General features: G+C 26.8%; 24 protein-coding genes and 2 long non-coding RNA genes across 36 annotated transcripts; 11 read left to right on the top strand and 15 right to left on the bottom strand.

The window, feature by feature from the left end:
• Positions 1 to 5509: 5509 nt before the first annotated feature.
• Positions 5510 to 8616, bottom strand: LOC132932191 (UPF0389 protein CG9231). Its single transcript, XM_060998440.1, has 3 exons — positions 8334 to 8616; positions 7102 to 7192; positions 5510 to 6050 (listed from the first exon to the last, which is right to left on the bottom strand). Exons 1-3 carry the CDS (start codon positions 8467 to 8469, stop codon positions 5837 to 5839), a joined length of 441 nt encoding a protein of 146 aa, XP_060854423.1. The 5' UTR covers positions 8470 to 8616; the 3' UTR covers positions 5510 to 5836.
• A 97-nt stretch (positions 8617 to 8713) lies between these two features.
• On the top strand, positions 8714 to 13992 carry LOC132932189 (methionine aminopeptidase 1). Its single transcript, XM_060998439.1, has 9 exons — positions 8714 to 9016; positions 10061 to 10112; positions 10560 to 10616; positions 11732 to 11907; positions 12161 to 12383; positions 12452 to 12583; positions 12652 to 12795; positions 12888 to 12953; positions 13711 to 13992. Exons 1-9 carry the CDS (start codon positions 8900 to 8902, stop codon positions 13878 to 13880), a joined length of 1137 nt encoding a protein of 378 aa, XP_060854422.1. The 5' UTR covers positions 8714 to 8899; the 3' UTR covers positions 13881 to 13992.
• A 13371-nt stretch (positions 13993 to 27363) lies between these two features.
• LOC132930198 (zinc transporter ZIP3-like) lies at positions 27364 to 46429 on the bottom strand. Its single transcript, XM_060995932.1, has 2 exons — positions 44652 to 46429; positions 27364 to 31421 (listed from the first exon to the last, which is right to left on the bottom strand). The coding sequence occupies exons 1-2, from the start codon at positions 45922 to 45924 to the stop codon at positions 31321 to 31323; spliced, it is 1374 nt and encodes a 457-aa protein (XP_060851915.1). The 5' UTR covers positions 45925 to 46429; the 3' UTR covers positions 27364 to 31320.
• Positions 46430 to 49478: 3049 nt separating this feature from the next.
• On the top strand, positions 49479 to 50025 carry LOC132918205 (uncharacterized). Its single transcript, XR_009660416.1, has 2 exons — positions 49479 to 49752; positions 49848 to 50025. It is a non-coding gene; the product is annotated as an uncharacterized LOC132918205 (long non-coding RNA).
• Positions 50026 to 64093: 14068 nt separating this feature from the next.
• LOC132916965 (zinc transporter ZIP1-like) lies at positions 64094 to 72667 on the top strand. Its single transcript, XM_060977443.1, is given in 4 exon segments — positions 64094 to 64958; positions 64960 to 65229; positions 65231 to 65308; positions 72209 to 72667. Coding segments are annotated over 4 exon segments (1104 nt in total). The 5' UTR covers positions 64094 to 64577; the 3' UTR covers positions 72584 to 72667.
• Positions 72668 to 81848: 9181 nt separating this feature from the next.
• On the top strand, positions 81849 to 90288 carry LOC132930796 (menin). Of its 3 annotated transcripts, none has more exons than XM_060996864.1 (7): positions 81849 to 82658; positions 82733 to 82885; positions 83802 to 84047; positions 84108 to 84315; positions 84394 to 84679; positions 84832 to 85342; positions 90055 to 90288. In XM_060996864.1, the coding sequence occupies exons 1-6, from the start codon at positions 82214 to 82216 to the stop codon at positions 85312 to 85314; spliced, it is 1821 nt and encodes a 606-aa protein (XP_060852847.1). In that variant the 5' UTR covers positions 81849 to 82213; the 3' UTR covers positions 85315 to 85342; positions 90055 to 90288. The 3 variants fall into 3 exon arrangements, with proteins under 3 accessions (XP_060852847.1, XP_060852854.1, XP_060852837.1); XM_060996871.1 differs by lacking the exon at positions 90055 to 90288 and adding an exon at positions 85418 to 88657; XM_060996854.1 differs by lacking the exon at positions 90055 to 90288 and having other exon boundaries at positions 84832 to 88657.
• A 90-nt stretch (positions 90289 to 90378) lies between these two features.
• LOC132930813 (metaxin-2) lies at positions 90379 to 94571 on the bottom strand. Its single transcript, XM_060996885.1, has 6 exons — positions 94431 to 94571; positions 91533 to 91605; positions 91230 to 91477; positions 91075 to 91167; positions 90778 to 91019; positions 90379 to 90719 (listed from the first exon to the last, which is right to left on the bottom strand). Exons 2-6 carry the CDS (start codon positions 91594 to 91596, stop codon positions 90560 to 90562), a joined length of 807 nt encoding a protein of 268 aa, XP_060852868.1. The 5' UTR covers positions 91597 to 91605; positions 94431 to 94571; the 3' UTR covers positions 90379 to 90559.
• Positions 92371 to 93953, top strand: LOC132930820 (hexokinase type 2-like). Its single transcript, XM_060996896.1, has 2 exons — positions 92371 to 93165; positions 93232 to 93953. The coding sequence occupies exons 1-2, from the start codon at positions 92440 to 92442 to the stop codon at positions 93895 to 93897; spliced, it is 1392 nt and encodes a 463-aa protein (XP_060852879.1). The 5' UTR covers positions 92371 to 92439; the 3' UTR covers positions 93898 to 93953.
• Positions 94572 to 95680: 1109 nt separating the features above from the next.
• On the bottom strand, positions 95681 to 96471 carry LOC132931608 (uncharacterized). Its single transcript, XR_009662763.1, has 3 exons — positions 96284 to 96471; positions 96081 to 96209; positions 95681 to 96006 (listed from the first exon to the last, which is right to left on the bottom strand). It is a non-coding gene; the product is annotated as an uncharacterized LOC132931608 (long non-coding RNA).
• Positions 96472 to 104317: 7846 nt separating this feature from the next.
• On the top strand, positions 104318 to 105958 carry LOC132931851 (eukaryotic translation initiation factor 3 subunit K). Its single transcript, XM_060997895.1, has 4 exons — positions 104318 to 104532; positions 104617 to 104833; positions 105420 to 105639; positions 105714 to 105958. Exons 1-4 carry the CDS (start codon positions 104480 to 104482, stop codon positions 105869 to 105871), a joined length of 648 nt encoding a protein of 215 aa, XP_060853878.1. The 5' UTR covers positions 104318 to 104479; the 3' UTR covers positions 105872 to 105958.
• LOC132931849 (phosphopentomutase) lies at positions 105942 to 109006 on the bottom strand. The gene is made up of 10 exons (XM_060997894.1): positions 108601 to 109006; positions 108266 to 108525; positions 108009 to 108201; positions 107664 to 107930; positions 107371 to 107552; positions 107116 to 107299; positions 106789 to 107012; positions 106621 to 106726; positions 106325 to 106554; positions 105942 to 106264 (listed from the first exon to the last, which is right to left on the bottom strand). Exons 1-10 carry the CDS (start codon positions 108664 to 108666, stop codon positions 106162 to 106164), a joined length of 1815 nt encoding a protein of 604 aa, XP_060853877.1. The 5' UTR covers positions 108667 to 109006; the 3' UTR covers positions 105942 to 106161.
• Positions 109007 to 110930: 1924 nt separating this feature from the next.
• On the bottom strand, positions 110931 to 114505 carry LOC132932165 (nucleosome assembly protein 1-like 1). The gene is made up of 9 exons (XM_060998404.1): positions 114284 to 114505; positions 113390 to 113504; positions 112818 to 112961; positions 112630 to 112760; positions 112389 to 112557; positions 112193 to 112330; positions 111982 to 112129; positions 111388 to 111507; positions 110931 to 111322 (listed from the first exon to the last, which is right to left on the bottom strand). Exons 2-9 carry the CDS (start codon positions 113501 to 113503, stop codon positions 111141 to 111143), a joined length of 1146 nt encoding a protein of 381 aa, XP_060854387.1. The 5' UTR covers position 113504; positions 114284 to 114505; the 3' UTR covers positions 110931 to 111140.
• Positions 114506 to 116393: 1888 nt separating this feature from the next.
• Positions 116394 to 134472, bottom strand: LOC132932144 (stromal interaction molecule homolog). 2 transcript variants are annotated; one of them, XM_060998380.1, is made up of 13 exons: positions 133944 to 134472; positions 131721 to 131866; positions 123961 to 124080; positions 123738 to 123850; positions 121065 to 121180; positions 120792 to 120961; positions 120502 to 120663; positions 120275 to 120442; positions 120087 to 120187; positions 119848 to 120011; positions 119711 to 119776; positions 117883 to 118130; positions 116394 to 117261 (listed from the first exon to the last, which is right to left on the bottom strand). In XM_060998380.1, exons 1-13 carry the CDS (start codon positions 134080 to 134082, stop codon positions 116998 to 117000), a joined length of 1977 nt encoding a protein of 658 aa, XP_060854363.1. In that variant the 5' UTR covers positions 134083 to 134472; the 3' UTR covers positions 116394 to 116997. The 2 variants fall into 2 exon arrangements, with proteins under 2 accessions (XP_060854363.1, XP_060854365.1); XM_060998382.1 differs by lacking the exon at positions 116394 to 117261 and adding an exon at positions 118816 to 118828 and having other exon boundaries at positions 117947 to 118130; positions 133944 to 134471.
• Positions 134473 to 146292: 11820 nt separating this feature from the next.
• Positions 146293 to 147277, top strand: LOC132916916 (large ribosomal subunit protein mL64). Its single transcript, XM_060977369.1, has one exon. It carries the CDS (start codon positions 146475 to 146477, stop codon positions 147213 to 147215), a length of 741 nt encoding a protein of 246 aa, XP_060833352.1. The 5' UTR covers positions 146293 to 146474; the 3' UTR covers positions 147216 to 147277.
• Positions 147278 to 149054: 1777 nt separating this feature from the next.
• Positions 149055 to 150439, bottom strand: LOC132916917 (NHP2-like protein 1). Its single transcript, XM_060977370.1, has 4 exons — positions 150269 to 150439; positions 149530 to 149666; positions 149333 to 149470; positions 149055 to 149258 (listed from the first exon to the last, which is right to left on the bottom strand). Exons 2-4 carry the CDS (start codon positions 149663 to 149665, stop codon positions 149134 to 149136), a joined length of 399 nt encoding a protein of 132 aa, XP_060833353.1. The 5' UTR covers position 149666; positions 150269 to 150439; the 3' UTR covers positions 149055 to 149133.
• Positions 150440 to 154709: 4270 nt separating this feature from the next.
• LOC132921389 (nucleoprotein TPR) lies at positions 154710 to 172098 on the bottom strand. Of its 2 annotated transcripts, none has more exons than XM_060984394.1 (37): positions 171614 to 172098; positions 171345 to 171537; positions 171122 to 171281; positions 170863 to 171037; positions 170580 to 170804; positions 168837 to 168982; positions 168437 to 168649; positions 168284 to 168364; positions 168089 to 168223; positions 167699 to 167761; positions 167495 to 167584; positions 167124 to 167408; positions 166775 to 167047; positions 166526 to 166709; positions 166013 to 166178; positions 165160 to 165430; positions 164846 to 165091; positions 164617 to 164783; positions 164430 to 164556; positions 164140 to 164316; positions 163532 to 163705; positions 163279 to 163446; positions 162992 to 163207; positions 161564 to 161762; positions 161288 to 161457; positions 161035 to 161133; positions 160801 to 160940; positions 160268 to 160433; positions 159946 to 160193; positions 159672 to 159879; positions 158589 to 158729; positions 158038 to 158182; positions 157282 to 157406; positions 157103 to 157196; positions 155392 to 155469; positions 155146 to 155214; positions 154710 to 155082 (listed from the first exon to the last, which is right to left on the bottom strand). In XM_060984394.1, exons 1-37 carry the CDS (start codon positions 171762 to 171764, stop codon positions 154892 to 154894), a joined length of 6159 nt encoding a protein of 2052 aa, XP_060840377.1. In that variant the 5' UTR covers positions 171765 to 172098; the 3' UTR covers positions 154710 to 154891. The 2 variants fall into 2 exon arrangements, with proteins under 2 accessions (XP_060840377.1, XP_060840386.1); XM_060984403.1 differs by having other exon boundaries at positions 159672 to 159873.
• Positions 172099 to 175849: 3751 nt separating this feature from the next.
• LOC132916949 (myotubularin-related protein 2) lies at positions 175850 to 182921 on the bottom strand. The gene is made up of 11 exons (XM_060977421.1): positions 182693 to 182921; positions 182375 to 182464; positions 182094 to 182297; positions 181568 to 181828; positions 181184 to 181500; positions 180992 to 181122; positions 180751 to 180926; positions 180553 to 180660; positions 177069 to 177253; positions 176137 to 176332; positions 175850 to 176079 (listed from the first exon to the last, which is right to left on the bottom strand). The coding sequence occupies exons 1-11, from the start codon at positions 182780 to 182782 to the stop codon at positions 175936 to 175938; spliced, it is 1902 nt and encodes a 633-aa protein (XP_060833404.1). The 5' UTR covers positions 182783 to 182921; the 3' UTR covers positions 175850 to 175935.
• Positions 182922 to 192344: 9423 nt separating this feature from the next.
• On the top strand, positions 192345 to 211032 carry LOC132917597 (probable serine/threonine-protein kinase DDB_G0282963). 6 transcript variants are annotated; one of them, XM_060978407.1, is made up of 38 exons: positions 192345 to 192546; positions 194884 to 195029; positions 195140 to 195343; positions 195426 to 195566; positions 195634 to 195832; positions 195892 to 195996; positions 196759 to 196895; positions 196963 to 197198; positions 197288 to 197444; positions 197501 to 197587; positions 197661 to 197849; positions 199045 to 199219; positions 199282 to 199423; positions 200496 to 200622; positions 200685 to 200803; positions 200881 to 200968; positions 201032 to 201157; positions 201419 to 201560; positions 201950 to 202775; positions 202839 to 202963; positions 203029 to 203268; positions 203337 to 203478; positions 203931 to 204006; positions 204116 to 204251; positions 204329 to 204447; positions 204532 to 204720; positions 206185 to 206354; positions 206516 to 206624; positions 206703 to 206963; positions 207053 to 207316; positions 207441 to 207620; positions 207690 to 207848; positions 207907 to 208015; positions 208075 to 208220; positions 209069 to 209219; positions 209292 to 209392; positions 209562 to 209793; positions 209873 to 211032. In XM_060978407.1, exons 2-38 carry the CDS (start codon positions 194940 to 194942, stop codon positions 210022 to 210024), a joined length of 6351 nt encoding a protein of 2116 aa, XP_060834390.1. In that variant the 5' UTR covers positions 192345 to 192546; positions 194884 to 194939; the 3' UTR covers positions 210025 to 211032. The 6 variants fall into 6 exon arrangements, with proteins under 6 accessions (XP_060834390.1, XP_060834388.1, XP_060834392.1 ...); XM_060978405.1 differs by having other exon boundaries at positions 206685 to 206963; positions 208078 to 208220; XM_060978409.1 differs by having other exon boundaries at positions 192346 to 192546; positions 202076 to 202775; positions 206685 to 206963.
• A 1624-nt stretch (positions 211033 to 212656) lies between these two features.
• On the bottom strand, positions 212657 to 218318 carry LOC132916901 (U3 small nucleolar RNA-associated protein 4 homolog). Its single transcript, XM_060977334.1, has 15 exons — positions 217913 to 218318; positions 217682 to 217850; positions 217542 to 217610; positions 217389 to 217473; positions 217140 to 217326; positions 216942 to 217060; positions 216327 to 216479; positions 216192 to 216262; positions 215883 to 216110; positions 215594 to 215789; positions 215426 to 215526; positions 215258 to 215353; positions 215013 to 215195; positions 214852 to 214938; positions 212657 to 212842 (listed from the first exon to the last, which is right to left on the bottom strand). Exons 1-15 carry the CDS (start codon positions 218014 to 218016, stop codon positions 212723 to 212725), a joined length of 1968 nt encoding a protein of 655 aa, XP_060833317.1. The 5' UTR covers positions 218017 to 218318; the 3' UTR covers positions 212657 to 212722.
• A 2311-nt stretch (positions 218319 to 220629) lies between these two features.
• On the bottom strand, positions 220630 to 222038 carry LOC132919509 (transcription initiation factor IIB). The gene is made up of 2 exons (XM_060981175.1): positions 221816 to 222038; positions 220630 to 221732 (listed from the first exon to the last, which is right to left on the bottom strand). Exons 1-2 carry the CDS (start codon positions 221829 to 221831, stop codon positions 220813 to 220815), a joined length of 936 nt encoding a protein of 311 aa, XP_060837158.1. The 5' UTR covers positions 221832 to 222038; the 3' UTR covers positions 220630 to 220812.
• Positions 222039 to 222210: 172 nt separating this feature from the next.
• Positions 222211 to 225696, top strand: LOC132919502 (elongator complex protein 4). The gene is made up of 8 exons (XM_060981166.1): positions 222211 to 222371; positions 222536 to 222705; positions 222854 to 222889; positions 223021 to 223136; positions 223347 to 223566; positions 224395 to 224633; positions 224768 to 224956; positions 225529 to 225696. The coding sequence occupies exons 2-8, from the start codon at positions 222576 to 222578 to the stop codon at positions 225628 to 225630; spliced, it is 1032 nt and encodes a 343-aa protein (XP_060837149.1). The 5' UTR covers positions 222211 to 222371; positions 222536 to 222575; the 3' UTR covers positions 225631 to 225696.
• Positions 225697 to 227255: 1559 nt separating this feature from the next.
• LOC132919517 (thymidylate synthase) lies at positions 227256 to 230065 on the top strand. Its single transcript, XM_060981188.1, has 5 exons — positions 227256 to 227513; positions 227577 to 227736; positions 227828 to 228007; positions 228207 to 228553; positions 229638 to 230065. The coding sequence occupies exons 1-5, from the start codon at positions 227511 to 227513 to the stop codon at positions 229845 to 229847; spliced, it is 900 nt and encodes a 299-aa protein (XP_060837171.1). The 5' UTR covers positions 227256 to 227510; the 3' UTR covers positions 229848 to 230065.
• On the bottom strand, positions 229882 to 233267 carry LOC132919526 (protein ILRUN). 2 transcript variants are annotated; one of them, XM_060981200.1, is made up of 5 exons: positions 232937 to 233258; positions 231924 to 232043; positions 231598 to 231827; positions 231028 to 231188; positions 229882 to 230684 (listed from the first exon to the last, which is right to left on the bottom strand). In XM_060981200.1, exons 1-5 carry the CDS (start codon positions 233092 to 233094, stop codon positions 230643 to 230645), a joined length of 711 nt encoding a protein of 236 aa, XP_060837183.1. In that variant the 5' UTR covers positions 233095 to 233258; the 3' UTR covers positions 229882 to 230642. The 2 variants fall into 2 exon arrangements, with proteins under 2 accessions (XP_060837183.1, XP_060837193.1); XM_060981210.1 differs by lacking the exon at positions 231924 to 232043 and having other exon boundaries at positions 232937 to 233267.
• A 1398-nt stretch (positions 233268 to 234665) lies between these two features.
• On the top strand, positions 234666 to 250081 carry LOC132919487 (myotubularin-related protein 13). Its single transcript, XM_060981145.1, has 33 exons — positions 234666 to 235004; positions 235242 to 235327; positions 235456 to 235611; positions 236049 to 236183; positions 236252 to 236471; positions 236556 to 236797; positions 236878 to 237189; positions 237256 to 237459; positions 237755 to 237936; positions 237994 to 238102; positions 238167 to 238373; positions 238807 to 238920; positions 238993 to 239142; positions 239204 to 239306; positions 239373 to 239562; positions 239622 to 239874; positions 239957 to 240286; positions 240350 to 240525; positions 240597 to 240784; positions 241023 to 241245; positions 241358 to 241554; positions 241645 to 241834; positions 242011 to 242236; positions 242317 to 242462; positions 243934 to 244472; positions 244546 to 244685; positions 244771 to 244952; positions 245065 to 245215; positions 245275 to 245496; positions 246530 to 246686; positions 246774 to 246971; positions 248966 to 249048; positions 249117 to 250081. The coding sequence occupies exons 1-33, from the start codon at positions 234950 to 234952 to the stop codon at positions 249207 to 249209; spliced, it is 6159 nt and encodes a 2052-aa protein (XP_060837128.1). The 5' UTR covers positions 234666 to 234949; the 3' UTR covers positions 249210 to 250081.
• Positions 250082 to 250595: 514 nt separating this feature from the next.
• LOC132919495 (leucine--tRNA ligase, cytoplasmic) lies at positions 250596 to 258609 on the bottom strand. The gene is made up of 19 exons (XM_060981157.1): positions 258400 to 258609; positions 258111 to 258329; positions 257822 to 258034; positions 257590 to 257754; positions 257265 to 257521; positions 256968 to 257193; positions 256670 to 256888; positions 256423 to 256563; positions 256237 to 256361; positions 255987 to 256174; positions 255778 to 255916; positions 255277 to 255550; positions 255078 to 255216; positions 254699 to 254807; positions 254365 to 254614; positions 254024 to 254278; positions 252055 to 252270; positions 251755 to 251989; positions 250596 to 251054 (listed from the first exon to the last, which is right to left on the bottom strand). The coding sequence occupies exons 1-19, from the start codon at positions 258400 to 258402 to the stop codon at positions 250846 to 250848; spliced, it is 3582 nt and encodes a 1193-aa protein (XP_060837140.1). The 5' UTR covers positions 258403 to 258609; the 3' UTR covers positions 250596 to 250845.
• A 5360-nt stretch (positions 258610 to 263969) lies between these two features.
• On the bottom strand, positions 263970 to 279047 carry LOC132931619 (uncharacterized). Its single transcript, XM_060997502.1, has 4 exons — positions 278793 to 279047; positions 264858 to 264986; positions 264604 to 264768; positions 263970 to 264294 (listed from the first exon to the last, which is right to left on the bottom strand). Exons 1-4 carry the CDS (start codon positions 278869 to 278871, stop codon positions 264218 to 264220), a joined length of 450 nt encoding a protein of 149 aa, XP_060853485.1. The 5' UTR covers positions 278872 to 279047; the 3' UTR covers positions 263970 to 264217.
• Between the last annotated feature and the right edge of the window lie 3041 nt (positions 279048 to 282088).

The raw sequence follows: 282088 nt of genomic DNA, 5'->3' as shown, positions 1-282088 counted from the left end.
AAATGTGACAACGGGCTACACTAAAACAAAGCCATCGATCGAATAAACGCGTTTTGTCAAAATGGCTATTACGGACACCTGGTGTGTATAAGTAAGTATATAAAACACGACATAGGTTTTTGAGCAAATAGTCAATAACAACAGAGATATATACATTATAAACAATGTACAGAATTCAGCAACATAATATATATCCCCTTCCCATAATATATATACATAACGAAATAAATTATATGGACGACTACTTACACATATTACATGTATCTTAAATTGTGTACTGTATACCTATATGATCGCAAATATTATTTTAAGTACATAATAAATATTAGGTACTTACCTGATAGACAAGATAGATATACTAGCTTGTATACCAGTCTGCTTGGTTATTTGTTTTTAAATGTTCTGGAACTGTGTTGGTTCTTCAATTGCCATGTAAATGTAACAATATGAAAAATATTTTAAGTTCGATAACATTTAAAAATTATAAATACATCTGCAGATCGATCACATTTTTCTATTATTTTCATGCATGTTGAGAATGTTTATACATTATACATCGAGACACTCATGTAAATGATTATGGTAAAAGATTCAATTACCTATTCAACGTCCTATTTTTTTGTCCCGTGTAAATTGTTTTTGTTTAAAATGCATTCACTTTTTAAATTATTCATAATATCCCTCGTTAGTATTGATAAACTGGTGAATCATTACTATAACACATTTGATTGTATAGTCAATATATATATATCTGAAAACGTGAGAACACATTATATTATTATAGGTATATTACTCTACAATATATACTCGTAGGTATAAACTACAATATATACTCGTAGGTATAAACTACAAATTATCTATAATATTTACTACAAAACAGTAAAAGTATTATAGAAAATGGCTTTGAGTTTTTGGAGGTGCACATTTTAAACTTGGAAGTGCACAAGTCTCGTGCTTATTAGTAACCATACCACCACCATTTCCCCTAATTCCTACGCAAATGGCTTCATTAGTACCTTTACCATACACGTCTATTCAATAAGCTCAATATAGGTATAACTGAATATAAGTATTAAGTAATATAATACTCCGTCTCAATGTCTCATAATAATCTCAAACGGTGGGAATATATTTGGCTAACGCACGCCAAGTAAAAACGTTAGGGATTTTTTGGCTACGGCCTATCGTCAGAAACAAAAGCTGATAACAAAAGTTAACGGAAATCGATTTAATCGAAAGATGTGTGTTATTATAATGATCGAACCAGACGAAAACCGGTCGCCACATGAGGATACTCTTATTTGGGATGAAGTATAAAAGGTATAGGTACAGACTTTAATGTTGGTTATTGCTAAGAGCTAATAATTATCTCAATATCTGTATATTTGTTTGATAGGTGTCAAATTAATTATATTTAAAAAATGTTTATACAAGCATCATAGGCGGACATCGGGGGACTTAGCGGGGCTTAGCTCCCAAGTATTTCAATAGACCCCCTAAAAATCAGCGGTAATATGTTATACTTGTGTTAGAAAGGAATGCGGGGTCACTTTACATTGGATTATCATAGCCCCCCCTAAAAATTCAACCAAGTGTCCCCCTATGACAAGCATACGACAACTATCCAGTTTATATTCTTAATTATAATAAATACAACAACGCAAGTTATAAACTTCGGCATTTTATCACTACAATTATATGTACCATGTACGACAATAAAAACTCAAACCACGCTTTAAGGTTAAACCTTAAAAATTAAAAGCACTAAACATTGTAAGTAACGAAGACAATTATTTAATATTTTTATATTTAGAGATATTATTTGTGTGCAGTACCTTGAAATTTATTTAAATATAAAGGAAAATCATAGGACATAAGTATGATTATAGTCATGTGGGTACAGCGTACACACAAAAAGAAGAGTAAACAATTTCATTCGGATATTACACAGCGCTTTTTCATCAGTGTGGTTATTTTTCTCCTTCGATTTTATCAGATTTTTATTACACACACAGTATATTTATTCGTTTGGGCTTCTTTATTTTTATCTCTTTCCTACTCCCCGATACGGATTTATCGTTTTTATTTTACACAACGTTGATACGCTACGTTTACAGGACCACATAAACCGCAAGCTTTAAAAAGCAGATAGATCATAGAAATAGAAAATAAAATTATCTTATGCCCCCTCAATCGCTTTATCCGTCTAATCTTACTAGCGCACGTAAATAAACTATATCGCACGATTTACAACGGTATTTTATAACAAACACTCAATACAAATAACAAGACATTTTTTAAACACCGCTACACACAATTATATTATATCTTATTTTACTAGGTACTATTAAAAAAAAAATTATTTGAATGTTGTTTTTAATAATATACGTAGGTGGTAGGTACCTACAATAGGTACATATAATATCTCTAAAATACAAACTGATAATAGTAACATAAATTGTTTGTGCTGAATGTTTATTTTAATTTAGTTTAACTGCATAACCGCTGCATTATTTAAAAATGGTATCATGTTTAAAACAAGATACATCAAAACACGATTTATTATAGTTTAAGCTATAACTTAAATAAACATATAAATACAAAAAGATAAACAATTAAATATACAATATAAATTTATTTTACTTCCGTCGCCTAATCCTTCACAACTGTCCAACCACCCTGGTACCCCTACAAGCCTTATCAATTTGAATTAATTATAACTACCCACTGAATTACCGAACATTCAAACATTAATTATCTATACCTATTTAGTATTTATAAGTAACCTAACCTAAGTAGGTAGGGCTGAAAATTGGATGCAATATAATTTTTATTTTACATTTTTTGATAAATTTAACTTTTTAGATATCTATATAGATGTATTTTAAGGCATTTTTAAAGTTACAGAGCGTTTTCACAAAATGTTAATTTTCTTTTACAAAAAATATTAAAAGAAGTGATAAGCCGATAACAATATTCCTATCTTAGACAAATGTCTTCACTTCTTTATTAACAGTAAGTATTAAGTCGCTGTATCCTATGTATGTGTTAAATTTGAATGAAATAATACATCATTGCATATTATGAAAAATGGTTCTGAACTAAGACAGACTGTCAGCCCATAATACTAAATATATATTTTCGATTCATATTATATAGGTACCTATTAATAATATTACTCAGTGATTTGAATTCGTATTATGTGATATTATACACACTGTAGAATAGAAATATTTTATACTGCAATGGTGTTAAATTTTTATAGTAAAATAATTATAATTATATCATTATAATTTATAACTAACATTTATGTACAAAACTGTAACTGTCAAAGTTACTAAAGTGAAAAAGCAAAAGTATTTTGCTTTATGTTTATTATAATTTTTATTAATTACTTCATAATTTATTAGTCATTGGTTATTACTAGGACTGGGATTTTAATGATTTTAAATATCTCAAAAAATGCCCTTAAAAATGCAAAAATGACTCGAAAAACTAAAAAAATGCATTATAAAAATACTTAAAATGTATTAAAAATATATATTACAATTTACAAGTGTATTTTGATTTTTTTTAAATAAATATTAGTAGTATTAATAGTATTATAGTAAACATTTAAAAAAAAAGTTGTACAGAAAGCTCGACATATTGTACTTCGTTTAATCAAAAAAATTATTTATTGATCGGACTTCGATTTTACCGATTTAAGATTATTAAACAGAAAACGTAGGAAGTGGTTCTAAATAAACACTGTTAGTTTTACTGTATATGTCGTTTATAGACTTATTGTTATATAGGTTTTGATATTTCAACTGTTATCCGATAATAAAATACGAATTACTAATACCGTAAAACAACTAGGATCTACCTACTTTATAATCTGTTATATTTTTATAAAAATTATGTTGGTGTGTAAGTCTTAAAATTACATTTTGTTTCAAAAACTCAAAACATGCTCCAAAAACTCTAAAATGCTCTTAAAATGAAGAAAATGACCTAAAACTAAAAAATCCAAAATAAACTTTCTTATTTTCATATAAAGGTAGAATAATTAAATGTATGACAATTCGAGCAATCGCACAGTAACTTTGGAAAACAATGCAGTGCATCAAAATCTCAACCTTAATTATTACTTATAATTATAATTTTTATTAAAAATATTCAATTTTCAAACTGGAAATGGTTGAGTACCTAATCAAGTCTAAGTTTTGTATGTAATTTAAAATTTGCATGTTTTTAATAAAGAATTTCGATTTTTATACCGTATAAACTGTGTATAATCATTTTACAATACCGTTTACAATTTTTTATTTTTTTTTTATTTTAAGTAATAACCCTAGGCAACAAAGACCATTAAGATTGATTTATAAAAAAGTATTTACAATAAAAAAGAGATTATATAAAACTTGTACAGTGATTTATTTTACAACTTATTTATTAACTTTGAAGTGATGATGAAATTGACTATTACATTTGTTACGTCTTGGGATTTGCTCATTGATGTGGAGATGTGCTCTGAAAGATTGGCTTTTACTCAGAATTCTTCATATACAAGGTATTCCGTAAGTATATGTTTGATACTTTGGTTTACTCAGGATGAAAGATAAATAGGTGGGTCTTCTTTGTTCATAATTATACAACAATTTATTATACCATAATTTAATACTAACAGCAGGTATTCTACATTTATACATTTTATACACGTATAATACAGTAAATAAAAAGCCGTATTTTTACATCACTAATATAATTAATTAAGTAATTCATTTTACTATTAGTAATACAGTACATTGAATTAATGTTTGCCAAAAACATTGAATTTTAAAATGTCATTGTGTGCATATAATAATATACGTTAAAAGTTCCAAGTCAAACTGGTGAAATTCATTGGAGTTTAATTTAAAATGCTTGTACATTTTTTTTTTTTTGTGTTCCTATAATATAAGCAATAGGTGACAACTTAAAGTATCAACAGTTATTTGTTTTTAAATTATAAAAAAATAAAGAAAACAATTTAGTCAAAAACTGGTTATTTAAATATGTATGTTTTATTATTATTTTTTTTTTAACAAAAAAAAAACACATTGTTGCAAAATGAATACATCATTATTGTTCCATTCCAAATTTAAAATCAACAATAAGGCTAGGTTTTAAGATGGTGATAATGTATTTATTTATTTGTTATGCAATTAAAAATAAGTTAAATTATAATAGAAACTTATTTATTTCCTGCATTTTTATTTTAGCAATATTGTTTTGAATATAAACACTCAGAAACAGATGCTATTAGTTAGTACTAATTTATTGTCGTTTATTATAGTCATAGTGAATTTATGTTGTACATGCCCGAAAAGTTATTCGAGAGCACATATTATATTTGCCACAGTTTTAAATTGATAAAATGTTACTATATTTTAAATATTAATAAAATTACTATTAATAGATAAGCTTACAAGCAAATTATCAAGTTGGTAATAACTAATAATAATAAAACAACCACTGAACCACATGTTATTATTAAAAATATTTATCTCCAATTTAAATAGGTACCTATTGAAACATTTAACTTTGGACACTAATTATTATTATTCAATAATTAACAACTCAAATAAAAGTAATTATTGCATTGGTAAAAGTAGGTAAATTATTGATTATCGTTATTTTTGATCAAAAAATATATTTATGATTTTATTAACTTGAAGAACACATAAAAAAACAACTAAAACTGTACATTTTTTTTATAAAATGAACTTGTACCTATAGCTATTAATAGAAATAAAACATTATATAACAATTAAATAATATGGATACATAATATTAATATTTCTAAAACTACTTATTTTCCAAACACGCCAATAGTCTTTGAGTCTTCTTTTCCTTCAGAGTACTTTTGGTGCCAATCCAAGTTTCTTTGCATTATTGTCTCACCGCGGTCACGAGCTCTCTTGCCAGTAATAATCATTGCAATACAACCCAATATTATAAAGAACATTGTATAATTAGCCACTTTGATTCGTATAATAGAACGCACTTTGTTCCATACTTCAGGTCTATATAAAATAAGATCATATTTAATTAGTTAAATATTATTGTTTAGAGTAGACAATTTACCTTATGGTTAAGTTTAAAGTAATATTTTTACCCTAAAATGTTTTAGATTTTGAGCGGAAAAATGAATGCATAAGTTTTACAATATATGTTTATTTTTGTTTGTAAAGAAACTTTTATAGCAGAAAAAATACCTTATCTTTAAAATAGATTTTGCTTTCTAGTAAGCTATTAGAAGTAAAAAATTATATTATACTTTGTGCTTGGTGGAAGGGGAGCAAATCATCTAAGGAGTTAAAACATTTTTTTAAACATGATATAATTTTCAAAGAATTTTTATTTTTTTGTGCTATGAAGTTTTTAATTTTTACTTATTTTTTTTTTATTATTAATAAAATATACAATTTTTGTTTTTACATCAAAAACAATAGAAATTTAATATAATATTCTTCATAAATTGTATTTACAGAAATTAAAAACTATCAAAATAATACAATAATTGTTTTCATAAACACGTGAAGTTAACATTACATTACATGAAAGTGCAATTAAGTACTTACATAACAATATAACATAAGTACCTAAGAACCCATTATAAGTACCACTGATTAAATATACATTTATGTACATTGTACATTGTACATGGTACTGTAATTTATTATCAATATTTATTTATTTATAAAGACAGTGTCTTATTTATAGACATTGAGGAAGTTGCCTAATAAATTTATGGATGGAAATAATAAATTATAAGTGAATTTTAAATTTAAATTTAAGTCACCTAGCTATGAAAAAAATAATATCCTGCAAAACTTATTAAATATGAAAAGAAAGGAACTACACTACAATTTAATATTACTATGTAAAGATATATTATAAGATTTGGAATGAGGAAATCAATATTAATACCACTTTATAAAAAAGAGACAAAATAGAGTGGACTAGACCCAAGTGAAATAACTACAAGTTACATTATTATATAAGTATTCTTTGTTTGTACCTACATTAATATGAGTGAAAATTAAGACAGATATTAAACAATGAAATGCATACGTGACATGATCTGGAACATCTTTCAGTGACGGATATCGTTTAGCCCAGACACATAAGATTTTTCTTGTATTTGTTAGTGGATACTTGATATCTAAAAAAATATTCAAAATTAAATTTATTCTATTCATTATTTAAAATTTAAAATATTTTATTATTTGTATTCTAACATATAGCTTTTAAATTGGTAATACATTACTCACAGTTGATTCTCAATGTTAAAATTAAAAAACATATCATCAAACTGTCTAATACATTTTTTTTTTGTTTACTTAAAATTCTGAATAATTTTAATTTGAAACTATTGAACTTTGAGTTATTGAGAGTTGACTTTATTTTGTACTATTGATTACCAACTGGTATCTTTATGTTACCTATTTCAAAACAGATTTATAGTTTTCTAATGATTATTCTATCTACATGATTACATTATTTCAAATTTAATAGTACAGATTAAATAAAATTTTGAATCCTGAATATAATTAACATTAATGACTATTATTAAATCATACTAGTAATAGCAATTATGATAGGTGCACATATATTTATGTAACATTTAAATAGTGGGTATAATTGTTTTTTTCTTACCAATAAATAAATTAATGACTTAATTAATTAATCAACTTATAACAATTTTAAATTATTTAGTTTATAATTATATACTTCTGTAGAGCTTATAAAAAAGGAAAGATAAAATAAATATGTTTTTGTAGAAAAATATCAATACTATTGATTAAATTCACCTATTTGCATTATTACAAAATAATATGTAATATTATTATGTAAAACATTAACTTATAACCCTACATCAGTTAACTCAATAACACTATTATATTAAATTATTACCATCATTATTACTAAACTAATTTTTTTAAATAAATTGTGTATAACTGTGATCTATGGAAAACTATAATTAATTTTTTAGATAAAAATATATTGTATAGAAATATTTAAGTTATTAAGTATTTCATATTTTAATATTAAAAACAACATCTACAATTAAACTCTAGAGAGATAGGTTTTTTTCTAGTAGATTACACGTTTTTAGTTATTTTACTTATTTTACTTAATGCCCTTTATTTTAGGACGTTTAGGAAAGGGGTGACCCTATGTTTATTTTTTACACCAACTTACAATAATAAATTCAATAAAGGGTTGGGAAACAAACCAAGACGATGAGCAATTATAGTTTATTATATGGATTAACTAAATAATAAATTTTAAAGTAAATTTACTTGAATTGAATGAAGGTGTTGCACTTGGATTTGTAGGCGGGGGATTCGTTGGAGTGGTACTTGGGGTAGTATACTTTTTAGTCAAGTTGAACAATCCAAATTTAACATTTTTTCCAAACCTCGGAATAAAATTCATGGTGTAAGTGAATATAGTACAGACGGTCACGAAAGTCAATAAACGACTGGAATACTGGTATACTTTCTAGCAGTCACGAACGCCTTGATGCCCTTAATAGGTAGTTAATTATTGTTGTTGACTGTTGTTAATAAATCATATAATCATAATAATAATAGAATTGAAAATTATCAGAGTGGATTGATAACGGACGGTACAGCTGATTATTTGGCCACTGATAACAATATCAGATTTCACGTTGCCGCAATCAAAATGAAATCGTGTTTCGGCGGCTGGCGATCGGTGAATGTGCTAACCTACTCATGTGGTAATTAAAATAGTTTTTCTTTTTCTCTTCGAAACATAATATTATAAGTTATATAAGTATTAAAAACTGTCATTACGCTTGAGCGCAAAATTTGTGTCGACAACGTAATTGAATTTACCAGTTATGTCCGCGTCATTGGCAAACAGAACGTGCGAAACGGCAGGATGCGGTTCACAAGCTAATCTTCAATGTCCCACCTGCATTAAACTTGACATCCCGGGTTCCTATTTTTGCTCTCAGGTAATCTTGTTAATGATAATTTTTCTATATTTTGGGACATTTTCCCATCGTGTGTTGTTATTCTTAATGCTGTGTATGTCATAAGCAAATTACCGAATGGTTATAATCAAAGTTTTAATGTGTACAAGTATAACTACATAAGTGACCCATACATGGTCTGTTTTATTTTCTGTTTTACTTGAACAGTTCGACCATTCAGATAAATCTTGTCGTGATCAAAACTTGATTTTTTGATCAAGTGCGACGACTTGCACGACGGTCTCTGTTACGACAAGTTTGCATGAGTTGTGCATGCATATTATTCAATTCTGTTTTATTTGTATAAACTTTATTTTAGCTAAACACAAACCGTTTATGAGGTGCTTCACAGATATAATACTAGTAATTAATTTCATACAACAAATGAAAAGGCAATATTTTTTACGCATCCTGACTTTTTATCCAATTCAAGTACCTTTTTATACTATTATATCTTTGATGATTTTTTTCAATAAATACCTACAATAAGTAAATAAAATGTTAATTTACAGAAAATCAATGTAATAGTATATTGTAGCTATTATGGTAAACATACCTTATATTAATGGCACTATGATAAATGTAACCTTCTTTACCTATCTAGTACAAATTATTTGAACACAATATGTTGGTATGTTTAAATTATGCAAAATATAAAAGAGATTTTTAATAAATATCTATTCAATATTGACAAAGTTAATAATAACCAAATAAAGTGTACTAATACCTGAAATATTTTTTAAGTTTGTTTTTTTAACAGTCTAACCAAGTATATAAATAAATAGGTACCTTCATAGCTACAAGTAATACATTTTTAAATAATATATTTCTAGAATTCTAAATAAATTTATAGAATAATTTACAATTTTGTATTTTAAATTTTAAAATTAACCTTATAATTACAATTTTTAAACTGAAAAAATAAGCTCTTAACTTGTTAGATAATAGTAAACAAATGTATTATTGTTTAAGTATCAATATTTTATGTCTTAATTAAAATGTTTACATATTTTGTTTATTTTTTAGGAGTGTTTTAAGGGAAACTGGTCTACACATAAAGCTCTTCATAAAGCTGGCCGTAAGTAATTTCTTATACTTATAAAAAAAATGTTTGTGTTTACTTATTTAATGGTTAAGATTTAATTATTTGCATTATTAAATGTTTAAAAACAAAAGTTAATTATATCTAATTAAACATTAAAATATATTCAATATAAAATTTTGCTGTAATCTTACAACATATTATTTTAATTATAATATTTAAAATAATTTATTTTATTATCCAAGAACACTACACAAATTTCCTCCACATCTAAAAATCTAAGGCAATGTTTAATGATGGTATTACACCGGTTTGATATTAGTCAATCAGCAAAAAGTTGATAAATGTCAAATAAAAGTATCTGTTGATCGTCTAACAATGAATCAGTAAACCAGATTAACCTTGAGGAAGAAATTTAATTTTATAATTAAAAAATATGTATTTGTGTTACCTAATTAATATTATTTTTCAACTTTATTACAGAAAATTCAAATGGTATTATTGAGCCATTTAATCCATGGCCGGATTATGTATTTACAGGTAAAATTAATATTACACCTTTACACTTATCATATTATATTTAATTATGTTGTGTTTTAGATTCTGAACAAAGCAATGGGTGTAATGATTTTACAATGATGTTTTTTTTTAATTTTATTTTTTATTCAAGTGCACCAAAAATAAGTTGAAATAAAAATGCTTTAAGGTGGGTTTTGTATAGAAAATTGAATCAAGTTTGTACTTTATAGAGGTTTTTTTTATAATTTGAAAAAATTAAGAAAAAACGGCAATTTGTACATTACCAGATTTTAACTAAATTAATTTTTTATTTTGTTATAATTTAAAAATAAATAACCACAGAAACCTGAAATATTCACAAGTTTTTATACTATCAATTTCTATGTATGGTATAATATTCAAAGTAATTTTATTTTTTTTAAGCTATTTATTTAATTTAATTTTAATAAAAAATGTATGAATAGGTAAAAATTCTTGATAATGTAATACAAGATTCCTAAGAAGTGGGTTCAATTTCCAATTAAAAAATATCAAAAATTATAGTCATAATAATATTGTATATGTATTTCAATTTAAAAATTTGACAACATTTGTAAAAGTCTCGAAAAATAAGTTATTTAACCCTAAATAAGAAATGAAAATATGAATATCTAGTGAATATTTCAAGTATTATTGTTATTATTATTATTATTATTATTATTCGTTCTTGAGTCAAAACAAAATCAGTTTTTTCAAAAATTGGATTAGCGTAAACTTCCTGTTTTTACTAAAAAAATTTTTTTTTTATTTTAAGATAAGTACTGGTAATTTTTACTTTTGACCTCTCCAAAGTACAAACTATATTCAATTATCTATTCAAAACCACTCTCAAAGTTGAAATTTAAGCATTTTATCAACTACTTACATATACAAAAAAAAATAAAAATTGTAAAATCAATACATTCATCGTTCTGCTCAAAATTTAAAATCATAATAAATACACCATACTGAAAATAGAAAATTAAGCATTAATTTAACACTCATTAACTTGTCTATTATGATCTATATATTATTTATTACTTATTATTATAGGAAATTGTAAATTTGAATACATATTCATCACTCAAACATTAAAAAAATTATTTGCATTTTTTTAGGTCCACTAAGACCTCATAGAACATCTTCTGCACGTACTGTTCCTGGACACATACAAAGACCAGATTATGCTGATCATCCTGATGGAACACCTTTAAGTGAACAATCAGTAAAATTATCATCACATATTAAAGTATTAAATGATGAGGAACAAGAACAAATGATAATTGCTTGCAAGGTATTTAAATACTTGAAATTCCAAATATATAAAATAAAAAAAACTTAATATGTTATTAAATTAAAACTATAAATTCAAATAATGTGTCAAAGACAAGGCCGTACATTGAGAGTTCAACCTCCTCCTCCTCCCCGATTTTTTTTTTTTTTGTTATATTATGTTAAGTTTTTAGTGTAAAATCCCTCCTGAAATCAATTTCAAGTTACGGCCTTGGTCAAAAGTATCCTATTGTTAATTTTATTTTACTTTTAAGCTTGGCCGAGAAGTATTAGATGAAGTGGCATTAATGATTGATGTTGGAATAACAACAGATGAGATTGATAGAGTTGTGCATGAAGCATGCATTGAAAAAGAATGCTATCCATCACCATTAAATTATTACAAATACCCAAAATCATGTTGTACATCTATAAATGAAGTTATATGTCACGGAATACCTGACATGAGAGCTTTAATTAATGGAGATATTTGCAATGGTTTGAGAAATAATTAAAAAAATTAAAAATCAAATTTCTCTAATAATATTATTTATTAAATTTTACAGTTGATGTAACTGTATGTCATCGAGGATATCATGGCGACTTGAATGAAACATTTTTTATAGGAAATGTTTCTAAAACTGCAGAAAAATTAGTGAATGTTACTTGGGAATGCTTAGAAAAGGCTATAAATGCAGGTAAAATAAATATATTATTTAATAACTAATTATTTTAAATCTATTAAAAAAAATAACTTATTGTACAGTTCAACCGGGTGAAAAGTATAGAGAACTTGGTAATATAATACATAAACATGCTCAATCCAATGGATTTTCTGTCGTAAGAAGCTATTGTGGTCATGGTATTCATCAATTGTTTCACACATCTCCTGGAGTCCCACATTATGCTAGTAAGTTTTACAAATTTTGATAAAAAGTGAATTTTTGGTTAATTCTAAATTATATAATTGATTTAATAAATTAAACAATTTTAATATAATAGAAAACAAAGCTGTTGGTGTAATGAAACCTGGACATACATTCACAATTGAGCCTATGATATCACAAGGTAAGTTAATTTTAATTAATTTTAATAAAAAAACATGTTTAACAAATTAACTTATTCTTTTAAAATATATAATTATGTGACATTATTTCATGTTAACTACCAAACTTTTGAATTTAGTCACTTAAATTCAATAATAGTGTAAATTAAAATGTATTTTGTTCCAATTTTAATATACATAACTTTTACATTGTATTATTTAATATATTTTTGTATACGTTATTACTAGCTGAATAAAACCTAGTTTTGCCTATGTATATTCTTAAAAAAAATGTACCAGCAATTTAATAAAACTAATTTTATTTACGTGTTATACAATTATTTGCATATTATTTTAATTACTTTGTATGCACTAAGTTCTCAATTTACATATCATTTTTATTATATTTTAAAAAACATTTGTTTCTAGAACAATACTTTGTTCAAAACCTTGTTATTTCCGTAAATAATTTATATATAACACAATTTGTTGTTTTATATTTTTTAATTTTTATGTTATGCTACATTTTTGTTAATTATGCATTGTAATACAATCTGTAACCAATGGCAACTATTTAAATAAACAAAAATATATTCTATTTTCCTAAGCCAAAACTAAATTCATGTGTGAATTGCTTTATAGCAAGCTATAAGGGGTTTAACTTAGAGTAATATCTTGAAACTATGATTATTGCCATTTTTAACTTATATTGTATTTTATATTTTTTCCTTCTTATCAATTTACTTTTTTTAAACATAATTGTTTAATTTAAACTTACAGGTAGTTGGCGGGACAAGTGTTGGCCAGACAATTGGACAGCTGTGACCGTGGATGGATTGTTATCAGCACAATTTGAACAAACATTATTAGTTACTGATACTGGAGTTGACATTTTGACCAAACGTTTGGGCAATAATGGATTACCATATTTCATGGACAAAAAATCCTAATAAGTGAATTATATTATATATTACAAAATAAATGAATTTAAACTTATGTAAAAATATTAATTTTATTAAATTGTATGTGAAAAAATAAAATAATATATTGATGCTGAGTAAACATTTGTATTTTTTTTGTGTTCACAAATTTTTGGCAAAACTTACTGTAGATGAACTATTACTTTTATCCTATTAATTAAAAATATTAATCCTAATTTGTACACCAAACAAAGTGTTATATTATATAACTACACAATTAAATTTAAATAAATTATTCACATTACACAATTTATATTTTTAGTCTTATTAAATCTATCTTTCTTTATTACCATTGATCAGCTAATAATCCAAATTTTCATTATAAGTGTTATAACTACTGCATCACTAATAATTGTACACTATAATCTACACAAGGACCTTGTACTTATTTGTTTACTAAACCATGTTTTCATTCTTGTTTATAGTTTATTAAAATTGAAAAAAGTAATTGAAATTTAGATATTAGAGCAAACTGTTAGGATCAGAGACATATTTAGGGGGGGGCTTGGGCCCCGGGCGATTTTGAATTTTGGAGAGCATTTTGATATAATACAACGGTACCTAAGTTTTTCTTACCTGGAGCGCAAAATTCCTAAATACGTCTGGTTAGGATTAAAAAAAACATTAGTTTCCTAATTCCAATTAAGTAAGGTAAATAAGTTGTCATTAGCCCGCAATGACAAGGGCCGAAGGGGGTTCTAATCTAATTAGGCAGTGCTTATCACACTCAATTACCAAGTTGCATTTAACCATTTTAACCTTATTTAAGATATAGGCATAAACGGTATACCTTACCGTCCTTACCTATCGTTAGTACTCAATTAGCACGGAATCAATAATCTGAAAATTAAATTTAATAAAACAAAAATCGTAAGTGGCAGCACATCATAATATATATATAGCGTCTAAAGTGAGCTACAGTCGTTATTAGCTGTAAGTACTTCAAACATAATTTTTTACGCAGACGTTCTATTTGGTCCAACTAATCATCATTAGCACGGACTAAAGTCTTAAACAGAATTGGGAACCACGAACTAGCCACTATAGGAACAAATACGTCAAGTTAATCTAAGTTTCATTTCACAAGTAGAATGCAGCTGTACCTACCTATGCTAAGGGTGGTGTCGGCGATCGGCGTGTAACTGTATATATAAGTATCTATAGGTTTTACAGTTTACAATCGGCGTAAATAGGGAAGAGGGAGAGTCACCTCAATTTAAGTCATTATTATGTAAACACCTAGATACTAAATAAACATTTTTTTTATTGCAATTACGAAATTGAACCGAAAACAATATTGTTTTAGTGGTGTAGTGCAACTAGTACCTACTCAGTACCTACATATAGTACATATTGTAGTTCTGATAGATAAGTGATATTATATAAACATAAACACAGTCCACAGACGACAATAATATTGCCGTGTTCATGTGATATAACATATAATATAACCATGTGTACCTATCTAATATTTTACCACAGAATAACAATGCCAGAAAATAATTTAATAAATTATTTTTTTTTCAAATTTATGCAATACTAGAATAGGTACCTACTTATCACCAATTGTTTTATGATCCCTTTGTTTATAAAATATTTACTACACGTCTACTTTTAGATTCTGAACGGAGTGATGAATGTATTGATTTTATAATGATGTGTGTTTATTTTTTTATTTTTGTGTCTGTCATCACATTTTGGAGTAGTAATAGTGCTTTGATTTTTGACTTCAGTCCCTCTTTGAAAAGGAAAATTAATCTAGTTGGTACTTTGGATGGGTCAAAAGTAAACAATTTGGTTCCAATAGTTTTCAAAAGCGTCAGGAAAAACCTTAAAAAAGTAACGAAAACGGGAATTCTTATACATAACCAGTTTTCGACAAAATTGATTTTGTTGTAACTCAAAAACAAATCATTGTAATAATTGAAATTTTCACAAAAATTTTTTATTAGTATTATCTATTTATTAAATTTTCAAAATATTTTGATTCTTCTTAAGTTATTTATTGACAATTGAAATTTTCGATTTTTTTAAGTTTTTTTTTGAAATGCCGTTAAAAAAAAAATTTGCATGCCAAAAAATCTTTAAAAATTAATACAAGGTTTATTATAAGTTAAGTTATGTTAGTATTTATCGTAGTAAAAACAATCGTTAGTCACAATTTTTGTTTATAAACATTTAAAGATCAAATGTTTACGAAATATGTCAAAAATTGCGAAAATTTGCAAGGAATTTTGAAGTTGAAAATTTATAAAATTGTTGTGATTCATACCTAGGTTAAAAAAAAACCCAATACAAGGTTCACCATAAGTTGACCTTCAAAAAAAAAAAAAAATTCTAGCGTCAATATAGAAAAAATTTTATGAGAGTATGAAATTTAATTTTTACGAAATCGCGATAATAACGATGTATTACAATTTAAACATAAGTAATAATATAATATATCCCACACTGAAAAACCTTCTCCGTTCAGAATCGCTTTTCGTATACAATGATAGGTACCTGTCAATTGTCATTACATTCAAATTTAACAATTCCATTATAGTATTATCTACCTACTGTCTATCTCTACTATAATACAGCAGAGCGATACCCACTTGCCCACCTTTTTTTTTATGACTAAAATTATCGTGTTTACAACTATGGTATAGTTTATTAATATTCATATTATTTTGAACTAATAATAATAATATAAATGTATTTATAACGTTATACTAATTTGTGTTGTAAACACAATACACGAGATTTCATTTTTTGTTCGAATACCTACCTATTAGTTATTACTATTTATACTAGCAAGAATATATGATCATAACTTTTAACTTTTATCTAATATACAAATATACAATATAAAACAAGTCATAGCTGAGCTGACTTTACACAAAGGAGGTAGTTAAAAATAAAGGAGATTATAATGAAGGAGCTAAACAAATTTAAATTATATACATAAATTTATAAAAATCAAACTAAAATCGTGTTCACAACAAAAATGGGATCCACTGGCATTTTTTATCTAAAATCCGTGCTTATCATTACTATTTGGCATGTATGAATAGTGATACAAATTACAAATAATTTATATCGTCATGAAAGATTTACCTTATATTATATAAATACGTATACTGTACACAATGGTATAGATATAACTTATGAAGAATATCTGTACAAATATACCTAGGTATCACGCTCCCTCCTCTCTAGCTACGGCACTGCAATATAATAAACTTATAAGATTGTAACGTTTTACTTCGTTTGCTTAATAGATTTAGATATGTGTACCTGTTATGTATTAGGTATAATAGTAGTATAGGTATGTATAAAATAAATATTAAATGTAAATTGAGTAAATATTAATTTATATTTGAATATCGAGAATCACGATTAGCGGGTGTGACTGTGTGAGGAGTTGTGCTCCACGTTTTTTTTAATCAATATTATCCAAGTGAATATATATAACTCGAGCTTCCCCCCAAAAATATAGCATATTCGTGCCTATATGCAGTTATTACCTGCACAATATTTATACTTGATGATACATTTTCCACAGTCTAATCTTTTACTGATCTAATATAACTATACCAGCTGACCTATGGTAGGCTCCAGTACAGTTACTTTTATAATTAATATACATAGGCCCAAAACCGTTGCTCGAATTAGGAAAAATTAGGTAGAGGAGTCAATTCAACGGTTCTACAACCGCGTTCCTATAGTATACAATTATTTAACATAGACTTATGGGACGGAGGCTTTGCCAGACATCGCTGTAATTTTTTTTTTAAACCTACTGCATTTCTTCTTTGTGTATTATGTAGCCACGTAGGTATATGTATAATATAAGTTAAAAATATAATTCCTACTAATAAACACGGATTTATATCTATCTAAATATTCAAATATTTGCCTATTAGATACCTACTTATATACAATATACATATTATTTTAGTTGTCGGCTAAAACCTGTTTTAAAACTCAGCTTGACACAAAACACGTTCCGGAAACTTAAGTTCACACCACGCAGGTAATGATGTATCTTTATAGGACGGAAGTCTCACAAAACGGATATTTTATAATGCACTTATCAAGGCCAAAAAAAGTTTAAACGAGATTCATACATTGTTTACCGACGAGGCGACGATTTCCGTTACAATCAGAATCATGAATCATCGTCGACATGAACATTATAATATACAAACGTCTAACACTAAAAAAAACTCCCAGAATTAACCGCAACTCTTTTCAAGTAATTATTTATTGTACACAGTATCGCGTTTCCGGGTAAATTATTAAATAATTTTATTGTCTTGTACATACTTGTACACTATAGCCTAGTTTGGAATTTATAGTACCTATATTATACAATTTTCAATCCCTGGAAACAGTGGAAATAGTTTCACAATCAGTACTATAACTATACTATAGCTATGTACTACCTACCATATACATAACAATCATAATATATACTATACATTTAATACTTATATATTTTCAATTACCTAGGTATACCTACTATAGTTAGGAATTATAAGGAAATATGATACTAATAAAAAATTGCATTATTTACGCAATCTATAGTGAATGAATTGTTAACGGAATATTATTGATAAATTTAACAATAGCAAAAATGTTCAATAGAAAATTAGTGCTAATTTTAAACAGAGTTGACACTTTTCAGTTTTTTAAATCTGATTTTACAATCGTATAATAAGTTTAGTATGTAAATTATTATGGTGAGTACTAAAGTACCAAACTTAATAATTTACTTTTTTATTGTCACTCCCATTATAACAAAATATTATAAAGATCTTTTGTCAATATTGGTGTTTTTGGAAATGTCAGGTACTCTTATGGCCTAATATAAGTACTTGCACCCAACACCCTATTGATTGTCATGTCTAAATTATTCAATGACTTAACATTTAATAAAATAAAACAAGAAAAACACTGAAAGTAGTAAAGTACTATCAAGTACTATTTTTTAGTTAACTTTTAAATTTAAAACAACAAAAAAGTTACTCATTCAACAAGTTTTTGCCAAGTTGAAATCGCATAATCAATTATAATGTAGTAATAATGAATAGGTACCTAATTTTTTTTTAACTTATTAGATTTAGCGATAAATGCTTTAAAAATTATTTATTATTGAAATTTATACTTTAAATATATATAAGAAATCATAATGATATTATAATTGAAGCAATATTAGATCTGAGTGGATCAGATTGGTTTTACAACGATGTAAAAAGTTTCTTTTTTACTTGTCTACGCGTTATTTAGTGGAAAAAAAAAATGTTTCAATCTGTATTATCGAGGGATAGTTACTTGCGGAAAATTTAATCTAGTTCGTACCTTTGATGTGTCGACAACTTTCAATACTTTTCAAACTAATTGGGCAGAAATATTTTTTGCGAAAGCAGTTTTTAAAAAAATCGAAATTATTATTTATTTGTTTTGATTCAAAAATGAATTACAGTTTAGTCGTATAAAACTTGAAATTTTTAACACATTGATATTATAATATTATTTCCCATTCAAAAAATCCTTCAAATATGTTTCCTATTAAAATGAAATAAAAATAGTTTTAAATAGTTAAATTTTTAAATGTATAATAACGATTTATTCACTATCAATTTTTCATTAACTTGAAACATTTCATTATTTAAGTAATAAATCTTTTTCCGTACACAATAATATTTTCAAAATATTTACACACATTTTAAGCTATATTTATAAGCATTTGAAATTGTTTAGTTTTTTTCTATTCGTAAACATATAATTTTCCCTACTCTATTCAATACTCAATTGCAAATCTTAATAAACTAATAATTAATAGGTACATAAAACTACAATTGAAATACATTTTAACGTGACAAAGTACAAGTGTGTAGTACATTAAAAAAATGTTCAACTCCTCTCCTCTAAAATATGATTTCCGTTACGGCCTTGTAAGCACCTATGATACTAGTTTGCAGCCTCCTTAAATATTAATATTTATATTTATTAATATTTGTAACAAATATCTATAAACAATACTTATTAGTTATTTGTATATCATAATGTATAATCTAATAATAATGACATTATAATTATAATCCACTTTGAATTTCATTTGTTAAAATACAATAAATTTAATTTGAAACTCGTATAGTTTGCTTCATAGATAAAACGAATAATGTTACGTCGTACACGGTAAAAAAAACGTAGGCATTGTGTGAGTTTGTTCTGTGTGACATTCTCTTATAGGCGAACGCAACATTATTTAATTTGTTCGCTGTCTATCCTTACGCGTAACATAATATAATATCATGGCAAATTGGTTTTCGTGCATCAAAATTGGCAAGTCACATGTAGGTATACGGTGGTCCTAAACTAAACTACTAAAAAATAAATATTATGCATATAGTTTATAAGTAAAAACTATATCTAAAAAAAGAGTTACGTTATTACATAATAAATACATAATATATTTTAATTTTATTAATAAGTAATACTTATTGTGTATGTGTCGTGACTCGTGAATTTGTTTAAGAGTAGTTATATTATATTTTATTATCGATCATTCGAAGAAAAATCATAACTCTGATATACATATTATACAAATAAATTATTATTTTGAAATAAACCTGCGCAGTTATAGTTTACATATTATTTGAACTGGATTGAATACAATAATAAACATGATATCTTGTAGAATTCAAGTATCTACGAAATTAACACAATGTTTATGAAATATAAATCACAAGAGCGAAATTCACATTATTATTATAAGATTATAACATTATAAACTTATTTGTTTGTGTCCCTAATTCCCTATATTGATTGTTTATTTATTGACCGCAGTCCACAGTTAATACTGCAACATCAAGAATTATTGAACAATGTACCTATAGCACCAAACTACCAACAATATGAACATAATATTGGTTCTGTCAAATGTCTGCAGATTGAATAGAATTACGTTGTAGACTAAAGTCATTATTTACTCATTATACAAGTCAATGTATTATAATATGATAAATGTCTTATATACATCAGTGGTAAAGCATTAATGTGTTTTTATTAGTTAGTTATACGTTATTCACGGCGTCAAAGGCCATTGAACGCAACATTTTTGATTAAAATTAGGCTTTATTATTAGTATTAGTATTTACAAATAAATATTAATTTACTCAGGTATAACACCTGATTTATTATATTTGACTGGTGAGATATGTTCTTGATAAAAATTTGAATAGTTTAAGAGCCTTTGAAGATGTTGCTTGTTAGTCTTTTCTCGGTTCTAGAGCATGTGAAAGGTGATTGTGTATTTACATTTAGGTTCCACTCCTCATTCTGCTCAAATATGTGTATATTTATGTATATAATATTATGTATAACAAAATAGAATCATTAAAAATATAAGTAATTAAAACTACTATTGTTTCTATTACAATTGTTTTATTGCATGTTTAGACTTTTGACTTCGCTATCACGGCTGGTATTACAAAGTGTCGTAATATTACTTTCTCTCTCTCCTCTCTCACTTCCTCTCTCTCGGAACCCAAATTGGTTAGCAACGCTCAGCAACTGTTACGGGTCTGCAACAATTCACGGTAGGAATAATATTCGCATATACTATACAGATAAATAGATTTACTTATACCTTAGCCTCACTGCCTCAGTATCTCACAGTAGCTCACATTTTAGATTAACTCTCGTCTGTATAAAATATGATCAGATGGACTCTGTATGTTTCGTATTTGAACCATTGATCGACATAATAAAATTCATGATATTATATTATTATATTGTCTTCTATACAATACGTGTCGACGTTTCTCTACATGCGGGGTTGGTCGATCACCTACATCAGTTATCGCATAATATTCAACACATAACAATAAAGACTTTATTCAAATAAATATCGTGTATCTATCTACTTAATTATTGAGCGTAGGCAGATTCGTTCAAGTTCGGGTCCAGTAGAATCGGACGTGATGTCGATATAAAACGACGTTTACGCGATACATGCAACGAAGTACGAACAATAATAATAAAAAATAATATATTAGACACCGAATCTTATTCCACTACAGTTTACGGCTATCGAACATTTAACAAATATAAAATAATAAAATATGGATATTGACATGTTTTACTTGAGGCATTACGTATATGTATATCATATTCGTGTCAAATACACAACGAGGAAACCTTTTATGGATTTATAATGACGAATACTATAAAAAAAAACTAATTCGTAGTACATATAAAAGGACAAGTACAATCTTATATTTACGTAGTTACAGTGATATATGTATCTATATTGTATTTATATTTTGTATGAACACTCAGTAGTCGGCACTTACTATATAGTAGTAATCCACAATTGATTCTAGAACAAAAATTTAATTCTTTGGCTGGAACACTGAGATATGATTTTTGAATAGAGTACATAGGTTTAAATTAACTCCATGTAGCTATTTTTAATTAACAATTTATTAAAATAGACGTAATTTTAATAATGATATCGTATTATCGTAATAAGAATAACACTGTTGTTGTTTTAAATTTGTAATTATATTATGCTGTTTCAGTAGTACAGCGTAGATATACAGTATAGGTACCTAGGTCACAGTAATTCTTTTTTTGTATTTATTTATACAATTAACTACTATTATAATTTATAATGGTTTAAATTGCTGTTAAGCAAGACACGTTTAAACCAATTAACAAAAAATACAACTTATTTTATTTGTTAACTGTAGAACCTATAAAAATGAATAATTAACGACAGTGGCGTATTTAGAATTTGTTTAAGGGAGAAGATATATGACTAAAACTTCGTTATCAAACGTTTCAGGATTTTATTAACTACTGATAAAGTGATAAATAGAAAAACACAACTATAACCATATAAAAATAGGTATTAAAATAAGGAGTCAATTCCTCCACGTGAATACGCCACTGATTCACGAATATTTAATAATGTATAAATTAGGTGAAGATTTTAAAAGAACGACAATTTCGTTTTATAAACAGTTGCGGTCCATAACGATTTCAATTTTTCAACCTAATTTTTTAAACTAATCCAACCGGCCTTGTCCATTATTTATAATATTTTTTTTTAATACTTTGTTACTTAGTCCGAAAACCTGTTTTAATAATTATCTCTCCAAAATTGCAAATGGGGTACTGCAGTCTGCAGGTTAAGAATTCAGTAAGTATCAACTCTACCAATCACCGAACACTACAATGTAACAAATATATATATAGTAAAAATTCCAATGAACAAACCAAAATCTCTCGATTTATAATCAATTAATATTAGTTCTACAATAAAATTTATGATAACTGTAGAAATATTATTTTGGTCCTTAAATAACTCATATCTATAGAATATTGAATTTAAATTTAAATTATTATGATTTTATAATTAAATTGTACGCACATTTTTTAATCGGTGAAAAAGAAACTATTTTGCATTTATTTTTAGCTTACATTATTGATAAGTGATTACTGATTACCCATTCTATGTTATACAATTTGAATGGTTCCTAAAAAAATAATTCTACAAATAATTATTTTCTATTATCTATTGACATAAATTGAATATATTGAATATACAATATATTATAATCAGTACAATCTTTAATATATATATTATATATATATTTAATGCATAGTCTGAATTTTGAATTAGTTAAACATTTTAATTTCCTTCAGTACGTAAAGAGATCGCAATAATTCGTGTCTATCATTCCCATTGTTTTGTTTTCATAGTATACTTATGAATCACGATAAATGATTATAACAATCGTCGTCAAATATAAATTAAAATTGTATCGTGACTTTAGTTTAGAATTTCGTCATTATACGTGTAAAAGTTGTCGATTATAGAATTGCCATCATAGTTGTACAAGCATTGAAATATTATAAAAATTATACACATACGTATTGATACTCAGTGGCATATTACAGATTATAGATTATGTTATTTGAAAATAAGTCGGATATATAGGTGAATATGCGGAATGTCATTTTCCACATCTCCTTTAAAAAAATTATTAAATTGATACACTTCAATGACTATACAATATACCTATAAAAACAAATTTTTGCTTTTTGAAAAATTTCGAGAATGCAAAATTAATTTGGTTTTTTAGAGATCAATACTACGAGGTAAAAACACAAAAATATACCATAATTCATTTGTGCTACGAAAAAAGCCTCCTCGGTAAAATAATCTTTTTTTACCTTATTATTCCAACCCGCAGGCTGTACTCACTATATAATATATGAGTATTGTACCTATAATAGTGAAATTCTATCGTATTAGTAGCCATTAAATACAAATTGGAGCTCAAACGCACAATTAGTAAACATATTATATAACCACTATTCAGCATATTATCATGACGAAGTCAGTATAGGTACATTTATCGGCTTCTACAAAAACACTTAAAAAAATAAAGATGAATGTATCGTTTAAAACTGCTAAGGAAACTGCATAACTAATTATTATTTGTTATTCATGATGGGCTTGATCGTTAATCAACTTCATGTAATGTTGATCAGTCGCCAAAAATTAATAGATATACGTAGGTACTAGTACTTCAACCTTCAACAGGAGCTGGCCAAGACATAGAGATAACTATTTTTACTTTAATTAATTAAATTTAAAACATTCATATTAGCCTATGACTTTCGAACTCGGATGAAACTCTAAACGAAAACAACGTAAACAATATTTTAAACAGTTAAAGAGGAGAATATTGCATCATTTTCCTATCATTTTTCCTATAATAGTACTTTTTGAATTATTGCATACAGTACCTATTTACTAGGTAACATCGTAATATATTATGCATGTTATATAAAATATTTAAGCGTTCCCTGTTGAAATAATCATTAATCTATATCAAACAAAATAATAATTCATGTTTGAACATTAACATTAACATTATACTTGTTCTGCCTTCCATTATATAGTATAGAAGCGAAATTAATTCGATAAAATGCTTTTTCGTTTAAAAACAATTAGAAATTAAAATCTTATTTATTTTGCATAATACATTATTATATATTTGCCTACCTAACATATACCTATACCATCTAGAAGTCCATAGAACACGTATAACACCGATTTTAATATTTAACGAGTGGTTATCGCGATTTGTTTGCCCTGGTCCTGGTCGAGTTTGAATCACGTGATCCTTATACGTACCGAGTGAAACACGACTGCAGAGGCTTTGTCACAAAACGATCACGGACTGCCATTATATTATGATAAAAGACATTATTTTTATTTAATAAATATATTATGATTAAACCTTATAGAACTTTAATTAGTATTTTTATCAAATACAGACAAACATTCTATAGGAAAATTAATTTTCTGGAAAATAACAAGTAAAAATATTTTTTTTTAATTATAGTTTTTTTTTTTTTTTTTAATTGTATTAAATTATTTTAATTTATCATTTTTGATTTTTCGTGAATATTTTTATTATAATTGTATACAATTTTCTTAGAAATTATTTAAATAATTTTATATTAAACATTTAATTAATTAATTTTTAAATATTTTTAATATTTAATTTTATATACAATTTGAGTCTTATTTACTGATGTATTTTACTGAAATTACTTGTAAAATACTGTAAGTTAACATTTAACACAATTTCAATATATGTAATCAAATTTGGCAACATTTCTTTGCAATCGTGTTGTTTCGGAGATCCATTGTTATCCCGTAATCGTCCGAAATCGTGTTCTTAAAAGGTCGCCCCAATAAAAAAAAACTTCCGTAATCGTGAATCACTGGTTATACCAACTACATTGAAAATATTATATTGAATATAGATTTATAGGATCTTTGTAGATATATATTATAGATTAATAATAAATTGATTTTTGTGAAAGTTTATGTTTTATGTTGTGATTGGTTTCGTGTGATAAGCCGAACGCGAACGGACCGATGCATACTATTTGCGTTCCAATATTGGAAAAAAGTATACACCTTTTTTGATAACCTATAGTTGTGTACTAAAAATAAGTATTTGAAGTAATAAAAATCATTACTTTAATCCAATCCTTAGATATGGGTATCATCAAAAATCTTAAAATGAGGTATATAATGAAACTAGTTAATTTTATTCTTTAAAAGATTGAGGAAACAATATTTGATTCATTGTTGTATAGAACTGCTAATAAAATAAGTGGAAAAATAAACATACTGTTAACCACACAATTCATATAGGAGAGCTGGTAACGAGAAGTTAGTTGCACAACTGAAATGAACTGTTTCGCTCACTGTGGATTTACTTATTTTTTTGGTTCACAGCCCAAATTGACCTTAGAATTAAATGAGTAATTTTTACCTGTTCTAAACCGCGTTTAAAAATATTTATCAATAATAATGAAGACGTTTGTGTACTTGTAATAAAAAAATGTTATTAAATAAAGGAAGTGGGAATTGAATGAAAAATAAGAAGACCGACGTGGTGGATGCTGATCCACCAGTTACAGCTACAGAGACTAAAAAATGCGTTGATTTGTTGCAGAAGTTTTTTATGCAAAAAATGTAACGAAAATAATCTATCTGATAGGCTTGAGCAGGGCCGGCTTTAGGGGTGAGCGACCTGGGCCTACGCCCAGGGCGCTTGTTGAAAGCGGGGTGCCTCAATGATATAATGTTAAAACAACGACTACTATTTATATGGGGGAGGGGCACATATTTATTACTCAATACTGCCGGCAATGCTTGAGCTAGTGCCCATTTTGTCAACCAGATCCAACAATTTAGACAACGAGATATTGCAACGTATTATATACACCTTGAACATCCAAGTAGTATTTTATTTATAGTAGGTACCTATGTAGTACAATTCATTATTAGTATATATTTTTTATTATATATTAATTTAAATTTTATAGTTTACGTGTACACAATAAAAAATTGTTGATATTAAAATATTTTGTGTGTGTGTGAGTGTTTTTTTTTAAACTAATTACGGTTTATATAGCCAACCGCTCAACGTAGGAAAATGAATTTGGTTTCAACGTGTCCGCATTAAGCAGAATCTACTATGTATAGAAATAAAATGTTGGACGACTAGTTTATGAGTTTTTATGTTTAGATGAACGGAGTGGAGAGTGCCAATAACGTTTTGTAACGTTTTAAAATTATATGTTAAATACATTTTTTACAAAAACATTACATTTTTCTCATTAGATGAGTTCTAAATTAAATAGATCACGGTGTATGTACTGTCGATTCAAGCAATAAATTACCATATTTATCTATTAAACATTTTGTTCATATTTCCTTATCTTAATGGTTTTCCTATTCGATAAATAAAAGATTGTTGAATAAATCGATAGATAAACCATCAAATGTATGAAGAAGTTTAGAAAATGATAATAATTGAGTTATCTGAGGTAGGTGGTAGAACAGAAAATATTAAACTTAAAATTAAAATAAGTGATTTTTATAATTACACATAAATATGAAATACAAAAATAATTACCCACTTTTTAATACATATACATACTTATAATAGATAATATCTATAACTTTTTATAAGTCATAATAAATACAATATACAGGCACGTACAAAAAATACCGATTTAAATATGTAAGATGACCTATAACTTTTTTTACATGTATACAATGTTGAATGTACATATAATATATATATATGTGTGTGTGTGTACCTACATAATTTTGTAATTCCTTTTTTTTTTATAGTAAATTTTTATAATACCTCAATAATAAACAACTCCTTAAAGTAAATAATTTTTATTTCGCTATTACTGTCCGCAGAGTATATCTTATATTATAAAACACAGATTCTTTAAATAACAGTTTATAATTACTAACATAAAATATACTTATTGGCCGTATAACAATTAATATTACACTATATTAGGACTGACTTGTACCATGACTGATATGTGTATGTTGTAGATATGGTAAATTAACAAAATCGATTTGGACAGTTGACTTAACACTTTAACCAGGGGGTGGACACTTTTGGGCGGCCAGTCGATAATAAAAAATCAGTCAGCCATGGTACCAGAGGTTAACAGTAGGAGTATGCATATTGCATATATATGCGTAAACGCACCTAACCTATAGCGTACTGCGTATCGTAGTCTGGTTATTCGGGTTATTCGTGCCTTTTCATCATTTTAGAGCATCGGTTTATCAGCCTTCAAAAAACCAATTTCTTAAATCCTATATTATGTGTTCGGGCCCGACGGGCCCTTGGCAAATCACGCCTTTTGATCGCTCGTCGGTGAAGGCACTCCAATTTTATAGTTGCTACTTAACTGCCGACTTTAATACGATTTATATTTACTAAACAACTACTAAGTATTAATGTGTCTATATATATTACCTAATATGAGTAACATAAATAATACAAGAATTTCGAAATTATCGATTTCATTTTTAACAAAGCATCAACATTTTAACGATGAATGATGATGATACTTTTAATATGATGTTTAAAAAAACCCCTATTCATGTCGATTTGACGTTAATATAGGTTCATCCTTGATATTTTTATCATGAAAATAAATATTTAATCTTATATGTAGTATAAGGGTCGTGTTTGTTTTCTGTACGGGGTTTATGCAGTACTTACTTTTTCGTTGTATGTATACCGGTTATTTTGTTCGAATTTAATTGAATGTAAATAATTGGGAAAATAATTTTACAACAAACATTATATTATATTTGTTATGATTTATAAAACTCTGCAGTTATTCCTGAAATCATACACAGATTAATTTACGGTGGTACACACAAATTTATTATCCAATATATATAGGTTCCTAATAGTTAATATATCTACGTAATGCATTAATTAACACCTTTTTTCCTTACAAAATGCAATTATTTTGTATTATATTGTTTGTCGTTAGAACATTTATAGATACGTTCATGATCTACATAACATCCTACAGAGACACGCGTACCTATAATTGTTACATCGGAAAGTAATGGTATTGATCATTAATATTATTGTTATTTTTTAGTAAATGAAATGGAAAATCCTATATTTATGAATTATAATTATGCTGTTTATTTGACATATTCGAGTCCGACCTAGGTAAATGCATTTATTATAAGATAGATGTCCCACAAATCAAGGTGGTCACTAAACTAATTTTCGAAAATGTGTAATTCCGAATTCGCAGGTAAAACTAATACTGTTACTGGTTAGAGTTTTTTCCTTGTATAATATAGTTACGGAACATAGTTTTCTTAATTCTCTATTTCTAAAAAAGAAATAGCTCCTCATGAAAAAAATCTGTTGAAAATGGACGATCTAATAAAATAAAATTAGTATAGATGATGAACAGTTGACACTAAGCGAATCAGCTGAAAATAATTATGTTGCGGATCCTCATTATAGGATACCAGCGCTACCATTGCAAGCCGGTTGCAACAAAACAATTTTGCGTGTTGCCCTGCTGAAAATTTGTGTAATAGTAAACATAAAGGTTCGCGGAAATGCGACTTGTGAAAGCAAATAGCAATTAATAAATTATTTATAATAATAATACATTTTATCAATTTAAAAAAATAATTACATATCATTTTTCAAATTATACTATTTGGTGGGATTCACAGGTGAATATTTGGTTTATAATAATAAATAATAATTACCTGTACTTTTAGTCAATAACATGATTATCCGGCTTATAATAATATAATTACTCATGTATTTGATCAATATAACGTTAATAACGTAATTTTCCATATATTATAACATAATTTATCATAACATATACATAGGATATACATATTTAAATATGTCATATTATTATGTCATGCGTTGTTACCTATGTTATTTGTACCTACCACAAACGCGTGGTGAAAGTGTATAGTATGGATATTCAAAGACTTATCGTCAAAAATATAAGTGAATAGAAATAACGCAGACAATATAAAAATTGATCGAATAAAAGGGAGAGATCAGAAATCGTAACACTGTTACGGTAATATTTTTGTGCGAATGTAATTTAAAGTGAACCGAAATTATTATATGCTTATTTTCCTTAGTACTATATTAGTGAATAGTGATTATATTACTTACAGTCTAGTAAACTCTATACTTTTATAAAGACAATTGAATCCGTGTTTTCTGGTCAAAACTCAAAATCAACAAACATATAATTAAGTACTTTAATAAATTATGATGTGATGTAAAAATATTTTTTAAAAAATCAAGTTTACTCTGTTATTGTATAGTAGGTGTCAATTATGCTTTAAACCTCTAACCTTGTCATTGTAATGGATGTGTTAAATTTAAATCCAATGAAATAAAGCATTGTACACAAATACGAAAACTGATTTGAGAAAATACTAATATTAATATTTAGTGAAAATTTCAATAAGTCTCTACGCATATGTAACCACAATGCTTAAAAATTATTTTTTTTCTCTGAAGGTGACGTTAGGTTTCAGACACAAAAAAACCACATCGAAGTCTAAAACAAAATAATATTGCACATTCTAATAATAATTCCAAATGCATTATGTAGCACAAAATAAAGAATCGATTAATTATTCACCTCATTTTTTTTTCAGAAAATAGAGTAGGTACGTATGGTAAAGTCGATTTATGAAAAAAATAATTTATTATTTTCTTTTATATAATAATATATACAATATATCACACACATACATATACATACAAAATAATCATTATTTAACGTTATATTAAAAACTCAAATTTTCAGTCAATTGTTCTGGTTTTGAAAAAAAAGATTTATATTTTTAAATGCTATAGCATTACTAAAAAATAAATAATAATAATAAAAAATTATATATTAATAATTTTTCAATTGTTTGCTTTTTTAAAATCAATTATTTATTAGTAGGTACCTAAGCATTTATTTTAAATCAATGAGTAAAATAGTGAACCAACAAATTATGAAGACATTTCCCGCCACTCCATGCTTATTATTAAATTCTTATAATATGCTCATAAATCATAATTTATGAATAATATAATTTATATTGGTTTATTTAATGTTCGATTTATTTGTAAATAAAAAATTTCTATCTAAGAATATGATATGATGGTTGTGATTAATAAAAAAAATCATTTGTATGAAAATAATATAGAATAGACTTTTTGCGAAAATGTTATGATATATAAATTTACAATAAAAGTCGAATGTCCTTCAAAATGCATAATAAAATTTAAATAAATAAAAAATTTGAAGCTCTATATAAAGTGTTTTACGTTAATAAAATCACCTATATATACGTATATATATGCGTATTGTATAAATATAAATAAACAATACAAAATAGTTGATAGCTTAACTTAATAACAAAATACAATCTACATCAAACTTAGATCACGATAGGCTTAATAAAATACTTGGTAACTCAAAGCATTGAGAAATTCTAATGATCGTGCACGTGTTCGTGTTCGTGTTCGTGTGATGAATGATCGTGATCCGAATGTTGATGGTTGTCAACCGGGGCTCCGTGACTGTGTTGATGAGCTGAAAAATATTAAAATATATTATTAATCAAATAAACTACAAGCTGATATAAAACTGTAATAATGAAAAGTTAAGCAATAGCTATATAACTTATAACATTTAAGTGCAGGTATATCGTCATATAGATTATAGACTATAGAACTAAATCATGAAAACGTAGGTTAGGTTAAGTGAGGTTAGGTCGGGTATTGTTTTTCGATCAACTATAAATACAAGAACTATACAATAATCTTTATTCTTTGATGCAATACAAAGTAATACAATTTGTATACCTACCTAATATAATAATAGTAAGTTAATAGCTAATATAATTTATTTTCAACAGTGTACCTAAATAAATTAAATATAATAATTATAAGCGTTGAATGAAATATATTAATTAACCTATATTAATAATGTTTATCTATTGAATATTAAATTTTTAAATCATTTATTATAATTATAATAATTAAATAATATATATTAATAACTAATGGATTAATACTAAGTAAAAATAATGCACATATTCACACAATAGTACATTGCATACAAATCTGCTAATATTTTAGGTAAATATAGAAAAAAAATAAGCATATATTTTGAAATGATATATACTGTAATTACTTGAAATATGTTATGTATATACATTAAATAAAATAAGGTTTAGTACTTAATTCTTAACTATACTTTAATAGTCATAATTCATAGGCTATTATACAATTTCATAAACAGTAGATATTTGCATGCACTAGTCGTAACTCGGAATTTCGTCTATATGTAAGCCTCTTTTTTTAATATTGTATAATATGGAAGAATACCATTAACATCAAGTATCAAAAATATCAAGAACAAGTAATAAATAAAAAAAAATAAAAATACATTTAATTTAATTTAACTTATTTATAAAGTTAATGCTAACATTTTTTATTTTTATTATACAAGCATTTAAAAATCTATTAATTCAGTAAAAGTTGTATTTTATTTGTCCTTTTTACTGCATTTCTTATGAATTTTTAAACCACAGTGGTAACGTAAAACACCACAAGTGTACATTAAACAGATTATATTATAAATAGAATATATTCCTTGATTTAGCTATAATTTAAAATTGTAAATAATTTTGTTATTTATACTTTGAGGTTATTCTAAGTTAAACATAAAACACCACAAACAATTAAACATTTGTAACTTTTTAAGTAACCCTATAGGTTTGGATATTGTTTAGCTAATAAATTTAGTCAAACTCAAACACCAATTAACTATATATTACATAAGTAGTTATAAGTTATAAACGTATAACTAATAACTTTTAGTTTACTCGATAATATTGACTTTGTATGAGTAATTTTATTTTATTAACAAGAACAAATTACATACATAAGATACATAATTTAAAAATTTAAATACCTACACCGTACTGTGGTAATATTTCAATTTAAATGTACCGACATACCGGACATCAACAGTTTCAATAATTATTAATTATGGTTTCAACTATGTAACGGAGTAACGCACTAAGTACTAGCACATACATTTAAATGGCAAAATATATTTTAAAACAAAATCAATAAACTTATAATATTACACTTCAAAGATTCAATTATAGGTACTGGCCTACTAATAACTGGTAAGAATATTTTTAATTTACTATTTTAAGGCACATTTGTGTTTAATTTCAAAATAGATTAAAATAATATTTATTTATTTTTATTGCTAATATCCAGTGATAAATATTTTTGTTTTAAATTAAACGTTTTTGAAATCTTATAAAATAGAAAAGGCTCTTAAATCTAAAACAATACCCGAAACCAGTTTCTTTTCTTATTTTTACATTACTTTAAAAGAAAGAATTTATTTTGAAGAAGAGCTTTCCTAAAATATTATACGTTAAGACGCAGTGAATTAGTGTTAGTTACCGTTTCAATTTTTAATATTTTATTTATTATATAAATTATTTTATCTATACATTTGCCAGTAACATATTTAGGTAATATATAATATGCGTATTTTACTATTTTTTTATAACGTAATTCTTTATTACATAATTTGTTCATCATATTATGAAACTAATAACTAATAATTATCAACAGCTGTATGTTATCAATGAGCGCTGTATAGTATACAATTCTAATATTTTTATAAATACTCATGTTTTAATAGAAATACGGTGATTTACTTCGAAAAAGATTTTGCGTTTGCCTATAATGTTGTCAATTAAAGCGATTATGTATGTAATAAGTATACATTTGAAGTATATAATAATTGTTTATAATAATATTAAAATTATAAATAATAAAAGTCTATTTCCTCATCAGTCAAGTTCCTTGCGATTAATTATATTTGAATTAAACTAAAATTTTCTATGTGAGATAAGTACGTTGTCAAATCCTCAAATTACCTGTTAATGTCTGACACCAGAAATTACGAAATAAAAAAAATGAAAATATTTAAACATTAATTAAAATTAATCGTTTTCTTTGCATAATATAATATATTTATACCAGTTATGTAACGCATTGGCTCCTATATTTAGAATATAATTTAGTGTTTGTAGTACAATGGTACGTTACGTGTATTCAACTGCACGAGCTATTGCGACATAAAGCTGACAATTGGGTACTTATTTTTTCTCCTATTCAGCCCTTTTGAAAAATATAAGTTTGAATCATAGCATTAATTAAAGAATATATATTACACAGCCATCTAACTTGACTATAAGGTACGTCATTGTTGGATAATTTGATGTGGTACATACACTCGTACGGTTACAGACTGCTGGCCGCTTTAACTGCCTTAAGATGATATACAGCTGCAGCATGGCACAATAATACAATTTGTTATTTTAAAAACTTAATAACCCCATAATAATATAGAGTGTTCTCATCGCCCCATTTGCTTTAGGATTGATTATAGAGCTACACGTTAACAGCTACTATTAATGGTCAATGAACAAAAAGTAAAAAGGCATTACAAACATGAAGCGATCGATGTTGTTTACCTATATCGAATTAATGTGCTAAATACATTTTGTTTAGCGAATTGTAGGTTACCAGAATGAACTCTATATAGTAAAATTATGAAGTAATCTAAATATTTTAACTAAATTTAATTCTAATAATACAATTACTTATAAGTTATAAACAATAAACAGTTGTTATCTATATTCCTAAAAGGTATAATCTATATTTTAGTATAGAATTATTTTTTATTTTATTTTTAAGTTAACCTCAGCTGCTTTAGTAATAATACAATAATTACTCATTACTAATGAGTCATTAGTCAGTATTAGGATACATTGAAAGTATTGTTGAATTTATCACAAAAATCATAATACTAAAAAAAAAATGTAACAATTACATATAAGCTCATTTACGTATTATTAATTATAACATCATTTTTTTCCTTTAAAATAAATCATTTCGAATGCATATACGGCTATAAGCTATAACACGCTGCTTCATAATAAATTTAACGATTTTTATTTTGTTTGTTCACTACAAAACAAGTGTTGAACATAACATATTATGCACACACTACACAGTATATTGTACAGTATATATTAGTCATATCAATTTCTAGATGGATTATCTTAGTCAGCTATGAGATAGTATTCAATTTACCCTTTCAAATTTCAATATAATATTCACTGACTCATTAATGACTCCATCTTCAAAAACTTCAATCTATTATTATTAACTTTCTAAACCTATAAAATATGTACACATTGTACATAGAATATATACGTTATAAATTTATATATCTAAGTATATACATTGTATATGTTAGACTATTCCAAATAATATATTCAATAAATAACATGCATGCGCTATTATACACTTTTTAATAGTATGTTTTACAGTTGTCAAAAGAGAAGATAGGTTGTGGGTTCTATTAATCTTAGATACATATTTTTTAAACATCTATAGACTGTGCTCAAAACGTTCAAAAGTTGTTTTATATAATATAAATAATTTAATAATAATTAAGTAATATTATAGGAAATTAGTAATATTTTTACCATAAATAAAATAAAATTAGGTTTATTTTTAAATATTTTCAATATGAACGACCAAATGAACTGGCGAAAACTATAGTTGCTAGCCCTCTCTAGGTATATGTACCTATTATTTATATTTCAGTGGAAAAAATGTCCCTCTAATTTAAAATCTAGACTGGAAAATTCACAGAAATGCCTAAATATTTGGCAAAAAAAAAATAATAATAAAAGTGTTAATTTTTACTAGCAAGACCTGATACTGGCCCCCTTCCCTGAATTATAATGAATAAACGTAATTCTCCAAGACGTCTAAGCGAAAATTATGTAAATACTTGCTAAACTAATAAGTAATAAGTAATAATATAACAATAACATTGATTAAATATACTTAATGTATACATAATCATTGATAATGATAATAACAACAAATAGGAAGTATCAACACTGTAATATTTATATTCACTTATCATATATTCTTATTGTGCCTTTGCAACTAAGGTAGGTAGGTATAGATTGAAACAAATAAATTAAAAGTGATTTTAAGATTTACAATAACTGTAATTAAAGCTGATGAGTGATGAGTGATGAGTGATGAACTACCAATAATATGACTGTTATATTAATAACAATTCTTTGAAAACAATCAACCGAAATGCCAAGGACACTGCCCACTTGTGTAGTTAGTAAGTTAGGTTAGATACGCTATGTAATAAAAATCTTTAGTTGTTTATCATTGCAGGCTGCTGCAGACAAAACTATATAATTTACATTTACTTTACTCACAGCCATTGATTATATAATAGTTTATACATTTATATACATAATACATATATACATTTATATACAAATAAATTAGCAATTCATTAGTGATTAATATCTAAAAAAAAAGTCAATAATTTATAGATAATTTGAAATTATAAATACAAAGAGTTATGGCACATCTAGTCTAAAATTAGAGTGTGGGTTAGATGAATTTAAATAAAAAATTAAAAACTAGACTGTTGTATTCGAAAATAATTTTGAATAGAAATCGATAAACGGATAAATAGTTTAAATAATATTTTCAACAACTGTATTAACTGTTGTTAATGTAAAAACATTATCAATAATAATTAATCACCAATTGTATATACCTGAAAACTTTCAAGAAATAACAAAAATTATTTAAATGAAATACAATTTGTATATGTATACAATTTTAAGCTGAAGCTAAACCAAATTACTTCATCACTAAATTTTCGATTTCTGTTACTATGCTAAAAATTGATTTACCTGAAAAATAAAATAACTAAAACTAAAATAATAATTAATTATCTAGAACCTTATAACAGATAAAATACTTTTATTATGCTATTATAATATAATTTGGATTCAACAATAAGTATTTCAATACATAAAATATTTTGATATTAATATTTTTAAAAGATACAGTATAAAATCAAACAATATAACATTGGCAAGCAACATTCATATATTTATATTATATATATTAATAGATTTAAATTAGTTTAATCTTTCTATAGTCCAGACAATAGAAATAGCCGTATGTTGGTGTCAGATTAATTGCATTGTTATTTTATACCTACTTGAATAATATACTGTGTTTAGTTAATAAGGACTTAGGACATAAGGTACTCAATTACAATATACACGTATTTTGTTGAAATTAATTTAGAATTTATGAATTCTACTTGATAATGGAACTAATATGTATTTATTTTATTATCATATCATGAAATATTATATTATTATAATATTAATGTATATCATCACTCATCAGTCTACGCGCGTTGAATTTTAAATGCCTATAAAATGGTCAATAACCTTATGTCCTTAGATTTTAAATACGAATAGTTAAAAAAATTATAAATTACTTTAAAAGAAGTATCGAGTATGGTTTCATATTTATATATATTTTTGGTTATTATTTTTAAATATATCTAACTAATTATTTATTCAAATTTTTTAAACTACATTTGTATACACAAAAAAAAAATATCTGCTAGTTTTTGACATAAATATGTTAATAAATAATATTATAACGTATTATTTTGTCGAAATCCTCTATACAGCATTTAATTAAAATATAAAGTACACATTCTTTAACCTACAAATAATGTCTTTTAACATTGAAAAACTTTATTTTTTTAAATATTTTAAAAAGTAAATAGTATTTAAAAGTAATGAATTGCCGCATTACAATAAACTATAGCTTGTTAGTGTTTAATAATAATGGGTTCATATTTTAAAAAACCAATATTAACCATAGCTAATTATTGTTTTACGTAAAAATTTAGAAAATTAAATCAATTAAGTATTTAGTGAATAATTTTACTAAGATTTAAAATTTTAAGTCAAATTACTAGTCTGTAAACTGTAATTAACAAAAATTGCTAATTGTTGAAATAAGTCTTAAATATTCAAAAAAATTATTGGAAAGAGCCGAGTAATAGTCGATAAAATAAATATGACAATACGTGACACTTCTGGTCATGTGCAAATAACAGGGAAAAGTAAAACATAAAACAATTACACTAATTTTTTCTAAACAACATATTTAGTATGACATCCAAAGAACTCTTCTATAGAATATTATAATTACATGTGTGTAATGTGTAAATAATAAATACATATTCTTATATTATCCAAAATGAGAATATATATATAGAAATATATCTAAAACAAATTTAACGAACTGTCCAGGAATAATTTAATATTTTATCAACATAAATGTACTTATCGTTTATAATTTTATGATAAATTGTTTAAATTATATTAATTAATAATAATATAAAACATGACTATAGAGCTGCATAGAGCCATAGAAGGCTCTGCTCTCTGCTCGCTTCATTTACCAACCACCCGTCGGCAAACACAGACCTCCTGAGTGCTTCGCTGCCACAACCCAACAGTTACACACCCCTTACATTTTGGCATTTAATAACTATAATTTAAAATATATATATATATATATACTAAAACACATATAGATTTGAAATTGAATTCAATTTTTTTCAGGCGTAATCCGTTTGTGCGAATCAACACAAAATGTGGTCTGTTTGGGCTAATAAAGTATGAATATAAGTTTATAAGTAAATGTATGAAAGATAATTATATACCTAATTAAATTCATAATATTAGAATTAGATTTGATTTAATTTAGTTATTGGCGTTCATTACTATCGAAATGATAAGGTTAAGCCTATATTTAAATTGTAAAGTGTTTAAGTGTATATTGTATGCAAAACCAACTGCGTTATGAAATTGTAAAATTTAAACAGTATACAATTTTTAATGGTTTTCATGGAACACTAGCTATCGGATATTGTCATTGTCTTTCGCATAGTTCCTGCGTGTCCGTTGCGAATTGTTGTCAATATTACCCCAATATCCTTAACCTCAATGATTGAGGTTGTGTTTATTGCGTATTAAAATTAGTTCGATTCAGATATTATAATATGACGTATAAAACATACGCAATACGCGTGTGATATTAAACCGCATGTATTCACAAAAGAAACACTTGAGAACAATTTCAGTGGATATTGTTGTTTAATAAAAAAAATACACCTGTCATTTTTGCACGAATCTCGGATTCTGTACATGAGATGTTTGAAATTTTTTAGTGTTTACAATATTTTTGTTATGACTTAAAGAGCGAATGTGTTTTCGAGTACTCCGTAAAAACGAAAAATGCATAGAAAGTCGATGGGAATATGAAAAGGAAACGTTCAAAATTATATCCGTCACAAACATCTAATACCTATACTTCCTTATTATAGCGGTCAATAACATAAGAAGCATGTGTTCAAAGAACGAATTCATGTTTTATTATTATGTTGATGGACACTGATTGTTTGTGAATTCACCATTATGTCATATTTCTTTGTTACGAATCGTCTACTCGCCACAGAGGAGTATGCAAGCAAAACGTGACCGCCGTGACCGTGACTCTTAACGTGTTATGAACGTGATGAGTAATAATAATATATTCGATAGAAATGGATTTACCACCATTCTATGATTTTTATTGGTATCGTCAATTCGATTTCTGTTTTCCCGTCACCAAACTAATCCATCAATATTTTTCTAACACAAAAATAACCACAACAATAATACATTCAATTTTTAATCATGAATACGTAACTATATTATCTTGTTGTTTTTTAATGCAATAGATGGGCGTACAATATTTTTTAATATTTTATATTACCAAAATGTAAAACTGTTTTTACAAAAGTAGAATAATAATTTATTTTATTTGTTTTCATTATAAATTCATGAATCATTATAGCTAAAGAATAAACGGTTCAGAATAATAAACACTTGTGGATCAGAATCTATTTCAAATGATAGTTCATAAGACGCTTTCATCGTCACTTCAACTTATATTATATTAATATTAAATTAGTATTTTCTTAATTTGATAGATAACACTACTTTTTGCAAAAAGCATAATATTACATATAATTTATAAAATTATAACATAAAAGCCAATACTGACATGCTATAGAATGTTATGAATACGATCGTGATATAAATACGTAAAAATAAAATCTAAAAAAACGTAGCTTTAACATAAGTATAAATAATTATTCGATGTCCTTGTTTACACAAACCATAATAAACGTAAAGATGAAGTTTTAATACTGTTGACTAAGTATATAGGTATTTTAAATTACCTACAAATAAACAAGAAAAATTGTGAATGTATATTTTGATATTTTAAAATTATTAAAAGAACAACTTTAAGACTTTATCTTATACTTAAATTTTTAAGCCTTTTGACCGAGAAACAAAACTCTTACCAACATAAATAAAAAACAATATAAAAAGTAGAAATTTTAAACGTTAATAAGAAGCTCAAAAAAGCTAACATTTAAAAAAATATATAAATGTATAGAAAATACTAATTTTAAAATTGGTGAAAATTTTAAGTCTCTTATATTCCTTCTGAATTAAAAAAAAAAATCGATTTTGTCAAAAACTAATGTTGCTTAAATTATACTCCCGTTTCCCTGTTATTTTTGTCAGTTTTTCTCGATTATTGAGACTTAAGACCAGAGTGCCGTTGCTGTATAGTCTCTTCACTTAAGTCACATGCCTGTCAATTCAAATAATCTATATTTTATACTTATTTTTCTAAGAATGTACAGATTGTTAAATTTCTCAAATAAATATTTAAAAATTAAAACTTTTTTCTATTTAGGATCTCCATGTTTAATCCATAGATACATCATTTTTTTATAACTAGTATACCTAAATGATTAATTAATTTATTAAGATTTAAGACATGTAAACAACTGGAAAAAAACCCGTCCATTGAAAGACCTCCAGTAAATGGTTTACATTAGTTACATTGCATTATATGAGATCTCTTAAAATAGAAGCATTTCTTTTAAAACACCAAGATGGATACCAAGAAGGTTTTTGTATGCTGAGTCCACGAACAATGCGGATTAGTGTGTTTTAGAATTGATTTCTAAATATTTTATATTATTGTAACTTAGCTACATAATTTACAGCGGGTAAAGATGTAACCGTATAAAGTGTTTTATTTAGAACATAAGCTGAAACTGTAAGGATTGTATACCTACAAGCTACATGTTGGATACGCGATTGAATAATTTGAATTGTTCGTGTTCGGGATGCGGTTGATGTGGTAACAAATAACAAAATATAGGTACTAATGATACAGTCCGAGATTGTACATTTTGAAGGTTCGCCTCTTTGCGTAAAAATGCATATTAACATTATTATTATTTAAACTGATATATTATAGACTCATCTTTAATTTACTATCTCAATTCCTATTTTAAAATATAAAAGTATGCGTTATTGGTCTACATTGATTTTTCCATTAAATGTAATGCTTTATTAATGTCTGCAATTACAGTTCAAATTATATTATAACTAAGTACCTACTTAGAGACAATTTATAAATACACTTTGTTAATAGTATACCTATTGATTATCATACATTTTTATACAATAATTACATTCTAATTTAAATGATAAATGTATATAGATTTTTACTAATACATAATATAAGAAGAAGCCACGGCTTATAAGTCTTAAGTTGTATTTACGTTTAATACTTAAAATTATTTTGGAGTTATTGAGAAAATTCTCTGCGGGAATGCTTGTAGTGACCCGAATTACTACAGCAAAATATAAATATTTTACGAATATTAATTTGAATTTGACATTTACTACTCAAGACTGTTGTGGGTTATCAGTGTTTCATGCATATTATTAGCCAAATGAACATTCTAAAATTTCTTTAGGCATAAGTAGGTATCTACTAAGTATATGTGGTGAAATTATTATTTTTTTTTTAACTATCATACTTAACGTCTGAGGCCTATAGGACGTTTTAAATATCTTGTTTTTGAAATGAACCGGTTTGTTTTTAATAAATAAAAAAATAAGGCGTGAAAGTCTTGAAATTCTTGTGTTCTTATTTATTTAAATTTTAAGTTCAACCCATTAAAGGGTCACCAATTTCTAATTTAAATATTGTATTAGTATTACTAATAATGATAAGCAACTTTGCGAAATCCTTTTTATTACAATACATTAAGTTGTTTTTTTAACTACTGCAGTTATTGCTAATTATTTCTAAATCATTTTTCTGCCAACTAATAATATTTAGATCTTTTTGAGTTTTAACTCAATCTATATTATTGTAAATAATTAAAATTACTAAACAAATTGTTTTCCTATTTGTAAACAGTTATTTGATATTCTGTGTTATATAGTGTTAAATCCTTTTATTGTATTAATAATAATTATTAACAATATTATACAATTATTAGTCTTAAATTATAATCTCTCTTAAAAATTTAATTAAACGTATACGCATTGTAAGTAGATTAGTATCATCTAATTATATTTGTTTTATTTTGGTTAGCCTAATTTTAATTTTAATTCATAATGAAACAATAAAAAAGGTGATTAGTTTGTATTTTGTAACTCAAATCAAGGTAGGATGATGATTAATAGTAGTGTAAATAACTTGCAGGTCACACTTCATAGACTAGTAGATGTCAAGCTGTAGTGCTTCACGATTTGCCAATTTGTTGTTTTAAAATTTATAAGTTTCTAGTTTTTAGAGTTTCGTAAATTTTTTTTTTTTTAGCCATTAAAGAACAAATAAATTTAATAATCGCTATCATAGACCGTTAAAAATCATACTGTTATAATGTTTACTTGTAATTACTTTACAGTTTAACGTATAAACACTATATGGATACCTATTACCTCGCTACTTGTAAATTACATAAACTATCCAAAATTGTTTCGGTCGAATATATCAGAGATAAAAAGTATACATCATCTATATTATAATATAAGTATTCTAAGTAGTAACTAAACAGTTGTTTGAAATTCCCGAACAGAAAAAGATAAACAACGTGTTATAATATATTATTATACGGTATAATATGATGAAAATGATTATAGAAAAAAATAGTGACATATATATAAATATATTAAATTATTTTTAAAAATATAAAAAGGAACAGACGACATTAGAATATATAAATGCGTGTTAGTGAAATGTAAGTGATAAATATGTGATACGTATTAATTCGGTTATACAACAACACCCTTACCATAAAAAGGTTTCAAAATACAGTAAACGTATATATTTGTTCAGTGTCTATTCCATATATATATATACATACGAGTATAATAAATCTACATTGTATATTTGTATTAGGTATATAGTTATTGAATTGGCGGCGATAAGTGTTATTGTAATTTCAAGACATGCAAATAGCTTATATAGTACAACACACCTGACTACACTCCTCGCCACCCATTAAGGGATTAGAAAAACGTAAACAGCGCTGCAATAGTTTACAATACGCGTCACGATGATTGCTGATATTAAATTATATTATGTATATATAAATATATTATTATAATGTGGTTCGTATAAATACGCGTATGTGTACCTATATAAGAGAGAAGGATAAACGAATGCAACTCGATTAATAATATATATAGTATGTTATGAATTTAGGACTAGGATTTATAATATGTGCAATAAAAAAAGTAAAATATGCTAAAATATGCAATGAAAATATACAACAAACTTGCCAATATATTCCAAACTATCATTAAGCGAATAACTTTAGAACATATCGAATAAAATTACTTTTCAGTTTTCATATATATATAAGCTAAATCAGTTTTGTTAGACTTACTTTTAAATAATTCCATGCTAAGTAGAATTTAAAAATGGTACGACCAATGTGACAAAAAAAAATAATTTTATTAAATTGACATATATTGTATAACGCGTTCATCTATACCCTTCTCACTACTTTCGTTCAAACATATACGATATACCATTGAATTCATGCATTTTCTACCTATATATTTTTAGCCGGCGTCAGACGTTTGCTCATCATTATTACAAATAACCTTTTTCATAAGCCATTTGCAAATCACTATTGTTAGAAATAACCTTTGTAATGTAGGTATACCTACATAGCCATTTACACATCGTTAAATAGTACAGTATTGTTAAAACGTGCGATGTGTAAATAACCAATCAAATATTTTGACTGGGAAATAGACTGTCAAACTCCTGTTTTAGCAATAACAATAATAATACGCAAAATAAAAAATTAGATCATTATTGTACTGACATATTGTGAGGTGATTTGTGAACATACATAACCTGCACATTTGTCAAAGGACGTTGCGAATAAAAATACATACAAACCCATCTGAATCCTAATCCCTTTAGCTATATTATCGGGGATTATTAAAAAAATGAATTATATTTAGCCTACTGTAAAACAAAGCTCCCCTAACAAAAAATTTGAATTAGTTACTAATGAATTCAATTTTGAAACTTTTACAACTTTTTGACATTTTAGATTTATTAGATTTCTTTTTTAATACTTTTACCGATAATTTTAAAATAAAATCCGTCAGCTAAAACTTTTTACACACATCTTATAAACTATTTTTTCATTTTCGTTTTATAACTATTTTACACGATCTGTATATTCTGTATGCACGTGGAATTAAGATAAATAACGATTATATTTGATTTGAAATATTTTACACTTGAGAGATTTCTATATTTTTTGAATTATGAGTTTCTATATATACTTGCTGTACATTTTATAGTACATTTACGAGAGTTTTTAGTGTATTAAATTGCACACAGGCCAATGTCTATTAAATTATAAAACTACGAAAATATCGACGTATAAGGTGCTATAAATACTCACTCATCAATTGCAATACGAGCAAAATACTGAATCCGAACATAATGGACAACAAGTGCAAGAATCCCGACTGTTTGTGCCTGGCGAGCACCTCGAAGAACACGACGTACAGCAGAGTGCCGGCGGCCAGCCCCTGCAGGATGACGGCCACCCGTCCGGGAGATCCGTCCACGGTGCCACCAGTGCCGCACTGCACTAGCACCATGCCGATGATGATGCCCACGGGCGTGACAAGTGCGAACGTGGCCACGTACATGACGAGCACGGGCCGCCGGGTCTTGGACCAGGCCAGTTCCAGGCCGATGCAAAAGGCGATGACCAGCTTGTGCGTGGCCACGGCGATGAACAGGTACCACATGTTGTCGACGCGCTCCTCCAGCCCTATGGCCAGGCCCTCAAACACCTCGTGGAACGACAGCGCAAGCACCGCGAACAGGCCCCGGAACGAGTGGCCGCCGTCGGGCCCGCCGCCGCCGTCGCTGTCCAGCTTCATCTGTTTCTCTGTGTCGTCGTCGCCGCCACCGCCGACCCGTTGCCGGTGCACTGTCCGTGCCGACGACGGTGCCGTAGTGCCGCACCCCCAGCCCGCCGGCCGATACCGCTTGTCGTGCGGCTTGCCCGGCCCCTCGTTATTCAACAGCTCTTTGTTGCTGGCCACCGACATGCCACCGGTCACCGACGGAACGGAACTGGGCGAACCTCCGCTGCCGGCGAGCGAGGCCCTCGGTATGGACATGGTCCGCCGCCTCAAGCTCATCGACCGGTGGAGCACCTCCTCGGCGGAGCTGCGGTCCACGTGACTGGCCGCGCATCGATCAAGCACCGAGTGCACGATCTCGTCCACGATGAACACCATGAAGAACCCAGCGCAGAATATCAGGTCGCCCAGGTGCTCGGTACCCTGTCCGTCGGGCAGCTGTCCGGTCTTCTGCAACCGGCCGACGCCCTCCCGGACCTCGGGCTGCAGGTGCAGCAACGTGGTGAAAAGCAGCACGCCGCCGCCGAAGCACAGCAGCAGCGACACGGCCGGCGAACCGGTGGCCGAGTCGCCGCCGTGCGAGTGTCCGCCGTGGTGCGACGACGCGGCCGCGGTCCCGGCACCGGCCGCCGGGTCCATCCGCCACCACTTGGTCAGCTTCAGGGGCACGACGCCCAGCACGAACGAGCCCAAACCCAGGACGAGCATGGCGAACGTCTTGGCCACGATTATCTGGTCGACGAGCGCCGACGTGCTAGTCGCCGTCGCGTCGTCCGACACTATCATCGTCTCGGCCATGTCACTCGGCACTGCGTTATGTTATTATTATTACAAGCTCTGCAGCAGCAGGTGCTATGTATTATATTGTGTTATTGATATTACCGCGGCGGTATTATGTGAAATCGTATATTTCATACGCCGTCTTTGTTATTATCCCGTTCGCATATGTGCCGTGTACTATATATAATATGTTATTATGTTTATATTATTATAATACGTGCGAGCGAACCGCGAGTGCGACGCGCAAAAATATAAAATATAATAATAGTCGTTGCACGCGTGTGCGCGGGCGCGCGCGCTTACTCCGGCAGTGAAACGCAGACGACTTCTCTCGCAGCGGTCAAACGCCGTCACTGCAGCAACGACGACGATCCCGTGCACCACCCGAAACGATGACCGTCGGCGAACGCATAGCACAGCACCAGTCTCGCAACACTGAGCGGACACCTCGAACGCGGACGCCGGTTACTGCGTGTGTGCCGTGTGCGACTACGACCGAACGTGGAGAATCGTCGTGGTGGCGTCTACTGCGGCGGCGAGCAGCCACCACCACCACCACCACCACCACCACCGCCGCCGCCACTAGTCACTACCACTACCACTGCCGCCGCCGACGCTACATCGTGTAACCACTACTACTACTACTACTACTACTACTACTACAGCAGCAGCACGCACGAAAATAATATTTTAATAATAAATAATATGTATTATTATTATTATTATTATGTTATACCGCACCATACTAAGTAGGTAGTTTCCGCGTCTTTCTCTCACCTTCGCTCACGTGTGCACGCATGATAAACTACATACGCGCGTACACCGTCTCGTCGTCGTCGTTGTTATTGTTATTGTTGTTGCCGTTGTCGTTGTCGTTGTCGATGATGTGAGTGGAGAATCATCCGACCGGATGGCTCGAGTAAAACGTGTGCGCGCGTGTCGACGATGACGCACGATCCGACGGATTATGATATCTGCAGATGATTGCAATTGTTCTGGATTTTACGTTATAAAGTGAATATTATGATGCGTTGCACCATAACGCAAGTCCGGATTACGAAATGGGTCCAGATTTTTAAACGAGTTCACGAGGCCCCCCAAAAAGAACAAAAACGATTTTAATTTTACAAAATTATTTCATCATTTGATCGTTATTGTTTGTTATTCGCGATAAATCATTTTCATATGTCAATACCATAAGCGCTCGTTTCAGGTGGAATGTCGCCGCTTAACCCCACTAATTTTAACAAAGTCTTGACCTCCGTTTGCCATAGTTTATTGTATCGTTCTGTAAAAACTTTCTATACAATATATATAATAAAAAGTGCCTATTAGGACTTGGGTCATTGGAAAAAAAAATTGACATATTATGCCTTTTGGTTTTCATATTTCCTAACAAATAATAAAAATATAGTGTAGCAACCCTCTTATTGTTTCACCACTCAGATAATCACTTAAATCTGCCCTTTCACCACCATCACCACTGCAGCGTCAAACGCACGATGAAATGCCGACGTCGCAAACCGCATCTCTATATTTACACCTATTATTTGACAGTTTCTGTTTAAAAAATCTAGTCGGTTCTATAGATACAGTTATGTAATAAAATATTGAATATAATACAAATTATCAGCAGACTTTTAAACGCTTGAGTCTACATTAGGTATACGTATCTGTTAATTATTACACATCGTCCCGACGTCTAATCTTACGATTAGATGCGCACAATACGTGTGTAGCGTGTTTTCGGACCATATAGTGGCAAAGATTTAATGTATGCACGCGCATGAATATAAATAAGTACGTTCGACGAGAGCAACATGAAAAAAAAATGCAATTTATTATACCTACTCGTGTTCATTTTTAAATGTTTTTTTAAAGTGTGATGTTAGTTAACTGAGTTAATGCGATTAATCTGAAAGTTTGGAAAATTCATTTTTTTTTTAATAATAAAATCCCTTTCCTTCGGGTATTAAATAAGCATGCACTTATTACCAAAATGTAATTGTTTCATCATAGTCACAGTGTATTTTCACGTTACATGCCTCTATTAATAATATAAATTGATAAATAAATCAAAACAGTATAGTTTGTTAACATATCTTATGAGTTATGACTCATAACTTATGAGGCTACTGCAATTTTTTGAATAGTCCATTTTTCCACTTTTTTAGTATTACTTTCACTGTAGAAAACAGCGACGGGTTTTTCAAACGCTTTCAGATCCAGTGCTTTAAAGGTTTAAAACAGAAGTTATAAAAAAAAAAATTGAAAAGATCATGATATATAATTGCATTTGCCATTTATACTGAAAATAGTTCACACCTATTTAGAAATAATTAGATATTACCTGAAAATTCTTCGAAGATAAAAAAAAAAATTGAGATAAAAGGAAAGAAAAAGATTTTTACTTATAGTACCCATTTAAAATTTTAAATATTTTTATGTATTATATAAAATATATTCAATTTTTTAAAAACATTTTTTCAAACCTCTATGCGGGTGCTAATGGGTACCACTGGTCTCACCTGCGGGCGCCTCTGATTTCACTCTGATGATTCAAGTGAGGGCACTTTCCATAATATGCCACTATAGCGGCCATCTAGTAACTAAGCACTAGGTATAGGTAGGTACCATATTATGAGTACTACGACGATTTATTGATAACGGATAAACCTGCTTGCCGTCAACAGGTCCTTTCTCATCGGTATACTCGGTAGACATACGTTGACACGCATGTATATATTATCAACCGTCAACAGTTGCTTTCGTGTTCTAATTTCGATTATTAAAAAGTATCACCTTGATATATAAATGTGCGTTAGGACATTGACCTATAGATTTGTAATATTTGTGCAAAAATATCTGTCTCAAGTTGTAACATACATTATTACAAATAAAACGATTGAAGTGTATTAATAAATATTATTTATAAAATTTAATAAATAAAAATTCAAACATCCAAGAATTATTTCGAAATATTCAACACTTATAAAAATGGCAGTAAGCACTTATATTTTTAAATGAGTAAATAATGTAAGCTGTAAAATATTAAAAAGTTAATAATTCATTTTTTTTCTAAAATAATTATAAGATCATAATTATTAACACGAAATCAATAATTTATATTTTGCCTTGAATTATCATTAATTTGTTTGATTTAAAATGAATAATTTATCACCATATATTTTTATATTTGATATAATACATAATACATGTGAAATACACATTATTTATTTATAAAAGTATAAAGTTAAATTTATTAATACGTATATGAATATAATATATAAATAATACAATACTCGGTCATAATACTTTAAATTCTAAACGTATTCAAATATTTAATAAGTATATTCGATATATTATATATATATATATTTACATTTTATGTAATAGGTAACTAGATACGTGTTAGTAAAATAATAAATTTATTTTTGTATAGTTCAAAATAATAATATTTATGGCTGTTTTGCAGATTTTATCTAATTTACTAGAGTAAAAAGTTACTCAGTAAATGTAGGAAGAATAATAATTTTAATATAATAAATATTTGTGAACGTCTTGTGAATACTATTAATGAATAATATTATAAGCTTGTTTAGTTGTTTAAAATTTTAAATCATAATAATTTATTTTAAAACAAAAAAATATAAGTATCAATATTTTCCAACTAACAGTACGTAACTCTGTAACAGTAGTAACTAATTAAAGTTATTAAAAACAATGCTTTAAAATACCAGTCGTTTAAATCTTTTCAGCAATAATTATTTTAATAACATCCATGACCACAATAACTTGCATTCACTGTTTAAATCGTTGCACGTTAACTGCAAGAAGTTTTTCTCGGTAGGTATCAGTTTTAACTTATGTATGTAATACTTATATACATATATGATATATATCATGTTAACCTATATATTATGTTATATTGTTATTTCTAGAATCTAGAATCCAGCACCAGTAATAGTTATTCTATTTCTGTAATGGTGTGTGCCCCCACTGAGCTTTCATTGGACTTTGAAGAATTCACATAAAAAATATTAATAATTTTAAATGATTATATAATATTATACTACTCATACTTATATAAATAAAATAAATTAAATATTTATAAATAAATTATGATAAATTGTATTTTTAGTATTTCTAGTTAAACTGATATTTATTTATATATTGATTATTATTTATAGCATTTATTATTTTTGCAATAACTTTCCATTGTTGTTAATTTCAACGGCGTGGTGCTTGATTACATTTTTAATTTTAAATAATATAATACACATTGTAAGATCGAAAAAAGTTATTATTCTATAAAATGTACTTATTTCAATTTTGTATTGTCTGTAATGGCATATTCAGAGTTATTTTTTCATAATGAAAAGAAGTTAAGTTTTTAAAATTAATTGTTGAAATTGTAATTGTATATTTTTATATTGTTATTAGTAATTTATTTTTCTATTAAAATGAAGTAAGTACATTGATTGTTGAATTGAAATTGCCAAAAACAAATTACATAGGTTATTATTTAGTTATCATTAAAATATTATATTAATAAATCAATGCTGATTTTCAACGTAACGTAGAACGGTGTAAATATGTTCATGGTAAAATAGTTTGAAACTTATCTAAATATTTAAAAAAATTTAAAGTGTGCCTATAATATTAATAATATGATATTACACATTTATACCTATATTTATGAAAAATTTCAAATCATTACGATTATTACTTTTGAATCTATAACAAAATAACTATATAAAATTGTTATTAAATATCCAACTTTGTCAAAATGTGTATAACAAAAAAATTGTTTTTATGAACATTATAAACTTTTTAAATGTTTTGGTTTTTGTAATAAGTTTTAGTTTTAGTAAACTAAAATGGACTTAATACTAAAGAAGAATAAGGGATTCAAAACATTTCTAAAAATGTGTAATATTATAAACGGTGAATATAAAACGGAAGAAAAATATGTTAATATTACTTTAAATCCGGGACAAATCAATTCATTTAAAACAACAACATCGTGTGATATGGAAAGTAGTTTCAGCCAATATAAATCTTTGATTTAATCGCCGGTCATTCACATTTGAAAATTTAAAAAAACATAATTTAATAATAGCATATGTAATAATATTAATTAATATTTAAAAATAAATGTTTTTGCATATTTTGGTAAATAAAATACATGTTTAACAATTTTTTACTGCATAGAAATCCTAGCCCCAGTAATAACAATTTATGAGAAATCTTGTATTCAATTTTCAAGCATAATAAACTGTTAAATTTTAAACTAATTACAAAATAATTGACAAATTTTGGTACAATTATTTTAGAACTCGCTCTTTAGACAACTAAAAAAAAATTTGTCCATGATGTATTTTTAATATTTTTAGATTTCTGTAAGAACGGCTATTATTTTGAACATATATTCAATTTTTTTTGGTTAAACTTAAAAATGTTAAAAAAAAACATTATAAAAACATAGAAAAATTCAAAAATCTTAAATGTTTTTAATAACTCAAATTATATATCTAAATATTTATAAATTTATAAATTGTCTATAGACAATGTTAATATAAATATTTAATGAAAAAATCATATCTCTTCAGTCATTCAAAAAAATAAAAGACATTCAAAATAACAATATCATCTAGAGCTTTTTGACTATTAACCAGAAATCATAGTAAATCATCACCAGAAATCACTCTCTAAGTTAATACTTTACGTATTTTTACTGCTTCAAAAGGTGATAACAGAAACAAAAAAAAATCATTGTAAAATTAATAAATTATCATTGATCCGCTCAGAATCTAAAAGAAGTATGGACTTTGTATAAAATAAATGATAATTTTTCAGCATCCGTTGGTACCTAATACTTATTATCTGATTTATTTTAGATTTGATAGTCGATATTTTACTACAACTTATTATTTAAAACAATATTATCATCCATAATTATTCATCATATGATGCAATAAAAATTAATAAATACTAATACTGTGTATTAATCTATATTATAATAATATATGCTATAGGTAATATAATGTACTAGTGTAGATGTATGGTATATGTGTTACGTTTATGAGGCTAATATTTTGTTGTTTATCTACATCATTCATAATTTTATGTATCATTAAATTCATAAAATATACAAATAAGTGATGATTAAAAAAAAGATTAATTTTTAATAAATATTTGAAATCTCCATAACTATTACCTTCTTAAATTACAACAAAATAACCAATATTTATTTTATTATAAACAGGTAATTAATAAGCTATAAATTGTATAAGCTTATAAGTTATAAATCCAACTATTTTATATTCTGGCGTATAGTGGAGGAATGCATTGATTTTATAATAATTTGTAGTTTTTACTTCAATCTTTAAGTTGATATCTGGTAGAAAATAGTAAATACCATACTTGATTGAGTTCTTTTAATAATTAAAAAAAAATACATAGCCACATAGTACCATTTTTTCATGTTTGAAGTTCAAATTTTGTCAAAATTGGATCATTATTGAAAATAATGATTTTTTCGTAATATTCTTAAACCACTTGTCAAAAGTCTAACAGCTTTCATGACTTATCACGATAATCCCCAATAAAATCTCAAATTTTTATGATTATGTGATCCACAAATACTAATTTACATAGGTGCATAATGCTATTTGTCAACTGAAAATTAAAATAAACTCAATGAAAAAAAAGAAATTAAAAATCAATCTGCAAGTGTTATTATTTTATTAATGAGTAAATTCTCTGTTCATAGTGTAACCAACAATTTGTATTTTATGTTTTGTTTTTAATTACTACAACTTACAAGTACCTATCCCATATACGATATACTTATTGTGGCTTTAGATGTTTGTAGATTGTATTTCTTATGAGAAAAATAAAATGGCTAGATTATTATTTTATAAAAATATATGGTTAATTAGCATATTTTGTATAATTTTTTATCAACATTAATTAATACCGAAACACGAATACAATAGTAATTTGTAATTCTACTGAAATGAATAACTGTGTGTACCTACAGCAGGAATTTTAACTAAAAAAATGTTAGTGTTACATTGTATACGGTTTATTGAACTTTACCTAGGCTATACTATTTATGAGTATATATATAGCCATATTTACAGTTTATACAACAAAAATGGATCAACAATAATGGTTTAAAACAAAAAAAAAATGTTTATAGGAACTAATATCATATATAAATATATAAATATATAACGTATGTGTGTACCTACAAATTACAATACAGTGGCGTATTTACAGGGCCAGGAGGTATTTGTTATGGAAGATAAATCTCCAAAATATTTTTCTTATTTAATGACTTATTTTCACCACTAGAAAATACTTGTTCGTAAGTAAAAGGGTATTTTTATAATAAAGAAATTTATGGTAGTTCGCTTTCAAATGTTAGTATGGACGACGAATGGTAAATATTATTATATTAAATAGCCGTTCTCGTATGTTATTATTGTTACCTATATCTCTTAGTTTAAGTAAAATCTACAAAAAAAAAATGATAATATAAACTGAGAACTCACTTCTGCTGTATAGTTGTCTATAGGTAGCGATTGTGCTCTGTCATTGACTATATCAATATAATGATGTGCTAAATGTGTGTTCAATGGTAAATCATTGTTTATGAAAAAACAATTCTAAATGAAGGAGATGAATGTATCAGCATAAATTTCTAAGGATAATTTATATTATATTATATTTATGTTATTAGTAATATTTACAATATTGTACATCGATTTACGAAAGCATATGCTTAGAAAAAAATAAAGCTTAGAGTAATTAATACATTGAGAATTTTTTTTAAGTTGCGCCTCATTATGCAAACCAAAATATTAATGCGTTTCTGAGGTTCAACATTTCCTAAGTGCCACGGTCATTTATAACACTTTAGTAGATAAAGACTAAAATAAGAATCCCGCTGAGTTCATTTCCGATAGACATTATAATATACGATTCGAATTATTTGTTTTTTACCTTGCTGTTGTTTGTATTTTGTTTCAATCACAGGTTGTACTTATTTATTTGTACTTATTTAAAAAAAAAAAGGTTGAACAAAAATTATAAATACCTATATAAAAACGTATAAAAGCATATTTAATGATTTTAATTAATTCAAATTCATAATATTTTATCTCTATATTCTTAGTTAAAATTGTAGTTGTGTTATTTTTCTAAAACCCAATTTCCTGTTATTAATTATATTTATTATTTTGCCACTATCAACAACCGTTTTAGGTGAAAAAAAATCATTGATTATCTAAGTGTATAGTGTACAATAGTATATTATACTATAGTACACTATATACACTTAGATAATCAATGATTTTTTTATATTATATTATATTATATTGATATAAACACGTTTAAGAATTTAATTCAAACTTTAAAATGACCGTTTCCTTGTGTTTATTAGAGGTCATTCAAATAAAACAAGTTTATTAAAAAAATTTAGAATAATCAAACCATTATTATTCATTGAAAAATTAACCAGACATATGAAAATTATAGACGATTAATGTTTATAATATTTTACTGTCAATATAATACAAATCATAATAATAATATATTAGTATATTACCTATAATAAACCAACGATGGTAGTTATAAATTTAGTTAAGAAAAATGAATTAAACATTATAATATACAATATTATTATAACAGCAGTCAGCAACAATATAATATTATTTGCTCGTCGAATGACCAATTTAAAACAGTGTAGTGACGCTGTCGCGGAATACATAATAATAATATAATATGTATATTTCTGGCACAATCTCAACGTGATATTATTTACGTTGGATTATCATACGGCCATTCGGCGAATAGTGTCAGGCGCCAACACACTTTTAAAGATGTTTTAATATTTTTAATACCAACATCCTAGACCTTTATACGATTCACTAAATTTAATTATTAATTTAGTTATTATGCGACTGACCTTACTCCTTTTTAAGTCACATTTCCAGATTTCCTTATGAATTAATGAACCATGCTTACAGTCATTAATACTATCTTAAATCTAAATAGTGTTTTTTTTATTATTATTATTATTATTATTATTTAAATATTTATTGAGCAGTTACATAATGACGTATAGTATTATACAAAGAAATTCGCTTAATATTCCTATGAACATATCCAATACAACTAAAATAATGACTAAAAAAACTTTCCTCCTCGGCGGGGTTTATCCAATAGATGTGTGTATGAGTGTTGTCGTATAATGCGATTTTTATGTCAACGCGTCGTCAAATATTTAATAACAATAGTAATAAAATATCGTTTACGACACCGATATAGCTATTGACTGGTTTCAAAAGACGGTTTTCAACTCACTACTAACTAGACTCTTTTACGAGCCTAATTCAATTTTAATAATATACCGTTCAACTCAAATATTGATTTATTATGAGTACAAAACAAAACAAAATATCATTCATTTTTCACTTAAAAATATTATTTATGAAACATTAATTATTTATTATAAACAGTTAACTTTATTTTACTAATATTAATATATTTATTTCATAATTAATAATAAATAACAATTGGAAAGATGAAGATATTTAAATGTTATACAATATGTATTAGAATTAGATATAGAAAGAGTGAATTGCGAATTCTCTATTTTAAAACTCGTATGCGTATTTTAACATGTGGAAATTTAATTTTGAAATTAAAAGTTTAAATGCGTTATGATGATGTCAACATTAATATTTTAATAGTATACATAGTACTGCAATGTATAATTTTATTAAAATATTAACAGCTAGGGAACACCCATTGGCCATTACTACGATAACTTTTCGTGACTTAAAAAGTCATAAAAATCCATGGTTTGAAAATTTAAAATAGTAGTTAAAATTATTATAAGTAACAAAAATCGTGAATTTAAATCAAAACAATTTGTATTAAGTGTTACTGCAAGATGTTTGTTTTAACCGTATAATTAATCCACTAATAAACATTTCATTACCAACACGAAATATTTTTCAAGTAAATAAAATGTTGAGCAAATATACAATTCCGATAAAATGTAATTCAGTTACAACGTCATAGTATTTTTCCATAAAAAGACGGTTGGTTTAATTTTTAATGCATGATTGAATAATAATGGATAGTCAATACTTTCACGGTCAATTTTATTTAATATAAAAAAGCCTTATTGGTATGTCTGATATTTCATTGTTTAAAATAAATCTTTAAGACAATAGTATAAAAAATATATTTCTATACAATTTCAATATTGAGACTAAAAGAGCAATAAGTAATTGTAAACGACTCGCGTATTATAAATCTAACACAGAATAAACTTATTCTATGGATCTGATACCAATAGAAAAATGATTATCGTCCGCCGACTTCAAGGAGCACGCGTTTAATTGTTTTTCGGTATGTATATTATGTTACGGACAATAGTTGAAATTGGTGAGACCTAAGAAATAACTACTCAAAACACGAACTGAACTGCGTCATATTGCGACTTTTGACCGGGAAACGTATAGCAGTGACCAACATAATTTGGGAAAAATCGTAGCAAATAAATATTTGAATATTCCATAGTATTATAAAATAGTACATGATAGTACATAATATACATAATATAATGTAAATAAATAAATAAAATATAAATATTTCAAAAATATATTTTAATATAATGTATTTTTATTATTATTGATCAATTTATTCAATAATAATTAGATTACAAATTTCATTATGATATATTTGTTTTTATTTTTTTTAATTAATACTATAATATAATACAATTACATGTATTTTATCTTTATGTATGTGTACCTAATAATAATAAAAAAACCATCGTGCCTAGATACTATTAAATATTATTACAATTATACATTATATAAACATCATTCAAATTATGTTGATCACAACTAGGTCTGCCCGAAAAAAGTCGAAATATGACGGCAAGTGGCAAGTACTATGTACAGTTCTCGTTTTGCCCGATTTCGACTTTTACCCGCCGTAACATATTACTTTTATAGGACTTAGGTGCGGCTGTAATGAAATGGCAGTTACCTATGTTTTTGCATAATAATACAATATATAAGATCTACGCAGAAACCGCGGTTATGCCTATATAAACGATATTTTACCTTCGAACACGGCGTAAAAGCATTTTTTCGAGCGGCGCCCTTTTGTCTTCGGAATTCTACAAACTTATCTACCGACTCTATATCCAATTTTAATGTTATACCATCATCGGCTGCGATATAATATCACTAAAATCAAGTCATCGATATATATCGCATTATGCGGTTGGTCAATGAGAGCACCATTTATCATAACTTATTATAATATTATAAATTATTGTTACTACTTGTATTATATTCATTCTATCTTACCTATAACTTATTATTATTGAATTATTATCATGTTTAAAATTCTGTAATGTAATTTAAATTTAAAATTGTTCATTGTTTTAAATTGTTGTATAGGGCTTCACCCATTAATATAATATAAATAAATAAATATCAGATGTATATCTATATCAAGGCCGTAACTGGATGTTAATTTTAGGAGAGGTTTTAAGCTAAAAAATTGTGTTCTAATTTATATTATAATATTGTATAGACTATAGGTTATTTTACTACTACATAATATAACAGGAAAAAATTTGGGGGGAGGTACCTCCTCCAATATGTACGGCCTTGATCTATATAAATAATATAAAACGACAACAATTAATAATAATATTATACATACACAATTTGCAAATGTAATTAATTTATTTATTAATTCAAATTGAATACCTACAAAGAAAATCCTCGGACCACGTGTATAACGTAAGTGTTTTAATGTAGTTTCTCTTGAATTATACAAATCTATACAAAACTATTCCCATATACACTGCGCGCTACTGCCCGACGTATTAATTGGTGTAGTTAGTATTAGAGAATGACAGCCCTATAGGTGGCATTTATTTTATACGGACAGATGCCTGTGTTAGGAATAAATTATTATAATTTAATATATAATTATTAAATATACTTATTATAGGTACTTAAAATCGTTTAAAAATCTCTCCTAAATCCTAAGAGTATACCATATATGAATAACTGTCTATCGGATAGACTCTAACCCTATACAAGACACTTATAAATAATCTAGCTAAGGGATGACGAATGTACTTTTTTGAACCAATATGCCATGCAAATAAAACATTTTGATTGGATATGGGTCAAACTATTTTTTCGTCTTACGAAAAATTTGATATATATTTAAAGTTTTAATATTAAAAGTATAAATGTATAATTATACATACGTATAATAATGTTGTATGTTGTTAAGGGTATACGTTACGTTACGCTAATCATTAGTATTTATATTTATTATTTTTTTGTTTTGTTTTTTAAATGAATGATCTTTTTTGGACAAACTGTAAGGCCAAAGAGACATACATGTCATAGGTTATCAGTTTCTGGTTTAGTACATTTTTAAAAAGGCCCAAATTAAAGTTGATGACAGAGGGCTCGGTCTTAAGGCCCATCACTTGAAAGAAAAGAGTTTTTTTAATGCATAGGTCATTTTGAACACGTATTCAAAATATAAAATAAAAAATATTTGTAATATGACGAAAAATTACTAAATTTAATTAATTTTTATTTGATAACAATAAAATAAAGTTTACGAATTTGTGAAGCATATATTGTAAATTAATTTTTAGATTTTGCAAATCAATATTTTATTTGTGACGAATTTTATATATTTTCTTTTACGATTTATTTTTTACAAAAAAAAATGTATATTTATTATTTGTATTATTTCACCAAACAAATACTTCTATTTTTTCCCTTTAATAATGAATTTATTCAAATTCTTATTTTTGAGTTTTTTTTTTCCAAATCATTATTAAAAACAATCTTAAATTCTCTAGATTTTATGTATTATTTACTTAAGGAAAGTCTTGTTTTGAAACTTCTGTTTCTCAAATGAAAATCCCTTTTTTATGATGATGTACTTAATTCAAAATTTGATATGCTTATGTTAAGTCCTTGAAATGATTTTATAAAAATATAAAATAAATTAAATATTGGATCTAGTATATTTAAATATTTTATTATACTTAACCATTTTTATAAATTATAAATACTGATTATAGATTAATATCAATTTTTGAGATGTACGTGATGAATTATTTTCTATATTTTTTTTTTTATATGATAGTAATAATATGTTAATTTAATTGTTTATTTATAATTTTTACGCGGGCTCTTCAAGAATCCAGATTCCAGATGCCTGAGCTGGCTGAGCTCCAGAACCAAACGTGTTACTGATCCTTTTTCCGTAGTCGTGGAGGTCCTCCATGTTATAGATTTATTTTATTCACAAACAACCGGATAACCGTGATATTTCCCGATGATCAGTCGAGGAAAGTGTTATTGCTACCGACTGTTTTCTCCATGGGCGGATAGGCCTACTGGGAAACCGGGCATTTCCCGATGGGCCCCGCTTCGTATTTCGGTAATGGGGCCCTTTTTAGACTTTTTTTTCATGGGGGGCCTTTTTTAAATTTCCCGGTAGGTCAAACATAGCCTATCCGCCCATGGTTTTCTCCGTCTGATTTTCAATGGACAACAGTTCAGGATTTTTGGAGAATGTTTTCCGATTGCCGTTTTATATGAGCGCCGCGTATTGTGTGACCATTGCAATGAAATTCCGAGGAAATGATCCTCGTTAGCATATATTTGCGGACCAAGTCATTTTTAGTCCGACGAAATGTAACAGATGTTTCTTGGAGATTACGTGCCAAAGGTGTGCCAAGGTTAGTTACAAATTAGTCATTTAATTTTCTATTTACAAGTTCCTCATATCACAACATATCTACAACCGTTGTTTAGAATTTATTTTATTTGTACATAATGTATAATAATAATATTATATTATATTGAAAAATAGACTAAGAACATACTTTAACATAAAATCATAAAAAAAAAACATATAGACTTGTAAAATCAAAATATCACTTTAATAAAATTAGCCACATGATGGGTAAAATACTAAACGTAAACGTAAACGCCACAAGAAAGTAATTAATTTAGCGAAAAATAGTTTAATAAATTAAATTTGTTTAAATTAACTTTTTGTCAATTTCAATGACTTAAGTATAAAATAATAACTACCGCTAACAGTTAAAAAACAAGCTATTTAATTATCGATAAAAGTATGATTATAATTGTCTAAATATTTAAGAAATACAGCTGATTAATTTATATTTTCTGTAATAGGTAACTAATAACTAATAAGTATGTATTATTATAACTTAATATATATATCCTTTTTTTATTTTCTCTGTATTAGTTTAATGAGAAGATACTACACTCAACAATCTGAACAATTCATAACCATTACGGCAATAATATTATAATTTATGTTTATCATTTATAGTTTATATTTTGATTCCGAATAATAACTGGTTAATATTATTACGTAGTTGTCTATGATTAAAGCACATGACCACAGTTCACGTGTTTACCCATCACTGGTCACCTATATCTACAATTTTCAGTGAAATGTATAATCAGTCATACAGATAAAAATGTATTAATCAACATTGGGAGAGAAATTGTTTTATTTTATTTGAGCATTTCTGTTTTGAAATAATGCATCATTGCCATCATTATAGCAAAAGGTGATTCACATAAACAGATGAACTGTATACCTATAGTAATTTTATTGTCGTCTTACGTTTGTCAAAGGTAGGTTGTTTATAAATTAAATAAACTTTTTCTAAAACGCGTTCATTATGATCATACATTTTAAAATAATAAGTAGGTAGGTATGTTTACCACATTAAGTAATGAGTATTAGTATCATATTATATACCTATGTAATATTTAAATTAAAGCAAAAATATAATTAAATCATAAAGATTCGGTGAAAAATATTCACAAAAAAATTATTAGTAACAACTTATATAAGTTATAATTGCAATATTAAATTCCATGCATTGGTGGGACTAGAATAAATGTAAAGTAGGTACCTATTACATTAAAATTAATAATTATACGTAATATGGATTTATATTTCATACTTACCATAATATATTTTAATATTTATAATTGTGCTAGAACAAATATAGTTTTAAAATTTGCATACAAAGGTACACATTTTGTTTTATAATAGGTTACGTATTACGGTCATGTTATATTAACTAAAACTGATAAGAATTAATATAACTGTTTAAAATCATAATACTATCTTTTCATATTATACAATGAATATATTTATACCTATTAATAAAATAAATAATATTTATTCATTTCTCTAATCGTCATAGTGTAATATTACAAATATTGAATGACTTTTGATTATTGGTTAATAAATTAATAACTTGTGTAATAATTGTGTAATGATGACGAGAAAAACATTCAAAAAATGTATCAATTTATAATTAATAATAAGAACATACTAAACGTATTATAGATATATATTTTAAGTAAATAAGTATACATTTTTTATATTAGCAAAAAATATAGTTTAAAATGTTTTAGCAATTATATTGTAATATGTAAATACATTAATTCAATTAAAAAAAAAAAAAGTATTCATATGAATATAATTTTTGTTGACTGAGTTCATTTATTTAATTGATTCCTGCACTTTTCTACTTAGTTAAGTATACTTGATCAAACATCGATTGTATGTATATTTAAATATTTAATCAATCACTTTAATTGAATAAATACCTTTAGTTATTAATTAATATGTGACAATATTACAATAATAATATAAGTATAAGTAGGTACACAATAAGATAATATTATATTAAAATTAAATATTACCTACCTAGCTAATTAATAATTATTATTAATCGTTGAATGATTAAATAAATAACATGTTATTGCAGTTAAAACTAAGTATGTTATGCACGTATAAAGCTATATTTACGGTATAAATATAAGGATACTTTTTATCGTTATCTAATCAAACTAGTCGAAAAAAGTGTTATGTAATAGAAAAACATTAATCTATAGGTAGGTAACTAAATACTAACTAGTATACTAATAACTATACCTACGTAATGCGTATAGACACTCGATTAACCTACTCGATAAGACCATGACGCGTGGTATCAATATTATTTTTACATACCTACCTACCTATTTGTAGATTAGTTAAAAACGAAATCTTAAACTTATGTTTTAATACTTAGTAGACAATTATTAACATTAAAAGGGTTCTCTTTGTTAACAGAATACGCAATGTTGCATGCTTGCATATCATCAAACTGAAATATTAAAAACGTTGTTGTAAACATAATTAAATACACGCTAGATATATATTGTATTAATTGTATAAAAATCTCGCACGTCTGAATAAGTTATGCTGATATTTTCTTTGAAGTCGTGTATTCAGATAGGTGTACGTCGTATTACACGTATTATATGAATACTGCAGAAAAAAATAAAATATAATATATATTATATATCAGTTGGTAAACAATCAAAGTCGATAATTTTATTGTTAATAATCCGAGTATGCATATTATGTTATTATTACTTATTATATTTTATTATAGTTAGGAATCCACGAGGTTTTTCGAGTCACTCGTAATCTATTACCACGCGCAAAACAGTGGAAAAAAATAACTAAAGAATATTATTGAATACAATAACAATATGCCATTGAACGACTAATGTCACAGTAAATGCAGTGTCATAATAATTTTATAATATCTTCGATAAATACGCAATGCGCTTATTTACTAAATAAATATCTTTCTGGGTCCAGTTGACGAGAAATTAAAACGGCACAAACCCGATGTATGTGTACGCAATGCAGCAGCAGAATACAATCACGAGTTTCCCTTGAGGCATTATTTACCTACATTGAGAATAGAAATATGACAAGTTGGCGGGTTAAAAATAAATATATTAATACATTATTTAAATCGAGTTTGTGAAGTGGTACTTACATTAGAAAATATAATATCATGTTACTGGGAATCCTTTTGCTCAGTTTGCTCGTGTAAAACTCCATTCGATGTGCAGGGTTGCCAGGGTGGCAATGAGCACGACGCGTGTCGTTGCCTATAATAACTAAATATTTCATCAAATCATGTAATAATAATAGAAGTAAATATATAAATAATAAGCAGAGTATTCAATGAGTGGCCGTGAGGGTTAAGTATTATACCTCTATATCTTTGAAATTTGTTCGATCATCTGTTATGACTGATTTACACAATCACTACTGGAGAAATAAGTATACATGCGCACGTCTTATGACTTATAAAGTAATATAGTAAAAATCATTATATACTTATTCTTATGACGAATATATATAGACTTCAGGTATATAAAAACGTATAAACAATTAATATAGGTATTAGGTATAGACAAACTGTAAGTAGTCGGTAGTATACTTGGATATATAATTTGTGCATCTTTTTTAGGATATCCTCTCAAAAAAAAAAATTGTGGATACGCTACTGAATTTATAATATAAATATTTTATAACGCAGAATTTGAATAAAAAATATCAAAATATTCTGGTCAGTACTTATCTCTCCACGTGCTACCCGCTGGGTGTCTGAGCTTGCAAGGATTAATTGTTGTAGCTAGTACTTAGTAACTAAAATATACCTGTGATTCAATTGATTATTATGGACTTTTTTATGCTGCGAATAAAATCTATTATTATTATAAATTTATAAATTAAAATTTTATTAAATTAAGAATATTACCTACGTACAATCGTTTTAGAATTATAATAAGTCATGTGTTCCTTTTAATGTTAGTTTGTTAGACGTAAAAGACGACGACGACCGATTTATGACGCAATATTATAATAATGTGTTTGTATAGTGTATGTGGTTAAATGCCGTACCGGAATTAAATAAAAAACGACCGATGTTGTTTCCAAAAAAAAAAAAAATTTCCCAACCGAACGTGTCGGAACGCGTTTCAATTCAATGTCACGTGTGTATGTATACATTATATATAGCGTGTAAGAGTAAGCAATAATAGTAGTAACCGGTGATGATGATGAATAATGATAAAAAAATATAACAACAACAACGATAGAGACAATAATAGACACGACGCGCGCGAGTAGTATTATAGTATTAATATTATATTATTGCTATTGTTAATATATTCGACTGACTGTAAATAATACTGTATAGGTATAATAGGCGTGTTGGTTGCATCGACCGTACGAGCCGTGTGCGCGACGCCACCGGTACAGTACGCATAGGACTGAACGCCGATAAATAACAATATCGTCGAGTGCGACAACGTGCCGGTACGCGGACGCGATTAGATCTGTTGGGCGCGCGCGGTCGTCTTATCTCGCGGCCACTATTATTGTGTCTGCGCGCGTGTGTGTGTGTGTGTGTGTGTGTGTGTGCGAGTGTGTGCCTGCCGAGATATACCCACACTCGGACGATCAGACCCACACACGCACGTAGGTATACGCAGTGTCTGTTCGGCGGCGCGCGTACAACGTCTCTCGTGTGGTTGCACAGCGGGCTAGCTGAAGCCAACGGGTTCGTGGTCGCGGTGGGTGCCGGGCCGTGTCCGAGGAATACACGACGACGACGAAAACGAACGATACAACACAGATAGAACATATTATTCACGTGCAGACGTATAGTGACGGTGTGCACGATGGCGGCGGCGGCGATGGATAAGGACGAAAACGCTTCGTCAGCGGTGCTGGCGAAAATATTGGCCATGGCGTTCCTGGGCGTGTCTTCGTTCGTGGCCGGCAGCACGCCGGTGTGCGTGTTCGAGCGGCTGGGAATTCGGCGGCGGGCGCGCGGCGCCGCCAACACCGCGCTCCGGTTGATACTCAACTTTGGCGGCGGCGTGCTGCTGTGCACCACTTTCTTGCACCTGTTGCCCGAGGTCCGGGAGGGCGTCGAGCAGCTGATCGCCGACGAGACGCTCGACTCGAAATCGCCCGTGTCCGGCCTGCTCGCCGAGCTCATCATGTGCACGGGTTTCTTCTTCATGTACTCGATCGAGGAACTGGTGCACGGGTTCACGGGGCGGCGACTGTCATGCGCACCACAGCGGCCACAGCACCGCGGACCAGGGTCACGCCGATGACGCCGGGGTGCCGCAACAGCGCCGCGGCGACGCGGCGACCACCGCCGGCCAACCGAACGCCGTCGGGTACGACAAGATGGACGCGGCCGGACGGGTGGCCAACTACAACTCGTGCATGTCTTCCGTAGAGCTGGCGGCGGCCGTCAAGAAGTCGGCGCCGAAACCGGTGCCGGCCGCCGCGTCCGCGTCCGAGTCGGTCGTCCGCGGCTTTTTTGGTCGTAGGCGCGCTCAGCATACACGAACTGTTCGAGGGCCTGGCCGTCGGTCTGGAGAAAAATTCCACGCAGGTCAGTCGCTCGACTTACATTTCACGATGTTTTTTTTACAATCGATTTTACATCGATATAACCGATGCACGCACTGCGCATGCTGTATATTATTATTATCTTAATATAGTTATTATATTATTATTACGTTTGATTGGGACTCTGTTGGTTAGGTGTACGTCCACTCATTCTATGGCAGTATCATATAGTACCTGTCTCTGTGAATTCCATCCGATTTATGTGTATTGCACGCCTATATCATCGCATGTATCACAGCCACAAACTATAATAGGTATAATACGCTTTACCGTATATCCGGCATTCCGACGACGTCGTCAGACGCAGTCTTGAGCGTAAGATAGTTTTTAAAAGTGTTGAAGTACTGCAGCTAAAAATACGTATGGTAATACTCCGTAAAAGAAATACATTAGATTTTTAAATTCTTTTTTTTTTTTTGCTTTAAATTTGTTTAATATTGTATATTTGTATACCACATCATCATTTCGCGTTAACTTTTCCCATCTGTTCTCCTCGTTTGAATGTTCAGTAGAGTATGAATCACTGCTACACAATCCGCACAGATGAAAAATATTTTAATCGTGAGAGAAAAATGAGCATTTAGGGTTAAAGGTATTTCCAATTTTGTTATAAAATCGGTGGACAGTTTAAATATCTATTATATTATAATACACATGTATTTTGAATTAAATTGATGATTTACTTAAATTTTAAACTATTTATAGGCTAAAAGAATAAATAAAGTTTCTACCCAATTTGCATTGTTTTAAATAGATTATATTTTTATTTTATGTTTTAATGCACATACATGGATATATCCATTTATAATTTTTTTATTTTACGTGATCATTGATTTACTGATTTAATACTTTGAAAAAGTATTTAAAATACCATTTACTATCAAAGTACTTTATAAGACTGCTAGTACTATAGTAGATATAATGAACTCGTTCGGTGAGGTGACCCGTTATCATTACATAAAATCGTGTGTTAAATTATTTTATTTTCACGGTCATATCAAAATCTGACTATTTTTCTTATACAATTCTATTACTTGAATTATATGACGTACTTATGTCTAAGTATTGATAGTTCTCAGTTGGTCAGTTTTCAATTCAATACGAATCAAATATATTTTCAAAACATATTCCGAGAATAAAAACAATATAATTTTAATGCAGTTGTTAAAGGTATAGATATATAATCGGTAAAAATTAATTTTTTAATAAAATAAATGCTTTCTAAAATATAACTGGTTTAATGCTTCTTTATAAAATATAATTTATAGGTAGGTACCTCACAATTGTCTATCAAATATGTAAAATGTAAATATAGCTAGTTATATATTGTACAAAACACAAAACGCACTTTATCTACACAGACATTAATCTACTGTTGGTTATAAAAAACAACAGTAGGTACGCTATACGGAATAAACATAATTATCAGAATTTAAAAAATATCGTTATAATCTAAATAATTTTTTTTAAGTAGGTAACTCGTAGCACTTACAAAATATATGCCTATTCAAAATTTAATTAAGTTTCGGATAAAATATTTAGATTATAATATTGTAGCTGTATAGGAATAAAATAGGAACAATAATTATTTAAACATCTTACCTAAGCCATAGACGATTTATACGCATTTACGATTTACAGTATGTTAAAAAAAATATTAAAAAAATAGAGGTTAAAGTTTATTTAACGTATTCTATAATACTTCTACAATCAATAAATTTGTTTTAGTAGGATTAAAATGAGGTCGAATCAAGAAATTATAATAATGGAAATACAGTTTCTAAGAACAACTGTCAGCTGGTTTAATAAAAAGTGGCAAAGTTTGTCTAAAAACAAATGTATCATTATTCATTATTAGTTAATATTTATAGTATATATTTGCAACGATATTTATTGTTAAATGCTTTAATAATTTAATACTTATTCAATGTTTAGTTTATAACAAAATGAAACATACAGCGTTTTGACCTTTTTTTACTTCCTAAAAGTGTTTTTGAAAATTAAAACACCGTTTTATACTACATGTTCTTAATTTTAATTTGGAATATCACTATAAATACTCATCACAATATACCTAACCTACCTATTATTAATTAAACTTTAAATCTCCTAATAGTCCCGTTACACTATTTATTACAATTTAAAATATAGTTAATGGAAATTTTCTTTATCCACCGTTCGTCGATAGAATAAAGTTATAAACGCATCGTACCCGGCCGCAACCACGTATGTGGTATGTGTGAAGTAACCACATTTAACGAACTGAGGTTGCATTGATAAAACACTTAGTCTTCAATTTTTAGATCTATGATTGGAAATTCTACAAAACTGCTTATGTCATATCTTTAGATTTATATGACTACCGTTTATTAAGACATGTTGTTTCCAATCTTGTTAATGCTATTCTATGCTAAGTACCTAGAAATAAATTGTGATTATATGTATTTAAAATATCTTTATAAGAACCTTTGTGGGATCTTGTATTACATTTTTCGACGTTTTAGTAGAGTAAAAATTATTCATTGATTTTTTTTTTTTTAAATGAAACTAAAAAATATTAATAATGTAAATTGTCTATAAATAACTTAGAAAGAGTTGGAAATGAAAATTTCAAGTTACTACAGTTATTCGTTATTTAAATTACAACAAAATAACAACAATTATTTGAGGAGAAATAGTTGTTTTACGACTAAACATGCAATTTTGTAAGAATTTGAACTTTAAAGTTTTAAACTTACTTAAAAACGTATTAGCTCAGATACAAAAATAGAATTTCTTATGAATTTTTTACTACAGAATACTCGTAGTTTGAAAATTTTCGAGATTTTACGAATTTCGTTGAAATTATATATTGTGATTAGTCATTTTCGTTTTTAATTTATAAATGAATAACTTATAACAAATCTTATAATAAATTTTCAAACATTTTTACACAACAAAGAATTTTTTAAAACACTAAAAAAAATAGTTGAAAATTTCATATGCCAAAAAATAGCTAAAAATATTTTAAAAATTTGTTATATATTATGTATAGAAAATGATCAATATAAACATTTTTTGGTGAAAAACATCTACTATTATACCTACAGTTTTAAGTAATGCCAAAAAAACAAAATCGATTTTATCAAAAACTAGATTTGAGTAAAAATTCCTGTTTGTCCTTAGTTTTTTTTTTAATTTTTTTAAGTACAATCTTCATCCAATTTTATATCCAAAACCACTCTCGACGTTAAATATCAAAACTGTTTTTTAACTACTTATCGCTGTATAATAGTTACTATATACTAACACAAAAAAATAACACATCATTGTAAAATCAATATATCCATCGCCCCGCTCAGAAGCTTAAATACAAATTTAAGCATTTTATAAAGAATATTTTAACTACTAATTAATAATTTTAATATAATAATATAATATAATATTAGGTGGTAAATATACTATTTATTTTTTTTATGTATGTAGGTATAAAAGCCAAATTTAAACATAACGCTTGAGTTTTTGGAATATAGACAATTATAGGTATTCAAACGTTAACTAGCATTATATATTTTAATATTTATATTATAGTCTTTATACCTACTAGTCTAGTCAATATTCAATAATATAACAATTAAAATGTGTACTGTTTAATTAGTTTATTATAGGTATTTAAACTTAAAAATGTGCGATTATATTATTTAAAACATGTTGAAACTTGAATAAAAAGTGAAATATGTGTATTAAACCCTCTTATAAAATATTATTGTTTCTAGATAAAAATAAATAAATGCTCAGCTTAAATGATTATTTTTATAAGTGCTTTATTATAAAACAATGCTTTTTAATGCAATCGTCTATAAGCTAATAAATAATAACCTAAAAAATATATATGCTGCAAGCATGCTCTTGCTTTGTTTAATGACGTCTGGGCCTGACTCTCGATATTTCAAGAGGCCTCTTAGATAATATATGCCTATGATTCATGAAATAAACTTCACAATGATGTTAATGAATTTATTGCTAATCAACTATCATTCTCAATATTCATTATCGATGTATCTTGAAAATTGTTTTTGTAATTTTTAATTTCAAATCGGACTTTATTTTCAAAACAGTCCAAACTTAATTAGAGTTTATTACAGTCGGAACCTCAATCTCATTTGAGAGTTTTAAAAAATATGATAAAAATTATCTAGTAATGTTTGATGTAAGTTAACTTTTATATTTCATTAAATTATTAAAATTTCACAAATGTTTATATATATATTATATAAATACAATATACAATGATGATAATTTAATAAATACATATTTTATAAAATATTAATTATCAATGCGCAATGACACAAAAATGATGTGATATTGAAATCAGCTAGCATTATAATATATTTATAAGATATACCCAAGTTGTTTTCAGTGTTGAAAGCGGTAAGCATCACATCACCACTTATATTATATGATCAATTTTTTAACCTTAATTGCAAAAAAGTATTATCTATTAAAAATGCTGTCCAAAATGTACCTGAAAAATCCTATTTTATCCATTTATTTTAGCTATAAATAGAATTTATAGATATATATTATTGATTTGCTCCTGTTTTGGGATAACACTTAAATTATATTATCATATGAAGTATAGGCTATAAAATTGTGAATGGTTAAGTAGGTAGTTGACAATTTTAATGAGTGGTTTGAGCTATGCAATTTTGTTATTAGCGGTAGGTATATAAAGAGTACGATAACGAGTAAATACTTAAAAGTACAACTACGATATTCTTATGAAGCAAAAAACAAATGATTATTATCATTTATCACTAAAACATAATGAACAGTGATTGTGCACAAGTACAACATATCTTTTGCATAAATATTAAATACAGCAGCTCAAAATAATACTGACTCGTGTTAATGGTGTTATTGAAGGTTAGTTACGCAAAATTATTATTTTTGTGTTGGCCTTTAATCATATATTTGCATCAAAACTATTAGATAGTATAAAATTATTTTTTTTATGCAGAGAAAACCCCAAAGATTTCATTTTGACTGAGGCTAAGTCATAATAATATCATATGATATAGTATAATTTATATTACCTATTATAGTTTATTAATTTATTTATACTTCATAGTATATAGATAAATACATACCCCTAACTACACACTTGTACGTGTCTATAAAAGACAAAGGTATAAAATATGTTTTTTCTTAGTAATTTTGTTTTTAACAATATACATTTTTTAGAATTATGGGCTTGGAGGGAGGACGCGACCACTAAGCGCCCCCTGGAGCTGCCCTTGGTTCTGTATGAGTGTAACTTTAAGTACCTCACATCTTTTCAAAAATAAATACAAATTAAATATCATAAAATGACCCTTTATTTTAACAATAAATCATGTTTTTGCAGTGGGCTTCTTTTTAACGCATTGTCATGATGTCATAATATGTCATATATTAATGTAATAAAATTTATTTATTGTACATAACATAGTGTAGACTATGGAGTAGTACAGAATGACGTAGTGAAAATTTAAAAAAAAATTAGTTAATTATTTATAAAAAATATTTACTAACTGCTAACAAATAAATATTTCAAATCATTTAATGTCCCTATCTTAAAATTAATATTTACATATACAGACTACATTATACACTATACATCTATTAAAAGTCTTATTTAAAAATGTTAACTTGTAATAGTTATAAAATATTGTTATTTTAATATACTTAGAATATAAATAATATAATTCAAAACATTAGGTTTCAAATAAGTTATTTTACTCAAATTATCATGTCAACCAAAAACTTAAAATATCTTATAAAATTACGAACTTAAAAATATAAATATTCATTCACAATTTAAATTGTGCAGTTATCCGATAATGTCATGGTAAACTACCCATATCTTATCTAAACAAATAATTGTATTTAAATATTAAATGTATTTGGTACATATAACTGATATATTCAAAATATTTTAAAAATTATATTATAAATATAAATAATGTATCATAAATGTTTTATAATTTCAAATATCTACAATCATTCGTTTTTTAATTATAATCAAATACAAAATCTATTTTGTCAAATACTAGTTTTGTGTAAAAATTTAATTTTTCATTAATTTTTTGCTTTGTTTTTCCTGATTATTTTTAAGTGTTAGAAATATTTTACTCTTTATCTTAAACTAAATCCAATTTACTACCAGAAACTACCTTCTAGGGTTACAATTTAAGCATTTTTATTACCCAAAAGGTGATGACAGACACAAAAAAACGCATTATTGTAAAATCAATATAGGTAGATTCATCTTTGACCGTACTACCGTAAACATGTTCAGTTATTTACTTTCTTTTTGACATTTTGTTTTAATTTTTCAATATAAAACTCGTTGTATATTTTTCTACTTTTATCAATGGCGTTATTTAAAAATTTTGTTTTAATAATGAATAGAAATCTTGTTTATTTTTCTATTTTATTTCTTAATTTCTCTTTAAGTAGTTGCAATGCTCAACAGCAGTATCAATAGCCAATAGGTAACGAGAAATCGCAACTATAAATTATATATATATATATATATAATATTAGATTAGATATATAGAAAAATATTAGTTAAATAAAATATTAAAATTAACAAATTTTACTCATTTAGGCTTTAAGGAACAACGTTTATATCCTTTCTATAATATTTTATAGCTTATTTAATATATTTTACAGTTTATAAATAATTTTTTTACAAAGTTGGTGTTACGTAAGATTAAGCAATGAATAATTACAAAAATTTAACTTAAAGAAAACTTAAAAAAAACTGCAACAATATTATTCATTTACTTTTTACTCAAATGTTATGTAGTATATACATTTTAAACAGAAATTAACAATAACTTTAATTTTCGTTTTATAGGTTTGGTCACTTACTGTGGCCGTTGCATGCCATAAGCTGGTCATCGCTTTTTACGTTGGATTACAGATGCTTTCAGACAGGACGAAGCCATTGCTAGCGCATTGTTCAATATTGCTTTTTGCTGTCACATCTCCGATAGGTATTGGCGTAGGCACTTTAGTCAGCAATCTCGAAGAAACAAACAGTGTGGTCCTATTTTCAGTCGTTCTACAAGGATTAGCTACCGGCACGTTGATGTATGTGGTGTTTTTTGAAGTGCTCAAACCGTCACCTGGAAATTTACAAATTAAACAAAGAATATTACGACTAATATTTATTGCTATTGGTTTTGTGTCAATGCTTTCCATCCAATTGCTTATATCCGAATCCGAATAATATTTCTCAACTAATTTACATGGACCTAAACGGATAAATGTATCTATTTGTGTTAGATAAGTATATATGACTATATTATGTCAATTTGTTCATTTATCTACCTACCTATACAATTATCAATTGGACGTAAGATACTAAGATATTATGTATTATTATATATCATAATACTTTACTATTTATGATAATAATATATTAATATATTATATACATCATGAAGGGAAGTAAAATGTGAAAATACCTAGAGGCTTAGAGTTAAAAATAAGTATAATGAAATAATAACTAATAAGTCGTATTATTAAAATTTACAGAATATAAAATTAATCTATAAAACATGATCAATTACAATTTTAAAAGATTACTTAACTAGAAAAGAATTGAATCTTGATTAATTATGTATTTAATATTCAAATGATAAATACAAAAAAATCATATTGCGTTAAAACAATTATTATTTATCAATTGGATATCCACTTTATCAAATTGATTCACGTTTATATTAATAATATGTTATTCGAATTTAATTCTTTGGAAGTTGTTCATACTGGTAGTTTTTAATTTATTGGCCTCTTAGTATCAGTCAACGTATACCTATAAGTAATTAGTCATAAACTCTCTCCTCGGGGAGTATTGTTTTATCTCTAATAAGTGACTATGTATATAGAAGATGTATTGTACATGCAATTCAATTAATAAAGACATATCAAATTTAAAAATTATTAAAATTAGAGGAACGAACAAATTTAGAATAAAAAATTAATATATTATCAAAAATATCTGCAATAACATGACATATTATTTATAATAAATAAATGTATTTTCTTTTGTTTAATTGCCATAAATTAGAAGTAGTTGTATACTAGTCTATACGCTATATCTGCAGTACCTATATAGACTATAGGTAGTCAATGAGTAATGTGTTTTTAAATTAAGCAATATAAAGTTAAGTGTTATATTCATGTAATATTCAATTGTATTATCTATCTAATGACAACCATATATTTTAATTTAGATTATATTCACCTATTTTTATCATTTTTATCAATTGCCTACTTGATATTTATAAAAACATTTGCAAACAAAAAAAATTCTGTACTGTAAGTTTAATTATAGTCACACATTTTAATTATTAAGCAAATCAATAGGTACGGGGTAGGTACCTACGTATATAAAACTTTAATGTATTGTAATAATGATTTTATAGTTTATGTATTATTCTATTACAAATTCACCGAGTAAATACTTAATGATATTGATATTAACTAGGTGGGGAGAGTGAGAACGAACTAGGTCACAGATGTGGCGGGTGGGGAGTGTGTTTTGTTGATAGAAATGGTTTAGTTGGGACTGTATACTATAGTGTATATATAAAACTATAATACTTTAACCTAAAAATACAAAAACAATACAATACTTCACTAAATAATATATAATTATTATTTATAGTTAGTATATTTATAGTTTTAGTAGATTATATAATATTGTATAGTAGTAATAATTTCTAATTAAGTGTGTAAAAATTAATATTTGTGTTTTTATTTTAAATAAAAATTTGTTGATTTTTGATTTTGAAAATTGATTTTAATAGTGTACGCCAGAACTGTAAAATACTAATAAACCTATAGACTATAATAATATAGGTACTATTAGTCTTACAATTTATTGAACCCTTTACTATTCTAATATTATTTTACCATACAAATATTAGTTAATACTTATTAAATGATTTTTTTTTTTGTTATTATTTTATTAATTGTGTCAATATATTATACCTAATATTTTTATAATATTTGATTAAATGATAAAAGAGAAGTGAACAAGCTTGTTTATTCACCGTATTTAATAGTACAATATTAAGGATTTTTTTTTGGAAAGGAGGATATGTCTCTCTTGCCATCCAAGTTGCTTCAAATTATTTTGATAATATTATAAACAGAAAATATGTTGCCATAAGTTAATTTTCTTTCGCTAGAACAAAATATAATACATATAACCATTGAGAAAGAATGTATTTTATATAATTTTAATTTATACTTTATGTTATTACAATTAACAAATACATATTAAAATATTTACTTATTTATTTAATTACTATATTATTTAATTTATCTATATTAAATAGTCATAGTCGTAATCATTAATATCTCATAACTAAATATCTATCTTCCTATTTTTTAGATTTAAAATTCTGCAAAATATGAAATTTATTGTTTTCTGTTATTATGTTTATAGTCATGAGTACCTACGTATACGATGTCCTCTTTCATTGTTATTATTTAATATAATATTTATTATTCATCGTAAAAACATTTGAAGGCCAACTACTTCACTTATGCACGTGTATTTTCTGCATTATAAAAATACCTATCTAGAAAATCTGTTCTAGAAAAACAAAAAAATCATAAAAAGTGGGCAAAGTGGATTTATCCCATAACTCCACCCCTATCCATAAATATGCCATTGCTTTATAGTATAGACAATATAGCAAATATACTTGGTTTATACATACTAACTAATAAGAAAGAACTATACAATATATTATTATCATTATTAAAAATATATAAATTAATATTAATAAACTAATATGACTATACGTCTATACAGTATAAAATATACCAGTTCCTATTTTTGTGTGCAATAGCAAATAACAAATAGACGAAAAAAAGTTTATGTTTACTAGTTAAAACCCTTAAAAGATGTTTGCTAAAAAAATGGCAAAGTGTATAGTAGCAAAATTTAGAAAAAATAGGGACCAACTGGAATATACTTTGTATTATAGTATTATATACTAATTATAGTCAGTTATACATATTTACGTACATGATGGCTGTAAATATATGATTAATTACAAAATGGAAAATTAACTATGAAAATAGTATCAACTAATTTACTGAAGTCATAAAAACTAATATATATTACAATTTACATCTACACAGCACACCACATTGTCATTATAAACAAACTATTAATAGATTTCATACATTAATATGAACGCTTTTTTGTTTTATTTACTAATTATTAATTTCAGATGCTAATAAAAATATTTATGGAATTGAACTAAACTTTTTGATAATTCTTGTAAAAACATAAACATGTACCATAAAAATTGCTATCAGAAACTGTACCCTTAAAGTTCAAATTAAGGTATTTTTACTACTCCAATAGTTGATGACAGAAATAAAAATAAAAATGATGATCACATTATAAAATAAATCCATTCATCGCATATCAGTGAAATTCCCCCCTACCCCACATTGGCCGATCGAACCCGGACCAGCGCCAATATTTTGCAAATAGTTTACAATAATTTGCAAACTTTAACTTAAGCCGTGGGAATTATTTCAACATTGGGGGGGGCTTCACTCACATATTCATCACTCCGTTAGAATCTAAAATGTATTAAGCAGTGATTTTACAAGATACAATAGATGTACAATATATTGTTATTTGTTATACAAGTATTTATAGTACTTGTGAGTTGTAGTATAAAATTGTATAAATAATACAATAGAGACGGCTCATTTTACATTGTTGTTGTATCTAAAGATTTCTTAAAATTCAGTATGAGTAAGGTTCATACCTTGTTGCATTAATAATATTCGAAATAAACATGCGAATATTCAATCAAAATATTACTGACAAATGCTCTAAGATAAACAGATAATTTACTACTATTATTTAATAATTATGAACAAAAATAAAATAGATTCATTTATTTATTAATAGTCATTAACTCTATCTCTTATTGAGGCCGTGATTATAATTTATAAACACTGAACTTCTATATAGATTTTTTCCCTATACCTGTACATCAAGGCCGTAACTGGGGAGAGTATAGTTTATTGACTATAAATTTTCAGTATTTATATTTTAAAAAAATGTTGGACCCCCTCGAAATTTTTTTTCAGTTACAGCCGCTGTACATATAACATAACAAATTTGCGTTCAGTATAACACATTATGTGTTGTTAACTTTACTATTAAAGTGAATTTACCTATTTACGTATAAAAATAAAAATAAATGTTTTTATATTTTAATTTTAAAGCTAGATAATAATATGACTGATATTAAAATTTTCAATTTTGTAATATCATTTATCTTAATTAAAAATTAAAATATCAACGCTACGATACTGATAATAGTCATAATTTTCTAACCTTTAATTTCGGTAATAGGTAAATTCTATATTAGGTACTGCGATTGAGATGCCCAATAATCCATAGGGCGCGACCCGCGGGCCACAAATGGGCTGTGGACCATGTAATATTAACATTACTAATATAAATATTTAAAATAATATTATTATATATTTTAATTATATACCTAATAATATTATATAAATTGTATACAATATACATATTATATACGTATATACGCGTGTAAAGATGTGGTATTAATAATTGGTGGTCCCAGGTCCGTACAACAAATAAGGTTGAAACCACTGCTCTATATTACATTGAAACTAACAACACATAATGTATTCTACTAGACGCAAATTTACCATGTTGTATCTATGTTTGTAAACGTAGACGACATATGTAGACAGCCAGACAGGTAGTAATATAGCGTCCTCTTAAAGCTCAATGAATTACATACCTATATTGTATAAACTATAAAACATGATTTTTTGATACTGTAGATTATATAATTCTACACATACAAATTACCAAAAAATGTGCTTATTCATTTTGTAAAATCAAAAATAATTATTAACCCAAAAATTAATCCTGAAAAAATTCTGAGAAAAAGTCTGTTAAAATCGGTATATCATACCAAACATATGACCCTGAAAAGGTTTGAAACTTATTGCACTAAAAAGTAAGAAATACCTATGCATAATACATACGAATATTTTATTGTTTTTAAATTTTATTTTTACATTATTATTTTTTTTTTATATATTATTATAAACTTTATATTTATTAACGATTAATGATTACAAAAATAAACAAAAGTATAACATATTATAAATTATAATTATTATTATTTGAAAACAAAATAGAAACAAGAATACTAATTTATGCGTATAGGTATATAGATTATAGGCACACCTCATCCCAGAGTATATTTTAAGATTTTTTTTTTACTAAATGGCACTATCACTTTAAGCTAATAAGCTATATAAAGACTATGCCAAATACCTACCTCGGGTACCTTTTTTATGTTGTATAATCATGTGTAATAATCGGTGTTTTAAGTTTTTTGACAAAAATGAAAAGTTTAGATTATTATACAATAAAAAGTTGGTCTTGGTATTTTTCGTCAGCCGATTGATAATATTTATTTTTTTTATAATAATTCGACCGACGATAATCGAATAGGAAAGTAGTTGAAAACAGTAATCAAAACGTATTTGTCGTCTTGTCAATAAATAATAATAATAATAGTATGTGTCTCAGGACTTGGGGCACGAAACACATTCATTAACCACAAGGTGGCACTAATTTTTCACTAGGTGGCACTCATGCTGCACCTACTTTATATGTTAAAATATGCTCTGCCTCATCCCGATCGGAGGTACATAACTCACGAGTAAGTCTAACTTGAAGACAAATAAAAATTGATCTGTAATCAGGGGTTATTAATGTTATTACTTATTAGGTACTTGAATGACGATGACGAATACTAAGACATGAATTGTTATAGAAGAGTAGAAGATATAGGTAGAGTATCATTTGAAAAAAGTTCAAATAAATCGTGTTCCAAAACCTTAAAGCCTTTCTAGTTTCTTCTAAAGGAAGTTAAAAACTAGAATCTGATGAAAAGCCGCTCTGGCTGACTGGCCTTTCACGCAATTGAATTTCACCAGAATATAATATATTAATAATTATAAAATATTTTATTATATTAGAATATACTAACTAAATCAAAATGCCGTCATCAAAATGTTCAATAAAATATTATAGATATCTACGTCATGAATTATATATTTTGTTATTTAGTTAGTTTTCGTAATTAAACATACAAAATTATCATCCGTCACCCGTCGGTATGTACATTAATTGTTGACCCTAAAATGTATAACATTTTTCATTTTGTAATTTATTTAATTCATTAATTGATAAATTGTTTCATCCAAATAAAGATTAATTTAAGATAGGACTGCATCTGTTTATCATACATTGATGTTCGTAAATATCTTACATTTTAATAGTTTAATAATTTAAATTTGACATTATTGAAGAAGACTAAAAGTTTTGTGCGAATAATTTTAAATGACCAAAATGTGGCAATGTAGAAATAAATTCTTTTACTTTTCCTTTGCAATCTTCTCTTAGAAATTTTTGTTTCTATTTTCTCATTTAAATTTTGAATGTAAGTGTGTTATCCAAAAGTTTAAATTACATTAGATTTACATAAACCTGCTGACCGGACATTTAGTATTAGTACAACTCCATTTTAAAAACTTATCTATTTTCGCTTACCAATTAATTTATATTTGTATTAAATTAAATTCACTGTGGTCAATTATTTGCCTCTTTCTGATAAAATAATTAGTATATTATTTATATCCATACCAAATAGTTAAAATATAAAACTTTTCTTAACACACTATGGCCACTATGTGACATGGCTAAGTGATCGAACACTCACTACTTAAACTGAACTATTACTATAAAAATTTTAGAGTAGTTACCTACCTTAATAATTTAAATGATCATTCTAAATGTTTCCCCTGTGCTAAATATTTAAAATATTGCGTTTATAATGTCAGTTTCCCGGATAAAATAAATTTAATAGGTATTTATCATAATTAAATTATTTGAGTTTATTCAATATACATACAACCGTACAGGCATACAGTCAATAGGTAACTGCAAATACACATTGCAAATATATAATACACAAAAAAAAACTAAAATTATAGCCTACAGAATATTATTTTTATGATTTTACATTGAAACCAAAGTTTTAAACAGTTTTCGTAGAATGAGCATTGAATGCCGACGAGCAATAGTGTCAGCGATAGTCGATAAACATGAGATTTGTCATATTGCACAGTATAATTTATCATGAATCTGCACATTCTTTCGTGTAACACACCAAACTGAACAATTTTTATTTTTATTTTTTTTTTTAAGTAAAATAAAAATTATTTGTTCGTTTTAATAAAATATGGTACCTAACCCTAGGTTAGAAAAATCGAAATGTTACATTCCAAAACACGCTACATTCTATATACCACTGCTTATAATTATATAGAGTTTATTCTATATTACTAATTATTTCGAATTCAGCGCTGTACGGCTGTACCGTCTAACTTATTCTCTAGAATCCGAAAATAGAGCAATCGCTATATTGCCACAACTGTTCACTTCTTTTTCACTTTTATTATACAATTAGTACATTCAATTTTGTATTTATATACGATATACCCACATAAAAAATAAACTTTTTTCCAAAGGCAGTCTTTCATCTAAGATAAGCGAGTCGATTTTTCCTTCTATAATTTATCAAAATGTATATAATATAATATACTTTATACTTTATAGAATGTTTGATTATTTTAAATTTTCATGATATGATAAACAGATAAATTATAATTTTCGTGTATGATCGAATATCCTACAAAATACAGATCTAAACAATAAAATCATTGACATCTCCAATAAATTCCTGCTTATTTAATTTGCCAATTTTTTTAATTATCTATATTAGTATATTACCTATACCCAAGAGGTCAAGAATAAAATAATATACTAATGTGTTGATTGTGTTTATTGTTTTAGTCACTAAAATTTAGTATTTAAGCATTGTAAAATATTCAGAGACCAATTGATAGGATTTGCCGACCCTGAAGAATCGATTAACCCGCATATAAAGTATAAGCAATATACATTACTGTTATCATTGGCGATTTTTATAGAGCGTTAGATGATGGTTCATCCTTCACACTCTTTTTTTCAGTTAACTTGACCAGTTCTCAGTGCAGTCTTCTAAACTTCTAAAGAAAGAAAAAAGTAAAAGTGATAGGGAAATATAAAAAAAAAGAATAACAATATAATATACATGGGTTATGAGGAGAACTTTGTATTAAATTTCCATTCTTAGATAGGTACTAAAATGTCTAAAATTAATTTTTTTTAATATTTCAACTTTAAACAAAATAATTCGTAAATGTTCGTGATTTTTATTTCAACGGTTAATTCAAATGTTTAATAACAATAAAAATTTAAAAATAATAAGTTGTCTCAAAAAGGACAAAAATATTTTAAAAATTCTATTTTAGAAAATGTGAAATGATAAATATTTGGAGGAAATGCGGTGGTACACATAAATAAGGCGGAGACAAGAAGACTGCTATGACATACCAGGTCCAGGTCACCTTAACTCACCTAGGTTAGGTGGCAATTCTAGTTTGGGATACCTTATAAATTATAAGTTATAACTATCTCTTTACAAGTAATAATACATTTATCAATAGCTTATACTTTATACTATTAGAGGTAGGTACATGATATACATTTAATATGCAAATATAGGTACCTATCATGAACATAAAATAAGCGAAATAATAACATAGACTAAGATTTATATTATTATAAATGATGATATTATAATTAACATTGTAGAATTTATATGCTACATTAAATTTAATAAATATAAATTGATTGTGTTTTTAAGTACCGAATAATGCAGGATGTACCTATTTAGATGACCACATAAATTATGTACAGGTAGGTAAAAGGTAAAATATGCAGGGTAAATTTTTTTAAGATTATAAAATTGACATAAAAATATAGAATTCCGGTAAATTAAAATTTGAATATTTAAAAAGTTCTTTTAATCATTTTTTTTTTTTTTATATTTTTCCTTCAGTTTTGTATACATTCCATACACCATGCACAGCTGCTATAATCAGTGTACATGCCGTAAACGCCTACACGAATCGCGTTTGTTGGGGCCACGTTATGAATTATTAATTAACGAGCTTAGTACAGCGACTATACTACCTAATACCTATGTATGTATACAGCTGCTACCTATTATTATTATCGACCAAAAAACAAAGAACACGTCTCGTTACCATACGATATTACGGTCTTCATTACTTTTACTCTAGTGTTTACAGTGTACATTGCATTTTTATATCACACAATTCACACCGCTCCGCTCACGACGGAGTACTGACTATTATGAATTTAAATACGTCACCGTTACGTCACAAGTACTATCATGGACTAACGGTGGTATCAACACTATTATGTTATTATTATTATAACAGAAACAACAAATTCGTACTAACGTACCAATCGTACGGTCCATGACGACCTGTGCGCACCGGCGACGCCGGCAGCAGGGCAACCGATTCGCAACACCGATCCGCCCGAAAACGTTGGTCCGGCGGCAGCTCGGCATATTCAGATTCGCATGATCCGAACTCCGAGATTACAACGCGGTAAAGTAAACAAATAAAAAAAAAAAACAACAAAACACGAAACGACGCGACACGACCGTCCGTAACAATACGAAACGCCGCAACACTTTTTAACGGTCATACTGGAGACGCGCTGCAGTCGACCTCGGGTGAATGTTTTTCGTGTTCACGACGCGGTCGCCGGTCTACATCAAGAGCATTGATAGTTGCAGTCCTGCGGGTGCACCTTTTAGGGTAGGTACAGGCGGTTATTATGTCCCTAAAGGTATTCAAAGAGCACGCCGAGTTGTTTCCAATCCGCGACGTACCCGCTGTAGTGGACGTGTTCCGCAGAGAACTGGAAAAAAAAGAACCCGACCTGTTGCTGCTGTCGCTGGTGGCTGGCGCCATCGAGAACACAATGACTTGCGTCCGACCGACCACCGAAGAGCCAGTCGCCGCGACGGCAGAAACAAACTTTGACTTTGATCAGGTACCACTGAGACTGCCCGACGTTGAATTGCACATTGTAGAAGCACTGTACACAAAATTCTACTCAGTCATCAAAAGCAGCGTTGACCCACTACATTTTGGTGAACGGGACGGACACGCCAGCCGAGAACTTGTGAAAAGGGTTTCTGATGTCATATGGAACACGCTGACTAGAAGTTACTATAAGGACAGAGCGCACTTGCAAAGCATGTATAGCTATTTGACCGGTGAGTGAAAATCTTTTAAAACAGACACTATACCCAACATATACCTATGTTATCATGTAAAATTTTTTGTTTAGGTTCAAAATTGGACTGTTTTGGTGTTGCGTTTGCTGTAGTAGCTGCTTGTCAAATACTTGGTTACAATGATGTTCATTTAGCTTTGTCTGAAGACCACGCATGGGTTGTATTTGGTCCAGATGGTAGTGAAAACGCAGAGGTTACATGGCATGGTAATTTTTTTATTAAACCAATACTCAATTTATTTATCTTAAGAAACATTATTTCTTCATATTATTCTCTAGTATAAAACTATAAACATTAAGAGGACGCTATACCCGCATGTGTTGTCTCTGTCTTATACACGCGTAACATAGTTAAAAACTGTTTTGCGCGGGACAACTTTACTCCCTCGATATTTTAATCAAAACAACCAAAATTATAAATCTCATTGGGAAGAACTTTACCTGTGACGTAGTGTTTTAATTTTTTTGATAACATGAGTGCAATTAAAGTTATTGGTTTGAGAACTTTAGGTTTTTTCATTTAATTATTAAAAATTATTGGTTAGCACTATCAAAAAAATTAAAACACTACAACACAGGTTAAGTTCTTCTCAATGCGATTTAAAATTTTATTAATTTTGATATAAATATCGAGGAAGTAAAGTTGTCCCGCACAAAACAGTTTTTAACTATGTTACGCGTGTATAAGACAGAGACAACACATGCTGGTATAGCGTCCTCTTAATGACCAATAATTTGTATTAGTAAAAGTAATTAAAAATGTCTTCTTAGCATGAATGAACATTTAATTTAAAATTATAAGCTTAAAATAAAGTTCTGTAATGCTTTTCATTATCATATTTTTATGGATATCTATAAGTTAAAAATTGTTAATCATCATTTTGGCTTACTTATGATAACGCCATGTTTAGCCGATTTAGTAGCAACTACTCATTTCTTTGTATGTATGATTATATAAATGACCTGCGCTATTGTGTTGACTTTATTTATAGTTACAGTATACTAGTTAGTCAGAAAGTTGTACAAACTATTCTATTTAGACTTTTTTAATTTAACTTTTAGAATCATATTATGCATTTCTTAACGTAGAGTATAAATAATTTGACTAGTTATTTTATTTCAGGAAAGGGAAATGAAGATAAACGTGGACAAAAAATTAAAGATTCAGGACCCGGTCATAGATCGTGGCTATATGTTAATGGTCATCCTGTAGTTTGTAATAGGCATATGGAAGTATCAGCATTAGTTAGTTCTATTAACCCAAGTATTAATCAATCTAATGATGCTTTGGAAGTTGCTACTCTTCAAAAACATCTTTTGTGGCTTCTTTATGATGAAGGACACTTATCAAAATTTCCACTTGCTTTAGGTAATTAAAATTTTTGAATTTATTGTTATATGATTTAACATATAAATTACTGTTTCTCAGGTAACTTGGGTGATCTGGAAGAGTTAAATTCAACACCTGGAAGACCTCATTGTACAGCCTTATTTGAAGAAGCTATATCAGCTGCTCGTATATACTATAGTGATATGTTTGTCTATCCATATACTTACCAAGGTGGATATTTCTACAGACACAATATGATTAAAGACGCTTTTGCAAGTTGGGCCAACGCTAGTCAAGTTATAAGCAAGTAAGATAAATTACAAATATATTATTATTTCCTTAATATTTGATTAATTCAGTTGATTTTTTAATGATAATATTTCAGATATAGTTTTAGTAAAGATGATGAAGAGTTATATAAAGAAATGATGGATATTGCTTATGAATTAATACCATACTCATTGAAAGAAATGACATGTGGCAAAAGTCGATCAATATTGAATAATCCACAATGTTATGCTTATGTGTTATTAATTTATGATGGTCTTTGTCTTTGGGAAGAAGATGGAACCACGCCAGTATTACATATTAAATGGGCAAAACATTTTATAAATTCTATTTCTAAGTTTGATGATAGTGTGAGAACAAGACTTATCATATTAGAACCAAAAGTAAGATATCTTGTTCCTAAGTTATTTAAATTATAATTATTTTGTAACAACAGAATTACATTAAAAAAATGTGTTCTGAAAAAGTTTTTCTGTACTTTTAATTAGGAATATATTTATATATTTCATATTCAATTTTATTTTAATGGTTTTAGGATTCTGAAAATGATAGTGGTTTAATACAAGATTATCATGATAATAACATGAATAATAATAATCGTCTACTACCTAAAGAAATTTTAAATACTATACCTGGTACAGACGAAGAAACTAAATCAGAACTCCATCCTGGCATTGAAGCACTAACTGCAGCTTGTAGTGAACGAATATTGAATCGAGAGTTCTTATTGCAAGGTGGTGGAGAACCTTTTGTAGGTAGTTCTGATTCATTACCTACTCCTACTACTACACCTCAAACACCTATTTTAGAAACAACAATAAAAGATGATGAATCTGAAACTAAAATTGTGTTGAAAAGTAAAAAGATGAGAAGTATGAAAGATCTACTAATTGCAAAAAAATTGAATACACAGGCAATTAGTCTACAAATGAGTGCTCAGTCACAAGGTGGAAAACGTCATGCACCTAGAGATACTGCAGAACCTATATCCAGGCGCAGTAGAAGAAATAACAACTAATTAAATGTATACTATAAATGCATTAAATGTAAGTGCAATTTTTTCTTTCAAAAAATAATTTATTTTACATTGAAAGATAATCATTATGTTACTTTTATTTTAGGAGTTTAAATTCTGTGCAATGACTCATAGTTTAGCTCAGTATTTTATTAGGAATCTCTTATTTAAGATACTTAATCTATAATATATAAATATATATTTGAAAAAACATAGGTATTAATAATATTAAAAATTTTAATAATAAATAATAATAATGTTAATAATTTAACAGAAAAATTAGTTGTTAATGATAAAATGTTGGATTTGACAAAGTGATTAATTAGTGTTACCATAAAAAAATATATTAATATAAACATAATACTATACTTAAAATTAGTAATATCCTAAATTGTTGTGATTTAAAATTTAATTTTATATTTTGCATGACAAAATTTTAAGCTTAAGGTATAAACAGTACTAGTATTAGTATTGTATACAAACTATAGAGTAGTGCAACCAAGGAATAATGATATTTTTTTTTTAATGATTTAATTAAAAAAATGTAGGAAGAGATGCAAAAATCTCTTTTTGAAATTGAAATAAATTAGAATTTAGAATAAATAGAAACAAAGATGTTTACTATAATTTTTTTCTTCTAGTAAATAGATTGCAATATTTTCATAGTTTACATAATTCTAATGTTATTATCATTGATTATAAAATATAATATACCTTATAATTTATAAAGCTCTGATAAAAGAATTAGATAAAAAAATTATTTTTATTCTAATATTGTTTTATTGATTTAATAATAATCATTAAAATAGGTTATGTACATATAATATATATATATATATATATATATATATATATTAATTTTAAATCAATAATACTTAATTCTATCAGATACCCTCATTAAAAATTTCTGGTTGCGCTACTTATTACCACTTCTACATTTTCACATTGTATACTTCTATTAAAATAGCTTTACGAGTTGTGACTAAGTCACCATTTAAAAATTATAATTACATCTAAAATATTATAGTATCTTGAAACTGAATAATTTTCAACTACAGAAATGGGCATGAAGTGTAATAATATTTAATACTTTAAATAAAATCTTATAAATAATATATTTAATTTAACTATACAAGATAAATACTATTTTATTATAATACTTATCCTACAATTTAGTATAGTAAAAAAGAAAAGTCAATAAAAACTTTAATTAATTAAGTTTTTAAAGATTAAAGTAACTTGACTTCTAATTACCATAATAATTACTTAATGATAAATTATTCATTATTATTTATCCACTGTTGTATTTATCTGAGTACAGAAGTTTGAAAACCTTATAGTATTAAATTATAAATATATTAATTTACCATTTTTATGAAACTATTGTTGTTTGTGTTTACTTGCCAATAAGTTCCGATTTGTATAGTATAGTTATTTATAAATATAGTCATAGGCATAACTAAGAAACTTCTTTGACTGCTCTAAACTTATCTAAGCCTTAACGGCCTTAATAAAATGTATTAATAAATAATCAAATTTTAGTATTCTAAAAAAAATCATTGTAAATGCTTCTTTGTTTGATATTTAAATAGTTGCGTCTATGAATATAGGTACTTAATGTGCATAATTACAAAAAGTAATTTTAATCATTCCAAATCCCAAATTAGTATTAATATTACAGGGTTTGAATAAAGTTTTGAATTTACTATACTGAAAATTTGACATAACTGTTATATAGTTATGCTTATGACTTATGAGCAATCTTAATGTGATCCTTAATTAATGGATGGATTATATGTTTGTAAGGGTTTAGTAACCTGTGATAATGACATAACCATTTTATAATTTGTATTTATAAATATTTTTACATTGTCCTTCATATTATTCTTTGCCCAAATGTAATTATATACAATATCTTCTCATTTTGACTTTTTATCTTTAAAACCTTTTTTGTTAAATAATTCTTATTTTTATCTTTATTGTTTATTTCTTATTTCTTACTGTTATAGTTATACTTAAAAAATAATCTTGATCGTAAATATTTTTGTTTATTAATTATTTAATAGTTTTTTAAGTTAATAGGAACTAGTCAAACTAGCATATTTCAGTAATAATTAGCCTGTAATTTCTTAAATCTCAAACTAGTAACCAGGGGATTTTATCATTCAACTATTGTGGGGGGTGAAGAGGGGCGATTTGAAATTAAAAAAATTTGCTAGTACTATTTATCCAAATCTAATATAATATCTAATAATATAGGAATAACAATTTAAAGCTATGATAAATAATCAATAATATTTTATATTATATGTCAAGCATTAACCATACTCACCCCCATATTTTCTTCCAATAAAGAAATTTATTCAAAATATGAATTTTTGGAACTTTTAAGTATACTTATAATTATACCCAATATTATAAATTATTTAAATTTTTATAACATTTAAGGAGTGTCCTGTGGTTGTACAAATTTCTTTTTTTTTTCAAATTTTTTTACTAAAAAATTTCTTTTTACACTGGACATTTCTTAGAAGATAAAAAAAAAACTGACTTTTAAGTATACTTAAAAATTAAACAAATCAGAGCTAAATTGTTTATATTACTATTCACTCAATAAACAGAAAATCTAGAAAATCTAATATAATAGATCTAAACCCTGCAGCATAAACAATTTAATTTAATTATTCTTCAATCAATCACCTGTATTTTACTTCTATTTTATAAGAATTATGGCTGAAGCATGATTATCGTATTCAAAAAAATCGCTCCTCTATGGAATCCTCTTACAATCTGGACATTCTAGTTTTATTTTTTATTTTATTATACCAACAATTCAAACAATTTTCTTGCTTTTTTTTACGCTTGAAGATTATTGAAATTATTTTAAATTCTTTAATGACAATGTTACACTCCTCAATACTTTGTTTATTGTCTATTGTTTGGCATATCATTGTTATGTTTTAACTTGTTTATTTTTTAACGATAATACTTAATTTTAAATACATATATTTTTGTATGATGAAATTTTGAACCTAGTCCTTGCAATTAATATTTAACTTACGTCCCAATTTTTTTGTTTACCAATATTTGTGAAAATGTTATCATTACATTAACTAAAAAAATTGTTAAATATTTTCAAATGTTTTATTTCAGGACAATAGTTATTAAAATCTAGTGATTTTCTATGTTCTATGTGATTCATTTACAATTTTTACCATTAAAATAATAATAATGATGATGATAGTGTTGTATTTAATAAATTATTATCATTGAGCTGTATTAATATATAATTGTAAAATAATTAATATTGGATGCAGATTCAAAAATTAAATAGTATTTGAACTAAGTTTTGATTTTGATTATTTTATATAGTTAATTAGGAACGCATATCTTTATCATTAATATTGTTTAGATTTCATAATTTAATGAAAGTTATCTCTAAAAATGTACTATAAGTATTATCTTAAATAGTTTGTTGATTATATTGTTGGTCCTTGCAATATTTGTAAACTTTATACTAAACTATGTATAGTGATAAATCTATTTGAAAATGTTTTTATTTTTAAAATTGATTTTTTATATGATTTTATAATCATGTAACAACCAAGAGTAGTACTGACATGGGAAAACTCTTATAAATCATTTTTAAATAGTATTAACCTACTTTTGATATTTTTCTAAAATGTCTTTTAAATTAGTTTTAAAACCTTTAAAATACTTGTGCTGATATACTCCTAAAAAGTAAATTATATTTTATCTAATCGCGTCTTGGTTATAAAACTACTGTGTGTCTTGTTACAGAAATTGATGTTACTTAAAAAATAATAATAATAAAATACAATTATAAATATTGCAAGATGTAAACAAAAATATATTCCATGATGTTACGGGAAAACCACATAGACAATGTTTTTTCTATAAATAACTTCTTATGTAATTATTCATTGAAAATTTGAATTCACTTAAAACTTATCTACTTTAAAAGTAAAAATTTAACTTTTTTAAGTTAATTTATTGAACATAAAAAAATAGTAAAATTTATAATTATAAAATGTAAGGTTCTTCATATCATAAAATGCATTTTTTTTTAACCAACATTACTTGAAATAATATGTCTATAGTATGCATCATAAAACATATTTAATAACCCTTCCTTTAAATTTTAAAAAGTATTGATTTATTTATATAAAAATGAAACATTCACAATATTTATTTTATTCTCGATTAACTACTGTCTGTTATTTAACACATATACAGCATATTGTACAGTATTTTTTTATAACATATTTTATTGAATAATTAAAATAAAAATAAGTTTTAGTTGTGATTGTTAACAGCATTCAATATTTTAATTGTCTTCCTAATATAATTAAAAATATATAATTTGTAAGTATTAAATTATTTAAAATATTAAGTTGATAAAAATTGTCTATTACACATTTTTATTTCTATTAAACCAAGGTTTAGGTAACATTATAGAATAACTATATAAAAATATTACAGTACAGGTAACAATAATAACAATGTTTTATATATTATACGTTGAAATATATGTAACTTTTTTATGTTTATTTATACACATCACAATGTTAAATACCCTATTATTTATAATAACTACCTATTAATATTTAATTTAATTTTGATTAATTTTACAATTTTTAATTTTCATTCATGATATATTAAAAATGATGATATTATGTTGCTTTTGAAAATATTTTATTTTCATGTATAACTTTGTTTCAGTATTTGGTTAAGTTTTCAGTATTATATGGAAACGTTAAGCGAGTTATTATGAATATTTGTTATGAAAAATCTTGTCTATATTTATTTAGGATTGGGTATATTTACTTCAATTTATTGTTCTCCATCATTTGATTGTATTTTATTTTTTTGCTTTACTGTTTGTTTTATTATTATTGTTAAATAACATTAATTATATCTGTTCTTGATAAAATAAAATTTATGAAATGCTTTTAAGTTGAACATATTTTTATTTTATTCCAAATATGTACCTATCCTAAGTATAAAAAGGTAAATATATTTTTAAAATTGTAATAACAAATGTAATATGTTTTATAATTTATTTTATTAACACTTCTTAGCATATTTAAATTACATCAAATATTTCTATATAACAGTTCAATTAATATTGTATTTTTCTCATTTTAGTATAGTTAAATAATAATAGTAAAATTATTAGTTTTTAATACTAATACTAATATTCAATCAAATAAAACAATTATTTTTATCATAGAATTCTAGACTGATAAAATTCTGTTTCAATGTGTACACATAACTGAACTAGATTATCATAAGCTCTGACAGTTGCAGCAAAACGATTGTTTAATAGTGGTGTCGTTATAATGGAAAATAAATGACCAAATACTAAAGCATCTAATTCAGTTGGCCTGAAAAATATTTCATCAATAAAATAAATATTTCATACTTAAATAGTTAATAATATACTTTTCTCCAAAAAAATATTTCTTGTCTGCCAAAAAATTTGACAATGACTCGCATATTTTTTCCACTTCCTTAAATACTTCATCCAAAGATTTTTTTTTCCAACCTAATACATCTAAATGTGATAACATTTCACGCCGTTTATAATATGTAGCCCAGTGGTTCAATGGAAAAGGATAAACAGAACTGTATCTTGGCTTAGTGAGTTCTTTATAAGTAAGCTCGTGGTTCCATGCTACATAAATCTAAATATAACTAAAATTATACAAATGTTTCAAAAATAATATGATGCAAACAAACCTCAGCATTTAAAAGAACATTATTTACTAGAGCCATATAAACTCTAAGATCCCACTTTTGTGCTTCATCTAAATGTGTAGATAGAGAATAGCCCTAAATATAAATGTATTAACATTTAATTTAATTTAATATTTTGTAGTAATATTTAATCTCACTTTAGATTGGGCAAAATTGACGATTGGTTCAAAGTCAGCAACTAAAAACTGGCCTGCTTTAATAAAAGGCACTTTACCTCGATGTGGTGACATATATTCGGCATTTTCTCTTGCTTCCACAATGAATTCCAATCCAGCCATTTTTAAAAATGTTTTAACTGATAAACATTTTGAATTGTCAGGTAATAGGATTTGTTCTGTTTCATAGGGCTGGTATAATACTGTATTTTTTGGCCACTCACCTTCACCTGTGAAATAATGTGTTAAATACAAGATAAAAGTATAAAATAAAAAAATATTTACCACAGATTTGTGTTCTTAAACATTCTTTTGTTAATATACTTGATGACGTTTTGAAATCTGCCATTGTCAATTACTAATAAACATATATAAATATAATGAGCTATAAGTGAAAAATAACCAACAATTTGAGGTGCTTTTTTTAAAAATACTTTACAATGATAATCATCAGCAATACACATCAAGTAAGTTTTTGTTTAATAAATTGTAATTAATTAGTAGGTAGAATCAGTGGCAGTTAAAGGGGGGGCGATAGGTGAATCACCCCCCTTGGACTTTGGTTTTTTTAAATTTAGTATATCGCTAACCCAACAATTCCTACATATCTACAAATTTTCAAACTTTATGATTTGATAGAAAAATATTTTTCCGTTTTAACCACAGGTAATATTTTATATGTATATAGTATATACTATATATATATTAATACTATGGGGTGGAGGAAGGTTAGTTTTATTTTTGACCCCCCCCCCCTTAAACATCATGTATAACCGCTATTGGGTAGAATACAATGTTTTTGGTAGATGACATTTACGGTAGGTACTAGGTATTATAATTTATAATACACGACTACCTAATTTAATAACCAATATTATATTAAACTTAATGGTTTTAAAATATTATTAATTTAGTCTTAAATTCATAGACGATTAAGAATAAAAATTATAATATTATTTTAAAGAAAATAAGTACCTGTATAATAAATTAATTACTATTAATTGAAGATTAAACAACATTATGAAAATTATTTTTTACAAAAATAATTGTTGGCTAATATAAATAGTGTAAGTATAAACAAAATACCTTTATAATATAAAATAAACATTTAAAATATAGTTCATGAAGATTGCTACAAATAATATATAGAATATCATTATTTTAATTAGAAAAACTAACATAACTCATAAAAATGTCAGACTTGAGACAAAGTTGTAAAGGACATCTGAATAACTTAAGAACATGGAGGAATCATGTTAGAGTCAGACGTTTATGCAGAAACTTTGTATTGCCAAATAACAAACTACGAGAATTTATGAACCGAATTAGTTCCTGCATTGATGAAGGTCTCGATAAAGAAAAACATTCAAAAGCAACAATCAAATGTTGGCAAACATATGTCCAAGACATGCCTACTGGTAATGAAAGTGGAAAATACTTAGCTCTAGATTTGGGTGGTTCAAATTTTCGAGTACTCGATCTAGAATTAGGGGAAAATAAATACTTCAAAATGAATCAGAAGGTATATGAATGTTCTAAGGAGTTGATGAATGGATCAGGAACAAAATTGTTTGATTATATAGCTAATTGTTTGAATGATTTTGTGGACGCAGAAGGATTAAAGGACAATACCGTATTGCCTTTAGGTTTTACGTTTAGTTTCCCAATGTCACAATCAAGTATTAACAAAGGAGACCTTGTAAGATGGACAAAAGGTTATACATGTGAAGGTGTAGTTGGCCAAGATGTAGTAGAGCTGTTGACAAAGTCAATAAACAATATTCCAGACTTAAAAATAAACATTTGTGCAATTTTAAATGACACTGTGGGCACTTTGATGTCCTGTGCTTGGTTAAATCCGAAAACCAAAATAGGTTTGATTATTGGTACAGGCTGTAATTGTTGTTACTTAGAAAAAGTAAATTTGAAAAACTAAAGTATTTATATTTCTAACAGCTAAGTTTAGTGAAATTTGTATTTTTAGGTAAAAAATATCAAGCTGTTTAATGGCGAACAAACAAAAGATGAAATGATTATCAATCTTGAATGGGGTGCATTTGGAGATAATAATGAACTTGAAGATTTTCATACTAAATATGATAAATCTGTTGATGAAATTTCTGAAAATCGTGGGCAACAAATTTTTGAAAAAATGATATCTGGACGCTACCTTGGAGAATTGTTAAGATTAGTATTATTAGAAATGATTGAAAATGAATTAATATTTGATGGCAAAAAACCATCAATGCTTAATGCTCCTCAATCATTAACTAGTGATGTGATATCCCTAATTGAGAATGACCCACCTGGAACTTATACAGCCACTAGAAAGTTCCTTCAAGGAATTGGTGTGGTCAATCCTACAGATGGTGACTGTATGAATGTTAGATATGCAGCAGAGTGCATTTCGAGAAGATCTGCGTATTTAGTTGCTGCTGGACTAACAGCCATATTGAATAAGATGAATGAAAAAGATGTAATAATTGGAGTGGATGGATCAGTGTACAGATATCATCCGTTTTATCATCAGTTGCTAGTGGACAAGATAAATGAATTAGTTAATAGTGGTATAAAGTTTGGTATTATGCTTTCTGAAGACGGTAGTGGAAGAGGTGCAGCTATCCTAGCATCTGCAGTTTGTCCACAATAATAATAAAGTGTATTACTTGATGTTATTATCTAAATAAAATTATAACTATACATTGATTTGTTATTTCTATTTGATAAAAAATAATAAATAATTAAACTCTAATTAAAAATTGTCTGATATTTGGCAGTAAATTTAGTAATTGGAGTATGTGTTATACCAAGGTCTTATACCTATAAATGTTAATAAGTTACCTTGCAATAAAAGCTCATGGATCAGTGTTAAAATAAAAAATACATATATACATACTTTTAATTAAAAAAAAAATAATTAACAATTTCTAGTAAACAAGCATCCAATATCCTTATCCTATACCATTTATAGATTGTTAAATGTAAACATAGGTAAATATCAGATGTGTAATCTAATTTTAAATAAATTATTTTCATAATATCGGATCTAAATAATAAATACACAGTAGAATCAAGGCCGAAGTATATTAACAAAATTATAGATTTTGGAATTCAGCAGTTATACTAATGATTATGACCTATAATTGTATCTACCTATTTATAATTATTAATGGTAATACTTACCACTCAAGAACAGTATTACAATTTAAACGAATAACGTGAGGGTATAAGCACTAGAAATTTCGTTCGGAAAAATTTAATAAATTAATTTCATGACTACTTCAAGTTGTTGATTTTATTTTCAAATAACTTTTCAATTTGATTGCTGTAATGATATTTGCTGATAATATGTTATCTGATAGTAATATATATTATCACAGATACTGTGGTATGCACAGTTGGTTACGTATCACCTAGATCCCGCGACAAGTAGATCCACGTACGTCAACTGGATCCCATTGGACATTTAGAACCTCAAAGAAAATTTAGGTTCCATATTAATTATTTACTATAATCTCCCACGTCATTTAGGTACCCAGACATCGGCGGTAATTTAAAAAACTTGTCTAAAAAAAAAACTTAAATAACAATTTAAATTTTAAAAATATTATGAAATAGTATGAAGTATAAGTAAGTTACATGGCGTTAGTAAAATCTCTAATTCCATTAATTATGATATTAGATTCGATGTTTTAAATAAGTAGTAACGTTTCATTATATTCTAATATACACGATATTTGAATTATCGATTATGTTAATGTAGAACTTATTTATAAATTTTAAAAGAACTTGCTCAAATACCTATTTATTATAATAGGTAAGTACATTAAAACCTAACCATAAACCTAACAGGGTGACTATACTTATTTACAATCATTGTATGGCCACTTATTCCTTTAATGTTAAATTTATATTGGACTTATTTATAAGTTTATAATATTTCTCGTTTCTTGATATAAATAATTATTTAATTGGTATTTAATAAAAAAAAAATGTATGCAAGGTAACTATAAGATAAGAATAACAGTGTTAGGTAATTTTCCACACCACCTTTATTATTAAACGACGTACAATAACATTGTCCGTATTGTTTAATAACTTTATGAGGTATTACACGAGGCGCGTTTTTTTATTGTGGTGTCCCCAGTAGGCCTAATCCACATCGTAAGCGAGAACGAATTATATGCAGGGGCGTATTTAGGTAGGGTTTTGGGTCCAGTTGTCCAGAACGGTGAATTTCGTACTTTATGAGTACTGGCGCAGTGACGTCAATAATTAATAATTTTCACAACAAATGTGTGCCATTGCCATAGAGGTATAAAATACTATACAGTATTTATATAACATGGTATTCTATGGTATTAACAGTTTCACCATTGCGCGGCGTAGAAGTTTTTAATTTTTTTTAATGGGGAGGGAGGCTGCAAAATATGTGTTGCCCTTATCATAAAATTCCTAAATACGCCACTGATCATATGAATGCATTCAAATAATAAAAAAAAAATATACAACTTAAACTATGTGGATATTAATAATACTATATAATATAAAACGGGTAATGTGTATAATATATGTGTGTTGCCGGCCGGCGTAGTCAATGACGTGTTGGATGAGTGGATGAGAGATGAGCGCTAATGCGTAAAGGGGGGACAACTAAATTAAGATGAGCTTCTTTTTGATGCTGCCAATCTTCCTCCGGGTTGAAACGAAGCCGAGTGCCGACACATTTCCCATCAGCTTTGTGACAAATTCTTCTTCACTAATAAATATTATATAATTATATATAGTATACTGTACCTACTACGATTCTAAAAGTTATAATATAATACGAACAAATCCTTTGGACAGTTGATTATCAGTTGAATTTCTTTTTGCTGCTGCTAGACGTCCTCCGTGTTGAAATACAGCCGACTGCCGAGTGCTGACACATTTTCCATCAGCTTTGTGACAAATTCTTCTTCACTAATAAATATTATATATTTATATATAGTATACTGTACCTACTACGAAACTAAAAATTATAATATAATACAAACAAATCCTTTGGACAGTTGACATTAAGATGAGCTTCTTATTGATGCTGCCAATCTTCCTCCGGGTTGAAACGAAGCCGAGTGCTGACACATTTTCCTTCAGCTCAATGACAAATTCTCCGTCGGTGGGTAGTCCATGATCCAGCCAAATGTTCGGTTCCTATTAAACTTCAACTAATGTGCTGATTAAATGTAATTTAAATTTATAGTAAAATTTTAATGTTTAATGTTGGTGTTCTTTTATTTTTGAATTTAAATTAATATTCATAATTTATCAGTTAAAAATGTAAACAAGAACTAAGAAGATTATAGTATATTGTAGTTTAACTTTCTGTTCGGTGGCCACCTTTTTAATTCCTCACTCTCTTTTATAAGAAAGTTAAACAGCACAATAACTATAAAAAAATATAAATTTAAACATACACAAAGACGAACTAGCTTTGTGATAAGAAAAAAAAATTGAAAAAATTAGTAATTTATCAACGTATTATTAAAATAAAAAGAACACCTAAAACCGTAATACAGTATATTATTTGAAAAAAAAACCATAACAATTAAATATAATTTAAGTAAATATTCATAATATACTGTACTACTGTTCAAAAAATTATATTATTAAACAAACACAGCCTTGCGACATTTATTTTAGTTATTCAGATGTGCTTCTTAATGATACTGCCAATCGTCCTCCGGGTTGACATTATACAAAGATATAGCGTAATTATTTCAGTTTTTTTGTTTTTCCGATATTATGGCAAGATCTGAAATTTTTTGTTTTATTTTACTGTTTACTACCCAAATTAGACCAATTATTATAATATTTATTTTTGGTGTAAAGTTTGACAAGCTACATTTTTTCCGAAAACATTGCATTTATCATAATTATTATTATAATATTGTATAAATAATAAATATAATTTATACCGTATTATATTCTTGTTATATACTTTTGAGTTAATAGGTACAACCCTTTCGTAAAATAATTTGAATAAATAATATCTTAAGATTAATCTACGTATGTCAAAAATTTCATTGTGTACGTATAATATAACATGTACAAAAAACTTTTATGTCCCTACAAATAATGTTTTAAATAATAACAAAATATCATAAATATACATCATTTCAAATTATTTTGAAAAAATACAATTTGTAAGAAATACTCTCATAAGAATTTAATTAAAGTTTTAAGTATCTAAGATTATTCGTTTTTGAACTATAACAAAATATAAAAATTATTTGAGAAAAAATATTTATTTTTAGGGTGGGTGTATAATAAACATTTAATAAGTTATAGGTATAATACTGAACTTCAAATAGTCATAAAAAATAATGTGACTATCCGGTAAACATATTATTTTTGTTTTAGGTTAAAAAAAACTAATGAGAATTAGTATATAAAAAGACAATATTATATAAATATCTGATGAAAGACTAATTTAAAAATTGTATAGATTTAGACAAAATTTTGATTTTAAACGTTTATAAAAATATAATATCGTGACTATACATTGTTTATTGCAGTAATTTAATAACTGATGAGGAACATTGTATTAAATTTTAAATCATATTTGCTATCAATAATTTATATCGGCTTAAAAAAAAAAAAATTAATTATTTAAAATTGTTATAGCGTAATGATTCCAGTTTTTCCGATATTATGACAAGATCTAAAAAATTTTATGTTATTTTACTATTAACCACCCAAAGTACTAAATATATCATATTTGCTACAAGAATTTATAACAGATAGAAAATTTTAAAATCATTATACATTCATTGTGCTACGTCCAGGATCCAAGGTATAATTGATGAATTTATTTTATTCTTGGCTATTTTTTAACTTTAACCTTTTAGAACTCTCATGCCATATTCATAAATTAAAAACAGTTTGCGGACCAGACAAAAATAAAAATTTTATATTCTTAAATTATTTACTATGAAAAAAATATTATCTAGAACTTTAAAATAATAAAATATTAAAAAAAAGATTTCATCGTTTAAGAATTTAAAACGGGTCGTATACAATAACCCGCCGGTTGCCGGATATCGGAAATAAAATATAGTTCTAAGTAATCGGGGTGGCAGCTTATACAAGTCAATAAATATTTATTTAAAGTATAAAAATTAAATTTATTACTACCCTAAAATTATAGGAAAATTAACCTACGTAAGTATCCTTCGACGCTTTTCGGCGAAATCAAGCTGTGTCAAATTAAAGTTCAAAGTGCACAGCCACCTAAGAAATATCTAGTTTATTTCTTCATTTGTCTTCTTTACGCTTCGGAATGAAATCATTGAAATTTTTTATGAAAATGAGAGCACTTGTCATGTACTGAAGGCTGTTGTTTGACGACTGTTCAATAAAATTATTAGAATTGTTAATCGTCTTCTACAAATGACAACGATTGTCGTTTGCCATGGATGTCGGATGATAAATATTATAATTTTTTTTTTTTATAGAACTCTTTGTGATTTTATAGGATTTGTTATTATATTTTAGCTCTTTGACATACGTAAAATTGAAACATATAAACTAGACCAAATCTTTATAGATATTGCAAAGTATTAATATTTTATTCTAATGAAGATGATAACAAATTAGTTAGTTTAATCTATGAAAATAGTGAATTAAATAAAAATAATTATATTTTTAAGTATTTAAAAAAAAGAATTATGATCTATATCGTTATGTTTCTAAGTTATTATTTCTGCATTATTTTGATTCTAATCACGCGCAGTGTTTTAACTTAATCTTACTTATCTATTACATTAGATGCAATTACCTCTGTCTGTAGATATTGTGTGTGAAGACACCTATCATAATAGAAAAAAATCATACATTTCGTTTATTGTGGTTTCTTGTAACAAATAGTACCTAGTCACTAGTCAATGCTTTAGTTAATCAATTTACTTTTTAAACTTAAAATAAAATATATTCATTTTTATGAAAAATCCGCTACCCGGATGAAGTAATCGATGTAGACGCATATTTTATTAATTTATATATAAATTATATAATATTGAACTTCAAACAGTCATAATATAAGTTTCCAGTGACCATTTTATTTTTGTTTTTGCATTAAAAAAACTAATGAGAATTCCTATAAAACATTTTAAAATTGTAGATATAAAAAGAAAATATTTATATGAATACTAATGAAAAAAATAATTTGAACATTTTAAAAATTTTAAAAATTTGTAATAATAAAGAAATAAAGAACATTGTTTATATATATATATAGTTTGAAAATATTTTTAAAATAATAACATAAATAAGAAATACTCTCATAAAAAATTAGTTAAGACTTTAAGTTATCGGTGTATAAGATTATTTGTTTTTAAACTATGTATAGTATTATAGTCTATAACACAATATAAAAATCGTTTTACAAGAAATAGTTATTTTTGGGGATGAAAAATTAATACTCAATAAGTCATAAAATATTGAACTTCAGTCGTAAAAAATAATGTGACTTTTCAATAAACCTTTTATATTTGTTATATTTAAAAGAACTAATGAGAATTACTATATCAAATTTGTATATAAAAAGACAATATTATATATATATAAATATCTGATGAAAAAATAATTTGAAAATTGTATAGATTTAGACAAAATTTTGATTTTAAACGTTTATAAAAATATAATATCGTGACTATACATTTTTTATTGCAGTAATTTAGTGGCTGATGAGGAACACTGTATTAAATTTTAAATCATATTTGCTATCAATAATTTATATCGGCTTAAAAAAAAAAAAAAAATTAATTATTTAAAATTGTTAAAATGTTTTTATAATTATACAATGTATAGGAAATCATAATATAGACTGTTGGTAAAATTTTCAACATTCTATGATTAGAATTTTTGAACTAAAACTTATTAAATTAATTAATTTTGTCGAAATTATACAAGTATATAGCGTAATGATTCCAGTTTTTCCGATATTATGACAAGATCTGAAATTTTTTATTTTATTTTACTATTAACCACCCAAAGTACTAAATATATCATATTTGCTACAAGAATTTATAACAGATAGAAAATTTTAAAATCATTATACATTCATTGTGCTACGTCCAGGATCCAAGGTATAATTGATGAATTTATTTTATTCTTGGCTATTTTTTAACTTTAACCTTTTAGAACTCTCATGCCATATTCACAAATTAAAAACAGTTTGCGGACCAGACAAAAATAAAAATTTTATATTCTTAAATAATTTACTATGAAAAAAAATATTATCTAGAACTTTAAAATAATAAAATATTAAAAAAAAGATTTCATCGTTTAAGAATTTAAAACGGGTCGTATACAATAACCCGCCGGTTACCGGCTATCGGAAATAAAATATAGGTCTAAGTAATCGGGGTGGCAGCTTATACAAGTCAATAAATATTTATTTAAAGTATAAAAACTAAATTTATTACTACCCTAAAATTATAGGAAAATTAACCTACGTAAGTATCCTTCGACGCTTTTCGACGAAATCAAGCTGTGCCATATTAAAGTTCAAACGTGCACATCAGCCACCGAAGAAACAGCTAGCTCTTATTTCTTCATTCGTCTTCATTGCGCTTTAGAATGAAATTATTGAAATTTTTTATGAAAATGAGAGCACTTGTCATGTACTGAAGGCTGTTGTTTGACGACTGTTCAATAAAATATTAGAATGATTAATCGTCTCCTACAAATGACGACGATTGATGTTTGCCATGGATGACAAATATTATAATAATATGATAGATCATATGTTTTTTTTATAGAACTCTTTGTGATATTATAGGATTCATTTTTATATTTCAGCTGTCTTGCATACGAAACTTTTGGTATCTAATTAATGTCATACGTAAAACCATAATAATTGTATATCCTGAATTTTTTTTTAAATTATAATTTTATTATTTCAATAGTTGTTTGGTAAAATTTCTCACCAACAAATAAGACCATCTTCGACCAGCATAATTTTACATTGTACACAATGTATTAATGCATTATACATTGAAAATTGAATTCAAATTGTACAAATTCGTTATAGTGACATACTTAACCTAGTCTACATGTAGTATTGTAGTCACCTACTATAGTAGCTATACAGCAGTTTACGGGTTAGCTGTACTAAATGTCTAAATGATTAATAATTTTAAAAATATTTAAAAGTTGAATCATTCAATTAATATTACATACTAAATAGTTAATAGATTATGATCTACTTATAATAAAGAAGGACTTACAAAATCAATAAAATTAATTTCTAAATACAAGTAGTTATTCACATTCGACTCGTTATATACACATGTTACTATATCATTCCCGTTTCGGTACCGTCCTGTTTAGGAATAATACATACCTACTCATACTATTTATATAGGTTCTAATGTTAATGTATTCAGATAATTTGCGATATTAATATATATATATATATATAATAGATGCATCTATTTATGGTATTATGCTATTGTTATTTTATCCTATTAGTGTATAGTCAAAATATTTTGAAAATTATTATATGTATAAGAAATGCAAACATTAACATTTGTTGAAATTTTCAAATAACTACAGTTATTCGTTTTTAAATTACTACAAAAAAAACAAAAATCGATTGAGCAGAAATAGTTTTCACAGAAATATGAAATGAATATCTAATAATGTCATAAAAATTCAAAATTCAGACAATTATAAAAAAATATTAATGCGTCTTGTCTTTTCAGAAAACTTTTTATTTTTATTAGGGATAAAAAAAAACTTATATTAGTCAAGTACTCGGCCAGTTAAAAATGAAAAATGCTATTTATAAAATTAATATAAATATAAATTATTACATAAAATGGGTCTGGTAATATACTAATATGACGATTATGTATTTTTGGTTTCACGTATTTTATGCATCGCGCGTTCGGGAATAAAATATGCATACGTATATTACGTCACCCGGCGTGTAGCAGATTGTCTGGTGCAATAAAAATATGTATTTATTTTATGTCTAAAAAAGTAAATTAAAGCTCCAAAATTATAGAAAATCAAACTCACGTAAACATCGATTTTTTTTTGTGAAACTTAGTTGTGTCATACGTTCAGTAACCACATCGCCGACCCAGGAACACCTTTCCTCGTCCGTCTTTACCACGTTTTGAATAGAAGATATTGAAATATTTCATAAAAATAATAAGCTGAACAGAACGGCATATGCGTGTAAAATATTATATATATTAAAGTACGGTTTAACGATTTGTACGTCAATTTTTTTCTCCGTTAAAATTATTACAAGCGTCAATCGTCTCCGACGAAAGCGATGATTAATGATTACCATAGATTATAGATTAATATGATAGATCCATATCCATAGATTATATACTGTATTATTATGTTGTAATATTATTATTAGCCAGACATTTAAATTTATTCGGGAGTTTGCCGTTCGAGAGACTCAATTGTGTACTATTTTATATGCAAGGCGGAAGGCGGGGTAGATTGTATAGATGTTGTTCTGGACATTGAGACTAGACTCTTTCAAAGTTTCTGCCATTGGCATCGCATAAATTAGTAATTAGTTGTTGTTATCGATATTTTTCGCCCGTATTATTATTGAATGACACCCGTCTTCTCATTATTAATGTAAAAATATTATAATATTATCAATAATCAATATTAATATCGAAAACCATCATAATTATTTTCCAAATAGACAAAAATATTAAATTATAGGTACTACAATTTTCTTCAAACTTTTTTATTGCTTTACTACCTTTTTTTATGGTGAGTCCGCCATCTCAAAGACCCCTGACGAGCCGCCACTGCAGGTGTTAATAAATTTATGGCATAAACAGCTAAAAACTAATCTACATAATATTTTGAATATTTCTCTGTTATTGTTAAATAATAATACACGAATTGGTGTCTTTAAATAATATTTTTGTAATAACTTAAAACAAAATAGATAATTATACCTATATAATCGTTATTTTTCGTTAAAATATACAGTTTTGTCAATATTCAAATTTGGTATATGTACTTACAGTAGCGCCGAACACGGGTATGAACTGCGGAAAATTCCCCAGAAATATTTATGGGTGGGTGGGTGATAATCAAAAATAGTTTGTTATGCAGTACCTATGTATGTATATAGTTAGAAATAAATATAGTAGGTACCATTCGAACGTAACTAACTAAACATTTTTTTAGTAGGTGGGTCTAACACCAGCATTTTTTTCCCCTAACATGAAATATAGATCGGCGCCACTGGACTTACGACTAATCTCTGAGACTGGGAGTGAGAATATGAATTAAGTTAAAAATTTTAAGCAATAATAATTATATAATAGTAGCTATAGTTATATAGGTACTATTCTGATTAATATAAAATAAACATAAGATGGTGACCAGACATCAGTTATGGCTATTTTAACTGAGAAGTGAAATATTCAGTAACTTCAGTTACTACATTTTAATTTTTTATTAGATGTATAAACGAGACCTAACATTATGAAAGCTTTATTTATGAAATAATTTATGCGTGTATTATTAAAACATTAGGTTATAATAGAAAATATTTTTTAATTGTCTATTAAACAAAAATTATATGGATTATGCTAGATAACAACTGTTATACTAGTGTTACTACGATGTAATAAGTAATAACGTAAAAGCATTTAAATACATTGATAATTAAAAATTAATAATACTAATTACAAAATTGATTAATTTGTAAAATCCTTATGATTATTTTAATCCCCCGTCAATTAGATCCTTATGCGTCATTTTAATCTCGCGTCAATTGGATCCTCTTGCGTCAGTTAGTCACCGGGGTCTAACTGTCGATGGATCTATGTGACCGCTCACCTGCAAAGTTAGCGATTTGGGTAGAGCACGAGGGAGAAGAAAATGCAACAGTGCTGCTTGATTGCACGAGACTTCGAGTAGTACCATATTTTAAAGCATATGTTGTCTACCCCGCTTCATGGTTGTGTAGCTTAATTTGCTTATCGAACTTGCTGGTAACTGGTAAGTGGTAATGAACATAATACTAAAATTATAATCACACAAATAAAAAGTCATACGATCACGATCACGACGCGACTTACCACTTCTTCCAGTCTCCATTGCCCGCGTGCCACTAGTCTGTGTAATCACTTAATCCAGCTTTTGAGTATTAAGTATTCACATTAATACTTTATTTGTTTTCAATTGAACTAACCATGGCCGAAGCAATGAGACAAACGGTAGCGTCACTTTTGCAGGGCATCGAAAGGTATGTTAAGTCATTTTAGCGCATTGTTAAATCCGCAACTTTTCCGTCTAAAAATTGCACATGCATTTAATTGTTCACCTTTAGATACAATCCCCAACATTTGTCTACCCTTGAACACTACGTAGAAGTACAGTCTCAAGAGAACACGTACGATCTAGAAGCGAACCTTGCAGTTCTCAAAATATATCAATTTCATCATGATTATAATTTGGATATCACTGTACAAATCATGTTGAAGGCGATCACCAACTTTCCTCATTCTGATTTCGTGTTGTGCAAATGTCTGTTGAATGAAAAGTTGGTAAGAAATATTCTGGATAGATTCATCCGTAGCTTTATTTTATTATATTGATATAGTTAGTAGAATGCTTTTTTGATTTTAAGGTTAAGCAATTTATTTAAATTTTATTAACTTTTTAATATTAATAAATAATAATTACTAAATAGAATACTCCAATCTATTCAGTTAAAGAAAGCATAGCCGCATAGGGTGGTGGTTGAAAACTAGTGTTGTCGGCATATACAATCCCTGCAATCAGTGATTGTTTTCAAAAAAATGAATAAATAAATTAGTGTGATTAAAATAAGTGTTTGCTTACCACTTAATGCATATTCATTATGAATAAACTACAAATAAGTATGATAGGCTATTCATTTTTCTAACTTTTATAGTACCAATAATTTAGTTATAACTTATAACTTAAAGTAATTTTTTTTTTTAATATCACTTCTTTGTTAAAAATATGTAAATTAATACAAAAAATATTTTTATATGCATTATTATTAGTGTGTACATCATATAATTATATTATTTGATATATTTTTGTTCTTATCTATTGGCTATCTAATTTCTTTAAACATTTTACTGGATTTCTTAAATAATTTAGTGCCAAGAAGCTCCATTAAGTCAAGTATTGTTCTTGGCTGATCTATTGGAAAACTGCAACTTCAAGGAATTTTGGTATAACGTTCATGCCACGCCTGAACTGTATGCTAAAGTCAATGGGTTTTTAGATTCTGTGCGCAAGTTTGTGTGCCATGTGATTGGTATAACATTTCAATCTATTGAAAAACAATTTCTTATGGAATTACTGGGAGGAATTGATGGTATGTTATAATCAGTTATATTCAAATTTAATTAACTATAATAATTAATAACTAATAATCATACTCTTCAACAGATGCTGCTTTAAAACATTGGATACTAAAATACAATTGGAAGGAACTGGATAATAAATACGTGTTTGTAGCTAATCAAGACGAAAATATCAAAACCAAAAATATTACGGAGAAAATTGATTATGAAAATATTTTGGGTGTTATGGCAAGTTGCCGTTAATTTATAAAAGTTGTAAATTCAAATGCATTTTTATACCAATACTTCATACATAAACATTAATAACAATAAATAATTTAATGAATTGGATTATATTATTTTCATTGGAATGATTTAAGTATAGCTACTATTCACTTATATTCAATAACTAGCAAAATATCAGTATTATACTAAAAATCAAGTTTATAACAACCTTGAATCTATTTTAAATTATATAGTAAGAATAAGTTAAATAACATAAATTAATGTACTATGTACACAAAATAATCTGAGCAATATCTATTTATCTTCAACTAGTTATTCCGTAAAATAAGAGAATTTTCTTGAGGTTTTAAAAATTCTTCAATTATTCCTTCAACCATTTCATTCAAAACACTTTTCAATTTGTTAACATTGCTAAAAAAAATTGAATTATATAAGCATTATTAATTAAATTGTAAAAAGATTAAGACTTACAAAGAATTTTCAGGATCACTGCATAATTCGGCATAATATTTTATTTTAGGCTCTGTTCCGCTTGTTCGTAATGTAGCAATTAAACCATTATCAAAATAAAATGTTATCATTTGAGACGATGTTGATACAGACAATACTGGTTTATGATCTATCGTACTGGAATCATATCCAGTTGTCATGTCTCGAACCGATTTGATTGAATATCGTCCTCCAAGAATAGATTTTGGATACTATTAAAATTAAATAAAAAATTAAAACCTTCAACACATTATGAGTGGTAAATAATTAATTGTTACATTGTTTGGCTGATTATTATTTTGTCTAATCGATTCAAATATTTTCTTAATCACCAAGCTATCGTTGCATATAAAATATGAGTTTACAGATAAATGCCAACCATATCTAAGACAAAATAAAATAATTTTATTGACAAAATAAATATTAAATTTGAAATAAACCATTACTGTTTATATATAAATTCTAAAGCTGAAGATAGTGTATTATTTTCTTTTTCTAAATATATAGCTAGTTCTGAAATTTTAACAGCAGCAGATATTCCATCTTTATCCAAAACCTCGCTGCTGCACATGTATCCAATAGATTCTTCGAAAGCGTAAATTACGTTATATCCTTCAGCAGAAAGCTGATCAGCTCTATTACCCATCCACTTGAACCCAGTGAGTGTTTCCTAGGAGTTAATAATAATTGTAACTTACTTAGAGCACAAACTAAGATAATCAAACAAAAGATATTAATATCAGTTTGTGATATAAAGTAACAGAACTACTTACTTCAAATCTGATGCCTTCAATTTTAGCCATAGATTTAAGTATTGCAGATGACACTGTGCTTGATAGTACAACCAATTTAGGATGTGTTATACCGTGTATTTTTTTGTATGAATGTATTACCCACCACCCTAATAAAGCACCAAGTTCGTTTCCAGTAAATATTTTCCAACCCTCGCTACCTATCCTAAAAATACAATTTGCTTTATTATACATTTTAGCTAAGAATATCTTACAATAATTATATATTTGTAATACGGATGTTCAGCCACAGCCAATCTGTCGGCATCAGGATCATTAGCAAGTATAATACGACTACAATTGTTTTCAGCTGTTTCTATTGCCAATTTTAATGCACTTTGTCCTTCTTCTGGGTTCGGAAATGGAACAGTTGGAAATTCTGGGTTTGGATCTTTTTGTTGCTCAACAACTACCACTGGCTATACAGTGTGATACAAATATAATAGCAACCATGTCAAATAATTGATAAAAATATTATATTCATAACAAATTCATTGAATAAAATATTGTTTATCTCCATTTATACTCACATTGAATTTTGCAATTTCAAATACATTTTTTATGTAAGGATAGCCTACACCATGCATAGGTGTATATGTAAAAATTATATTTGTTTTCTTTTTATCCAAATTGGGAAACAACATTTTGTCAATAAAACAGTTGTAATGTTTCTGCAAATCGATTAATGGATTTATTAACAAATTATTATTATAAATGTCTTCAGTATTCCAAACATCTTCAGGCTCTAAATGTTCAGCTATACTTTTTTCAATATTTTTATCAACCGGAGAGATGATCTGGAAATATATTTGAACATTTATTGAAGTTATTAAGGCGATTAATGGAATCACTAATATTCCTTAAAACTTACTAACTTGAGCACCATTTTTCCAGAATACTTTATAACCATTATCTTCTTTTGGATTATGTGACGCAGTCACCATTACCCCACCACAACATTTGTATAACTTTATCCCAAAAGCTACAAATGGAGTTGGACAAACTTCATTTATAAGATATACTTTGACAGAGTGTTTTAAGAAAACTTGTGATGTCAATTCTGCAAATCTAAAATGATTTTAAACAATTAATAAAATTCACATTATAAAAAAATGCAATTTTGTTCCACAACCTTCTACTATTATATCTTCCGTCATATCCAATAATAATACCAGATGTTTTTAATGAATCTCCAAAGACACTAAACATGTAATATAAAAGCCCTTGAGCAGATTGTACGACCACTAGATCATTCATCCGCTTAAAACCAGGACTCATTGCTGCTCTCAGGCCAGCTGTTCCAAATGACAGGCGACCATCAAACATATTTTTTATTTTTTCCACATTTTTTTGTAAGAGTATTTCTGCTAATTCAGCAGCATATTGTTGTGACTGAAAATCACTGCTATGTAAGTACAGAAAGCGATTTGTTCTACACTAAAACTTTTCTAACAATAAAGCTCATACTTGATTCCACGAAAGCCAATTTTTCACCAGTAATTCTAAATATTCTGGCAGGAATGTTGTATCCATTTCGTTAATTACCTATGTTAATTTTTAAGAAGTAATTTAAATAATAATACTTTTAAACTATTTGTTGTAAGTTTTTTTTTAATTCATTGATTGTGTCATTAGTACTTTGTATAGATAAAGAATATGAAATGGTTGTTGGTAATATTATTTATTAATTTATTATCTTTTTTTTACTATTTGCGATTTCTGTGAACTATATAATGAACGTGTTAAATGTATTGTATTATATAGTTATATCTTATATACCAGAAGAATAATTACTATAATTATAAAATAAATGTAATTTTTAAAATACGCACGAACTTAAGTTTAATCATGACTTTTATAATAACCATTAACCAGTCTACAGACAGTACAGACTGCAATAGTTTTTTTTTTTATCAATGTTGATAACACAGAAATTCTGTCTATCGGTAACTAAGCTATTTTTTTTATTTTAATTGTTTCACAACATTGTATTAAATATTAGCCTTGGACATAATGAAATAAATTATTTAGTTATTTCGTTATAACCTTTGAGTTAAAAATGAATTTACAACTACAAAATAATTTACAAACAATATTCTAGATTTTGTTAAAAATTTGAACGTAGTACACTAGTACCTACCCACTACCCACATGTGTTGTCATTGTTTTATACACATACGACATAATATTAGCACATTTTTGTTTAGCAGTTTCAATAGTGTGCTGTTAGTTAGATATTATAGCGAATTGACCAACTATAAAATTTAAAGGTAAAATTATTACCTAGGGTCCGACGTAGCATTTTATTGATATTATTATAAATAAGTTATGTCAGTTATGATATTTTTGAAACTGTATATTTTATTTATTTAGTATAAAAATCTGTGACTATAATATTATCAATGATAGTATGTTACACGCCTCTTTACTCTTATGAAATCAATACCTTCAGATTGTCAGATTCTCAAAGCATATTACTTTTAAAATGAAGATTTTTTTCATAAATTCATGAACGTACAATTTATTTAGTAATACTAAGTGTTTAAAATTTAATCAATAATTATTGTACACTTACTTATGCATTCCATGTGTATTAATTATGAACTATATTGAAAATACACTATTGTCAGTCTATACTCAAAATTTGGCTTTTTATTATGGCATATACCTACAATATGTAGATTAAACAATCAGAGACAATTAACTTTTGGGAAACTCACCAGGATAAGGCATACAAATATACAATAAATAATAATACGCCTCGGTCCTTGAGATATACTGATTGATTCCTCCAGATCGACCTTTGGAATCGTGAGGCACCAAGCATGTTTGACATTAAAGGTATACTTGTCTATGATTTGTATAGATATAAATCTTATTACCTGTAAGGGTTAAGGAGAAATAATCCATTAGTCTTGGATATTATATGCAGTGGATCATGGATGTGTTATGAATTTGGTAGTGACCATGTAACATTTTGAAGACTGAAGAATTTATCTAGTTTAAGTGACTCACACTAATCAATCAATCACTTCATATTTTCTGATAATACGTTATTACTAATTAGAAATGTAGACATTTGAATTTTTTGGAAAAATGTTGTTCTTAATATTAATTATTGAATCAATACCAACTTACAATAGAAGTAGAAACAATTGAATAGCATGAACAGGGTTCAAGATATAAATAGGTAATGACATAAATTTTATCTTAAATCAAGTTTAGAAAATGCCACATAATTTAAAGTAATAATAAATTATTAAATATATTGTATACAAAAAATATTACACCTATAATTTAAGTTCTTAAAATGAATGAAATATTAAATACATATCAATATTTCAAGTAACAAGGTAATCATTTTTCAATTATAAATATCAACATCTATTTGTTAAGAATTAGCTGAGTAAAATTTCATTTTTTCCCCAATTTTTAATACCAAGAACTTAATTTTGGCCATCTAAAAGTAAATTACTTATCAGAAAAGTTTAAGAAGTAAAAAATCACACAATATTTCCTACTTTAAATTATGAAAACAAAAAATATTGTAAAAAAAAAATACATCCATCACTCAATACAGAATCTTGAATTATATTAATTGCCCGACATTTATAACAATTTCTTAAAACTTGAAAATTTTTTAAAAAAGTAAATAAAATTGTTTTAAAAGTTAAATCAGTCCAAAAATATTATGTATATAAACACTAATATAATATATTAGCTATTAAATAACTGAATACCCATCATAATATTCTGTATCTACCAATACAAAGTTCTAGAGTTAAAAAAAATATATATTTATGATAATATAAAAATAATTTTATTTGCATATAAAGTTAGAGAATGTATAAAAAATACATGTAATATTTCATATTAAACATACATAGCAATGAATAAAGGCTTAATCTCAAAAATGTGAACTTATTAAGAGTGAAGATTTTTTTTTATTTATTTGTAAAACGAGTAGTGATTACACATGAGGTTGGTTTTAACACTATTACAACAATTTACTGTTGTTTACATTCAGCTGGGTTGACTTGTTTATTCAACAATTTATCTTGGCGTGGATTGTATTCAGGATCGTTACCAGTTCCTTCATCTTCATCATCATCATCATCATCATCGTCATTTTCAGACTCTTCCTCGTCATCTTCTTCATCATAATCATTTTCTTCCAATAATGCCTCACCTATCATCATATGATTAAAAATTAGAAATTAGATATATTAAGTAAAATATTTAACTAATTCATACCTGTATAATACAGAACAGCTCTAGGAATTATCCTTTCACGGATATAATGGCCAATTTCAAAATCTGTTGTCAACAAATTATCAATTTCTTCATCAACTTCAGTTTCTGGATCATCTGGCACTAAAATAACAAAACAGTATAACTACAAATTTGTGCATTTAGACAATACTATACTAGTTTAATTCAGATAGACTTTGTTTACTAATCAATTAATACAAAATTAATGACAACTAATTATTGTAAAATTACATATTATTTTCTATAAGTCAATTTCTTTATAAAACTCATAAATTACTAAAAATGTTATGTCCATAATAAGTTACATATCATTACATAATTTATTGATTTTTTTATAGGCTCAATTAAAGCCACAATTACACTATTTGTTAAAGTGGTAGTTGTTGAAGCCAGTTAATATCAGCATTCTGGAAGGACAAGTCACTCATTTTAAGCAATTTGTCATAATCTATCTTAAATGCTTTTTTAAAAAAAAATAATACTGGTTAATGAAATTAAATTTAATAATTTAAGACATTTTAAATAGCATTGAATTGTTTTCATTGTATACTTTTATTTTTAAGATTTTTAACTTACCAGTAGGAGGACTGAAGAAATGGAAGAATGATACATTTTGTACAGTCTTGTTAACAAAGCGAACAGCACCCTTTACCTTATGTTTTTGTTTCTTTTTAACTACTTTCACTGTCACATTCTTTCCTTTATTCCATTGAATAGTGCAACCCTATATTTATATTGAAATTATAATCAAAGTTTTTTCAAATAGATTAAAAATATGTTTACATACTTTACACTTGAAAATTTCAGGTCCTTCAAAACCTAATGGGTTGTTTTTTTCGGGTACACATTTCATTTCGTATTCCTTAGTTAATACAGTATTGGTAAACCATTCATTAGGAGAAAAATGGAATTCCAAAGCAAAACCCTAAAAAAAAAAAATCAATAAAAACCATAAAAAATTGAGTAGAGCCAAATAAATATACCATAGGTTCTTCCAACAGATAAACTTTAATATCTGTTAAATGACTAAGAATAGGTTCATCGTGGGATTGAATCATATCACTGATGAGACTTGTATTCTTTAAAATAGTAAGCCAAAAGTCTGGAATGCCTTTTAATTTGTCGTTAGTACCGTCTACTACAGCATCATTACTGCATACAAAAAAATGTACCATTAAAAAAAGTAATTAAAATACATGAATATACACATAATATTATACTTACTCTTTTGATTCTTCAAGTTTTATTTTTCCTTCCATGTCTGTTGAGAGATCTTTGACATCATCTTCATCATCTGAAGGAAAATCACATTCTTCTTCAGTAGGCTCATAGTTTCCTTGAACTATATCACTTCGCTAAAATATATAGTTTATTAAACTAAAATATCAAGGATTTGTTATTATGTATTCTACCTTATTATAATATTGCAAATACTCTTTATGGTATTTACATTCAAGAATATGAAGCTCAGTGTAGAATTTAGTATCAACATCAGTCTGTGCTACAAGTAACTTTTTCAAGGCCTTAACACGTTTCTTGACTACTGGTGGAAGAGACTAAATAATAAATATCAATATTAGCATTTATCACATACATTTTTTATATATATATCAAATAAAAAATAAATAAGCATTTATATTAAAAATTGTCCTGAATTTAATACTTTTATTTAGTAATAATAATAATATATATATATATATATATATATATATATATATATGTAAATATTGTTTTGGAGGGAAAATTGATTTTAATTGTAAAAAGTGATTGTTTTCTATAATTCAAATTAATGTAAGTATACGTTATTATATTAACTGTTAATTATTTTTCTAATAAATAAAAATGTCAAATTAAAAAATAATTTAAATTTTAACTTAGTATGAAAACAAACTAAACTGAAATTAATGATTATCATTACCACAAATACATTAAAATTGATTTTTAATAATTAATTAATAATATGGTAATTAAACAAAGATCTTACTGGCATTATATCATCTCCTTCTCCTTTAAAACCTGATTTGTGTTTAAGTGGAGTGTCTTGTTCCATTTCAGAACCAGAGGATGAAGAATCAGCGTTATCATTTTCTGCTGACATTCTGTTAAAAAAAATGTTTAGTTTAAAATATCACTTGATTAAAAGTATATTAATGACTAATTTAAACAAGGTCACATGCAGTATAATGATGGGTCAACTGAATGAATCATACCAAACTCAAAGTCTACTACGGTCAGTAATTTCCAATAAAAAAAAATAAAACCCATCTACTTAAACGATTTTTAAATTATTATATAAAACATTATAATATACGTTACATAATAAAATATTTATCATTTTTAAACGTTATGCGTGGTACCGATAATACAATTAAAATAATATTTAAGACGTAATAAACGACGTTGACGGACGGTTTAAACGGATGGAAGGGACTACGTCATATCGATAACCTCAATTAAGTTGAAAAAGGTGTAATTTTAACGGAAAATTCGTAATAACACATCGGAATTTAAGAATATTGTGCAGAAAACACGAGTATTTAAGACGGAAACATGAAAACGGAGGGGAAACCCAAGTTTGATCATGCCGGCATGCAACCGTCAGCGGGTAAACGACCGCACTAGTGCCTAACCTCTCAACACCTTATCACTGCGTCACGCCGACCAAAACGGCTTAGATCTTCACCCATATTTAAGCTCATATAAAAAAAACGGAAACTTCCACGGTGAGATTTCAATTCGGAATTTCATGTTTACGTCGGCATGATATTATTTAACGGACCGTAAAAAAGAATTGTTCGGAAGCACATGGTCATCAGCGTGTGGCGCGCGCAATAGTCACAGATTAGTAATAACCAGACAAAAAGTGTGTTCTTCTTACCTGACGGATGTCGATAGGATTGCTAATCGTCAAGTGAATCGTCGTGTATACGCACTGTTAGATTGGTTCACTGGGCACAGAAGGCGGACGTAAAACTCGACGGTCGCACGAATGTGCTCACACCAAACGGTACGCGACGTCTGATGGAGAAAACGAAAATTAGACAAAGTGCGGCGTACAAGAGGCGCGAGATCGAAGTGAACGACAGAAACGTAACCTTAACGACTGTTCGTTCGTTTCCCACGGTATTCGTCGATAACAATGGATGTGTATTGGCCAATGGCGTGGCGACCACCGCTCCGTCACCAAAGATGTTTTGCACTGCGCGACGTTCGGAACGTCCGTGATCCAACTTAAATCAACCGCGCGATTTTTATTTTTAAAAACACAAATAGTAACCAAAGATCTAATAAAATATATTATTTTAATCGCTAATAAAATTATTAAAATTTACATATAAATAATATATGATATGAATTCGTAATAATATTGTATTTCACAATTATTACTATCGATGGTTAAACCATTTAATACAAAAATCAAAAGAATGTACACAACAATATACCTAATATTGCAAATTAGCATTCATCAACATTTAATATAAAAACCAGGATTTTCATCATTCTAAGAAATATTTCTTTGATATATATTTTAACATATGAAAACCTAATGTCAAGACTTAATAATCAATTATTAAAGTTAAACAACATTTAAGATTTGAATTGTATGAATTTTGAAATGAGTGAATCAAATTAAATTCTGGATAATATGCAGTTTCATAATTAATATGTAAATGCTTTAAGTTCCATAATGAACAATAATAAACCATAATTTTTTAGTATTTTGGACTTTTGAAGTCTAGATCTCGAAAGATTTTAATACCTTAAAAAAAATATTAATTCCAATTAGAGTTTCTAAAACATTGTCTCGGATTTTTCTACATATAAATATAATCATTGATTATAAATATTAGTATTTAATATTTATAATCAATGATATAATTTATGGTTATATCGAGTACTGTGGTGTCATTTTAATTTTGTTTTAAATACGCATGGTGTATAGAGCAGGCCACTTAGCGCAAGCTACCGTCGATTATTCAGTCCAATCAATTTATAAAGTGGGCCAAATTACTACAATATTGGATTTTAAATACACAAATATATACCCTACATGGTCTAAATGACAACAATGATATAGTATGTACTAATATAGTAATAACTAATAGCTATATGATTATTTTAAACAATTTAATTAAATTGATTTTGACAGTATCTAATTTAAGATTGTTATTATTGGTTTCTTAATGTAATTTTTTGTATGTAGAGAATATTGAAGTAATTAGTGATATCTAAAAAGAAAATTTAAATTATAAAATAGTAATAATTGTAAAGACAATTATTTTTAGTATAAAATCAAACTATTAAATAACCACCACTTTAATTATGTGCTATAAAAACTTTTATTTCTATCTTATGACAAATTAAGAGACATGGAAAAAAAATACAAACTATGTATAATAGATACAATTTAGAAACAAAACAATTGTCAATGCACCATTTTTTTTTTTTTTTATGATCTTCAAAAATATTAATTATTTATATATATTAAGAGATGACTTAACGAGTAAATAATATATCTTGTATTTCTTTGCACTAAAATATTATGAATTATGATATATATTTATAAATAATTAAACTGTTTAAACATTCTTATTTGATCAATGATCATAAATAAATATAAAACAGATGGAAAGTAGTACAATTTTAAAAATTTGAATTTAGTTATATTATTTTGTTTGATATACTTTACAAAATATTATACAGAATATTGTAATATCTGATATTAGTGTAATTTAAGTTGATGGTTAAATCATTTGAAATATTTAAAGTTTTATAATTTATAGGCTATAATAAGTTATAATTTTATATCAAATAGTTAACTTGCATTTTCCTATACATTGATTTTTATTAGTTAATGATAAATTTGAAAAAAATCTTATCAATAAAATGTTTAGTTATTTTATCTGGTCAAAAACCTTTCATAAATATAATTTTAAAAATTCTAATATTATAAGGATTTTAAAATATCCTAATCATAATCTCAAATGAAAAAAAAATGACTAATTATATATTTTGGTATACATAGTAACAATCATCAAAGTATAATTCTACACAATAAAGAATGGAAATTAACATGAACTTAAGATTAATTACTTAACAATAAAAACAATGTCTTTAAATAACTTGTGTTTACTTAAAATAAAAACACTTATTAAATGTATTATTACATATTTCATTATTGCAGTTAATTGTCTAATATAGTTTTTACATTGTTCAGTCCTATAAATAATGTTCTTGAGTTCAACAATCACATCAAAAGGGTTGATAAAAAATATACATATATAAATATATATTTCCTTGTCTTTATAAATTAAGTACCATTTAACAGCTCTAAGTACTTTTAAGGCACCTTCTATAAAATGTATTAATTAAATTAAACAGTTAATTTACATACATTATAATATGATTAAAACAACAACTGGAATTACTTGTTTTGTGCATTCTAAAACTAGATACATATAAATAAAGTATTAAATATATTACAATAACAAATAACAAATAATATATCACTTATTTTCAACATTCCTAAATCATGTTTATCACAATCATTATTATATACAAGCAACATAATATACAAAGGAATGAGCAGAATCATGATTTTTGTTTAGTTGACTTTATCACCTTATCATTATTTACATTAGGGTTTTCAGAGTTTTGATGGGATTTAGCTGCTTTACTTTTGGCAGATAAAAATATTGGGAATAATTTGTGACGTTTAATGCGTTTTACAGACACTTCACTAGGTGTTGGAGATACTAAGACAATATCTGAACGGCTAGATACTCTTGATATCTTTCGATGTTTTGGATCTAAACTAGAATCCGAATTTGAATGACGGAACATACCAGGAACGACCTATAATATAAATATTAAATGTTTTAAATTGTTATAAATAAATATCATTTTTTTAAATTAATTTAATATTTAAAATTAAATATACAAAGTAAATTAATGAAGATAAATAACATTAGTGCAAATAGAGAGGTGGCTAGGGGGCTTAGCCTTCTCCCTATAATTGCTATAGCCCCCCCCCTAATTTTAAACACTATTGTTCCTATGATAAATACATTATATATATATATTAAATCATACATGTTTAGATTCAAAATGGTAAATGGAACATGGGAATTTTATTGGTTTTACTATGACATACCTGCTGCATAATAAGTTTAGAATTTAAAAAATGACTAAAAGAAGGCAGAGATGCTTAAAATAATTTTTTTTTTATTGCAAGGTTGTTTTTATTGATTGGTTATGAAATATAGTTTATGAATATTATAACAAAAAAATAGGGAATTGTATAAAAATTAAATATTTAGAAAATTTGTATCAGTATTTTATAATACAAAAATTAGTATTATAAAATTGTGAATGATAAAAATAATTATTTATTGTAATAAATATACCCTTAAATAAATCACAAATAGATTAAGGTAACAAAAAATATATAATAATATATTGAAATAATAGTCTTACAACTTGCTCAGATATGTTGATATCAGTATTGGGTGATTTCATCTTTGGATCTGACGTTTGAACAGATTGTTGTGGTTGTTTTAAATCACATATGTCTTCGCCGAGTATGAAACAAGGTTTTGTATCCAAGGAATGGGTTTGTTGCTCTTCGTCCACGCATTCTAATTGGTCGCTCCCTGAAGAATCCTGGCCGTTGTCCCGCCATTGAACGGAATTTTCACAAGCACCAAGGTCTTGATACGACGTCCCTGTAAATAAATAAAAAAAAAATTTAAAAAAATTAAAATGTGTTGAAATTTTTTATTAAAACACACAAGCAAATGAAAGTATTAAAATTCTATGATATATTAGTATATTACATATATGTATATACTATATACACATACATTTATATATATACTGAATAAAATAAAAAATAAAACTACATTTATCAAATAAATTTGAGTTAAGTCACATGTATTTATGAGCATTAGAATAATACAAAAAAATTTAATTTAAATTATGTATAAACATAATTATATTCATAACTATTGTAAATATTACAAATATCGATAAACATTTTATTTTTTGAAAAAGATAACATTTATAAATATTTTTTTAATTTTACAACATCTTATACTAAATAATAAATCTAAATTGTATTAGGTTATACAAATTAATATATACTATAAGATAAAATTGTTTGATATTTTTACAAATAAATTATAATCAAGCTAAGTACGACTTCCAATGAAAATTTTTTTTTTATATAAACTATTTGTTTGAATAAAAGAAATATTAAATTAACTTTAAAAATAATATTTAGTATTGTAAGTGTACACATGATGAAGGTAAATGTTATTGCCAATTTGACTAGAATTTGACTTTTATTTTCAACACCAGTAGTTTTGTTTTGAAATAATATTATTGTTATTATTGTTATATATTGCTTACCACAAAAACTCATCTTCATGCAGCATAAGGATAAAAATTAATTAAATTATTAAAATGCACCAAGTAATAATATCTTAACATATTAATGTATAGGCCAAATAATATCTAATGTTTCAAAATTAAAACAGCTAATTACTTTATAAACTAAAAACATAAATTAAAATTAAAATCTAAAAAAAAACAAATTTACATAAGACGAGGTAAGCAAATAATAAGTGATATTATAAATAAAAATCATTCAAGCAATAAATAAACTTAAAATATCAAATTATATATAAGCATTACAGATTAAAATTTCAAAAATATTTCAACAAAACAAATTCATTTTTTTTTAAATATTTCAATGATAAAAACTAGTATAACATTTCTCAATTTCATTTGTATAATACATTTACAACAAAAATAGTTGATTTAAATTAAGTTTTAATATAATTAATAATAGTTAGAACAACTTGTTCATTGTATTGTTAAATAAATTGAAGAACTTTAATATTTATGATAATAATTTAAATAGTTAAAAATAATGTTCATTAGCTATATTCTATAATTAATGTAAAAATGGATTACAAAAAAATACTTTATTTTTTAATAGTAGATGATATAAAAATAATTTATCTATTATAAACATAATAATTCATCAATATAATACAATTATAATTAAAGACATCAATTGTAGGTATTTTGGTTAAAATCTATTGTATTAAATCAAACTCTAATGTAAAAGAATAAAGAGTGAAAATATCTAGTAAATAACAAGTAAAAATTGTATTTATTTCAAATTAATTGAACAATAATTAAATATTATTTCAAGCAATAGGAAACACTCGAAGAAACAGTATAAGACAAACAAGCAGTGGTAAATTTCAACCAATAGATTCATCGTCCCTTCCCTTACCTGGACCCACACAAACTGAATACTGGCTAGAATCGTCTTCAAGGTCATCTTGGCTACTCATGCGCCCTAAAACAAAAACAAAAAAAAAACAAAAAATATTAAAACCTATCATAACCAATACCAAGAAATGTGCAAACCTCGCAGTGAGAAGTTTCGCCCATTCACTACATTTCTATACAACATGTTCTCTAAATGTGACAGACCATTATTATTTATTATATTGAATCCGCATAATATTTCAATTTGTTTCCATCGATGCACTCTCTCTGCAAGTTCTTGAGTAACTTCATTTAATGATGTTCTAAAAAACCAAACAATATTAATTATTATAATTTATAGGTATATTGGTAATTTAAAATATATTATTAAATATTACCTTGCTTCAACAATACTACGGTCAACATCATCAATTGATTTTCCATGAGTTGACACAAATGCACCCACTAAACTAGATCTTTTTTTACGTAATTTTTCACACTGGAAGAAAAATTTTATATGTTAAATATTACCTAAAACATTATATACATAATCATTATTTAAACCCTATATTAAATAAAATATTACCGCTTCTCTTGCTTGTTGTAATTGTTTCTCAGCGCTTAATTTCTTTTTAATATATGATTTATTTTCAATTTCATGTGTTAGTTGTAACCATTGTTGTAATCCATGAGGAGGTGTCCAACAACGATCATCTAATTCACCTTCTGCTCTCGCTAACTCTCCTCTTAATGACTAGAAATTAAATTATTATTTGTAATCATCACATATATATTTCAAAAAATTTTGATTACTTCAATTTCAGTTTTAAGCTGAGAAATTTCCAAATTAGAATAAGATGATTTCAGTTCTGATGAATTCTCATCTTTAATTTGTTGTTCTTGTAACTGTTTTTCTAAATTTGCTTTTTCAGTAATAACATATTCTTGTACTTGTTTTGCTTTTTCTAATTCTTTCTAAAATTAAGATTTTAAGAATACAATAAAATATAAACAATTTAAAAAGTGACATAATGTAATTTATACATACAACTAATGACTTTTGTTGCTGAAGTATATTTTAGATCAATAAAAAAAATATATACCTGTAAATCTTCATAAGCAGTTTCAGCTTTTTGCAAACCTTCCATATCTCTCATCATACGTTTTAAATGTAATGTTGAACTTTTATTTTGGTTGTAAACATACCAAAAACCAATTAATGCTCCCAACAATAATGTTATTAAAACTAAATCTTTCAAATGTGTTACTGAATCTATTAATAAAATTAAAACATTTAAAAATTAAATCTAGAATATTTTAAAATAAAAGTTTAGCATGAGATTTATTTTCTCAAATTGTATAAATTAGTTACTAACCTTTAGGTGGTCCAAATAAAACTACATCCATAGCTTTCAATGCAATTTTTTGTTTATGAATAGGATCCTTGATTCCAAGTACATTATTCAAAAGTTGCATATTAGTAACAGCTAGTCTGAAATTATAAACATTATAATGTAACAATGATTATTTAATTATTATTAATTTTTATTAACCAAACATCATTAAAAAAACTTTAAAATCAACAGCAAACACATATTCAATAATTAAACATGGAGTTGTCAAAAATTAAACTTTAAAATAATACACTCAAGACAAAAGTATATCCATCAAAATAAACCTATTATAAACACATAAAGATTACTAAAATACCATTCAAAATTAGTAATATAACAAAATAATATTTTTGAGTTATAAGAAAATTATTAATATAATTATTCATCATTTAAATATGTAATTTTGTTCAAATTTGTACTTCAAATGTCTATAAAAAATAATTGTGTAGGTATATCTATTACCGTGTGTTCAATTTTAAAGGTAACAGGAAATATTTCAAATGCATGACCTTTAATTTGATTCGGGATTTTTTTACAGGGTACAGGACATATAAATACATATGTTTTTGATAAATTTAAATTTTTTAAATTTTTTTATCTGCGCATGCGCAGTAAAATAAAAATTTCTTAAATAGGAACCACCATTTTTGACACTAGATTAGGATTGCTCTATTTTTTTTTTGAGCAACTTTGATCTTTACAGTTTTTTGATATCTTTAAAATTGACATTTTTAAGACAGTCGAAAATTTAAATTAGGTAATTTGTAATTATCCCATTTTTCAACGCTCTATCTTAATCACATATTTGTAGGCATAATTTATCGATAAATTCCAATGATATTTTTTTATAAATTTGATGTAATAATATATACACCTTGTAGTTTTAACCAAAATAAATTATTATAATAATACCTATGATTACAAATCACCTAATTTAAAACTTTCGATTGTCTTAAAAATGTAAATTTTGAAAACTGTGAAGATCAAAGTTGTTTAAAAAAAATAGAGCAATCCAAATCCAGTGTCAAAAATTGTAGTTCATATTTTTTTAAATCATCAAGAACCTTGTATTAAATTTTCAATCTTTTAGAGAAGGTAAAAAAACAATAATTTCAATTTTTTATAAATAGTTCAAAAATAATTAAAATATTCTAAAAATTATATTACGTATAATAATGAAAATGATCATATTAATATTTATAAAGAATTTCAAGTTTCTAAAATTATTCATTTTTAAACAATAACAAAATAAAAAATCAATTTTTAATATTTTTGCGTAAAAATTCCAGTTTTACCTTAATTTTTTGTTTTTCCGATTACTAAGAAAAATAATGGAAAATATTTATTTTTAACCCTCAAAGTATCAACTATATCCAATTTTCTACTAAAGTTACCGAATCATTTTTATTGTCCTAAAAGATGACGAAAGCCCCAATAAAAAACCATATTACAAAAAAAAACTTCAGATATTTTCTATTAACTATTTTTATTGATACAATTTTCAAGTTTTTTAATTTTTTTATTTCATATTCCGAAACAGCTAGACAATTCCATGTATTTTATAATGTATAAATCAAATTTCAGACGAGTTTAGATGAGCGGAATTATGGACCAACATTTTTCAGTGTACCTATACCTACACTTCTATACCACACCACTAAAGTATTAACAAAACATTAATAGTTTTTGAAATAACGAATGATTCATATGATAATAATAATAATAATATTTATTGAATCATCAATTACGAATTAGGTACAAATTATACAATATTAAATGAAAATAAATTTCAACCCTGTAAATTAAAAGTTGATTTAACTTTTATTGATGAATAAAATATTAAATATATAATATTATGATGAACTATAGTGAATAATAGGATCATTATTAAAATATCGATATAGGTAGCTAGGTACTTGTAAAATTAGTTAGTTGACTTGTATATTATGTAGATTACAATTATAATTAAGTAAATTAATTGTTATCATTTTTTATAGTAGTGCTTCAAGATATTCATAGTTTACGTGATTCTACATTCTTATGGATATACAATATACATGGATTAAAAATAATTTCTACTCTTCAGTAATGTTTTGATTTTGTGTTAGTTATCAGTACTAAAAGTCTAATAGCGTAATTGTCTCAAACATTTGAAATCGATAAAAGCCATTTGCTTATAATTTAACAATCAAAAGTTAGGTTAACCGCGATTAGGAATAACTAAAAACTTCGATAAAAATTATTGACACCAAATAAAGAATCATCCGTAAAAATAGTAGTTTATTATACAGGTTTTCCGGTATTGCGTTGCTTATAGTATAAACTAACCATTATAATTGTAACCAACAAAATACTAGTATGTATACAAATACAATATACTACATTTCTATGATGACACTAAGAACAAACGTATAGACTACGAAATAATTGATTTTCAAGTACCTACGTAATTATAGACAAATGCTTTCTCTACTTAATAAAATATGTTCAACTACGCTTTAAAATAAGGCCTTGTAATTTTCAATTTCATATTATGTTTATTAATTTCCCCTACTTTCGCAAGCCAAACTCTATAGACAAACGCCTAAAAACTCGTATAGTATATTGAATAGCATAGATAGTTATTTAGTAGGTAATTATGCAATTGTAACTAACCTAGGGAGATGAGCTCCGGTCACTCTATGTTGTATAAAATTAGGAACATATTGGGGCAGTTCCACTGATGTAGAAAGCCAATCACAAGTTTGCTCGACAGTCCAATTGTGTACCTAAAATATAAACAAAAAATGTATGTTCATGAACTTCAATATTATATTTTATACGGGTTTCTATATGGATATTTAAAATTATTATTGTGAACAAAAATTTAATGACTTACTTCAGACTTTACCCAAGCATCCCACAAGTCTTTAACAGATATATACATATCATCATTTTGATGAAATGCCTTTTGACGTTTTTCCGCGCCTTTTTCATACTTCAATTCTTCACGAAGAAACTGAAAAATACAAAACACAAAATTCCAATTAAAATACAATTTCATATTTTGTAAAACTTCAAAATTTCAACTCAAATTTGAAATGATAGACAGTTTAGTTCAAGGTTTTATTCACATTTAATTAATGTATATAATTAAAACATTTTTATTAGGTAGATACAAAATATGTGAACAATGAACATTCAATTATTTTCTTTAGTCATAAAAAAATGAAAAATATGAATTTTATTATTGAAATAATAAGTTTTTTTAAATAGTGCAATTCCTCGTTGAATCGATAAATTGTTGATGATAGTTATAGTTTCTAATAACTGTATGATTTAGATTAACCTAGTAAAACCTAACGTATAGCATATAAAAGACTGTATATTGATCAACTATTATTAAATTACTCAAGTGTCAACCTTGGCCTACCATGACAAGTAGAATGTAGATACAATAGGATCTTCATCTTTATGTGTCATTCAGTTTATTGCAATGCACCAAAATTCAAAAGTAGCAAAGGTCATCATTATAAAAATGAAGGGTACCTTTAGTCTTCATAAAATATATGTTATAAATGGACGAGTATAACAACTTATTCAGTAATCGGAGACACATGATTCGGAATGAAAATTTTATCATTCTCGTTAACGTAAATTTTTCAAAGTAAGTATTATAGGTAGATACAGAAACTTTTGGGTGTTGACTGTTGACGAGAACCTTCACGCTTCTCCTATAAAACTCAATGAGATATTTTCGTAAAAATAAAAGATATCAAATATAAAATGTTATAAATTAATATTACAATTTTTTTGTAAAACAATTAAAAATATAAATAAATAATAACATAATGAAACGTTTCAGTTTATCTAATTGTTGATGTATTAAAACGTTTTCAACGTTTAAATAATTAAACTCGAAATGCAACCGCCAACCACGTTAGACACATCGATTACGGATTAATACAACTTTAGGGAACTGATAATATAAAAATACCGGTAATTGATTTTAAATTATATTCTTAAAATATGTTATTGCATATAATAATACATAACCATTCACAATAATAAACGCGATTTACATAATCTACTCGTATATGTATAAGATTTTGACAAAAATATCCCAAAGATATAATTGCAAAAATCAGCAATACATTTGAAAATCTATGATAAACCATTGTGTTAGAAAAATTTTGATAATTTTTATAATAATTTATAATTTATTATGAAATTCAAATTTTTAATTTTGATCGGAATTCGGTTTACATCGCATAAACGGTCAACATTTTTTTTAAAAACTTAGTTTCATCACATAATGCAAGTAATTATTTCTTTTTTCTAAACTTTTGAATGTGAACTTTAAATCAAGACAAATTTTAAAAATGAAGTGTATAAAGAATTTATTATGGTATATACTCAATACTCGTATTTATTCATCTGCATCAGATTGCGCTAATAAAATTGATACAGAAGACGTATTGAATCAATTCACTCAATTATTTTTAACTATAGTGAAATATTATAGTAAAATAAAGACTACAATACATATAGTACCTATTGGCTATTACTTATTAGTTATAAATTTCAAAAGTTAATAAGCAGTAAAATAAAAATATATATTGCATATTCAATAATATATCATAAGTGTATAAATTATATTCTGTGCAAATCTGCAGTAGAAATATTTCAAAAAATATACATATTTGAAATTTGAACGCTTTGATAAATTCTCTTAAATACAATAAACACGCTATTTTACTGCAATTATAACCTAAACAATATATTATTTTACTAGCGATTTCTGATTAATATTATATAGTAATACATTAGTGTATTAACCTAACTGATAAATGGTAAACTTTTATGATCAATTTTGAATCGATATTGTAAAAAAAACTATCATATCACCATTAATATTTTATTTGATACCTACGTCAATATAATAATTGTGTAAATAGATTAATTTAAATGGATAATAAGCATAGTAACAGATTTATTAACATAATTTACATTCTGATTTATGACTTCAAATGAGACGTAACCTTAAAAATTATTTTTTAAATGCTTCCCGCGAGCTCATTCAATTGTATTTTTTTTATGTATTCGTGTTGGAATGTTTTAAGTGCCAAATTCGTTCAACACACTATTTATAAGAAATACAAAAAAATGCTTCACCTATAATATTCCTAAGAGCAAACTGCCAAAATCTAGGTTGCCTGGGAGTATAATTTTAATTCGAAGCGGAAATATTCAGTATTTTTTTCGCACAACCATATGTATAAATAAACTACTAACAATATTGTGAGGGGGAATATAAATTAATTTGTGACTTATTTTCATTGATCCTATTAATATTGACTCAATTGGGAAAAATTATACTTAGAAACGTTATTAAAACTCCCAAATGTATTATATACAATTAATAATAAAATTACCCCCTACCAAAGTAATTATACAATTATTTACAAAAAATATAAGTTTTTAAGCGAGGCAAATTTCGTCAAATAAAAATATAGATAAAATTAGCAATTAAAAACTAATAGATTTAATGTTAACATATTTTAACTAAGATATTATAAATAATTCAAACTTAAATTTAATTTTCAATTTTATAAATTCATAATTTATTATACAAAAAATTAATTTTAAAATAATAGTTAAACTACATTATGTATTGATGAGTGAATCCAATTTTAATAAGACACTAAACACCAACAGGTAGTAACAATTAAACCAAAGGTTAAATATTTATACATAGGTAGCTTAAAAATTAAAATTATTTAATATTTTTCATATAATAGGTTTGCATGATCAGTATACAGAACAGTGGCGTAGCGTGTGCGTATACTGTGTATTAATAATGTAATATTTTTATAAAAAAATGTTTGATTGTATTAATTTAGTATTTCATAATATTATAATATTTTGTGAATTTTCTTCTAAGTTCATTAAGATTGATTAATCCGCAACACTACTAACTTACTATTTCAATGCATACGCTAAGCTAAAACTCACGATACGCCACTGGTACAGAAACGTTCATGTTTAAAATACTTACAGATATTGAGATATTATACTAATATATACGTGAATATAATTTATTTAGTTTTTTTTAATTAATCAGGGGTTCATACTATACACTGTTCTTATAAGGTAGAAATGGTAGAATAATTCAATATTTAGGTGATGTATTACCAACATTTTATTATCTGCGTATTAAATATAATATGAAACACGACACGGCGTAATATGAACCCGGCATTTAAATAAGCAAATAAATTAATAACTCAAGATTTTAAATATGATTCCGCGTTCCTCTTTTGGTGCCCTTCCTTTTAACCACTTTACTTCCACTTAACATATATTCTTTTCTGCCATAATATTAACCCTTACATATCTGCAGAATAACCCCAAAATACTTAGTAAAATAGTAACATCTCAGGCTACCTCAATAAACCAGGGACTTTTTATATTAATACCGCCGGTTTGTTTATTTCGTATTTTTATTTTTATCTTTACCCTCAACCAAGTGGTTTACAAACTTTTTCGCTAATATTTATCACAAATCAGTCACAATTAATGACAAGATGTAAAAATAGAAATGTTAAAAATGTCAATACATTTTTTACATTTATATTTAAATAAATAATGAGGCATTACAAAATTCTAATATAGTTTAAAAAAAATATAAGACTACGTGAGGTGTATGTGTTGACGATTTTCGATTACTATTTATTGAGTTTATTTACCTATTTATAGTAATTTAGGAATACGAAATTAAAATAATTACAATTATCTGGGTACATATAAGATTAAGGTATTATTATAACATTATAATGTTACTGATCCCCACACAAATAGCGTATTCTGAAAATAAGGCTAGATACTATAGATACTAAGTATAATGTTTAATGTTTTAGACATTACAAATTAAATAAAAATCTATAAAATCTATAATCGTACATACGTATTAATATTTCGATAATATAAATTATTTAATTTTTTAAAAGTGAGGTAATATTTGTAGTGTAGCCAGTATATAAGCGTGTGCATAGTCACTGTGCAATAATTTAAGCATATTAAAATAATGTTATGTATTATGTTATATGAGAATATATACTGGGTAGATTACTCATCTACTTGTATGAAAAATATAAAATTATAGTACATTAAAGTACCGGTTTTAAATAATTTTGAACAACTCTAGTACATAATAAAAAAAAAAAATAAAAAAAAATATTATTTTTATAATATTTATAAATGTTTATTATTGGAATATAATGTATTTGTATGAGGTCGTTGACATAGCATATCCAATATCCACGACTACAGTGATCAATTTAATTAATAACCACAAATTGTTTAGTCAGTAGTATAATAATTAAGTTCATCTCCAGTACTACAATAATTAAAGAAATCATGTTAGATTTTTTTTATGCGTAATAAACCTATAAATCTAAATACACTAAGCTATATATAGGGTTGTTAAGAGGACGCCACACCCGAACGTTTTCTCGGTCTAACAAACGGAGGTACAATATTGCAAATTTTAAATTTACAATAATTCATTTTTCTCAATATTTTTTTTTAATTAGATTGAATTGATTTATTATAAAATTTAAAGGTAAGATAATTTAGAACATCTCGGAGGCGTTCATTAGTGGCGTACTTAGACCTAAATTTTTGAGAAGGGGAGGGGGGGTTAAAAAAAAATTACAAGTACCATACATTTTATGTTTTTCATAATCAATAAATTCATAAATTCTAAATATTTCGGGTGGTTTGATCCCCCCTCCCCCGTTAGTACGCCACTGGCGTTTATTGATTTACGAAACAAATTACGAACATTTTACAACTGTAAATTGTTTGTATATTAGAATATAGATACTCACATGAACCAATAATATTTATTTTACTATCTCACCCTGTTTTCTGTTTTAGGAAGGAAAAAAAGTATCGTATTGCCGCCTCAAATACTAGGAATCCTAACAAAAAATTTAATATATTTGATGATACTACAAAATTTTAGTATCAAATATAACAAACCACCAAATTACCATATACCATCAAAAAATAAAAATCCTTTATCAATATATTTAGAAAACTTCAAGAATATAGTTTTAATCTTAGATTATAAACATATTTCAATATATACCTCAATACCTGACTTGTTTAAGATCTTTGAGATAGAAGGTTTAAACAATTTTATTTAAATTTTAAATTGTTATTATTTAGTAGTTTAAACTTTAAGATATACTACCCTGAATATTTTCAATTTAATAATCGTAAAAAATATGATATAACTAATAAATTAAATACAATGAAAAATACGTCTACATTTATTAGTTTTACTATTATCCTATTGAGAATCCAATATTTTATAAATATAAACGAAGTATTAATTTTAAAACAATTTTACCTATTTGGAAAAATATACTACCATTCTAAAATATTAATTAATTTATGTATGCTAAATTTGTGAAAGTTAAAAATATATTTAAGATATATTTCCTTTAAATAAAAAAATCACATTTTTGTAAAAGTACCTAATTACTTATTTGGTTCTATTCAGAAAATATTCTTTACCCAGAAGATATATATTATATAAAACACATTAGTTTGTTTATAAAATAACTAAACAATAAAATACAAGGTACAAATTAAATACAAGGAAATTATTGCATAATGAAAATATTTCTATTGTAATTTAATAAATATTTAAATGTAATGTGATTTATACAATAATCAAATAATTTTGAAACATTAAATTATTTTTGAACAATGAATGAATGACATTTGTTAACTCCCAGTTTAAAGTTGGGATTCAATTATTTTTAAATAAAATAAGAATTAATTAAAACAAAAACTAAATATATAATTTTTTAAATAATTAAATATTTAAAATTATTGTTTAACTAATCTTTAAGTGAAATGAGTCAACAGTGTCATAATTTTGTTTCGTCCATGAAAGTGAAGGCCATTTTAAACTTGTAGGTATTTAGTTTTTAGTTTTTTTTTTTTTAAATAGTAATACTAATACATAAGAAAATCAAAACATAATAGAATAGTGAATAATGAAGGCAGCAGTTATATATTTTTATCAATATAATTATTAATTATTATAATGTATATTACCTTATCAAAATATTTCTAGTTCATTATTTATGAATAATTCTGTTATGACAAAACTATGTTAATTTATATTTTCATATAAGTTCTAACAGATTGAAAATATATTTTTATAACACAAGAATAACATTTTTCTATATATCGTGAATATATTTTAAAATAATTAAAATATATGAATGAACTATAAAAATTATTTTATACTAAATAGTCTAAATATGAACAAAACATACATGTTACATAATAGAAATGTACAATATATTTTATTTATACTACTTATATTTCAATATGATTACTAACTATAAATCCCACATTAGGGGGGTGGAGAAATTTTTCCACTTTTAAAATTGGTGTCCCTCCTATACACATATTTACAAAAATTAAAAAAAATATATATTATATAATATGTACATAAAAAAATAAATGATTTATTATATGTGGTTCACGGTTTTAATGATGAAATGAAATATATACTATTGAGGAATATATTTGTTATTAGTACTATATACCATAGTCATTATTCAATGATCAATTATAACCATATTATTTTTAATAAAATGTAGTATTCAAATGTTATTTTACTATATACATAATATTAATATTATACAGAAGTCAAATTAATAATCATAATCATTCAAAGAAGTAAGCATTTAATAATTTTTTCTTATAAGTAATTCTTAGCTATTTTTAGAAAGTGTTCCTGTTTTGGATAAGACAATTACGGTCACACTACTTATTTTTACCTAATGATAATCCACAATACAAATTACAGTGGAACCTCAATAACTCGAATCTAAAGAATCGAAGTAAAATTTTCGATAACTAGAATTATATTTTTCCTCAGACTGATTTGAGTTATTGATGTTCCACTGTATATAAATATATATATTTCACTAGGTACTCTCAAATTCTATACTATAACAATATACTAACACACTATTAAGGTAAATTTTTTTAATTTTTATATTAATATAAAATATATCATTTTAGAATCTTCCCCTTTTTTTTTATATACTCTATTATGTTGAAAGTAGTACAAATAGTACAATGATGTTTTGTCTTTCACATTTTAAGGTGTTTTAGTATTAAAACTTAGAATAATAAATAATAATATATCAACATACTCAAAAAAAATTACTGATATAAACATTATGTCAAAAATATATACAAAAAATACAGGCTTTGCTCCAACACAAAATTATAATATATGTTTGTATATCAACTATGTCATTAAAAAATCAATTATTACTAAAAACTCACTAATGTGATGACTGTTGGACATACTTGGCAATTTGCCTTCTGTCTTCAATTTCATAGAATATGACAGAGCAGTCATCACCTCAATTTTAATTAGAAATAATTTCACTTAACATTAGGTATAAAACTAAAGACACTCAATATTTCCATTATACTTTAATATGAAATAATTTATGACGATAATATCTAATAACCAATTACTAATAAATAATTTTAAATAATTTATTTTTGAATTTTTCAAATATTATTATACTTCTTTATTTAAAATAAACTTACATCATCAGACTCTGAAAGATCAATAGCACCATCTGCATCATCATCTAGTTGTCGATGTAAAGATCGAATTGCATCTAAACCCAACCTGTCTTGGGTAGCCATTGTCAAACATGCAATATCATCATTACACGAATCATTAACACCACCTTAAAATAAAAGTTTAAAATATGATTTTTAAGAAATAAAATTAATTCTAAAATTATACATAGATCATAGACAGAGCTTGATAAATTTAGTTGGGAGAGGGGGGGATCAAGTCCCAAATTATTAAATGAAAATAATTATTAATAGCTTCCTATTTAGTTAGAAATAATCTTGTTTATGTATTGTAAAAACAAAATAATGAAAATACATTTAAAAAATAAAAATCAGCCAATGTTCAGCGTATGACAACAAATTATATTTCAATATAAATATGAATAAATAAACTAAAATGTATTAATATATTGCATGGTATTGCAATATTACTAAAAATACAAAATTAAAAAAAAACCATTGTAGAAGAATGTATGATGTAGAACTGTTTTATTTTATAATATTTTAAATTGTAGGTTATTAAAAAATTACTGTTAATATGTCTTTTAAATAGTATATTCGTGGATAAGATATAAAATTGTAGGTACATTGTAGGGTATACATTTAGGGAACTAATCGAAAACTTAAGGGGGCTAAGCCTTCAAAGCCCTTCCTAGCTCCGCCTATAGTATAGATACCAAGAAACAATATTGAGTATAACATTAAAGTAAAATAATAAATACATGAGTAAATACATTAAATTAAAATAAACTATCTTATATAATTACAAACTAAGTAATCCTAAATAAACATTATTCTTAAATAAAATCTTTATAGATAAAAGTAAATATCATAAATAAAAGAAAAACAAAAAAACCTCATAATTCATATAAAACAACTATTTATCTTAACGTAGAAGTATTTTGCATATAAAATATTGAAAATTTTTCAAAAATTAGGTTATAATTGAAAAGTTTAAATAAATGTTAAAATGTGAAGTATTAAATTTTAGAAAATAAATAGTTTAAAGCATATATTCGGACATAAGTACAGCTATACTGAAGTGTTTAGATAAATTAATTATTTTTTATATACTAAAATTCCAGTTAAAATAGTTCATATATCTATTTTAATAATATCTAATAGGTAAGTTAAATAGTTAAGTATCAATGTTTAACAGTTAAAAATTTAAAATTGAATATATGCCTGGAACATTTTACCCATTTATCATTTATGTCTTGATAGGTAATACAATGAGATAAGTATACAATGCAGCAGACCATTATTTATTTAAAATGGTTGTTTTTTAATTAATTGCTAATTCTAGTTTAAAAATGTATTTATCTATTAATTATTTCAATAATAATTTTAAAACTAAGTAATTTTTTATTAATTTTGTCAAATTTAAAAATAAATAAAGTACCCAAGATTATTCAAAAGTAAAAATAAGTAAATGCAAAATATCTATAAATCTAAATATTTAAATTTACTAATTAGGTATTGTATATATTTTAATCTTACATCAGTTTAAATGTATACACAAATTAAGCAGTTTATGTACGAAAATTACGTCAATAAACTATGAAAATTAATGATTACGTATATAGTAAGTTTATTTAATAAAGTTGCTTATCTATAAATTCAAAATAAACTTATAAAATAAAAATATCCTTAACAATAATCATTTATCTGGGAGTTGGAAAATAATGTAATTCTACTAAACTTAATTGTTTGGTATTTATTTGCACAATTAAATATATTAAATTTTAAGTAATTATTGTAACAAATAATAATAATAATAATCATAAATTGAGAATCTAAAAATGAAGATCAAAGTAAAACAAAAGATCTTTACATAGAATATTAAAATAATTTAAATAAAAATAAAAATTTACGTAATATTCATGTTTGATAAATAGGTACCTACAAGATTTCACTTTAACTCTATTGTATAATTTTAAGTAACATTTGAAAAACTTGAAGTACCTGCCCACAATGAAACTTATTACAATATTATAATATTTTTCAACTACTAGTTAAATCGTACATTATGTAGGCATTAGTATTCATATAATTTATACTATGAAATAGTATTTCTTAACAATACAGTAGAAGAACATTGGATAACAATAAAATCATAAACAAAAAATGTGCATAATTCATATTATAATATTTTGCTGATTAAGTAATATCATACGATTCACTTACCAGAATCGGTTGGTTCCGTGACCCGGACTTTGGCCGAATTAAAACTAGATTCACTGAGTACATCACAGAATGCAGGAAGCACCAATGTTAACATTGCACTACTCCATAGTAACAGAAGTAGCGACGATTTTGAGCACATGATTGGAAAACAGGCAAAGTTTTGAATGATTATAATTATTTACTGTGTGAAATTTCCTGGGCAGTTCTCTAGTGTAAATCTCGTTTGATTGTTGTCGCGATTACATCACGGCACCGCGAATTCCGTCGGCCCGAGTCACGGAAAAGCGCGATTATCATTAATGTCGGGGCCCCAACGTACGATAAACTGAAATTAATACGTTTGTTATACAACACGGCAACGGGTGGAAGAGGAAAAAACAATAATCCAGATCCTCGAACAAAAAAAAAAATGTTAAATTTATGACAAACGACAAAATGTAGAAAATCGAAACGAACTGAAATCACAATAATTATGAAAGCGGAATGGACACTGTCACACTGATAAGAATTCACAGCTCTCGCCATAAAAGAGATTCGCGCACAGTCAAATAGTAAGTAGGGTTCCGGTCGTCCTTGCACCATTTTGATTGGTTAAATTCTAAGCAGCTGGTGACTGATATCAATTGCAGCGCTGTTCCTCGACAATGGTCAAGGCGACTTTTAATCCATCATAAATTCATAAATATAGGACCTTTTATAATTTATAATAATAAGCGATCGGCGGGTCGCGTCAACATTTATATTTTATATAATAAGATTATTATGTCTATTGTCTAATGTCTATTGACAGTTATTTCACAAACATGAAATAATACCGAAATTCTTTTTATTTTCGATCTAAGTAATATCCAACTTAATACACAAAAATATTATTTTTATTATCATTGACAATTGACATTTGTATATATTAATATATGATTCACCACTACATCTCAAATAAAAATTATATGTCTGGATGTTTACATTTAATTTCAAACCGTGTAGACTAAATTATGACACCCGATTAGTAGATATCTACCCAACTCGATATGCTCTTAAGACTTATCTCCACGTAATTGTCGATGTAGATTGTTTTAGAGCCATATAAAGGATCTACGTTAACATGAGTTAATATAATATATAGGTCAGGTGAAAGTTAAGGACGACCCACAATAAGTAGCTACCTATCATGCTACTTTTGAGAGGTTCAGTAAAATGTTCTACTGACAGGTCAATGGTCAAGGTCAGTGTATAATGTATATACACATTTATGAATGAGCATAATATGCTGCCTCCGTATTCTGATGAGTCAGCCGGAGTCTATGGCACCTACATAATAACACTCTTCGACGACTGATGCTAACGGTGGGTTGACGTATTGAAGTGTCAGCGTCAGCGAATCTTGGTACCTGATTTTTGGACTTAGATCTCAGAAGTCAGGATTTATCCAAATTACCATATAGAACCTATGCAAAAATATTTAGGTACTCTGAAAGTTTCTATACTGCGTCAATATGTTATATCATATTATATAAGGGCCAAAAGGACAATAGTCAAGCAATCGCGGATAATCGTGTTACTACTTAAGCATATCGTCCTTAATTTAATTGGCTAAGGGTTGCTAGCCAATTCACATAATCGTTAACCAACTTATTAGCGAATTACATTTTGCAGCGTTTTTGCTTTGTCCCTAGTGGCTAGTCTAAAGAGTAATCACTAATCATCAATGAGTAGTTCCCTACATAAGCGTAATATAAGGCGGCAAGAAGGAGGACAATACGCACAATATTTTATATAGTAGGAGCAAATATATAAATTTACTCTTCCTCCTATTTTAAGTTTTAATTCATTGAATATTACTACACACATATGTATATATATTATTTTTAACATTTATTATTATTTGTATTCGAATATTATTTGTTTTTATGCATTTAGTGTAATTATTATTAGAAGAAAAGAAGAATGCATATGCCAGGAGTGTCAGGAGTGCCAGGTTGCATGAACAATCACTATAACTATTTAATTTAATGAATCAGTTGAAAGTTAATGGTCCCTTAAACATGATTTAGTGACCCGTGATTGGTTTTGGGGATCCTTTAAATGACGCAACAAATATCATAGTATACCTCTTTATACATCAACATATTTTATTATATTGAATTCATCTGATGGCGTCAAAAGCACGATAATCCATTTATGGGCATTTTAAATTGCATAGCTGAACATTTTCCTCCTTGAGTTAATTATTAATTTCTAATTTTGAATTTTATTCCTAGTTTTTATTATAGTTTTAATAATTTTTAATTCATTTTTTAAAATTACGCGTACAGAAAGGTAGTCGCGATAACACTGATAACCGATAATAGTACTATAATAACCGAATACCAGACAAAAAGTCCGTTTTAAATAAAGTTAAACAAAAAGTCCGGATTCAGATTTTATATTCGGACAAAAAGTCCAAAAGTCCGAAAATACAAAATATTTTATATAATTAATAATTATTTTAAAAATGTAAGAATTTAAAAATGTTTGTACACATTATACACATAATATAAACACGTCAACTAAACTAAATCATGTGTACATTTTTAAATTTTTAAAATAAATATTAATTATATAAAATATTTTGTATTTTCAGATTTTTTATTCAACTTTTTTAAAACGGACTTTTTATCCATGAACTTTTTGTCCCTCCCCGGACTTTTTTAGTAAATTACAAATGTTGTGTCAATTGTTTACGCTATTCCTAGAATATAAAACAAAATATGAGGTAAACTTTAAGTCAAATAGTCTTAAAAATAATTTATTTAATGTCTAAAAACATATTCTGAGTGAAAAAAATACGTTGAATCACACAGAAATTTACAAAATCGTCGAAAAATTCAATTAAGACTAAAACTTTTGCAGGTCGTTGTCATTCATTAAATTTTAGTTTTAGACCATTTTTAAGAGGTCTAAAATGATTTTAAATTCTCTATTCAAATTTTGTATTGAAAACACCTGTTGCTATTTAAAAAAATGCAAGTTGTATTGCGAATGCGCACACTGAACGGTATAAAAATTTGAAAATCATCAAAAAATGTGTATTTATAGGTATTCCCTATCTCCTCCCGAAAACCTCATATCCAACTGAAGTCGGTGAACTGAAGTCTTTTGTGTTACCTTTAAAAGGAAACACACTTTATATGTATATATTATAATATATACGAGTATTGTTATACGCCTAATGGTACTATTATCGGTTACCAGTGTTATCACTACCTTAAAATTATTAAAACTATAATAAAAACTAGGAAAAAAATTCAAAATTAGAAATTAATAACAATAAAACTCGAGGAGTAAAATGTTCAGCTATGCAATTTAAAATGTCCATAAATGGATTATCATTTATCATGCTATATTGGTATTGATCACATGAATTCAACCAAATAAAATATGTTGACGTATACCCAGTATAAACATAGCACGTATAATCTACTTGTATAATAAGGATAATTTTGGTGTATACGTAGTTATTATTCGTATAATAATGGTTAATATACGTCGAAATAGGTTGATTTTAAGTTGACGATAGGTATAAACTTATTCGCTAAAAAACTACGTATATTCTACGTTGATCGTACGTACGTTGACAATACTAGTTTAAGTTTAGTATACCTAAACTTATCCGTACATTTTACGTTACATGTAAAATATCACAAAACCTACTTCATACTTACGTAGAATATACGTTAATTAAACGTGTACAACTAACGGATACTAAACGTTTAATATTCGTTAAATAGTTATTTTTTGACCTAAATATATACCATAATATTATACTATTCATCAACTTAACATCTACGTGTATTAATTGTATTATACGTTAATTCGTAAATAATAAACGTATATATTTAACGTATAATATACGTAAAAAGGTTTACTGGGTATAGATAATATAGAGGTACCTCTATGATTCTTGTTACGCCATTTAAAAGATCTCCAAAACTTTTCGACATTCTGTGTGTAAGCAGCAGTTTGTGGATTGACAACAAAATTGTAAGTGTAAAATCAGCGATTCAGGGCGAGTGGCTGACACCCAATTAGCCAACTATAGGTACTCGTTTCTCCGATGCGAAAACCAGTCTCCGATAAACATGAAAAAAGTTCCAATTCGCCGACAAATCGTAGTTTCACAAAATACAAAAATAATTTTATTTAACAAATAAACTTCGAGTTTTACCTCTTAACACAAAAAAACTGCAATTGGCTACAAAAGATGAAAATTAAACATAGAAAATTAGAAAAAAAATTATCATTAACAAAAGAAAGGTACGATTTGTATTTTGGAATTGAAATACTTAGACACTAATACACAATAATGTTCCATTTTCATGTAGAAAACAGAAGCTTGTAAAGTTCGGTATTTTTATATATAGTTGATACTTTACTTAAACAATGTTCATTGCTCATTGTTCATGATTTATACAAATAATTTCAAACATTAAAAAATTACATTTTTAATTATAATTCATTTTGGACTAAATGTAATGTGTGTGTCGAATGTCGGCAAATCGGTAATCGGTAAAAAAACGACTCGGTAATAAACGACAAGGGGAAAAACATTAATTTTGGTTAAAACTTAAAAGTTATTAGAATAATAGTCGACTGTCGTTATAAATAAAATTATTTTTAAATATACATTTACTTAAATAACTTTAAACTTTTAAAAATTTTAAAAACTCAACGTCTTGCCCTTTATAATATTGTCATCTTTTAATTTTATAATAGGTATATTTACTCTAGAATCAAAATTGAGCGAGCTCAATGAAAATCCATTGAAAAAGTTGAGAGGGCTACGATTTTTCTCATAAACCAAAGCCGTTAGAAATTTATTAATTGTATGCAATATGTATGTATAATGGATTTCATTTTCATTTTCATGTAGTGAGATAGATCTCTGAAACCGGAGAGCGGATTTTGTTGTTTGTGGTCTTGTTAGATTCAAATTGGCTAGGAGAAGTGCAGTTAAGATTTTCAAAACTTTTTATTTTATAATGAATTCACTACAGAATTTCAAAAAAAATTAAAACACATTTTATTGGGAGTTTTTTATGTTTTTCAGCTTTATAGCTTTGTAGTGAGTTAACGATTGAAGATAAAGTTCTGAAAATCTTCACAGCATTTCTCCTATACTATGTGAATCTAACAAAACCCCAAATAACAAAACCCGTTCTCCAGTTTCGGTAATCTACCACTCTAAATTAAAATCTAGCAAAAAATAACTATTTATTTAACTGTAAAAAATTATTAATTATTATATATTGTATTTCCAAATTAATATAATTTTATACAATATACATTTTGTTTTATTCGACAGACGATAAAACAAATCACTATAGGACAGTGTTCCAACTTATAATTTTAATTTTCGTATAAGATATTAAGTAAAATATTATACAAACAAATTTATAATATAAAAATTATTATGTGTTATATTTCTTGTTTTTTAAGAATATAATATATGAAAATGAAAGGTTGCCCGGTGTGTTGATCCGCCACTGTATACGCGTGTAAGATGGGACAACACATGCGGGTACGACGTCCTCTTAATATTTAAATAAATATTTAAAATAAGCACAATTTAACCTTAACGACATAATATTGACAGACAAAAATAACGCGCTATTGCAGTATAATATTATATAAGAAATTTAATGGATAAAGTGGCATAAAACATAAACAATTAGTTTTATCGATATAATTTTTTTGATTAACAATAATAATTATTAATTTTTAATTTTTAAACATCGTAAAAATTATTGATTTTAATATTTTTTAAATTCAGATGGTCCAACATTTTTGAGGGAGTTATTTTACGAACTGGGGGGTAAACCTTAAATACGCCCATGATCACGCTCAACATTCAGTTTGTTTCTATATTTATGTGAAAATAACTGCAGTGTAGTGTGTATTATATATTGTAATTATTATTGATTATAATAAGGTGCCGCTACACCAGCATTTGTTTTCTCTGTCTATCTCCCACATAATATAGGAACAAAGATACTCCTTATTTTCACGATTACGACTCTCTAGTTCAGTTTAGGGCAAAAGCACCTATTATATATTTAATAAAGAAGAGTATTTCCTGTGCATTGACCGTATACATTTTTTATATTTACATTTTTTTTATAAATACAAGCATGTTTTAATATATAATAATTTTGATAATTTTTAACCATTAATAACTTATTCAAAAATGTAAATATTAAAAATCTATCCGGCCAATGCACAGAAAATACTCTTCTTTATAAAATATATAATAGGTGCTTTTGACCTAAACTGAACTAGAGAGTCGTAATCGTGGAAATACGGAATATCTTTGTTCCTATATAATGTGAGAGAAAACGAATGCTGGTCCGCCGTGCCTTAAATATTATTATAACTAGAAATATTATTAGGTATATAATATAATATTATTTTAAATGTATACGTTAGTAATTTTAATATTATATAGTCCACGGTCTAGATTCGCGCTGCCTGTGGTCCATGAGTTTGGAACCGCTGCTGTAGTTAATCTGTGTATTAAAACTACGCCAACAAACAGAATAAATAGTTGTACCTTGGTTTATATCGTCTTTTATTCACAGTCCTATACCGACTATCTTTAACTTCAAGTAAAAAACATTCCATCCTTTCACGACTGTAAATGCACCCAAAAATCCATTGTTAGAATAAAACTCTATACCAGCATTATTTTCACGTCTTGTAAAAACACTTTCGTCGATTTCTACTATTTTGTCAGGGCCACCAATTTTCACGTCATGAGTTTTCGGGCTTAAAAATACATATTTCCCGCTTATAATTATTCCAATCCACAGTACCACCACACATATTTAACTGTGTTTTACGTCATTTTAAAAAAGCCATTTATATGCCATATGCGGTAGTCTCGATAGCCAAATTGTTTATTAATTTTATTCTAACTTTATTATTATAGACAGTTATTTGATTAGGTAGTCGCGATAACCAATAAGTAACAAATTTTAGTATTCGAAATTGATGTAAGTAAGTAATTTATAATTTATAATAATATTACTTTTATTTAGTCATATTCTCATATTAATATATTATATTTACTTATATTACCTATAGTAGCTAATATTTCTAGTATCTAGTCTCTCGGCTAACCAAGAAGAAATAGTTTTTTTTTATTATAATTAGTAGGCACAATTCATAATATTTTAGAATTGTATTTCAAGAATTTTTTTTATGCAAACAGCTTAAAAGTATTTTTAGCTTTTCTTATTATTACCAAACAAAACATTTTAAAATTATATTAACCTAATTTTTTTCAGACTTGGCTACACACAATATTTAACAAATATAATAATAACATTGTGCCACAAATAATATATAACTATATATGTCTATATATATAATACAAATGTATATGGTAATGGTATAATAATATAAAATAATTGAGTATTCATACCTACGACCTATACCATATGATTATACCTATGAATATGGCTCATATAACATGATACATATATTATAATATGCTATATCAATAACTAAAGAAAACAAGGGGGTTTAGCCTCCCCCGAAAATATCAAAAGCCCCCCCCCAAAAAAAAAAATATATTGAACATTTTTCAGTCAAAATCTTGGAACTTAACAAAAAAAATTTTTTCCCGAAATTTAGTCAATATAATAATTATTACAACATATCTATACCTACTTGTGATCGGCGCGCGTGCCGGGCGACCGTCACGACGGATTGAAAAATTTTATAACTTCAATATTATACATTGAAAAAGATATCAATAATATCAGTATTGAGAACATTATTAATATATTTGCTAATCAAAGTAGGTTTATTATACTAAAATAATAAAATATTTATTGTATTATAAATTAATGATTTTAAAGTACATACCTATGTAGTTAGTAATGCGTATTTAGTAGGTTTTATTTTTATTTGGTAATTATTAGTTGGTTATTTAGGAGTTAACACGTATTGGAGGTAATACAGTAGACGCCGCTTATAAGACTCACTTTGGGACCAGCACAAAGTGAGTCTTATAAGTTATAACCGAATGAATCTTATAGGCGAAATGGGAAAAAAAATTGAATTACATATTTTATGAATTTTATTTTACTATATATTTTGCTTTAATTTAAATTTACTTTAATACATATAATATTACATATTACATATCTATTATTGAATAAATTTAAAAATTCTGATAAAAAAATTAAAATTATAATACATATACATATTATAAAAATTATTACATATTAATAAAAAATTATAAAAGATGTATGATGTATTTGTAATTTTAGTTTGTTTTGAGTATTAATATTTTGAAAATATATTTCTCGTAGGTACTCATATTAACAATAACAATATTTGCAAAAATTGTAAAATACGATAAAATTTGTTGTAAATACACACATTAAACACCATGAATTGAAACCAGAAATAATATTTTTAAAAACCACTGCATTTTTAAATTTTAACCAAAAATATTTATTTTTTACGTAATTTGAGTCAAATAAGCGCGCGACTGAATCTTATATGTATCTGTGAGTCTTTTAAACGGCGTCCCCTGTGTATATTGATATTAGTGAGGGAGTGTGGGAGCAAAGCTCCTACGGCTTATTTTGCAAAGAAAGATTTAAGCCCCCCCCCCTAAAATTCAATCAAATCTCCGCCTATGGTTAATACGTTATTAAACAAAATGTATAATATAATAGGTATATACTGTGTTTCTGTGTTCAATGTTTTGGTTATAGACATTGGCCGGGAGGTGGTACTGTGGTAGTGATTAGCGAGTTAGCTTCACTAGCTAGCCGGTGCGTCGGCCGCTACCGCTGGAAAAGGAAAACCCTAGATGCAGTGCCGGCGCTAGGGAAGGACAAATGGGACAAATATGTCCAGGGCCCCGCTTTTGTTAAAGGGCCCTGTGATTTTTAATTATCATATTAATACCGTGAGACACATTGACATTTTACATAATTACAATTTAAATTAACAAATTATAAGTCTATAAAATATGTATTATTCTATATACTACACATCACACGTGTATAATATTGGAATGGGTTACTCTGGGGTACCTAATGGCTAATACTTTGTCCATGGCCCCGCAATACCTAGCGCCGGCACTGCCTAGGTGGCTAGGTATGTTCTTGTTGAACAAAAAATGACTGCTAATATCAATATTGATGAAGTAATTGACCAGTTTAAATTAATGGTCCAATTAATAGAAGACTTAAGTATTATAATTGTATTATTACTATTATTATCATTATCATTAATTCAGTACAATGTATTTTTTTTAAAAACAATAAATTGACTAAGTCTTCTATGATTTATTTTATGTTATACAATTAATAAAGTCTGATAGTTTCAGTGACTTTGTGTTTGTGCTTTCAAAAGTAGTGAATAAATGTAAGGGTGTATGTTTACATTTGTCAATTGTTAAAAAATAAATAATTAGGTATATATTACCTATTACTGCCACTGTATAGTAACAATAACACAGCCTGTGTATAATACAATCAATAATTTTGACTGTTCAAAATTTATTTAGCCAAACGTTAAAAAATGGGTTGCTTAATTTTGTATGCTGTTTATCTGCAATTAAAGTCTGCGTACGCCTATGTACTAAGTATACTTGTGTAATATACAATACATATATTATCAGCTATTACTGCTATTAGCTATAAAATACCTAATTAGTAATTACGTAACAGCATTAAAATGACTACAACTGTAATTACTAATTAGTATCAAATACATTTTTCAAAATATTTATAATGAATATTTAAATAATACGTTAGTGTTAATGTTAAATAAAAAACAAAAATATTGTCGATAAAATTATTTACAAATACAAACTGTCAGTGGCGCAACTAGAAAAAAATTTCGGATGGGGGGTTACATTATTATAATATACATATACGTATATACATAAGATTATATAACAGACTATTATACTAGGCCTCTGATAAATTTCGGGGGGGGGGAGGGGGGTATAACCCCTTAACTCCCCCTGGTTGCGCCACTGCAAACTGTGTACTGCAATGTAGCGTTTATAAAATAAAAATTGGTTGCTGAGGGTCTTATAAAATTTAATAGGGACGAAATAAAAATAATTTACACATTGCATAACTAATGTAATTGTTATGTAGTTTAAGAGCCCAACAAAAACTGCTAGTTTTATTTAATATTAAATATTATTTAATTGGAGTAGGTACTTACATCATACATGTATGCTAACGGTAGTCGGTACTGGTAGGTACAAGACTAAATAGGCGAAGTCAATTATTATTTATTATACCTATAAATTTCTCGCTCACTTTGAGTTAAATGTTAAATGTATAATGCCTAAGGGCATTAGGGTGCTAGATATTTATGTCGATTAAAGTGACCGATGGGAGGTTTCGTCCTCCGCCCCTGCCCTTAGACAAAAAATTATAATTATTTATAATAAAATAGTTGTTATCAACTTATCAGTTATCGTATACCTACTATAAAATCTTCGTCGGGTATTAATACAGTAGATCCAGTTCCAGTAGAATCTCGGTAATCCTACAGATATTAAACCAGAACACTGCCGGATTAATGGAGGTTAATATCATATAGGTACCTAATGTAGCACGATCTACTCCAAATTCGTTAGCAAAGTTTACTAATTTGTCACCGTTTATTTAAAATTTATAATTTCTCGACTAAAGTTTAAGTAGGCACTAGGCAGTACCTATGTTTTCGTAATACAAGTACAATATCTAACCAATAAACACACACAACGTTAACTCATTAACTGAATTAAAATAAAATATCTTTTATCTATTGATTTATTCGGATTTCATTAGTTAGTACTTAGTTTTATCATTTACGATAATCATTAAATCATTTTATGGTTATTTTAATGAAAAATATAAAACAAAATATGTATATCAGGTAGCGGGATTACTGGATGTAACGGATTATCGAACGGCCTAATTACCGATATTCTACTGTAAATTGTAATACCGCATTGATTACTATTTATTTATTGAGTACTATTTATAATCAATGATAATACATAATTTCTTATTATAACCAAATAAGTACTTGTTTTTATTAAAAACCCAATAAAATCTTAGAAATTAAAGTATCCAATATCTATGATAAATAATATAGTCAATACAAAATTATAAAAAAATGTTGTCGATCATAAGCAGCTCCAAAATTGCTCCTATCGCCTATGTGAGTACCTCTACATAATGAAAACAAATTAAATTATAAATAATTACCTACTAGTAGTATAATTATGGCCGATTGTCGGATTGTATAAAAAACAACCGATAATTTATTGGGTCCATAAGTCTTAGGTTTTATTTATGGATAAATATTAAAAATCATTATATATATATTATTATGTTATATTAATATTATATTAATTATATTTGTGAATATAAATTTATATGCAAATTTACATTTTATTCATTCCACGCCAATCTAAAAAATTCGGACGGAGCCCGTCACTATACAACCTAGAGGAAAAAACACCCAACAGACGTCTGCGGCCTCGACTCCCTCAGGACATTCTACTAACAGATAGCGAAGATTCATCATCAGAAGACCAATAGAAGAATACATTTTACACTTATACTATAACTATAATTTACTCAACTGTATCAATATAAATAATTCATGTACCTAGTGCCCTAGTATAATTCAATTCATTGTAAAAAATAATTACTTGTAATAGGTAGCACTCTTTGTGCTGAAACATTTTATGATTATAATAAATAAAAAAAAAAAAATAACATTTTATTCAAAAATAATAAAAAACAAATAACTATCTCATTATTATGTTGATAAACTTTCATTAATTGTATTTTATTGAACCGATAAAACTTATTAGACCAAAATTGGGCCTATAAATTAATGAATCAATACTGACTAACGGTCGATAACTTATTGATTCAATAGGGTATTAATCGCTTTGTGCAACGTATTTTAATTTTTATCGATTCAATAACTCAGTTTATTGTACCAATACCGGCAATACCTATTTATTGAATCAATATAGTTTTGTGTAACCGGCTCTTAGAATATAAATAAAAAACTAAAATAATTAAGTTATGTATAAATTGTAATTTAAAATGTTCCTATCATGATTAACTAACTATTAACTATAATATGTCCATATTATATCTGTGCCCTGTGGTTCGTGGTAACGACTAACGAAAACGAATAACGACTGGATCTGCGCTGTGATAAGTCAGTCTTTTTACGCTTATCAATATTCCAACAAGGAAAAAACAAATAAAAAAATTAAATTGATATACTATCTCTATATATTATCATTATTAATATGACGTCCAATCAGAGGAAAGGCCTGAGACGACATGTGTGAAAATATAATAGGTATTTAATATTTATTATTTAGTTTCATGTACAATATTAAAATTAAAAATTTAAGACGAGTATTTAAACTAAAGGTGCTTAAGTGTATTTTAAATCGTAGTATCATATCAGAAGTTTGGACTGCGTTTATTCTTTATAATGTCAATTATATCATTTAAAGGATTTAGTTATGCTGGTAAAATAATTAAAGTACCGATTATTCAGTGTTTTCTAGCACGAAATGCATCCATTAAAAATGAAGTACAAGACATTGATATTATAACAACCACGACGGAAAATAAACTGTCGGAAAAGGAAGTGAATGCAATTTGTGACAAATCTCGCTTAAACCATGGCCATCGCAATATGATAAATGGCCAATTACCTTATGATAAACCTGTGCATAGATACCACAACACAGTAAAATACAAAAGAAGAATGTATGGCCGTTATGGTGATGCCAGTAATGTCTATCCAGGCTTGGCATGGCCAACACCAGAAGATTTAGAGGATATAAAAGAGTATGAAAGTGTAGCTTATCCTTTGACCATTCAGGAAATGCAACAAAATGCAATGAAGATTATAGAACGTGAACGTCAAGAAATTCAAATGAATCAACAAAAAATTGATAACAATATGAAAAAATTAAACGGTTGGTTAAATGAAGTCAAAGAAAAGTCAGCAAAAAAATTACTCGAGGCGCAACAAGCTAAAGAAAAGAAAGAAAAACTCATTGAAGAAGTGAAAAAACATTTTGGGTATAAGATAGATCCAAAAGATGATAGATTTAAAGAAATGCTGGTCAAAAGGGAAAAAGAAGAAAAAAAGAAAGTCAGAGAAGAAAAGAAAAAAGTTCGCGAAGAAAAACTTCTAAATTATTTGGATTCAAAAGCAAAATAGATAAAAAAAATTATTTTTTAATATTATAAATGTAAATAAAAATATACAAATTAAATAGGTAAGGAATGTTGTATTTATATTTTTTCCAATAACTTTCAATATTAATAAATGTACTCAACGGTGAATCTAGAATCAACATTGAAAACCAGCATAGTTATATTATGTGTGACAAATTGTTTTAATATATTTTTTGATTTTCAAAACTATTTTATAATCAAGTAGGTTAATATTAATAATCATAACTATCTACATTTAAATAATATACCGAGGACATTTTTTATTTTATAAAATTATATTAGTGTTCAATCCAAAGATATGTTTTATATCATGATCTTTGGAAACTTAACTGAACAGCCACATTTTAGGAGGTTTAAAATTAGTGATTGGCTGAATTTACTTATTGTTTATCAGTTTTTTTTTTATAGATTTTCTGTTGTATAGAAATCTTTGGTTAGTATATTATACTATATTATATTAGATTAGTGGTTTAAACTCAATAAAGATTCAAATTATGTAATTCATTCGAGACAAAAAAACTATTAACTTAATCTTAGATACATAGACGTGTTTATGGGTTTTGTCTGTTCTTCAAAATCTAACTTACATTACACATTTTAGTGTTTAATATAACCTTATTTTTTACTCAGTTTCTGATTTCATATAAATTTTTTTTAATTTTCATCATGTAGACTTGTAATATTTTTAAGTCTATAAAAATTGATAATTCTAGTGCAGTAATCCCATACTCTTGAATATGCCACTGTTGTGCATGACCTGCGAATGAGGCCTAGACACGCCTACACTTATATAATACTTTGGTCAGTCTTGAATCCAAATTAAACATTAATTTATTGTTCTATTCTGAGCTTAAACTGAAGTTAAAAATTGATGGGTAATCAACAGTTTAAGTTAACTGGTAACTATGACAAAACTGTAGCATCAAAATGAATAATGTTACATAGTTTATAGTTAGTTATTTATAGTATTAATACTATAAATACTATAAAATATAAAAGTATATACTATACTACAAAATATATTTATAGTTAGGTTAGGTAAGTTACTGGGTTAAAAGTTTATAATAAAGTAACAAGAATTATTGTAACAAAACTACAAATGTATGAAATATTCAATTCACCAGACCATTGGAATTAAGCTTCAAGTACATAAGAATATCTTTGCACCTGCTACACAATAAGTCTACAAGTGGTTGTAATTACACCACCATAATTTGTTCACTATTTAATCTATACTGTAGAAAAACTACTACAGATCAATATAAATCAGTTTATTAGCACTTCACTATTCAATAACCTGCCTTAGTAAAATCTATCTCAAAGACAGGGTGTTATGTGAAGATAAGAAAGGGTTTTTTAACCAGACAAAAAAGTATAAATACTAGATAGTATCATATTATCTGCCTTCTATTATATTATTTAATACCTACCTAAATCTTTTCAACTACAATAGGATTTCATCCATTACACCACTAAATAACATCATTAGTATTTAATACCAATTGGATTAATATTTTTCCATGAGCAGATGAAAGAATTAATGTAATAAATTAAAAAAAAACATTAATTTTAATATACAAATGTAATTTAAAAAACAAACTTGATTTTTATAAAATATTTAATAGTATGATGTGTTATCATATTATTAATAGTAAATAGGAATTTTAATTTAATAATGTCCCATTCTATACATAATTATTTAATTTCATCCTTGTAAAATTATTTTGCGTAAGGTAAAATTTCAATGATATCTATTATAAGGAAATGTATTGAATTAATAAATCATATTATTGAACAAAATGATTACAAAATAATAACATACTTTAAACATTTGAATGATGAATTATTATTATTATTAATATTCCCAAATCAGTATTATAAATGTTAAAATGTGTACAAAATTAAACCAATAGTCTCTCAATTTCAGTCTGAACTTGTTGTATTTGAGGCCGTAATTGTGAACCTTCATCAGTGGTAATGGAACACGCTATGACTGGCCTTGAAACACCACATGCTCGGCCTAATGCTGTAAACATTTAATATATTTGTAAATTTGATAAACGCTTATTGCTTACACATGATCAATTTTAAAATACTAACCTTGTTTTGATCTAATAAAAACATACGGCACATTTTTGTCCTCACATAGTAATGGCAAGTGCAGTAAAATTTCTAAAGGTTCTGCATCTGCTGCACAAACTATGAATTCAGAAATACCTCTATTTAAAGTTTTAGTGGCTGAAATTCATAACACAATTAGCATATTATCAATTAAAAATACTGATGATAATATTAACCTTCATTTGCTCCTTTACGTAGTTGTTTATAGTTCATTGCTTGTTGAACCAAATTTAAAATTTTTGTGGTCATCTGCTGGTCAGCCAAAGGATATGCTTTAGGGTTAACATCTAATGTGATGCTCTGGTCGTCCATCCTAAAATGTAATACAAATATTATATTATTCAAAGGTTTACTGAATCACTAATATATGATGGTTGAAACAATTAAAATTAACACAAAAACTGTTTATAATAATCTCGACTCCAAACAAAGAATCAAGAACTTAGCTGTACAACTCTATTTTACGTCTGACTTTATGAACAGGTAGTAAAAAAAGTTCTGATTTCATATCATGCTAAAATGTTGATTAACTACTTTGTCGAGAAAGGCAAAAACGTGCGAAACATCTCTAGAAGAACCTCATGTCAACAAAAATCGCGTTTTTAATGGAACTTATTTTTATCGAAATCAAATACAAACAACCACCGGTGTGACACGCCTGTCTCGTTCAGAAGGAATCATACGATCGAAGAGATAGGCGCACAGAACAACTAAAATTAGACGCCTCGTGGACAGACGGCTGACGCTACGACAGACATTCCGACATCAAAACAAGCAGGTAAACTATGAATGTTGTCTAACCGGCGACACGTGCGTTTCGTTCGCACATGTAAATTCGAATTTCACCAGTCGATCGAAGTTAATCTTCATGTCGAACACCTAATGTGAGTGAGCAGCGTTGGTACGTATACTTACTTTAAATAAATCGCGTTCGGTAGCTTATAATGTCTGGAATGGAATCGGAGTAATTGGACGTAAATATTAATCAAACGGCGAATTATGTTTACAATTACGAATATCGCGCTAACGAGTAATGTTAACGTATGATAGGTTATGTTGAATTTCTACATGGGGATGTTGTTTACAGCATGCCGACGATGTCTAAACATTATGGTATAATATGGTATGCCAGTAACGTGAATGATACATTTTCCAGTGATCATGGAGTAAAATAAAGTTCGTCATTTATGCCAAGAAATATCTATCCAGAAGTCCTTGGTCCTTGTAAAGTTGTAAATATTTATTTTTAATTTTTATTATGTTGAATGTTCAAATTCAAAGTTCCACAATAATCAATAGGTACAAACTATGAATTAAATTAAATCTTATTCTACATTTGTATTATGCTGTGTACAAATTGCATTTTTGTTGAATAAAATGTATTATAATTTATAGATAATTTAAATGATAATAATCATGTTATCATGTTTATTATAATAATTATTTTTAATACATAATTAATCATAATTTATAATTATAAATGTATAACCATGACAAAAAATATGTAGAAAATATAATATACATAACATATATTTTGTCATGATTAAAACTACGAAGAACGAGTGTACTGTGTACAGTGTACAATGCAAATAATATGCAATATTAAATTGTGCAGGTTACCAATACCAAATGTCCCAATAAAAATGTTAGTATAGGCCTCTAAAAAGTAAAGTTTTTTTTTTATGTCATATTTACTATAATTTGTACAATCAGTATTTAAAAAAAAAAATTAGATGACGGATAGTTAGAAAAAAAAGACTTGGTTGGCTTGATTGAAGAAACTATTCAATAATAGTATTTCATGGCATAGATGGCCAGGTGGGAGTGGTTAGTCAACTAGTAAGCAAATACTTTATACAACGTATATGGAATAAATGATATAATATAGTATTTGTTATTTGTAGTAAATCACGACACCAGCTAAGCTTTAGACGTCGGCCAGGGCCACCTAGGATTGTTCGGGAAGAGAGGTTTTGGATGAGGGAGTTTCGGTGATTACTGATTTGCTAGTTTAAGGTGGAAGCGTTGGTATAGTTTTAGCAACATTTTTGACTATCGGAATGAGAAGGTCCCTTGTGGTGTGTTATTCGAAACATAAAAAGGAGCATGTAATTATAAATTACATATACATAAGATTTGATAACAACATTAATAAGAATTTTATTAATATTTTTAATTTATGTAATTTGAAATATATGAATTATTTATTATAAAAGCAAAATAGTTATTCTTGTGCACTTAGGTGCTCCTAAAAAAATTCCTCCTCAAAATCCCGTAGTCTCTACAATTTCACCAACTTTTTAAAATGCATTTCATCCTTCTGACGTCGACTCCCGACCCACACGTCGCATAGCACCAATGTGGCCATCATGCTTATCACTTCGTTTTCTTCAAGCGTCCTTTCTGACATTTTTTCCTTTCGCACGACTCCTAAGAGTCGTTATGTGGTGTCAAATAGCCTATAGGCTATAATAGCTACAACATTCCTTAAGAATTGAATCCAAGTGCAAAAAAAATTTTAAATCCGACTGGTACTTGGTAGTTCCAGAGATTAGTGGGTTCAACCAAACTCTTTAAATCTATTGTCTCTATTTTATTATATAGATTAAAAATGTATACATTTCAAATCAGTGGCAGTACTAATGGGGAGGGTTTTGGGGATAACCCCCCCCCCAAAGTTCAGGTCTAAGTACGCCACTGTTTCAAATAATTTATAGCTAGTATAGTATAATAATAATAAACGTTTTCTATAAAGACTTTTTATATTTTATAGCTGACCCGGCAAACGTTTCGCTACCTAATATCTATGGCCGCGAGTTACAATTAATACAATTTAAGGTGGAGAGAACTAATGCCTTTTTAGCTCCTTCTTCTTTTGCATAGGTTTTCCTATCAAAAAGATTTACAAAACCCCAATGGTTATATTTTAATATGTGGAATGGATGTCAATTAATGTGCATCTGTAGATTTGAACCTTGATTTTTTTTATGAGAGCACATCCTATTTACGCAAATGATTATAATTTTGAAAATATTAGTATTAGGTAATAATTGTTTATTATACTATTATAGAAAAAATATATTGTCTTTACCTTAAGAGTTAAAACACGGTAAATCGGTCAAAATATCATCCACGGACAAAATATCCAAATGTGTCCGTTTTTCCGAAAATAAGTACTTACATTCCACTTTGTTTTCCAATAAAATTAATTCAAATACTCAAATAATATAAAATATTGTAGGTGTATATAATGTATAGTTAAAATGTAAAATAATTTTCAAACATTTTTTATTTGTTGATACTTGATGTATATAATATTAACAAAGCTCACCAAGCTCAACTCATAGATCGACGTGTTGTATACATACACGCACCTACGACAAAGGTAAAATGTAATAATATATAATAAATAATAATAATTGTATTTCAACTAGGAAATTTCACGAGACGCTATTCCATACGGACTATAAGCTGTAACTCAGTGGCTGTACCCAGTGCTGTATCCAGGGGGGTGCTTTTGGGCTTAAGCCCACCCCGAAATTATTTTAAATAGTATGTGTATATATATATATATGTTTTTTAATTATTTCCTATTTTCCTATAGAATTAAGTATAAATGTTAAAGTCCCCCGCCCCCCGAAAACAAATCCTGGGTACGACACTGGCTGTACCTATTATACTATTCAGTAATACAGTATACATTATTATTTATTACTATGTACCTATATTTAGCAACTGGTTTTCGAATTAAGATAGTGTAATTATTTTTTTAGCAATTTACTTAATATTTTTTTGATTGTGTGTATATATTTTTTTTTTATATTATTTGAGTATTTAACTAATGTGTGTGCAGTATATTTTGTGATATTACTATTAACGTAATTTATATATTACATAATATATTCATATTTTATTATAAAGTAAAGTGTAATGTAGTATGTACTTATTTTCAGAAAACGGATACATTTGAATATTTTGACCTAGATTCTTAAAATACATATGAAACAAATGCTTCAGTTTACTCAAAGAAGTATTCTAAAGTTAAAATTAAATGTGATTCTATCTACACTTTTTGTAAGTACTAAAGTAGGTACCTAGAATTTCAAGTTTTTTTCTATTTATCTTGTTATTTATTGAAAACATTTAAATCTCCAATTTTTTTTTTACTATAAATAATGGTTACTTTATAATGTATATTTAAGATTATTGTAAATATGTAAACACCACCATAAATTACTGTCAACCTCAGAAAAGCTAAGAAAATCAGCGTTGTCAATTATCATAACTTAAGATATACTTAAATATATTATTAATCATGAACACAACTAGTAGCACAAAATTTGGTAATTTAAAAAAACTGTATATTGAAAAAAATATATTTTGAATGATAATGTTGTTGAATTGATAAATATATACATATATATAATTATTATTGTTAAGAGTAATTTTGTAAGTTTGTAAAAAATTTACCACAGTAAATTTTTGTATTTATATAAAAATAATTCTTTTTTTTAAATAAATGTAAGAAGTTGTATTCTAGTATTAAGTTATAAATTGTATCATTTATTTTATTATTTTCATTTATTGAAATTAATTACTAATTACTTCCTATATACTTGTGTATTTGACTTTATATAATCCATGATTATTATGAACAATTTTGAAATTTTGCCCCCCCCCTCAAACTAAAATTTCTAGCTGTCATTGAACACAACAGATATGCAGCAACTATCAATATGTTGCTTGCAAAATTAAGTAAACTAACTTTTATATAGTATAATTTTATTAACATATTATGCATTTATGCATATTTACTAACCTGAAAAATTAAAATATATAATTATTTAAAATCATATTGATTATTGAATAAAATAGTTATGAAACATATTTCAATCATACAAGTATATCAATATGTATTTTTCAATTTTTGTAGATTATAACATTTAAACACGATGTAATAATTCTATATAAACTTCAAATATTTTCATGTGATGATAAAGGTTGTAGAACAAATACATATATAGTTTGTTCAAGAAAAAACACAGTAGGCGGTGACCGATTTTCCTCCTTACTAAGTCAACCAATAACACGTCAGATGTGTAGTTTGGTCACACCTCTGTGCATTAGTCAATTATTGACTATGTTACTTAACTTAAACAGAATTTAATTAAGAAATAATTAACGAAATAGTAAAGAAACTATTATAGCTTCTTTAGTCTTAACTGTATTCATGATTAAAAATGATAAAAACAATGTTCATTATAATACATAAATATTATATACTTTATGTCTTTACTTAGCTACTTTAGTATACTTAAGTAGACAAGACAGGGATAATAATATAGTACAAGTAAAATACAATATACAATATATTTTAATTAAACATTTAATTATATTTGGGAAACATGTATATTTTGTTAGTACTTAATACAAAAATGATTATAAAAAAAAATTAGTTACAAAATTCGTTAATTTACATATCATTGTAAACAAGCCAATAAACATTTTGTATAACTTTTAATAAATGATTTTAGTTTTTCATGGTGATTCATTCCATGTTATAGGCTTGCGTTCATTTGCTGATGAATCACTAGTTACACCACTCGGTCCAGCAACAGGAGATTCCTCACGAACAGCTTCATTATCTTTGCTAGGAGAAGAGGTGACAGAAATTATTTCCTGATCATGATCATGATCAGGGCTATCATCATTCTGAGTTTCTTCAATATCTAAACAATAAAATAAATAATTAAGTATATTTTCTTACAAAGTATACATTTTGATTTTAGTACCATGAATTGATTTAATTTCAACAGTTTCTTCTTCGTTTTCAGATGACAAAATTTCAACTGTTTCTTGTTCTAAATAATTAATTTATTATTATTTTTCATTAAATGATAGATATTTTTTTAGGAATTAAATATTAAATAATATAATATTGTGGTTCATAATTATTAATAAAACAAATTATAAAGTTATTAAAAAAAAGTTTATTAATTTTGAGTCAAATTAATAATAACATTAAAGCCAAAAATTACCTAAATCAAGTGTGTCTGTTTCAGCAGTTTCAGTTGATTGAGAAACTCCAACTGTATCTAAGGCATCGCTTGAAGGTCCTTCATAAAAAAAATAATATAATATTTAGTATATTATGATTGTTTTTGTTTTAAATAGTTTTAGTATTTTAAATTATAATAAAAATTTGTTGTACCACACATTATGAGTAGAACATAGATTTTTATAAGATTGTATATTTTTTCCTTTTCAAATTTTGGTTTTTGTCAGTAATCTTTAAAAATTATAATAGTTTGAAATTAACATGTTAAATGTATACATTGTATCTATAAATAAATTATATTTATTGATCTCATACAATACTTAATTGCTTAAAATATACCAAACCTACATTAGTTGACTTCAAACATTTTTTTTCAATCATTAAAAATATGTTAAGAGGACATTATACTCGCATGTGTTGTCACTGTCTTACTAATATTCTAACAGTAGCGGCTCATATATATGTGTACAAGTGCACATGCACTTCCTACCCAAACTTAAGAAAAATTGAAAACAAAAATCATAATAATGCAACTAAATACCTGTAGTGTTATTAAGATTACATTTAAAACTATAAAAATATAAATATAGATATTTAGAATAGGAAAATAATATAATATTTGGATTGGGTTATTTCGAAGAAGGCCAAACAACCAAGCCGCTGGAAGGTACCAGTATGCACAAAAGAGTAAAAATTAAAACAAGTCAAAACACTCAACTCATGTTATAATGGAATTGATGTGCACATTCGTTCTTTTACACATAAGTAATTAAATTATTTTAAACAAATTATTTTCAACGTTGGCGTTACAATTTATTTTTATTCTCACTCATTTATTATATTCTGATTATCAAATATCAGGTGATAATGTTCGTAAAATAAAAGGTAAAAAACTAAAATTTGTGAACAATTATTTATAGGGCTCAGATTTCAACACATTTGCAGTGAGTTATAACTGTAAAATATTACAACTTTAAAACGTTCATAACTTGCTTTAAAATGATAATATCAATAATAGGCAATAGCACATGACATTTCCTAGATAATATTCTTACTTTTAAATTTGATAATAGATAAATGTACTCTAATATTAAAGCTAAAATCATACAATGTGTTCTGCTGAACAAAAATTTGCTATAATGTATGTTAGTAAGACAGAGACAACACAGCAAGTACAATGTGCTCTTAACAGATAAACGTCACAGCTTCAATGAAGGAAAACTGGAAGATTGGTTATTATTTAAATAAAAAATACAATTTTAAAAATATATTAATTTATTCAAATAATTCTTAAAAAGTGTTTTTTTCAATAAGTTTAGACCTTATTAATTATTTAAAGTTGTTAAATTAGTAAATCAAATACATTTTTTTAACAATTTTTCTTGTATATTTTTATGGTTTTGAATGCATATTATATGGAATATTTTGATAATTTTTAAAGCAAAAAAATATGTGCTCTAATTATGAGTAACACACAATAAAACCTAACATCTTACCCTCTTACATTTCAAATTAATGGCCCAATTTAAGTATAGATTTAGCTGACATTGTTAACTTATACCACATACTGGTTTGTATACTCTACCCAGATTCAGATCATTTAAAAATTATGTCATTAATGACTCAATGATACTTATACCCTAGCCTAGATCAGTCATTAAAAGTTGAATTAATAAATACAATGTACATACCAGCTTGAGGTTCAATTGGAGTTGAATCACTTTCATTTTGTCTTGATTCTGCATCTGATGTTACATTATCGGTAGCTTTAGTTTCTTCACAGCTCTGTAATATATTATTTAAAAAACAATTATTATTGATTATGAATCAAAATAAAAATCAAAGCTTTTTAAAAATAATAATTTATTACCGCTGAAGAAACAGGTGTGTTTTGAAATTCTTGAAAATGAATAATTTCTGGCGAATCTTCTTCAATAATAGCCATGGCAGTAGCTTCAGCATTTGATGAATGTTCTGGTGTATTTTCTCCTGTTACTAAAAAATATAAAACCATATTTATTTTATAGGCAATAAATCTAATATATATCACATATAGTATATCACATTATTAATTATATCTATACAAAAGAAATAAATAAATACATAATGGAAGTATACGATAAATTATAAAAAATAAGTTTAACTATACTCTGTTTAGCAAGAGAATGCACCACAGACCGATCAAAATCAGTTTTTCTGCACATTCCCTAATGATACCCAGTCATCAGCGAACCAGTTTTGATAGCATGGTGACGTAAGGGGTTGCGCAGAATCGGCGCATTCTCTCGCAGGACAGACTATAGGTAAGAGAGAATACAAACTTAAAACATTATTGTTTATCAGATTGTTGCATTATAATTAGAAGAATGAGCAGGTGTAATATGAACCCTATGAAACGAGAAGGAACTTTGAAATTTAATTTGGGGAGCAAATAATATAGTAACATAATCTATACGTCAACCTATCAGTCTATGTAGGAATTAGGGATGGATATGAAATCTGAATATCTGAATAATCTGGAAAATTCAGATTTTTCAAATCCGGGTATGCCCACCACTAGTAGGAATATTAAGTTAGATGTAAATTGGATATACACTGTAAATACTTAATAAAATTAAAAAAGTACTTTGTTCTGTTTCTTCATTTTGAATATCATTTGTTTCATTCATATTATTTGTGTCTGCAGTGCATTCTTGGCTAGTTAGATCAACCTCGTTGTTTTCATGGGTAGCCTCACTTGTAACTTCCATATCTGTACTTGCCTCAACTTCCTACAAAAATGAATAATAATGTAAATAATAAATATTTAATTCTGGGTTACATTAAGACCCAAAAATCAAATGTTTTACATGTTAAATAATATAGTAATTTGTTCATAAATAAAACATGAAATTAAATTCAAAATTGTATTAAATCTAAAACTATATTATAGCCATCAAATTTGAGGTTTTAAAGTTTTGTTTTAAGAAATGCATATCATATAATTACAATTATAAACGGGTATGCTTGAAAAATATATTTCTGTATATATTTTATATGCAGAAATTTGTTACTTTCATTTGTATCAAAAAAATCAATATAATAAGTCATCATTAATCATTAATTTGAAATTGCCATTTTTAGTCACTGTTACTATAAGATACTAACACATCATCAAACAATTAGAAGTGCAAATACCTTATTATTATCTTGTGGATTACTCTCTGGACCAATATATGAATTGCTAACTTCTGAATCTCTCTGAGATGATGTTGGTGCTTCATATTCCATTTCTCTACGGTTTTCTTCTCTAGGCATAAAAGATTTAGATCTTTTCATCTAAAATAAAAAATAAATTGTATAATATAACATAATTGTATATGTACCAAGTAAATTTCTATAATATTAAATATATTTAACCTATACACAAAAAGGTATGGTGTCACAATTAATTAGGCAATTAATGATACAAACAAATTATGTAAAGTGTAGTGCTAATTGCACTATTTTAAATTTTTAATAAAAACTACATGCGTCTACAAGTAAGAGTCAAATTCAGATGTCAATTAAAAATAAAAAGTCCAAAAAATTATATTATTGTGTGACAATAACAATCCCACCTAGTAAAATCATTATGACAACAACCATCAATCTTGTCAATAATATCATGTATTAGAGTCTATCACAATGGCTCATCAGATGGTTAGAGATAATAATATCAGACACTTAAAGGCAATATTAAAACCATAAAATTACAGTCTTACATAATAAACTCAAAATTTGGTTGTAACAGTACTCAACAATGGTTAAAAATTGACACACAAATTGTCAATTATAATTTTGTTCAAAAAATATTAATTTAATAAAATACATATTACTGGACTAACAAAAGGTGTTCATGACCACGAAGATATGTATTTCAAGTGTTGGATTGTAACAGTAGTATATGTTAAATATGTTAAAATATTCTACCGTACACAAGTAACTTAAAACTTATCTCCATTCATTGTTAATCCTTTTAAAATAATCCTTTAAAAACATAACATTTCCCCCCCCCCCCCAAAATTGTATTTTTATTTTTTTTTGAACTTAAATTAATTATTAATATTCAATTAAATATTAACTGACAATAGATTTTAAAAAGTAGTTTATTTCTAAGAAAGTTATTATGATAGCAAAGATTATTCATTGATAACTTGAAAAATTTAATAATAAAATTGTATTTCTCAAGTTAAATATTTAACTAAAATAAATGGAATTATTCATTTGTATAATACTTACATATGAAGTCACAAGGAGATCAGCTTTTCGTTTTCTTTGAGTGCTGTTAGAATGTGTTGTAGTGTCTAGAGAGGAACAACTAGGTCCACTAGTACAAGCAGTAACAACGGATGGTTCTGATTCTGTTGAGGGACCTGGGGCTGAAGAACTAGCAATATTACTGTTACTACTTTCCATTGCCTGACTATTTTCATTTTGCACACTGTATCTAAAATATATTATTACATTAAATTAAATTCAATATACATCTTTAAAATTATTAAATATCTTTCACCTATCTATTTGACTTTGTGAAGGAGATACTGTTGATACAGACACTGTAGTTGGTTGAGACACAGTTGTTTGCACCTGTTCCCTGCCTTGTGGTACCACCAAAGCTATACTGATGGCTGGACTTGCTTGTGCTGCAGTAACACTTGGAGCTGCTGCACTTCCTATTAACTGTTGTAGCGGTAAGATTGAAGGAGGAGTAGCAGCAGTTGTTTCATTAGAATCAGAAACTGTTGGTGTTGATTCAGACCCCTAAAGCATTTAAAATTATCAAATGTATAATATATATGAGTATATTATTGTATTTTAATAAATAAACAACATACTTCAACATGTTGTACTAAAGTACTGCTGGTTAAATGACGGCTTTGTGCTGTGCTATTAGCTTCTGAAGAGTCTAAAGCATTACCTCCACTGCTACTGATATCAACAGACTGTGGTTGTTGTGGATGAACAGTAATAGTTGTACTACTACTTGTTCCACTCATTGAACTGAAATATTAAAATGTTATTTTTATATTTGTGTAAGTTATAAGTATGCAGGATTGGACTAGGCCACCGGAACACCGGTATATCTCCTGATAGGTCGAAATGAAAATGAGCCTATCGTGATTGCAGTAGGTTTTTTGGGCAAGTAAAAAAAAGCAGTGCGGCGGGGGGCCTTTGTATATATAAAATGTTAATAATAATGAGAGCAGGGGCCGGTTTAAAAATAATTTTCCGGGCCGTCTGTATGAGCTAGTCCAACCCTGTAAATATAATATCAGCTTTTAATCACCTAATAAGTGTCATATAACTAAGAAAGTGAAATATAAATTATTTTCTAAAAAGAAAACTTCAGAACAATAATAAATTATACCTTTGGCTTGATGTGGACGATGTTTGACTAGTAGGCAATACTACTACACTTCTAGGCTGCATTGTCATGGGCTTAATACTAGCCAATGGTGTTTCTGCAGCTGCAGAACGCCATGGGTTAACTGTAACAGACTGGTGTACCTGAAAATAATTTATGTAAGTTGCATTAGTAATATTTAATTTTAAAAAGAAAAAGAAATTTTAAGATAAAATATTAAGTATACTTATTACTTACAGTTTGTGGCTTATTAACTGCAGGTCCTAAAGGTTTAATATTGGCTGTTGGAGGTTCAACGGCAACTTTATCAGGACCAGTACTAGTAGATGGTTTTACCTAGATAAAAAGGATTCCATTAATTAGGCATAAAATTCTCAATGAGAAAATTGTATACATTTTTTTAAAACCAAAACTATAAATACAAAAATGAAATAAACTAAAGAAATGAATTAATTAAAGAATATAATATTTACATATACATATAACATACTTGTTGATTTGAAAATTGTCTCATTAAAGCTGTAACTCTATGATTTAACATTTGTATATCATGAGACAAGCGATCTTTTTCTGCTGTGATCTGTTCTTTTTCTGCAATAAGTTTGCGATTTTCTGCTTCTATACGAGATATTTGAACTTGAAATTCCTGTATTCGACCACCTAACATTAACAAAAAATTATTTTTATATAGTATATAAAAAAAATATATATATATAACATCACTTAGAAATATTATAAATGTATAGTTAAATGAATAGGCTTTTACCACTTTCTGCTTGATCTAATCGGGCTATTAAGCCATCACGTTGTTTTTTAGTAGTATCAAGTTCTCTTGTAAGATTTTGAATCCTACTCCTAACATGTTGTAAAAGCTGTTTTGCACGCATTTCTTTATCTTCACTTTTAGCTTTTGTATCTTTAACCTCAGATCTTGCAGCATTTAAACCAGCTTCAGCTTCTAGAACCTAGGAGAAAATAAATATCAATATAGACATATTATATAGTATATAATTGGTTGTTCTCTCTAATAAGTTAAAAATATTTTTATTTTAGTTTCTATTGCTGTGTTTAAATTGTTTGTTATCTGTATATTCTTGTTTATCATTTTTTGTTGTTAATTTGCTATATATGCACATGAATTTTAGTTAAGTTCTGTTACTTTCTATCTCTAACACAAGCTTTCAGCTTAAAAGAGATAGATTATCATGTAAACATTTTTTTTAAAATTACATTATTGTATTAAAAAAAAAAAAAAAATAGAATTATAAAATCTGTTTTTATAGAACGGTAAAGTCAAATTAAAATATAGATATTAAAATTATCACACACTACCAACTATATGGAGTTAGTTGGTAGCCACTCCATAGAGATCAATTTCCAAATTTTCTCACATACACAGACACAATATATAATCCTTCTTCATTACACGCTTTTCAGTATCAACTCTTTGATATCATCTACAAAAATTAAATTATCTATCCACAATAGCCAATGTTTTAAACATAAATAGAATCTAAACCTTCCAGTCTAAATGCCTCTGACAGATAACCAAAGCTCCATTTTATGTATCAAATGATACTCTCCACAGTGACTTCCTTATCTTGATAGTTAAAAATGCAACTAAAACACTATACAAATGCTTCCACCAAAATCTCTTCATCTAAAGCATTTCTTCCCACACAATCTCAGGTGACTCTGGTTAGCGTTTAAAGCATAACTGGTGCACTAATCACTTCAACCTGGTCATGAAGTATTATTACTGAATAATTCCTTCAATCAAGAAAATCAAACCCTTTAAGTCCTTTCATCCATTTGTGCTTATTGTAAAAATAATTATACGGATTATACAAATTAAAAATAAATATAACATGAAAAAAGAAAAGTTAATAATTTAAAAGTATATTAATTTATAGTTACTGACAGTGGTATGATAGTAATGATTAATTATGATATTTAGTTACATAGGTATAACATTTGAGAACTACAGATGACTGCACTAGATCTGCAAAGATTAATATTATGTACCGTGGCAACTTTCATAATCCAGATTTATTACTTAAGTAAATTTTATTAATAATAATAATTTTATAGTTAAGATGTGAGTTACTAGGTGGCCACTTCTAGTATAATATATACATTTTAATTTCTTATAATGTAAAATTAGGTTATTATATGAAAAATAGTAAATACTAACTTTAGCTTTATGTTCATTTATAATAGATTCAAATTCAGCTTTTTGTTCTTGTTTCCCTTGTTCTATTAATTTTTTGCGTTCCTCGAGATCTAAAGATATTTTACTTCCCCCTTGCTGTAGTTCATCAAGTTTACTCTGCCACGAGCTTCTTTCAGTGCTTAATGTATTATTCAACTCTTCACTTTGTTGTTTATAACGTCTAGCCAATACCTTTACCTAAATAATTGGTTGGAAATGTTTGATTACAAAAACTAGAAATAAAATGAATAGAACTTTAAAATACTAACTTTATTTATTTCTGATGCAACATCTGATAACTTTTGTCTATATGATTTGATAATATTTTTAAACGTCTCCATAGCCTTATTAGTAGAAACAATTTTAGTTTTTAATTTAATTATTTCTTGTTTTGCAATATTTATTTCTTCTGAATGATCAGTTTCTAATTTCTTTAACTAAACACGCAGAGTAAAATTATTAGAATGATGTTAATATGTTTTTCTATTTTTCTAGTTGCATATAATTTATTTAGTATATTACCAATTCTTCAAGACATGATTTATCTGATTTCATAGATTTTAATTGATCAAGAGCAGTAGTCATTTTTCCTTTTTCTCGTTCTAATGTATTTAGTAGTTGTTTAAATTCTGCATCAGAATGAGTCCCATTTGATCGTTCTTTCCACCTTGACAAGTTCTTTGTTACTGATAAAACCTAGGTAAAAAATAAAACTGCTTTTAATTCATTCAAAGAAAAATAGGTTTATTAAGATTTAAATATTTTTAAGGTAAAAGATAAGGTTAGTTGAGCTTGATAAAAATTGAGTGCTGATAATCGACAGAAGGAGTTCAATTGCTAAGATATTATAAGAACTAGGGTTCACATATTCAACATTTTTAAAAAGTGTACGAACTAATTTTGATTACTACCAACTACTTAGTAATTAAGGCTGTAAACTAAATCTATCTTTTAATAGTTTGTGCCTGTAGCTCAGGTATAAATATGAAACTGTGCCAGGATCTTTGTCATGGCTGTTAGTACTTTTATAAAAAATATCCACTCATACTAAATATTAACAGTTATTCATTTTTCGGTTATCATATAAAAAAATTATAACATAATATGTATTATATCAAAGTAATAATTACCTCTGAAGTTTTTTGATCAATTTCATTTTGCATTCCCAACATATCATCTTTTAAAGCACTAATCTCAGCAGATTTTTTTGTATCTAATTCTTGTAACTCTTTAAGTTGGTTGGATAATAGTAAATTTTTTTCTTCTAAAATCTTACTTTTTTCTTCTATTTGATTGCACAGCTCTATCTAAAAATGAAAAAATTAAATTAAATAATATATTTTAATTGAAATCTATTTTAATCAGTTAAATAAATACAAAATTAACATAAATTTATTAATTACACTTAAAATATACATACTTTCTCTAGAATTTTTGAATGATCATTATTCATAACTAAACCGGATGTATGTAACTGTCTTAGTTCTTTCATTTGGGTTTGCATGTCATCAATAACTTCAGATTTATAATGTAAATCTGATTTCAATCTATATTTTATTAATAAAACATTAAAATCAATAGTTAAGTATTAATGATAAAAACATTACTTATTGCATTCAGCAATTGTTTCATTAAACTCTAAAATGATTGAATTTTTTTCATCTTTCAAGATATTAATCAAATTAGCCATTTTCATGAATTGTTTATCAATACTATTTGTTCCTAATGAAGAGTTGTTAAAGCTATCATCTTTGTCAGATATTTTGCTATTATTCTATAAGTAAAATATACGTAATTAGTTTAATTTTTACAGTTTAATTTGGTTTATTGTATTACCATTCGTTCCTGGTTTATCAGCTCAAAAGTTATCGTTTTAAATTGTTCTGATAATAGTTCATTTTCAAATTGCCAGCGTTTAATTGTTTCTTTTAGACAATTTATTTCATCATCTAATTTTTTTAATTGCAAATTATGCATCTCTTTTAGTTCTTCAATAGACTTTTCCATACCAATTTTTTGATTTTTTAAATGATCTATTTCTGCAGATTTAGTTGTATTAAATAATTCTAATGCATCCAATCTCTGAAAATAAACAAAAACATAATATAATGAGTATGATATGTTTATTGTTATGCATTTTAACTACTAACTTCTAATTTATATTTATAATGCGCTAATTTATGATTAAGGCCTTTTTCCAATCTATCTTTATCATTAACAGACTTTTTCAATTCTTCTTCTAGTGTCAATATGGTATTATTTTGTTTTGAAATAGTTTTTAATAGTTCATCACTATGGTCTTTTGTTGTTTCCAGTTCTTCTAAAATTTTATTATGTTTCATCTCATACTCTAACAATTGATTCTGTAATTTATTGATGTTATCTTTTTGAGATAAGTTAAACTCGCTTAATTCTTGCACACTAAAACAAAATAATAAACAACATTAAATTAAATAAAAAAAAAAATCTATAAATAATATTTATGTGTGTAGTATAATCATATCATGTGATAACTGATGTTACCTCAACTTTCAAATATTTATATGATGTATGGGAAGAAAGCATTTTGTATGATTGATTAAAATTTAAACAGACAACAGTATTCAATCATTCTATACAAAATTATTTGCTTTTAAAAATTAACATTAATGTATAATTTGACTTAGTACGTTATTGATTTTTTAGTAATCACAGATACAATTTTTACTTATTTTTTTCCTAAACATAGCTAATAACTAACTCAACACTATTTAATATTATCTTTAATTCAAATATAATAAATAGAAACTAACTTTTATGGATTACATTATAATGTTTTATGTATTTTCTGTGAAGTATATAGAATGATTGAACAGGCAGATTCTAATTGCACTTAATTTAATAGCATAGTAAAAAAATTTAATTTAAATAATTTAACTTAATTTTTCAGGAATTATTAAAAATGTAGATTAAACTTAAACAGAAAACTATAGTTAGGTAGATAATTTTTATTTATTTACTTACGCATTACTCAATTGCTGGTCTTTATCTAAATATTCTTTCTTTTTTATTTCACGTTCATTTTCTAACTGTGAAGAATATTCACTCATTTTTTTTAAATTTTCCTCTAGAGATTTGTAAAGTTGTTTAGTCACATTTAATTCAGATTTTAACTGATTTTTCAATTGGTCTAAAATAAAATAAAAACAATATATAAATATATAAATATATAATAAAATTTAGAAAAGGTTCAATTGAGAACTGTACAACATAATGGAATTAGAACCAATAGCAGGCTTTGTTGAGAAACAAAGTTACAACAATTAAGACAAATAATGAGGAGGCAAGAAAATTAAATAAAAGCAGCAACAGAATAGAAATAAGTATAATGGAAACCTCAAACCCAGAAAAATATAGATTAATGTAGTATAAGAAAAATTAATATGTTAAAAAATTGGGAACTGTAGTTAATTCAAGATAGAAAAGTTACAAATGGTAGATGGGTTTATAAGTACAGAGTAAATAACTAATAATTACCACTTTCGTTGAGTTTTGATTTTAGATTTTTTACTTCATGTTCAAGCTTATTAACAACACTCTGGAAGTTAGATCGTTCATCTGTACATAAGCTAAATGAATTTGTTCTAGATCGAGACATTTCTTTGAATGTACTTAAGTCATCTATAGCTTCCAATTTTAGAAGTAAGGTGTCTCTAACATCCTTTAATTTTTTAAGTTAAAATAAATAATACAAAATAAATAATAAAAATTCCTAAAATAAAATACCTTTAATGTTTTTGTCAATTTTTTATATTCCTCTTTGAACTTGACTTTATCATAATCGGTTTCAGCAATGTATGCTAATGTTAAATTCCAATTTATAATTAGTGAATCTAATTGAGAGGTTAAAGTTTTCTCAAATTCCTTTTGTAATTCTGTTTTTTGTCTCAATTCACGAGAATAATTCATGTTGGAAATATACATACTATCATTATCTTTTTTTAAAATGTTACATTGACTTTTTATTTTGTCTATTTCAATCTTCACTTCTTGATTTTCCTAGTATTTACAAATATTGTTGATAAGTATAACTATTTTAAATCATTAATATCTTTAGAAATTAAAAGTAACTTACTGTTTCTAAAGATAATATTTTGCCATGCAAGTTGTCGATGTTTTCTGCATCCTCAGAATGTTTGATATTGGAGGTTTTTATTTTGTTTAGTAGTTCATTTATTTGAAGATTTAACTCTTGTACATGTTGGTCTAATCTCATACGAGCTACACTATTAGATTCCAGTTTTTCATTAAGTTGTTTAATTGTAAAATTAGCAGCATTAAGCTCACGAACCACAGAGAAATATTCTATATTTTCCTCTAATCTAACAGATTCTTCATCATTTTCTAATGTTATTTTGGTCTAAAATATAATTTATATATTTCATTAATTAAGAAAAAAAGATTATTCAGTATTAACTGTTTTTAAGAATTTTTTTTTTTACTTACAGGACTTCGAGCTCTTTTTTGTTCCTCATTATTCAGCTGTGAAGTTAATTTAGGTTTTAATTCTGAAGATTCCATTTGTGATATTTTTTCCTACAAAGATACAAAGAGTTTGAATAAATCACAGTAATTTACTATACTTAATTGTAATAATTTATTATATTAAAAATTTTTCATATTAAAGAAATAGAATAGTTTATTATTAACCTTTTGTTGATTGATCATTTGTGCCTGTGTTTCTAATTTATCTTCTAATACCTGAATTTCATCCTAAAACATACATTTTATAAATACCTTACATAAAAGTGCATATAGCATAAATTATTATAAGTAAAATTATTAAAAGCAATTTGTTTACACATCAGCAACATAGGCACGCTTAATTTGAGTTTTAAATTTGGGGAGGCTATTATAATTTGCATGTATGTACTGTGTGTATGCTCCTTAAGATATATAAAGGTGGAAGGGGATATATACAACACATTTTGGTGGGAGGGGGTATGACTGATTTTGAGGGGGCTTAGCCCCCAAGCTCCCCTCAAATTGCGCTTATAGTCAACAACAAAAATAATTTTAATTTTATTACTAAGTACCAACCTTTAAATCTTTTATTAATTTTATATCTTGTTCATCATTTGCTTTAGAAATAGAACGAACAACTTCTAGTAATTTTTTGTTTTGATTTTGTAAGCCTTGTATATTTTCAAATGTAACATAATTATTTGAAATAATCTAAAAAAAATTGTTTATTATAAACCTATATATTAATAACTATAATTAATTAATACATACTGATTGGGGACTCATATCCTTCCCAATATTACGATTTTCAAAACGTGTTTGACTTTGCTTATTCCGTAATAAGAAACATATCTGAGAATATCAAAAACAAAATTAAGATAGAAGCATTAATATATTAATAATAAACCAAATTTTAAATCATACTTGTTTGCTCAAATCGTCTTCAATACCATGAAGTTTTTCATTATCTTTTGATAACTGATCACATTTGGTATTAGACAATTCTAATTGAATATTAACATTCTTCAACTTCAACTCCAATCTTGAAATAGTATCACATAATTGTTCAACTTTTTCATTTGATTCAATTAAATCTTTTTCCATCTTATCAACTTCGGGTGCAGCATTCCTAATTTGCTGTAATATTATACTTGTATTTAGTACTATTTAAAAATGTATCAAAAATATCATTTGAATTCAGTAGTAGAATTAAAATTATAATTATTTAGAAAAGAATTGATACACAATAACACAAAAATATGATTTGTTAAATTTTAATAGGTATTGAAATAAAAAAAAAATTGATTTGAATCAGAATCTTTACTTCTTCTAAAATATTGAAGTTTCTCTTGCAGTCTTCAAGTTCAAGTGTTGTATCTTGTAAATTTAAACATGTTTCTTTATAAATAGCATAAACATCAGTTATAGTAGTTCCTTTCTGTATAAGATAATTTGAATTGTCTGGATTAACTAAAAAATAATTATTATTCCACATTATTAACTAAGAATTTAAGAATTTCATAAAAAAATATTTAATAGTATTAAGTAAAAAATGTATTTTCTAAATTAGCTAACTTTTCAACAATAAAAAAATTTTTTAAATTTATCAAAATATTATGAATTTTATATGGTTTTGTGGTATACACTATAACACATTTTTTGATTTGTTACTGACATTAAAAAACTATATTCAAGTGATGCAGTAGCATAGAAAAATGCTACTCAGTTATTAGTTTTCTTTGAATGGATAAACATCTTATCCTAGTCCTAGATATTATTCATAGGATGATATTAAACAAATATAACTTTCTCTTAAATTATAAAATTGTTGCCAAGCATATTCGAAAATTATCAACAAGTTTTTAAGATTTATGACTGTGATGAATAATTCTTTTCATGAAGAATATAATCATGAATTATTGGTATTCTTATACACTTTAAATATTATGTTAGCCAAACATTTTAATGTAATTATTCAATCAGAGGAAAATGCTATAACTTTTTTAAAGGAAAAAGGACTTATTAAAAGCGATAATCATCTAGGTGTATACTGTGGTTCGCTAACCACATTTTATACTCGAAAAGAACAGGGAAAAATCAAACCGTAATACAATGCACTAAGAAAGGTTGCCAAAGAACTCAATCCATGGTAAAATTAATGGAACATGGAAGTCATACGGTGCATGACTGGATGAATTTACGCCGTGACTTACCGGTAGCCGCACTTGAAAAAAGAAGGAAAATGGAAGGTAAAAAAACTATTGTTCAAGTCAATGAATCTTTAATGAGTGGTAAAAGAAAGAATAACAGAGGACGATTATTAGGGGATGATGTTGCTACTGAAAATGTAGATGAAATCGAGGTGAGTGACGAAGAGGAACCCGATTTTAATAATCAAAATTATGACAAAAAAACTTACTGGTCCATGGGTGTTTGGAATGTGCCAAAAAGATGAAAATTGTGTTATCAAGGCAAGATACTTTGTTGTAGAAAAGAAAGACAGACAAACATTACATGGAATCATTCAAAATGAAATTGAAATTGGTACAGAAATACACTCAGTCAGACGAATGGCTGGTAAACAAGGCAATAGAAACTAAAGGGTACATTCATTAAACTGTAAACCATTCCCAATTTGTTGTCAATCCCACCAGTGGTGCGCACACACAATGCATAGAAAGTTTGTGGGGAAGTTTAAAACTTTGAATTATAAAAAAAATGCATGGTACATCATCATCACTGCTCCCCTCGTAATTAGCAGAACAATGGTGGCGTTTAAAAAATAATACAGATAATACATTTGAATACTTTTTAAGAGACATAAAATTATATTGTACTAAATGTAAATAATAAAAATAATGATAATTTTTTCTATACTGAATATAATTTTTTTGTACCTAACCTAACGTATAGAAATATGTGTAGTAGACGGCAAGTGTGCAGTAGACTGCATACGACTAGATTACCAAATTATTTAATGTAGATTTAATAATATCTAAGAAAATAAATTATAATCTAAATTTTTAATTTTAGAAAATTTAATTAATGATAAATAAAAAAAAATTACCAGGAAGTAACTGTTTAACAATTTCTTCTGAAGCATTTAACTTGTTTCTTAAAACATGTATTGTATGCTCAGAAGCAACTTTGTATTGTTGATGATCATTTGATAGCGTTGAGAATTTTTTTTCAGTATCATTTAAAGATGATGTTAATGTACTCACATAGTCTCTATTATCTAATATATCAGTTGTTAGTTTTTTTGTTTGTTCTAGTTCTTTTTCATAACATTCTAAAAAATAAATAACATATAAAGTTAAAAGTATTTGGCTTTAATATAAAAATATTACCCTTATAATGATTCAATAAACATTGATTATTAGTTAACTCTTTTTTAATTTGTTCCACTTCATTTGTATGTATATGGTTTAAATCTTCAATTTCTCGTTTCATTATATTTATAGTATCTTCTTGATTTTTAGATTTTATTTGTAATAAATTTACATCATTCTTTAACTTCAAAACCTTAAACATATAAATAATAAATTACATATAATCTTAAAAACTATAATAAAACATATTAAAATTCTAAAAATGTGTTTATTTTACCTCTGCTTTTTTTTCATCTAAATCGGGTTTTAATTCATTTATTTCCTTATGATACTTTGAATGAAGACTTGAGAATTTATTTGTGCATTTTAATAAATTTTCATTTAAGGCATTAATTTTTAGTTGTAATAAGCCATCGTCTGTTTTAGTCAATCTCTCCCTAGAAACCAAAATAAAAAATAATTAAAACAAAACTTCTAGCAGGATTTTTGTGATATCTTACTTTATTTCAGCTTCATGTAAATTCTTTAACAGTGAATCATTGTGTAACATTAAATCATGTTTTTGTTTCAATGTATTTTTGAACTGTTCATTAACTGCCTCAATTTCTTTTTGTAATTCCAAAAACTTAGCTTCTCGAATACTAGTACTGTTGTTGAGCAAATCAAAATCGATTTCCGGTTGATTTCTGGTTTCTGGTTCACAAATCAGATGTGAACTCAATATTATCTTTTCTATTAGACTAACAACAAATCTAAAATAGATACTTACCACATGCAGTATTTGTCCCAATTTCATTGCGACTTGTAGAAGGGTTGCGTAAATACTGCTCGAACTTGCTTTTGGTGTCATCAGACAGTCCATTATAGCCATCGTCTGCCAAAATAGAGTTCACTAGACTAGCTACGTTCATGGTGAACATGTATCGAACTACCGACCCTAAACTAATCTAACGTATTATAAACACTAGTTGAGTATCGCTAACTTCAAACAATAATGCATGAATACAATTTTAAAATATTCTTTAAACTGTTTAACGACTAGGTTTGCTTTCGCGGTACTGCGGTATGGATGTCGTCGATGTCATACACCACGTACACCAGCACGTTTATAGCATATTGAAAAATAGTAAATAGTTGACAGTTAAATATTGACAACTCGGTTCATACTCCATAGAAAATGAAAACTGATTACAAATACAATTTACAATGTATAAAATACGGTAGAACAACAACGGCCAATCGCGGATAAGAAAATGTGATCTTCGTGCCGAGTCGGAAGTAGGAAAAATGTTAATAACTGTTTACTAGCGCTGCTAGTGACAACATGACCCATCATTTGGCGCCAAATATATAATATTTTTTATATGCAGTTGGAATTTAATGAAATTCATCAAAATCGCAAAAAAAAATGTAAACTACCTATTTTATAATTAGATATTTATAAGAACTTGCTGGGAATAACACAATGATTTTAACATCATTTAAATTATTTTAGATTTAGATCCTAAGCGGCTAAGCAGACTGCAGAGCGATTAATGCATTAATTTTAGAATAATGAGTGAATGTAAAATTTTTTTCAAATGTATAAATTTAATGTATATAATATTTATTACTTATTTTTATTTTATAAATTTGTAATAACATATAATATGTTGACACATAAGTGTAACTAGAAATGTATTAGGGGGCAAATATATAGTTACCTACATATCAATATGTTATTGATTATTATTATGTTACTTATTCCTAATTTATTCTAGGTTATTCAATGGCTCCCTTGCCTCCCCCCAGTTTACGTCTATGTATTGACACATTAAAGTATTAAATATAATAAAAATATGTTATATATATATTGTGTATCATCACCTTTTGGACAATAAATAAACTTCAATTTTAAACCTAGAGGATGGTTTCTGGTAGAAAATTGAATCTAGTAAGTACTAATTATTATCGTTAGGTATTTAAGTAATATTTATTACTAAATACTATAATAGTTAAGTTTAAGTCTAGACTCTGGAATGAAAGGAACGATCGTAAGGAACGAAAGGATAAAAACTATTTTTGGTTTCCTGATTTGGTGTATAGATGATATCTCTGACCAGTGGCGTACTAACGGGGGGAGGGGGGATAAACCCTCTCACCCCAGAAATTTTTGGATTTTAATTTATTATGAGAAAACTAAAATTTCTAGTACCTGTAAACCCTTAACCCCCCCTAAAGTTCTAAGTACGCCACTGTCTCTGACATATCAATTTTACATAACTCTCTCGCCTAGAGTTACATTTATTCAATCGATTAACCAATTATGTATCATTTGTTAAAAATATATATTATTCGAATAATCGATTAAATAATCGCACAGCCCTAATTATTATGATTGTAATTGCTAATAAGGAAAAAAATATCAAAATAACGATAAAGTTTAATATTAAAACAAATTTACATAAACAAAACATGTTTTTTTTTTTTTGATTCCTAAACATAATAAAAAAGTAATAAATTCAGGTCATTAACAAGGATAAAAACTATCCTATCTTATGACGGAGATAAAATTACACACATTGATCATGATTTCATCAAAATCGGTTTAGTAGTTTCGGAATGCATCGAGAACATGTACAATGTACACGTATATTTATAGATATACGATTTATACAATTTACACATTTATTTTAATTAGTATTTAGTAGATAACTCAGAGGTTTTTTAATTTAGACAAATGCTATTGCGATTTGCGATAGAAATCTTCTCCGTGATATACTCTTTTGTTTAAAAAAAAAATCAAGATCTGATCAGTAGTTCCAGGTTTACCCTGTACAAAGATTTTCATTTCATATTTATGTAGTTAGATTCATATTTACATAATATTTGTTGGATTGAGTTATTTTAATTTATAATTATTTTCAATAATAGTTCAACCATATTATACAATTATAGATTAATTTATATTAGATACATCATTTTATAGATTGAGAATCTGAGACTATTTTAAATTTTTATAATTGTTTTTGTTGTATATTAGAATGTAAAATAATATCCAAAATTACTTAATTATTTTTGAGAAATATTAACTATAATTCTATAACTTTCTTTTTCACAACTATTGCAATGCAAAAATATTGAGGGCCTTAATCGAGATAAAAACTATCCTATCTTTTAATTATGACCAAATTACACACAGTGTAAAAAATATCATCAAGATCAGTCCAGTAGTTTCGGAGTTCATCCCGGATAAACATTGTGACACATGATTTCTATTTATAATTATGGAGATAGAAGATATATAGTAAGACTGTCGAGTTTTACTTTTCGGAACAATTCATATCTACACGCGGGATCACCCGAGTTGCGTCCGGTAAAAAAGGTATACACGAATTGCGTCCCAAAAAATACAGGACGCAATTCGTGTATTTTAATCAGGGGTTCTTAAAAAACTAACAAAAATAAATAACAATTATAAATATAATATAAGTCAATCAAAACATTGTATCAAATATAATAAAAAAGTAAATAAACGTTAAATTGCTTAAATCCGATCAAAATTAATGTAGTCCATAATATAATAAATAAGTTAATTAATAAATAAAACATTGCGAAACTAAATGCTATTTACACATACATATAATACAAATCTTTACCCATAATCGATATAGTATAGGTAGAATAGAAATCATGCTTTATTGTTCACAATGACGAATGACGATGAACGAACTTGCTTATTAGTTATAAATAACAACGTTCTGTTATAAATGTTTTAAGTTTACTATTATAAATTATAATCTCAATTCTACCAAAAAAAGTATATACCTATAGGTAGTTGTATGTATACAACTATATTATACATCATATATTATATAATATTCTACGTATACAGTCAAACAGTCACATTTCACAAATTATTTTGTATTGAATTGAATACCTACCGACTTGATATTATCTTTATTTCGATAAGATACCATTATTACTATATACTATACTAGTTATTGGATTTTATAGCTGGAGATATTATAGTAATAACTTATCTATACGACTGTGGAGTGTCGACTTTAGCTAAAATAGTTGTATAAATAAATAAATTCAACAAAATTGCAACAAAGTTAAAAAAATCCCAAAAATTGCACTTAAAACTTTTAGATTTGAATTTATACTTACATAAAACGTATTTAAAACTTATTAATTTTATTAATAACTATTAAAAATATACCTCGAAGAACCCCTGAAAACGAAATAAAAATTCTACTACCTAACCAATATAGTGGGACGCAATTCATGTATACCTTTTTAACGGGACGTAATTAAGGTGCCCCGCTACACGCTGCTGACGATAAAACACACACCGAAAAATACTATGCAATTATACATAAGTATGTAAATTTATTAAAAAATTTGAAATAAAAACTATCCTATCTTTTAAGTTGGACCAAAATAGACACAATGTAACAAATTTCATCAAGATCGGTCCAGTAGTTTCGGAGTTTATCCCGGACAAACACTGTGACACGAGATTTTTATTTATAAGACATTTAATTTCATAAACTGGTACCTAAGTACCTTACTATAGATTATAGAATCTATAATCAATTGCTCTTATTTATTAATAGTCTTTTGTTTACCAGATATCCTTTTGTACCTTTTTTCTATTTTATTTTCATACATTATAGTGTATAGTGAATGTGAATGAACTTGTAATAGTAAGGATATCGCTTTGTAAAAATGATAAATTACACTTACACATTAGTACAAAACTAATTTATGGTTATTATATTTTAGATTTTAAATGTAGTGAAAAATGGTTTTACAATGATGTAAATTTTAATATTTTATAACTTGAATGAATTTAAAGGATATAGTTGAGGAATTTTTATTTTCATTAAATAAGTAAAAAAAATTGAAATACTCTTATGATTTGGTTATTTCTATCATATATAAACTTAATAATTAATTGAACATATTTCATAATTGTATAATATACTTAAATTTAATTCACTAAAATAAAAAACATATATGATTTATAATTTTCTTTAATAACAATAAAACATATAAAATAAATAGGTTTAACAAATTAATGAGATGTATTGATAATTGTATAATTTAAATGTGTATAGGAGAAGTTAATCGGTTGCTAGAAGTGTTTCTAGATGCTTTATGTCTAAGTTCTCGTCGATAATCATCTGAAATTTTCATTAATTGCATTTTCATATGTAGAAGTTCTCTAGTTCTTTGATGAATCGGTTCCTGAAAATATTATTAACATAAATAACAAAACATCATTAGTTATTAACAAGCAATTACTTGTGGTCTCATGCTTGGATTCCATCGGCAATACAGCCCTTTCCACATTTTAATGTAGCGCAATGAAGCAACTGGTTCTAGAGCGTGTTGTTGGGGCCAGTATAAAGGGTTTTTATATAAATCTTGATCACTGTTAATGTAAGACCAGAGTGAAACAGTTTTTTGCTTCACTTCTTTTTGTAAGCGCTCTTTTTCACTAAATAAAATAATAATAATATTATGTATAGTTGTGATGTAATACAATATAATAATAATAATGTTTATGTGTGAATGAGATATTGTTTGTAACTGAAAATTAACTAATTTAATGGTGACCACTATTTTTTTTTATTATTCTTTTATTTAAAATTTGATTTTTAATTGATAAACTACGCATAAACCTAAAATATTAATTTTATTAAGTAACTATCACTCCACATGATACATTTTGTTTGATTTAATAAATACAGTCGATTTCACTTAATAAGGACAACTACTTCATCGGGATTCAGGAAAATTCTTCAATTACGAAAACAAATGTATAGTTGTAGTGTAAATGTTCACTATTTATCTGGACCATAAATCTGGATAATTGAGAATATTTAAGCATCCATAAGTGCTTTGGAAGCTTGTTCAGACTACATTTATCAACAATCAATAATAAGTATGTAAGAAATATTTTAAATAAGATAAAAAAAAATTATATTATGTATGTATTTTTATAAATAATTAGTGTATAATTGTATATCATGTTTTTCTTTTTGTATTAATAAATAATTTCTATAATGAATTTGTATGTTCTTTTTTTTATTCGGATTATTGGGACAATCGCTTAATTGGAACAAATAACACACAGCCAATATGTCCCAATAAAGCAAAGTGTATACCTAATTAATTTATTTGATTTGCATTTATAATAATTATTATTTATTGTATAAAAAACAATAAAATACCTGTTGAAAAGAAATGTTCCAAATCTACAAGAATATAAATGATCAATAATAGTTATTAAAAATAACTCATTGAATTCAAATGCATTTGGAAACATACATGTCACTTGCCAAACACAATCTATAAACTGTAAAAAAACAGGTGATCGATCAGCATCTGAATGATGATCATCTCCATGGCCAATCCTCTAAAAATAAAAACCAAACTGAAGTTAGGTTAAATCTTAATACAACATTATTAAATAGGTACTGAGTTTTTATGATTTTTTATTGTAAGAATAAAATAACATTTACAACTTTAATAATATCAATACTTGCAACACTTAGTCAGTGATCATGTATAACAAATAACAATTTATTTTATCATATCTTAAGAGGACGTCTCACCCGCAGTGGCGAATATAGGGGGAGGTAGGGGTTCAACCCTCCCCCCTGAAATGTTTGGTCAGTACGGGCATTGATTTTAACTGTATAATTCATTGAAATTTAACAATGGAAATTTTTTTTAACCTCCCCTCAAATTAATTTCTATATACGCCACTGCTCACCCACATGTGTTGTCTCCGTCTTACACATGTACGACATAGTCAATTTTCGTTCACCAGTTTCAGTAGTGTGCTTTTAGTTTTAATATAAGAGTGAATTGACCTATTCTCAAACTTTTAGGTAAGAACATTATCTGTGGTCTCTCGTTGGCTTTTTATGATACTTTAATTTTTAGGTGAGTTATGAGTATGAAATTATTAAATATTTAAAAATGCTCATAATTCACTTAAAAATTAAAATATCTTAAAAAGCCAATGAGAAAGTTTGATAATAGGTCAATTCACTCTAATATTAAAACTAAAATCACACTATTGAAACTGGTGAACGAAGATTTACTATGTCGTACGTGTGGACGGAGACAACACAGTGGGTGAGACATCCTCTTAAGCTTAGAAATCCATGTAATTAAACTAATTAAAGTTATTCAGTTTTAAATAATGGGAACAGTGATATTGGTAAATCAATAAAATTTAATTGTTCAATGGGCATAAGATTATTTGTAAGGTCAGTGCAATAACATCTCCTATCTATATCATAGATATCTCCTTGAAATTCATGTTTTTATATTTTTTGTTAAAGAAAATGTATGTCTACATTAAAATTATTAGGTCTATACAATACTGAGTGGTTTGGCTAAATCAGGTAATTTTAACATTGATCACTGCAGTAGTAAATGTTTATGTAACTTGGGTGAAAAAAACTTTGGGTTCTCAAGCTCATTCCAGGTTTCATAGAAATTTAGACGTCAGACCACAGGTAAACAAAAATCAGCTGATTCAGTTATTTCTATATTGTTTTATGATTTAGATGTAAAAATGATAGATTTCTGACAGCTGGACAGCTAATAGTATAAACAGTGGATTCCATCTAATGTAGGCACTGGTTATATGGGCAAGATGGTCTGGTCCCAATACAAATGTATATTAATAAGGTTAAAATAACCACGTAATATGGGTATTCGATTCGGTTTTGAGGGCAATTTTTATTTTATCATAGCGTTAGAATAAACACATATGTATTTAAAAACGACTAATTTAATTGGGTTTCGTCATATCTATGAGATTGTGTTTATCGAAAGTAATAAAAAGTATTATCACCCCTTTCTGCATATTATACCAAAAATGGCACAAATTAGTTTTTCGGAGTTTCTATTGAAAATAAAGTTACAACGTTACTGCATATATGGCCAAATTCGGCACAAAAGGCGAACATTTAAGTTTTGATTTAAGTTATATCTACCTAGCAGTAAAATTGTGAACTTCAGATGAAAAATAAACAACTGAAAATATTATTGTTGTACAAAGTTATTACAACAATAACAATTTGATACTAATGATACTACTGATCTTAGATAAAAAAAATACTACCTTCAACCTTGTAGTACTTTTTGTCCGGAATATTTTAAAAATAAGTATAGATTTTTAAGTATAATACTTATTGAAATATATCATAAATTAATTTTATGGCCTAACTAACCCTTAATCAACTTTTAGAAGTAGTTTCACTTGAATATTTTTTAAATATGTTTTCTATTATCCTAGTGTTTTTTTTTATAATAAGTATATTTTTTATGGAAAAAGATAAAAATTCATGCAGAAAGGGATTTTGTTTGAACTAATTTCGGTTTTTATGGGTAACCGCTTAATATGAGCAAACAGAGTTGGTCCCAACATGCTCACATTAAGCGGAATCTACTGTAATTGGAGATATCTATTATGATAAACCTAGAAATATTTGCATTGCTCTATAATGTGATGTAAATCATAACAAGGGCTAGGAAGTTCTATCAAATGCATATTTTTTTTGGTTCATCCTAGAATATTCAAAGTAAAATACAAATATGTTTCACACTTCTTCGATGTTATACACAAAATTTGATTTTGCTAGTTTTTGTATATTTATGTGTTTTATTACTATTTTGCTAATTTAGGGTTTATAGTGCTATTTTTGAGTATATCACATATATTCACATAATATAGGAAGTAATCACATTTTATAAATAATAATTAATAGGTAATGATTTACTTGATTATATTTTTAAAAATATTTGAATTATTAGAAATAAATAGACCTCATCAAATAATATTTTATGTTTTCATCAACAGTTTGTCAATTTAATTATAAGTACACTTTTACAAATATATTTAAGTAATTTAACATTGTTGTTAACAGTTTATAATTCAACCAGTCCAGAAAGTCCAAAAATTTGTAAAATTACATTTAATTTTTTTATAGTGCATATTTTAGAGTTTTTAAGTGTATATTTAAGAGCTAAAAAGTAACATTTTTAGTGCTACAACTAATCATAACTATCATAACAATTATACATAATTGTAATATTTTGCAATCCTGTAATATTTATAATTATTTTTTCATACTTAATAATAATGAAATAAATAAACATATTTATGAATAGTTAACTTTATATTTAAAGAATTTAAATATACTTTTAAATTAGTTATGGCTATCCAGTTTTTTATTCCTTCCATAAAGTTGAAAAATATGGAGATCAGAGGATTTCTCTTATCACAGGCAATCTTTCCTGCAGCTTAACCCAAATCTAATAAGACCTTAAAACTTAAAAGTTAAATATACACTATTCTAATAAGAAACACCCACGGTGGCCGAATATTGCACATGGGCGTCGTTTCACTACACAGCAAGCATACAGATAGTTAACTTGGTGGGATTCACAAGTGGGTGATGTCTGACTGCCGTCTGACAATAACTGGTCACTGCCGTGGGTGTTTCTTATTTGGAATAGAGTATAAGTACTGTGAAAAGTAGTGACTACAATATAACTTGAAATAATAAAAATGTCTTAAGGAGAACTAAAGAAAATTTTTTTTCCTTAATATAAATATTATTGCAATGTCGTAAGGTTTTAATTAATCACATAATAATTATTCTTATAAATAAACAAATTTATAATAGTACTTACGTGTTGAAATTTGTGACCGAAACTAAGCCATTCCTTTTCAATTAATACTTCAAATCCTTTTATTGTTCTATAATATGGGTCCAAAAGTACCATAGCTAATGCAGTCAACTGACACATAACAAGATTAAATATACAAACATCAAATATATAATAAACTATTGAACATTATAATAATAATAGTTCTTTTTTATTATTTACTTGGGCTGTACGGTCCCATCCATCAGAGCAATGCACTAAAACTGAAGTTTTATGATTTTCTACTTTATCAACAATACGACAAGCTCCAGCCAGTATACATTTAATATGTTTTAACCAATATGTAGATTCAATTCCCGACAACCATTTTGTTTCATCAATATTTGGAAAACATATTTCTACAGTAAAGTATTTACAGTTAAAAATAAAAATACCACAACTAAAAATATAACCAAAATATAACCTTTTAGTTTTCTTAGAGATTCCCTCATTACGTGAATGTTATGAATATCGAGAAATATTAATTCTGCATTTTGATAAGCATCTTCTGGTTCATAACCACCTCCTTTAGCCTTGTTGGCAATTGCATTAGCACTTTAACATGAAATTTGAATAAGAACAACAATAATAGTTAGATAAATAATAATGGCTATACCTGGGCCTTGCATCCATAATATAAAGTTTATGCGACTGTGCATTTGCATCAATTATAAGTTGAGTGTATCTTTCATCGTCGCGGCACCTCTTACCACCAACACCTACCAAAGGTTGGGATGCTCTAGTTATAGTAGCTTGAGATTCAGAATGCAACCAGCTTAATACTGGTATTCGACCTCTACTTCTAAAAGCTGCTGCATTTCTTATAATTTCATCTGTTGTTCCAGCTGGGACAGCTAAAATTGCTGGATATGTTTCGCAAAGATCATGACCGTCATTCAGTTTAGTAATGTGCCAAGTATCATTTGGTACACCCTAACATAAAATAAAAAAAATAATAGTTAATAAAATGAATTACCCATATTTAAGTGCAACAGTTTACCATTCTTTTGAGTTCAGCCATAGGTTCATACACATTCCAACCATTTTCTGGGAATATTTCAGTATATTCAAAAGCAAACATCGGAATATTATGAGATAAAGGAAATGCATATTGCTGAAGTTTTTCAAACACATTACGTCTAGAATGATTCTCTTGTTTATGACCAAAGCGTAAATTTCTCATATCCTTACAGAATAATTCAATACCATATGAATTTTCTCCTCGGCTTGATTGGCCACCAACTTTTTCTACTCTACTCACCTAATTATTAAGTCATATTATATTACATTAAATAAAATATTATTTGAAATAAAAAGTAAGTAAGTATACTATAATAATAGTAGTATAGTAAGTAAGTATATAGCAAAATGCTTTATATTTTACCAGTATTTAGTCAATTTTAATATCTGCTTATGTATTATTATTATTATATAGTATGCAATATTATTTAAAAAATAGAATTGTTTTAATATTGGTATTACAAATTTATGAGATTTTATTGTATTTATATAAAGTAAATACTAACCACACCCAACGGTACTTCAATTATAAGCTGTGTATCGCGTTCTAAACTCTTAAAGTATAATTTATAGTTGGTGACAGATAACCAACCTCTTGCTGGACCACTAAATGGACATAAATAAGTAACATCTCGAGCCACACCTTGTACTTTTTCTCCTGGTAATAATGGGGGATCATCTGAACGACCAGAAGTAATATTTTCAGATAGCTTAAATAAAAATTTTTCATCAAATAAAACTATATTCCTATGTTAAATATTCAATTATTTTTTATAAATATAATTACTTTATTTCTTAATTTTATATCTCCTACAGTTGGAATTTCATTTGATGTAGAACTTGTTGATCTTCGGCTTTTAGTAGGTGAATTTGATTCCTAATAAAAAAAAAACAGTTATATTAGGTTTTATTATTATTTATTTCATATAAAAATCATTAGTTAAATTATATGCTTTACATGTTTATAAAGCAAAATACAAAAGTATGTATACAAAAATATATATGAAGCAAGTTAAGCAATTATTAATAGTACATTATACCAAATACTATAGATATCTATAATATTTGATTATACATAAATAAACATGTATTCATCATAATTTACCGATTCTTCTTGTTCGATTTTTGAATTCAAAGAACTAGATTTGGAATCTGAATCTGAACTCATATTTTGATATTTGTTATTTAAATCCATAACCAATTAAGAAAATGTTATATTAACATTTCATAGTTTATTTATGTTTAGACAAAACAATTACTTTTTAAGTTATTATCTAGGTATGTTATTTTATTTTTTTTATGATAATCATACATAAGAGCAATATTTATATTTAATAATTTAATCTTATCGTAAATATTTTCTTATCACATTCTTAACAATTAACAACACGAATTCGTGATTAACAATATTATAGTGTTGTATACTTGTATGTAAATAATAAATTGCACCAATTTTTTTTTAATGTAAATAAGTCACGGATATGTACAATATTTGTCTATATAACTGTGAAATAACTAATAAGTACTAAATACAAAGATCTTATCACTATACATGAACACAGCACTAAACAGAGTAGAGTACTCTGAATGTGACACTTGCCACTTGATCTGCTATATAGTGATGAGTTATTTGTTTATAGATAATCATATTAACCGTCTCAATTCTCAAAACGCGTTTCATGATTGTATAATTTGTATTTGTTAATTTCTACTTGTAGTTATAAAAAATCTCATCAGTAATAATAGTGTCGGCCACATCTTATTAATGCAGTATTTATTACAGATATTAAAAATTTTAATATGTCAAATTATTCATTAATTCAATATTAATTCAAATTAATATTTTAATTTAAAAAAAGTGCTGATATTAAGATTTATCCATAGAATTCTATGATTTATCACCAACCACGTAAAATATGTAAATATACTATGTAAGCGATTTATTATTATATATTGATATATTATGATAATAGAATAAGAATATAATGAAAGATTTACATAAAGACTAAAAAACGTGATAAAATAATTTTTATAATTATTATATTATTTTTTTTTTGTTTTATGTTATCAACAACAACAATATGGAAATTAATAAATTATTGTTAATTATTATTACAAAACAAGTCAGTGTTACCAGACCAACACGTTGATTCGTTACACAACATGCATCATATACATGTTTCCGTATCAGATATTGAAACCGAACAATCAAGGTGGATATTCTGATATTATTATATTAAATAAATTAACGCAGACCATGACAAAATATATTATATATAATATGTATAGTCATGACACGGACTAAGATAGATCTATCTCAGTCCGAGTTAATTAGCAACTATTATTTATTATGCAATATGTAGTATGTACCTATGACTGCCATGACTAAATAAAAAAAGGTAAATTTAGAAGTTAAATTTTTTCAATTAGTTTATTTTATTATATCATACTATACTCTAGTAAACAATTAACTATATGTCTATATAGATTATACACTATAAGTAGTTGTATATCTTTAATCGTGGCAGAAAGGCAGTAATAATCACGATAAAATCATAAAATAAATTTATTTTGTGATTAATCATGTTTTTGAATAATGATTTATAATATTACACATCCGCTGGACATTAAAATTAAAATCTTGACATAACATGACAACATCCAAATGTACTCTTGTCTCTTGAGTAGCACTGAACTAATAATATAAATGTTGTATATTATTATAAATTAGAATCAGAAATTACATAAAACATAAAATGTTCAAATCGATGAAGCTAGATAATCTTTGTCTACTTTCGTGCGTTTATACTTTACTAACAACTAAAATATACTTTTATGAATATTATTTACTCATTAGTCATTATTTCTTATAACTATAGCCTACAGGATTGTTGTTTTACTATATATATATTTTTTTTTATAGACATTAGACACTGTCCAATTTGTTATTTTATTTATAATTACTAAATTACATGAGTTTATTTTAATATTGCTTATAATAGTTTCATTAAATTAATATTTAGTAAGTTTATTCATTATGGTATTGTTTTAACTGTTGTATTTGTAAATTACAAAATATTGTAACAGCCGTTTGGCGCTTATAGGTATATACTAATAAATAAATAACTCATGTCTCATATATGTCGCGTGTGTAGAGTACGCCCGAAATAGGTCAACTAGTCGTCGGTAGCAGGCCAAAAATGCAGAAAGATCAATCGATCAACTTCAATTATTGGTATAAAATAATATTATTATTTATTTAATTTATATAAATATGTAAAAAATATAAATATTTAATTTTAACATTATTTACTGTATAGTAGTGTAGTACTATATATTACTATAGCGTCTAGTTGGTAAATTCAGCTTCTTGGGTCTTGTAACGTGTTTTTACATTATTGTAAAATTTAATTTAAGTATTAAGCTTATTGTTTTTACTAATATATAAATAATTATAATTATGAGACGTAAAAATTAATTTTGTATATTTCATACCTTTGCTTTTTTATTTGGAAAAATCAATACTGCAGAGGATCAGGTAAGAATTAATTAAAATTAAAATTATTTTATTTTGATATTAGATAATACATAATTACAATATTATAATACATAACATTTTAATAAACGCCTAGGTACTTTTTTTTCATTTTTACATTAAATGAAATAAGTTAATCATTTAACACATTTTAAAAATCCTAAAATAATATTTTGCAGTCAAAATGTATACGACATAACCTATGCCAAGGTGGATTTATAAATCCACCTTTCCTTTAGGTAAGCAATGTATCCATAAAAAATAACCATTTTATGGATTTTTATTTAGCAACAATATAACTATTGCATTTGACTATTAAATGAAATACCTATAAAACAATCGGTTTTGTAATAAATATTTCTAAATCATTGTATATTTTTTTTGTGCAATGATAAAAAAATATACGAATAATATTTTTTCACATCTTTACTGAATATAATTATATTTTTGAAATTTTAAAATACAGTGGCGTAATTAATGGGGATTTGGGTATCGTAGAACACATTTTTAAATTATAATTGTAATTTGTCTGCATACGTGATTGGTACATATAATGTATTGCCATTAATTATATATAGGTACATCGTACACGGCTATTTATATGTTTATAAGTTTGTGTAATAAAACATAATTTTAGAATTGTTTACTCTTTCTTTGTAATATACTGTTCAATATGTTATATAAATTACTGTTTTGTGTTTTGCTTTTATGGTATGTGTACTAAACGTTTCTATAAAATGCATTATATAGATATTATTTACATTTTTAAGCATTTATAATGATCGAATCTCTACATTCTAGATATTTATCAAGGTTTATAGTATTTACTACTTAGTACTTTAAATATTATTTCTTATATAGTAGGCCTATAGACTACTTAGAGTAAACAGAAGCCAAGTTCAAAAATACAGCGTTGTTTACTTATATACAATGACCGCGAAGTATTTTTATCTGTTGAGTTTTATTAGCCTATAGTAGTATGGGTCTATATACTGAGTACTGACTATACTCTATGTATTCAATAATAACAATGTATAAGTGTGTGGTGTTAACGTCAAACGAAAAGTTAACATTTTTATAGGAGTCACAAATTATTGAATTAAAACATTTAGAACATATTGACTTTTTACGTAAAATTATATAGCTATTTTATGAATTTTTTTTTTTTGTAAATGTTTCCTATTTGTAAATCAAATATAATATATTAACCAGCGCTGGTATGAAAATGTGTTAAAAAAAAATTACATTATTTTAAATCGGAATTTTAACAACTGTCCGACTGTTAGCAAATACTTTCCTGTATATTACACAGTAGGCGCTATGCCTTATTGCACGAGTATGGCATCGCATGATTATAAATTTATAACACACTTTAAAATATTTTAGTTTATTAAAACTATGTGATATCACTGGTATCAATGTAAATGTATCATATAAGATTAAATCGTTATGGCTTAATTAACTATAATAGTATAATACGTTATAACAATATATAGTAGATATAATATTACAAAAGATATTATATACAAAAGTTAAACATTGTTAACGATTAATAGATAAACTTTTAATTTTTAAATAATAATAGGTATACTGCTTTTAAGTTTTATTATTGATTGTTTGGTGAACGATTATAATTAAAATAATAACTATTTAAACTTACATATTACGATCCGCCTGATTAATATAATTATATAAATGTAATAAATGTATTATATATATATTATAAGTTCGCCCATACTTCACATACGTTTACTTAAGGGGGCTGCAGTCGATGAAATAATTTAGACCAATAAGCCAGATAAAACTGAAAGAATCCTAGAAAGAACCTAGTAAAATTGTTAATAAATTCAAATCAGTTTTAAGTTTTATGTGTACTCAAATTTTTTATCATTTATTCAGTTTAAAACTGCAACAATATAAAAATAAATGTTTTCAGAAAGCGCTTTATTTGATTTTTGAATATTATATAATATTCAAAACAGTGATTGGTTATTACATTCATTACTCGATAAAATAATTCGCCTTTTTTTAAATACATATTTTTAGTAAATAGTAATAATAAAAACAGTATAATATGTGTACCGAAAATAAACTGTTTTCACAACTTATTTATTTTATGTTTTGTACTTACCTAATATCCTTAGCATTTTAAAATTATTTTCTAGAAAAAAAAAAATATTTTTTTTCATTGTTGTAGTCTCTTGAATTGGAATGCCAATATTTTACTAAGATATAAATTAGTCATTAGTCATTACATACTAATTCAATCAATTCAATTATTATTTGTCTATAATAATTAATATAATAAAGCCACTTTAATCACATACCGTACTTACATAAAATCATTACATGTAATATTATAAATTGCGAAGATTATCTATTACTTTAATTTAACAAAAAAAGACGACTTGATTCAAGTATTTTTGTTGGGTTCCAACCATTTTAATTCAATGAATAAAACATGTAGGTAAGTACATCAAATAAAATATATTTTATTCAAACTAGTAAGTTCTATTTAAAGGGATGATCTATTTCTATTATATCAAATTACATAATTTATTATTGTTATCATTTTCGAAAAATTTAGGTTATTAGTATTAGGGAGTGTATGATATTTTCACTATTTCATGATACTAAGTTGTTAATTTTGTAAAAACTGATTTATATACTTAATAATATGAAAAAAATACAATTTTTTTTAACAATTTTTAATTTTATTAACTTTTTTTAACAACAACAATTTTTTGAAAAAAATCAAAATAAATTGTGGCCGAAGGGCTCAAACAGCATATTAAATTCAATTTTGTAATATTGAATAAATAATTGATAAAAAGTGTATAATTTTAGGTCTGCTAAATGTGTGAAACATTGTAAACAATAATCAAAACAAAACGTGTTAACATGAACAAAAATAATTAGCCTTTTTAAAAAAGGAAAAACAAAATCGGGTAAAAAAAGGGGAGGGTACATCGGATGGAAGACACGAAAAACTAAGAGGGGAGATACTGGATGGCGAAATGGGTGCATAAAAAGCGTGTAAGATAAAGGCTACTGCAGTCACCTGTGCAGCGTTCTTGCGACCGGCCTCGCGGGCGGACGAGTGTTGATGAGGCGTTTGCCCGGTAGAGCGATTCGACGACCATCATGACGGCGGGCGAGTCCAGACAGCTTCGGCTTCGGGAGCGGCGTGTGCGCGATGTGGTGCAGATCTGACGACGGACAGCAGAGACCGAAACATACGGATCGGCGACGACCGGAGACGTGACTTGGTCGATGGAATCGCCGAGGGACGAAAAAGAGAGTCAGCGGACAGCGACGGAACGCTGTCCTCGTACTCTCCGGAAATTTCGTCCCGGCGGTCACGTCGGCCGTGTGTGTATTCGGCATGCCGGCCGGAGTCGCACACCTCCTGATCCTGAAACTTCGAGTCGCTAATCGCTCCGGATGCAACACATGCACCCCAAAGTCCGCCGTACCCGTTTTTACGCCGTCGAAAATCTTCAACGGTGAGGAGCGACAAGTGGTGGCATGGTTACACCCGGTTCCAGCCACCTGATCAAATCTCCAAAACTGTTTCTCACTTCTTCACCTCTGACCGTCACAATGTTCGTTTCTATCGCCTGCTGCTCATCGCAGCCAGCAAGTGAGTCTTCGGGCAACGCATCATCTTTGATTTTTGCCAGCACAATGCCCTTATCTACCGCTTGCTCATCGCTCATCGTCATTTGTACCAACCAATTCATTTTCGCGTCACAAATATTCCACTTTTGCTGGCACAATGGTCGTATATATGGCCTGCTATTTACTTGCATCTTACGAATCTTGTAATTCCGCCTGCACAACGTCTGTATCTATTGCCGCCTTACTACTACTAGCCTGCAGTGAGTCATCGGGCGACAAATATTCCACTTTTGCGGCATAATGGTCGTATCTATTGCCTGCTCTTTATTTGCACCAGTCAACTCATCTTCGGGCAACGAATTTTGTAATTCCGTCTGCACAACGTCCGTATCTATTTCCTGATCGTCATCACTAACCAGTGAGTGGTCTCCGCTGGACAATAACAGATGCAAGAGCAGATCATTCTTTATTCCTTGTATACTGTCGTTATTGAAAACTTTAAGTTCTTCTATAAACTGATCGATGTTTCGTGATGCCATTGTTTCGTTAATAAGTATTATGTCGTAGGTACTGTTATAATATATGATTGACAATGAAAATGTAGAATGTCCGGGACTGAAAATCGTAAGTGAACCTTTAAAATATTGTACGATAACGTAAAAATTGAAAATCTCCCAGACGACGTACGCGTACCTATAATAGTATTGTTTATTACTAGCTGTTTTCTGTACTATACCCGTTTTATACTTATAGGTGGATCTTTTTTTAAATGTAATGTATTTTTTCCGATTTAACTCTAATACATGACATATTTTTCCGATAAACAAAGCTTTTTCCAATTATTTTATATTTAATACAATAACGAAATTACGAAGTAAAGATATTATTATTTATTATCAATATTATATTATTTTGTAATTTAATATAATTTAAATAATGTATTTCTGTGTATAAAATACATAATATATTATATTACGACTCTGCTGGTCTAAACCATTTTTAAAATTTTTAATATTGGTGCCCGAGCCACTTTTTAAAAACTATTCGATCTAATTATACATTATCAACAATGTATCACATTGTTTTCAGAAAAATATTGTTAATTAATAATTATAAGTGATTAATAAGTGATCATAATAAAGTAATAAGCAAATTACTCATGCGATAGTATCAATAGCGTAAACATAAAACATAGTTAGATGACAGAACAGATACCTACAAATAAAAATATTTTATCAATGAGAATATAACATAATTATAGTAGATATTACAACGGTGACTAAGTGATCTAATAATTCTAATATATCAATTACGTATACTAGCTTAGTTATTGTAGACGTTGCACTAGAAATGAGGATTTTGTAAATTAAAATAAATTACTACACTTATAATTAATAATTCAAATAAAAAATTTCACAGCTAACCTTTTTAAACTAAAATATATTGGTATATTAATAACGTATAATGATGCAAACAAGAAATATTTTCTGAGAATGCTTACAATTCATAAATATAAATTAAAGCAATTGCAATTACACATGTGTTTAGTAATGGACAGATGAATTTGTTTGACTCAACTTTAATGCAATGATTTGGGATACATTTATTTGTTTATTTTCATCCAGTAATTAGTACTCAATAAAGGTAATAATAAAAAAATAAAAGATTTTTTTCTTATTTTACAAATTTCAAAACATATTTTATTGAAATTGTAGTAAATTTTTTCCTTATTAGACAATACTAGTAGGTTAATTCATAATAAAATGTCATAGATGTTATTTGTTCAAACTTCATTAATTAAATTATTATAATTTATAATAAATTCAATTTATTCCTTAATTTATAATGTTTTATGACTTTATTATATCGTACATGTTTTTCAGTGGGGGGGGGGCTAGAGTCCCCCCTTGCTCCCCACCCTTGGGACCGTGCCTGGTAATAACTAATATATATTATTACTTAATTAACCAAACATTAGTGTGACTTAATAGTTAATTTAAAATAGTACCCATACGGCCATACTCCCTATTTGAGTCACTCTACCCAAGCCTCCCTTCGGCCTTCGCCATAATGTCCATAATATAAAGTTCGTTTGCATTCATAGCTTGATCGGCAACACAATTGTTGGTTGTGAAACACGTGGTGGTGGGTTTTGAATCGTATTTCGTACACAATCATATTAGGTTTATGCATATTATAACCATAACATATAGGTAAAAGCCAAAAGGTATAAAATATGTTTGATAATTTTTATTGTAATGATTATATTATTGTACAGCTCACGTAATTACTATGGTCTATGGCTCATGGCAGAGGGCTCGTAAGAGTCGTACTTACACATTACATGCGGATAGTGCACTGGTAGTGTTTAATTTTACACTTATTTTATTAATACCATTTTTTGGAATTTTTTTTTAAATAATTTGAAGTTATTACAAATTTACAATACAATATGAAAAAAAAAATAAAATATTTTTTCATAAAGTTGGCAAGTCTTTGTACGATAGCTTACATCTTTAGTATCGTTTTCCGAACTATTGTTCCCGATGACCTCAAAAAAAAAAAAATTGACTTAATTTTAAAATAATCACCCTGTATATAAAATGTATTACGTGTGCGTGTGCGTAGACGCATGATGAGTATATTGTACATAGGACGGTGCGTTTGTACACTGCTCGGAGGTCGTTAACCCGGTGGCGGCGTTTGGGGAGCGAATAACACCAGTTTATGGTTGGTGACTTGGAGTATGGTGCGGTGGCTGACGGGTGCCGGGGGTAGCGCGGGCGCTGTGGAGGCCGTCGACGTCGGCCGCAGGTCAACGTCATTTTCACCACCCCTCGTCGACCACCATAGCACGCCTTGGCCTCTAACTCTCAACCACCCGCGTTCGATTTTCCGTCGCCACATCATATTCTTGGCGTTATTAATTCCCCCAACCCTCTTGTATTGCAGTAGGTTACGACAGCTTTTACCCGAATTACACTGGAAAGGAACCACTGCGCGTGAAAAATTATGGAAAAACGCGTGTAGTGTGTAGTGCCGTAGTGGTCCGAGGCCATAATAATACATTAGATATAGATAGGTATAACATTTAAAAATGTTACTGTAGATTGTAGACGTAGAAGTGTAGACGGTAGACAATGGACAAACAAAGTATTCCAGACAAAGACGACGACGGCAAGGTGGCTTGGGTTAGATGTGATTGGTGGGGATGGAGAGAGGAAGAGATAAGTGCACGGTGCACATACCGCCGTTGTACAAGATACAGAACGACGATAAGACGATAAGACAGCATGTATTACGTCTGAAAACTAACTTTTTGTAGTATAGGCAGCCGTCAATATTATTATCGTGAAAAATATAAACGGAGACGAAGCGCTTAAATGCGTACGAATGGAATAGTCGGGCAGAAATTATGAAAAAAAAGTATAAGACGAAAATAATAACAACAATAATAAATAATAATAATACCGGGCGGCAGCATCGGCAACACGAGAATTCCCAACCGAAATCCCCGGCCGCGCCAGCACTGGCGCGTGGCTGACTGATCGAGATTGTAGGCGTGGCGGGCGAGCGGCACAACGCAAAAATGTGTTGAATGAACTAATGAAGGTTTCAATACCAAAGACGACGCCATTTTGAGTTTTCTACGTTATGTCTGATAAAAAATCGACGATCCTTCCGCTTCAATTTTTCGCGTCGCGTTAGTTTTTCCGAGTTCGTAACAGTTAGACGCGCACTGATCACTCTTTTCGGGTGATATAATTCAATTGTCACGCGTGCACCCATTTGGACGGACCTATGTGAGTACTCCATCATTGTCGTTGTCGGCGCGCGCGTTTGCTTTTGCCTTCGGCTACGGTAACGGTAGCGGCGGCGACAGCAGCAGCAATGGCGGATGATGTCGATGTTGCTGCCGCCGCTGCGAAACGTTAGGTATATCAAAGTTATGACCAAGCTCTTGTCATCAACCCGATACATCGTTGTTGTGTCACCCAAAAGCAGCGAGTCTCATAGCCCATAGGTCACGACGTTGACCGTCGAGTGGCCTGTTCTCAAAAAAGCGCCCACCTGCCACACAAATCACCCCTGGCTGAATTTATTGCGATTTTAATGTGTGTGTCGATTTTTATGATCTCGGGGTATAACTACAAATTTTGGATTGTCTGAAGACAACTCTCCGTGTACGCTGTGACTCTTGACGAGTAAATATTTGTCAGGCAGGACTACAAGTCTACCCTTGTTGGTTTGACGTATAGACTGAGGTAGCTGAGTCACCAAATAGGTATATCTTTTTTATTGTTTTGGTGGTTAGAAAACTTGTGCTGTGTACTGTGTAATTTGTTCGATGTTGACTTTGTTGCTTATCATCTGTTCTTATTTTTGTGGCATTTATTACAATTGATATACACAACAAAATTAAATAACAAATCTAGTTGATGAAATCTTCATAGGACTACCTATCAATTAAACATTATCCTATAGTCCTTTTGATAATACTGTTTATCCCATTTCACAATATTTTATCAAAGTTTATTTTTTATTTACTTAAATCTATAAAGTTTTTTATAATTTACTCATTATGTCCATGTTTTTTAATTTGTTATTAATTTTGGTTAAATAATTTAAAATCTAAATATGTAGGTTCATATCATACCTATGATATTACAACATTTAGTTTGCCAATACAGTAAATTCAGTAGTGTTCAGAAACATAAAATAATTATATTTAACAATAAATTAACATATATAGACAAAATTGTATCTAGCTTGGTTCTTAAATGTGATTGCTTATTATCTTAAAATTTTTAATACCAATGGCATCTTAGATAGGATAAAGTAATTGCTAATTGTATTTTTAAATTGTGTAATGTATTTTTCCAATTGGAAATATTTCACTTAATTGAAAATACTTCATAAAAATGTATTTGGTATAATTTAGAATTTCTTTAATGTATTCTACATAATTTGAAGATAAAAACTTCTTAAATTCATAAATACACATGTAAATTGTTGAATTGGCTGGTTTAATTTAATATCGAAGTTACCTTTGCAATATTATTTAAATTTAAAGAAGTGTCATTCATGTGTAGATAACGTTTATCAATAATATACAACAAACAAGGAGAATATTATTTATAATTCTATGTGTCAAATTATAAAATTTGTGTATTTAATTAGGTTTATTTAAAAAAATTTTCTTTGCTGGCACCAATGCATCACTGACTTGGAAACTTCTTTCATTTACTGTTGTTTTTGTGCTTATATGAATTTTATCGAGTGTTGATTCTTTGATATAAAAAGAACACAAAGGTGGTTAGTCAGGTTATAAGCTATCATTTTTTTTAAGATACACTTTATTTTTAAAAATCGATATTTTAAAATCATCGTAATTTTAATGATTAATAAGAAAATAACATTTTTAAACTTTCATTGTATATATTAGTGGGTAATATAAATTAAAAAAAAATACTTAGATATACCTATATATATATTGTGTATTGTGTTTTGTTTAATAAGAGTAACTTAATTTTAATAATGCTCTAAAAAAGTTCCTAAATAGCTCACGAAAAAGATTGAATATATCATCTGAAGGTATAAAAAACAAAATAGGGGCAAGTATTTATTTTAAATTTAATTGTACCTAATAAGACAATGGGTCTATTATAGTTTATAGGTATTGTGTATTTTTAATTTGTATGAGGGGTTGAAATGAAAGTTATGCACAATATTTATTAAAACATTAATCTATATACGGATTCAATATTTTCTTAAATATCTGCATATTTTGTATACTTGTGCTTGAATTATTTTGTAATTATTATAAATTTACAATAAAATTATAATTAATATAATATATAAATATTATTTTACTATATTTGCATATACTCCTACGATACATCTACTAATAATTACTACATTTTAATGGCCCACAAAAAAACTATGTATATTTAAATATTTAGTTTAACTTGTGTTTCATGAGTATACTGACTAAGACAGTTTTAATTAAGAACACTGGTGTACATGTAATAGGGTGACCCCTAAACTAATATATATGTATTTATACTATATATTCTAAAAAGATTCTGTTATAGTAGAATTTATTTAATAATATATCAATAATTATTTTTGTTTTTTAGATCAAAGGTACGTTCTACGGGCAAGTGTATAATCTAAATGGTGCCTTGCAGACAGTATGTCTACATTGCCAGGGGTCAGTTTGAAGGGGGAGAAAAGCAAAGGAAAGAATTCATTTCAATCATTGAAAATAAATTGTTTATATAAAGTAAGAGAAAATCATAATTTTTTTTATTCAACAACTAACTTAAGTAGTTAAAATAATTATAATTTTATTAGGTGTATGAAATTATGACATAACATGTATTTTAATTTTAGGGTGAGTCTACGGAAAGTAATCAACATAAAAGCATAGCTCCACGTAAAAATGGATTGCAATCTATTGGAAAAGTTATCCGCAGTGTTCGTAACCCTGTTAATTTACCAAGTGAGAAGTCCGAATCTAGCCATGAGTCTACAATTAATCTAGTCCCTATTGGTGGTGGAGGATGGAACAAACCAGTCATAGAGAAATCACTTGTGGTGAGTTCTCAAATTCAGAATTCTCCATCATAAAAATATTTTAGCAACTACATCTATATATTTATTACAAATAATATTTTAGGCTGCGGGCAAAGAAGTTCCGCCAACATCTATTGTCACAACGACATCTCAACTGTCCCAAAGTGGGCCTGTACAGGGACAACAACATGCTTCATCCCATCCTACTTCCGTACAAGTGACTACCACCACCACAACTACAAGAGTATGTCCTTTTATTAATAAATTCATAGAGCTAAACTAGTTAAATATTTGTATTACTATATTATTAGCCTTCTCATGCCGACGGCAAAACATGGGCAAAAAAAATTGTGGATGTTCCTGTTGCTCCTCCATATTTAGCACATCGTACAATGCAATTCCAACAAGAATTTCCAAGTCTTACTTCAAGTGGAGAACACAAAAATGTAATCAATACAAATGTACCTATACAGGCCAACACAGAACAGAGACCTTCTCTTCGTCCTCAAAGTAAAAAAGAATATATAATTATATTTTTTACACATTATAAATTAATATTATTATTTTAGCCGAAACAAGTTGGATGCAAGGTGGCAGTCGACCCCAAATGCCTCAAGGCGCCGGCAGTGTTACTGGAGTTTCAGGTCAACCTCATCATTCTCAAACATCTTCCGGTATTTAAATAAATATTTTTAATATTTAATAAATAATAATATTTAATAATAATACGTATTTTCATTATATAATTTCTTATTAAAATATGGTCATGAGTTTTATATGACTTTAGACTTATTTTTCTTGCTAGTACCTTTGATTTATCTTTGGAAATAGAATGAGCAAGTTGCTCTTAAGATTTTTACAATTAATATAATCATAGATGTTTTGAAATATGTAGTGACTAATATTATTTTCAATTTTGCATATAATGTAATCAATAATTACTAGATTCTGCTTGTATCCTAAAACATTTAATTGAGCTTAATTAAAATTAAATAAAACTGTAATTTTTACTTCTGTCATAAAAATGATCAAACATATTATTAAAAGTTATGTTATGTTATTGTTTATATATTATGTAATCACTGATAATTGGTTTTATAAAATGCATAATAACAAGCTTAGTTAGCATAATTACATAATTTGTCAGTAGTGTATAGTATTTTCAAGAAATATTTAAATGGAAATAACATACAATATTAAGAGGCATATCATTAGTATCAATATTTCTTTTAAATTGAAACAAATGCCTTGTAATCAAACAATTTATAAATTAATTATATTTTTTAAATATATGTGCTTTATTTATTTGGTGTTATACAGTAAATTTTTCACAAAATTAAGTAATCACTGGTTTACAGATTAAATTGTCAAACCAAAAAAACTTTTTAATATGTGTAACCAATGATTACAAAATAAGAAATTAACATTTGTTTTAGGGACAGAAAATGTGAATGGCGTACGGAGCAATTCGGTCCAAAATGGGGTGGCAGGGGCCCCGGCCGGCCTAAATCCTTATCAAATGCAATATAACATGACTAAAAATCCAGTTATGAGGAATATGTTGCCTAACTTTGTAAGTATTTAAATTAATTTAATATAATGTAATATTTATTTATAAATATGTGTTAACAAAATTCTAGATGGTTCCAAATCAATCTGATAATGTTATATATCATACCAAACAACATAATTATCCATCAGAAAAAATGTTTCATCATATTTCATCTTCATCGACCTCTGACGGTGGTTTAAGTAAACCTACAGCAGATATCAAGGAACTTATACCCCCACCAATTATTCGTGAAGAGGATTTAAAAAGAATGAACGAACTCTCCAAAGAAACTGGGTGGTCTATACAAGGAGAAATTGATTACAAGTAATTATTTTATTTTATTTATTCCTTAAATTGCAGGTTTATACTTATATATTACTTTATTAAATATCAACTTTTTTTTTGTTTATTAGTAAAAAATTGGACTTTAGTGATGATGAGGACCAATCTAATGAAAAATTAAATAAACAATCATTAAATGGAGATATCAGAAATAGATCCGATAATGTTAAAGGGTACTTTAATAATAAAGTTGCTAATTGTGATCCGAGCTTGGTTCAAAATTTAAAGGTAAAAAATTGACAATTTTTACCTTTATCTGTTTTAATTTTGTTTTGTGTTTTAAGGAGGGCATGTTCATGCAAATGAATATCAATGGAATTCCTTATAAATCAGATTATATGCAATATTATAGACCACCGTCATCTCATCAAGTTAGATTTTGTTTTTCCTTAAAATAGTATAAAAATGTGTAATTAATCAAAAAACTTAATATACAATTTTTAGGAAGAACGTCAAATAGAAGATGATTTTGATGATGAAGTTTTAGGAAGAGCGCGTGTAAATGAAGAACTAAATACTGCTTTACAACGTGCAAAAGATAGAAAATTAGAAGAGATGAAACGTTATGAAATGCAACAACAACTAGAAGCAACTAAAATAAAAAAAATGGATGGAGAAAATAAAGATAATAAAGTAAACATTTTAATTTATAAATTATTGTAACATTTTTATCCCAATTAATAGAATCATCAGAGCGTTTAAAATATAGGTTGACGACCTTGTAAAAGCGTTTTAACTTGTCTATCCTTATTTTATTTACCGTAGGATCATAATTATTGAGGATCATTAAAACAAAAATAAATTAATAATGACCAATATCATCAATTATATTTCAACTATGGACATTTTTTAATTTATAACAAAAGTATAGAAATATACGTTTATATGTCCTTGTAAAATAAAAATACTCAATATATTTTGCTAGTTTTTAATTTATCTATTGAGCTATTATATTTATTTTTTTATTTTATATAATCCTAATTCTAAACATGTAAACGTATAAACTTTCAAACATTATTTGGTATAAAAAATATATGTATTTAAATGAATGTATAGAATTGTAGTATACAATATGGAATTATCCGTATCCATAAATATTCCTATAGTTGATTCAACATAGGAAAAACAGTTGTCTAGCTTTTGTCACCTGTTCTCTTCATCGAATCCATAATTTATAGTATAGTTAAGCATACCCCTTCTACACATTAATTTGGCCACTGACTGTGTTTCTTAACTTGAACAAAGTACTAACGTATAATATGATTATAATTTTTGTTAATTTAAAACTTAATATTTTAATTTTAATATTTTTTTATACAATATAATGTTTATTTGAACTATTATTTGGTTTAAAATAAAATTGTATCTTTAAATTTTTTTTATGTAATTAATTTGGAATTTAATGTATAAAAAATTAAAATTAAATCATATATTTCTGTAAGAACAAAATGAATTGATTTAATTAAAAATCTATAATTGGATGAAAATTTTATTTCAGTCCCTTATTAATTTATCTAAATTATAACTATTAATGTATGTGTTAATTGTATATTTTAAAATTAAGAAAATATCCTACGTTGTTATTCATTTATAAGTTTGTACTATTTTCTACAATATTATGTATTATTAAAAATTAGTATGTCAAAGTGACAAATCAACACAATTTAAAAAAACATTGGGTTACCCTGTTATATAAGTTGTTATATCATATATAATGATTATAGTATTAATATTTTATTATCGAGAATAACTTGCATGTAATTTATTAGATAGTATTGTTTTTATTTATTATTACTTATTTAATGATGGTTTAATGTTTTTTTTCCAGGATAAAGAGTTCATAGATGATGCCCCAAAATTCCGATCAGATTTATCAAAAGATAAATATGATGAAAGCAATGACAATAAAGAAATTAATAATAAATATTTACCTTCAAGACTGCAAAAACAATTTGAACAAAACAATGACGCCAGTATTAAAGCTCAAAATGTTTCTTCTACAAGTAAAGTTATATTGTTTTAGTTTTGAAGTTTCCTATTTAATAGTTTGTGTATTAATTTTTAGAAGGTACAAATACACTTTGTCGTACTGATAGTGATATGAGTAGTAGTGGATATTCCGAGTATAGAAGTGATTCGTGGGTTGAAGATGATCATACAAATAAATCATCAAGTTTGAAACGGGATAAGCGATCAGAATTTGATAGGTATGTTATATTTTGGATATGGATAGAATAATTTGATTGTTAATTAAATTTGGCCGTGTTACTTAAACTAGGTAGTCACTGCATTAAATATGTTGAATTTCTCATGTATAGCTTCACTCAATCTTCCCAACTCAGCCTATTGTAGTGGTTTTTTTCTGACATTTTCATTTATGTGTGCAAAATACTTGTTTTTATTATATTGACTAATTTTTGTAGTATGCCAATTTCTTTAAGTATATTTAGTTACAACTTTCTATGAATATAGTAATATGCCTTTTTAAAATCAATAGTATATGTACTTTTTAGTCATTATTCCCACATCTTTAGGAGAAACTGCTGTAATATGAATATCTGTTTTATGATTGATAGATAGGTATTTTTTGAACGTCTACAACTAGCATCAAAAAATTCTCCATAACATTACTAAAACTCCTATTGTTCCAGGTTTATTTTAAGTCTGTATATTCCTTGTGGCAAAACGTAAAGCCAATTTCTAAATTTTCAGTCTTGATTCCTGTGATCATTTATTATTCTTTATATATTATTATATATAATATAATATAATTATATAATTTAGTTTTTATCATTTGTTTTGTTCTTTATATCATGTATATATGCAAAATTATTTTATTATCTACTACGGTTCACTCAAATGTATTATATTATAGGTACGTTAAACACACAGTAAATTAGTTTTTAACTTTATTTTAATGCTTATTTGATTAACTGCTCACCATTTGGTCCCAATTAGTGTGGGTAATCAACGCTCTATTGTACTCATAACTCTTAAATATTTCATTCAAATTTCATTTTTATGTATCAAAATACTTTTGAATTACTTTTGTTTGTTGTCATTCAAAAAAATTAATGGATTTTAAAATGAGTGTTTGATAAGAGATTCATCCAGTATAATGAGTAAATTTCTAGTACAAAGGAATGTGATATTACTCATGGTGAGTTATAAAGCATTAATGAAAATTAAAAAAAAGTAACAGCTGTACAATCTATATGTTTCAAAACAACTGTTTAAGTAAAAAAATAATAATCTGGTTGTTTTTAACTTTGGAAACAGGTACAGAAGAGAAAAGGTTCGTTCAGATTCAAAAGATAAAAATGATAAATATGCACACAATGATTATACAGTTAGAGTTGATGACAATAGAAAGAATTATGATCACAAACGTGATTTCAAAAGAAATGTTAGTATTTTCATTTTTCTTTATACTTATTTATTTAATATATTAAACCATATTTACAATAGGATTCAAGTGGTAATACAAAGAAATCAGTTGATGATAATTATGATACTGATAAAAAAGTTTCAAAATATCATTCTCGAGATTCCTTAGAAAACCCAGAAGAAATTGAAAAAGATAATGTGTAAGTTATTAATTACACGTCTTAATGTTTGATATTGGTAATTGTATGTGTTTTAATTGACAATTGGTATTTTATAGGCAAATTGATGATGAAACTTATCATTGGAGACAAAATTCTGTTGGTAAAGATTTCTATAAAGATGAAATGAACTCATCTGGTCAATATGTATGTATATTCAAAAGTTAATTGTAATTATATTATTAAAACCCACAACTAATTTTATTTTAGGGTAAAAAATATATACCTGGCCCAATAACTCAAGAAAAACTTGAAGCATGTGAATTGACTACAGAACCTAAGCGGAATTTAAATCAATTAGTGAAAAGTGAAAGAAAAGACACGAAGAAGAATGAAGTAAGGGCATTGATTATATTCTTTTATTATTAAAACATAAAATTTAAGATACTCAAAACATTAATACTTGCAATTTGCTTTTTATATGAATATTATTTTAATCATACTTTTGGTAATTTATACAATTATTTATGTTATTAATAAGTATGAGTGAAATTTAATCAAAAATTAATTGCTGATATGATTTTTTTATTATTATTATTATTTTATCCGCAGCTCTAATCATTGTATTGTAATATATATTATTGAACATTATTTTAGGGTGATGATTTATCTACCAAAGATAAATCTGTTTGGGATTTAGCACCAACTAATAAAAATAAAATGTTGCAAGAACAAAAACTTGAACAGGAAACAAAAAGTGGTAAAAGTGGTCAAAAAAATGATGACGACAAATTATCAGGTATTTACATTATAAATGAATTATAGGTTTTATTTTTGAACTTTTTTTTTTAGTTATTATCAAGAAACAGGAGCGCAGAAGTTATTCTTGGAATTAATTGATAAAAGTTTCAAATAACCAACTGGTGATGCAATTGATTTCTATTTAGCTGCATAATAGAATTAATATTCTTATTAAATTTGAAATTGCCAACTTAATTTAAGTATAGGATAGGTATGGGCTTATCAAATCCAGAACATTTAGATTATTATTTATGATTTGGTTATATCTTATATTGATTGATATCAATTTTGGAAGGGGGTTTGCAAACGATAAAGGTGCTCCTGTTACTTGGAGAAAGTAGAAATCTGCAAAAATAGAAACAACTAATTAAGTAAAAATATTTCTAGAACCAAAATCATCTTTAGAAAACAATTCTGGTACTTCTACATTATCTCATCAAAAAGGGATGAGATCTGACCGCTATGTTGGATCACGTTCATCATATCATCAGAGTATCAATTCTCCTCGAACAGTTTCCAGGTCTGGGTCAAATAGAAAAAATGCTTGGCCGGAGTCTTATGAAGATGGTCAACGATCCAGAGGTCCTCCTCGACGTGATGACCGTAATCGAGGTGATGACAGGAATCGTGGAGATGACAGGAATCGTGGAGATGACAGGAACCGTGGAGATGACAGGAACCGTGGAGAAGACAGGAACCGTGGAGAAGACAGGAATCGAGGCGAAAACCGAAATAGAAATGATGACAGAAATCGTGGAGATGATAGAAATAGAAATGATGATCGAAACAGAGGAAGTGTAAGACAAAATGATCGTTATTCCGATAAATCATCATTACGTGGATATGGTCAAAGATCTGAGCAGAGGGGAAGAGTACGTTTAGAATCATGCACATTAAATGGACGTAACAGTCAAAAAAATAGTATCGATGAAAGTGTTGAGAAAAACAATAAATTAAATACTAACTCTGGTTCCATAAGAAGTAAAAATTCATCTTCTAAAACACAATCTAAAATAGATACATTTTCATCATCTGGAGATACTAACCGTAGAAGTGGTGAAAATCGATTTGGTTCTAGACAAAGTAATCGACCTCTCAATAGTCAAAAACAAGATGATCATTGGGATTCAGTTAGTGAACCTAGTGATTATGAAGCTCAACAAAAAAATAGTAATCGGAGACTAAGCAGTCGTACATATTTAGCGTCTTCAAGGTAAATTAAAATTGTTATTATAATTAATTTTTAATTATATTAATTATTCTCATTTTTTATTAGGGGTGACAAAAGATCTAGTTATGACAAGAAGGACCAATCTAAAGAACTCAGTAATACTGAAAAATCTAATCAAAAGTTAACTTCTACAACATCTATTAATAATGAACCAAAGAGTAGTTATAGTGGTAAATCTTATATAATATTCAGTATAAACAAAATGAAAAAATATGTATAATAATAAATATTTTAGGAAGTACTTCTCAAGATGGAAGAGCTATTAAAAAAGATGACCAGAGAAAGTTGAGTGATTCACAACAAAAACCTCAACGATTAACTAATCAGAGTAATCGCAAAGATTCATCTAAACCAACATCTAGGGCTAATCAAAATAACAATGCAGCTAAGCCTGGTCAAACTAATCAGAGATATGAACGACAAAAGAGTCAGCCACAAATTGGTCAAGATGACTCAAACGTTCCCATTATTAAAGGTTTGATAAAATACATATTATAACTTCAAATATATTAATATGAATTAAAATGAATTTTTTTTTTTTAGATACGGTAGTAATGGTTAGTAATAATCCTCCACCACCTCCACAAACCAACGCTTGGGACAAACCAATAACTCATGCTCTCCGAGCACAATCACCTAATGTAAATAAACCAATTGCTCCACAGTCTAACAACCGGCCTAATAGGTACTATAACATATTAATTATATTATTATGAGATATTAATTTTTTATTTCATATACTTATATCTGAAAGAACCCATATTTTTAACATAATTTCTAAGTTAACAATGCATTATTCTTTATGTTAAGTATAATATAATTTTTAATTTTCATATGAAAGTAGTTTTGCTGTTCACCCAGTTAAATTGATCACATTTGATCAATTAACTGATCACAGTTAATTTTAATATCATTATATATATTTTTGGATATGGATAAAGCATATACTTGTTTATTTACTATGATTTAATATTAATTTAATTTTATATTGTAATTCCCGACATTATACATTTTATAAACAAATCAAATAATTTATACAATAGATAAATGTTTGCATTAAAAATAATTTTTATATATGAAATGTAATTATATATTCATAATTATTACTGAAAAGCACTTATTTTTATCTCCTTACAGTTTAACAGAAATTAAAGAAATTCCTGGACAGATTTCCCAAAGGTTACCTTCTAATAAAGAAAAAGCATCACCTAATGTATGTATAAGTATATCTATATATAAAATACAATTTTATTCATAAAGAGCGATTGTATTTTTTGTTTCGAGTAATTGAATGTTGATCTTATCATTATTATTTATTAAAGGTTATGGAGAATGGTATTCTTGATTCATCGCAACGAATGGAAACAATTATATTTGAAAATACTACATACAAATCAAAACCATGCGGAGAATCTAAAAATAAATATAATTCTAATATTAAGCAGCGCAATGAAAAAGGTAATAAAAGATTACATTTATCTCAGAATAGGATAAATTTTCAAAATAAAATTTTTAATAAAATAAATTGTTTTTAGATAATTGTAACTTTAATGAAGATACTCAAGAAACTTGCTTTAGAGCATTCAAATCTTCAAATTCTGATAGTAAAGAATCTAAATTAAATGATGCCGTACAGATGTCAATGAACTTTCAAGTATGTTAAAATGATCATTAATTGATAGTGATTTGGAAGAAATAATAAAAATAATATTTTATTGATATATTTATTTTATACTAGAATGATGAAAGCTCTGAGTTGAATCTTGGATTTGGCGATTTTGAGTCTGATTTTACTCAAAGTGGTGGTCATTTATCTGCAGAAAACAAAGATGTTATGGCCATGGCAGCCCATACTAGATCAATGCATACTGGACCATCATCATTAGCAGCAAGTGACTTAAAAACCATGATAGCTGGCACTAAAAAGGTACTTGTATAATAAGAAGATACTTGATTTTTTACATGATTCTTTTATCAACAAACATTCATTATTTCTTTTTAAATCCACAATTCTAATAGTTTATACCAAAATATAAATATACTAATATATTATATTTGTTTATTATGTGTAGTTTGTTTATTTTTTTTTTGTATTGTTTAAACTTTTTGATAACTTGTAAATTAATTTTTTAGTGTAGGTTATTATAATGAATTATCCTATAGTTTTTAATATCAACATTATGTTTTACTTTTTGGTGCTATATTAGAGGGTTGTCACCTAAAGTAAGAATACTTGTTTTTATAACTATTATTTTTTTAATCAAAGATAAAGTTTTACATATTAAATATGAATATAGTACAATATTAAAAACATGATAAATAAATTACAATAATCATTCTTAGATTCATAGCTAACTTCCTTAAGAGGACTCCATATTCCCCACATGTGTTTTCTCTGTCTTACTAACGTACATCATAACAAATTTGTGTTCAACATAAAATATTTTGTGATGTTAGCTTTAATATTATAGAGTAAATTTACCTATCATCAAATTTAAAGGTAAGAACATTATTTAGAAAATGACGTATGCTTTTATTGATATCATTTTAAAGTGAGTTAAAATATTACAACTATGTCATTTTATTAGATAATATTCTTACCTTAAAATTTGATAATAGGTAAATTTACTCTAATATTAAATCTAAAATCACAAAATGTGTTCTGCTGAACAAAAATTGTCTATAATGTATGTTACTAAGACAGACAACACATGCAATTGTCCTCTTAAGTATAGTTTGTGTTAAGGTAGGGGATTAAATATTAGTTATATAATTTATTAGGTTGCAATAATTAGATTTATTTTTATAAACAGGTTTAATGACAAAGTTTAAACTCTTATAATTTGGAAACATAGATCTATCCAAACTATCTTTACCAAAATGTGATAATTTTATTATTTTTTGCAATTGCCTATGCTAATAGTTTGTTAGATAATCCGCAATTAATCTAGATATAAATTGGCAACTTAAATTTTTATAATTATTTTGTTTAGAGGATATTTATTTAAATATTAATAAGTTAAGTACCTATTAACTTTGATTTTAAGTATATTATATTTCTGGTTAAAAACAAAAAACAAAAAGTATAAGTATCCATTTAAATTAAAATATGAAAAACATATATTTCATTTTAGGATTGATTAATTTTAAATTGTGTAAAGCTAAACACTGAAAAATTAAATTCTTACTGTAATATTAAACAATTCATGATTTAAATTGCTTTTCGTGCATATTTTTTTTTCATATTCATGTTGGCCATGCATATTATATATTAACCATTGATTGATAAAAGTTTTGTTCATTTTTTAAAGAGGCAATATTTAGTTTATTTCTATTGTTTATAATAGGTATTTAAGACATTCATTTTTTAAATTTTATTTTTTTTATTTAGGTTTGGGATGATAAACCAGAATCTAATCCACAAGTTCAACAAAACATTGCTGATAGTGCTTTTAATACAGTTTATAGCACAGCAAGTAGTGTACAACATGATAAATCTGAAATCTCTGTTATCGATGAACAAAGAGTTCATAATCAGCAAGTGTACAGGTATGTACTTTGGTACGTGACACTTTTTGTTGTAATTAACACTTAGATTTACAATTCGTCTATAGTTGCTTTTTAACATGTTTTCATGATATAACCCCATAGAAAAAATGAGAAGTTTTGCTGTATAGATATATCATTAAATTACAACTTCATTTTGATGTTTTTAATTTTAGCCCTGCACCTCAGTTACAAAATGTTGCTGGCTCTTACATTCCAGTGTCAATGGCTGCTACTGGTCAACTCAAACAAGATCCAAATGCTGCTACCACAAACGTATGCAAGGTAAATACTTGGCTGTCAATGAGGTAATATGTCATTTATAACAATTTTATATTTCTTAAGGTTAAACCTCAACCGCAGGGTACATTATCGCCCCCATTGAGTCAACAACAACAACAACAACAACAGCAGCAGCAGCAGCAGCAACAACAGCAGCAACAGCAACAACAACAACAACAACAACAACAACAACAACAACAGCAACAGCAGCAGCAGCAGCAACAACAGCAACAGTCATCAACTAGTACACATGTATTCAGCTCTACAACACCTCAACCACATACTTCAACTACACCACTTCCTAATGCTATACCAACACAAGCAACACACATGAATTTACAAGTAAATAATTTATATAATTAGTTTTTTATTACAGAACAATGTTTGTATATTAATGTTTTTATATTTTTTATGAAATTTCTATTTTTTAGATAATGATGGAGAATAGTGATGGATTACCTGATATGTACGGTCCACATATTGCAAAACAACAGCAGACACATTTAATATTAAATACCAATAGTAAAAATGGAGTAGAAATGATGACTAAACAGTTTGTCTCCGCTGGTACAGGACAATCTCCTTCATCAACTATTTTGTTTAATTCAGCTCAACAGCATTACTCGACAACAACAATGCCACCACCATCACCTTCTGCCCCTCAAGTTTATTCATTATTAGAACCTTCTCAAACTGTAAGTTGATTAAATATTTAAAAGTATTAATATTTATTTAATTTTACAAAAATAAATAAAACCATCTTTTTTAAATATTAGAGTCATTTAAAACAAAAAGCTTATTTCTAAAACTTTTTTCTAGGTTATAAGCGGTGCAGCACGGTCTCAGTATAGTCAATTTGCATATGGTCTTCAATCTAATGGTTTGAATCAAAATATGAATCAATATAATCCATCAATGTTTATTCATGCTGGTTCACCAGCTGGTCAAGGTGGTTCAGAAGTATTACAATCTTCTATATCCCCCTTCAGAATGGGGCCGGTATGTAAAAATTAAAAACAATTTTTGGGTATAATACATTAAATATATTATATGTATCTAATTGTTTAGGCTTATAACAACGCTCAGCAAATAAATACAAATATAAACCCAGTATTAATACCAAGCAGTACAAATTCTTCTTCCTCACAAGTAAAACAGTCCTCACAGCAAATTGGAACAATTGGAAATAAAAATACTTATAATGCTACAACACCTCAACCATCACCTGTAAAATAATTAAAAAAATTTTTTGTTTTCTGTTTTTTTATATTGTTTTGTTTTCTAGTTTTTGGTGCCGTTTGAACCTATATTCAACCAACCATTTAATACCATGAATAATACCAGAGCAACACCGTTGCAAACTTCCTCATCACTATATTCTACTAATTCAGCAAGTAAGTTATATACAGTTGTAAATATAATATTCATTTATAAATGTTTATTGATTAATTAGCAGGACCAACAAATCCCAGTTATATTCCTTCTGCATTTCAACCACAAGTGGTTCCTGGTGCATCTGCTGGCAATACCTTTGGAATTCCAGCTGCTTTTGGTTCTCAAAACGCACCACCGCCAAACATGCAAAGTTATACGTCACAGGTAAATTATTAGTTAGGAATTAAACATTAGCTACTTGCTACATTTTTTTGGTATAGAGTATAAAAGTAAATTGACCCATTAATTTAAAAACTTTTATTTTGGGTATTTTTTAAAGCTGTTATTGCTATTTTAATTCATAAAATTGATTCTGATGAACATAGATTTACTATGTTATATTGGCTATTTTGTCGTATGCACTCTACTGGTAACAATGCGACTGCAGTTTGTGCATATAATAAATTATACTGCAGTGTACTATATAATAAATTAAGAACTATATTTATATTTTAGACAATATATTATCTTAGTAAATGGATAATGTAAAAGTGGTTTTATCAATGAACAAACAATTTTATAAATAAGTTATATATTATTAACGTCATCTTCTTGTTCATTATATGTTTTATGATCATTAATAATAATAAATCTGAAAATAATTAGAAAAAATATATTGTACTTGTATTTACACAATTTTATAAAAAATTAAAATTAAAATACTTGTGCCATAATATCCCTTAGAAATGCATTAAATGTGAGTCACTTTTATTGAATAAAATTTCAATAAGGGACCTGTTTAGTTATAATGTAAATATATATATATATATAATTGTATTATTAATTACAATTATATAGATATAAATCACTTAGAAGAACTCGTGTAATATAATAAGTGTCTCGTAATCACAGATAGACCATAATCTGCAGGTACAGCGTATACGACATGATAGCCTGTTAATGTTTGTAGGAAGAAGACAACATATGCAGGATTTGGCATCTTCCTTTGTTGTGAACCTAAATATCATTTAATAAAAATGTAAAATTAACTTTTTATACTTAAATTTAACTAGTACCGACAAGTACCATACATAAAAGGAAATTTGACTGGTGGAAATGGTACTAATGACCTTCAAAAATCTGGAATTTCAAATCAACAAGATTTAGGAAATCCCATGTATTCTTCTAACTTATTTAGACAACAGCAGCAGCAATATTTTGATAGTAAGTATTTTTGTTTATTCTAGTGAAAAATAAATTGAATAGAATTGCTAACTTATATTAAATAATTTTTAGCTAATAAGACGTTGATGAATTCAAATCAACAAACTCATCAGCAGGCTATGCAAGGAAAATATAGTAACTATCAAGTATCCGCTACTCAAAATAATCAGTTGGTAAGTGTTTTTTTAAATTCCAGTCAGGTCTTGAGTCTTATTCAACTTTAATGTTAATTACTAAGTATTATATAGCAAATATGGAGTTGCTTGATATACTTCAAAATGTAATCCTTTTTTTGTGTGGTAATTATAAAACTAATAGTATACCTACTTTTACTTATTTTAGCCCTTGATGCAGCAACCCAGGATGAACATGAACAACAGCAACAATGGATCGATGGCTGGTAAAATCGCACCTCCTTATCCAACTCCTATCCAAAGACCAGTATCAACTTTCCAATATTTACAGCGTATTCCACCTCCACCACAAAATATGCGAATGCAACCTAATTGTGCGCCAATACAACATTTAATGAACAAAAGCCAAACCTCTAATAACTATTATGTATCTAATGCAGGTATGAAAAAAAACCTCAATTTTAAAAGAATTAACAATTTATTTATTTGTATATGAATATGGATTCTTTTATTTCCTAGGTTTGATTGTTGAACCTCCTTTGCCTATACCCAATAAAATTGATAATGCTAATGCAATTGTTGATTCAAAAGCTGAAGAAAAAATAGACAGTAGTTCAAAACCACAAAGCACAGAATGTATAGATGACAAACCTCTGGCGACTAATGAATAATGTTAATCTTTTAATGTAATATTTTATGAATATGCGTGTAGAGACTAAGTGTCATAAAAGTTTCATGAACTTGTTTATGTTATGTAAGACGCTAATTTATAATAGTCGTGTTCTTTAGGTATCAATTTATATTACATATTTATATATTTAAAAAAAAAAAACCAATAATAATAAAGTATCGTATAATAATATTTATGTCAGAAATCTATCCCAAACAGTGATTTGAGAGTTCTTGTACGCTTTTTATTTGTATTAAGCATGTTTTTTCTGTGTCAATTTTTTATCATTATTATTAAAATATATGGATATTTATAATAATTAACAACTAAATAATAATAAAAAAAAAAAATTGTGCTATTTATAATGTGTAGATGTTCAATTATATATTTGGGTTGATCATTTTCTTTTTATAATAGTACAAAATATAAACATGTATGTAATTGAAATGTTAATAGTATCGATTTATAAGAAAACATTTTAATCTGTCGGTTTGATATACATTATTATAATAATCATCCAGTGAATGGACGAGAACAAAATAATTAAATTTTTTTATTGTAATCGAAAATAATAGAGTACTTGTGTTCGAAAATATTGCCGATATAAATGTATGCTTGTTATTATTAGAATGTTAACAATTTAATATTACATTTTTTATTTATTCAATTTATTCAATTTAAATATTAGATTTTTTTATAATTTTCATTTATAACTATTACTTTTAAGTCTTTGTTTACTTTATACATTTCCCCCCCTACCCTCACCCACCCTTAAATGATAGATCTTTGATGATAAATATTTTCAATTTTGTAAGAAAAAAAATCGTACAGTTAACTCAGAAAGAACATACTAATCCTATAAAATATGTAATTTATGAAATGTTTTACTTTTTTTTTTTTCAAATGAAATGTAAGTCCGATTTTTAAAATTGTTTCATAATAGAAATAAAAAAAAAAATATATATAAATACAAAAAAAAAAGGAAGAAATAAAAAAATCTATTCCCAACTTTTTTGGTTTTATTTATTTTATTTGTTTATAAATTGTCATACCATATTCAATTATGTGAATCATTTACCTTTAGATATTAGAACTTGAATGATGATATTACATCAAGTTAAAGTTGTATAGAAATATATTTTATCACTTAACATTTTCACAGTACATTGTGGTCTACTTACCAATATTTGTGTATTTCTACTTGCTAGATTAAAATAATTATATTTTAATTCTCTGAACAAAACGTCACAAACATGCATAGTATCATTAGTATCCATGGCTATAATAATTATATACTATTATATTTTTATTTAAATTACATTTTTTACTGCATCAACTATGTGGTGTATGTTCGACGGCGTATTCTCTTGCATGTCTTGCATAAATTATATATAATAATAATAGTATTAATATTTAGTTATCCCCTTGGCTTTTACGCGTCAGCACTCACCAACATCTTGACTATATCGCCGGCCGGCAACATACATATAATACACATTACCCATTTTTGAACTTAGAAGCTTGTAAAATAGCAAAAATCATATTTTTATTCCTAGGTTTCTTTATTGAAATAAATTATACAGTATTATTGGTGTCTACATAGTTAAAGTTGTTGTATATTTTTTTTATTATTTGAATGCATTCATATGATATGAGCAAACCGCCAAGAAATTTATTGTTATTTTTTTATAAGGTGCACGGACCACGTAATTATTATCTGTAAAATAACTATTATAAATTATAATATAATTTATATTATCTTATTCGTGAGTTCTTTTTAAATATTATATATAAGACATAGGTTAGGTTAGGTTAGGAAAATTTGCAAGGAATTTTGAATTTGAAAATTTATAAAATTTTTGTGATTTATATTGAAGGTTTAAAAACCCAACACAAGGTTCTCAATAACTTTTTTTTCAAATACCAGTTAAAAAAAAACTTCAGCATCGATATAAAAATTTTTTTATGAACGTATGAAATTTATTTTTTTACTAATTAATAATTATCCTAGACTTACAAATCATCTCCGTTCAGAACTGTTTTTCGTATACTATGATACCTGTCGTTGCATTCAAAATTAACACATCCATTATAGTGACCTACTCATCTCCATGTCTATTATGCACCTTTTTTATTATTTGTAATTAAATTATAATATGATTATTGGATTATTATTAAATTATAAATATTAATACATTTTAGTAAAATAATGAGTGGGATACTCATCACCACTTAATTACATAAGTTATACAATAATTATTATGGTATTTTCTGTCGCCAGTTTATCCCAGGACCTTAGGCCATCCAATTTTAAAAAAATGTGCACAATAAAGTTTAAAGTTATTTGTAGTTGATCTTAGTAGATGAATGCCACGTTTTTGTGTGTTTGGTAAATATATTGTGTTAAAATTCTTATCAGTATCTGGGTCAAGAATTTTTAGAACATTATTAGGTGAATTTTAAATATTATGTTTTGTTGGATAGTGTTCTGTGTAAAGAATTTTCAATTCAGAAATGTTTGTCAAGTCTTTTAATTACAATAAACTATATACTCAGATGCTGATACCTGAAGTCAAATCAAATATACTACAGCAATTTATAGTTCTAGAATAAATAATTTATGTTTGTGAAAATGAAGGTAAAAAAAATAATACATTTATTACACATCTCTTAGTCAAAAATATATAAATATATATTGTTTATGTCATTCCAAACAATTTTTTTTTGTATACAGCTGGTAACTTTTCTACAAATGAACACGGATTTACTTCGACTGCAACTAGTTCTTCTCGATTTAAAAAGTCAAAAAACACCAAGTGCTAAATAACAAAAACCAAATATTACTCATTTTGAAAAAGATAAAATAAAAATAAAAATGCAAGCATAATACAATGTGTTGTACAATTGTAAGCATTATTATACAGTGCTAAGTGCAAGTATATAAATTACATTAAAGAAGATATTAAACTAGCAAACATATAAACATAATACTAAATATATATATAATAAAATAATAAAATATTATTATATATATAATCTTACAAACATATGACATATCAACTTTGTGTTCAGCATAGGCGGAGCTACAGGGCGTGTAGAAATGCAGCTTCACGCCCTGACCGGCCCGAAGATCCGCTATAATTTAAGTCGAGCAAAAATTTAGAGGTTACATTTCAAATATTACATTATCAATATGATTTCCAAAGAACTACCAGTAACAAGTTGTATTTGTGAGAGGTCGAAATTGACCAAAGTATTAAGATCTACCATGAAGCAAGAGAGATTGAATGCTTTGATGGTATTGATGGTAGAACGGTAAATGGCAGTCAATGTTGATGCTGTTATAGACGATTTTAAAATAGCGATAGATTTTAAGAGACGAATGTCATTATAATATTAAAGTAAAGTAAAGTTTATTTACGTTAATATATATTTTTAATTTTTTTTTTATTATTATTAGTAATGACATAAATAAAGCAGTTATATCTTCATTACATACTACAATCTTAATTATTATTAAATATAAAGTGACTATTAAAAACATTTTAGCAATTTTATGGAGCTCCTCTCCCAATCTCCTTCACATATTGTGGTGGGGGGATTTATATTCTGCATATTATGCTGAACAACACTTCTGGTTCCGCCTATGGTGTTCAGCAAAATCAATTGTATTTTATTAGCTTTAATATTAAGAGTGAATTGACTTATATAAAACTTTAAGGCAAGAACATTATATAAGCTTAAAGATTTGTTTTTTACAATATTTTAATTTTTAGCAAGATATAAAAATTGTAAATACTACAAGTTAAAAACACTCAGATCTAGCTTAAAAATAAAATATTGAAAAAATCCAACACTTAAGCATATAAAATGTTTTAGCCTTTAAGTTTCATAAAAGGTCAATTTACTCTAATATTAAAGGTAAAAAAACACATATATGGTTCTGCTGAACACAAAGTTGCAATGTTGTATGTTTGTAAAATGGAGACAACACATGCAGGATGTAGTGCAGGTGTAGAGTTCTCCTCAGATAATCAAGCTTAAATAAAAAAATCTATTTAAAAATAATTTGGTAATAGTATGGTGTAACGTTTATTTTCTAAACCATATTATGTGAGTAACATTATAATTAACTATTATATTAAATAAATAATTTCTTCAAATATAAAAAACAAAAATTAAAAACAACTAGTTTTCAAAGATGGTTTTTGGTTTATAATATTTCATGATTTTGCAAGAAACAACTACTAAGTGCATCATTTGGTTTTGTACATTTCAAATTATAGCTATATGAGGTTTGTTCAAAAAGTACTAGGATTCAAAATACTCTACTCCAAATGATATGCAATAGTCCCAATGACCTTGCCAGTTTTCAAGTCTTTGGAACTTTTCTTAAGTTGAAGCATAAGTTCAGTTGTCGTATTTGCTTTAATTTCTTCTACATATAAAACCGTTGTCCTTTAAATGCAGATTTCAATCTCAGGAAAAGAAAAAATTACATGGGCCCAGATCAGGAGAATAGGGAGAATGCGGGACCACAGATATTTTATTTATCAGCCAAAAATTCACGGAATTGACAGCGTTGAATGTGCTGGTACTTTTTGAACTGACATTTGACCCATGAGAGAACATTAGTCTTCTGATTTTTTGTAATTTAATTTTATTGGAAATATTCAATGCTATAAAATATGTAAATATAGTGGAAAAAACCGTGCCTCAGATCTGTCACTGCTGACAGTCTGCATGGCCGAAACTATAATGTTCTCCTATGGGCCGGAGTAAATAATTTTATTTATTAAAAACATTAATATTTATGATTAATACTCACTTCATAATTTTGAATAATCTTAAGAGAAAATGTAATGGGTTTAGATTTTAGTTTCTTAATTTTTTTTTCTGGATCTTTTGAATTATTCTAAAAATATAATAATAATAATATTAATTAAAAAAGGTTATTTTTAAGTTATATTATCATTTAATAATAATCACTTCATCTTTTGTCAGGACACAAATAGTATTATCATCCGAAAAAATAATAGAATCATTTCTAGAAGCATCAAATGTAATACAGTTAATTGGAAATGATCTATTTATTAACTCTGAAGGTGGGTTTAAAAATAATTGTTCTGAAAAGTCAGTGTATTCTCGTCTACTTAAACTATATTCTACAACCTGAAAAAATAAAATAAAATATAATTATATTGCTATTATTTTGGTGGCCAATGAGTCATTACATTTCGATTTGCATATGCTATCACAAGATTTTCTGTTATAGGATGAATCTTCATACTTGTGGGAGAACAATGATATTTCGGTAGAGTACAATAATGCTGGAACCAACAAACCATTATGATTATTACCATTCAGCATAATATAAATTATGGTTAGAAGTACACTCTTACCTTTCCTTCATTAAACACAACAATATTACTTTTTCTATCAGCTGCAACAACATATTTATTCCATTTAGACACTTCCAATAAATGTATTAAATCTTTAAAATCTATAAACAATAAATTAATAGATAGTTAATATAATTCTAGCTTAGGACAAGAAAATCTATAACTTACAAGAACTAGTGTCAATGCAGTATTTTGTTGATAAATCAAACTTGTGAGACATTTCTAAACAAACCAAAGTATTTTCGTGTTTGGTAGCAAACCATAAGTATTTGCTATCAGACGAAAATGCTAATTGGGTGGAAACATCACAATCAACTGGTTGGATGCCAGTTTTTTTAATCATTGGTTCACAAGTGACAGAATCCTAAGTTACATAATAAAAAATGTAATGAACAATTTAAAACTAGATTGAAACTGAAAAATAAATTGTTATCGATGAAAAAAATATATTGCGTACCATAATTAAACTAAATATTTTAAGTTTTTCTTCAGTTGAATAAACGACCCATGTGCCATCAGGTGAAATGGCTGAACATCTTACATAGTCATTTTTTGAATATTTTATGGTTACCAGTTTTGATAATTTGTTTTCATACTTATGTTTATCACCTAAATACCATACATCTAAATGGCTTAGATGTAACATCAACACATAACGAGCATCTGATGCTAAAGATATAGCTGACTGAAATTAAGATTAAAGTATTAAAATCATTTAGCTTCTGTAAATATATTTAACTTGTTCAGTTAAAGAAAAATAACTTACAGACATCAATGGAGGGTATTTAACCATATGTTTTGGAGGATAGCTGCTCACCGATAAGTATCCATCAATTCCTATAAAACAATAAATATTATTCCTATAAATGATGTAGCAAAAATATAAACATAATATAATTACCTCCTGAAAATAGTTTCCCTTTAAAATGAACTAATGATCGTACTTCTACTGTATGTGCCACTAGTTGAACGCTTCTTACCCATTTATTGCATTCAACACTCATGTCTGATTTCATGGATATCAGCTCATAACATACAATAAGTGGATCAACACCTAAAAATATTAAATAGTTAATGAGTAAGGTATAAGTGTAAATTTCTTTTTACTGTTTTCAGTACTTATTAATTTTGTATAAATTCATTATAATTTTTTATGCTTAACCATAATTTACAATAAATTTTATTTAATAAAAACAAGGTATTTAAACTTTTGCAAATATTAAAGAACTTTTGTTATAAAACAAAAATAAACACAGTGTAGAATCCTAGTTAAGAAGCCAACATCTACTATGACAGTTAAGGAGTTGTAACATTCATTAAATGTTTAAATTACCTTATATATATATATATTAATCTAGTTATAGATTTGAAATTAAAAAAAATCTTCTATGTATAATTATCATTATATAAAACAATTATCTCTATATTTAGTCTACATACATAATATTTACATGCTATTTTTTAGTATGGATGCAAACTGCAAATATCTCTTTAAATTATAGCAATAAATACTAACCACTGCAATAAACTTTAGTCTGTGATTCATCTAAACATACTATAAGTGCAATTGATTTTAGTGCTTGATAATTGGCAATATTTGTTCCTTTATTTCCATCCCAAAAACATAATTTACCACTACAACATAACATAAATGACAAAAATGTCAAAAAACAGTAAAAAATGGACATTTAATATATTAAAAGATTATTTTTACCGAGAATCAGCACTAATGATTGTGAAGTCATTGGTGACTGCTATTGATGACACAATTGTATCGGTTTGACCAGTTGGAAGTTTATGTAGAGCATGACCACTTCTTCGGCTGTAAATACGTAAAGCATTTATGGAACCTGTAACCAGCCATTCACCGCTTGAATCCCAAGAAATACAAATTATCTTACCTATAAAATAATATTTTTGTAATTTTAAATAAACAAGGTATTGTAATAAAATATTCTTATACCTTCTTGTTTGTCCATTAATCTATCATATGTCAAACCGTCTGACGTTATTTCAAATATATTAATATAACCATCTTGAGTTCCAGCCTATGTATGGTTATACATTGATTAAAAAATAAAATAAAAATTTGATCGTATTGAAAATTTAAACTCACGGCTAAACGTCCACTGTCTTTATGAATAGCTATACACCAACACGATCCAGATGTTACAGTTTTATTATACTAAAAGACAATCATAATGAATGAAAATATTCAGAACAAATCACTTGTGAATTTGTATAATTACTACTCACCAAAGGCGATAGACTATGCAGGTCGTGTTCCGTAACAGTGCCATTTGCGCTGCAGCTAAACAATCTCCCTTTATACCAAGCAAGACCTTCGACACTGCTGTCACATATCAACGTCCTGTCAATGTGTGGCTTATATGAGACATCCCATATTTCAATTGACGCGTTTGACCTATAGACCAAAACGAATAGACTAGTCAGCAAACGCAAAACATTAATCAGTGATGTACCTACCTTCCTATGGCTAGCTTTTGTGTCTCGTTTTCGACGACCATACATTGGATCGAAAGAAGTTCGGGCGAAAAGAAATTCACCCTGTGCACGTCGAATGAACCCATTATTGTCAGGTTATTAAACGCATTCACAAATAAATTAAAACGTTCTACTTTTTCTTATAGTTTTAAAACGAAATAGCTTTTCTGAAGTTAAAGTAAATTAGCAAATTATACTTTTAATTATTTGATTATATGGTAACAAATTTTAAATGTTTTATAGTTTTAGTTTATACAATTAAATCAAGTATACTTGACTACTTGACAATTGAATATTGATACTATCAACAATAACAACAATCATGCGTGAAAGCCACATGCTACGAGCGGATTATAGCAGCAATGCAGCATTTTAGCAGCTTAACAGTTTCAACAGTTCTATGGTTTTAGGACCGAGTTCCGAATGCGCATGCGTACATAGTTTTATTCTTTTCATTCTACGTTTTTGTATAGGAAAACACCATAGCCACGAAAAGTGATTTCACCGAATAAATTACTACGAATATCAGTTACTCCGAATGTGGCTGTTAAAAATGATGATACCACCCACGATTTAAGATAGTGATACCACCACAGGGCACAGAACAATCGTTATTCCGATAACGAAATATATATAAAAAATATAAATATTTATTTTTTCTGTGATTGTTACCTGCCGTTGGGTGATGAAAATACTGTAAATTAATTTTCATGTTTATAGTTCAAACCATGACAAAATAATCTATAGATTATTTTGTCATGGTTCAAACGTTCATGTTAAATTGTATACTAAATAAAAAATATTTAAACTTTTATGTTAATTTATGTTTGTTTTGTTTGTGACAAAATCACGGAATAGATTGATTAAATATACATAATATTTTGAAATTCGCGTAGTCTAAAGTAAATGAAATATAATATTATATTATAATATACTGTCAATCCATTATTTCCATAGATTATTTCTATTTAAATATTTTTTTAAAGTATCTTGTAGAAAATATGATTGTAATATTTCATAATAAGATATTGTAAGATCTTGATTAATATATTTTGCAAGTTTTTTATGTTTTTATTAATATGAAAAATTGGTTTATAAAACATCTATATACTATAGGTAATATAATAAAAAGTATTTCATACAGATTACATTAATATTAAAAACTTAGTAAAGGTATTTGGTAGATATTTGTATGATAAAGTATACAAAAAACAATTTATTGATGTTAGGTACATTTGTATATTAATATATTATGTTTTTTTTTATGCTAAGTTTAAATATATGTATCACGTTTTTTTCAGGGTATTTGGGTTTATATATTTGATTGTCAATAATAATAATAATTGTATAATAATCATAGATCTATAATATGACTATACTTATTAGTTATTTTAATGTATTACTATTATACTATTATAATAATTTATTACACTGATGTATGGAACTATAAAAAAATAAAAAAAACATTACTGGGATTAATAATATTACCAAATTTTATCAATAAATATATTAAAAGAAAAGGGGAAAATAGTATGAAATATAATAATACAATAGTAATAAAAAAAAAAAAAAAATCTACAACTAACACATAATTTTTGTTTGAGAAGGAAAATTCAATAATCTAAGCAAACTTTCCATCATGGCGAAGACAGAAATACAAGCCAATACTATAAATATTAGACTTGTATTAACCACATAATAGATTTCATCTATTCTGTGTAATAATCTTTGTCAACTATACAAATTAAACTATAAAAAAAAAAAATCATCACCTCTTTCTTACACTAATCAGCCTGGGTTCAAAGATTTAAAATCACAGATATTTAAAATAAATATTATTTTATACATCTGTTTTTAAAATATAGGATTTTATAAGACATGAAAATAGTCACTGCAATTTTAATATTTTATCAACAATTAGTTATAAGTTTATAACAATAATAGTACTTACAGGGTATGGTCCAATATCTTATGTACTTAGTCAAACTACCATATCATATATATATATATATTGTTTGTAACATTGTTAATTTATGAATACAGTACAGAAAACAAGTAGCGACTAACCGCCATTGATCTATAAATAGTACTTGACTTATGGAAGACTGAGTACTCAACTAATTTTTTGAATAGAATAGCATAGCATACCCTTCCTTTTCCTTAAAGTGGTTATGCGAGTTATATTAAAATTCTAGGGATGCTACTTTTTTAAAATTAGTTATATTTCCAAGTCAAGCACTGCCTAGTGCCTATAAACTGTCTTTAAAGTTCTATGCTGATATAATAATCTCAATTATTTTTTAAAATAGTTTTTTCAACACTCAAAATTTACTTACTAGATCAAAATACTCCTTTTATACTACAATACCTAGGTTAATATGGCATGTTTTATAACCTAAGTGCAAATATTGACACATTGTTATATTCAATTAATAAATATAGTCAATAATTAACCATAAAAATAAATTGAAACTACTAAATGGGAATAAGTTAAAAAATGGATAACTTATTAGAAATATTGATTTTTTATAAGGGAACATTAAATATTTTAAAGTTGTCAAAATTGTTTTTGTTTTAAATATCTAAATTTCATACATATGTATTATTTTATATTTTGCAAATTTTTAAAATGTATGATTTGGGTATTTGTAGTTTGTACTATTGGTATATTGTACCATTTATACATTAAAGATATTACATAGAAAAGACAAATATTTGTTTATTTTATAAAAATAAAAATACAAACAATATATTAGCCTCTTATTTTTTAGTCCAAGCCTTAATAAAAATAAATTGTACAATAAAATTATGAAAAATATATTTGTAGGATTTTCCATCAATGTTGTTTAGTTGAATAAGTAACATCTATACATCAGGAATACTTAGGATGTTGGAAGATCAGAAATCTGAGTCACAAACTTAAAGTCTTCTGGAAATAATAAAGTAGCATTAGCCAATATCAGTTTATATGACTGCTTAATTGTGACTTCTGCAACACCAGCAATATCTCCAATTTCTTTTTGAGAACGTTTTTCATCAGATGCTTGAGATGCCATAAATATTGCTGCAGCCGCTACGGATATAGGAGAACGACCTGGTACAATATCGTATTCAACTGCTTTTTTAGCAATATGAGTAGCTGCCCTTTGGACCATGTTTGGTAATCCCAAGTTACAACAAAATCTCGACATAAAATCTCCAGTTGTTATCAAATCAACACTGGTTTCAAGTGCCTTTAATATTAATTTAAAAACTCTTCCAATTTCTTTTTTACTAACTTTACTAACAGCACATATTTCTTTGAATGTTCGTGGCACACCTTCTTGCCTGCAAGCAATGTATAAACTAGCTGACGCAATTGCGTCATTTGATCGACCTTTAAGATTTTTGCCATCGTGTACTTGTTTGAACAGTACATTGGCTCTGTCCACAATATTTCTTGGCAAATTTATGCGATCAGCCATAAGGCCAATTTCTCTATATGCATTAAGTAGTGAACGATTGGTTGAACAAACCATACCCTTATTTTTATACTTCATACCACCAAACTCATCAAACGATGCATCACCCCTAGAAGGACCAACCAGTGTGGACAAATCAGAACCATTAAGTAATGGATTTTCAGCCCCTCCAACACGCGAAGGATCAGCACTATTGCTACCTTTGTCGTTACTGAAAGTCCTCCATTCAGAACCAACATCTATCACTCGATCACCAACCACAAGACCGCATTCTGAACATATTTGATCGCCAGCTCTATAATCTTCAATCAACGGGGCATCTGGATGCTGTTGACATTGCACTATACCAAAAAAAAAAAAATGTTTAAAATTATAACACAACATGAATATAAACATAATACTTATAAACAAACTCGAAACTCACCTAGATTTTTCGACATTATTCTGAACTTGAGTATTGCAAAAATTAAAACAAAATTGTTACATAAATGATTTAATTTATATTTTTTGTATCAGTTAACTTTCATAAGTTCGATTATAATTTAAAAATAGTCACAATAATAGTTTATCTCGTGCCATTAAATTTTAATAATAATTATTATTTTCTAAATAATAAATATTAAATAGTACATCCATTATCATATTTTGTGTTACTGAATCAAATCGACATGACGACGTCATGACCGTGGTCGTGACTATAATTCATATCATTTTTTATTTACTTGGTTAATGGTTTAAATCTAGTATACCTTAACATGGTTACGTTAATGTTATTCTGTGATAGTAGTATAGAACGATAAGACCGGTCTGTTATCAACGTCTAGATAACCAAAACCATGAACATTAGAGAATGATCGAAACATTCTTATAAAATATTGAAATATTTGAAATGGTATAGGTATTCAGTATTCACTATTCTAGTATTCTACTATTCTAGAAAGGTACGAAGTACGAACACTACAAACTACGAACTATAGGAAGTAGGTGTCCAACTATAAATTAATATTTGTTAATTATTATTATAATTATAACAACGCATTTTTTATACTTATATGTATTTAATATTAATGTCATAGATTAAATATATTTTATATTAAGTGTACAATCTATGTTTATGTTTCCAATTTTGTTTGCCTACGTATAGTACCTAGTGTAATTTGAAACACCTGATCAGATTTTCCATTATGTCGTTGAATTTGCAGTCACATACTATTAGTCAAAGAAAAAGTTTAAAGTTAAAAGGTACTAAAACATCAGTTACAAAAAATCAAATTTTAATTTCTACTGGTATAGTATCACTGGATGCAGTTTTGGGTAAGGACATACATTTGTGTATTATACAATATTAATACATTTAAAGTTTACTTGTGATATTTATATTTTGTTTTGTTTTAATTTTTTGTGTATTAAATTACACCACAACTGTTATGTAGATTAATTTTTTGCTCTTTGCTTTGTTTAGATGGAGGTATTCCAATAGGAACCGTAGCTCTTGTGGGTATGTATTTATAATTTCTTTTTAGTGTATACTAAGCATATTATTATGGCAACTTTTTATGTTCTAATATATTTTTTTATTGCTTTTAAACAGTAATATATTTATTGTAGCTATTTTGTTTTTGTTTGTAGAAGAAGAAAATTATGGTCGAAATGCATATTTGATTACAAAACATTTTATAGCTGAGGGAATTGTGTGTGATCATTCTATTTTAATTGCTGATGTCGAAAGGAAACCTGGAACAATTGTAATTTTTTTTATTTTTTTTGTTTTGAGTTAATTGTTTTTCGAATATAAAACTGTATATAATCCAATTATGTTTTAATGTATGATAAAAAAAAATTTACAGCTATAGTTAATATTTTTTTTTTTTTTTTGGATAAATAACAAAAAAAATTGTTTTGGTAATTATTTAGAATAAGTTTCAATTTTTTCTTTAGTTTGCTTATTGTTCTAGGCAAATGACTTACCAAAGCCAATTCATGAAGATAGTTTTCAACCAACTGATATTGTTGCTGAGGATTTTAAAATAGCTTGGCGCTATAGCCAAAATCCAATATATGATTCCAAACCATATCATACATCCATATCTTTTGGACATACATTTGATATGTCAGCTAAACTTCCTGTTAATGAATTACAAAACATTAGATGCTGGCCAGTCGATAAATCACAAGGTATTTACATAATACATAGTATCAACTGACAACTATTAAAATTACATTGTTATAATTATTAAAGAATAAACATTTATTTCTAAATATAATATTTATCACAATTATTAATTATGTCATTTTTTTTAAAATAATTTAGCGGTTTATTTGTTTTATACTTAGATAATTATAAAAATGGTACTTGTTTGTTATCTCCCGCCATAAATAAAATAAATTATATTTATTATAAATAATAAAAGGTTAAAAAATAAATGTATTATACTTAAAAATTTAAAAAAAATATGTATAAATATATAAGTAATTACAGGTATAATATTTTTATTTTATCATAATTAGAATAGAGGCCAGAACTCAAATATATCTTTTAAAATAATTTCAAATGTATGTATATTGTTTTCCGAGACGTGTTCTCCACATCAATTTTGTCAAATAATTCCAGAAAAATTTTTTTTGTTCCACGATGCTTTTTATTTTACCATTTAGCAGAACCCCACAACCTCTTGATGTTTTGGGTGTGTACCCCTGTGTCCAGATCAACAAAATTATAACTATGGTTAACAGTATTGTATTGGTATCCTGCTTGCTGCAAATTATTGTAAGCTTTCCAACAATTTCACAATATTATTGAGCCTGGTCTTATATATTTTTAATTATAGGTCATCCATCACGAGCTAAATATGATAATTGTAGAAACATTAACAGCACACTTTAAGGCGTGGCGATAAATTTTATGCGGTGTACTGACAGGGCGATAACAAATACCAAATAATTAAATTCATATGTATATAGAAGTTATTTGTAAGTATTATCTTGTTTTTGTTTCATCAATAGGTACCAGTTACTCTGAATTATTAGAACACATAAACACAGTAATAATTAAAGGCGGTTTTAGTACAAAAATTCCCGTTGAACAGAGACATGTATTAAGAATAACAATTAGTAATCTGTTTTCACCAATTTGGGATTTTAATGATATGGATGTTGTTACTTTTTTATACAAGCTTCGAATTCTTGTGCGTTCTTCATATGCTACTTGTCTTATAACAACTCAAGCTCATGTAATTGATGATGTAAGAATTTATTTATTTATTTTCTTAATGCTACATTATAGCATTGATTATAAATAGTGTTACTAGTATATTTTTTAGTATACTATTTATAATAAATGATTATAGATATGTTTTGATTTTTTTTTTTTTTTTAGGTGACTAAATGTCGGATAGAACATTTTGTGGATACAGTACTTATTTTCAAACCAATGGAATTAAGTTCATGTGCTGATTATAATGGAAAGCTTATCATTGGTAAATTGGCTTCATTTAACACGTTTTTATACGAACCTCTATCCGTAGATTGGGCTACAAAACTCACAAGAAAAAAATTATGCATTGAGGTATTATTAATATTTTGATTACTCAATGACCAGTGATGTATTCATAAAAATAACTATAGCGTACACTCATTTAAGTCAATGATGCAATGAATATTGTAATTTTATAATTGCAAAATTAATGAGATTCAACACTTTAAATAAATGATAAATTAATTAATTCAATAATATTAAATATAGATTGCTTAATTTTTTAACTCTTATACCATATTGTCAACAAATTTTTTTTTTAAAAGATTTTATGGTACAAGAGCATTTTTGTACTGAGTATACACTAAATTACCATTTATAAAACATATGTTGTATACCTTCAAAAACATCACTGTCAATGACCAATATTTGCTACCAAATAATGTTGTAATGCATATTTCCAGGGCTATGAATATTGTGATTGTGTATCAATTAATTTAAAACTAAAAAAAATTTACTATTATAAATTTAATTTGTCATATTCTTATTATGTAATATTATGTCTTGATTCATAGCTCTGGTGATTACAAATTACAATTTTAAATTGGAAACATTGTCCATTTTGTCTATTAAATACTAATTATAAAATATATTTTTTTATTTAGAAATTACATCTTCCACCATGCTTAAACACAGGGGATGATAATGAAAACATTCATACTAAGCAATTGTCATGTGCTTCAACAACTTCTGTATTAAATTTTTAGGTTATTGAAACCTGTCAGAATTTTATATATTTAGTTAAATAAAAATATATTTTTTTTTTATTTCAACCATGGTATTTACATAAATAAATTAGGTAATCATATTATCATCTGTTACCTACCTGTTTGTAAGATGTTAATTTTAAAATCCTTCTAACTTTAATATTATATTGTATATCATGAAATTCAAGGCATTTTAGTTTTTCTAATTTATACAATATTTCATATTTTTATTTAATTATAATAGTTGAAGCATAAAATTTAAAGATTTAAAAAAAAGTATAGGTGTAAGGTATAACATTTTTACTTTTTTTAGTCAAATTTTGATATATGAATGTTTGATTTTATTGATTAACAGCTAAATGATCGTTTCAATAATTGTTGGCTGAGTATTGTCGAATTTCAAGTATAATGAACAATGCATAATGAGTAATGACACTGTGGGATGCGATACGATAGCGATACTTCAAATGGTCTATTGGCATTTGGCACAAAGCGCTGCAGGTTACTTTGTTAGTCACAGATATATAAAATAATATTTATTTTTAATAATGTTTATTTTATATATCTGAGTGATAAGTGATAATATATACTTGTCATTTATTACATTTAATTTAATAAAACAAGTACCTATTTTAAATTAAATTAATATTATGAGTTATGACGACGGCAATATGGTATATATAAGACACGGGGAAAATGAAATACAACAATTGGGCCGTAGATTTTTATTAAATACATCTGTACTAGTACAAGAAATGAGAAACTGTATTCATAATAATACAATGAATGAAGAAATACAGGTATTAAATATACTAATATGAACGGGGATTTAGTTTAATGTTTAATGAACATAATATGTTCAGATCTAAGATCTAAATAGTAAATGGACAATAAAAAATATAACAAATCTTATGTTTATTAATAGAAATGGGCCACCTCTTAGTATATGGAACCCAACTAAATATGTTGGAAGCTGGCTGTTGCAGCACAGATTGGCCGATGATAAACTGTTCAAGGAAAGTGGAGCTATTACAAAAACAAAGTGAAAAATTTTATAAATTATAAATAATATATAAATACATTTTCTATAATGGAATTATATATTATTATGTATTTAAATATATTTATAATAATAGATAAATTTAAGTTATTTGGTATACGTAGGCCGGGGAGCCCCCCACGTATTACAAATTTCTCAATTTAGGTGTATACCCAAAAAAATATTTATGACTACACCACTGTATCTGTGTTGTTAGTAGATCTGTCATTTATAACAAGACAAATGAAATTTATAATTTTAATACTGTAGTATTGTACTATTGCTATAGCTGTGGATATTGTAGAATTACTAGAATTGTAAGATAATGGTTATTGGTTATAATAAATTGGTTATCAATTTATTACCAATGGTTATACGAATATTATTTACGTCCATGACAAAATATATATTTAAAAATATGTCCATTTAACTCATTAATCGTGATTTAACTCAAGGCTTATAGATTATAGAATAAATCTATTTTTTCATGTTATACATGATGTAGAGAAGATATTCTTTACATCGTGATATTAAACCACAGTCCACAGATATATAAAATAAATATAAAATATAAATTATTATACAATATATCTGTGGTGGATTATACTAAAATACTATCAATGGACGTCATGTGATAAGGTTTTAAACATTTTGATAATAATACGTTAACGGAAATGTATTCACTTGTTGCCTGGAGTGCTGAGTCCGGCACTACGGCATGTTATATATTGTTGAGTGTTGACTAGTTGACTGCAGTTTTCTTGACTTTGTTATTTCCTTTAAAATTTACAATAGTTGTTGTGCGTTGGAGTCGTAAAATTTGTTTAAACATTTTTGAAAAATGGTAATTTTTATTTCCGTGTGCACAGGTATATAGCCGAGTATTCCTTGTTATTTATTTTTGCAGAGTGACACAGATACTGAAGAGATTTTTATTAACGATGACGAACAACAGTACTTGGATCATATAAAAAAAATACTAGAAAAAGGACACAAAAAAATGGATAGAACTAAAGTTGGCACGATTTCATTGTTCGGCGCTCAAATGCGTTACAATTTGATGGATGGTAATAAGTAATAACTAATACATAACAACACATGATATCAGCAGTTACTGATGATTATTAGTTTTATCAAAACTTGATTTTATTTACTAAGGTATTTTTCCACTATTGACAACAAAAAGGGTATTTTGGCGAGGTGTCGTTGAGGAGTTATTATGGTTTATCAAAGGCTCAACAAATTCTAAAGAATTATCTGAAAAAAACGTAAAAGTTTGGGATGCTAACAGCACACGTTCATATTTAGACTCGATTGGACTTAACAATCGCCAAGAAGGTAATTATGAAGTATAACTATATACATGTAAGTAAATATAACAATGTTTTTCTGAACAATTATGATTTAATATAAGTATATGAGTGTTAATATTTACCTCTCAAATGAAGATATTTTAAGTTTAGTTATTTTCTTATATTATATAAATAATAACAATAATGCATTACATACTATCTAACTATCAAAATGATATATTTAGGCGATTTGGGACCAGTTTATGGATTTCAATGGCGACATTATGGTGCCGAGTATATGGACGTGCATACAGATTATTCAGGAAAAGGTATTGATCAGCTTCAAAATGTTATTGATACAATTAAAACTAATCCTGGCGATAGGCGAATGCTTATGATTGCTTGGAATCCATGTGATGTTCCTAAAATGGCCTTACCACCGTGTCATTGTCTGGTACAATTTTTTGTGGCCGATGGATATCTGTCGTGTCAAATGTACCAACGATCAGCTGACATGGGTTTAGGAGTACCTTTTAATATTGCCAGTTATTCGTTACTTACATACATGATTGCCCATGTCACTGGATTAAAAGTAAGTACCTAGCTGTACTCGATAAAAATTATTTAAGTATTTTAATCTTTTATTAATTTGAGATAAAAAGTTTTAAATTAATTGAATGTATAATCAATTGTTTTTAGTAACTCACTTGTCATAGATTACTATATTAATCTAATGGAGCAATCATGGGCCACAAAATTATTAGTGAATAGTGATTGTAAAATGTTTATGCAACCCAGCATTAAAAGGATTTTATACCCGCATATTGTGTTGTCTCTGTCATACATATTATATACAATATACAAAATGATTGTTTAGCAGAATTCATTTTGTATTGTTAACTTTAAAATTAGAATAAATTTACCAATCATCAAATTTAAAGGTAAGGATATCATTTAGGACAGAGGTTCCAAACTTTTCAGGCTAGGCCCCCCCTTTATGTCAACCCCAGACCTGAGCCCCCCCTCTCAAACAAATAATTTTAATAGTCATGTTTAAAGTTACAAAAAGTTAAAAACAAACAACAAATTTAGGCTAATATTGATATTAATATTACAAATTTATTTAAAATAAAATGTATTTTTTATAAAAGGTGGTAATTAATCGGCCAATTTTAATGTGATAGGTGAGCTTGCTTTTATTATTACGGACATTTTACAAATTTTTTCTGTTCTACTAATGCAATGTTGATTTTTAAAATTTTCTTGCGCCCTCCCTATAAAGCTTTTGTGGCTCCGCAGAGGGTCACGTCCACACTTTGAGAACCTCTGATCTGGGACATGTCATATGCTTCAGTCATAATATTTTACATACCTATAACTCACTTTAAAATGATAATATCAATAAAAGCATATGACATGTCCTAGATAATATTATTACCTTTATGTTTGATAATAGGTAAATTGACTTCAATAATAAAGCTATCAACATAAAATGAGTTCAGCTGAACGAAAATTTGCTATGATATAATATTATGTTAGTAAGACAGAAACAACACATCATGTGGGTATAACGTCCTCTTAATGTTGTGATACAACAATTACATCATAATTTCATATCATGAATTATATAATAATTTATTTAATTAATATTAATTATTTTTGAAAATATTTTATAGCCTGGTGAATTCATTCATACATTGGGCGATAGTCATATCTATCTGAATCATATTGATGCACTCAAAATGCAACTTCAAAGAAAACCCAAAAAGTTTCCCATACTAACTATTAATAGAGAAGTTAAAAGTATAGATGATTTCAAATTTGATGACTTTACATTAACTGGTTATAATCCGTATCCAAAAATATCCATGGACATGGCCGTATGAAAAGGATATAGAATATGAATGTATGAAATCAACGTATATTTTAATAAAATAGTTTATATTAATTAATTTAAGGTACATACATGCATACATAATTTTTGTTCACATAACACTTGAACAACGTATACACGGTATTGTAAATCAAATGTTTATATGAGATGTCCACAGTTTTTAAATAAGTTTAAAATAAAAGTAAAATAAAAGCTGTTGAGCAGTACTAATTATGGCGTCATTTTGTTTAAGGTATAAATATAGAAACCAATAAAATATGATTAAGAGAATTGTTAATATAAGGTTTAAATATACACAAATATCATATGTATACAATATACATATTTGTTTATGTATAAGACAGAACTTTTAAAAAAAAATGTTAAACATTTTAATTTTTTTGAAAAATGTCTTATTATATTTTAATAAAACTAGTTTTACTTATAGAACTAGTTAGTTATGTAACAAAAAATATATATTGTCATGATAAAACAATAAAATATAAACTGTACATTTTATATAACAGACACCTGATCATGACATAATGTAACTTGGATTTTGCAAAATAATTTCATTTATGACAAAACCAAAAAAATAAAATAAAAATATATATCAAATAGATTTCTTACTTACTAACTTTATGCTGAAATCATAATTTTATTTCAACCTTTAAATTACCACTACGTAATTTTAAGGTTTATTTAAAACTATATATTATTAAAATAATGTTTGTAACAAAATTTAAAAATTATCATATTCAATGTTCAATAATGTAACAAGTTGAGTCTCAAATAACCAAATTTATAATCACAATATATCACTTTCCATATTGGTTTGAGTATCAGTGTCCTTAAAAAGAAAAAAAAGAAAACACTTCAGTAAACACACAATAAAGATAATAAACAAATATTAATGTTGTTACATAATATAACCACTAAACTGATCAAAATTATAAAAAAAAAATCAATATTAAAGAAATAAAATGTTTACATTTTTCTAACATACTTTAAAGCAGTGGTGGCCAAACTACAGTCCACCATCATTTAATATCTGGCCTGCGAAAGAACTATAATATTTTATATTTACGTAAAAAAAGTTTGGCCACCACTGCTTTAAAGTATTAAAATTATAATAACTTAAAAAAAAAATTATATTGTATGCTAATATTTTAACTTTTCCATTTAGAACTTACTTGATTTGTTGGTTGGTTTTGCTGTGATGTAGAAAAGGGATTTAAAACGTTTGGTTGGCTTTGCATTGGAGAACCCAAATTAATGCTTTCGACTAACTGTCTCGATAATTCATTTTGAAATGAATCATTGTCTTCTACCTGGACTAAAGTCCAAATTGTATCTATATTAAATCAATAGACTTCATTAATATTGAATTTCTAATAATTATTTAACAAAAATCTATTGGGTAAATCAATTTATATATGAATAATATAAGCCTGAAAGCAAACATTCTGGGATTTTTTTTTTTTTGTGTATCAAATAACTGAGTATGAAAATGTACCTATTATTTTTATTTTACAAAATGTCTTACAAACATTTTAATTATTAGAAAATTTCAAATTCAGGACACTGTATAGAATATCAATAATATGATTTAAATTTGTCATAAATAATTGTTTTGATCATAGTTTTAAATAACAATATGTTTAATTTATATTAATTAATTTTTTTTTGTACGGTATTATAAAAAAAAAAAAAAAATGAAATATTTGATTAGCAAAAATAATTATATTTAAAAATATATTTACCTCCAAAATATGTTCCTGTTGGCAACATCATACGCCATTTAGACTGATATGATCCAGGTTTAGAAGGTGTTATAAAATCAGTGCTTAGTGTCATGGTACACCCAGGTTCAAGCGTTGTTGTTGGCAACGAAGTGTAAACAGAAATGGAGTCTCCTCCATTGAACTGGAGAGTACAACCGGGTGGCCACTTTATACGACCATTGTTCTTGACTTCCCAGGATTTTGTAAACCTATAATGAACACAATATAAATTATGACATGAGTTAGGAGTATATTATAAATGGCGATAATTGTATGATTAAAAACTGTTGACATGCACACATTACCGAAGGTTTGGTGGCAACTGCAGGACATTTTCACTATTTTCGTCCCTGACCAAAGACATGGACGGTATTGCACCTTCATTGTTAACGTCAAAATATGTACCGACAGCCCTATGCATATTCCTAACACACAAATTTGTACACTTGTTAATACATTAATATTGTCTTCAACAATGTTTCCCAACTTTTTTTTTACTCGCGGAACCTTTACAGGAGCTTAAACATTTTGTGGAACCCCCATATAATTTTTGGAGCTATTCTATGTTAGAATCATAATTCAAATCAAAAGTATTATTAATTAAATTATATTTTTCCAAATTTCTCATGGAACTCTTAGCACCGGCTGACGGAACCCTCAGGTTCCGCGGAACACCAGTTGGGAAACACTGGTCTACAAGAGGTTTTGTGGTTTTCCTATGCAAACTGAGAATTATCTCGTCATGTCAGTCAGATATATCAATGTCATATGGCTTACCCAATAGAGATTTTGTCTCAGGTAAACCAATATTGATTAAAATAATAATTTAAAGATTTAACAATCAAGTAAATAAAGTACCCTTAAGATTCTCGTATTTGTAAAACGCCCCGTTAATTTTTGATTTCATTAATTATTCACATGAGAACGTTCTCAGTTTGTACAGAAACACCCTGTATTATTATACATTGACTCTATAGACCAGGGATGGCGAACCTATATTTTTACTAATGTGTCAACTATTTTGATTAGATTTTATTTGCATAAAAAACTTTTTTTATTATTATTATTGATCATTCCATTCCTACAAATAATTAAAAATATATTCATAAAACACTAAAAGTATAAACGATACAAGAGTATTGTACGTCGTTCAAGCTACATGTTGATCATTGGGTTTTTGATGTTTTTTGCTGGACAGTTGCTAGTCACTGAAAAGCGTGCGACCGTCACAAAGAGACATGCGTGTCATTGGCACGCGCCATCTCTGCTATAGACTTTGTATAATACACGTCCGTCGTTCACCGATAATTCTACTTACCAGTCGTTCATCTCTAGGAAGAATACTGCAGCGGACTCCGTTAGCTGGTCGCCAATCAGCTCTCGCAAACCCTTAACCAGATTCTCCTTGTCCGTCGTGCACAGACAGTTGAATTGGCGCAAGAGGTTCTGGTCCAGCGGGTCATTGTCTACGTCCATTTTACGGCGATGTATACGCGATCGGACAAAACGATAAGTCACAGAAAGCGTTTGGAAAAGTTATATTTAGGTCATACAAAAACGTAAAGGAGATTATTTTTTTGAGATTACACTGTATGTCTGTACCCGCGACGTCTGTCCACTGATATATTTTATTTTGTTATTATTATTATTATAAATTGCGGAGTTGATTGATAAAGTGATTGTGCGCAGTGGTGAGTGGTGGTGCTGATACAAACGACATAATAACTTACTATACTTAGAATTTGATCACGTTATTTCGTTGAGAATTGTCCGGTAGATATCGTTCGCGTCTCCCGTAAATCATATTATTAATTTTCTTTATTGCCAATTATAGCCTATACTTGATTTATGTATATTAAATATAATAGGTTTACTATAGAATATAATTAATAATATGAAAGATTGCAATTTGAATTATTTGAAATAATAGATATGTCTTATTTTTATATCGATACCACGTCATATATGATATATCACAGTGGACCTTGATCATGCAATATTATTATTTTATTTTATTAATTGTATACGTATTTTATTATTTATTTAATTATTTAAATTTTTAAGTCCTAAATGCGATTTAATATCTTAAATCTTCAACAATGGCGTTTTGAAATTATTAATTCCGTCCATGGATCATAATTTATAGGCCATAATTTCAAATTCCTAATCTATGACATTCGACATCGGAACATTTAACTAAAAAAACAGGACCATCCTATTAGTTTCAATATTTATTAGTTGTTGTAAAAAGTTGGTAAATTTAATAACATGCTCAATAATTAATTATGCTCTAACAACCAATAATTTAATTGTTAATACATTTTATAATTTATGTATTATATCTACGAATTTATAAAAAAATAATTTTTAACACAACTCGATTTATTAACTATATTAGATATATTATTGTATCTTTAACGATTTGTATATGCATACGTTTTACGAATTACAATAATAGTTATTTTTGATCAAAAATTATTATTTGGATACTGTAGATCAGAGATGGCGAACCTTTTTGTACCAGTGTTAAATAAAAATTTTGGTTTGATTCTGTTTTTCCTGCGTGTAAACTAGTTTGATAACCTTTTTTTAAACTTAAAAATTCTCACATCTGTGGTTTGAATGACAAACTTTTACACAGTTGCGTGTGTCACTAAAAGAGTGTACGCGTGTCATAGGTTCGCCATCTCTGCTGTAGATATTTCTGGAGTCGTAGCTCGCAATACTTAAAACGACGGACTAAGATATATCTTAGTCCATGCTTATAATACTACATAAAAGTATTTTTTGTTGACATATGCCTTATAGTTAAGTACTTGTATCACAAGGACACGGTTATAAATCTTTGAAATTTTCAAAATTTAAAGGGACAACGGATCTTACGGATCATAAGTCAACTGATGATGATGAATGATAACGATGAACAGCCGGCGATAAGTCATAGGCGCAGTAGTTCTGTCCACGACTATTACCCCACCGATCACCACGGTTGACGGCAAGTCGCCATCTTTATCTTATCTGGGAGTTCCCACTATGCGTATCATTCCGACAGAATCCGAAAAAGTAAAAAAATTAAAACGAAATTACGTTCGTAATAAAAAAAACAATAATTATTTATTGTTAATATAAATTTTTTTCTTTTATCTACTTCGACCAATAGGCTGCATAACTGCATATTTTGTAGTTTTGTACATTGTTTTAGTTTATTACTATGTGACCGATGATTTCGCCTTGTATTGATCGATATTATATTATTATTGTTGTCGTTCCTTTTTTAGTGTGTAAATATCTGTGATCAAGACTCATCACGACAACGGATTACTAACTAGTCATGTCTCGGCTAGCGGATTATTTCGTGGTCGTAGGCTATGACCACGAAAAAGAACGTAAGAAATCCTTTGTGCAATTTATTTAATTATCTAATACGACACTATATTCTCTTTGCTTAACGATCTTTGATCATTAATTTTACTTAGTATATTGTTTGATTAAGACATAATTTAGAGTAAATGTCGTTCAGGGAAAATGGTGTATTTTGTGCTACCCTATGCAGTGTACAGTTTACTACGATATATATTATTTAAGCTGATTTTAATTTCTTTTCAACCATTTTTCCTTAATAGGTAGTGGGACCAGTAAAGGTATGATTATTCAACGATTTCCTGAAAAAGATTGGAAAGACACTCCTTTCATTGATGGAATTGAATGGGTAATTACTAAATACTATTCAGATTTATTATTATTATCATTATTATAATACTTATAAATTAAAGTATTTATTTAATTGAATTCCAAATATTTAAAAATGTACTAATTTTGATGCTATTATTTTTATAGTTTTGTCAACCACAAGGATGGTCCCTATCATCAGAGAGACAAGAACCTAGATTTTTTGTGTTTGTTCTTACTGATGTAGAAGCTGAAAGACATTATTGTGCTTGTTTGTGTTTTAATGAAACAGTATCAATTACACCTAGTAAACCTGTTGATGAGGCAAGTAAAAATTAATTATATTTTTATCTATTATAGTTAAGTTATTAAGTTAATCATATTAATTGTTTTACCTAAAAACGGTTTTATTTTTAACAAATTTAAATTATTTTCTGAATATTATAAATCATTTATAAGATGTAATTACAAAGGAGAATTATAATAAATTAGTTGAGTTATCTAAAAAAAAAAAAAAAATAGAAAATGGTTAAGTAAATAATAGTTGAACAAATCATATTTTGGTTTTAATTGATTGCATAGTTATTAGTTTATACAGTCAATATGTTTTTCACATTGTAAATATAATGTAAGCTAAGTGATTACATTTAATGTTATTATGAAAACCAAATTAATTTAATAAATATGTAAACAAATTAAAAATAACTATAATTAATTAAGAGAATAATATCTTATAGTACTCAAATTATTTTTATATTTAGGAAGAGGATGGTGTTGTGGAAAACATAGCACTTTCAAGAAATAATCATACAAATCAAAGACAGCATCACAGCATTATGTATGCACCAAAATGTCTAGTTTTGGTTTCAAGATTAGATTATATAGAAACATTCCGAGTACTACAATTTTAAATACCTATTTAATTAATTTTATTAATAATAATAAATTTATGAAATATTTTCAGAATTGTTTAGGTATTATTTACACCGTTTATGTAGAAAATGTAGAAACTCCTATAGAAACATTGGTAGGAAATATGTTGGGTTGTGTTCAAGTTCCTCAACCAGGTGGGCCTCAAGTGCGTTTTAGCATAGGTGCTGGTGACAGACAAGCGTTACAACCTCCATTATCTCAAACATTACCAGTAACTAAGAATGCAGTATATTTATTATTCCAAGAACTTGGTAATTTAATGTTTTGCTTTGAGCTACTTTTAATCTACATAATATTATAATTTATTTTTTACTACATATTATTTTTTTGTTTAGGAATTCACAATGTTGTTGTATTATTCTGTGCTATTATGACTGAACAAAAAGTTCTGATGACTTCTAGAAGTTACAGTAGACTTACTGAAGGTTGTTCTGCTTTAATATCTCTTATGTATCCATTTAAATATAGCCACGTTTATATACCATTGTTACCTGCGGGTTTAGTTGAAGTATTATCCACTCCAACACCATTTTTAATGGGCGTACATGCTTCTCTTAAAACTGATGTTTCTGAACAAGTAAATATACCAAATTAAATTAATTATAATTATAATTTTAAATTTGTTAATTATAAGTTTGAATGATGGATGATGTATAGATGGATGTAATAGTAGCTGATTTGGATGGTGGTAGTATTCTTGTGCCTGATGGTATAAGTTTACCTTTATTGCCCGAACCACTATTAACACAAACTCAAGACTGTTTAAGTCTAGTGTTACAACCAGAATTGTGTTGTGCAGACCACGCGTTCCCTCCAACTTCTAATACTGTTCAACCTCCACCCCCTACACTAATTGACAAAGAAGTGAGAGCAGTTTTTATGAGAACATTTGCTCAATTACTTCAAGGTTATCGTTGTTGTTTAACTATAATAAGGATACACCCAAAACCAGTCATCACATTTCATAAAGTAAAGTTTTACAATATAAGTTATATTAATGAGTAGGTATAAAATAAAAAAATAATAAATTTCTAGGCTGCATTTTTGGGTGAAAGATGTCTAATAGATGATGAATTCACAACAAGGGTGTTAGACTGTATGTTTTTCAATGGTTTTGTGACGGAAAGAGGTCCAGCTTGGCGATCTTGTGATCAATGGGATGAGTTATATTGCAATATGAATGAATTACTTAGAACTGAAGCATTAGACGATGGTCGTTTAGTTCTTACTCATATTCAGGTATATTATATATTTTGTTATTTTATCGTAAGTTCTTAACAATTATAACATTAAACTTATATTATTAATTGATAATACAAGCAAGTATACATAATATTTAGATTTAGAAATAATGATAAATACACGAATATTGAGCCAATAATTGATGTTTTGTTATTAAGGCTTTTAAATTTATCAATTTTCTTTGACACAAGTTGATAATAATATATCTCTGTATATTTAATAAGTTAATTCTAGTAATATGTGTTGTACATTATAATATTCATTTAATTTAATTATTATTTAAATATTTTAGGAGTTAGCTCAAGCATTGTACTTAAATGAAAATCCTAATCCACAACCATATGTTCAAAAAATCTTGAAACCTCCTGAAGGTGCATTTACTAGAATCCACCAACCTCCATTTCCAAAACTTGATGCCAATTGTGTTCAGACAATTATTGATGATGGTTTAATTAAACATAATTTAAACTCAAAGTTAGTTTCAAGCAAATTTAAAATTTAAATTATTATTAAAAACAAACATTATTTCAGACTTTCATCGATAAAACCAACACCACCTCGCATAGTACCTATGGGACCTCCAATAACAAATTCTAATGATCTGAGAACAACTGTCAGTAATTCTGCTCGTCGATTAGAAGTATGTATTATAATTATTAAAAACATTTATGTAAATTAATGTACACATTTAATTCCAATTTTAGGTATTACGTAACTGTGTAAATTGTATATTTGAAAATAAGATTTCTGATGCTCGTAAAACATTCCCAGCTGTGCTAAGAGCATTAAAATGTAGAGCTGCTAGATTAGCTTTATGCACAGAACTTGCACAACATGTTCAAGGAAATAAAGCTATGCTAGAACATCAACAATTTGATTTAGTTGTACGGTTAATGAATTGTGCTTTACAGGTATGGTATTAAAATTAAAATTGCATGTAAATCATATGATGTAAATAGTAGATACTAAATAGAAATCCATCACTTTCCTATAATATTTTTATTGTACATTTTTGTTTTAAATATTGATTTTAGCAGCTGTAAAAATTAAATCAAAATTACAAGATAAAAAGATTTTTAAACAAAATTATTTTATTTTGTTAGTAAAATATATTTATTTAAAGTTAAAGTTTTGTGTAAAAGTACTTCCTGTAAGTTTAAATTAAAAATAAATGAGTATGTAAATTTATATTTTATACCTATTCAATTTTTTAAATGAATTACAAATATTAAATTAATAAGAAAGAAATTGTGATATAAGTGGTAATAATGAATGCATTAATTAAAATTTATATAAATATATTATCTGTTATTATTTAAAAATGAATTAATAATTTAATATTAGGATGGCTCAGCTATGGATGAATTTGGTATAGCAGCAGCTCTCTTGCCTTTAGCAACTGCATTTTGCCGTAAACTGTGTACTGGTGTGATACAATTTGCATACACGTGTATTCAAGTAATTCTATTATTTAATACGTTTATTTTATTGGTTGTGTCTTAATTTTTTATACTGTATTGTGTAATATAGGATCACCCAGTTTGGAAAAATCAACTATTTTGGGAATCTGCATATTATTTAGATGTACAAAGGGACATAAAATCTCTTTACTCTGACAATAATCTCTCAAGTCATAAAAGATCTTCATCAATGAATTTATCTAGTCCCCGTGAAAATCATGTAATTTAATAAATGCTCTGAATATTATTTTTTTAAATTGATTACTTATTATTTATTTTAGAATAAAGATAATATTTTAAATGACAGATTTAGTCGTTCACAAGAACTATCTGCTTTAGAAATAGCAGCTGAACAAATGAGGTTACGTCCATCTAACAATTCTGGTAGTGATAAATATATATATATTATAATGTATGTTTATAATTTGATTGGTTTACATTTTTATTTAGATAAACTTAAGGAATACATATCAAGTGAAGAATCAACACTATACAGTCAAGCTATCCATTATGCTAATCGTATGGTATATTTACTAGTTCCATTAGATGTAGGAGGAAATAATGTTAAGAGTTCATCAAATCATCAGTCATCTAATAAAAATATCGATGATGAAAGAACATCTAACAGTATAACAAATAGGTATTTTTTTTAAAATTATATTTTTGTTTTCAGACAACTATATTTAATATTTTTTTTAGTGCTGTTGATAGGTCAGGTAGTGTATGTGAATCTGATGTTGAAAGTGGTTTTGCTGAACCAGAACCTAATGAAATTGGTAACAAAGTTATTAAGATGGTTAGCCGTTTTGTTGACAAAGTATGTACTGAAGGAGAAGTTAGTGAAGAACACATTCGTGCTCTACATCAAATGATACCAGGTGTAGTGCATATACATATTGAAACATTAGATGGTGTCAATAGGGAGTCCAAACGATTGCCACCTATACAAAAAGTACTAATAAATAATTTAAATAAACAGTATTAGTGTTAATTAAATAGTATACCATTATTAATGAATTGTTTTAAATATTTAGCCTAAAATATTGACACCTAATATGTTGCCTGGAGAAGAACCGCTGATGGATGGTTTAAGAGTATATTTATTACCAGATGGAAGAGAAGAAGGTTTAGGAGGATTAGTTGGTGGACCACCATTATTACCGGCAGAAGGAGCTATTTTTATTACAAATTATCGTATTGTATTTAAAGGAACTCCTTTGGATCCTTTTGCTTGTGAACAAATTGTAGTAAGGTCATTTCCTGTTACATCATTAACTAAAGAAAAACGTATAACAGTTCAATATTTAGCACACTTAGACCAATGGTTACAAGAAGGTCATCAGTTCAGGTCATGCACATTCCAGGTTCGAAATAATTTTAAAAATATTTTATTTTAATCATACAAAGTTAATTTTAATACATTTTAGTTAATCAAAGTAGCATTTGACGAAGAAGTAAATGCAGAAGATATTGAATGTTTCCGAAAATTTATTCACAAAGTACGACATCCTCCAAACGTATTTAATCACTTTGCATTTACAGGCCAAATTCCAATTTATGAAATGCCCATGACAAGTGATAAAGAAAAAAATGCTACTCTAAAGTGAGTTTTAATTTAAGTCTTTCTTAATATAAATTGTGAGGAATGTTTAATTTTTTTTTGTTTCTTATTAGGGGGTTTGCAAAAAAAACTTTAATGAAGACTGCTCGTAAAGCAGGTTTCAAGCAAAAGAGTTCATCCAAACGCCATAAATATGTTTTGCCTAACATATCAAATAGTTCAATAAACAAAACTAACAAATACATGACCACTCCTGGTCGGATGACCCTTCCTCCTTTTAACAATCTTGATGACTTATCTGGTATGTTAGATCCTTCACCCTAATTAGTTTTTACATTTTTTTATTCAAATGTCTAATTAATTAGAACTTCTGTCAAAGTATTATATTTATCTAGATACATTTTAAATACACAATATATTTTTATCATAATTTAATACAAGTTATTGAATATAGATTTTATAAAAAATTTTGTTTTTATACGTAAACTGAAAAATATGTCTTAAGCCAATTACTTATAATTTTTCTTTTTATGTTGTAGTAAATGATTTAGATATTAATGCGTTGAATACTTCTAACATTGTTTCTAATGTTTCTGATCCAAAAACATTGGAACGAGTAACAGAAAGGAGTTATGTACGTGATTGGATTAGACTAGGCCTTGCACCAAAAAATACTAGTTCGAATAACATAGGTCAGAAAAATAATAATAAAGAGCCATTTAAAATCACTACACTAAATTCAGCATATTTAATGTGTCGCAGGTAAAAAAATATTTATTTATTTAAATTGTTATAAATATGGTTTGATTTATATTGAGCAATAGGTTACCAGTAATTATACATACATTAAACATTTTGTTTATTAAAATTTTAGTTATCCTGCACTCTGGGTGGTTCCATCAATTATTTCAGATGATAGCGTTCGAAGGTTTTATCGAAATTATCGCCATAGTAGAGTTCCGATAATCACATGGCGCCACCAGCAAACATCTGCATTATTATTACGAGGTTCGGGATATCATGGAAAAAATCTTATTGGAATGTTGAAATCAACACATCCATCCTCAACAGGTATTTATTTTTCATATATTTTTAATGTAATTATCTACTTTAAAATAATATTTGATTTCAATATTTTAATTGTATGTTCTTTGTTTCTAGGTACATTGAATTCAGAGAGTAATTCATCTGTAGAACAAGAAAGATACTTATCAGCTATTGTTGCTTCGACTCCTTTGTCAACTTTACGTCATAGTGGTGCTGCATGGGGATTATCTGATAGTAGCCTTAGTATAAATTCACTTTTGTTGGCGGCAGATGAAGATATTCTTCCACCAGATATTTCACGCAGGTATTATAAATATTTAAATTTATTAAGAATTTTTTTATATATATTCTGCCAAAAATAAATTAGCAAAACATTACGGTTCATTATTAATACATATAATAGTTCTATAATTTTATGAAATAAAAATTCATTGATAAAATTCATTTTTACTTATTAATTAAAATTAATACCTTTTATAGGGGCCCAATGAGGTCTAGTGGTGGTAATAAACAATTCGGACGCTGGGGCTCATTAAAAGAACGACGCAATATTAGTACTTCATCAAATAATAGTTATTCCTCACCAATGTTTCAAAATCAACCATATGGACGTATGTCAATGGCTGATCCAGATTCAAATTCAGATAGTCCACATGAATTTCATAGAGCTGCTTTGTACATACTTGGTGATAAAACCCAAATGAAGGTAATAAAATGAATCAATAAATTTGAATGTGTGTATATCATTTACTATCAGTCTTTTTAAAATAATAATTATTTCTACAGGGTATGAAAGGTGATTCTATCATGAAAATTGATTTTATCCCAATTGAGTATGCTGACATTCGTCATAGTAAGACATCATTTAAAAAACTGATGCGAGCATGTGTTCCAAGTTCTACTAGTAATGAACCAGAACATTCTTTTTACAAGTGAGTTAATTTATATATTTTTTTCAATTCTATGAATGGGTGCTGTGGTTTACACCAGTGGTTGCCAAACTAAGGCCTACGAAAAAAATATAATATTTTATATTTACGTAAAAAAAGGCCCGTTGTAAAAAAAGTTTTTTTTATGGCCAGAGGTAAAAAAAGTTTGGCCACCACTGGTTTACACAGTGGATGTGTTTCAGTTAGTGCTTATGATCTGGTTTCCTGTTGGTGGTATAAAAAATGAATAATTTATCACTATATATTCAAACTTTTTTTTTGTCTACCTATCTTTGAAATCTTCTCTGGATTTGGTTAAGCATTGCATACACAAACATACACTTCCTTTTATAAATATTAAATAACCACACTTATACAGAATTTGTTTTTCAGTTGACAAAAACATTATAAATAATTATATTTCTTCAGGTATTATTTTATTTTATTAAACAACTTTGTCTTTATCATGGTTATCTATGATATAGATAACTGTGGTTTTTATACATTACAAAATACTAAAATAGTGACTTTATTTCTCTTTATTGTAGTACATACTCATACACTGTATTATAGAAATTATCATGTCCAGTAAAAATATGCAAACTTAAGCATTTGAAAATTTATTTTATTTGCATTAAGGCAATGTATAGTTGTTTATGGCTTTGCTCTGGTTGATGGTTGTACATTGGTTCTTATAGCAAAAATAAAATTTTTAACGTTGCAGTAAAAACTAAACAATTAACTTTACAGATATCTTTCTATTTTTGTTTATTATTTTCAGTTTTGGGGGGTAAGAATTGAATAGATGGTATTTAGTATATGACCTTTTTGTGAATTTTTAAATAATGCTGAAAACTACATTAAAATAGGTTTAGTAGTTTTTGAGCTTGTCAATGACAATCAAAATAAGTGTTGTCTCATTATATATTAGTATAGACATCGATTAAATAATTAATGCCAAAGTATTATTTAATCAATAGTGGTATAGATATAGATAAATATTGCATATTATTATAAACGTTCTGATATTTGAAGATTAAGTTTCTGATTATTATATTAAACATAATAACATTCCATAGCATAACTTTTCAATAAGATAAGAACAAAGAATAGAGTATTATTCAAATAAAATGTTATCTAAATAATCATTATGAAAATTTCTGTATTAATATTTGCATAATGTTTACTCGTAAGATTAAAAACAAACAAATATAGAAAATTAATTTTAAATTTATAAAAATATAAAAACAAATTTAATCATACTTTTTCTGGGATCTTAATTAGCTCTACTATTATTTGTCTTGAATCATTTTTTTATATTGATTTTTATGCTATAAGTATTTTATCAACTTAGACCAAAAGAAGAATTGATTTAGAATGACTAATACTTTCAAACAATTTTCTCTTATGATTTAATGTTGACCATATTACGATTTATTTTAAAAAATTAATGTAAATTTTTTCATTGATTTAGAATGATTGAAAGTTCAGACTGGTTACAACAGTTACGAAACATTATGCAATTATCTGGGGCTATAGTAGATTTGATTGACGTACAAGGTTCTTCAGTCATGTTGTGTTTGGAAGAAGGATGGGACATAACATGTCAACTGTCATCAATTGCACAATTATGCATGGACCCATATTATCGCACAATCGAAGGTTTCCGGGTGTTAATTGAAAAGGAATGGCTTGCATTTGGTCACCGGTTCAGTCATCGTAGTAATCTGGCCACTGCATCCCAAGCTTCTGGGTTTGCACCAACCTTCTTACAATTTCTTGATATTGTCCATCAAATCCATGGCCAGTTCCCATTGTCGTTTGAATTCAATGATTACTATTTGAGATTTTTGGCATATCATTCGGTGTCCTGTCGATTCCGAACGTTTTTATTGGACTGCGAACTGGAAAGAGTAGAATGTGGAGTGGCTGCTGTTGAAGATAAACGAGGATCACTTACATCGCACCACAAGAGTGTAGACACTGGTTCAGATGACGACATTGTTTATCCAGGTATTATTATTGTTTCTTTTAAATTCAAATTATTGTAAATATTTTAATTTTCCATGTAAATAATGAATTGTAGGAGGTCGTTTGGCTGGTAACAATATTTCATCTCACTATGTACCAAATTTGGGACAATCTGTGTTTGATTACATTGAAAAACATAATGCACGAACATCAATATTTTACAATTTTATGTATATGCCAAATGTTGAACAACCGGTATATATTTGGCTACAGCATAATTATTAACTTATTTAATTAAATAATTAATCTCATTGTTTAAGTTTATGATTTTCTTGTTTAGGTTCTCAGACCACAGTCATCACTGCCAAATTTGAATGTTTGGCAATATTATTTGAATGAAGAATTAGCGCACGGACCAAGTTACGATTTGGAGATCATTCAGATGGATATGCAACAAGAAGAAGAAGCTGAAGCAGCAGATGGTATTTCTAATAAGAACCAACGCAAAGTCATTACAACTGGGTAATAGTTTTCACATTTTTTTTTTTCATTTAATCAATATTATATTTAAAATATTTTTAATTTATTACAATATTTGTTTTTGTTATCTAAATATTTTTCTGTTATTTATTAGGTATAATATAGTAGAGCGATACATACCAGACGCATTTAAAAATCTATTGGATGACATACATAAATTGGAAACTGAACTAGGCCTTTTGCCACAAAAATGGAAGGTACTATGGGACAAGTTAGAAATTCCTGTTACTGCAGAATCATTGAAGGTAAGAATTATTGTTAGAAAAGCTTTTTATTCAATTTAAAAATATTATTTTTTCTTTAGAGACACGCTTCGTTTAGTACACAACTGGTCAGATATCACGGGCGGTTGTTGCACAAACGATCCACAATAGAAATTCTTATGCGTGGCAAAGCAAGTAACACAACATCTACAAACACAGATACAAATCCACCTCATTCACATCCACATCGCTTTGAAAAATATAACTTTACCACTCCTACATACTGTGATTTTTGTTCTAGTCTTCTTTGGGGACCCGTAAAGGTAAATAAAATCATTATTCACTATTTTGGTTATGTAAATAAATGTTTGACTTATTGTAAAAGGAACATATTTTTTTCTTATGTTAAAGATCATGATGTGTTGATTGATGTTTGTTTTTACTATTGGTATGCATATAACAAAGTAAACTCAATATTTGTAGGTTGGTTAGGATATTAGATTTATTGGTTTATGAAAATTTGTATTGTTCTCTTTCCTTACCATATTAATAGATATTGATTTTGTATCAAAACTAAAGTATTTATATTTTATATATTTATCAATTTAACTTTGAGTTATTATGTAACATAAAATATTTATATTGAGAAATCTTCAGTATAAAATTTTTTGTTAACCAAAGTATATTAACGTACAAGATTTGATATTAAATCTTTGGATTTTTTCTCCTCTCTGTGTATTTTTGATCTTATATTGAAGAATTATTCAAATATTGCATCAAAAAACAAATTAATAATTAGTGTATAAAACCAATGTATATTAACACTTTTATGTAGTTATACTCTTTTATTAAACTTTAACAAACTCATATATATTTGATATTAGGTCTGGATTTGTAGAACATATTCCATTTTCAGATTCTTGTAAGACATAGATTTCCTAACACAGTTTGAATTACATAATAAATAATAATGAATTATATTTTTAAACTTTTACATATTTTCACTTGAATTTTTCTGCAATTTATTCTTTTATTACTGCATTTTATATTATTATATTTTTAAATTTCAGTCAATTAGAATTTTTTTTACACATATTTTGTGAACTATTTTTAATTTTATATTGGCTTTATAATTGTTTTTTTATTTTAATTTTGTAACCTGCCTAAATAAATCAAGTTATTTATTTTATTTTTTATAAACTAAATTTGAACATAATAATGATATATTATTTTAAATTAGACTTGATATTTGAAAAATAAAATTTTTTAAGTTTATAAAATTATTAACTTTAATTGAATTAAAATAATAATTAATATGCCCAAATCAAATTATTATATCTATATGTGTATTTTCAGACTGGTATGAGATGTTGCGATTGTGGTTATAGTTGCCACGAAAAGTGTTCAGAAAATGTACCCAAAAGCTGTACTAAATACAAGGCTGTTGCAGACAGAACACTGACTAATCAAAATGCCAATAGAGCATGTGGTGAAACGACTTCAGTGAATTCTAGTGAGTTATAATTTGTTATAATTATAATTTAACCTTACGTTTTTATTATAAAAATTATTAAAACATTCAACTTATGGAATATTGTAGATATGAATGGAATCCACCAACAATACTATGAGCAGTTCTCATCTAATGTTGCCGAGAACAGGACTCATGAAGGCTATTTATATAAACGTGGAGCTCTCTTAAAAGCGTGGAAACAACGTTGGTTTGTTTTAGACTCAATAAAACATCAATTGAGGTACTATGACTCTATGGACGATTCTCATTGCAAAGGATATATAGGTAAATATAATATTAAAGTTTGAATTATGGAAATTATGTTCTTAACAATATATTAAATAACATAGTGTGGTTATTATTGACAGTCAAAGATCATCAACACATTATATTTTACTAGAAATGAATAAATACTAATTTTAACACTTTGACTGCTGACGTCGACAAATCGTATTTGTGCTTGCGCCTCCACACAGATAAAAGGTTGAAATTGTTTAATTCACAGTGGTTTGAGATTCCGGGTATTTTTATATTTTTATTATACTTACTCTCATTACAAAAAATGATCTGCACAGGGAAATCGCTCAGGTCAACTCATGCCGCAGTCAAAGTGTTAATAATTAGGTAGTGAATTTATATGCTTTAACTATAAAACTTGGAAATATTCTCCTAAGAAATGTGCCAATGTACCAAAAATTCTTAAATATGCTTCATTTGATCTAAATTACTATAAAAAAATATTTCTATATTATTGAGAAAAACTTTTTTTTACAAATTGACAATGTAAATTATTATTTATTAGTAATTTATACCTGTCATTGCCACTCAATATAGTAAATTGGTGTTACAAAATTTAAAGTAGTTAATAATTTACCTCTAATAACAATTTTATATCAAGAAGATAAAACAAATATTAGTGAAAATAAATTTATCAATATATATAATAAAAATATATTTAGGCTAAATATAAAATAATACATATTATATATATATATATATATATATATATATATGTCACATCCATATTGCATTATTGTACGTTTCACAAAATGGACAATGTTTGCATCCATTTCACGATATGGAACTGCGAGCTCCATTTTACATAATTACACAATATGGATTATATTTTGTGAAATGGTTACCTAAACCTTCATCAATGGAACTTGTTCCGTCATTTGGATGTCCATATAACAAAATTAAAAAAAAAAATTGTTATATATAATTCCTAAAAAAACATTTATAATTAATTTTATTATTATTTTTAAGAAAATATTTTACAAATAGGTAGTTAAACAAGCTTGTGAATTATGGCAACGATAATTACCTTTAAAACAAGCATATTTTTTTGTTTGATTTTCGCCTTTACAATAACAGCTAAAAAAAAACCTCAACCTCTAGTTTAAGAAGAGACAATTTCTCTTAATGACATTTCTTTTATCTTATTCGCTTGCTTGAAGTCAATGAAATTTGATGTGGCTGGTTGTTTATTTCCAGAACCATACCATATAGCAAAAATTATTATTACAGATTTAATTTTATTGGTTGTTAAATACAAACTATTATGTTTAACGACAATTTATTTAAAATTAAATATATTAGAAGTAATGTAAGTTTGAAAAATATACTTGTGCTGTATGCTTGACTTGACAACAATTCTTATCTGTTCTATGTTCTATCATAAACGACAGCCACAATATTATAATTAGGTATTATCTTTTTTATAAGCATTATTGTCGGTCGATAATCGTCGACAATTCGACCCACTAATGCATACCAGTATTAATTTTTCTAAAAAGTGTGAAGTGCATATTATTTTTTCATTTTATATTATGTTATATTTTTGTTATTAATAATGTAAAATAATGTTGTTTGACGAAAAAAATGTTTTATAAAAAATTAATTATAAATGTTTTTTTAGGAATTATGTATAACAATTTTTTTTTTAATTTTTGCTTTATGGACATTCAAATGACGAAACAAGTTCCGTCGATGACGGTTTAGGTATTCATTTCACGAAATATAATTCATATTGTGTAATTACGTGAAGTGGAGAAATCGTGGTTCCATTTCGTGAAATGGATGCAAACTTTGATTTTGTGAAAACGTACAATAATGCGTTATGGATGCGACATATTAAAAATATTTTCTCAAAATCTGTTTATAAATAAAATTTTAATATATAATAATGATTAATCCAGTTGATTGTCAATTATTTTATTTTTGAATTTATTCAATTTTGACGAAAGAAAACAATTTATTTTTTAATTTGTTAAATTTAGATCTTGCTGAAGTAATGTCTGTGTCTCAAGCTAACCCAACACCAGGTGCACCTAAGAAGACTGATGATAAATCTTTCTTTGATGTAAGTAATTTTATTTTCTTATTAAATGTATTTATATTGTATACATTTTAACACAATTTTACATATAGTTGCGTACAAACAGAAGAACTTACAACTTCTCTGCTAGTGATATGACAACAGCCCAAGAATGGATAGAAAAAGTCCAAGCTTGTTTGCAATAATCAACCAACTGTCTTAAAAAAATAACGTTTTAAAATACAAACATTTCTTATCCATTGTTAAAGTTAATTTATTTATTTTTCATTATAGTTAATATTTTCCTTTTTCTTTTTATATATTTATATTATAATGAAATATCTTTAAGTATCCCAAATCACTAATGTGAAAATAATATGTATTTGTGGTCTTATCGTTGAATTGAAACGAAATGTGATAGTTTTATATGTTGTAACTATTTATTTTTCACAACTTCTTTTTATTGTTTTTATTACTATTATTATTATTATCTATACTACCATATGCTTATGTGTTGTAATATTATGATTTATTATTATAATTATTTACTAAATAATAGACTCGAGGGTCTTTCCAAAATGGAGATAATTTTAACTTGATGAAATGAAATAATGAAATAATACATTTTTCTTGATTATTGAAATCTGATTTATAACTAAAAAAGTTTAAATTTTATGTTCAAGATACAAAGTAAATCTAGAAAAATAATTTTATATTTGTTATTATATATATATATCATGACTATAAAAGGTCAGGGCTTCGTCGATATAAGTTGTTATGATTATTTTTGTTCATTAGTTATCAGTTGACAATTTTTTTTTTTAAATTTTGTATTTAATGTTACACAAAGTATATTATTAATTAAAATATTTGTCGTGAACAGTTTTTACTTTTTTATATGTTTGTTATGACATTTTTTTGGAAAGCTCTTGAAGGAATACAAACTTATTACATTTTAATTATTACTCCAAAGTTACCAACATTTGACGTATATAAATCTTTTTTTTTATTTTAAATATATTATCTTAGTCAAAATGCTGTACATTATTTTGTTATAAATATACAATTTTATTTTCAATTTTCATTTGTTTGATCGATCATATTTAAAATATTATTCTATTGGTCGATTTAACAAGAAAATCAAAAGTATTGAATTTTGTTCACGGTTGTTGCTCTTCCCAAAATAGTAGTAAAAAAAAAATGTTAATGTTAGTTGATTAAATAATGATGAAAAATTTTCAAATTCTTTCTTTCCATGTATGAAAAATTTGCTGGAACAATGGCAAATTATAGACAGAAACCTTTATGTCTGATTATTTTATACTTCATTTTTTTTAAATTTGTGCCTAAATCTTGCGAGAAAATCTGAGACAACTATAGTCTATAGTTACTATAATTTACGAGTTTTGTTTGTAAGTGTAAATGAAAATAATATTGCACAGATTTTGGGGATTTTTGGGTTGAGTGATATAAATATTTTTTAGCACAATTTATTGTACTTATACAAAGTATCATCAATTACAACTTACAAGGACATTTACTTATCTATTCTAATTTAAACTAAAAGGATAAAGTATTAAATAATGTCAATGTTTATATAATGAAAAACATTTTTATTGAATGTAGTTTTATGAAATATATTGATTATGTTTGTTAGATTATCAAAGTAATGTACTCATTATGGATTCTTCACCCCATAAAGTAAGAAAGAAAGAAGTTAGGAATCATTACTGTTGATATCGATGGTAATCTTCATGACAAGTAGAGGTTTATATAGTCAGTAGCCAGAACATCAAATTTTGAATTAAATTGATATAAAACAGAACATACAGGACAACTTAACTACTGAACAAGATAGATTAAGCTATTTCCAAGCGGATGTTTTTTCGACTGGCTGTCAGTATATCCAATGATTTTCTTTTCCGTATCAATGAAAAATCTTGTTTCTGAAGTCATCACAACGCTGTTCTCTGTCGGTTGTAAATAATTGGGTATCAACCTTGGTCCCAAAACTGGATCTTTATATCGCCATAGACTTATTTTGTTGGATGCTGGTTAATCAAAAAGTGTTGTGGGTATGGATTAATTATATTATTATTTAACGGATTAGTTTGGATATCATAATATAATAATATGCAATTAGTTGATGTTCATTAAGAGTCAAACTAATTTCAGTGTTTAAACTTAGAAATCAGATGGACTTTAAAATATACTTAATGTTACATTATCAGAAAGTGTTTCTCGATTGAAGTTAAACCACTTTATATTAAAATAACCTAGACGCCACTGCTTCCCCTCCCCATAACCCACAGGATAGGTAAGTATTGACGATTTTATCATATTCAGCGTCAAAAACAATACAATATAAAAATAAATCATACAGTATTTTTGAAGAAAATTTTTTGGTCAACAATTTTTACAAAATCCATTTTTTTTTCAAATCCCGCAAAAAAAAATGTAACTTTTTTTTTAAACACTGCAATGGGCATGGTACAATTGCATTTATGCCGATAATAGTAGCACTAAAAATCCTCAGAAATATTTGTCTGAAAGAACTTCAATGATAAAATTGAGGAAAAGTGTTTACTTGGTATTTACAATTTCAAATGTTATTGTGTATTATTGTAGATTATATTATACAATAACACGTCATGCGTGCCTTAAACATTAATGGGTGGTTGCCCTAATGAGTTTCCCCTGTATAATGAACATCAACATAAAAATATAAACGTAGTAATATTGTGCACTTACTCAGTTTTAGATCTATTTTTTTCAGCCTCTTTATCAACTTTTCAACGCTGTCGCCATCGTAAACGGAAAGTTCCCGTTGGAAAAACGCTTTTTGCGGCTGTGGATTGACGACGAGAAGACTCAGCGATGCGTCCGGCGGCAAGAACGTAATGTACGGTTCTCCCGGACAACATTCGTTACGTATATTTTCAGGTGCTTCGCTACTGTCTGAGTATTTAATGTCAAAATTTTCCAACTGAAAACGATAAAAATCATCGTATTTTGTTGCACAACGCGTAAAAAATAAAATGAAATACTAACATCCAAAGTGTTTTCTAGATAGGTTCTGTTCACTTCGAGGACGCGCTTTTCGTCAAAATCTAATTTGACGTTGAAAGCGGAATCGCCCACCTTGATCAATTTCTCTTTCACCATTTGTGCGAACGGCATTGCTCGTTTCATGTATTTTTTAAGTGAATCTTTTTTTCCCAAAGCAGACGAAATGACCTTATTGTCTGGTAAAATATTGCCGTTTTCCTGCGTACACAAAAACGTAGTGTCTCAAATAAAACTTGTCTTATTAAATACAATAATAATATATAAAGGCTCGTTGCCCTCTCAATATTAGGCGTACTTACCTACCTATATATGCATTTTACCAAATATCATAATACTAAAGTACTAAAGTTATTTAGTCTATATAATCTATTTATAATTTATAAACACAGACAGTACCTATTATGTAGCTATTAAACTGTATATTTTTAAACGACAATTACGATTACAAATTTTTGTGTTTTTACTTTTTATTATGTCTCTTCCCTCAATTATTTATATCTAAATATGCTTCCTGGCTCCTGTGTCTAACGTTAATTTTTGGATCGCGTACTGTTACCAATATAGTATGTTTATTAGTTTATTACACTATTACTTAAAATGAATTCAGGTATGGGTAAACTAAATGGGAACCATCTTTTCGGAGATAATTTAGAGCTAAGAACAACTTAACTTATCAATACAAAATTGGTTCGGTGAATCACAAATTTTCTGTGTACAGTAAAACCTCTATTAATGGATACCTCTCAATAGTGGACCCTCCCCAATAGTGGACATTTTTAAATTCCCCGGCAAAATGTATGTAAATAATAGGAGTTATAACCTCTTAATAGTGGACACTAAAAACTGGTACCAAAATTAAAAATTACCTCTCATAAATGGACACAATATATGTCAAAATTAATGTTTAAGTAATAAAAATTTAAAATACTATATTTATCTATTATATATTTCATACGTTCATATTTTATCTTATCTTAATGATTTTCTTATTCGACAAATGACAAATGGTAGCCAATTTGCAAATTCACTCTGAAGAGCAGAAAAAATTTACCCCAAAAAAGATTACAGAGTTTTCTAATTGTACATAAACATTAAACATTTTTATACACTTTTTAATACATACTTATATAATAAATAATAAATAAATATTTCAATTTATATGTAATATGTATGCGCCTATATGTAAAATCAATTTTCTACAGCATCTCTCTATAGTGGACATTTAATAATTTCTTACAAATGTCTTCTATGTAGAGGTTTTCTCAATAGTGGAAATTTTATAATTCCCCATGGCTGTCCACTATATAGAGGTTTCACTGTAATGTGTTGTATGTTTGTAAGTTGGGAATAACACACGAGTATGTGGAGTATGTGAGGTCTTCTTAAGAGGATAACAAATAATTTTTTTATTGTACCATAAATATCAGTCTTTTGTTTATTACACCGATTAAATTTTAAATGTAATAACATTCCTAAAAACAGATCTGAATTTTTGATGAATTGTACTCAGGAAAAACTTTCTCAATTTTTAAATTTTAACTTTGAAACCCTCCTAAATTTGATTTTAACATTTTAAAAATTTGGAATATTATCACATGCAATTAAATAAATAATTTAAAATGTGCATTTAAAGATAAATGAATATAAAATTTATAATCTGTTTTCAGAATGTCTATCTGATTACTAGATAAATCAATATGACATACAAAAATTTCATAATTTAAAAAAGTGTCATTTGCCAATAGTTTTATGTGCGTACGGAAGCTATATGTCATAATAGTACTGTTCACAAAAACACAAGAATTGCATAGTTATATGTAATCACTAAAAAATAATTTCCAATATAATGAACTTCTTGACAACTGACCACTTGCTATTATCTTAAAAAGAAAACTAACACCCTGATGAAGAGGCCTACCCCAATCTCTCCAAATAAATAATTGTTACGTACCGAATAAAGCTGTTTCATTGTTTCCAATATGGTCGTTTGCCATGGGGGGAATGTTTTTGCAACCCATGCAATGGCTTTTGTAGGTTTTTCCACCACTTTGGCTTTGGCAAGATTCTTTTTTGCTCCAATGTTCAAAATATTTTTTTGTTGCAGTCTAAACGAATGGGCTGCTTCCATCAAGTATTCACCGCTTTGAAGTAGCTTATAATCAACTTTATCGGCTTGTGGCCAACTTGCTTTGACAACACTATCATTCTATTAAATTAAATTATAATAATTATAATGTAAAATAAAATCTTTGTCTACAGAAAAACAAAAAAATTAGTTTTTTAAATAATTACATTTCCTAATAGCTGGTAAACATGTTCGGAGACATGTGGACAAATTGGAGCCAACAAAATAGTTTGAACCTTGATGAAATGGAATATCAGTTCTTTATGCATACATTCACCTCCAAGTTCTGGATTACCACAAAGTTCACGATATCTATCACGAGCGGCTTGTAATTCAAAGAAACCAGTTCTCAAAGCTTCTTTGAATAAAAGTTTTTCATAATATTCACCAGTTTGTTGAATTTTAAGATTTATTTCGCTGAAAAATATCATTTTTGATGAGCAACTTATTTTTAAGTATTTTAATAAAATTGAATAAATAAAAATTAAGACTTTTAGTTACCTCATAAATACAGTATCTGTAAACGAATCAGTCGGCCCATTTCTAAGTGTAGCCTCTGAAGCTAGTACTTCTTTAACCCATTCAATAAACGTATATAATCTTAAAATACCTATAAAAATGATTATTCTTTAAAATAGTATAATAGTCTCTAAAATAGGGGTCTTCAACCTTTTTATGCTGCGGACCACATAATGTTTTCTAAAAGTTATGCTATTATAGTTAATATTAAAAACATTGTATTTTATACAAAAATTTAGTTTTTACTATCATAACATTTATGATTAAATTTATTTATACTTAAAAGTATGATCGCGGGCCGAAGGTTGAAGACCCCTGCTCTAAAATAATAATTTAATAACTTATTCAAAAAATGAAATACCTGCATCAGCCATATTTTCAACAAAATTTGCGTCTTCAATTGCATCTCCAGCATCGGCTAAACAAAATCTCATACCATCAGCACTAAACTTATTCACCGCTTCTTCCAATGTCATGAAATTTCCATCCGATTTAGACATCTGGAATAAATAGAATATAAATAATGATCAACATATAAAAATATAAAAAAATCAATTTACCTTGGCTGAATTTAATAATAAATGTCCATTTGCTCTTATACTCTTCGGCCAAAGATCTGGCCGTTTTGCCCAAATTGCACAATGGTTATATATAAAGAATGTTAAATGATTCTGAATTAAATCTTTACCAGAACATCGTAAGTCTACAGGATACCAGTATTCAAATTCATTTTTCATAATATCCAAATATTTTTTATTAATTTTACATTGTTTAGGATAATTTTTATTATCCAAAAATATATAATCCCAAACTTCTGGAGTCATCTCCTCTGGCCTAAAGTACAAATATCATAGACTGATTATTTCAAAAAACAAATATAAATTTATAAATTATACTTAAATAAATTAAATATTATTAATTATTATATCATTTAATTATAACTTTTATAAGTATAAATTAATTATACTTATAAATTTATTTAACAAATAATACATTTTTCTTTAATCATTGACTATTAATAAATAATATTAATCTGATATTGATTATTTATATTTACTCACTTGATATTGTAACTGTTTCCATTTTCTCCTTTGAACGTTCCTTCTTGTAGAAAATGAGCAACAGTATAATATGCCATATAAATAGTAGAATCAGATAAAGACTCAATCAACCAATATTCATCCCATGGCAATTTTGTTCCTTTTATATTCAAATATATTGTATTATTGATAAACGGAGTTTAGTAAAAGATAAAATATGATTTCATTACCTAGTCCGTAAGTTCTAGAACAAGCATATTCGTGTAACCAATTTAAACACGATGTAAAGTTTTTCCTAACTTCTTCGTGGTAAGTATTCAAATTCTTTAATGCCAACTCTGCAGCTGCTTTCCATTCTGATTCGCCATAATCCAAATACCATTGATCACACAATGCAATAACACATTCATCGCCTGACCTGTAAATCAGTTATTAAAAAAATATATTTCTGAAATTATAAAATCAAAATGTTTAACGTACCTAGACATAATTGTTTTTTCAGGTTCATAATAAATAACAGCTTCTTTGGAGTCAGTAAGTTTTTTTTGTAAAGCTTTTTTAACATCTTGTACCTTTTGCCCTTTGAATTCACCAACAATTAGTACCTGAATTTGAAATTAATATAAATAACAAGCATTTTAACAATTAAACTCAATTAAAACTTACCCCTTCATAGAATGCTTTTAAGTAAACTTTCTCTTTAGCTATTTGTAATTTATCTTTATCATTTTGACTTTGTATTTTTAATTCATCGTACACTGTTACAGCACATAAGTTTCCAAAGTCTGGGATTTCAATAATAGGTATCTAAAAGAAATTAATCAAGAAAATTATATTATTATACATATTTTATAGGTGTCATGTATTAAAAATATTTATTGATCCTATTTAAAATCTAACAACTATTACTCACAGGTTCAAATGGAAGAACCATTTCATCAGTAATATAATATTTTTCACGGAATGCTGGTTTCTTTTTTAAATCAGTTAAAGCTGCATAATCATCTGGTGAATCAGAAGGAACACTTGTAACAACTCCAGTACCTTTATCAGGCTTGATAGATAACATTGGTAAGGTATATATAATGTCATTAAAACTAAGTGGTGCGTTCAACTTAGCACCTAAAATATCCTAAAAAATGGGCAAGTGACTATTTATTTTTAATTATTTAAGTGATTTTAAAATGCAAATGGGTTAAGTTTAAAATTACTTGTCCTTTTAGTTTTGTGATAATTTCATATTCTCCATTTTTTGCTGTAAACCCTTGATATGACATGTTCTTAGCAGCTCTTTCACTACAAACGAAAATACTTTCATCTTTTAATTTAAAAGCAACATATTCCAAGTCCGGGTGTACCCAACAATTGGTTTGACCATACATTGTTTCTGGTCGTAAAGTAGCAGCAACTAAAAATACTGGTTTATTTTTTAAAGACCTGAACAGTTAATTTGTAAATTAAAAATATATAGTTAATAAATCATAGTATTATTAATAATATGTTAATACTTTTTGGTGAATTTAAGTTTTTCAGGATAGGGTTGAACTAATTTCATTTTAACTAAAGTATATTCTTGAGGACCAACACCTTCACCTTTGGCTCTGTCATGGTCCATGCATGGTTGATTATCTTTTGGTGAAAAAACAGTATACCGTTTTCCAAATTTTATTTTATTATTATCTCGAAGGCGTAAAAATTGCCAACGAACAAAACTATCAAAAAAAGGATTCTCATTTGTTGTAATGAATGTTCTACGCCAATCAACCTAAATATCAAAATCAACATTTAGTGAGATCATAGAAATTATACAAACACTTGATTGAACATGCTTACATGAATACCAATACTTTTAAGATCGTTGACAGCTAATGGAGGAAAATAATTCAACCACGTCAAAGGATCTTCAAAACTTCGTATTTGTTCATCATCTTCAAAACCCAAACTTTTCATGATTTGCCATTGATACTTTGCTTTACTGCCTTTTGCAATTGCTTTACTCTATACAACAATTTCCATCAGTAAGATATACAAGTTTTATTGGTATTTAATTGTTTGTAATATTAACCTTTTTGCCTTTACTCTTGTCCTTTATAATATCTGTATTTATTTCAACTTCTAATTCCTCATCATCATCATCTGGAAAGCATGGAGGACAGCCAAATGTCTGGATCTCCCATTTTAATTTATCTGCACATGCTTTGATAGGCATACCCGTACAATGGAAACCAAATGGAAACAAGACTTGTTTGCCTTTCAAACGTTGATATCTGACCGCAAACTAAAAGCAAGACATTGACACTAATTTTATGTTTTTGTTTGCGTTTAGAGGACATAAAATCCAATAATCTAAATACCTCGCATTTCGAAAGGGAAAATGTGTGTCCTAAATGTAGTCTACCATTCATGTATGGAAAAGGAAACGTAGCCAAATATTTTTCATCACCGTTCCTCTTAATATTCTTGGATGGCGGTGCATTGATTTCATGTATCTTTTGTTCATCCCATTGACGTTGGATATCTTTTTCAATCTGTCGCAGGTACTCTACCTTAACAGTGCCTTTACGAGTTTCAGTCTATAAAATTTACAAAACGTTTAGTAACAAAAACGAAGAAACATCCAATAATTACATTATCGTAGCATACCATGACTGATTTCAAAAATGTTGTGTAAGTTCTATATCATAGGACAAAAACACTTGCTGGCTGCTAAAGTTTTTAATAATTTTTAAATAGATAATGAGTATTAACTCGGATTTATACTGTTAAAGTCTGTACGAGTCACGACTCACGAGTGCACGACGTCGAAAACTTTACTTGGGACGTCCCGCAATCATGCACGTTGTACAAACGCTCTGAATCTCTGATAGTCTGATATGAACGTGATAACTGATAACGAACACATAGCCGATTAGTGATATGTTGATAACAAGAGTTAACTATAGAAGTATAGAATACATTTTATTATGATTTATTGATTTCAACACGGGCAGACGTTGAAAAATCTAAGATCGTGGCACGGATAATATATTGTGGATATTATTTACCGCGAATAGACCATAGACGTCTTGCCGTCTGCAGATCTTGAGTGATGAATTTCTTTCACGATTCTGAATTAATTTTGTCTAGTGTCTACTAGTTACGGTCGTGGTTTCATTTAAATTTTAAAAACCAAAACCATTGTCCACTAAGTATAAAATGTATTGAGGACACAGAATGTAAAACTCATAGTTATAATAAATATTAATACTTCAACCTGTATGGCCTTGGGAAGTTTTGTTAGTTTAAAGTTTTCTATGGGAAGTTCTTTGCCTCATTGATAGTTCTCTGAAAATGATTATGGTATGGATAATAGACAATATTTAGAACTCTGAGGACTGAGATATTTAGTTTGAATTTACCGATATTATTTGGTAACAACTAACATTAAGGATATTTTTTTGTTACCTATGTTTAAACTAATTATTGTTTTATACATACATAATATTTTTTTGTTGGTATGGTTTATCTTAAATTAATATTGAAAAATAAATATTTTGCTTAATCGGTAATATGTTCGGCCAGTTTGTTCTAAAAAATTTTCATAACCATGATAGGTATCAAGACAATATTTTATAAATCAACTTTTTATGATTATCTTTGATTCGAAACATATAAATTTACAAATAATCGATAAAATATAAATAAAAAAGGGTGGACAAGTGAGTATTGCTCTGCTGTATAGTACCTATATAGAGATGGAGAGTATGTCACTATTTGAGTGTTCAATTTGAATGAAATGAGCTAATGACTGCAGGTATCATTGTATACGAAAAACGATTCTGAACGGAGTTGATTTGTCAGTCTAGGATAATTAGTAGGATATATTATTATATTATTACTTATATTTAAATTATAATATAATTCGTTATTTAACGCGATTTCGTAAAAAATTAAATTTCATACGTTCATAAAAATTTTTCCATATTGACGATAGAATTTTTTTTACAGTTATTTGAAGGAAAACTTATGGATAACCTTGTATTGGGGTTTTTTAACCACAACAATTTTACGAGTTTTCAACTTCATCATTTCTTGCAAATTTTAAAATTTTGATAGATTTCGTTAACATATTTAATGTTATGCTTATAAACAAAAATTGTGACTAACGATTTTTGATTTTTTTTTTACTACGATAAGTAGAACTTATAATGAACCTTGTATTAAATTTTAAAGATTTTTTGGAAAGCCAAATTTTTTTATCGGCATTTCAAAAAAAACAATTTAGAAAAGTCGTAAATTTCAATTGTCTGCAAATAGCTTAAAAAAATTCAAAATTTTTGAAAATTTGAATTCGTAAACAGATAACGCGAATATAAACATCTGTTGAAAATTTCAAGTATTTACAATGATTCGTTTTTGAGTTACAGCAAAATAAAAAAATTGATTTTGTCAAAAACTGATTATGCGTAAAAATTACTGTTTTCCGTTACTTTTTTAGAGCTTTTCCTGACGTTTTTGAAAACCACTGGAAATTTTTTACTTTTGACCCTCCAAAGTACAAACTAGATTCAATTTCCTTTTCAAAGAGGAACTTAAGTCAAAAATCAAAACACTATTACTACTGCAAAACATGATGACAGACACACGCACAAAAAATAAAACATAGTTCACTTCGTTCGGAATATAATGCATTAATTCATTAAAAAGATGTATTCGAAATTCAAAATATACAAAAACATAATATATATAATATTATCATATATGAATTAATACTGTAGATACTGATGATATAATATATTATATATATTTATAGGACATAGGTATACCATTAATGATTGAATATTGGTGTCCGAAGGATCGTAAATAAACAAATTAACTATGAGTATGAATATAATATTAGTTAAAAATTATTATGATAATTAGTATTTATTTTTTTCCCAAATAGGTGATACCTACTGTTAATAATCACATTTTATTGAAATATCGACATAAATCATAATAATATTTTAAAGGTTTAATTAGACTGTAACCAACGTTCACCGAAATCTAAAATAATATTAATAACAATAACATATAATTATTTTATTTTCAACTCTTTTTCCCTGGAGATTGGACCAATGTTCAATTTTATTTATACATATAGTACGTCTTCAAATATTATATTGATTATAATTATTAATATATTTAATGAACATACTGTGCAAATACGCTATTTATTCTTCATTTTTTGTATTTTAGACGCATATATAATATTATGTTATATACATAATATTAATTTATAAATACATAAACATAATACGGCGGATAAAAAAAGATGGCCTACATTTTTAATTTCATAATCTGAAGCAACATATCTTTACGAGAACTTTGATTTTTAAGAATTACATTTTAAACAGTTAATTTAGCAGTTAAAAATGTTAAAAATATAGATGAATAGAATAGCATAGAAGTATACACCGCGAAATATTGGTCAGCTAATAGGTCCATTCAAATTTGAGTAAATATTATTAACTAACTACATTTTCAATTTCATACATCGAAATTCTCGAAAAAATACACCAAAACAAATAAGTTCAAAGGACAATACGTTTATACCTATAGAATAGGTACTGAAGAGTATCTGCAACTATTCGCACTCTTAGACCTTAGTGTCTTAGTGCATTCATATTAAAAGAGGTGCTTTAGTACTTATATATAAAAATGGTAAATACTTCACAAGAACATTATCAAGAAACGTACACCTTTTACCATAAGATATCATGTGTAATTAAAAAAAAAAAATACAAATTTTTGAGTTTCGCTTCATTAATATGCACGATAGTACGTGATGTAATAGGTATTGATCTTCAATTAGGTAGGTGGGTAATCTGAAATTATAACTATTTTCAGAAAATGACAATATTAGTATAAGCCATGCAATCTGATATATATATAATTATGAAGTGATAGAACAGAAAGATGAATTAGTTTGTAGTGTCAAAATTAGTGACCCAATTTCAGGATGTCACAATCAATTTCCTCGATTTGATTCAATATAGTTGTGACGTATAGCTAAATAGATAGGTAATAATAGTTACAATAACTTTTGAATAACGAGCCAAGACTTATGATATCGTTATTATTTAACTATAACTTAATAGCAGCAATCAGTTAAAATGTAGTACCTATATTTTGTGTATTATATATAGCATCCAGTTTTCGTATTGTTTGGGTATTTGTAACCGATTGCAGTAAGGTAAATTGTATTGGTAATTTATGGTTAGCACCATTAATGATTGTAAATTGTAATTGATAATAATTACATTAATATTGTATATTATAGGTAATAATACATTTTAAACAATTATAAAATAATAAGGTGGGAGTAAATATTTTTATCTATCGATAAATGTATTTCATAAAAAAAAATATTTCTTATGTTTGTTATCATTTTTTTAGAGAAGTGAAAATAATTTAATTTTCAACTTTGGGGTACTTGAAGTAAAATATTAGGAAAAAACTAAAAAAAAATCGGGAAAACCGGGAATATTTACAAACACCAGTCACCAATACAAGCTTTCAAAAAAATGTTGTTATTTTGTTTTAATTCAGAAATGTATAACCTTAGAGACTGGGAGTTTAGACAAAATATTAATATTATAGTTTTTTTTTAGATATGTTGCTCCTCATATTAGAAATTAGACATTTAAAATTTTTCTTTATTTTCGATTTTATGTTGATTAAATATTAATTTTTTCCTAATCAAAAAACTTTATAAGTCGAGGTTTTTATATGTTATTATTTATCAAAACAATTAAAATTATTGATATTTCATAGTTATTTTTTTTATAAATATTCAAAGTTAAAATTTGTCAAAATCGTGAAAATATTTTTTTTTTTAATTGTTCATTTCATTAATGAACTATTATAGATCATATACAATATTTTTTCAATTTCATAATATAGTATATAGATCATAATACTGTACATGATAAAATATTCTTAATAACACCATCGCAGTTAGAAAAATATACTATAAACACACTAACACAACGTTATTCAAATATTACGATTTCTATAATACGAAATCATTTACAATAAATTTTCATCTGGTGTTCCTAATCGTCCACGTTAAAACAAAATAATAACAAACACATTTTTGTTTTAAATACATATTCAGCATTGAATTTAGCATATTATATTCCAATTTATTTTATTTTATTAATTTTCCATTGTATTTAAAATGTAAACCGACAACGCTTATATTTTTAATATAGTTTCCAAATATATATATTAAAGTTAAGTGTTTGTGTATAGCTTCAATGAATTTAAACAATTAATGATATCGAACGGATATTATTTTCTAATTAACATTTTTTTTAAATTTATACTTAATAGAAAATACTTGTCCTGATTTCACATAAGTAGAATATATTATTTAATATTAGCTTACAGTTTTAAGTTCGTGTGAGTACACTAATTTTTTTAAATGTTTTTTTTTTTAATTTGAGTATCTATGTAGGCTGGTGTTTAAATAATATTCTTTTTACATAATCTAGTCTTGATATTATATTATTTTGAAATGGATTTATATTATCTTCGGCGTATAACATTTTCTTGCATATACTTTTTATCGTTTTCTTGTTGTTTGTTTGGCTTACGGATTGCCATTTTACTGTTATTTTTTTTTTAATATTTCCAAAAATGTATATTTATATTTAGGTGGTGTGTATAAAATAGGTACCTGTAGTCTATAGCTGTGGACTGGGAACACACTTGGGATATTCAATATAATTTGTCGATAATATTGCAGCCGAGCTATGGAATAGTTAAAAATTAAGAAACGGGACTCACCGATATATCCCACTCTCCTCTTGTCTGACGACGATACTCTTTAATTTATGCTCCTATATCAGGTATAATATATTGAAATATTAAAATAAGTTGTGGATGAGGTACCTCTCCTCGAATTGGCTCTACATGCAGTAACTACTAGTGCTACTACTCCTCTCTTATTTAAATTATTTTCAATTTCATAGATTATATAACTTATACAATTTTTATAATAACCCACAAATTACACTCCATTTCAGAGTATATAATACTTTATAAAATTAATTTTGTTAAAAACTAGTTATGTTTTATTCTGGTTATTTTGAAAAATACTTGGAATTTTTATTTTTTGTCTCCCCTAAATCGAAGCGTTTTAAATTCCAAAAATTATCGTTGTTTATAATAATAATACATTCACATAATTCGAAATAGGCATAGATTTTTTTTATTTTTATTATTATAATAATAAAATGATCATTAAATAACACTAAACAATTATTCATTCTTTGTATCTATTATAACATCAATACTATCAATTTGATTTCAAAATAAAATATCGTAGATAAGTATCAAATATTCTGTTTTGCAGCTGTATACTATTGCACTACTAGCTAAATTATGAAATTATTTTAAGAAAAGTAAAATAAATTTAAAAGTACACAACACAATGTTACATTAGATTGTCATCTTCATCACCAAAGTTTTTGCTTTTCATTTCGATCAAAGTCTTTATGATCGTTGGCGTATCTGAAATAGATTAACAAATAATATTATTAATTCCGTTGACATTTTGTTGTTGTTTGTATTGTCAATATTATACAATTATATTTTAAAGAATACCGCCATTAAGTTTTTTTTTATTTTCAGAATATATAAGAATTAAGAATACATATACTTCCTCCCAGAATAATTAATTTTGATTAATTAATATAATCTAGTAATAGCAACATTAACAATGTTGCCATTATAGTAGTTTTTAATTTTAACAATTTTCCCGTTGTCGTTGATTGTAAGTTAACCCCTACAATTATTTGATTATATACTCTTTCACTATACCCGAATCTAAGTACGACGTATCATAATTTTCTGGTACCATGATTGATCGTCCTAACCTAGGACCAAACCAGAGAGCTGTGTTCCTCGAGTCGCTCCTTCTGCCAATCCTGGGAAAAGGAATGAGTCCTTCTCTTTTGTGACTTCTCAGTTCTCGTTGGGTATCGTCTAAAAGATATGTAACAATTAATGACTATCCAGAGAACTATACTAATGTATAATAATTAATCGTGCCGAACGGAATTAATAACACATACACAAATTGTCCATTTGTAAAGCAGTGTCGATCCCGGACCTCCCGACTCTGGGAAACGGTATCAATCCTGCAACAGATTCCCTTCTATCTCTGTTATTGTCTCGCTTATATTCGTCACTGTATTCTGAACCTAAAATAATCAACGACAAGTTTTAAAAATAATACATATTGTTTTGAAGTGACGTAACCTAAATATTATTAATAAAATTAAATGCTTATTGTAATAAAATGTAAATGTAATAAAAAATGTAATATTTTTCAATATAAAAAGTACAAAATTCTACTTAATACGATTATTTGTATGACGACAACGATATTATAGTATCCGTACCTTTAAATAATATATGATCGTGTGCATATATATACTTATAAAATATTTAATATATTCATCAAGCAGTCATAAGTACGTTAAACCAGTTAAGAGTGTATAATAATATTAATAATGTTATACATCACACACGATAACTTTTAGTGTTAGAACAGTAAACAGTAAAAAAGGGAAACTAAAGAAAACGCGTGCCGGCCTGGGGCTCAAATTAAACAAAGGGACGTGTACATAATATTGTACATTATTATGACCATCATCATTATATTGTTATGAATATTATTATGCGTTCCGGTTGACAGTAAAGATTCATGTCGAACGTTAATTTAATAATTTTAAAACCTTTTTTTTTATTCGCCTACTAATTTAGTTAGTTTCCTGGTTGGTGTGATTTTACGTGGTTATAATATTATTATATGTTTAATGAATACGTTTTTTTAAAAATAATATCCTGGAAAATACGCAAACCATGAATTATAGAATTATAATTTACCGGCACTTGGCAGCATCGCATCAACATTTTAAACACGTAACGTATTATCACATAAAAATACGCGATGCACCAAATGCATATTATAAAAATACAAGGATTAGAATTTAAAATGGAAGTCCTCTGTCACTTTTATTTTGCAGGACAATGCGTGTAAAATTCGTCCACTGAATATTTTTTTCTCCGACAAATGTCTCATTTTTAAGAATTTCAATTTAATATATAAACATCGAATTTCGAATGAGTTGTAGTAAAAACCTATTATTTACTAAAATTATATTATATTATACAGACATACAGTAGTATATATAACTATACTATACTCCTTGCAAACTTCACTACTTGCTACAGTAGCGAGAACAGAATTATTACCGTTCCGGGATAGGTTACCCCACTGGGTCACATTATAATTTCGGTGGATAGATTCGAAAGTATAATAATTTATAGTACTTATTTGTGTACGGCAATTATATTTTCGTGTAATAAATCAATAAATACGAAATTAATTTTTATAAAAACTTTAGATTTTTATTTATTAAGCTCCGATCATTTTGATTACAATTTTGTTGACTTGTAAACCATATATTATATATATATATATATTTATAATTTATGAATATATATTATTTAGAATACCGATTGATATTTAAAATATGTGAGATTGCTAACAATATTGTTAATGATGAGCCAAGATGATTATAGATATTAATATTATCTATATCATATACTATTACTTTTTATGTGTTTTAGTCTAGTAACAATCTTAACATTTATAATACTCTGTAAACTCAAATAATTGTGTATAGGACGATTATGACGGCACACTATTATACTTTTTCACTATTGGGAGTGATTCACTCGATAATATACAAGCATTTGTATAATAATGTATTTAGGTACATAAATATGCTTTGTTGAAATAAACCTCTGTTTTAATTAATTGCAATATAATTATTATGCGTTTTACAGTCATATAAAGTTGTTTTAATATTTAATATTACTCGCATGTAAACACTAGATACATTGCTGTCAATTAATATAAATTGCAATCATAATATTGCTGGGAATAGTAGCATACGATAAATTAATTCATGTAGGTAATATAACTTATTGCATTGTTTATCAAGCCATTAGATATAAACCAGGTCTAATTATGTTAGAATGGATGAAATTTTGCAATTTTTTCTCTATTTAACAAGATGGAAAAAAACACAAACACATTGTGGATCTACATAATATTATATACAAGAATAAATTATTATTATTATTATTGGTCGTATGAGCACTAAAAATAATAAACTAATGGTTCTATAACAATTTGTGTTTTTTAAATTCTGATCTTTTTTTGTATGTATTATGTATCTGTCATTGCTTTTTGAGCAGAAAAATGATTTAATCTTTAACGTTGAAGGTGCAAGTTTCTAATAACAAATTGGATCTCAATAGGGGCCAAAATACTTCCAGTACTTTTTATGGTAATCAAGAAAACCAAAAAAAAAAAAAAAAACATTTGGGAAAAATGGGAATTTTACACCAATTCAATTTTCGATAAAATCAATTTTGCTTTATTGTTGTTAATCAAAAATGAATATATAATATTTATATTATCATTTTATAGACATCATATTTTTCATTACATTTGTAACGAACAACTTTTTTAATTGTTAGGGGAACGACGAATGTATTGATTTTACGACAATGATGCTTTTTTATATTTGTAAACATATAAGGAGTTGAAAAAATTCTTCGATTTCAAATTTTTATTTAATAATTAGAAGTTATAAATTTATAAAATTAAAAATTATTTTTTAACTTAAGATTTGAAAATTGAATGGGAAGTTCTTTATACGTTTTTAAACTTTATTTTTAAAGAGCGTTTGAATTTCAATCGTTTACGACAGTAAATTTTTGATATTTAAAAATAAAATAAAAATAACAGCAGATACTTGAAATTTTTACCAAATATTTTACTATCATCATTTTCATTATATGATAAAATTTACAAAAATTCCTAACTCTTTTTGAGTTATTTATAGGCAATTTTTCATTTTTAAATTTTTTTTTTCTATAAATTTTAGTATAAATTCTTAAGGAAAAATTCTTAAAAATTTAATACAAAAATCCGTATGAATTGCACTTATATTTGTGTAAAAATATAAAAAATATTTTTGCACAGTTTTTTTTTCATATGTATTTAAAGTTAAAATTTTAATGAAATTCGTAAGAAAATTGTATAGGTACTACCTATTGTAGTTAGAAATAAATAAAAACTTTTTTTATATCTAAGTTTTGAAAATTTAACACAACATTTTTCATAAGTAGTTTATGCTGTTACTGTAAAATATAAAAAATGTATAAAGGCAATTATTTTTTACAGCAGTTCAAATTTGGATATAATTATTTGTAAATTATTCTATTATAATTTAAAATTATTATTCATAGAAACTTAAAACTTTTACGTATATTAGAATTTTATTGTATTTTTACTATTACAGGAATCTGTTCACACCACCATAGATTAAAGATGGTACACCACCGTTCTACGATTCATTAGTAACGACTTATAATATTTATAACAGCTATATATATTAATAATTATTTGAATCACGAGTATATTATATAAACATATAACAATATTACACCATCAATCATTATGCTCACTTCTCTTGTTACTTTAATAATGCATTTATTCAAACTCTGATTTTTGGAATATTAAAGCCTAAAGGATATTAAAATACAATATTTTCAATTACTTAAGATTTGTTATACAATTTAAGTGTTCTGTAGCGATACAAATGTTTGTTTTTAAATGAGAATTTTTTATTCTAAACATTTAGCAAATAATTATTTTTTTGACATTTTGATATAATATCTAAGTTGAATAACGTATAAAAATATCAAATAATATAAATAATATAAAATAGCAGATTGGCTATCTCCGTCGCTCAGAATCGTTTCTATCATTAAAATCAAAGCACACTATATCCGTTACACGTTGATGAATGATGATCGATGAAAACTGATACGTTAGCATTTGACTAGTATAAAAACGATACGATTAATTTATAAATAAATATTCTTAGTGTATATTAAATGTCCACACCGTAACTTATTGTTATCTGTCAATCAGGTGTTCCAACGTCCAATGCGACATCCTACGTTAAAAAAGGATATCGTGTCTTGACGGTTTCTCCACTGAAACGCATTGTATTTAATGATATTATCCAGATTTTCAGTCGAAAACGGAACTGTCCTGTCTACTAAAAATCGGTTAAAAGCGTATTTATTATTTTCATGGTCCGTATAAATTTATGATATGGAGACACATGACCTATTCTCAATGACGAGGAGGAACAATTGACACAGTTTTATAAACAAAATATGGGCAACCGTGTTTTCTGGTAAAGTATTAACACGAAAATCTTGTAAGTACCTAGCTAGGTCACCGATATAAATGCGAAACCAAAACAACTAAATGCTAAAAGTAATTAAACAACAACTATAAAACACAGAATTTAATAGATGTTTAAAGCGGGTATACCATTTATTATTACCTATACAACACAATACCAGAATACTATGTATGGGAGAGCTGAAGAAGGTGTTTTTGAGACGATTGCTTAAGCTCCTAAGCTCTAAAGTTTAAATAATTTTGCGTGATAAATTACAAAAATATAGAATAAAATTTAACAATTTTTTTTTGCTTTTGTCTTGTCTCAAACTTAAATATTATTCGGCACCGCCACTACAACATACTATAGTTAAATATATATGATGAAATATTTATTAATTTGTACAATATAGATTATTCAAGTATACATTCCAATATTTTTTACGATTATGTTTACTTTTTGAAAATATTCTATGTCTTTTGATGACTTTTCTAAAAAGAATAATCAAACAGCACTTTAATATAATACTTTTTTAAACAATAGGTATGCATTTCCAGCGTTGGGTTACTATAGAGTAATGTAATATAAATATTATATCGTTGGCGTTTTTCACTATAGCGTAAATGTGTACATTACGTAATAAGAAATTTTACCCGTTTTGAACACGTTTCGCTATTTTGTGTCTTATCTATTTTGTTCTAAGTTTTTGTTTTGTCGTCGCCGTTTTTAATTTTGCTATTTTGATTTTGGATTTTGACGACAAAATTAGGTACTATTGGGCTGACAATTTTTCTATACAATTTTATAAGTTCACATATATTATATTATATAAACATTTTTTTATCATATAGTAATACCTATTATGTATACAACAAATTAATAATAATGATTATAAATTATTATTAGCGAAACATTAATTATCTAGTAGGTATCTCCAAGCTTTAACACAACTATAGATAGGTACAATCCCATCAAATTATATAATATCCTATCTGAAAATACACGAACATCGATAGTAAATACTATGTAAATAGGTATTATATTATACTAACGTTTTGTTTTTACATAAATATATAATGCAATGAATAAACAAAATAATAATCAACCACGTGGTTTATAATAATATCAAGAAACTGATGAAAACTAATTCAATTGAAACTACGTTGTAGTTCGTAAAATTAATATAATACAATATAATATACATCAATTTTAATTAAAAAAAAAAAAATTAATATATACTTTTTATGTTGAAATTGTATTAATTTATTGTATTATTGATTTTTAGTAAAACATCATGATTGTAATCACAAAACAATTTCTGGGGTTCCTCGTTTCTATGAAATACCTTGAAACTCCTCAATTACGCCACTGTTATAGTACACAAATTATGATATACACATATTATGTTACTGTTAGATAATAAAATCCGTTGTTTTATTATTTATCAATAAATTTTAGTTAAAAGTTTTTACATTCAAATTTAATTAATATTATATATCTAAAAATTGTATAGAAAATATAGTTATTTCTGATAGTATAGTTTATATCCCCAAGGTTTAAACATTTGAAAATGTCAGTATAAATATATTTAGGAAAAATAAATGAAAATATAATCAACATAAAAATACCCGATATAATATAGTTTATTGAAAATATTTTATAATACAAGTTAAATTATTAATTGCCTACATTTTAAACGTGGGATAAATGAATACCTACTATTTATTATTACTAGATTGACTTATCAGGTAGGTAATATTTTGAATTATTTTTTTATACATTATTCTTAAGTATTATAATTTTTGTGTATGCGAATAAAGACGAGATGTTCATAGGCTAGTTATTATGATATAGGTGCGTATCGATAAACAAGCGTTGAAGTAAATTATTTTTTTTTTGTTAAATAAAATAATTAACTTAATTATTGTTTCTTTTATTAGTTTTATTGACAACGTACGCGACACTAACTATTTCACATGCCGCAGACATTTTATTTTATCTTAACTACTTCAAATGTACGCAATATAACTAAACAATCACAGGAAATTTATGAAATATTTAGTTAAATTATATGGGTTATCGTTTTTATTTGGTTATTGTTTAAAGTACCTTATAGATATTTCTTGAAAGGTAACACAATTTCATATTTTAACGACAACACATAGTACAGTACACGGTCTTTCGATTTTGATGTGACAATATAATATTATTGACAAGGTTTGCATAAGAACTTAACGTAATTCCTACCAATTTTTTTCGACACGAAAAACATAAAAAAGGCTTGCTACGCATACAAAATTAATATATGTATAGAAAGGTTGGAAACGTTTATCTATAGAATAATATAATATCGTTATAATATATTATAAATAAACGTAGTGGCGTAGTGTGTATACTGCAACAAAAACAATAAGAATAATAACAATATTTAATACGTTTCTAACCGTTTTCATATATTGTGTAATAGTCTACATCAGACACCACCAGAAGCCATATTTAATAACGAAAATTGTTTCGAACTATATAATTATTTTTTAAATACACTTATCAACAAATTATGTTATTATATATATGCATATTCGTGTACCCATTCATATTATCAGTATACATATATATTACATAACGATTATTAATATGTATTTTGATTTGTTGTGAATATAATTAATATAAATCAATGTTTTCAACGGTAAACACTGTTTAATCATTTAAGAAAGTATTATCTATTTAACGTTTCTTGAAATACGATTTTTTTTTACATTATTATTGAAGTAATTTATAACACAATGTTTTTTACTTTTTTGAATGAAAGCATAGATTTTTTAATTTACTATTCTAAAGCGGAATACTTTTCAGAGAAAGTCAATTTATAAAAATTGAATTTAAGAAGAGAGTTGGGTAAATGGGTAATTTGTTATAAGTATCTTTATATTCTAGATTAGGAGAGTAGAGAGGCACAGGATGGTGGAAAATAGCACAATGTAGGTAAGGAAACATAGAAGACATGATGAGTATACGAAGTAAAATGGGGCATCTGAATACCTCTATAGTTAATGATTATAATTTTTACAAAAGGTCATTAGAATACTTTATCGTAGAAATTTAGAAAATTTTTTTTATAAGAAATCAGTGATATATGTATTAGTGACATTATTTGAAATGATATAATATCAGTGTTTTTCTATTTTTCTTTTTCGATGAGCTATTAATGAAAATATCTATAATACTATTTTCATTATTTTAAATTTTTTTATTATAGTATAATTGTTTAGTTATATAAATGTTTGGGCGGTGTCATAAATAATCATAAAAAGTATGGTTAGTATAGAAAACGTGTTTGGAATATGTGTGTCTCATTTGAGTAAGATGGAACAAACTACCAATTTTGTTTGTATTACAATAATACAATTTAAATTTTCTAAAGTAAAAAAACTAATGGGCTGTAACTTACATTGTATATTTAAATATAAAGAGATTTTAAGAAATTTAACATAATACAACGAGTTAAATATTATAGATGTCCAGTCTTTCCCCAGGTGTCTATTTAAAAATTATGATTTAAAATACTACTTAGTCGAAATTCGATTTATATATTGGTATTAGCATACAAAAATACACTGTGACTAGAAATACGTTCAATAAATAAATAAAAACTTAAAAATAATAAAAACAAATTTTAAGAAAATATTTTTTTTACACAGATTATTTTTGAGATAATGAGTGTTTACCTTTAAAAGAACCACGCCCTGTACATACGAGTATACTACGTTTTATACGAACATATCGAGTTTTGACGGGTAAAATAACATGTGTATAATAAATAAGTGTTTGTTGGGAGTTTAAATTCTAAACACGTCACCATAAATCCAATGGATTGGATAAATGTAATATAAACCTACATATATAACCTCTACAATATTTGAAATTAGAAAACAATATTTATACCTGAAGGGCGATCATTCAAAATAATAGACTACTATTTACACGTATATGACGTATCTCTGATGTACTGACGTGCATGTACCCATATATGTGTGTGTATACCTTTTATTAACTTAAATAAAAATAACTATGTTATTATTGTTATGTAAGGGATAATTAAATTAAAATTACAAAATCTATTTTACGATAATTTTCTATTTAAACGGTTATATTAATATACAAAGATGGTGATAGTATGGTGGTGGAGAGTAATAGAGGCTTGGGGTAAAAAATAATTACTCCCATCTCAAATAATTCTCAAGTGTCTCAAACTAAAATTAATAAAATTAACCAGTTGTCGAATATTTAATACAGTTAGTTATGTTTTATGTAGCATTTTGTTATCAATTTATCAGTATAATTTATAAATTTGATTCTATTTGGTCTAATTTTTGAATCGATATTTTATTGTACTATCATTTTCTATATTTTCCCGAAAATAAGTACTGTTAAAAAGTAAATAAAGCTGGTTTGATATTTTAATAACAATTAAGTATGTATAGTCCAAGCCGTGAACACGATAAAAATATTATAAATTTTCTTTTTTTTTAAATTTTACAAATTATTTTTTTGATTAATAACAAGATTACAAGAGTTTTCTGATTCCTAAACCTATCACTTACATATCGCATTTTTAACCCTATGAAATCTTGCTCTATTAAGATCATAATATAATGAGTAAGAAACAATTGTTTGATATTTTTAAATGTAAAAAAAAATAACAATGACGATTAATTGTCTACGTCTTTTACTTAGGCCATCGAAAACATGTCATGACCGATAGAAATCGATTCTTCTGTGCATCCTTTTATATGAAGACCCTGCCATAGTTGAACTGGTCTTCATTGCATGGCGTCGCATGGGTAATAGAGATGTGCAGAATTGCCAATTAGCATATTTTATTGTTGGACAAAGTATGGTATGTATAAGCGTTAAGTTCACAATATTCGCGTTGTTCTAAAACTACAAACGTCTTTTGAATAATATATTTTTTATATTGTATTTAATAGCAATATAATTGTGTATGGAAAACTATGTATAGGTAATATTAAACATTAAACTTTTTATAAGCTCTGATAATTACATTAAAGTATTATAGTTACTAGTTAGGTAAATTGATGTGTTTATTATCAGATTGATATATGCATAATCAATAAAAAGTTTACAATTTTTCTATTATAGAATTAAGTGTTTAGTTGTTTTAAACTGTTAATTATGGGATGTAGCTGGTATTTATTATTGTTTATTACACAAAAGTATGGTATTTATGATAGAGGGAACAAAAATATTTAAAGGGGAGTCTGGTTAAGTACCTATACTTGTAAATTTATTCGCCTGTTCAAATGTAAAACAATTAAGCACCTCTAAAATGTCGACTCTAATTCCGGAAACGTGTACTATACGAGCATATTATTGCTCGAACTACTGGACTATAACCATAATATAATTAATTGATATTACGTTAATATAATCAAAATATAAATAATATTTTGTTTTTGTAATAAAATTCTGATTTTTTTTGTCTGCATAACGTGATATTGTATGAATTAAGTCTACGCACGGATATACAATAAAACTGAATACCTATATACTTATTGTCATACTTTCTCGGTTCTCCTGAAAATGTCGACAAACGTTTGTCATAATATTTTACTCGGGGCTGTATAAAAAGGCAATACGTATTTGTTTCATCTCTCTAACCGTCTAACCCATCACGCGCAACATGATATAGAAAAAACGCGTTCGCATTAAATTATTTGTTATGGTTATAGAATAACCTTATAGTAAAAACACTTATTACAAAAATTGTAGAGAATAACATTTTTAAGAGTATATAGTTTCTAATTTTTTTTTATTTTAGGTATAAAAAAGCATATTAAATTGTTTTGTGAGAATATTTAAACAAATCCAACATTTCGCATCCTCTAAAATATTATTTTCTATAATTTTTATCATGGAAGATTTTTACCTTATAAGATTAAGATTACTCAAAAAAAATTAAAAAAAAAAAAAAAACCTTTTTGCGTGAATGTGTGGGCTAGAGAGAAAGAAAATAAATTTTGCGCTGACATGCTCATAAGGATAAATGCGCTTAAAGGCAATGATTTTATCTATCTGCAGCATCTTAATGTTTTATGGAGTCAAAGGAAAAATAGAATTACAGTAAAAAGCATTTTACATCGTTATTATTTAATAATATGTATCTATATACCAAAATAATGATAAGTATACATAAGGCATCACTTAATCACGTTGATGTTAATCAACTCATTACTATTGAAGTTAACCTATTAATCGAAAAAATATATGATGTTTGTCTTTAGATAATACGTATATTAAAAAAAAATGTTATAACCTTTAAAAATTTGGGGTTATTGAAACAAATGCCTTTAAAAAGTAACCAATAAAAAAAATAACAGGCCTCAATGAAACCTACACCTATAATTTATTGTGAAAATTATTGAATATTTAATCGAACAACAAAACCAACAAAAATCATTAATATATTATTATTACTCACGCGTAAAATGATTAAAAAAAGTGTATTGTATAAGTGAGTGTATTTTCCAAATAAAAGCCAAAAATTAAATATTGCTGCAACAATAGGAGTAGTGTTATATATTATATAGCTATACATATATATTTAAAAACACCCAAGTATATAGTACACAAACGCGTTTGTTTAAATTATTTAATGGTAACTTCCTGTTTCGGTTAATTTTAAAATTTTTACAAACATTTATTTCATATATTATACATGATGAGGTTTATTTGTTGATATAACTATACAATATTATATTTATTGAAAAAAAAACATCAAATATATCTAATGTTTTTTAGAAAAAATATGATAATCGGGGTTCATGGATATACTTATTAGAAAACACATGAAACAGTTTCTAATTCGACAATAGTATCTATAGGTATAAAAAATCAACACTGCATAAAAAAAATAATACTTTTTACGTTAGAATTACGTTTCTCATATTATTAAAATTAAGAAGTTAAGAAAATATTTTATTCTTATTTAAAATTTTTAAATAACCGAGTTCTCAAAAATAATACACTTATACACATTGTTTTGTAGAAAATTTGATTTTCACAAAAACGTAAGATTTAAAATATAATTATATTATCCGAGAATGATACTTATTTTACAAACTAGATATATTTTTTACTTCAACTTTCAAGTAATTTAAATTTAGTTATTTATTTATATTTTGTAGGTAAATCACTTATTCATAAATGTGAAAAAATATGATACTCAAATATTTTACATAGTATGCACATTACACAATAATGATAGTGTTTAAAAACATCTAAGTAAAAATATCCAGATTTCATTTCAAATTTCCTGTCCTTAATGTTATGGTGAAATTTAATTGCTTGTCAACGAAGATTTTTACGTGAAAAACAATACTACCAAACCTTTAATAATTTGTGTAAACACTTTAAACGTATTTCGTACTTGAGTATAAAAATAAATGAATGTTTGACGTACCTATACAATATGACAAAATGTGTGTACTTAACATTGTAAAAATTAATACAAATTTGATATTTTATTTTCTTGTTATAGTTTTCAAAGAAAACAAAATAATATTAGCCTACATCAACTACCTCAAGACATCTTTTAATAAGCTCAAGAGGACCAATCAGACAACTAAAGAAACTATTGTAATTATATAATTATTAGTTAGTAGTTATTAATTAGTATGTATAAAAATAACTATAACTATTTTGTAAACCTGTAAATTACCTAGTAAATTCGTAAAATTTATTACGTTTATTAAAATGATTTAAAAACTAATAATAATTTATCCATGTATTTAGTAAAACAATTAGATTCCATAAAATGCATAATCTCTATATATCGATTATAAATAGTATGTATATACCAGGTACCCATATTGTTTCCAGTTGTCACAATAGTATAATATGGAATGTATAAAATTAAATTAAATGCCTATCTGTAGATTATTTACCTACAGAAAAAAAATGTTACTGTTATAATAGATCTATCACATTATGGAAATAAAAATTATGATTCACAATACAATTATAATAGTTGAGGGTAGTAATAATAATATAATACGTGTACTTATCATGGCTATAGCCTATAGGTCAGAAGTACAATAACGTACGTATAAAAAAAAACTATCTAATTTTGAATTTAATTTACGAATATCAGACGCAAAAATACATTGATAAATTATAATGATTTAACATTCATACAAAATATTAGACATGAAAGCATTTATGTGATAGTTGATTAGACTTTGAGATTATTAATCATTTTCAGTTGAATCAAAAAAAAATCTTCATTATTAATTATTCGTTTTTAGAAGATAAATCGTGTAGGTAAATGGTAAATGTGAAAATAAATAAACGAAAAAACTTTATTTAAGTATACAGCTTAGCTAAAATTAATAACGATTCAATAATTAAATAACTATTACTTACTAAAAAAAATTATTTCTGCAGTATATTGTGTTGAGTTAAATTTTATATAGTTTTCGATGTAAAATTAACTGCAGAAGTTTAAAAAATACTTTTGGTTACATGACTTGTTTTATAATATAATATTTATAGGCTCTGTAACCAAACCAAGACAAAAAGTAGGTATTCATTGTCATTTTTATAATTTATATTCTAAGAACAAGACTACGGCGAAGGACATGAAGTAAAATATATTATAGTGTATAAAAGTGTTTGAGTTTTTAATAAAAGTAACATAAAATTATATAAGTCTCCACGTATCATATAAATATTAATAAAAATATATTAAAAAAATTAAAAACACTTTATCATAATCCATAGTCATATCAAACCAATTTTAAGAGAAAAGAATATTATAATTTTGAATATAATATAGTTAACTATCCTTTTTTTTTTTATATATTTAACTATACGATTCTATATTATGTTATCATAGTGACATTGTTGAGTAATTATTTCTGCAAATTAACAACTATATTGTAATTTGTAAGGTTAAGCGCATATAATAGAATTATGATAGATCATAAAATTGAAATAAAACATTAAACATAAATATAACATTATAATTATAACTGGGTATTAATAAAGTTAAAAATTACATTTCATATTTGCTACAGGTGACAAAAAATAATAATATTACTGTTAGGTTATGTTTATATATTAATGACTATATTATTGATGAGATTATTAATAAAATATCGGAATAATACGTTAATTATTCACATTATAATGGAAGTGTGATGGAAAATTAATAGATAATATAGTGTTAGATATACGTTTGCTAATCTAAAATAGTTATGTATCGTTTTATTTAAAAATCTGTACCACACAAATAAGTATATTGTATATAGCCATTTAGTTATGTTAAATAAGTTAAAATTTTCTCTAAAAAAAACATATATGGTCTATAATATAAATGCTTTTGCGATAACACATAAAATCCCGTATACTTGATCAATTCAAGTGTGAGAAATTAATTTAAAGTATGTATATAGCTTCAGTATGTAGTTAGGTACTTATATTCAATACGGTAAAGAAGCGGTTTTTTTTTAGGCGAAATATATGGAAGTATTACGACGAAATTTAAAACAAAACCGCTACGAGTAAAATGATAAAAAATTGAAACTCCGAAAAAAGTCAAGGATTTTTTTAATCAAATATTATTCTTATTTTTCAATTACACTTTAGTTATGTATATATTGTGATACTAATTGATAGTGTATGGAAGTTTGTAGGTATATAGGTACTTACCATGGCGCAGAGCGTGAGTGAAAAAGAACGTCAGTGTCAACAGCAACGCTGCAGTTATTTGTGTTTGTAAATTTTTCATCGCCCGGTAAATTATGTTATTTTAATGGAAAAAAGAACGGACGAATACAAAATATAATTTTTATTTTTATGTCTATCGTATCTGAACGGTTTTCGAACGACTTCGTACGAACACCTCCACGCAAGCTCTTCTATCGTAGCGCTTTCGCTTGTCGTTAAAGACGGTGACAGCGCTGGCTGAATGAATGCGAGTGCCGAATCAACCGGTATGGGCTTTTATAAGGGATTCGGTGGGCGGTGCTCGCCAACTTGACGTAACAAATCAATTCGCCAATCCCCGGTTCGAGGCGGCACAGTTTTCCCGTGTTACTTTATTAATAACTGTTTTAAAGGTTCTAAAAAATAATATACGATTAAAAACAATAATTTCTGATATATTCTATATATACACTCACGAGTATTATCTGGTCACGCGATGTCACTTAACTGTAAACATTCATTTTTATTTATATTTTCGAAATGTTTGGTTTATGAGTATGCGATATCTTCTAGTTATATAATATGTGTATTTATATGTATAATATACGTCATGTGACACGTACGATATTGTGTATGTATTTATATATAGATATATATTATATCTACATAAATATTATATTATTTTATAACATTGTGTTTGGCGCGAGTCCTAACTACGTTTATTTTCAACCCCACTTTTATTGAGCACCGCTTAAGTGTATATTAAATTGTATTATAACGTCGACTTTTGATTTTCAAATGCTGTAACTTGATATTTCCATAGAGTAACACGGGAGATGCGCTAATATCGTAACGTTTATTCACAGTTTTTAGAATTCCTTTAAAATACCACTTCCAAACTTTCAAATCCTTGTACATAAATATATTATACAAAACTATTCTCCAGAGTATAATGAAGGTATTCAACCTACAGCGTTTGGTTAAAAACTATAAAGAGTTAAATAATATAATATATATTAGCGTAACTAGAGGATCTAAGAGGGACGTAACCTCTAATAGACGTTTTTATCACTCTTCACCATTTAATAAGCCACAATTGCAAAAAATAAATAAATTAAGCTTTCTATATTTTTATAACAATTAATAATTAAATTTAGTATAGGTAATATACAGTAATATTTTGCATGAAAATAGAGTGATTCACCAAGTATACTCTAACCATTTTTTTTTTACAGTACATTTAATCAAATTCTGATTTTTAGCAATTTAAGTATACACAAAGACTATGTTTTCAAATACTTAGATTTTTTATATCATATGCTGGTGGTATACTAATGCATGATTGTGACGAAACTAACTACCCTTTTTTAAAAAATAAACCACTATTTTCATGTAAATTTTAAGATCATGATATTTTTAAAGACGCTGATGTGTCTAAATTAAAATTTAAACGAGTAGCATTTGAGTTATTCAAGTTTGTGTACCTAGAATAATAATGCCACAGTTATTTTAAAATGATATAGTAATTCATATTAATCTATTAACATAATTAATAGATTAAATATTACAAATAACTTTGTGTTTGAATATATGGTCCTCAAGAGGTGGCCCACCATCCGTAATTTATTTATGGAAACGTTACCATTACAGACCAACAGAGATAGTATTGCTAAATTTGTTCTATAGATACACGTATAAAAATCTATATATTATGTCATAATTTTTATTTTTTTTATAACTTAGACAATCCGAAATATCTATTTGTACAAATTCGTTTTTTTATTTATTAAAATTATTGAGTAACGAAATCCTCGGAATCAAAAAAAAATAAATAAAAATGTTACGACACACAGATAAAGTCATCTGTAATTTGAAAAATGTATTAATCTATTGTTAATAATGAATTTGTAAGTTTTTCTTGCGTGAAACCATTTTTCTACATAATTTCATTACTACGAAGCAATCATTGCGTTGATACTGACATAGGACACTTTTTAAAAATGTTATTTAAAATTAAACGTTTAAATTCTTATCAAAAAGTCACTAAATTTGCCTATATTAAACTCTTTCTATAACGAGTGTGTGGTGTCCTTGTAGGTATACTCAAAAATACAAAAACCAAAATTTATGGAAATTCATTACATGAAAAAGGGGGTGAGCATGCTTGATGAATCACTTTGTGTTTTTAAAGCTTAATGATCATTTTGTAGGCTATTCCAGTTTCACAAAAAGCAATCGTAATGACAATATAATACGGAATTTTTCTTGTACGAAGAGACTTAAACGTACATAAGGTTTATGAGGTTTATTAGGTTTTTATGTCATAAAACAAAAACAGATTCAGTAATATAGTTACACTAAACACGGAAAGTGAATAAGATTAATGATTAAGAATCTTTAATAATATATTTTAAAAGTTTTCACTTGTATAAAAAGGTGTCTACAATTATAAAATAAATTAAATGTGCTCACAGTTTACTTCAAAAATATATATATATTTTTAGTATTAACCACATATAATGATAATTATTTATTAGTTTCATTAAATTATTTACATTAGATTAATCTATATCTAAGTTGAATATGCTTACTATAAAATAAAAATATATACTAATTACACATGATTTTTGAAAATTATATGTTTTAAACGACAAATTGGGACCACTTTTAATTTTAAGGTCTAATCTAACTTAACCTGATATATTCACTGTATACATTTTTAGATCACTCTTACTACTATCCTGAAATGTATCGAAAAAATAACAGTAAAACCAACACTGTTTCATGATATTATAATCGAAATCAATATTTAAATTTAATCGAATCGTATTATGTATAGACTTCACATGATCTACATAGGTTTATATTTTATTATTACGATGAGTCGACGGTTCAAAAAAATAATGATTGAAGGGACCATCCATATAGAAAAAACCTAAAATGTCTCAAATTAATATTTAAGTTAATATAATTTGTTTATAAAAAAAAAAATCATATGTCTGCTATATATATATATATATTAAATTCAGTTCATTTTTAAATGAAAAGATAAAAGATTTTATTAAATAATATAAAATAATAATACGCTATTCGTTTACAGCATAATATAAAATAAGTAAATATTAGGTACTAATTTTAATAAAAACTGAAACCTATAAAATTTGTTACCTGCGCTGTACAGCGTCCATCTATAAAATATGCATAGTATCTTTTAACTATAAATTAAAATAAAAAATACTTTCTCACTGGGCTCGGAAAATCAAAAATTCGATTGTTTCTAAATGAGATTTAAATTTAGA

The sequence above is a fragment of the Rhopalosiphum padi genome, chromosome 1 (assembly GCF_020882245.1).
Source record: "Rhopalosiphum padi isolate XX-2018 chromosome 1, ASM2088224v1, whole genome shotgun sequence".
Taxonomy (NCBI): Eukaryota; Metazoa; Arthropoda; class Insecta; order Hemiptera; family Aphididae; genus Rhopalosiphum; species Rhopalosiphum padi.
Note: the sequence above shows the minus strand (reverse complement) of the source record. Positions and strands in the feature narration are given on the sequence as shown.

Coding starts and splice junctions, on each gene's coding strand:
- LOC132932191 (XM_060998440.1), bottom strand. CDS start 8,469: ATGAATTTTATTCCGAGGTTTGGAAAAAATGTTAAATTTGGATTGTTC. Junction 7,193..8,333: donor AACACCTTCATTCAATTCAA/GTAAATTTACTT, acceptor ATATTTTTTTAG/ATATCAAGTATCCACTAACA. Junction 6,051..7,101: donor GATGTTCCAGATCATGTCAC/GTATGCATTTCA, acceptor TATTTTATATAG/ACCTGAAGTATGGAACAAAG.
- LOC132932189 (XM_060998439.1), top strand. CDS start 8,900: ATGTCCGCGTCATTGGCAAACAGAACGTGCGAAACGGCAGGATGCGGT. Junction 11,908..12,160: donor AAATGATAATTGCTTGCAAG/GTATTTAAATAC, acceptor TTTACTTTTAAG/CTTGGCCGAGAAGTATTAGA. Junction 12,954..13,710: donor TGAGCCTATGATATCACAAG/GTAAGTTAATTT, acceptor TTAAACTTACAG/GTAGTTGGCGGGACAAGTGT.
- LOC132930198 (XM_060995932.1), bottom strand. CDS start 45,924: ATGGCCGAGACGATGATAGTGTCGGACGACGCGACGGCGACTAGCACG. Junction 31,422..44,651: donor GCTCGTATTGCAATTGATGA/GTGAGTATTTAT, acceptor AATATTTTTCAG/CTCATCAACACAGTCACGGA.
- LOC132930796 (XM_060996864.1), top strand. CDS start 82,214: ATGTCCCTAAAGGTATTCAAAGAGCACGCCGAGTTGTTTCCAATCCGC. Junction 82,886..83,801: donor CGCAGAGGTTACATGGCATG/GTAATTTTTTTA, acceptor ATTTTATTTCAG/GAAAGGGAAATGAAGATAAA. Junction 84,048..84,107: donor AAAATTTCCACTTGCTTTAG/GTAATTAAAATT, acceptor ACTGTTTCTCAG/GTAACTTGGGTGATCTGGAA.
- LOC132930813 (XM_060996885.1), bottom strand. CDS start 91,596: ATGGCAGATTTCAAAACGTCATCAAGTATATTAACAAAAGAATGTTTA. Junction 91,478..91,532: donor TTTAAGAACACAAATCTGTG/GTAAATATTTTT, acceptor ATTATTTCACAG/GTGAAGGTGAGTGGCCAAAA. Junction 90,720..90,777: donor AAATATTTTTTTGGAGAAAA/GTATATTATTAA, acceptor AATATTTTTCAG/GCCAACTGAATTAGATGCTT.
- LOC132930820 (XM_060996896.1), top strand. CDS start 92,440: ATGTCAGACTTGAGACAAAGTTGTAAAGGACATCTGAATAACTTAAGA. Junction 93,166..93,231: donor ATTGTTGTTACTTAGAAAAA/GTAAATTTGAAA, acceptor TTGTATTTTTAG/GTAAAAAATATCAAGCTGTT.
- LOC132931851 (XM_060997895.1), top strand. CDS start 104,480: ATGGCCGAAGCAATGAGACAAACGGTAGCGTCACTTTTGCAGGGCATC. Junction 104,834..105,419: donor GTCTGTTGAATGAAAAGTTG/GTAAGAAATATT, acceptor TAAATAATTTAG/TGCCAAGAAGCTCCATTAAG. Junction 105,640..105,713: donor ATTACTGGGAGGAATTGATG/GTATGTTATAAT, acceptor ACTCTTCAACAG/ATGCTGCTTTAAAACATTGG.
- LOC132931849 (XM_060997894.1), bottom strand. CDS start 108,666: ATGGATACAACATTCCTGCCAGAATATTTAGAATTACTGGTGAAAAAT. Junction 108,526..108,600: donor ATTGGCTTTCGTGGAATCAA/GTATGAGCTTTA, acceptor AGTGATTTTCAG/TCACAACAATATGCTGCTGA. Junction 107,553..107,663: donor TTGAAATTGCAAAATTCAAT/GTGAGTATAAAT, acceptor CACACTGTATAG/CCAGTGGTAGTTGTTGAGCA.
- LOC132932165 (XM_060998404.1), bottom strand. CDS start 113,503: ATGTCAGCAGAAAATGATAACGCTGATTCTTCATCCTCTGGTTCTGAA. Junction 112,130..112,192: donor CTGAAATTTTCAAGTGTAAA/GTATGTAAACAT, acceptor ATATAAATATAG/GGTTGCACTATTCAATGGAA. Junction 111,508..111,981: donor TTTCTTCAGTCCTCCTACTG/GTAAGTTAAAAA, acceptor TTGTTATTTTAG/TGCCAGATGATCCAGAAACT.
- LOC132932144 (XM_060998380.1), bottom strand. CDS start 134,082: ATGTGCTCAAAATCGTCGCTACTTCTGTTACTATGGAGTAGTGCAATG. Junction 131,867..133,943: donor CACGGAACCAACCGATTCTG/GTAAGTGAATCG, acceptor TTTTATTTTAAG/GTGGTGTTAATGATTCGTGT. Junction 117,262..117,882: donor TCAACATATCTGAGCAAGTT/GTAAGACTATTA, acceptor TTTATATTATAG/GTCGTTCCTGGTATGTTCCG.
- LOC132916916 (XM_060977369.1), top strand. CDS start 146,475: ATGTCAATTATATCATTTAAAGGATTTAGTTATGCTGGTAAAATAATT.
- LOC132916917 (XM_060977370.1), bottom strand. CDS start 149,665: ATGGACGACCAGAGCATCACATTAGATGTTAACCCTAAAGCATATCCT. Junction 149,471..149,529: donor ACGTAAAGGAGCAAATGAAG/GTTAATATTATC, acceptor TATGAATTTCAG/CCACTAAAACTTTAAATAGA. Junction 149,259..149,332: donor TTTTATTAGATCAAAACAAG/GTTAGTATTTTA, acceptor AAATGTTTACAG/CATTAGGCCGAGCATGTGGT.
- LOC132921389 (XM_060984394.1), bottom strand. CDS start 171,764: ATGTTCACCATGAACGTAGCTAGTCTAGTGAACTCTATTTTGGCAGAC. Junction 168,224..168,283: donor AGGATATGAGTCCCCAATCA/GTATGTATTAAT, acceptor AATTTTTTTTAG/ATTATTTCAAATAATTATGT. Junction 163,706..164,139: donor TTGATCAAAAAACTTCAGAG/GTAATTATTACT, acceptor TTTTTTACCTAG/GTTTTATCAGTAACAAAGAA.
- LOC132916949 (XM_060977421.1), bottom strand. CDS start 182,782: ATGGATTTAAATAACAAATATCAAAATATGAGTTCAGATTCAGATTCC. Junction 181,501..181,567: donor TGGCTGAACTCAAAAGAATG/GTAAACTGTTGC, acceptor ATTTTATGTTAG/GGTGTACCAAATGATACTTG. Junction 180,661..180,750: donor GATGGGACCGTACAGCCCAA/GTAAATAATAAA, acceptor GTTATGTGTCAG/TTGACTGCATTAGCTATGGT.
- LOC132917597 (XM_060978404.1), top strand. CDS start 194,940: ATGTCTACATTGCCAGGGGTCAGTTTGAAGGGGGAGAAAAGCAAAGGA. Junction 199,220..199,281: donor TCAAAATGTTTCTTCTACAA/GTAAAGTTATAT, acceptor ATTAATTTTTAG/AAGGTACAAATACACTTTGT. Junction 207,621..207,689: donor CCCCCTTCAGAATGGGGCCG/GTATGTAAAAAT, acceptor CTAATTGTTTAG/GCTTATAACAACGCTCAGCA.
- LOC132916901 (XM_060977334.1), bottom strand. CDS start 218,016: ATGGGTTCATTCGACGTGCACAGGGTGAATTTCTTTTCGCCCGAACTT. Junction 217,851..217,912: donor CAAAAGCTAGCCATAGGAAG/GTAGGTACATCA, acceptor TTTGGTCTATAG/GTCAAACGCGTCAATTGAAA. Junction 216,111..216,191: donor AATACCCTCCATTGATGTCT/GTAAGTTATTTT, acceptor TCTTAATTTCAG/TCAGCTATATCTTTAGCATC.
- LOC132919502 (XM_060981166.1), top strand. CDS start 222,576: ATGTCGTTGAATTTGCAGTCACATACTATTAGTCAAAGAAAAAGTTTA. Junction 222,890..223,020: donor AGGAACCGTAGCTCTTGTGG/GTATGTATTTAT, acceptor TTTTGTTTGTAG/AAGAAGAAAATTATGGTCGA. Junction 224,634..224,767: donor AAGCTCATGTAATTGATGAT/GTAAGAATTTAT, acceptor TTTTTTTTTTAG/GTGACTAAATGTCGGATAGA.
- LOC132919517 (XM_060981188.1), top strand. Junction 228,008..228,206: donor ACTTAACAATCGCCAAGAAG/GTAATTATGAAG, acceptor TGATATATTTAG/GCGATTTGGGACCAGTTTAT. Junction 228,554..229,637: donor CCCATGTCACTGGATTAAAA/GTAAGTACCTAG, acceptor AATATTTTATAG/CCTGGTGAATTCATTCATAC.
- LOC132919526 (XM_060981200.1), bottom strand. CDS start 233,094: ATGGACGTAGACAATGACCCGCTGGACCAGAACCTCTTGCGCCAATTC. Junction 231,189..231,597: donor AACAGGAACATATTTTGGAG/GTAAATATATTT, acceptor GATTTAATATAG/ATACAATTTGGACTTTAGTC. Junction 230,685..231,027: donor AAAACCAACCAACAAATCAA/GTAAGTTCTAAA, acceptor TTTCTTTTTAAG/GACACTGATACTCAAACCAA.
- LOC132919487 (XM_060981145.1), top strand. CDS start 234,950: ATGTCTCGGCTAGCGGATTATTTCGTGGTCGTAGGCTATGACCACGAA. Junction 238,374..238,806: donor TAATGAATTGTGCTTTACAG/GTATGGTATTAA, acceptor ATTTAATATTAG/GATGGCTCAGCTATGGATGA. Junction 244,473..244,545: donor TGACGACATTGTTTATCCAG/GTATTATTATTG, acceptor AATGAATTGTAG/GAGGTCGTTTGGCTGGTAAC.
- LOC132919495 (XM_060981157.1), bottom strand. Junction 256,564..256,669: donor TGGTTCTTCCATTTGAACCT/GTGAGTAATAGT, acceptor AATTTCTTTTAG/ATACCTATTATTGAAATCCC. Junction 256,362..256,422: donor TAAAAGCATTCTATGAAGGG/GTAAGTTTTAAT, acceptor TTTCAAATTCAG/GTACTAATTGTTGGTGAATT.
- LOC132931619 (XM_060997502.1), bottom strand. CDS start 278,871: ATGAAAAATTTACAAACACAAATAACTGCAGCGTTGCTGTTGACACTG. Junction 264,987..278,792: donor CACTCACGCTCTGCGCCATG/GTAAGTACCTAT, acceptor TGATTATTTTAG/GTTCAGAATACAGTGACGAA. Junction 264,769..264,857: donor TTTACAAATGGACAATTTGT/GTATGTGTTATT, acceptor CATATCTTTTAG/ACGATACCCAACGAGAACTG.